At 34.7% G+C, this 288,358-nt stretch overlaps 4 protein-coding genes across 7 annotated transcripts; all 4 read right to left on the minus strand.

The window, feature by feature from the left end:
- Positions 1 to 12,190: 12,190 nt before the first annotated feature.
- Positions 12,191 to 13,266, minus strand: LOC149549186 (uncharacterized). The gene is made up of 3 exons (XM_089794282.1): positions 13,261 to 13,266; positions 12,590 to 13,069; positions 12,191 to 12,325 (listed from the first exon to the last, which is right to left on the minus strand). Exons 1-3 carry the CDS (start codon positions 13,264 to 13,266, stop codon positions 12,191 to 12,193), a joined length of 621 nt encoding a protein of 206 aa, XP_089650408.1.
- A 58,067-nt stretch (positions 13,267 to 71,333) lies between these two features.
- LOC149549187 (Rab3 GTPase-activating protein non-catalytic subunit) lies at positions 71,334 to 202,731 on the minus strand. 4 transcript variants are annotated; one of them, XM_089792601.1, is made up of 9 exons: positions 202,491 to 202,669; positions 201,872 to 202,325; positions 120,200 to 120,334; positions 119,796 to 119,987; positions 119,438 to 119,499; positions 119,089 to 119,246; positions 107,423 to 107,571; positions 107,175 to 107,318; positions 71,334 to 71,881 (listed from the first exon to the last, which is right to left on the minus strand). In XM_089792601.1, exons 2-9 carry the CDS (start codon positions 202,208 to 202,210, stop codon positions 71,684 to 71,686), a joined length of 1,377 nt encoding a protein of 458 aa, XP_089648727.1. In that variant the 5' UTR covers positions 202,211 to 202,325; positions 202,491 to 202,669; the 3' UTR covers positions 71,334 to 71,683. The 4 variants fall into 4 exon arrangements, with proteins under 4 accessions (XP_089648727.1, XP_089648726.1, XP_089648724.1 ...); XM_089792600.1 differs by having other exon boundaries at positions 201,872 to 202,397; positions 202,491 to 202,648; XM_089792598.1 differs by having other exon boundaries at positions 201,872 to 202,359; positions 202,491 to 202,636.
- On the minus strand, positions 135,303 to 136,856 carry LOC149549188 (uncharacterized). Its single transcript, XM_089792602.1, has 5 exons — positions 136,676 to 136,856; positions 136,320 to 136,526; positions 136,056 to 136,208; positions 135,570 to 135,970; positions 135,303 to 135,465 (listed from the first exon to the last, which is right to left on the minus strand). Exons 1-5 carry the CDS (start codon positions 136,740 to 136,742, stop codon positions 135,436 to 135,438), a joined length of 858 nt encoding a protein of 285 aa, XP_089648728.1. The 5' UTR covers positions 136,743 to 136,856; the 3' UTR covers positions 135,303 to 135,435.
- LOC149549189 (uncharacterized) lies at positions 136,741 to 137,663 on the minus strand. Its single transcript, XM_089792603.1, has 2 exons — positions 137,545 to 137,663; positions 136,741 to 137,324 (listed from the first exon to the last, which is right to left on the minus strand). The coding sequence occupies exon 2, from the start codon at positions 137,290 to 137,292 to the stop codon at positions 136,864 to 136,866; it is 429 nt and encodes a 142-aa protein (XP_089648729.1). The 5' UTR covers positions 137,293 to 137,324; positions 137,545 to 137,663; the 3' UTR covers positions 136,741 to 136,863.
- Positions 202,732 to 288,358: the final 85,627 nt, after the last annotated feature.

Raw genomic sequence — 288,358 nt, forward strand, 5'->3', positions numbered from 1 at the left:
AATGATGCTCCATGTCAAATCAAAGGAAAAGGATCTATTAAACTCATAGAGAAAATTTCATGTGATAATGCATACTATGTTGAAGGATTGTACTACAACTTGTTGAGTGTGTCACAGTTAGGCAATGTAGGTTGCAAAGTTGAATTTGGAAACAAAACTGCCAATATCTATGACACTGATGGAAATGTGATAGGAAAAGGTGAAAAAACTAGGAGTAATCTATTTTACTTAGACATGGAAGATGCAACATGTCTTTTTGTTAGACTTGATGATGTGCGGTTGTGACATAAAAGATTGTGTCATGTTAATTTTGATAATCTAATTAGTATTAGCAAAAAGAAAAAGGTCAAAGAATTGCCCAAATTAAAGAAACCTGAGAACACTATATGCAAATAATGTCAACTAGGGAAGATGACTAAGTCTAGTTTCAAAAGAAAAACATACATTTCCAAAGAAGTACTAGAGTTAGTCCATACAAACTTATGTGGTCGAATAGAAGTGCAAAGCTACCTAGGAGATATATACATAATGCTATTTGTAGATGACTATTCACGGATGATGACTGCTATGTTTTTAAAGCAAAAATATGATGTATTTCAAAATTTCAAGTGGTATTTGGCCAGAGTTGAGAAGGAGATAGGGAAAAATTTGAAATGCTTAACAAAGGAGACAGAGGAGGTGACTTTACATCAAAAGCATTTGAGATATTTTGCAATAACAAAGGCATCAAAAGGAAAACATCAACACCAAGAACTCCACCAAAAAATGGTATTGCTAAAAGAAGAAATAGGTCAGTGATTGACTATGCTAGAACCTTGATGATGGAGAAAAATGTTGCACTAAAGTACTGGAGAGAAGATGTAAGCACCGCAATCTACACATTGAATAGAGTTCAAGTCAAGAAATGTACAAATGTAACACCTTTTGAACTATGGTATGGTCACTCACCCAATGTTAAAAATTTCAAAGTATTTGGTTGTAAATGCTATATTCTTAAAGATATTAGAAATGGAAAGTTTGATGCAAAAAGTGACGAAGACATATTCCTTGGATACTCCACTAGAAGTAAGGCATACAAGTGTTTGAATACTAACACTAACAAGATTGTGGAGAGTGCAAATGTAAATTTTGATGAGCATGCAGAAGTTCAAGTTTATGGAACTAAGCAATCAAAGGATTATAGATCCTTTGTATACTTCTATGAAGGAATGACTATTAAAGACAATGTTACAAATCAAGTTGGAAGTCATCAACAAATTTTAGTATCAACTGAGTCATAGCCAGTGAATGCCAAGTTGTATTCAGAAGCTGAGCTACAGAATGTAGAAAATGCACATTCTGATTCTAAAAATAGCACACATGAGAGAAATGATGAAGTACCAGATGAAGAAGAACAAAATGACTTTGAAGCTGAAGGATCAAACATGGAAAGAACGACAGAACCCAGGTTAGCCAAATATGTAAGAAGACATCACCCTATTGATCAAATCATTGGTGATAAGGATGCCAAACCAATGACAAGGAATAGACTCAGGAATGAATCATGTTTGCTAAGCAAGGTTGTACCCAAAATAGTGAAGCATGCATTACAAGATGATGAATGGTATAAAGCTATGGAAGAGGAGATAGATTAGATTGAGAAGAACAAAACCTAGACCCTAGTTCCTAGACTAGTTGATAAGAATGTAATTGGTACCAAATGGGTGTTTAGAAACAAACTTGATGAGAATGGTGAGATAACAAGAAATAAAGCAAAATTAGTTTGTAAAGGCTATGTACAACAAGAAGGACTGGATTATGGGGAAACATTTTCCCTTGTTGCAAGAATGGAAGGAGTAAGAACACTGCTTGCATATGCTGCATACAAAGGTTTCAAAGTCTACAAAATGGATGTTAAGTCTACTTTTCTAAATGGTATATTGGAAGAGGAAATCTACATAGAACAACTTGATGGATTTGTTAATGACAAGAACAAGAATATGGTCTGCAAACTACACAAAGCACTTTATGGATTGAAGCAAGCACCTAGAGCATGGTATGAGAGACTGCATAAATATCTTGTGAAAATAGGATTTGAAAGAACAGATGACACAACAACTTGTACATCAAAGCTGAAAATGGTAAGACATTTTGATATTAGAAATCTTTGTTGATGATATAATATTTGGAGGAAAAGATGCTCTATGCAAAGATTTTATTGATCAAATGAAGTATGAATTTGAGATGTCAATGTTTGGAGAAATCAAATTCTTTGTTGGATTACAAGTACATCAATTGCAGAATGGCATATTTGTGACCCAATACAAATACATCAAGGAGATACTTAAGACATTTGGATTAGAAGATTCAAAAACGAGTCATCACACTAATGGTAATAGGACATAAGTTATCCAAGAATGATGAGTTTGCTGAAGTGAATCAAACCTTGTATAGATCAATGATTGAAAAGTTGCAATATGTTGTACATAGTAGACCAAAAATTGCATTAGCTATTGGAATAGTGGCAAGATTTTTTACAAATCCAAGAGAAAATCATTTAATGGCAGTAAAGAGAATATTGAGGTATCTAAAAGGAACTGATGACTTTGGTTTGTATTACAAGAGGAGTGAAAAGTTTGAGATAAAAGCCTATAATGATGTAGATTGGGGAGATAACATTGATGACAGAAAGAGAACTAGTGGAGGAGCACTTTTCTTGGGAAAAAGATTGATCACATGGACCAACAAAAAGAAAAGTTGCACCTCATAGTCCATTGCTGAAGCTGAATATGTTGCAGCTACTATAAATTGCACCAATATTGTATGGATCAAACATTTTCTACAAGGTATGAAGGAAGAAGTAAATGAGCCTGTGATAGTTTATTGTGATAATACAAGTGCTATCAACATATCAAAGAACCCTATAATGCATGCTAAAACCAAGCATATTGCAATAAAGTATCACTATGTAAGAGAATTGGTGGAAGACAAATAAGTGAAGATGGAATATGTCAGCTCAAAGGAACATATTGCTAACATCTTCACAAAAGCACTACCTAAAGATGCATTTGAGTATCTCAGAGGTAAGTTAGGATACCCCTAGCTAAGGCTACTTGAAGCAAAAGCAAGATTTCCTTGCATCAAATGAGCTGATTGTTGAAGATTTTACACATTGATGCAGAGGATGTTTACTTTAGGATTCATGCCTAAAGTAATTAAAGTGTTGAAGTTCCAAGTCAGTCATAAGCAAGGTGATAGAGGGAGAAATTGAATGAACTTGTAAAAAGTTACACTTGCATATTAAGATGCTAATATGTCTTTGGCATTGTTGTCAAAGAGGGAGAAGTTGTAAGAAATTGATCAACTACATTTAGATATAAAATATGAGGGAGAAATGTCAAAAAATGCAGAAACTGATCAAATGAAGATAAGTAGACAGAAAGAGAAGAAAAGAAAGGTTACAGTAGCAAAGACGGAGAAGCAAAAATGAAGCAATCAGGATAGTAGAGGGAGATGTGAAAACTGATGGTAATACAATTACTTTTTGGCATCTGACTTACTATTCTAACCTAGTTAGCATTTGGTTAAATAGTTTAGTTTGATGGTTGATCAGTTTGGTTTTCCATTAATGCCAAAGAGGGAGATTGTTGGAAATCTAATTGAAAAGCTCATTACTAGAGACAAAAGAGGGAGTTTGCTGTTAATAGAATATTTTCAATCATTGTTTTCTCATTGATGTCAAACTTGCTATTTGTAGGAATGACATTTTCTTGTAAGATCCAAGTACTATCACTTAGTTGATTGATGAAGAGGATTTCATCAACAAGATGTAACAAGAGAACCTAAGGGAAAGGTTGAGTTATGATGTTGTAATGAAGTGAAAGGATCAATTAAGACAATCGTTAAATGATGTACTGATAACATATTCAAAGATACAAAGATTGGTCACACTTAGAAACATTGGAGGAATAAGTTGTAACAAGGTTAATTGCAAAGCTTAAACTAAGTTCATTAGTGGGCGCTGAGCAAGTTAGTTGAAGTCGAGAAAATTCTCAATTGGAGTCAAGTAACAAGAAATTCTAGTGTGTACTGAGTGATCTTTAGGTGCCAAGTATTAGAAAATCTTAGTTGGTGCTGGTGATCTTCAGGTGCCGAGCATCAGGAAAAACATAGTTGATGCCAAGTAACACAGTATGTGCTAAGCGTCAGTATTTCAATAGTGCCGAGCTATTGCATTATTTTAAATAATGAAGATTCACCAAATTTGAGCTGACTTAGTGGTTACCTTGAATTTTGTGAACCATTTGGAGGATAAGGATGATGAGCCGGTGGCATAGAATTCTATGTAAACCATTTTTGGGCAAATTCAAAAGGATTATTCAAGAAGTTTCTAGAGGAAACAAATTATGGGTTAGATACAATGAATCCTACCTAATCCATACTAATTGAAATTAAAGAATGGAAGAATTGAGCATGAAAAGGAGTTCCAAACTTCTATTTAAGGAGTCATAGACGAAGAAGCAAAGCTGATGATGTTGCTTCTGCTAAAGAGTCAAATTGTGAAGTGGTTAGAAGGGTGTCAAGAAGAAGACATCTAGCAGAAGGAAGAGCATAGAGGCTCTGCTTCTAAAAGTGGTCAAGAATATTGCATTGGTACATAGAGCATGAAGAATCAAGGAGACTAAGCTTGAAAGGAGGGAAAGTTGTTAGTGTTGTAGAGACTAAAAGCCAGGTAATGGTATGAGCTGAGAAGTGATTTGAGATCTGCAAGTTACGTTGTATTTTGCAATCAGGTCAAAATCCCTAATTGTTACTCTCTAGCAACTGTATAAGTTAGGATGGAGGGAAAATCCTATGGATTTAGGTTGGCCTAACAACCATTTGTAAATTATTTAACAGGGTGGCATTCCAAGTGAATGTTCTAAAGTCCTCTAACAAGGTCCACTTCTTATAGGGTGGATAAATCCTCTAAGAAGGTCACATTTAACAGTGTGTTGTAAGCCTTTAACAGGGCATCACTTCAAAAGAGTAAGAATTGAGTAGGATGTTACTGGTGGTTTTTCCCAAATTGAGTTTCTATGTAAATCACTATGTTATGTGTTGATCTTTTATGTGTTATGCTTGCATGTAGATTTACAGTAACTTGTTTATTAGAAAAGTTAATGCTTAGATGAATGAATGGTTAAATTGGCTCACTACACTTAGTGAGAAAGTTTGAATCAGACATGTTGGACCTTGAATAACTAATCACCCTCCAAGTTTTTGATAAGGTAAAATAGGTTTTACAAGGATCCTGAAACCCAAATTTTTACAGCAAAAAGAGCAAGAAGAAACAGACTAAACAAACAAAAAGCTTCCACAAAAGGCTGGAGAAAAGAGAAGGCCCGAAGCCAAAGTACAAAAGCCAGAGATAGAAAAGAAAAGCTAGGCAAACAAGCTAGTGGCCGTCCATGTCCATGGCCTATAGGGTTTCTACAGCATCATTTTCCTTCTGACTGGCCATGCCCTCCTGAATCCTAGTAGGAGTGTTCATCTGGTTCTCCTGATTCATATAGTCACTGGCCTCTTTCTGAAAATCATCTCGGTTGAATCCTTTCTCTGTGTTCTACTTTGCATCCCTTTCAAGGCCAGTTATAGTTAGATAGTCCCCCAGATTGACAATATTCTCATTCAAGGTGTGAAGGGTGTCCACTATCTATTTGGTGATTATCTGGTGGATAGAATCTAGCCTTTGGACCTTCTGCTCAAGCTGGGTGAGTCTGTCATCCTGATGGTCTCTGGAGACCTGGCCTCTATCTTTCTCCTAGCTACCCACCTGGTCCTTGCTTCCTTTGGCTTCCTGGTCCTTGTCAGTATCCTGGTTGTTGGGCTAGTTGCTTCTATCGTTCAGAGCCTCAATTTCCTGAAAAAGCCACTTGATGGAACAAAAGTTTTCAATCAGACTGTTCTTTGCATTGTTCAGGAAGTTGAAGCTAGTTTTACACACATTGTCAAAGATAACCAAAAGAGCTAGGTCAATGAGCTCGTCGTAGTGGGTAATTTTGTCAAGGTCCTCTAGCACTTGGATTTTAGTAGGTTCTCTAACAATACCCAAATCGACCTTATCCCCATAGAAATTCCTCTAGGCCCTCCTCTTGTTCTTTCTGATTACCTCCCCCCCTTTTTCAACCATGATTTCAATCATCTCCTTTGAGGGTGAAATGGGAACCTCCTGAGGCAAAATGGGTGGGGTGGGGCTTGGGGGCACATCAGTAGGGTTGCTGAGATGTTCTTGGGGCAGGGCCTGGTTCACTTTTCTTTTCGTGGGGTTAACCTTGGGGTCCATAGGGGTCGCCACCTCCTTGTCATTTTCTCTCCCCTTATCTTCTTCCATCTCACTTTCCTTCCCTGTCTCCTCCTCCTCCTCCTCAGACTCTGTATCAAACTCCACATCATCATCACTGGCCTCTTTCACCTCCTTAGGATGAGGAGAGGGGGGGATAGGGGGAAGACATCTAGGGCTCTTCCTGCTAGGGATGCAGGGATCATGGGTAACAGGGATAGCTTTGCTCGGGTTGTCAATTTTCTTTGATTTCACTACAAGCTAACCCCTAGAATCAGAACTGGCAGTGTCCTCCGAGGCACTACCCAAATCCTCAATGGTTTTACCTCTAGTTTGGGTTTTCAAGAATTCATAAATCAGAAGCAGGAGACCCTCATGGAGGGTAGGATTTTTGATAGGGCATTTCTTGAACCCCTCTATATTCTTGGCCATGGAGGTGGAAATGTAAAAAGGAAAAGAAATTTTCACTTTGTGTCTAAAATGATTTAACAGAACAAAATGATGAGTCTTGATTCTATCAAACCTGGGGTCAAGAGTGACATATTCAATGATAATCCTGAGAACATACCTCCAGAACTTTTTGATGGAATCAATGTCATAGTAGGTGTCAATTTTGACCAAATTTCTTTTCTCCTTATCATCCTTGACAAAGTCATTGATAGAATTGGTAGACATCTTCTTGTCCCTGTAGAAGTTCAAGCCTTCCTTATAAAAGCCAGTCACCTCCGCAATAAGACCCTCACTGATTTGGTGGGAAACACCATCAATTTTGACCCTGCCATTTTTCCAGGAATCAACCATAGCTTTAGTAACCCCCACATCAAATCCATGAAACTTCTCTATCAATTTGGTTATACCACCCTTTTGGAGCTTTTTCCAAACCTTCCTCTTCTCTTTCCATCTCTCTGCTTCGCCCCATGGCTCTCTTCTGATCCTTTCTCCCACTATTGCAATTTTTGGCTCAACTAACCCTAAACCACTAGCAGTATTTCCGAGTTCAGAGTAGCAAAAGGCGCTAAGAGTGAAAATAATTTTGCTCATGTTTATGGGTTTATTTCTGGCTTCCTTCAGCTCGTGTCTTTTGTACATGTGATTATGGAGCAGAGGGGGTTCCACATAACTCCAAATAATTCCCTTTATTAAGTACAATTTTGCAAATCCTATCATCATTAAAAGGACGTTATGTTGGTGCCGTGGATTTGCTCCTTTCGAATTAGCTCAGTTGTCACCATCAAAAAATCCTTGTTGCTTCCCCACATCATCACTTAGTTGCTAGCAACCACTTCATTGGCGAACTAATTAGCGACCGTGTTTGCTTCACGATAAATGTGGCTGACGTGGTAGTTCTAAAATTTCCTTAAATATGATTTTAGGTCCTCAATAATGCTTTTGATGGTCTAGGAGGGTTTTGTGACTCCTAAAATGCAATTTATTATATTTAAGGAGTCACCTTCAAGCCACAGTTGCTCAATCCCTGAGGCCAGGGCCAACTTAAAAGTGAACCTAGCAGCACTGGCTTTAGTTAGATGATTGGTTTGGTGGCCAATAGGAGAAGAGATAGCAGCAATACCACCTCCTGAACTATTTCTTATGATACCTCCGCATCTAGCAGCACCTAGATTGCCCTTGGCCACCCCATCGAAATTGGATTTATGCTAGTTCTCAGGGGGAAAAGACCAAATAACCTCCTATCTTCTTTCCTGGCTTTACTGTTCCCTCCAACCTTTATGTCTCCTTCTCTGGTTATGGCATAGTTCTCTATCATAAGGCTTTCAGTTTTCTCAGCTATTATAACCTCAGGGGCTTCTCTATCTCTGAATATCCTATTGTTGCACTCCTTTCTGATTCCCCAATAGAAGTGTGGGAGGATCTAGGAGCTCAATAACTGAGAATTCAAACCTTGGTGGTGGCTTCTCCACTAAGTAAAGAAATCCTAGATGCAAGTTGGAGGGCACCAATTGAAGTCCAGGTTAGTAGTCAGATGGCTCCACACCCTGGAGGAGAAGGGGTAGTGGATGAACATATGATTAACCATTTCTAGATCTTGCTTATAGAGGCATCATCTATTAGGTAAGATTTGGCCTCTCTTGGCTAAATTATCCTAGGTGAGGATTTTATCTTGTAGGAGGAGCTAGAAGAAAATGTTTATCTTAGGTGTAAGCCTAGGGATCTAGGCTTTGGCCCAGATAGGTTTCTCCTCTTTACTCACAAGGGATAGATAGCCGGTGGCCACAGAGTAAAGGCACCCTAAAGAATCTCCCCAAACTAAAGAGTTTCCATTCTGGTTGATAAAGATGGCATTCAGAGAGGACATTAAAGGCTTGAGGTCCTATGAAAGTTCAGCCAGATTGTGCCATCCATTACCATTTTTGTAGTGCCTTACCATCAAACCGTATCTACCAATACACTGATCGACCCACCTACCAAATATGGGGTGATTAATGAGGGGTTCCTAACATAGCCAACTATCCTACCAAAAAAGGATTTTGTCTCCCATTCCAACTTTCCATTTAGCCCTGAATTTAGCAAGGGGGAGGGCCTTCAAGATCCCATTCCAAATATGGGATCCCATCAGCAGCTCAACCCCTTGAAATATGGAGTTAAGAGATAGACTACCCAGATATTTCTCAGCCAGAATATCCCTCCAAACACTTGTGCTTTGGAAAATATGCCAAGGATGTTTAGCTAAAAGGGATTGATTGAGGTGAGAATTTTTTCTAATACCAAGACCTCCCAGGCATTTGGGCTGGCAGACTAGGTCCCAGGCAACCAGGTGGCATCTCTTGTGGTCATCAGTCCCTGTCTAGAGAAAATCCCTCTAAATCCTCTCCATTCTTTCTGCAAACTTGATTGGAATCCTAAAAAGACTAAGGGCACGGGTAGGGAGGTTCTAGAGAATAGAGTTAACTAGAGAGCATTTGCCAGCTTGACTAAGGGTGGCCCCTTTCCAACCTGCAAGTTTCCTATTGAAATTGTCTATAACGCTGATCCAAAATGAATCCAGAGGTTTTGTTCCAAGAGGTAGCCCAAAATAAGTCACTAGCAGGGACCTGATGCCACATCCCAGGATGTGAGCAAGTTTCCTCTGCCTCTCCAAAGGGGTATTGAGGAAGAAAAACAAATTCTTATCCAAATTGATAGCCTATCCTGAGCCCCTGGTGTAGGAGTTCAGAATGCTTTTGAAAGACTTGGCCTCCCGGATAGAGGCTTCACCCCCCAAGATAGTGTCATCCACAAATTGCTAGTGGGTGAAAGTAGAGGGTCCCGAAGAAGGCCTTAGACCTTTCAAACTCTTGTCCTAGATCTTCTTCTAGATGATTCTACCCAGTCATTCCACCAAGATGACAAAAAGGACAGGAGATATGGGGTCACCCTACCTTAAACCCCTTGAGGGGGAGAAGAAAGGAGTGGGGAGACCATTAACCAAAACAAACAAAGAGGGAGAAGACATGAGCTAGGAGATGAGCTTGCATACCCAAGCATTGAGACCAAAGGCCCAAAGGACAACAAAGAGGAAATTCTAGTCGACCCTATCATAAGCTTTAGACAAATCCAGTTTGAGAAGGAAACCTTCCTTATTACCTACCTCTAGAGAGTGGATGAATTCATGAATCGATATGATGGAATCAAGGATCTGCTTGCCAGGGATAAAGCTAGTTTTCTGGGGTGAGATGATCAGGGGAAGAATGCTGAGGAGTCTGGAAGTGAGAACCTTGGAAATGATCTTGTAGAATGAATTGTAGAGGCTAATGGGACTAAATTTTTCCAAAGAGTCAGCTCCCAAAATCTTGGGGATGAGGACTAGAAAAGTACCATTAAGTTCTTTGAGCAGATTCCTAGCTCCAAAGAGTTCTTGAACTACCTTTACCACATCCTTCTTAACCACATTCCAATAAGTCTGAAAGAAGAAGGTATGGAAACCATTCGAGCCCAAAGCTTTATCCCTCGGGAGGGAAAAGAGGGCCTAGTGAATTTCCTCCAAGGTGGGGATAGCTTTCAGCGAGGAATTATGATGATCTTGCAGTAGGGGGGGGATGGCTGCCAAGATATCCTCTTGATCAGATGTAGAGAGGGAGGGATCTGCTATGAGGAGAGAGGAGAAGTAGCTAACAACTTCCTTCACTATCTCTTCTTCCTTAGATACTAGAACCTGGCCCTTTTTGATATTAGATATCCTATTGTTAGCTCAATGCTTAAGGGTGATTAGGTGAAAAAATCTGGTGTTATAATCTCCTTCTTTCAACCAGCTGACTCTAGATCTTTGTTTCCAATAAAGCTCTTCCTTAGATATGATGTTATGCAAATATGAGAGGATTACCTTTTCCTCCTACCTATTGTGAGTGTTATATCTAGAGAGCTAGATTTCTTCCTAGATAGAATTGAGCTGATCAGTTTTCTCATCTTTCTCCTAGAAAATGTGGTCAAAGTCAATTTTTTTCCAAGATTTAATGTTCCTTTTCACATTTTTCAACTTTTGGGTAACTCTGTACATAACAATTCCATCTACCTCAAAGTTCCACTAAGAAGAGATTTTTCCTTCTAGTGCTGGATGGGAAAGCCACATTTTCTCAAAGCAAAAAGGGAAGGCCCTTTTGCAAAATAGGGGGGATATAGAGAGAGAAATCGGGGAGTGATCGAAACCCACCTTTGGGAGGAGGGATAATCTGCAAGAATGGGAAAGAAGCCATTTAGGAGATATGAGGGCTTTGTCAAGGCGAACCTGAATGCTATCTCCCCCAACTCTCCTGTTAGACCAAGTGAAACTTCCCCCTTGAAGGTCTATATCCAAGAAGGCAAGATTTTCAATGAACAAAGAAAGGTCACGATTACTATCTTGATCCGGGGCAAGACCCCCCCATTTGTCAGCATCAGAGAGAGGCGAGTTGAAGCCCCCCATGATAATCCCTTTGTTAACATTACAATTGGAAAGGATGTCGAGGAGCTTGACCCATAAACAATTTCTTTCCTTCTTGGTGTTGGGGGCGTACAAATTTAGGATAAGCCAGGAATCATTGCTATGGATGTGAGAAACCTCACACAGAAGAGCATTGTGAGTGCTGAAAAGAGTAGATAACTTGAAGGCCCTAGAGTTATACAAGATTAGTATTCCTCCAGAAGCACCTTCCAAATCCAATGCTTCATAGCTAAAAGCTTTATTGAAGGATATCCTCTTAACCAGGTCCCTTTTCATCTTAGTCTCATGTATCATCAAAAAATTGGGTCTATGGTCTCTAATCATATTTCTGACTAGATCCTGTTTATGAGCCCCATTTAGGCCCATTATATTCCATGAAATGACTTTCATTTCTTACTTCCTGAGAAATCCTTGATGGTTCTCTGGCTCCCATCTACTAGGTTCCTTTTTGTTTCTTCTTGTAGAAGCTAATTTGAGCTCTTTCTTCCTGCTCCCTTGGGGGTTACCCCAACGTCATCTTTGACCCTACTTCTGGTAGACACTACAGATAAAGGAGGGAGAACATTGTTATGGTTCTTCTTTTTCTTCTTTACCATGCACCAGTCATCTAGGCTTATCGTCGCACTACTTTCTAACTAACCTTCCCATAGGGCGATCTGGTCTGGATCCATGGTTTTAATGAGAAGATGGAGCTTGGCCTCTAGCCCTTTGGGAATAGAAGTTTCTCCCCCCTTTGACCCTAAAGGGGTTTGGGCATTAGTGAGCATATGAGAAATAATCTTATCCTAGCTTTCCTTTTCTTCTGGAAAAATTTGGGCCAAGGCTTCCTACCCCAAACTAAGCTGCTCAGTTGCATCCAAAAGTGGAGCTTGCTCCACTGCAAAACTAAGTAGCTCAGTTGCATCCAAAGGTGGAGCTTTCTCCTCTACAGGTCCCATGGCTTGGGAGTGGGGACTAGCTTGCATCTTTGGATCCTACATCGAGGCTGAGACTGGCATCTCCAAGGCAAGACCCTTCTTGAGGGGGGTAGCACTTGCCTGCTCCTTGGGAATGTCCTTCTTAGGGGTATCCTTCAAGGCTTTATCCTTCTGGCTGACGACCTTCCTCCCCTATGCCATAGAAAGTTTGTTCCTCCAAAGCAACTTCATCTTACCCTTACCGGAAGGGTGGGATGATTGCTTCTTGGCTTGGTTAGAGATGACTGGTTCTGTAGGGAACTTATTTTCCACACTGGGGCACTAGTAGGCCTTATGACCAGCCTTCAGGCAAAGGAAGCAAGCAAAGGGGATAGTTTCGTAAATGATTTTTTGGTTGTGCACGCCTAGTTTAGAGTGAAGAGTAATGAACTCAGGCATGTCAGTTCCTTCACTCACCCCAATGCATATGCGAGCGTAATTAAGATGACATTTAGAGGCAGAGATTGGATCTGTTGAGAGGAGTTCCGCAAAGGTCCTCGCGATCCCCACAAAGACATCCTCATTCCAGTATTCTAATGGTAATTCTAGCAATCTGACCCACACAGGAGCTTGAACAAAGAAAGAATCATTCAAGCTCATTCTAGATGACCACTTCTGAAGCACAAGGGTAGAGTAACCAAAGGCCTGTTGCCCTTCACAAAGAATGCTGGCAAGGTCTTCCAAGCATGTAAAGTCAAAAGACATGAAGCCTTTTGCTATAGATGTGACTGAGACCTGACCTTTGAGAGCCCATTTTTGTTTGATGAACAACTTGACATCATCAATGTTCGGTCTAGGTCCCAAAAATCTCCCAACCAAAGTAGAAGCCATGGCCTGTATGTTGTGATCCCCTATCTCATCTGGAATAGCAATTGTGCAAGAACCTTTCACAGAATCCTGGATAGTTTTAACAGGCAGGAAAGAGGAATTAACTGAAGGTTTTACCCCGAATAACGATGACCATTTTGTAGTTCCTAGCTTATTTTCTATGGGAACCAAAGGAATCTTAGCCGCTTCCTTGGGATGGACAGCTGGGACCCCCTCCACACTTTCCAACTGATCCCCTGTGCTAAGATCTGCCAGTCTACCTCCATCTTTCTATCTATGTTCCAAACTAGGGACCCAAAAATGGCCATCCGAGGAGATCTCACCCTTGCAAGAATTCAAAATTTGAAAGCTTCTGCTCCCACCACTCTTGCTTCCCATGAGAGAAAGAAAAAATCACCCTCCAAGTTATTCTAAAGTATTTCTAACAAAAACCACCCAAACTGTCACATGTTGTAGTTGAATAATGTTTATCATCTTTAGTTAGATACTTTAAAGTTTATTAAATGTTAGCCTCATTGCATTAGGATGTATTAAAAAATGATATTTAAATTTTATCATTTTCAATTTTAAATGAAATACAACAAGGAGTACCAAATGATGAAGATCATAAGCCCACTAGTAACAAGAGAATAATGAATTTACTGAAAATCCCATTTTTTTGATGCTACTCCTTGTTGTATTCCATTTAAATTTAAAGAGCAGTAAGCTTCAATTTCAATCATATGATTACTTTAAATTGTAATATGTTTACCTATTCAATATGTTAGCCTCGTTCCATTATGATGGATTACAAATTGATATTTAAAGTTTATCACCTTCAAATTTAAATGAAATATAGGAAGGAGTACACAATGGCATATATTGAGCTCATGATGAGCATGGACGAATATGATCATGTGAACTAGATGTGTTCTCCCATGACTTGAGTGATATAGATGGATCCCTCACTGTAAGCAAAAAATCTTCTTCTTCAAAGAAGAAAATGTGGACAAAACTGATGGAACACAAGTTTCTAGACTTGCTCCTCAAACAAGTTCATCTTGAACGAAAAGGTGAAGGTAGTTTTAAAAAAGAAGCATGGAATTCCATAGAGAGGACATTCAATAAAGGGATGAACTTGAGTCTGTCATGAGATCATTTTCAGAATAAGATGAAAACATAGAAAGTAGGATATAGATTAATGAAGGACTTGAAAAATACAAGAGGGTTAGCTTAGAATGAAGAAAATAAAACTGTAGATGTTGAGGATTCTGTGTGGGATGAGCTTTTGAAGAAGGATGATCTTTGTACTCTTTTGATTGAATAATTTTTCCCTTCTTATTTTAGTAATGAAAAACTAACAATCTAATCCATCTATTATTGCTTACATGTAGAGGAGAGAATTCAAAAATACAAAAATGTATAAGAGGTCACCTTTCCAATATTTCAATGAGCTGGCTGTAATTGTCAGCAATGACATTTTTGAAGGGTTCACAGCTACAACACCCCTTGATGCTGAAGAAGGGCACCCTATGAATGATGCATTCCACGTGCTTTATGAGGACAATACCAATTGTGGTACACCTCTTAACAACCAATTGGACTTTGATGAAAAGGTATATCATTCCAATTAATCGAGTGCAAGTGGTAGAGGGATGAGTCCACCATCATCATCAAGGGGGGAAAGAGGAAGAAGACAAATCTATTTGCATCATTGGAAGTGATATGTGAAACTATGAAGGAACTGAAAGATGGCCTCGGTAAGCCTTAAATTGTACAAGTGGATAAATTTGAAGAGGATAATGTTTTGAGTCCTACATATACTACTCTCAAAGCTATCCCTGAATTGAGTTGAGAAATTTTCATGAAAGCACATGATACCTTCATGCTTCAATGTGAAAGAGCCAAAGGGTTCTTGATGATGGATGAGGTAGAGAGAGTGGACTAGATTGCAATGACATTTAGTACAATTTAGCTATTTCAGCTACTGATTGAATTGCAATGACATATGTTGTATGATTGCTCTGTTCAATGGTTTTGCATTGATCTCTAATAGCACTAAACTAGAACTATATTGATCTCACAACACTATATTGGATCTCATTACTGAGCACATTTTGAATATTTAATTGGCACTGGTATGATTGGCATCTAAAGTAATTCCCATTTATGAGTTGCCTCTATTTAATGTTTGATATTGATCAATATGTAGTTTAGTTGTTCGTTTTATTGGCATGATTGGCATTGATCACTACATTGTTTTGTTGTTCATTTAATTGGCATGATTGGAAATGATCAATACATAGTTTAGTTGTTCATTTTATTGCCATTGGATCTCTCACAACACTATACTAGAACTCATTGTTGAGAATATTTTGACTATTTTTCTAAGCAGACTAGCAAGAAATTGTAACATAGTTCAGTTGTTCATTTCATTGGCATTGGTATGATTGACATCTAAAGTAATTCTAGTTTATGAGTTTCCTATGTTGAATGGTTTTGCATGGATCTATACATAATTGATATATCCATAGTTTAGTTGTTCAAACTGTTACAACATATATTGACATTTTTGCTAAGTAGATAGTAGATAGAATTATAACCATGATAACTATGTATAGGTCAACTATGTATAGATAAAAGCCATGATTGCCACTGATCTATACATATTTGATCCATACATAGTTTACCACTTGGATTTATTTAATGGTATTGCATTGATCTCTCACACCACTAGAATGGATCAACTAATTACTGGCAAGAAACTGTTACATAGTTTAGTTATTCATGGTATTGGCATTGGCATGATTGGAATCTGAAGTAATTCTAGTTAATGAGTTTCCTATGTTTAATGGTTTTGCATGGATCTATACATACTTGATATATCCATAGTTTAGTTATTTATTTCATTGGCATGATTGGCATTGATTAATACATAGTTTAGCTATTCATTTCATTAGCATGCAATGATTGACATTGATGAATACATAGTTCATTTGTTCATTTCATTAGCATTGGTATGATTGACATCTAAAGTAATTCCAGTTTATGAGTTTCCTATGTTGAATGGTTTTGCATGGATCTTTACATACTTGATATATCCATAGTTTAGTTGTTCATTTCATTAGCATGATTTTGATTAATGGTATTGCATTGATCTCTCACAACATATACTGGAGCTCATTAGTGAGCATATATTGACTATTTTGCTAAATAGATTCTAAACAAACTATTACTGTTTGACTATTTTGCTAAACATATTTGAAACAAATAGTTACAACATATATTGACTATTTTGCTAAGCAGATAGTAGATAGAAATAGAACCATGATAAACTATGTATAGATAAAAGCCATGATTGTCATTGATCTGCCATGTATACTACATAAATATAGGATAGACATCCATACATAGTTTATGAGTTGGCTGTGATTAATGGTATTTCATTGATCTCTACATAGTTTATAACCTCATAAGTATGTTGAATGGTTTTGCATGGATACATACTTGATATATCCATAGTTTAGTTGTTCATTTCATTGGCATGATTCACTTTGATTAATGGTATTGCATTGATCTCTCACAACACTATACTAGAACTCATTAGTGAGCACATATTGACTATTTTTCTAAACAATTTCTAAACAAATTGTTACGACATATATTGACTATTTTGCTAAATAGATTCGAAACAAATAGTTACAATATATATTGACTATTTTGCTAAGCAGATAGTAGATAGAAATAGAATCATGATAAACTATGTATAGGTCAAATATGTATAGATAAAAGCCTTGATTATCATTGATCTTCCATGTATACTACATAAATATAGGATGAACATCCATACATAGTTTATGAGTTGGTTGTGTTTAATGGTATTGCATTGATCCCTACATAGTTTATGACCTCATAAGTATGTTGAATGGTTCTGCATGGATCTATACATACTTGATATATCCATAGTTTAGTTGTTCATTTCATTGGCATGATTCACTTTGATTAATGGTATTGCATTGATCTCTCACAACTCTATACTAGAACTCATTAGTGAGCACATATTGAGTATTTTGCTAAATAGATTCTAAACAAACTTTTACAACATATATTGACTATTTTGCTAAACATATTTGAAACAAATAGTTATATCATATATTGACTATTTTGCTAAGCAGATAGTAGATAGAATAGAACCATGATAAACTATGTATAGGTCAACTATGTATAGATAAAAGCCATGATTTCCATTGATCTACACATATTTGATCCATACATAGTTTACCACTTAGCTTTATTTAATGGTATTGCATTGATCTCTCACAACACTATACTGGAACTTATTACTGAGTACATTTTGACTATTTCATTGGTATTGGTATGATTGGCATATGAAGTAATTCTATTTTATGCTTGGCACTATGATATATAGGTAATCAGAAGTAATCACATGAGCACATACTAGAACTCATTATTGAGCACATATTGACTATGTATAGATAAAAGCCAAGATTGTCATTGATCTATACATAGTTGATCCATACATAGTTTATGACTTGACTCTGTTTAATGGTATTGCATTGATCTCTCATAGCACTAAAATGGAACTATTTACTTGATCTATTCATAGTTTAGTTGTTCATTTCATTGGCAAGATTGGCATTGGTCAACACATAGTTTATTTGTTCATTTCATTAGCATGATTGATATTGGTCAATATGTAGTTTAGTCATTCATTTCAGTAGCATTGGCATGATTTTCAACCAAAGTAATTCTAGTTTTTGACTTGGCTCTATTTAGTGGTATTGCATTGATGTATGTATGTATGTATGTATGTATGTATGTATGTGTGTGTGTGTATGTATATGTGTATGTGCATATGTATGTATGTATGTGTGTATGTATGTGTATATGTATGTACACACATATGTGTGTATGTATGTATGTACATGCATATCTATGTACACACATGTATGTGTGTATGTATACATACTTGATCTATGCATAGTTTAGTTGTCCATTTCATTGGCATGATTGGCATTGATCAATATGTAGTTTAGTTGTTCATTCATTGACATTCACTCAATTGGCATGTGAAGTAATTCCAGATGGTTAGTTGGCTTTGTTTAATGGTATTGCATTGATCTCTCACAACACTATACTGGAACTCATTTTTAGATTAAGGTAAAAGAAGGTTTTGAAGGGCCTCCAAAACCATTTAACAACTAGAGAAAAGATAAAGAAATAAAACCACTAGGAAAGAAGTCCTGAAATCAACAACAAAATCAGGTTTTACAGGGACCTGAAACCACAAACATAGTCACTATACTAGAACTCATTACTGAGCACATTTTTACTATTTTGTTAAGCATACTTGATGTATACATACCTGATCTATATGTAGTTTATGATCTCATAAATGTTTGGTATAGTTGTTCATTGCATTGTTACTTAGAGCTATAATTGAACCATAAATACATGGAATACATGAGGAGTGGCAAATGATGAATGCTCAATTGTAGAACTTGAGAGTATATGTTGATAGAAATGTGATTTGGTAGATGATTGTATAGTTCATGATTTTGTCCTATGTTATATCTATGGTCCTAATTTTCTTCCATATGTTTTTATTTCTTGTCTTTTTGTTTCTATTTGATTTCCTATGTATGTTCTCATTGACAAGATTATCAAAAGTATTGAAGATTCCTAGTAGATGATTGTACAGTTCATGATTCTGTCCCATGTTATATGCATATTCCTAAATTTCTTTGATATTTTTTGATTTCTTGTCTTTTTTCCGCAATTTGGTTTTCTATGTATGTGCTTATTGACAAGATTGTCAACGGTATTGACAAAGTGTCTTTCTTTTATATATTTTTTTATTGCTCCTGATTTGTTAATATTGTGAGACCACACATGCTGATAAAAAATGAGGTATCTGATGATTGTTTATTGTGCATGTTTGTAAATGGTCAATATTTCTGATACTACTCCTTGATGTATTCCATTAAAAAATAATCAAGTTTTAATTTTTCAAGCATGTTTAGTTTGTATATGTAGGATTGACCATCTAACAATACAAACAATAATGAGAAGATTGAGTAGCATGAGAGGGTTTTTCGCATGGATTTCCCAATGTTTTTGTATTTAACGATGTGTTTTCACACCACCATTCAGATAATGGATATTGTTCTTTCTCATAAGTTCATGGATATTATTTTTCTATCTTCTATCTTATGCTAAATAGGTAACATTGAATTATTGATCACATACCTAATTTAAACATATTTGGATCACATTCATAATTTGAACATATTTTGATGACATTGTTATTTGAATGTTGGTATCTGTTTGATCTATACATAGTTTATATATGCAGGATTGACCATCTAACAATACAAACAGTAATGGGAAGAATGAGAAACATGAGAGGGTTGCTTGCTAAATGTGGGGCATAATGGTGTAGAGCGTGGATTTCCTAGTGTTCTCATATTTAACGGCTAAGTCACAAGGTTTGAGTTCGAGTTTGACAACTATGAAGTTCAGATGAAGTTCGACAAGACAAAAAGATTGAAAAAATTTGACAATAAATTCATCTTATAAAATTTTCCAAAAATATATAAATATATATGATCACAATTCCCAACTATTGGACAATTTATAACTTTGTACACATGATTGCAAGTATGATCATTTTTTACTTTTCTTTGCTAATAAATAGAATCAAAATAATAAATGATAAATATTTTATTTATTCTTTACTAATAAAATCAAACTTGAATATTCAAGAATTAAAAATAATAATAATGTAGTCTAATTATAAATAAATTAGTAATCACAAATATTAAATTAAATATTAATACTTTACTCATTATAATACTTGTGTTTCACTAATAAAATAAGATTAAAAAATTTTACTTCAAATTTCAATTCCAATTCGAAAATAAATAATCAAAAACAAGAAAAAGATATTCCCAGTCATAATCCATTCTAATTCCAATTTCTAAATTGGCAACCAAACAAAGAATATGGATTTGTATATTCATCTTCTGTGTCAACCAAACGGTCCAACTATCTTCCTAAAACACATAACCAAGATTTCAAAAAACATGATTATGAGATAACCTAGTTATGAGACAAATTCATCTTCCCCAACCAAACGGGGCCTTGGCGGTGAAGTATGCACATACCCCTTAAGGTCAATTTTACATGTATTTGATTCTCATTTATTATTCAATTGATTAACCCTTTTGACTTCGTATCTCCTCCACATGGCTGGCATATGTGTCTCCCTAGCCTTTGATATTGTTGACAATATTTAGATTGCACTAAGTAGTATTTTATTCATATGTAAGTGATTGTATTTTCTTTGATCAACGACCAATTTATTGTCATAAAATTTTATTTGCCCAGATTTATGGTTAGGTTAATTGAATCAATATATTTACTATTTGGTAAATTGAAATCATTTGATGTTTTTTTCAAAGGCTCTACATCCTATAATTCTGGTTGTTATTATCTTTAAACCAATATGCCTAAAGTAAATTTGATATTGCTTCTATTCGATGATTCCTCTGACTTATCTTAGTATGGTTTAACTATATTATTCACCAAAAAGAAGGTTATATATTTCCCTTGACAAATTCACACACATCCATTTCCACATCATAAGGAAGTCGAGTCCTTACACATCATAGATGAATTTCATTTACAATTCAAAAGAATAATCTCCTCGATGTCATCATGTGAAGCTGACATGGCAAAAAAAAATCATTCTTTATCTACTATGTGCCAATGGTATGTTTGTCACACCCCACGTAATTGATTGATGGGTCAATCTTATTATTGCTTCTCCATTATTTGTTGAGGTCTGTGTATCACCGGACTTTTCACAATGGTATAAGTTTGTTGTATATGGTGGTTAACAAGGAATCTACATCCTTAATTATGATGATCTCGCTTCTAACCATCAGGCTCATTGATTTGAATTTCCTTCATTGTCAAGTTATCATAATTGGACATTGTGATTCCTTATTATCTATCATGTCATGGTAAAGATGCACAAACCCTTAATTAGTTTTTTTTTACCCATCAAGTGGTGGCTGACATGGTTGACTTGTAGACAAGGATAATGTGAATAGTAGTTATCTATATGTTGGACAATTTGTAATTAATTTAGACCATCCTTATTATCAATCAAAAATTGCTTGCTGGCTTATATTACAAATGGTAAATGGAGTTCAGTTATGAAATTTAGAAACTTATTTGATGTTTGACCAAATGTTATTGCATTATAATAGCGAGTCCATAATGCCCAGCTCATATTCTATGTGATCATACTTGACACAATAGTGATGATATATATCCAACTAGTGTATATTATATGTACATTGTCACCCTGAATGTTGTAGCTGACATCAAGATAGAAAGATATCACTATAATATCAAGGAGAAGATGCCATTAAAAATGTGTAATAATAAGTGTTGTTTATATACTTCTGATTTGTATATCAATTTGCATATGCGCCTTTCAATGCTGATGTTATTATGAGGAAACTTATCGCTGCTATTTTATTAGATTGCACATTATACAAGTAGAACTCATAGTTGTTATCACATTCATCCAACCTTTTCTCATTACATCTACATGGTGAATTTTCTACAATCTTTTTCCTTATAATATTTAGGTCTTTAGGATCTTCCTTTTAGTGGTAAAGCTTTCTGTTAAAGTTGATGAAAGATCAATCCCACAGCTTCCAAGAATCACTTGCATGCAAACACCCATCACAGAAAGAAAAAAGCAAAGAGCTATGGAGACTGAAATTCTCAGATCCATAGATGAGGCATTCTTGATGAGTAAAAAGAGAAATTGTTATTATCAAAAGTGAATTAATAAATTACAAAGAGATCAATGCTTATAAAAGGAGATCAAAACCTTAATAAGAATGCAACCTAGGTTGCCTAATAATAATTAATAAAAGAATTAATTATTATATGCCCAAAGTTTAGCTTAAGTAAACTAGAGATAATAAGTGACTTAATAATTAAATCAATATGATTTAATTAATAAGAAAAAACTTAATTACTCTAACACCTCCCTTTAAGATAAACTTAGGAAGTAGCTAAAAACCTAGAAAATACTACTGAAAGTAAATTTGGGTCTCAACAACAAAGGCTTGATGAGGTACCCAAGCACAACCAAATCTATGAAAAGAGGAGAAATAGAGAAAACCACATGAAAAAAACCCTACTCCAAAAAGAGATGGAAAAAATGATGAAAGAAACTAGTGAAGGACTAAAGAAGCCTCCAAACTAGGGAATGTCCCAGAAGATAGGAACAAAAGATGATCATGAAAAACACCACTGAAGCATGTAAAAGCTAAAAAGCTCTGTCAAAAGTAGCTACTGATATGAAGAACCTCCACTAAAATAAAACCTGGTTAGGTAGAGAAGACTATAATCTACACTGAATTAGGAGGCAAACAAAGGAAAAAAAATGAACTCAAAGATATAGATGGCATGAAATACCAGAGCCTAAAGAGCTAATCAAAGGCTAAAACCAAAGTAGGAACAAAAAGAAGAGTTTCAATATGGTAAATGATCCATCTCACTAAAATGCATAGTTATTCAGCCACTGCATCTACCTAGTGCATAGGAACAAAGACTGAATACATAGCTCACTCCATCTAACCAAGGAAGCATGAGAAACAACATAACCCCCTATAATGCTGATAGGTAAGACATGAACACTGATACTCAATCCAATATCTCCTACAAAAAGAAGAACTAGGAGCATCAAGAGTGCAAAAGAAGTACAAACACCTATAATAACATGTGTCATCAATATATCATGAGGCTAATTTCATGGAAGGAACACACACTTGAGAAAGGAAGATGGAAAATATGGCCAGCATGAAACCCTCCAAGGCACTTTATAATGAAGCGCAAGTACAAAAAAACACAAAGATGTGCAAGATCTTGAAATACAATAGAGTGGCACTTTATCTCAATGTGTTTGCAAAAATACTACAAAAGGATGTCAACAAAGATCAAAAGAGACATAAGGTTGATACAAGAGATAATACAACCCATGAAAAATCATATAACATAAAAATTTGATCTCTAGACCTTAAACAATCAAGATATCCATTAGAATGCAAAAAAGCAAAAAATTGAATGGGATGTGCTTGGAGTAGAATTTGGAAAATAGAATGTCTCAAGATATGTCTACCAGAGTGAAAAATAGAACCTTTGAATTTGAATACATAAATTGGAAACCTAAAATCATCAAAAGTAAAAATAAATTACACCATTATGATGGGCTTAGAACCATCTTTCTACCAATTTCTTGTTTGCAAAAAATAGAGTCTGAATGAGCAACTTACGACCAAAAAACCACATGTAGGTCAAACAAAGTTGGAAGGGCCCAAAATAATTTACCACCTCAAGATCCATGCTAAAATCCATCATAAAGTGTGCCCACCAATACCATGAATTACTTCAAGAATTGTGATATTTTCATACCCAAGTTGTCTCAATTTTCATGTCAAAAAAAATCGATTCATGTGCAAAAATCTTGATTTGCATGCCAAAAATTCTTTATTTTTGTGGAAAAAAAAGATTTTTGTGTGAAAAATCTTAATTTCTATGCCAAAAACTTGATTTTTGAGAAAAAATATTGATTTTTGTGCAAAAATACAAAATTGTTGCCTCAAAAAATGTGCCCAATCTTAGAGCAATATTTTTGCCTTAGATTCCAACTGTGTCCAAATTAGAATTTTTTTATATGAAAGCAAGCATTTTTGGGTGCTCTAAGCTCAATGGTGATGTTCATTTAGGCTCAAAGTGCACCAAAAATTAGTGACCCCCTAGATTCAATACAAATGTTTTTCTAAAAAATGAAACCATCTAAAAGAAAAACCATAGATTTGAAAGCCAAGCCAAATATATCATAAACAAAATAGGGGCAAGAAGATCTGGAGCTCTAATACAATGTTGAACTTGATGAAAGATCAACCCCACAACTCCCAAGAATCACTTGCATGCAAACACCTATCACAAAAAGAGAGAAGCAAAAATCTATGGAGGCTAGAATTGTTAGATCCATAGATGAGACATCCTTGATGAGAAAAAAGAGAAATTGCTATTATAAAAAGTGAATTAATAAACTACAAGGAGATCAATCCTCATAAAAATGATATTAAAATCCTAATAGGAATCTAACATAGGTTGCATGATAATAATAATTAATAAAGAATTAATTTTTATATGTTCAAAGTTTAGCTTAAGTAAAGTAGAGATATAAGTGACTTAACAATTAAATCAATATGATTTAATTAATAAGAAAAAGCTTTATTACTCTAACACTTCCTTCAAAGGAGCCTACTCTGATACCATGTTAATTTCTAGGATCATTTATGCAAATATAGAATCATAGCCATTCTTATTGATGATGTCCAAATGCAGATTTTTGATCTCATATAAATATGAGAGGAGGAGGCATGTCTCATGAAGAGACATGTCTCTATGGTGTAATCATCATTTGAATAATATTATATTAACATGAACAATAATAATATATATAACTATATATATCATATAAAATATATAATATAAAATATATATTATATAAAATATATAATATAATATATATATATATATATATAAAATAATATATATATAGTTATACAATAATATATATTATTAATATGGATAAGTATATATAGGAAATGTTGATTACCAATAACAATAATGTATATCAGATTGAATTAATCCGACTGAAGCTACAACTTTAACACTTTTGATACAAGTATTTTGTCCACTTTAGGGTTAAAATTAGTTACAACATGTCGGCCCAAAAATGTCAAACCCTGTCGAGGAATAATGGAGTATGTACAATACTTTCCCAACCAGTCACTACAAACTAACAATCTCCCACTTGGGAATTGATCAGTCACCATAATCTAATGATATCCCACTTGGGGACTGATCAGGCTCCACACTAGACAACAATCTCCCACTTGGAGATGGATCTTATAGCTATGTTGCTACTCCATAAGGTTCCCACTAGACCAAACCACCCTAGACTCTATTGTTCTTTTAGTCTGTTCAATCTAGAAGATCAACCAAAGCTGAAGAGGAGTTCAACTTCTTCCTTGTCACTACCTTTGTAAACATATATGTTGGATTGTCATTTGTATGTATCTTGTCCAAATTTAACTTTCAATCATCCAAAATAGACCGAATGAAATGGTACCACAACTGTATGTGTTTTACCTTTGAATGCAAAGTAGAATTCTTTGCAAGATGAATGACACTCTGACCATCTATAAACAAATAATTATCCTTCTATGGGTGTCCTAATTCTTCCAAGAAGAAGTGAATCCCTATCATCTCCTTGGCTACCTCTGTAGCAGCAACATACTCTATCTCTATAGTGGATAAAGCATTCACCTTTTGTAACCTAGAAACTCAGCTCACTATTGCCCCACCAACTAGTAAATACATAACTTGTAGTACTCTACCTAGTATCAATATCCCTTATCAAATCTGAGTCAACATAGCCCTACAATTTATTAGTAGAGCCCCAAAAGTGTAAACACTATTAGAAATAGGGATTACTAAGAGGGGAGGGGGGTGAATCAGTAATCTACAAACTTTAGTCACCAACTAGATATTATTCCTTACTTTAAACCATGCATAAAAAAGCAATAAAGTAATGCTAAATAGTAACAATAACAATGCACAAAGATAATTCATAAAATCATATTTTGTTAACTAGGGAAAACCCTAGTGGGGATTATACGCACTAGATAATATACTAATATATAAGTTCCTTGTTAGAGGATTGACCTTGTTAGGAGTCAATGAGAAAATTTAATATAAGCAGCCCCTATTAGGAGACTTTGAATCCCTATTAGGAGATTCCAACCGTATTAGGAGTTGTAGTACAGTAGATGGAGGATGAGCCCACTGTCCAAACATGCACTTCTAATTGTAAGAGGAGCTCACTGCTCAAACAAGTAATCAGACTGAACATAATTACTATAACTTCTTCCTCAATTAATCTTTGATCTTCAACATGATCTCAAATCACCAAATAGATCATATAAAATTTTGCATATATCGCTTTCACAAAAGTTAGCATATAATCACAATTACAAGATAGCACTTGCAATTACAATTACTCCCTTCTTACCACAAAATATCTTTTACATAAATACCATGCCTTTACAAAAAATTTTGTTGGATCAGCTAAGACCACAATCCACTTTTCCAACATAGAGTAAGCATCTAGGATGTTGACCCTAATTGGACAAGTAATTATCTTGTAAACAAAGAAATTCTTTCCTTCAATTCTGCTATCATGTTTTGCTTCAAATGATTATCTCTGTTTCATACAGTTTGTACTAACTTTCAAGGTTATACATGTCATCACCAACATATATAATATCTACATGTAACTTTGCTACTCATAATATGACATCAACAACAAGTTATAAACAAAATAATACACTAATGTAAACTAAATTCTATACTTAAACAATTTTTTGATTACCAAACACTAAGTATCTTTATTTTTGAGGTTTTCTATGAACTTGTACATCATGTGTTTCCATAAATGACAACAATTACATATCACTATTAGCCAATTGTCAATAAACACTTATTGGATGTTCTCAAATATCTGAGAATCCATTTGACTGCATTCCAATGCTTAATTCCTGGATAACTCATATACTTGCTAACAACTCCCACTACATGTGCAATATTTGGCCCTATAAATACCATAGCTTTCTACAATTGAATTATAAGATACCTTGCACATCTTATCCTCCTCTTCTTGTGTCTTTACACACCTCTCCTTAGTCAACTTCAAATGACTAGATAAAGGTGTGCTGATAGCTTTAACATTCTCCATAGAGAAATGTTGCAACACCTTCACAATATAATCAACTTGAGATAATGTCAATTTTTGTAAATTCCTATCTCTACAAACTGTTAAACCAAAGATTTATTTTGTTGTCCCCAAATCCTTCATAGAAAATAAATGTGCTAACTGGCATTTCAACCCCTTAATGTGATCCATGTTAGACCCAGCTACAAGCATATCATCAATATATAAACATAAAATAATGTAGCTATCATCATCCAACCTCTTAAAATAAACACAATGATTTGAATGACATCTATTTTATCCATGAACATGCATAAAATTGTCAAATTTTAGATACCATTGCCAAGGTGCTTGCTTCAAGCCATATAGACTTTTCTTTAATCTACACATTAAGTTCTCCTTGCCTTTAACCTCAAATCCTTGTGGTTGTTCCATATATATCTCTTCATCCAAATCACCATAAAGAAAGACTATTTTTACATCAAGTTGCTCCAAATGAAAATCTTCAGTAGCCACAATACTTAAAATAGTGTGAATAGAAGTCATTTTAACAACAAGAGAAAATGTCTAATCAAAATCAATGCCCTTTTTTTTTTGAAAATCCTATTACAACTAACTTAGTTTTAAATATTTTCTTACCTCCATCCTCTTCTTTCAACCTGTAAACTCATTTATTATGTAAAGCCCTTTTACCTGTAGGCAACTTACATAAGTCTTATTTTTCAGCAAGGAGACTATTTCTTATTTCATTGCAGACTCCCACTGAATCTTAGTATCCACCTACACAACTCACCATAACACTCAAGTTCACCAACATCTGTTAGTAAAATAGAGTACAAAGAGAAAGAAAATCTTTCTGGAGGTTTACTTAACCTTGTTGACCATCTAACATTCATTAGGGTGTGTGACATTTGTTATTGTGATTATTGTAGATCATGAGGAATTTCTAGAACATCATCTTTTGGAGTATCATCCAACACTACATAATCATCTTCTTTCTTCTCATGTTGCTGCAATAGATCTTTGTACAACACTTTCTCATTAAATATGACATCATTTCTTCTTACAATTTTATGATTTTAAAAATCCCATAGCCTATAACCAAATTCATCAATGTCATATTCAACAAATATACATTCCTTTGACTTAGCTTCCAACTTGGTTCTATTTTTAGAATCAATATGTGTAAATGCTTCAGAACCAAAGGTTTTGAGAAAAGAATAACTCACCTTCTTACCAATCTATGCTTCCTCTAGAATACCACAACCCAAAGGATTAGAGGGAGCTCTATTAATCAAATATACAATAGTATTGATAGCCTCCTCCCACATATTTAATGGAAACCTAGCATGCAACCTCATGCTCCTTACACACTCCATTATTGTCATGTTCATGCGTTCAACCCCTCCATTTTCCTATGGAGTCTTTCGAATTGTTTTTGTCTATGAATACCATTAGTGGAGAAATAATCTTCAAATTTATGACTACAATAATCACCACCATTATCAAATCTGAGACATCTTAATTTCTTACAAGCCTCATTTTCAACCAAGCATTTTCATTTCTTAAAAGTTTGAAATACATCAGATTACTGTCTAAGGAAATACACACTTACTTTTCTAGTTGCATCATCAATAAATGTAACATAATAATGAGAGCTACCAAGGGAAGATACTTGAGCTAGTCCCCATACATTTGTATACACAAGCTCTAATTTCTCATTTTTTTCCCCTTCTCACTCTTCACAAAACTCACTCTCTTTTGTTTTCCATACACACAAATTGCACATAAATCCATATCGATACATTTTGGACTTGGTAAAATTTTCTTTGAATGAAGTAATTTCATACCTTTCTCACTCATGTGCCCAAGTATGTAATACCACAATGGTCTATTAGAATCTACAAAAAACTATTTGTTCTCCCTACTCAACTGCAACAACTGTTCTTGAACAGTCATTTTTCTCTGAAATAATTAAAGGAACAATATGACTTGTACAAAGATATAAGGTTCCTACTTTCACACCTTTTGCTACTACAAGGGAAATTTTTGAAACCTTTCAATTTTTGTCATTAAAAGTAACTACACAACCCTCATCACTGAGTTTCCCTACCAAAATTAAATTCCTACTTAGCCTTGGAACATGCCTTACCTCATGTAGTCGCCAATGATTCCCATTCTAAAACTTAATCTTAACTTTTCCCTTTCCAACAATCTAACAGGGTTCATTATCCCTCAAATAAACAAGCTCAAAATCCCCTTGGACATAATCAATAAAATAACCTCTATGAGGTGTAGCATGAAATGAAGCCCCAGAATCTAAAACCAAAATGCCATCTACACTTTCTAAAGAAAGAAGCAAAATATCCTCTTTGGATTTGTTACTTACCACATTTTACTCTATGTTCCCTTCTGGTTTATCTCCTTCACTGTTCTTTCAAGTCTAACAATCTTTGTTCTTATGCCCTAGCTTCCCACAATACCAACAATCTCTTAGTCATCTGGATTGAGATCTCTTTCCCTTTGACTTTCTTCTTGATTTCCCATGATTTTCATAATTACATCCTCCCTCATTTGTTCTGCCTCTACTTTGTGCATTTAAAGCACTTCTTGATGTAGATCCACTTGAGGTTTTCCTATGATTTTTCTCACTCAAAATAACACCAATCACATCAATAAATTTTAGGATATTAGATCTAGAAAAATAATTACTCATAGGCATTACCAAGCCATTTCAACTTTTTGACAAAGAACACAAAATCAAGAGAGCCAATTTCTTCATCAAAATTGACATTCTTTGAAGATAATTGACTAGTAATAGTATTAAACTCATTTAAATAATTTATAATAGATCCACCTTCTGTCATCTTCATGTCAAATAAATGCTTCATGAGAAATACCTTATTTGAAGCAGAGGACTTTTCATTCAATTTCTCTAGGGTTTGCATCAACTCTTCTTCCATCTTCACTTTTGTAATGCTAAATGTCATCGATGGTGCCAAGCATAATTGAATGCTTCCAAGTGTCTTTCTATCTAAAATCTACCAATCCTCATCTAGCATAGTTCCTCATTTCTCGATTTTTCCTTCCAATGACTTCCATGAATCCTTCTAATAAAGATAGTCATCCATTTACATTTTCTATAACTAAAAGTTTTTCCCATTAAACTTCTCCACCTTTAGCTTACCCTCTTCTACCATCGCTCCCATTCAACCATGAGACTCCCACTCAACTATAAGACTTTCCTACAGAGGATAACTAAAAAATAACCTTTCTCTAATACCAATTGTTAAGATTAACCACATACATAAATAACAATTACATGCAAATATAAATAATATCAGAAAATAATAAATCATATAGAAGAGAATACAAGATACCAAGATTTAAAATAGTTCACCCAATCCCTACGCTACATCCACCAAATGAGTCCAATATTATTACGATCCATTGATTACAATCTATAATCCCTTACAACTCAATACCGATGCAAGAAGCAATTATCGCATGACACCTTATAAAATCTCTAACCCTAAGCCCTTTTTATACAAGTATTTTTGACACTTTAGGGTTAAAATTAGTTACAACATGTCAACCCAAAAATGCCAATAAAATAGCCCCCCAAAAAAAAAATTCTTAGATAAGATAAAGAATATCACCTTCCATAAAAATGTACTTTTCTTTAGAAGAAACAAAAGACCAATCCTTTTTTGTTGGGATAATAGAGTCAATTTTAATATTTACTATAAGTATCAAACTACTTGGAGACGAGCGCACTACCATTAATTTTTGGATGGAGAAATTAAAGTCATAAAACCCTAGTTAATTGTATTTAACTTCAAAAGATGAAGACCAATTACACAAAACATACACAACCATATGATTTTTTCTTATTCAAGGTTTTGCCCCAATTTCAATCTAGAATCAACAACGATATGAATCCAAGAGGACAATTCACAAAAAATAATATTGATGATCAATTCTTAGGCTTTGGAGTAGAAACAAAGTATTTTTAAATTAATTTTGAAATAGAGTACGATTGGGTTTTGATTGGTTACACTATCTATCTTATATTGCATATATATACATCTATTAGTATCTATTTTATTTTTTCTATCTTTTTATATATCCCCTATATCCATTCTAAGGCCCGGGTACCCTTTCTTATAGGAAACAAAAGGGTGAAAAAAGCTTCAAAACTTTACAAAAAGAAACTAACTTAATAACTAATGTAACCATTCACCAAAATTTACAATAACAAAACTTTAAAAAGTTCAAGAAAAAACTATGATTCTTGCATCATGTCTAAAATCTCATCAAAATGTAGATTCCCATGGAGATCCTGGAACTCTGCAAGAATGTCTCAAAATTTGGCCTTATCTTCCTCAAGCTCCAATTCATGGATGTTACTGGAAAATCTTGCATAACTAGTTCATATCTCCCAAGTGGCAGTGTACATGCTACTGAGAACATCCAGTTGGTTTTCCTAGGCAAGAGTCAAATTTGGTTGCATGACGAGCCTCAGATCATCCTTTGCATTATAAGCTTGAATTGGCAATCCCACAATTGCATATCCTTGAAACTTGCATACAAAAACATAAAAACTATACTGCAAGAATATTGCTAACGAATGACCTCATGGTGTCCTTTTAACAAAAATTAGAAATGCATTAACTTCAACCATCCTTTCACATGGGCTAACACAAAGTTACTATCACATATAATTCAGTGTGAATTTAAGACCAACAAATATACTTAGCTATTTCACATGTGTTTCCTACCACAAGGTTGACGAGACAATTTTGCATATTTACCTTTTAACATTCATTTTCACAATTATTGCCTTGAAGAAATCTCCATCCTACAAAGTTGTGAAACTGAGACAATATTGTTGCATGACTTGAGAAATCATGAAATCAGGTTGTCAGGAAATCATGAGTTGCAAAATCATGAAATCAAATATGTAAGCTTGTGTCTTGTGTGAAATCATAAAATTGGAAGGTTGAAATTTGATGTTCAAAAAAATCACAAAATCAAACATAGAAGGCTTTGTCATCTCCGAAATAAAAAAATTAGGGCTCACTTTTTATCACTTGCCCGATATTCTAAATTTTGGATTTTTGATACCTTAGAAATGTTTCTCTTCTGAAATAGTGAAAAGTCTCTATATCACAACCATGCCCAATTCAATACTCCAAAAATGAGAAATGACTCATGTTTGAAGAAATTTTTTTTGGAGTACCATCAAATTGTAGGAACAACAAATGCAAATGTGTTAGAAGAAATGTGTACTTTCTAATTTATTTTTTGGATGTCAAATATCCACCTAGGCATGATTGGATAGATCAATTTATGGAGGATCAAGTTGTCTTGTGGGAAGATATTGAAAACATTAACCTCAAATATACTAAGCCAAATAATCCTTATGATGAAATATTTCATTCAAAGTCCCATACCTAGTAATTTGATTATTATCTTCTCTTTGTCTATTATAAAAATAAATTGAATAAAAACCCTTGTCAATTTTCTTTGCTCAAATATAAAAAATGAAATAATTTTAGATCTTATTTAAATATGGATGGCTTTAGGTAAAAAGGAATCCTAAATAGAAATTATAATATTTTTCCTTTTGTTTAAATTATAATATAAACAATTAACTTCTTTAAGATTTATTTCTAGATTTATTTCTCTAACAACTTGATCTTAGTTGAGTTTAAGTTACAGGATTTGTTCAAGGACGTTAAGCTTTAAATATGGAAATCAAAATTAGGAGACAAAGTTTCAAATATTACGAAGGATATCCTCAAGACTATCTTCTTAGGTCTTGTGTTGCTACATAAGTTGGATTCAGTAACAAGTATGGAACTAATAAAGTGAACACTATCTTCTTTTTATAATATAATACAAATACTATTATTAGTGAATTATTATTTTTAACTCTATTTATAAAATTATAGTATAGGAAAGATTTCTTTTAGAAATTCATTAATGATAGGAAAACTTGAATAAGTTGCAAATGTAGTTTATGAATGTGAAGTTTACTTTATGATTTCTTTTTAACATAGTGGAATTTTTGGGAGCTTATATAATTATTGTGACTTTAGTATTTTTATGAATGTTGAATTTGGTTTATTAGTTTAAATGTGGTTATCTTTTATCGAGCTGATAGGTTCATTCTTGTGAGAGTTGTCACTGGATTCATCTAATAATCTGGTATGGTCAGAGGTCGTAAAAAGAATATTATGTCATTAAAAGAGGAATTTTTAGTTGCCCACATCGTAAATTGTTGCATGTACAACACAAGCATCCTTCAAACATCGTCCCCTTCATAATTAATGGGGGATGAAAAATGTATGTTCCTTGTCAAAGGTACATATTTATTCCCCATATTTTAAAGCACTTTCTCTACTGTTCATTTAGAGCATTTCCAAAAGTACAACTTGAAAACCAGAATTATATTTTCTAGATGTTGCCCTATGGAAAATATAAAATCCATCTTTCGCTTTGATTGAAAATATACACATACCTTTATTTCTAGAGGCTTGACTTAGGGTTTCATTATGTATTGTAAATCTCTATGTAATTTGGTAAGGTTTTTTTTCTAGGTGAAGTTGAAATGGGTAGACAAAGAAAAGAAATGAAGAAAATAGATAAAGCCTCGACGAGGTATGCAATTTTCTCAAGGCATGTGATAAAAAAGGTGAAGGTGCTTTCTATTATTAACAACATAGATGTCGACTTTATCATTTTTCTGCCTAAGGGAAGCTCTTTCACTACTAAGGTATGCCTGTTTTTTTTTATTCATTTAGAGATACAAGTAGAATTTTTTAGTTTATAGATAATTTTGAAGGATTTGATCAATACCAATCCACAAAACCTGAAGAACACCTACATGCAAGAACTTGTCACAAAGAAGAAAAAGCAAAGAAGAGGCAAGGGTTTTTCTCTAAAAATATGCAAAATATATTATCAGACTGAAAAGAATGAGATATATTTACAAAATCTCAATCCTTATAAAAGGAGATAGAAAAACCTAAAAGGGAAACCCTAAGAGGTAAATAACATTTAATAATTACTAATTAATTATTAAATGGAAATGCAACGTGCATAAAGTGAAATCTTAAGAAGGGAGTAAAGACAATTTAATAATTGAAATCAAATTAACCTTTTACTCTAACAACCTTTACAAGAAATTTGTAGGAATAATGAATTCATGGAAGACAATCTTCATAAATATTTATATTAAGTAATTTTTCTAGATTCACGAATAGTAAGTTTTGGCTGGTCATTACAAATTTCTTTATAATTGTTTAAAAGTAATCTAAATTAGCTTTTTCATATTTTTTGTTGAAATCGTGATAGTGGTTTTTCTATACATCCAAAAAAAAAATTAAATTACACACATTCATTATCACTCACAATTAAATGAGACCTAGTTATGAACCCTACCTTATAAAAAAATATGGTGTCTATACAATTTAGAGTGGATCAGAAAAAAGGCACAACAATACCATGAATTGGTGGAATTGGGCTTCTAGACTAGGTAAGTATTTGTATCAATAATGATAATATCTTATTCATAGATTGTAAAACTCAGTCAACTAAAAACATGTTTTTCTCTTTATAAAATGTACATTAATGTTTTTTGTGGGGTGATTTTAGAGTTGGCATTAGGGTCAAGTATTCGATTAATCTCTCTCACACAATATCTACCACAATACTTGAAAGAAAATGCATCAACTTATCAAAAATTTATAGACGATACAAAATAAAATTTGTTTCAAGTTCTTAATCTATAGTTTTAAAAAGCAATTTTTAATATTTTATATAATGAGATTATTATTTGTATATTTAATAGAAAATTTTATAGTTTTAAAAAAGTAAATTTTAATATTTTATATAATAAGATTATAGATGGTATATTTAATAGAAATATCTAATACAATATAATATGTTAATGATTAGACATTAAAATTAGTGAAATTGGAAAGAATTTTTAAAATACAATTCATTTGTGGGAGTTGAAAAAAATTAAAATAAAATCAATAGCTATAGTAAAAACTAGTAAACAAAAACAAAATAGGAATATGTTCAATGAATTAAAAAAATATGTGATTTTATTTCTTCATGCAACGCCCTGCCTGGGAACCCAAAAGAAATTAACTTATTATGTCACTAAGTTTTCTAAACATTTTTTTAAAGATTAAAACAATAAGAGATAACATAACTGAAGCAATAACTCACATACATACATAAGCAATGCATTACTCGTTACATCTCTTAAGGGTTCTATGACATTGAATCACATACATAAGTTTTATTAAGATTAAATCTAATACATAACAAAATCCACATCATAGGATAACCATAAGTACAAAATAATATACAAGTACATAAGATACCACATGGCATAACCAAAATGCATCATCCTCTATACAAGTCACATGGTATGAAATTCTAAAAGAATATACATTATGATAACGACAACATCACGTAAGATCTCCAATAATCAAAGTACAGTAAATCAACATATGACCACAAAACAAAATCACAAGATTCGAAGAATGGAACAACTACACAAGTACATCAAGCTATCAAAATCTCAATAGTATAAAAAATACTACCACCAGACTTCATGGAATCTAAATGACCCACTCCCACCATGCTGAGGAGATAATTTCAACTCCCAAATAAATAAAAATCCAAAAGTCATATGTGTTAAAGTTTGTAGCTAAGATAGAGATCTTTATCTCTCAAAATCTAGACATTATTGCCGTTATTGTCATCTTTTGCTGAAAAGGAGACTTAAGTTTAATTTATAATAGTAAATGTAAATGACATATGTCATTCACATGCATTGAGGCATGAATATTCGAAGAGTTATAATTAATTATAGGAGTTATGAGAATCTCAAGAGACCTTCAGTTATAATGTGAGGAGTCTCTCCTATTGTTATATATTCACATCAAGCAAAGGATATTGTACACTTGAAAATTTTATTATTAATAAAGATATATTTGGGTTGTGTGGCTAGGTTTTTCCCTTCCCTCGAAGGGTTTTCCCAAGATATTTCTGGTGTTCTTTGTTACAGTTCTATCACTTTCTTATTGCTAGTTATTTTCAAGGACATTTCTAGGCTCTTGTTTTAACAATATGAAGAATTTACATCAAGGAATCCTGATAGAAATCTATCTCAAAGGTACCAAGTACACAAGTAATATCTAATCCCAGAGGCAAAAAAGATATGTAGGAAACCTAATATGCATGTGGGAAAGTGTCATCACATGAGACAACTCTAGGGTTACCCTGGTAGCCTCTCTAGAGTCCAACCTCCTAGTGACTCTAAGTGACATTAGTATCATTTCTTATAGATAAGGCATACTAACAAGGCAAGGTCACAACCAAGCATCCTCTCTACTCCCATCCTAGCTTGTACTAGCACTTGAGGCATGGGTGAGGTAAAACATTGACTCTTGTTAATTCATTTTAACCCATTTAATGAAATGATATCACTTATTAATACAACTTATAATGGGTTACCTAGACAACCTCGTTAGGGCTCTGACCTCCATTGCAAGCCACTTCCTAGCACACACGTAGATAACCTACCCTAAACTCATAAAAGAATAACTCATAAAATCACAATATTCACCTCAGTCTTATACAAGCAACTGGAAAGCACAAAAAGATAACTCATTGAAAGCTCATAGGTTACACCACAAAAATCACACTATTCACCTCAGTCCTATACACGCAACTGGATAGCACTAATAAATAACTTATCAAAAATGCCATCACAGAAATGCGTGAATGCATCACAATGGTTGGGAATAAAAGACCATGACCAAAATAACATACATAACAATATCATAAATCAATCACTTCTCAAGCCTCTGGTATACATTCCTAACTGGTCATAACTAGGTTTAACCCCTAACCCTACTATGGAATAAAACATAACATCTCATCAAGTATTTAAACAAGTGTAATTATATAGTTCAATTGGTTTATCAACATAACATCATAAAAAAATTGATTCACAATATGGGTTTAAGTTTCATTTTCAAAATAATCATAGTTGATAAGGGCTTCCAATTTTGGATTGGTCAAACTAAAAAGTCTAAAGTTCGTATCCTAATCATCTATGTTTTCCAACTATAATATGTTTAACTCAGTCTAATGATAACCTATATGGGAAAATATTTTCATCTAAACCCTACCCATAAAAAGACCATTTACTAATATTTTACAAGTCCCCCTTTATGAATAAATGATCATTTATTAAATCAATAATAGATTTTAAAAAATCAAATATAACATTATTGGACTAAAATCCAATTTTCCAATTAGTCTTAGTTTAGTTCTTCTAAACTAACTTTAACTAAAACTATCTTAAATATGCTTAAAATACATTATTTAACTTTAACATAATATATTTAATGTTTACAAAAACCTAAATTTAAATAACTTAACTAACACACACACACAAACAAATTATTTAATAATAATAATTTTTAACAACCTTAATTAAAGGTTAGCTGCCCATGGAAGGCTTTGTACTAGTCGCGATAGCCTTTGGGCATGTTGTGATAGTATAAAGTATGTCAGTGACAACCTTTGTGTTGCACATAGTAGCCAAGGCCACCGACCTTTAAAAGGCAACAAAGGGGGTTGGGGGGAGGGGGGTCAATGCCTCTGCCTCCAATTAGACTTTTTTAAAATTAATTTTTTAATATTATATTTTTTATAATTGCATTTTATAAAAATGCAAAATAAAATTTAATTATATATTTTAATTAATTTATTTGTAGGTACAAGCCTGGTATACGAATTTTTCCAGCAGACCCCTTCAAAAAAATAAAAATTTAAAAAATAAAGACAACCATGATTTTTCAAATCAAATGATCAAATTGAATACAAATCTAATCTCAAACAAACCCTAGCTATGTTTTGCTTCAAAACAACAATTTGTAATACATCAATTTTATTTTAGATTTTCATTCATAGATATTTCAATAACGAAGAAGAATAAATTTCTTAAACAAGGATTTCAATATAAAAAATAAATAAATTTTGAAACAAGATCCACAAACAAACACACAGAAGATAGACATAATTTCAAGGAGATTATTGTGAAATCTCAATAAAATTTCTACCTTGATCTGATACTAAATCGGATGAACACTCAAAAATTGCGAGAATTCCCGTCTCTCCCTTTCCAAAATTTGCTCCTCCAAACTTGCGTGTGGAGAAATGAGCTCTAATTTCCTAAAAAAAAACTTCTCCTTTAGGGTTTTGGTTTCACAAACATGCAAAAACCTTTTCATTTATTATTTTAATTTCTTAATTGCACATGCATAGTTTTTGTGTTTTAATTATAATAAATTTTATTTAAATTATTCTCACTTGCATTTATTAAACAATAAGATGTAATTAGAAAATATCTTTATTAATATAACTAATAATAATATTTAGAGTTCATTATTAAAATGAAACTTCTAAATTAATTATTATTAAAATAAATAAATATAATTAGATCGAATTTGGACTTTTAATTAAACCATTAAATTTATTTTCTCTATTTAATTAATTTCTCAATTTAATTAATTTTTCAATTAATAAAAAATGATTTTTGTAGAGATAATAGGTGTTGCACACATTGCATATTATTGTTATATTGTATTATTTTATTTTATTATGTAATGTTGCACTTAGATGGATGTGCAACATGTAAAGATTCCAATGGGATATACTTGATGAGTTGTATTGTAACATTGTGATAATATTTCATGTAATTATTTAATATTGGGGGAAAGAATTAAATTTTCAATATTAAATGTGGGGTCAATGAGTTAGGTAGCACATGGTTTATGTAATACCACTTGGTAGTTTTGTGGGACTTGCTACTATATAAACATCCACAAGGATAATTGTTGTGTGAGAGAAGACAAAAGGGAAAAAGAGAAAGAGTTGAGTGGGACAAGGCTTGATAGGTTAGCCAAGGGAGCATTTGTGAAAGTTGGAAGCATGGCATGGTATGTGTGGATTCATGCTTGTTCACATAGATTTATTAGTGGTGGCTATGACATTGAAGATTTTCATGGTTGTATTGCAATGGTATTTTTACTGAATAATACATAGTGATGGATGCTTTTGGAGGCTAGGATTTTTTCTCAATGAGGGTTTCTCAAGGTATATCTTGTGTCACATTTTTTGAGGTATGTTGTCTCTTCTCTTGCATGTGGATTTGAATTGCTTATATATTTCAGATCTATTATGGGTTATGTGGAAAAAATTATATTCTTTGTTGCAAGTTTCCTTACAAGTGGTATCAGAGCTATGGTTTTATTATTGTAACCCTAGATTGAATCTATGAGAATGCATGAGAGGATAAAAGAAAGGGCAAGATATATGAGTTATTTATGACATATCTGATGGTTTTGGGTTTGTTGTTATGATGGGATATTGGTAGATTTTGGGCATGTGAAATTGTTGGACAAATTTTTTTTTTGAATGTTTCATTTAAATGAGGGTTTTAGGGGGAGCTTGTAGAAATGACCTCCTGGATAAAAATAGACCTCACCATTGGATCCGGGTTGACGTTTCCATAAATTTTGATATATAATATGCCCTAGTTTGGCCATGTTCAAAGAAAATGAACGAATTTTTTAGTTTTAGCCCGTGATGGCCATCAAATTTAATCTCATTGGAATTTTTGTCACAAAAAAAATTGCAAAGAAAATGGTAAAAAGACTATCTTAGTAAAATGACCATAACTTTCTTTTCAGATATCAAATTTTAGACTTCTTATAAGCATTGGAAAGTTAATTTAGAGCACTACAACTTGCTATAGGTTTGGTTCTATGATTTTGACATTTTGTCATGGTTAAGAGCCTGAAAGTTAGATGTTTATTTAGAGCACAGATTAGGGCATAATTTGGGCATATAATGTCAGATTTTGGACTTTGAGTAATCAACGAAAAGCTCTTAGAGAGCTCTATATATTGGTTTAGATTTGGCACAGGTTTGGCATGATTTATTTGATGATATATTGATCTGAATAGTTCATGGTATATATTGACTATGGTAGCATTGTGAGTTTATAACATTGTATATTTGAAGATTTAAGATTTGATGCCATTGTATATTCAGTTCATATTTCAGATTGGTCTCATGATGATATGGTTATCAGTATTTGGTTTGGATATGTATGATGACTTGTTGGGTCTACAAGTTGTGTAGTGTTGTAAGTGGTCTATATTTACAAGTTGTATTTATAGCTTGGTTATGGGTTATTTTTTTCATTGATCTTTCATCATTGATGCATATTTAGATTGTTCGCTTGGATTTGGGTTGTCTATTCCCTAAGTCACATGATTTTTTGATTTTTTTTCTTTATGTAGAAGGGATGGGATGTTGTTACTAGGTATAGTCATGGTGGAGGATTATGGTTGAATATTTTATGATGACAGGTTGGACACATTAAGAGTTAGATGCCCAGTTCATGGATGTGATCACGGTGCTATGGATTTTGGCATGACATGATTGGATATCAAAGTACATCCTTGATGTTCATTGGTTTGGATTCCTAATTTGGTTATGGTGATATATCTTCTTGGTTGAGGATCATGGTTATTTGGTTTATTCGAAGGAGCTCATGATGTGCACTTTGAGTTCTTTGATGGTTTGATGCCTTGGTTGATTCTCATGGTTAGAGGATGATTTTTTCATCATGATGTCATGGATAGCTTGGAGACATAGTTTAGTGGGAGCTTGTGACAATGATGGGGTGATAGTGCAAGATTAGTTTCTGATTTGGTTTGTATCTTCTTGGTTTGAAGATCTTGGTTTCACTTGGTATTGACACTTTGGTTGTGTGAGTGTAGACTTGGAGGATCTTCATTTAGGAGATGGATTATATGATGCCATTGGTGACTTAGTACCACGGTTGAGTGAGAGTTTTTTGGCATTGATATACTTATTGAGTATTTGCAAATGTTGGAGGTTTTTCTTAAATCCTGTTGTTGCAGAAGTGTCTTTGACATTTGCATGGTGTACTTGTTATTTTCATGGTGTGTGGAGATGGTTTTCTTCATGGTGTGTGGAGATGGTTGCAGCTTGAGGACTAATGTGGTTCTTGGTAAAGGTGTGGTTTATGCTTTCATTTGACATGTTATCCTTGGTGATTAGGATAGTTTCATTATTATGTCCTGATACACTATTGATACGTGTTTAGAGTTTTGACTTGTTATAGTATGTTCATATGGAGCATGTTGTCTCTTTTGAGATGGTAAGATCATGTTATCATGTTTATGTTCTTGAGGCCATGGTTGGAACTTTGGCATTAATCTTGGTTTAGTTTCTTGGTATTGAGTACATTGATCATAAGCTGGATACTTCATGATATTACTATGTTGCATTTGGAGTTGGCATGGATCGACTAGTTATAGGTGCTCATGGATACATAGAAATGGTGGTGATGCTGATTTATTTTGGATTAGAGATGTGTTTGTTGGCACAGTTGATGGTTTTAGTAGGAAGTTCGAGGGGCATTCACCTGATATGGACTTGAGAGGAGATTTCTCTTAGTTGAGTCTTGGTTGGAGGCTTGGATATCTTGATGAGCATTCGCATTCCCCACTCTTGGTCTACTTGGTGGTTTACTACTTGAGAGGTATAGCCCATTGTTTCTCTCAGGTTCATTATATGTATGCTTGTCTTTCATGTATATGGATCTTGAGCTACAGTGCATGAGTTAGTTCTAGAGGGTTCATTTGAGAGATGGTTTAACATTGGTTATCTCCATTTGCATATTTTGTTATGTTGATTAAGTTTGGGAGATGGTTTTATATTGGGCTTATTCCTTGATTTAGGAATGGTTTATGAGTTTGATCTTGTTGTGAGAGGCTTAGATCCATGATTAGTTATATAGTATGGTTTGGGTGTTGTTGAGGCTTCTTGGTTGAGGTTTTATGGAGGAGGTTTTACTTGCATAGTTTACATCTAGAGGTGTGTGTAGAAGGACATGATACAGGTTATAATTTGCATAGTTTCTATTTGGTCTTGGTCATCTTCTTGGATGTTCTATTTCACTTATATTAGATTTGAGATTGGCTAGATATTGTGATCACTAGTTTGTGCTCATGTATACCATGTGAGAGATGACATGGTTATTTCTTTATCTCTTTCCTTTGTTGGTTGTGGAGAACTTGGGAGAGTGTTGGAGATTTTCTATGAGAGTTGTTCTTGCAAGTTATTGGTTAATGTATTATGGATGTCCTTGAGACTACATGGATTCACTTTTTTGAGATGTTGTGAGTGGATTGGTTATATATTTGACATATTTTTTTGTAGTAGGGGCTTCTTAGTATATATGTGGAAGATATTGCTCTTGAGGCTTGTGATTGCAGGTTACAGATTGGATATGTTGATGATGCAAGATTCACTTGGTATACCTTTAGAGGTATGGATAGTTGGATGGGTTTGGCACTTGTCGTCGGTGTTATTTCAGCTATAGATATTTTGATAACTACAAATACATGTGATTACCTTTGGATTGGGTTTTTTGTGGTTGACATTTTAGTTGGTACAATATTTTATGATCTTCTAATGTGACAAGTTGGGTGGCTTTCTCTTTGGATGGCTTCTATGTATGTTCGGTGGCAGTGGCATAATAGGAGGTGAGATCATTCATGTTTGAGATGTTGGATACTTTGATTTTGTTGTGGGTACCAAGATGGAGCACTTCACGTACTTTGATCCATGATAGTGGATGTGCTAGGAGGAACTGTTCTCTTATTCATTTATGTGGCTACATATTGACCCTATGCAATGTATACAATAAGTGGGAGATTGTTGAGATAATGGGTGTTGCACACATTGCATAATATTGTTGTATTATTTTATTTTATTTTATTATGTAATGTTGCACCTAGATGGATGTGCAACATGTAAAGATTCTCATGGGATATACTTGATGAGTTGTATTGTAACATTGTGATGATATTTCATGTAATTATTTAATATTGGCAAAAAGAATTAAATTTCCAATATTAAATGTGGGATCAATGGGATAGGTAGCACACGGTTTTAGCACATGGTTTATGTAATACCACTTTGTGGTTTTGTGGGACTTTCTATTATATAAGAAGCCACAAGGTTATTTGTTATGTGAGAGAAGAAAAAAGGGAAAAAGGGAAAGAGTTGAGTGGGACAAGGCTTGACAGGTTAGCCAAGGGAGCATTTGTGAAGGTTGGAAGCTTGATATGGGATGTGTAGATTCATGCTTGTTCACATAGATTTTTTGGTGGTGACTATGGCATCGAAGGCTTCCATGGTTGTATTGCAATGATATTTTTACTAAATAATACATGGTGATGGATGCTTTTGGAGGCTGGGTTTTTCTCTCAATGAGGGTTTTCCAGGGTATATCAGATTGTATCACATTTTTTGTGGGTATGTTGTCTATTCTTTTACATGTGGATTTTAATTGCTTATATATTTCAAATCTATTATGGGTTATGTGGAAACAATTATAATCTTTGTTACAAGTTTCGTTACAATTTTTTCTTTACAATATCTTTGTTAAATTAAATCATTTAATAATATCTTTATTTGATTTAATTGTAATTGAAAATCACAACAGACCCATAGCTAAATAAGAAAACCCATCTAAAATACAAAGTACAATTTCAAACTCAAGGGTCAAAATCTTGAATTCACGTTACTTGATGAATTCAGAAGGTAATTAACTCAGATACTTGTCCTATATTTTAGGACAATCGGCTCAAGGTTAGGATTTAGACTCGAGAACTATCTCCCCTCTTTACCATTTAGATGTTGCAATAGGGCATGCTCATCCTAATTGAGAGAATTTGATGCCCGATACCTGTAATCTTCATAAAAGTTGAACATGTACATATGCATATATATATAAACTAAATAGACAATGGTGGGGAGTGGTACATCGTGTAAATCTTGACTAGCAGGTGACTACCTCAATCACATTAGAAAAATCAAACATACATGTACACCATACACATGCAAGTATGGGGTAAGTAACCATAAAAGCCATATATAAATCATCCATCTAACTATCATCGTGAAACAACTGAAATCATTATATGAACATACAAAGTATCATCATTGAAAGAATAAACATGAACACATGAAATAATTGAGTATCAAGTAGCTCATCAAATACATAAATTAAGTATGAAATAACATCAATTAAATCAGGAAACCAAGTACCACTAAATTATAACACAACCATACAAGATGGCCTAAAAGAATTCAGTAATATAACATGAAAGTAAACTAAGGGTAGACACTACACTTCATGTAATACCAAACTCATTAAAAAAGATATTGAACTAAAAGATTTGATTATAAATATTAAATATTTATGAATTTATTATTATTATTTAAATATTTTATATAACCATTAAAGCCATTTTTAAAATATAAGTTAGAAATATTTCTAATACATGAATTAGAGCAATTGTAACTAAATTAGAATGAATTTAAACTATAATATAAATTATGAGAGAATTTGAGTGAAATTATTATAGAGATTAAGAGTGAATGAAATTGCTTACAATAAAATTATATAAATTAGAGTAATATCAATTGACTTAGATTCATTGGAATCTCCTTCCTTTGTTCAATGAAGTATTAAGTATCTTATTGTTGATTTTCTAGACATATATAATTATATCATTGAATGAATAAGACAATAATGTCAATATATTGAGTGTACAAAAGAATGCCAAATTGATATTTTCTGATGATAAAAATAAATTTTACCTAGTTATATGTGTTAGATGCATACTACAACACCAAAAAATAAACACGTTATGTATGGCTATATGGAGTTGAAAATGAGGGATATCTCAAGTGCTCATTTTGTAACTTCTTGGATCAAGTGTGGCATTTGTATATACCATGGAGTAATTCCTCTTAATTATTATTCTATAATGTTAGAGTAATAGAAACATATCCTATATGGAATCTCATCATCATTGGATAGGATGGAGTGGGATTTGTGATAGTGTTTGATGGTGGCATTCACCCAAAGTCAAAGCCTCCAATATCTTATCTTTGAAAATGCACCTTGTGTAACACCCTGCTAGGGAACCCAAAAGAAATTAACCTAAAGTTTCACTAAGTTTGCCAAACATTTTTTTTAATTATATTTTATAATTTAATAAAAAATTTAATATAGTTAATTTTAATTAGTATTAAACTAATTTGAATTTAATTAATTTAAATTAAAAGGTATTATGATATTAATTAGTTAATATTATTTCATTATTATAGTAAAGATAATTATCAATAAATAGAGATTATTTATTAATAGTTAATTATTATTGTAATGGTTAATATTAATTATTTAATCTGGATAAGATGAATTTAAGTTATATCTTAGTTTTAAATGACGAGTTTTGGGAATGGTTTTATGTGTTAAACCTATAAGATTATTTTTTGAAATTATTTATTTTAAGTTTAATGTGGATTTAATTAAATAATTATTGTTTGTAAATTTGGGAAAATTTGATTATTTTAAATTAAACTCAGATATTACTTGATGATGTAATTATGGAAATAATTTCTATTACTAGGGGAGTTTTATTACATCTTTTAGTAATTTGAGAATTATAGTAGTTTTGATACTTTGGTAATGAAAACTAGAACCTCATGTGTACATCAAACATTCTTGTATTTTGAAAACGTTATCAAAATATAATACTTTGAAAAGATGAAAACTGTTAACTGGTTGTCTATTGAATGTTGTGTTTTAATAATGACTTGAGCTATGAAACAATGTTTAAACAACTTTATATGGATTTTTGAATCATCTGGGATTCTAATGAACTCGAAAACCTTAGTGGATCTGGCAGCTAGGGAAATGGAAACTAAAACCCAGTTTGAGATTGAAAAGATTATGAACTATAATATTTGGAAATGAAAATGAGAGCTTGAAAACCTATGGTGAAAATTAAACTTATGTGTTTTCCAAAACCTAATGAATTATGAAAATGACTCTTGTATGTACTCTTTATGATGTGTGGTTTACTATTATGGGTTTCAGGGTTGACTTTGTTCTTTGATCAGTCAAGATGTTTACCAGAGGCTTGGGAATTTTGTTTTGTGATGTCATGATGATGTGTTTTACATGATCTTTTATACCTGACCATGGTGATGTGTCATGTGTGTGCTATGATGAGTTTGATTAGATGTTTTGATGTGCTTTCCAATTTCTTGTGTGGACCTGAGATGAATGGTGTGACTTTCCTGATATAACCTTCCTTGATTGCTTCCCAATTTCTTATATAGGACTGATGTGATTAAATGATTTATTTTTGGTGATGTCATGCTATGACATGGATTTTATTTATGTGTACTTCATTTTGGATCAGTCCTATTAGGATGATCGTAGTGATGGAATTTGTGATTATGATTAGTAATATTTTAGTACTTTTCAATTGCTTGTTTAAGAATTGATGTTTAGTTTATAGTCATTTGAGATCTTTTTCTTTTGTTGAGCTTAGGGTAGGTTATTTGTATGTCATGTTGGGAAGTGGCTTGCAATGGAGGCTGAGGCCCTAAAGAGGTTGGCGGGTAACCCACTATAGGTTATTTTAATAAGTGATAATAATTCATTAAATGGGTTTAAAATGAATTAATAAGATATTGGTACCACAAAAAGTCACTAGGGGGTCCAAAGTATTAAAAGACTACTAGGGTAACCCTAGAGCTGACTTTTTAGTATGCCTTGTCTGTATGAAAGGATATTGATGCCGCATAGAGACACTAGGGGGTCTAGAGTCCATAATGGCTACTAGGGTAACCCTAGAGTTGGCTCATGCAATGAAACTTGCCCACTTGCGTAGTAGATCTCCTACGTGTTTGTGTTGCCTCTAGGATTAGTTGATACTTGTGTCTTGGTACCCTTTGAGATAGTTTTCTTTCAGTTGTTTCCTTGACCTAGATTTTGGATTTGACTTTGTATTTTTTATCTATATGGGACTTGAGTTTATCTCCTCAATATGGTGGGAGTGAGCCATTTAGGTTCCATGGGATTGGGTGGTAGTGCTTTTTAATTTTACCATTGAGATCTAATAGTCCAATGTTGTGGCTGGAGTTCCTTGTTCAATATTCCCTTTTATTTTGTTCTTGTGTACTATGATGGATGGTTGTACTCTATTGTATTGTATTTAATTTCATAGATCTTACGAGATGATGTAATCTATTTTATGATGTATATTCTTTCATCCTTTCATACCCTATGACTTGTATACTGGATGATTATGCATTTTGATTATTGGCAAGTGGCATTTGGGATAATTTTATATTATATAAATAGATTCATACCTGTAGATTATTCTTTAATGTGGATGTGTTATATATTGGTTTTAGTATTAATTGAACTTAAATGTGATTCAATGTCATGGGATCCTCAAGAATTGTAATCTGTTTTATGGTATGTGCTTATGTATATGTTATTGCTTCCGCTATATTATTTCTATTGTTAAATTATTATCTTTAAAAAAAAAGTTTGGAAAACTTAGTGAAACTTTAGGTTTCTTTTGGGTTCCCTAGAGGGGTGTTGCACCTTGATGGTATCTTTATGCTACACTATGATGGCACTAATAAATGATGTGTTCCCAGGGCAACCCATAAATGCCTCTAAGGAAGAATTTGTGTGTTGTGAAGTCATGATGTTTTTGGTGTTGGGTTATCTTGAGATGTTGGGTATTGCATGTTTTTTATTTTCTTAGGATTGAGATGTGTGCTAGTTCTTGTGTCAAGAGGATATGGAGCAATTTCTTTTTTCTTCCTTTTACCAAGACATGTGGTTGATGGTATGAAATGAGCCTATAACTTGAACATGGGATGAAAAGACAATGTGATAGTGGATGCAAGCTAGGAAACAAAATCTATGATCTTTCTAATATTCACATATTTTCTAAGAGGCTAAAGGTGGTGACCAACGTTGGACGATAATATGATGGTGAAGGATTAGTCTAAGGAATTGATGCCTATAGGACTATGAGGATTATCTTGGTATCATCAATGGATATAATGCAATTTGTGTGGGATCTATAGGATGATGGTAGATAATCAAGTGCGGAGGCCAACCTTTTGATCAAGGTGACGAGGGACACAAATGACAAGATAAACTACCTTGGACAAGTGTGTTAGCCTAGGGGTAGTCATAGTACTATGTGGATGTGAGATATAAGATATGTGGCTGCTAGGATGATGATACCAAAGACATGATGTGATAGAGGATGTGGATCAAGATGTAACTGGGAAAGGATTTTGAATGTGCTTATAAGGGATGATGAAACTAACAATTCTGAAGAGGATAAGCTATATGATGGCTCTAAGAAAGGACTCTATGGTAAACAAAATGCAAAGTGTGAGGAAGAAGTTGTATCTAAAGTCGTAAGTGGTGATCTTGATAAGGGCGTAATTAATTCTAGGGTGGGATCCCAGTCTGTCAATCTTGTACTCTTACTCTATTTGTAATGTTCTTTCAATGTCCTCTCTCTCAATTCAATATTTTTGGGAAATTCTTGGGTTGGGTGCTATTTCTTTGTGTTTGGCTTTTATTTCTCTATATACTCAGGATGGGTGGAGCTTAACCATTTTGAACTTGGGTTTTGATTCTTTTGACATGAGGAATCAACTTTTTAGATTTTCATGGTATAACAACTTTTAGATTAGGTAGTGACTGTGGTAGGTATACCTTAACTTTGGTTGAATAACGGGTTTCTCTAGAACAAATCCTAGGGTTGTTGCAAATGGAATAGCTAAAAACCTATTGATACTCAATGATAAAGATCTCAGTAACAAAGTGCAAGATGTGTGATGAGGTTAAAAGGAATTATGATGGTTGATGGATGAATGTGGTTTACTCCTTTCATAAGGATTAAATTGTTGACTTTGTTGTCCCACTTAGTTTTTAATGTTGTTTCGAATTCTTTCTCAATTTCTAGTTCCTTTGCAAGTCTAGGATTGGAAGGTGCTAGTTTTTGGCATGCTGACTCTTGTTCTCTATATGATAAGGATCGTTTAAGCTTGATCTTTGTAAACTTGGGCTTTGGTTGGTCAGGCATGAGGACTTGACTTCTCTGTGCACAAATTAATAATTGCAATAATAAATAAGACAAGTAATCTTTCAAACAAATAAAGCAAGCTATGATTTTATAATTTCAACCAAAACAACCATAAGGTTGTTGTGAATGAACTTGCTAACAACCTATCAGTACTTAAAGATAGTTTCTTTAACAATAAATGAGATATGTGAACAAAAAGTCTCTCAAAGAACATAGCAAATTTTAGAGAGACAAGTATGTGGTCTTTTTTGGAAAAGGATTTGTGGAAAATAGAACTGAGAACTATTTATGTTCAACAATTTTTTTCATGAGGTCGAATCATAATGCAAGCACTTCAAAAACACATTATTCCTAAGGTCAAATTAGCTTTTTAAAATATGGTTAAAAATGTAGCTACTAAGTTGGTTCATAATTAGATCTATGGAGTCCTCCTAAATGGATGTTACATGCATGACCCACTTAAGAGTCAATTTTGACCATGATGAAATTGTAGGAAAGTTTTCCTACCCCAGACTACAATCCAAAATGCATCACACAAAATTGTGTGGATATAAAGAGAGATTTTTTCTTAGAGCCTTGTTTCTATATCGACTAGGGAATTTATTGATGTGATGTCATCATCCAATGGGGTGATGCTTCCCAATATATAGGTCTCTCTAGAAGTGCTACTAGGGTTTTTGCAAGTGATCTTTCTTACAAACTTTCGGTACACACATCGATTAATTAACTAGATTCTTAAATGCAATAAATCAAATAAGTCCAAAGAAGTTTTGTAGTAAAAACACTCCTAGAAATGCACAAAAAAGTTTATTCTTTCCAAATTGAATATTTTATGTTGGCTATCTATGATAGAAGACACACATGATTAAGATGTAATATTCTTTTTTTCAACTTGGAAATGTGCGTGGTCAACTTAGTAAATTGTTCATTAACTTAATAAATCAAATCATGAAAGCTATAAAGAGAAGGGAATAAGAGCATGTTAACCTTGGTCATTCAAGAATTGTGCATTCATTTTAAAGTGCAAATTGAAGTGTGCAATTTGCAATATTCTTTGAAACTTTATGCATTCAAGATTGTGTGACTTTATTTTAGACCCAAATCAAAAAATTCATTGTTTGGTTCATTCTCTTAAACATTCAAGATTGTGTGTATGTGTGAGCATGCAATGTTCTTTGTAGTGCCCAAAATGAAATGTGAGTTAAATTTTAAGATTTAAAAATTGAACTCCCAAACCTTTGTTTAGATCTGAATTTTTTATTGTATCCTCTTAACAACATCTCCAACTTGCAAAACAAAATCATCAAATAATGCCTTTATTTGCTCCCAATTTTTTTATATGAAAAAAATCTATTTTTTTTACCATAGGTTGTCGATATCAACATCAACTTGCAAAAAAATCTCATTAGCCAATTCTTTAACTTTCTCCCAAAATAACTTATTTAATGAAAAATCATAATTTTTTTATAAATTGACATGAATTGATCTTTAAACTCTAATTTTTTATAGTAGGCTTTTGATATCAATACAAACCTACAAAAAACAATTCATCATGCAATTATTTTATTTGCTCCCAAAATTAGCTTTTTATGAAAACTCATGCAAAAAATATAAAATATCACAAATGACTCAAAAATTCTATTTTATTTTATCATATGTTGTAGACATCAATAATAACCTACAAAAATAATTTCATTATCTGATTCTTTTATTTGCTCACAAAATATTTTTTGATAAAAAAATGAAAAATATAAATTATTGCAAATTAATGCAAAAATCCTAATTTTTTTATTGTAGGCTATAGACGTTAATCAAAACCTACAAAAGAAAATTCATCATTCAATTATTTTATTTTCTTCCAAAATATATTTTTTGAAAAATTATGAAAAAATAATAACTATCAAAAATTGATCCAAAAATTCAGAATCTTTATTGTAGACTATAGACATCAGCATGAAGCTACAAAAAAATCATCATCTAATTATTTTATTTGCTCCCAAAATAAATTTTTAATGAAAAATCATGAAATAAATATAAAATGCTGAAAATTGATCCAAAAACTCTGATTTTTTTATTGTAGGCTCTTGATATCAACCTTGACCTTTGAAACCCATGAAACTATACAAGGGAACCACAAAAATAGAAAAATGTTAGATAATGCATTAGTCTTATAACAAAGAAAATGAATCTTGGATAGTGAAACAACCCATTTGTGGGGTCTCAATGAGCAATGCCAAAATATATGTGATAAAATTAGTGTGCTAAGAATACAAAGAATAAATTAAGCATACATAGACTAATAACAGAGAAAAAAATAGATTGACCAAAAAAAAAAACCCAAATAATAGAACATGCAAACCTTGATTCTCTACAACTTCCTCCATATGTAGATATGGTTGTGATTGTGGATGTGTGCTCAATTGTATGCTTGATGGTTCAACAATGGACAATTGTGGATGGATGCATAGAAATATGAATATTGCCAAATAACACTTTGAAAGTAATAAGCTCTCAAAATGGTATAATATTTCACTTAAAAGATGGATGATTTGTGAGGAGCAAAGGGTTATAGGCAGTTGGGTGAGGAGGAGATAAAAAATGTTGACAGATAGTTAACTGAGTAAGGTGTGAGATAGGCTTGAGTTGACTGAGATAAGTGGAGGAGATGGACTTATGCATTTAGAGGTAAATGAGGGAGATGTGGCATGACAGTGAACTTGGGCTTCAATCAAGAAGAATAAATTGTGCCTTAATTTATGCAAGTGATCTGGAGAGGGATTTTAGACATAGAAGAGTAGGTGATGTGTTTCAATTAAGGTGGGTGAGGTGGTTCAGTTGATCGGATGATGTGGGAGGTGGATGAATTTGTTAGAGAAAAGGTTGGTGGGTGAGCTTAACTAAATAAATGAATTATTTAATTAAAAGAGGAATTATTGGTGCATGAGTTGGGTTTGGTAACTCAAGGTTTAGAGGATGAGTTTGTACATAGAGGAATTTAATTAATTAAATAAAGAGGGATTTTGGAGATTAAATTAAATGGGTTTTGCATTTATTTAATTTAATAGAGGAAGGGGGGGTTTTATTAATAAATTAGACTATTGGTTGTATGTTAATTTATTAATTGGCTTATAATTAATTAATTAGGGGATAACACTAAAATAATTTAATATTTAGTTAAAATATGCTTTAGAAGATGACTGAATTTGATTACAAATTATGTGATCAGATTTAGGTGTCCACACCTATTGTAAAAAATGATGGATAGAATTTTAATCTTAACTATTGTATAATTATACTATTTAAAAACTATAATATTTTTAATATTTTTTAATGTGATTAACTAAGATTTAACATAAGATTAATCAATATTAAAATTATATTGGTACAAATCTTAGTCAAACATATTGTAAACCTAATTAAATTTAAATTTAATCCAACCAACCCTTAATGGTTAGAGAATAAGATGAAACATTTTGAAAAAGTGAATATTCAATGCATTTGTCAACTAGTCTAGCCTATATTAATCAATAGATTCATAAGTGTTTATTTTGTTGAATTTTATGGTAAGATGATATACTGTGTGCATGTCAAAGGCTAGGTTGTCCATTTGATATAAGGAATGATAATTAGAGGGGTAAGGAGATATAGGGAGGGATAATGGGAGAGAGGCAAGGGGGAGTGAATAGATAAATAATGTGAAGAGATCTAAGAGAGATAGAGAGGCAAAAATATTTATATTTATTAAAAAAAAGAGAGAGGAAAAATGTGTGTGTGTGTGTGTGTGTGTGTGTGTGTGTGTGTGTGTGTGTGTGTGAGAGAGAGAGAGAGAGAGAGAGAGAGAGAGAGAGAGAGAGAGAGGAGATCGAATAGATATATTTGAGATGATAGATAATATATAGACAGATACATAAAGATCAAAGAGAAATATAGTAAATAGAATATAGATAGTGAGAGGTGAATGGTAAAGAGAGAGGTGAGATAGAGATGGGGATGGAGAAAGGAGTCTATGTGTTTATAAGAAATATATAAAGGAAAGGATATGGAGTTAGATAGGGAGAATGTGTGAATTAGAGAGATTCAAGGATACCAAAAATAAAGAAATATATAAATATAGAGTAAGATGGAGAGGAAAAGATAAAGGTGATGAGATAGAGACAATTTTAAATTATTGATTTGTTGTCCATTTCATGCAGGAAATAATAGTGAGAGGGATAGATAAATATAATGAGAGATAAGGAGAGAATGGTGGGATAGTAAGATGAATAATGTAAAGAAAAAGGAAGGATAGAGAGGTGAAAATATTGATAGAGATAAAAACACAAACATAGGGAGAGATAGTGTATAGACAAATGGAATACCAAATTGAAGGATAGTTATGAAGAGAGAGATAAAGAGGAGGGGAGTGGGAGGGAGAGAAACAAGAAGAGGATTAGAGAAAGATAAAGAGATAAAATGATAAATATATATGAGGTGATAGTGGATATAGAGATTATATTAAAGAGAAATAGAGAATAGGATATGGGTATGTGCAAGATCATGGTGTACCGAACTATGGCCTTAAGTGGCAGAGAAAAACTAGCAAATCAGGGTTATGTCAACTTGACACATAATTTTAAAGTGGTTCTGGACTTTATATCAAAAAGTTGTAAAAAAATAATCTGTAGGAAATTGAATATAGTTTCTAAACTACGAGGCCTTATCTAGAGAAAAAATTATTTGATTGGTCAAAAGTTTGGATTTTAATGTAGTACTACAAAAATTTCAAGGCAAAAATAAAAAGTAGGTGTATGTCTGACCACCTTAATCATAATCAAATGATAATATTTTTAAATATAATTTTAGATATAAAAAGTAGACTCATGCATGGATGTGATGCATATTTTTGGCAATTTTTATTCCAAACAAATAATTAATTATGAATTTTCTACTATACTATTTTCAAAATTTAAAAACTCCCATGTCTGACCACCTTAACTAGTTCAAAAAAAATCAAAATTAAGTTTTTTTTTTTTTTTTCTTATACTAGTCAAAGCATAGAATGTGACGCATCTTTTGGATTTCACAAATCTTATACGGTTTGAAAGTTATAGCTATTTTTCAACTAGTATGTCAATCAACACTTTGTAGCTAACTCCATTAGAAAATAAGTAATAATTACTTACTGAACTCATAATTTGACAAAACTTACATTTATGAAAAGCTAAGAACATTCTTAAGAAACCCTTTTCATTACATCAAATTTTGGTAAAAAAAAGTCATCAGCTACATGCTTGAAGTAAAAAAACACATAAGAACATGCCAAAAACACATTTTCGAGATGTTTTAAAGATGACCATATAAGGTTGGTATTGAAAGATATAGTAGGAATTATAAAGGTATTAATTGTTTTCATTTAGTATCAGGATGGGTGGGAAAAAAGTGGGAATCGATTTTGAAATTCTTTGAGGCATTTCAGAACTACATATTTTTCAGATCGCCACTTTTTGGCATACCATGATCCTGCACATACCCATATAGATACATATAAGTAACTGGTAAAGAGGGGTAATATAAGATAAAGATATGGAGGGAGAAAGGTGTGTCTATGTGTTTGAATAAGAAAGATATAAAGATGGGCATATGAAAGTAGATAGGGAGAGTTCATGAATAACTATTCAACAACATCATCAAAAGTATACAAGACTATCAAATTAACCCTTTCACCCTTAAAAGGTTCAAGTGCTAGTCGTATATTAATTTGGAAAGTGCAAATTTCATTTTATTGCTTCCTTTCAAATTCATTTGTTAATGCTATTTATTACAGGATTCAATACATGGATATGTAGTGATACGAGTTTTATGTAATTAAAAATGCCTTCTAAAAATATGAATCATCATGCTATAGAAATCTTGGTAAAATTTTCCTATAATTTCTTTTAAGGTGGATGTTATTAATATTTTAAAAATATGTGAATCCATGTTCATCTATTACACATAGAATAGTCATCATGTTATCCCAATCGCCAAGGGTCTAGCACCAAAGGACCAACACAGGAATCCCCTACAGATCTTGTGGAATTTGTAATATTATTGAGACTTAAGTACTTTTATGAATGTTGAGATTTTGTTAGAGTGGAATATTATGTTTTATTCTAATTCAATAAATCTAGGTGGGTAGTTTGTCTTGTAATTTTATAATTAGCTTTGTGTGTGGGACAAGTGACCTTAAAATGCGTAAGAGAATTATCATGGAAAGACATTGTGGTACTTAATAACATTGTATTATTGTTGATATTATGTGAATTTGGATTGGAGAACTACTATATGAACAATTTTGTTAGTATTTTTTCAATTTTTTCTTAGAAAGTTAGTTTTCTTTGCAATAAGGACGAGTACTAGGTATGTGATATGTTTCACTTCTCTTTTCCTTTTTTATATACGAGTTTATAAACCTATGCATGGTGTCAAATGTCAAATATTGGAGAAGGATAGGTATTGATTTTATTTTTTAAATCCTTTCTACTAGTGTTTTGGTCAAAGCGGTGTTGCATATTTTTCTAATATATATAAATTGTGCTGCACATTTTTATAATATATATAAATTTTGTACTTTCTTTGTGCCACATCATCATTTAGGTGCTACATTGTCCTAGGTGAAATCTAGATAGGCCACAATGTTGCACTCGATTCTATCTGACTTGCTAGTTCTATTTTGTTATGTTCCTCATGTAGAGTTAGGCACACAATCTTTCATGTTGAGCATCAAGGCAGCTAAACACTTTGTGGTTGGGCTGAAAAAGTGCCTAGGCCCCATTCCCATCTTAAGCATAGCAGATGGAGAGTTGTTTGAGGCTTTAGGACACACAATGATTACACTACCACTTCATAATGCATTTTATGCATTTGACCTCTTGTTCATTTATCATATCTATTATGTGATTTGTTTCTTGATGAATCAAAAAGTTGGAGAAAAATGTTATTAGATTGTGATGCCTCACCCTTGCTTAAGAGCACAATGTAAATGCTTAATTAATATGAATATGTTTTTATATGAACTATCTAACATTTCTTTTTATTTAAGAAGTTTGTATCCTATCTAGAATGCCAGTCCTTACAATATTGGTCATTCTACTTAGGTGAAGAATAGAAATGGTATAGTTAGATTGAAAATCTTATATAAATTTCTTAACAATGATCGATATAAACATTTTTCGCTATGATCATTTATTAATTTTTAAAAATTATAATCTGATTAATAGAAAAGTTTGTATTTGAATGATAATGTTTAAAATGTTAAAATATATTATTTTTAAATTTGTACTCATATTATGTAACTTTCTATATTAAAATTCAAACAATTACATAAATAATAGATTTTATTTTATTTATAATTTAAATATAGGCAGGAGTGCTAAAATGTTGGTAAATTCACATTTTGGAAAGGGCCTGAATCATAAATGATCGATCTCATCAATTTGCTAAAGGATTTCTACAAAAACTAGGTAAGTATCTCTCACCATTCTGTTAGATTAGTGTACATACACTGTAGCAATGAACATGTCAAAAAAGACTTCCTCTTTATTTTTGACTGTTACTTTAAAGGATATGATGTTAAATTCTTTGAGTGACTACCAAATTGTAAGGAAAGAATGTTGAAATTCATGATTCCAACCTAGATCTCCCTTCAATCCCTCCCACCAGAACTAATGCATGTAGAAATTATTAGCAAAATAGGTTTTTCAATTGGTGATTTGATTGGAATGGATGCATCTTTAAAATAATGCAATAATAACAAACCTTTGATCAACTATAAGGTAAATAATATGGAATTCAAACCTATCAAAGTAATAACAAATAGAGCCATCTATAACTTAAACTTCTACACATGTGAAGGTAAAATTTTAGAGATAATCAGACTAAATAGTAAGAGAAAAAATTTGCAACTAACTGTAGACCTTAAAGATACCTTCCCTATGATGAACATAAGAAACCTAAGAGATTATTAGAGGAATTCCATATATGAGAAAGATCCCTTGAAGATATTTTAGGATACAACAAGGAAAGCAGAGTCAAACTTGGAGATTGGTGTAGTAAGAAAAGATAAGACAATACTATCAAGTCCATCTACAAAGACTAGAAGTAGCTCACCTCCTATCTCCAAGAAAGATCAGAAGAAAGTAGTAGAGCTGACACAAGAGGCTAAAAAGAAAAAAATCTCAAAGTACAAAAGAGGAAAAATTCTCAATATCAAAAAATAGTAAAGAAACTATTTTATTGTTAAATACAGAGGATTTTAATGGAATTAACCCTAATTTGAAAATATAGACTACTTGTGAAGATAAAAGCCCCAAAGAACTCAATAGAGTAAAAGAAAAAACTATTCAAGATATGGCTAACATAAGGCGACAAAGTAAAATTATCAGCAACAAAAAGTTTTTAAAAAGATCTAAGAAAGTAAAGAAGGGCAAGAATACAAAAGCAATTAATGGGGAAGAAAAATCATTAGAAAAAGAGTCAAGGTCCTAGGACAAAAAATCCTTGGGTAACTTGATTTGTAGTATTAAAGAAATAGAAAATAACCATCTGTTTTCTAATGAAGTTCCAGAATGTGAAAAGCCTAAGTATATAGAAGAAAAATGGAGACCCTATAGCAATAGAAAGAAGAATCTATGAGGGAAACTAGAATCTCCAATGAAGAAGTAGTAAATTGGTTCACCAAATTTTAGCAGACTCCATCCACAAGAAAAGAATCTCCTGATCACAACTCCAGTGAGCACAAGGTAAAAAAAATTGACCAGAGCAAGATAAAAGGAACCTTAACACAAGATTTTCATAACTTCTTGAATAATGACATGGCAAGGGATGAAGACTTGGAAAGGGAAATTTCAGATGAGATTGAGAAAGAAAACTTGGAACTATTAACTGATGAACTGATCAAAGTATTTAGCTTTGGGAATATAGATAAGAGCAGTGAATCACATAAAGAGGATCTAATGTAGCAAGTTTTTAAACTAGGTGGAGACAACTACACCTTTGAAGACTTAAAAAGAGATTTTCTAATCATTGAGGATGAAGATACGAATAGTAAAGCCTTATAGATAATCGAATATAAACCAATGATAGTACAAGGTGATGGTTTTGAGGAGGGTAGTTTCATTAAGATACCATCAAAAGATGATAGACTAATAGATGATCAGGCAATCCTTGTAGAACAAATATTGCAAGAACTGGAAAATGAAGATAAAGATGAAAAAGAAGGAAAACAATATGAAATTACTTTAAATGCGTAGGATAACATAGAGCATTTGGGTATTTTGATGAACCAAGAAGGAATCAATTTTCCCAAATATGGAAAATTGAAAGCTAAAAGAGGTAGGAAATCTCTTAAGGAGCTTAGAGAAGTTGATGGGTAGGCAAAAGGGCAGCAAAAGATTAGTTAGTTACTTAATCCAAGGAAGGGGAAGATCCTTCTGAAGGTAGCATGAAGATCACTACTTGGAATTGTAGAGGTTTAAATGCCCCTAGCAAGAAACAATTACTAAAATAAAACCTAAAACAATTTGAATATGAAATTATTACGTTACAAGAAACAAAATTAAATAAGGAAGAACGAATCAAGCTAGAAAAGAAATTAGGTAGTTGGAATGTTAACCTACATGATTGTAGAGGAGCTTAAGGAGGTTTAGCCATGATTTGGAATCTCAGGAAAGTTACTCTAAATATATTAAAATCAAATAACTCTTGGATAAGCAACAAAGTCAAAAGAATTAAAACTAACCTACAGTTTATCTCAGTAAACATTTATGGTCCAATCTATAACACAGATAAAAAAACTCTTATGGGAAGAAATTAGTATATTTATTAATAACCACAGTAATGAACTCGTTCTCATAGGTGGTGATTTTAATACTATCTTAAAGATAGATGAAAAATTTGGAGGCACCCAAAAAACTTCCCAAGAATCTAAGGAATTTAAAAACTGGTATGACCTTAACAACCTAATCGATATTAAATTTAATAATGGGAAGTACACATGGAATAATAAAATGACAGACTTCTCTTATATAGATAAGAAATTGGATAGATTTTTTTCTCAAAGAAGAACTTAGTGAATTAAATTCCAGTATCCAATCCTCAGTTCTACCAATAGCAAGATTAGACCACTATCCTGTTAGAATTGAATTTTTTGAACCCAATAAACCCATTGTAAATCCTTTTAAGTGTGAAAAAATGTGGTTTTCAAACAAAAAATTTATGTAACTTATTAGAGAATGGTGGAATCAAGGCAATTTTAAAGGCTCTAGAATGTATATTTTTGTCTCCAAGATGAAAATGATTAAAGAAAATATACTTAAGTGGAATAAAGAACATTTCAATAATTCATTTAAAGAAAAAATAGATATCGAGGAAAGATTAAAAGAATTAAACATAGAAGTAATTAAAAAGGGGATGAATAATGACATCTTTTGTCTAGAAAAAGAATTACTTGCGAAGTAGGAAAACATCTTGGCAATAGAAGAAATCTTTTGGAGACAAAAGTTGAGAAAAATGGCTAGAAGGAGACTGAAATACAAAAAAATTCCATAACAACACCCTACATAATAGAGCCAAAAGAAAAATAATAAAAATAAAATATCCATTGGGTACTACCACTAAAAACCCTAACAAAATAGCTGAGACTTTTGTGAGTCACTTTCATAACATATTAAATAACTACGATTGCTCGAATATGGTAGCTCAAGCAAAGATGCTTGAAGCTATATCTAAGGTGGTCATTAGAAGATAATAAAACATTAAACAAACCTATTTCCATGTAAAAATTTAGATTGGTGTTATTCAACATGAATCCTGACAAATCTCCACATCTAGATGGATTCCAGGCTTTCTTCTACCAAAAATGTTGGGACATTATTGGTTTTGATCTTTAGAAAGCCATTGAAGCATTAAGAAATGGTGGATCATTACTGTCTGAAATCAATTACACCTTTCTCACCCTAATACCCAAAAAAGATGATCTTGAAAACCCAGGGGATTTCAAATCTAAAGCTCCATGCAATATCATATATATAATCTTATCCAAAATTTTAGCTAATCAACTTAAATTGATTCTCCCCAAAATTATACCAGAAGAACAAGCTGACTGTGTTCTAGGTAGATTGATCCTAGATGGAATACTCATCATTCAAGAAATGCTACACTTAGCCAATAAGAATAAAGTGGCAACCATGTTCATGAAATTGGATATCCAACAAGCTTATGACATGGTTGATTCGAGGTTTTTATGCAAAATCTTAGAAGCCTTTGGATTCTCACACCAATGTATTAATCTCATCAATCAGTGTATTTCTACAACTAAAATTTCAGTCCTTATTAATGGAACTCCTAAAGGTTTCTTTGACACTTCAAGAGGTATAATACGAGGAGATCCTTTATCTCTGTTCCTATATATTATCATGGTAGAAGCCTGTGGGAGAGAAATAACCAAAGCTCACAATGAGGGGAAAATAAATGGAATTAGTGTAACTAAAAATGTCCCCAATATTACCCACCAACAATATGCAGATGATAGCATTCTACCAAGTGAAAGCACAACAAAAGAGGCCCTAAATATCAAGTCTATCATTCAACAGTATATGGAAGCTTCTAGTCAAAAAGTGAATGCAACAAAATCTGAAATCTTTTTCATTAACACCAAACCTAAAATTGAAAAGCACATTTGTAGTATCATGGGGTATAAAAGAGGTACATTCCCATGTAAATACTTAGGAATAGAGTTAGAAAAAGGCAGTAAATTTGTAAGGCTTGGCATATTATTCTTGATAAAATGGATGCTACAATAGGAGGTTGGAAAGACAAATGGCTTACAAAAGCTAGTAAAGTTACCAAGATTAGAGCAGTGTTGTCCACTCTCCCAACATGTCCTCTCTCCTATCTTCCTCTATCTAAATATATCAACAAGAAGTTTGAGGCAAAACTTAGAAGCTTCCTTTGGAATGACTTTAATAATTCAAAAAAATTGGCCCTCATAAAATGGGATAATGTATGTAAACCAAAGGAATTAGGAGATTTAGGTATAAAAAACTTAAGTTGGCAAAATTAAGCATTAGGGGCTAAACTTACTTGGCACCTTTTTGAAGAAAGGGAACATAAATGGGCTAAAATCATGTATAAAAAATACCTTAATGCAGTTGATCCTTATTCCATCTTTAGAATGAGGACCCTCCCTAAAGGATTCGAAAGCTGGAACTTTATAGTTAAAAGATGATCCCTTATTAGTAAATATCTCACATGGGATGTTGGAAAGGGTGATGAAGCCCTATTTTGGGAGGCTTTGTGGAATGGGTACCCCTCAATAGATAGCATGGGGATCCCAGAGAGCATCAAAGAGCAATTAGTTAAACACTGGGGGTGCAAGGTCAGTGATTATAAAACCAAAAAAATTATTAATGGAATCACAAGTTGGGAATGGAAATCTATGGAGAATGTAGATGTGGAACCAACAGTAAAAAAGGTATATGAAAAAAAATCCAAAAAAAGAAAATAAAGCAAGTAGATAGAAATGACAATCTCATCTGGGTAGCATCAAAAGATGGCAAGTATAGTGTTAAAAATGGATATAGAGCTATCACTCATACCAAAGATGGGAAGAAGTGAATATCCCACTAAACTCTGTTGGGATTCATCTTGTCTGCCAAAGGCATTTTTTTTTTTATGGCTGGCATTTCAAAATAGGATCCTAACTATTGATAGACTCCATAAGTCAGGTATTGAGGGTCCATCAAGATGTGTGATATGTAGGCAAGACAGTGAAGATACTGATCACATCTTATATAAATGTACATATACACAATACTATTGGGAATGGCTCAAACATATGTTGGGTTGGACCACCCCCATGTTGAAATCCCTAGGTGATTTCCTTAAGGGATGGCCAACAAATAGTAGTAAAGGTATGTATAGTAAAATATGGAATATTTTCCCATCTATCCTTATGTGGGAGGTATGGAAAAAAGGGAATAGAAGAATATTCCATGACCGGGATATGTAGACAGATGAGATTATTAAAAAAATTGAGACATGTATAGTTGAGACTTTAAATACTCACTTAAGGAATACTCAAAAAGAGGAAGGATCATTCTCAAGCTCGGATGGATTAATGAAATTTTTTTGGAAAAACCTAATTAATCCTCCACTTATATATAAAAAAGAAGAATACAGAGGTGAGGGAGAATTGTAGAAGGATCCCTCCACCAATTGGGTGGACCAAGTTAAATTTTGACAGAGCCTTAAGAGGTAATCTTGGTTCTACTAGAATCAGATGTATCATTAATAATGAGTCAGGTAAGTGGGTTCCTAAAAGGGCTAAATCCATAGAACCAACAACTAACAATCTTGCTAAACTAGAAGCCCTGCAAAAAGGTCTCCAAATTTGCCTAAATTTAGGTTTATCAAAGGTTATTATTGAAGAAGATTCACATATTGTCCTAAATGCCATTAGGAAAAGATCGATCCCTAATTGGGTCTTAAACTCAAAACTAGAAGAAGTATTTAATATTTTGGACCGTTTCATAGATATTTAGATTTTCCATATTTTTTAGGAAGGTAACAAAAAGGCAGATCAGCTAGCAAATAAGGGTGTTGATGACAAAAATAATTTTAATTGATAATGATAAATAGTCTTAACAGGAAACCTTGGTACATATTATATAATTTCTTAATATTTAATCGTAAGCAAACTAATCAAAAATCAAATAACAGCTCTAAATATAACTGGATAATTCAACTAAATTAGCCCTAAAGAACAACTCAGGTAGTAAGGATACAAATAAAATAACATCTCCATCACGAGAAAATCCACATATCCCTATATAACAATAATTAAATCATACATATATATGCATATCTTCTTATATAAACATGTAATTTCACTCCATGCAGCAACCATAGGAGAAGACAGAGAATAATTAGTAAGGATATTTCAAAAAATGGATAGATGTAGAATATAATTTTAAATAAGAATATAAAAGGTGTTTCTAATTTAATATAAAAACTCTCTTAAATAGGAGTGAAGATTAGCAAATTATTATGAGAGAACTTTTATGAATACCAGTCGATTATTTATAAACAAAACTAATCATTCGCTAGGATGTGTTTTTTATAATTCCATCTTAAACATCTAAATCCCATTTATTATTTCCCTATTTTACCCATCATGTTGCGACACTAGGTACCATCATGTATCCTCACAATTTGGCTCCATGTAGGTGGTATCAACTGATGATGTCATAAATCCAGGTTCTTCTAGATCCTTCGCTTGAAGATTGCTAGTATGCTATTTATACTTACAATTATTCTCTTCTTTTTTAGTCTAAGCTAGCTTCAACCCTAATATGGAAACTAATATAAGTTTATTCCATGCCTCGGAGGTGAGGACCATGGCATTTTGAGGCAATGTGAAACTAGAGAGATGGAACCGACTGTTAAACCCAATGGATGACATGACTAGGATTGCGGTGAGTCGTGTCTTAGGAGAAGGTATTTTCAACTATGGTTTCTCTTGGAGAACTAATAGTGATATTATAGGGGCATTCATAGGTTTTCTAGCTAGAGCCAAAGTAGAGAAGTGGGCAATGATCGGACTTTGCTTTAATGTTTTTAATCCAGTTTGATGTGTGGGTCTAGAAGAAGCTATTTTGAGTATAGATGAGAAACTTAAGATTCCTCTCCCAGAAATGTATATGGTGTATCCACATGGTAGTTTTGATTTGGCCATTGTACCTAGATGCCCCTCTCTGATTATCCGAGAGAATGCTGCCTTTTTTCAGGAATGGCCAAAAATGGACGCCATCATCCATTTTCTTCTTAGGTGGAGAGGGATCGTAGAAGACCATAGCAAGGCTTTGCTCAGAAACTATCTTAGCATCTTTAAGTCTTATATTCATCCAGGTGTGGAGATCGATAATTTGGAAGCACTAGAATTCTGTATCCCTAACATGGACAACTCAAGCAAGGAAAAGAGTGCCTTTGAATTCCCGCCAAATTTTCAAATAGAAAATCCCAAGGACATTAAATAGAAATTATCATGGTGTATTGGAAATAGCTGTATGATTTGGATGACCTATACATGTTGGTTATGTTTGGATGTCAAGTTTTTTTGTATCTTTTGTCCTACCATCGGCCTTTTGTGTCTGTTTAGCTCTATGTTAGGTCTTTTTGTCTCCTCCTTTTAGCTTTGTAGGCTTTGGTTCTCAAAGGTTGTTAGGTCATGTATGCCATGAGCAATTAATATGCATGTAACCAAAGTTTCTTATTTCAGAATAAGAATTATACATAGTAAGTTCTGATATGAGTCTTTGCAATATATGAAGGATAATGTTAGGATCTGTATATAGGACATTGTTTGATACATCAAATTTTGGCACCTAGTTTAGGAGGTTTGCAAGTTTGGTAGCAATGTATAGTAGCTCAAGTTCTCCCTTATCCAAAGATCTCTGTCTATAAATTCATGTCGATATAAATATATATAAATGTTATTTCTATATCAGTTTGTTGGGATTAACTTTTGCCTTTCGCCTCCTTCAAATGGTGTAAGTTGTTAGGGTTGAATCTGTTAAGAAAAAATAATATACATTTTGAATTTGCTAAATAAAACAAGGTTTTGTCTTATCTATTTAGATGTGATAGAGGAATTGTTTTCAGAATGTAAGAGATTATCAAGTTATATACTAATTTTGGAAGTAAAACTAAGTAGATTTTGATGATCCAAACTATTCTAGAAGGGTGAAATAGGATATCGCACATAGAAACCCATAGATTTAACTCTAAAACGAACAAATTCACAATATGGTATTTGAAGATGGCATCAAATTAACTAGTAAGGGCAGGCATCTAACTTTATGAATGGGAATTATTGATCAACAAAAGTTTAGTTAATATCAAATAAATACAGGGCTTCAATATAAAAACTTGGTTTAGTAGGACTCAAAATAACTGATAATGATTCTTATTTAGTATAAAGAATGTTAGGTTCAAGATTACATTACAAATGAATATTATGTTAGAGTTTGAGAGAGATCATCCGCTATTTTGGATTGACTCTAGCAATCTTGTCCCATATGGTTAATCAAAAAAATTTAGTAATCTCCTACCAGGAATACAAGGATTTCTAAATCAAATGTTTTTAACTAACAGCACTAACGTTCACTTTAAGTTGTATCACCAATCAGCAGGTTAATAAGGTGCATTCATTTCATCCAATATAGCGAAAGAAGAGGTACCTACTAATCATATAAAGATCTAGTTGAATTTGTCACTCTCATCTTGGATAAAGAATTATGAATGATTGGAATAGAGATCATCAGAGATTATAAAATTCAGAAAAGGACTCTAGTCTTTCTTTTTGTACTTAAAATAAAATTTGAAAAATGGCAATTGGGGTATGCCCCTTTTAATAATGTAATAACAAAGGACTACGGTCTCGGGCAAGACTGGAGGTTTTCTTCTTTGTTCTTTCCTACTAGTGCCCGTTTGAGTGGAGATACTTTGATATACTATTATTAATTTTAATATAATCAAGGCTTTTACTAATCAAAAAATAATAATAAATAATTAATTAATTAAAAAATTTAAAAAAATTTAATTATAGAAATATATTTTATAACTTGTACTTATATTATGCAATTTTCTATATTAAAATTCAAACAATTACATAAATAAATAGATTTTATTTTATTTATAATTTAAACAATTTTATTTTATTTTAATTATAGAAATATATTTTACATTTAATTTTAGTCTTGATTTACTTTAAAATAAATTTTATTTCTATAATCATAGTTGAAAAATCTAGAATATAATTATCATTAGAAATGTGATTTCCATAATTTGATGGTTTATAATAACAAAGGATTTTTTTTTAATAAATAAAAATATAATGTGATAAAAATAGTGTATACAAATATCAACACAGTGCTAAATTATGAGCCTCTTATCTAGGAGGTCTTGCATTTGAATATACTTGAGCTTCAGAAATAATGAGAATTAATCATAACACATAACAATAACTAATCTTGGCTTCGGCCTCTTACTGATTAAAAATAGTGTACCTCATATATTAACTAAATGTTAAATTAAAATGTTTGAATTGTTGATCTGATGCCATATATATATTTCTTAACTTATATATATGTATGTACATATGTATATATGTGTGTATGTATATGTATATGTATACATATATACATACACATACATAAATATATATATCCACACACACACACACACACACACACACACACACACACACACACACATATACATAATCTAGTGCCATGAATATTTTTGAACTTATATAGGTGTGCGTATCTTACATTAAAATAATGTGCTTTATATATTACTTAAAGATATTTGTGAATTTCAATTAAATTACTAGTAATACCATACTCTTAGGTTTGAGGGTGTGAAGATATATTTTTAAAGTTTTGAAATAGAGGAATCTTTTGCAAGAGTGTGTATACATTTCATTGTTAGATAGTCAAACTTTATAAATTTTCCCAGCTTAATTTGTTCCTTAGTTTGTAATGTTGCCATGTCTATTATTTGTGTTGGTGATATACTTAAATAAATGATGAATTTCAAATCATGCGATTATAATAAAAACACTAAATACATGATAAAAACAATGCAATATAGTTTTTAAAAAGTGGAAACATGCTTACCTTTTTAATTTTGAAAATTTAAAAAATCATTAAAAAAACTCAATTTATTTAGCCAATCAAATGATAAAAATTTCATTTTTATAAATCATAAAGGTAGAAATAATGCATTTGAATTTTAAAACACCTAAAACTTATAACATTATAGAGTATAATAAATTGCAAACTTGTCCAAAGAGTTTCATTTAATCACTAGTTAACACAAAATCATTAAAATGATACAATAGTACTTAGCCTAACAATAAGCATTAATAATTGAGACTTGCTAGATGATTAACAAAGTAAGTATGAGACTTTCTAGATTATTAACAAAGTAAATATGAAGAAATACATTGACACTAACTATCTACAGCCAACCCCATTGCCCTAATACTTGTTTTGGGAGCTAGAAGATGCACCAAAAACAATTTCGAATTCAAATTACTTACTGTTAAAATGATCAATTCCACTTTACAATTAACATATATGCCCATAAATATCATGTAGTCTAAAGACTTGAGATGAAGTAAAAGACTAAAAATTGTAACATCACGACATGTTTTATTAGAGAAAATGCAAAATTTTATCTTCCAACAAGGGAGATGTCTCTTTTTTGTATGAATGCAAAAGGAGGTAATATTTTCTAAAAGTTGCACAAACTTTTAGGAGGAATCTATATATACAGTAGTATTTAATTTTGTTATCATCTAAGACATGTTTGTGGTCCCCATTTCACCAAGGAGTCTAGGAATAAGCCAACCTCTTTTATGAATTCCACCTCCATAAAAAAGAGGAATAATAAACCCCTTAATTAGTTATTGGAGTACCATATTTCCTTGCATACTAACAAGACGAATAACAAAAACTTGGATCACATTCATTTCTAGCTAACTATGTGATATGATGGTAAAATGCATGAAAATATAAGAACTTGATAACATCGTTTTTCATTCTACTTAGCATCTTCTAATGAAGATTGGAGACATCCCTCAATTTCTCTTTTCCTATGAATGCAAATAATATTAAGTTTACTTTGCCCTTATTGAGATTATAGTGTTCTTCTCTTGCACAATACACTATTTTCCAGTCATAAATGTAGGGACAACAAAAACAACACCACGCACATCCAAAGGAATAAAGTCCACGTCCACCTAGTCAAAAAGATTCATTGTAAATTGTTTACTAATGCTCATATTAGCACCTTTGATCAAACTAAAAGCATATTACTTGGGGTGTCAATAAATTTGTAGGCCAATTTTGTCAACCAAATCTTTAGAAAAATAATCACTCCAAACATGAGGACTACAAAAATTATGAACCTTCAACTTTTTTTTGAACTTTTGGTGTCAAATAGTGCTTCTCAAACCAACAAACCAACTTTCTTAGTAACATTAGTCTAGAGTCTAATTTTTTACACTTACTATTTATAATACTCTTTTCATGTATGGGAGTTGTAGAGTTTTTTTTTTACCCTTATTCCCTTAGAGTTAAAGTTTTCTTACCCTTCTTACCTTTCTTGTGAGACCTTTTCTTTGGATGCAATCTCCAACAACATGATTTCAAAAGACCAACTTATGTAAAATTATAGCAATACCTAAATTTCTTCTTAGTATTCATGGAATTTAGCTTTTTAGGCCCACAAATCCTTGGAGAGAATGGAGGACCATCTACTTCAAGATAACAAGCATGGGCACATTCTTCAAGACCTCATCTTGCACATCTTCTCTATTTCAATAACCCGTCTATTAAATCTATTAGTGAATTATCATATATATTATTTGTATTTATGTTTCAAAAATTATTATCCTATATACTATTCCTAGTATGAACTTGTTTTTTAAACAAATTCTTAAATTGATGCCATAAACTAATCATAGTTTCACTCCTCAAGGCCACATAATACAAGTCTCTCAAACCAAGTCAAAGCATATTTTTCTAATCCTTACATGGGAACGAAAATCTTTTGTCCCAAGATAAGAGAATGCATGTTAATACGAGTGGATCAATTTATGTTCAAGCTTCTTAACATCCACATCTTCAAATGGTGGAATCTCAATCATAGCTTCCACTTTGAATAAAGGTTTTCTTAGAAGTATCTTCTCAACAATTGAGGACTCTCTTCCTCAGTGGAGTGGCTTTACCTTGGCTCTTGGTATCCTCCACACAAACACATCTTCTCCATGAATGTCTCCATTAGGCTCTTCATGGTCTTCATAGACTCGAAAAGGCTTGCAATGTCAACTTTCATCTCAAAGAATCTTACTTTAGTATCCACAATATCATCATTACTCTCCATGCTTCCTATTTATTTCTTCCATCTACAAAATTTATCTCATTACAAAGGTAAAATATATTTGCCCTTGATCTTGTTGTGGGTATCAACCTACAAGAAGCTCACAACTTCCACAAGAGAAATAAACTTCTTTAATAGTCATCAATCTAAAACATTATATGAATATTTCATAGCATTCATTGCCCACAAATTCTATGTAAGAACAATCTTGTATCATCCAAAAACATGTTTAGTGGCAGTTTTTGTTTGATATGTTAGTATTTTTGAATACCCATTTAGGCAAAACATAGATTCCAACTCTCATATTTCTATTGTTATTTTTTTGGGTTAGTGTTTTTGTGCACCTTAAGCTACATGCAAATGTAGTAAATAGGTTATTTTACTATATAACCATAATTATGAAGAGTTAGACGGTGTAAGGTGGAAGGGAGGTTGTAATTAAAATTTCAAGCGCTCCAAAATAATAATCATCAAAGATTTCACGATTTGAATATTATGTCAGTTTAAGTTACTATTCCAACCCAACTACACATGATCAATGCACATCTATAATGGCTATACTTAACCTTACATGTCATGAAGAGGTTGAAAGGAATGAAAGAAATGAAGAGACAAAAGACATTTATTGAGCATAAGTGAAACTATTATTTTTTTTGTAAAAGACAATTTCAAAACTACAATTGATATGTGTGAAAATGCCACTTTAAATATAAATTTTGTCCAATTTTCAAAAGCTATAAACTTTCATTACAATCTTAAAATAAGGTGTCATTTTATTAATTACAATCTGTTTTTAGAAAATCTAAATATATAATAATTTCCAAACTCGTGGTGCCATCTAAGACTTAAATTTGAAATGGCAACCAGAAGTGTTTCCACTTTTTAAGGACACGTATAATGAAACTAGATCCTTCTATGGATAAATAATATCACTTAGAAATTGTTAAAAATCCTTGCCAAGAATTTATTGGATGAAGTGCTATTTCAGATTGTATGATATAACATTATTGTTATTTTATATTCGCCGATTGGGAAAGTTTTTGAAAACATTGGCCTCTTATTTATTACATTGCCTAATATCTTAAGCACTTACAATCAAAATAGTCCATTTATTTCTCTAATATTGTGGAGGTAAAACATTGCAATATTTTGGAAGAATATAAGAAAATTTTAAATGAGTGGGATGCAGCTCAAGCACTAAACATAATGAACAAACCAATCTTGTGGTCCTAAGTACAATCCTATTTTTAAATGCACTTATCTATAGAGGCAAATATTCTCAGGCCTCACAAAAGCTCAAGCACTAAACATAATGAATAAACCAATCTTGTGGTGCCAAGTACAATCCTATTTTTAAATGCACTTATCTATAGAGGCAAATATTCTCAGGCCTCACAAATGCTCAAGCACTGAACATAATGAACAAACCAATCTTGTGGTCCCAAGTACAATCCTATTTTAAAATGAACTTATCTATAGAGACAAATATTCTCAGGCCTCACAAATGCTGAAAAATTACAGCATGCTTTAGTGTGTCTTACAATTTTTTTTTATTAGCTACAAAATAAATAAATATCTTCACTCAATAAACAAATAAACAAATGTCAAATTTATACAAAAGTGTACAACACAATGGTGTAAAGTAGTGAGTCTCTCATCCAGAAAATCTTGGATTAACTTAATACATAATAATAATAAATTTCAACCAATTATAATAAATAAATAAATAATTTAAACTTCAACCCATTACCTATGTAAAAACATTTTTGCATCAACTGACAATATTTTTTCATAACCCATCAATGTTAGAAATATCAGAACTTATTGCACAATAGTGCAATTTGATTCCACACATTACAATTCAGTTCAAGGTTCATAATGATTTGATTCTACACAAGTAGTACGTGATTTGTCAAAACTAGTCATTTGTAAATTATGTGACTTATCAAGTTTCTTATCAAAGAAGACGCAGTTAAACTACATGGCATACATAAAAGCTTCACACCAACATTTGAATATATATCCAATATTATTAATCAAATCAAGTACAGAGAAGAAAATAATGGCGACCAATAGAAGTAGTTATATACTTCAAATATTAGTATTACCAATGCTGGAAGTGCCTTCATAAATAAGGAAACAGCATTGATCCGTGATGGGACCTAAACTGTGCTCCCAATCAATAAAATTTTCAAATCCTTATGAATTTTCACACCATTAAGGATTTCTGTACTGAAAAAGATATGTGTTAATGGATATTCATGGAAACAAGTTAATTCAACACTTGAATTCACCATCAGAATTCCATGTTGCTGTTGTTATGTAATGTTTGCAGCAGTAAAAATTATAACAGTTCTGCAAATGCGCATGATTGAATAGAATGTAAGAAACAATACTTTTAAAATTAAGGATATCAAAATACATGTTCCAGATGACAGGAGCTAAAAGAGAACTTCATCTAGATTGCATTGAAACAAGCGTAAAAAAGGACATATGAGGCCACAATAAAACATCATTCTCAGATTTACTTTTAATGGTACATTTTGGTGTCGCTGAATTTACATTATTTTGAATGGTGAAATAAGCTATGATATATGATCACAAATTTCTGGGGCTGGCAGTCAGTTCATAAATATGATCATTTACTAAAATTATTGCATTTGCATTGTCTGACGATTTCAAAAAATCAGTACCATTTTTTTTTTCCGTTTTGAAATGCACTCAGATTGAAGATGGCTGCATGGACGGATTCAAAACTACTATTTGTCCGGAATCTCCATTCAGTAGATACACCTGTGACGGAATATAATCAGATGTATCCGATGATGAGCATGTTAACTTGCAAGCAGGCTGTAATAACTGACAGCCTTTTGCACATTTTAGCGTCATGATGCGTGGACCTGTGCGCATTTTCCAGACCTGTAAATGACATAAATACAAAATCAATTAATTGAGAAAAGCAAAAAGGCTAAAAAACATTCTATTCAATCTTCATAACAAATTTGAATGGAACTTCATGTTTGATAGGTCATAGTGATTGCAGAACAAATGAATAAGGCCTAATATCTGGCCATCAAATACCATCATGACTTCTTCCTCAAGCAGATATAAATTAAATTTCATAAACACAAATTTTCTCTAGATTTGGGATATAAGTGACAGCCAATCCCAAATAGATGAAGACCAACTAGCTAGCCCAATTCGCTCTACAAACAAATGAAATCGCCATGCTTTGGAGGACGTATTATGAAATATGAAAATGAATCTTAGAACCTATGTACTTTTCACATTGGGCAGTCAGACTTAATCATAATGTAATCAATGTTTATAGAATCTTATTTAGTTGTACCCTACTAGGTTTAATGCCAAATTCATTGGAAAGTCATTTTAGAAAAAGGATCCTTAATTGGAGTGTATACATGAATACCTTACAAAGACTGCAACATCTATGTTTGAATAAGTTACCATGCTCTTTACAAAAATTCTTATGATGACATGCAACATGAAAGTATAATTTTTGTGGTGCTTAATTGCTATCTATCAACACTGTTCAATAACAAAATATATTTCTTCGAAATAAGCAATGCTCTCATAATTCTCTTTTCATCTGCCTCCAACTTAGACGGTTTTAGCCTCATTGCATTGTAATGCTATTTGTCATTTTCTGTTGTCATTTATGACACCATATACTCTGGTTTGGCCTATCTTGTTTGCTTGAGAGTTTCGACAGAGCTGATTCTTGTGTCAAAGTCTGTATTGGTGATCTCTCATAATACATAAGTATTGCTCTGGTACTACTTGACTCAACTGCCTTCTATTTATGTGGTTATCTCTCTCTCTCTCCCTCTCTCCCCTGCACCCCCCCCACCTTGCCTTCCTTAGGTATTGCTCGTCATACTTGACTCAACTGCCCTCTATTTGTGTGGGTTTAACCTCAATGCATTTTGATGCCATTTGTCTTTCATTAACTACAATTGATGCATGCATGCATATAAATTGGCTCGCATATTGGTAAATACTTACTTAAATAATCAACATCAATTATATTATGTATCAATTCATAATTAATAATCAATAATAGTATTACTAATATACAATATTAGTAATTAATCCAACCCATGATTATAAATTAATCTTTGTATTTAATAATAAATTATAATAGTAATAATATTATAATAATTACTATAATGATAAGATTATACAAACAACCTAAGTTGCTGGTACGGGTTTGGGCACGGGTACGGATACGTGGGTACGACAATTTTTGGGATGGGGTTTTGGGGACGTTTGGATATGTCCGTACAAAAAACATATAAAATTCATTAATATATATGTATGCATGATGTATATAGCTTGAAAAGTACAAACAAAAATTAAATTTAGAATACAATATATCAATATGTTAAACATAACTTAGAACTATCATAAAAATTGCACTGGCACGTTTATAATGGTGTACTATGTCATAACTTAAAATAATACAATTAGTAATCAGCGTCATATGGGTCATCATGAAAATCAAGGTCAGTGGATCCACATGTATCCCCAGTATCACTTGCACAACTAGAAGCATGTTGGCTATTTGACTCCAAAGAAGATAAAGTGCCCCCTTCCTTGTACTGATTTTGTTTATAAGTGAGAAGGCACAAATTGGAATGCACATAAACCAATTCTTCTACTTTACTTGCTACCAATCGGTTGCATTTCACAGAGTTGGTCTTGAATTTGGGTAGAGCAATAGAAGCTGCCATTACAATCTACAAGAGCCAACAAGTTTTAAAAAAATATTAATATTAAATAATACTACTAAATAACATGCTAAAAATAATTATTAATAATATAATATTATAATATCTATACATTAAAAAAACTTTCAATTTAAATTTAAAGTTCAGCTATTTTAGAAACTTTAAAAACATATAATAAAAAATACAATGTACTATTATTATTATTTATATGTAGTATTTTGAAGTTTAATATTTATAATAAATTTTTAAAAAATCCTAAATCATTACAAGTATCGGTATCCCCATAACATCTACTATAGTAGTTCTTATAATATATTTTTAAAAAATCCTAAATATATTCCATAACCTTAAGCATTGTAAAACTTTCATAAAATAAAATAAAATTACTCATACCTGACAACACAGGTTGCTCCCGCAGGTTGCTCCGTCGTCTTGGCAATGTGTCGTCTGCAACAAATTGTTTGCATCGTTTGCAACAAATTCTTTACACTGTCACAAGTTGATCTTCAAACGAACGTTTGGACGTAGATTCGAACAACAGGTGTTTCTGCTTACATTTGGGCGGAAAGCAGACTAAGGCTTCTGTTTGCAGCGGCAAAGGCCTCTGTTCAAACGAGCTTTAGATGTGAGATTTAGGGTTTTTGGATGGAAGAAGAGTTTTAAAAACCCGTCACCAAGTTGAAATGCCACGTCAACACCCAGATTCGAAGTCAAATTGCCATGTAAGCATAAAAAAGTAAGGATAAGGGTTGCAAAAGTCACAGACTGGTTTTAGACTTAAAAAAATTGAATCCAGTCCAATTCTACATGGATTTTTGTACGTATCCGATTCTGATACGTACCGTACCAGCATTTGAAGGAAAATAGGGGAGTACTGGTAACTTAGCAAACAACTAATAATATTAGAGTATGCAGCAATAGAAAGCGTGTGATCCAAACTTGGGAGAGCTATTCTAGTCTCAACATTGCACATGGGAAAGGCTCTCAATATAAGGGAGTGATTATATAGAATAAAGACAAACCACAGAAATAACGATTCAAATAAAAAATCAAATGATTAGTCAGCATATGCCACCCTAGCCTTATATGATTGGCTCCACCAATGATTATAGATTTTGATTTGTCAGTGATTATGTGTGTTGACAAAGTCAGCGATTTTATACAGACAGCTTTTAAAAATTAAATATATTTGAAGGAAGAACAACAGTAGTATTATTTTCGAACGTAAGGTGACTATGCCTTACTAATTACCAAAACAAGAGGGGAGTATTAGAAAGAACAAATGATAACCAGTATCATGGACAGCAGGCATGACTGTGAAAGCACAATAATACTTAAGTCGTCAACGATCTATTTAAGGAGGTACGATTTGTAAGAAGGCTAATTGTTTTGCATGCTAACCAATCAGGATTATTAGTGATGTGTCATGATACTATTAAGAGAGGAAAATGATAAGCTATGTCTCTTTGCTTTGTGACTCCTCATTCCAAGATCGTGATATAAGAAGGCTTTCAAATTCATTCCTTGAAGGAAGGGGGCAGGAAGAATGGGAATTATAATATACAATAGTGAATAAGTTGGAAGGAGAGAAACAAGAAATGGATACTCTACGAAGATGCAGAAAAGAAATTATTTACCATGCTGTAAGCCTAGTATGAAAGAAAATAATGGTATTATTTGAGTTAACAAGTTCACACCCTGGACCCTCAATAGTCCACATGCGAACCCGATCCAGGTACATGGAATGGTCTGCACCAGGTTTGCATAGGATCCATGCTCGAACTTGTGGGTCCTTTTGGGTCTACACCATTGCGGAAACAGACAAACCCACAAGTCCGACCATGAACCCTATGTGGATTGGGCACAAACCAAGGAGGACTGCCTGCGGAAACTGCCAAGAACCCATGACATCCAAGCATGTAAAGTGGGCCCAAAACCACTTTAATAACACCTTTGTATTATTTTTTCTCCAAACCCTAAAAAACCCTCAATATGGAGCCTCCAAACACATTTCATTTCACACATGCTCTCTGATTTTGCTCTCTTCATCTTTTGATTTTGAAGCGAGGTAATTGTATTCGAAGGAGATTGATCGTGGAGTAGCAAATACCTTCCAAAAAGAAGATTTGACTGTTTAAGCTATGCACTTCAATCGTATTCTTTAGGTTTTTGATAGATAGTTGCCAGGTTTTTTTTTAAATGAGTTTTTTCAAGTTTTTGTATAAGTTATGAAGTATTTTTTTTCATTTTTGTTATAGATTGCAAAAATGAGTTGTCAAAGCTCAATGGATGTGGAGGATCTCAAAAAATTAAAATTAATAAAAAGTCTCCTTTATGGAGACACGATACAAGAGTTTATCAATGCTTGGAGACGGGGGGGGGGTTAATAGGAAATGTAATTTTTGCAACCCACAATATAAAAGCTCCAACTACTGAATCAAACTTCATTTTCTGGGCCTTGGGGGTAAAGGGATTAATGTGTGAGGACCGAGGGCCAAATAAGAAGGGGTTGTCAGTTGGGTAAATAGTGACACTCATTAAAGAACAAGATGTTGACAAATTAGTTGCAAAAGGGAAACAAGAATGCTATACTAGGAAACAAAAAACAATAACACCACTCACTCAAACAACCTCTAGACATCCATTCTTGCAATTGCCTTATACAGAGGATGAAGATGTAGAAGAACCACAAATCACCACCCGCAAGAGAAGCCCATAGATAAGTGTTGAGATTATGTGTGTTGCACACATTGCATATTATTGTTATATTGTATTATTTTATTTTATTATGTAATGTTACACCTAGGAGCACCTAGATGGACATGCAACATGTAAAAATTCCCATGGGATATACTTCATGAGCTGTATTATAACATTGTGATAATATTTGATGTAATTATTTAATATTAGGAAAATGAATTAAATGTGGGGTCAATGGGTTAGGTAGCAAATAGTTTATGTAATACCACTTGGTGATTTTGTGGGACTTGCTATTATATAAGCAGCCACAAGGGTAGTTGTAGAGGCAAGAAAGAAAGACAAGAGGGAAAAAAAGTGAGCAAACAAGAGTTGAGCAAGACAAAGCTTGACAGGTTAGCCAAGGTAGCATTTCAGAAAGTTGGAAGCATGGCATGAGATGTGTGAATTCATGTTTGTTCACATGGATTGCTTGATTGTGGCTATGGCTTTTGAAGGTTTCCATGGTTGTATTGCAATGGGGTTTTTGTGAATAATACATGGTGATTGATGTTTTTGGAGACTAGAGTTTTTTCCCTCAATGAGGGTTTCTCAAGGTATATCTTGTGTCACAATTTTTGTGGGTATGTTGTCTATTCTCTTGAATGTAGATTTTAATTAGATATTTATTTCAGATCTATTATGTGTTATGTAGAAACGGTTCTATTTTTTTGTTGCAAGTTTCCTTACAATAAGGTATTTCAAAATGAGCTAAGAGATATTGCTGATGAAAAAATTGGGCATTACCTCTCTGCCAATGGTCTTCCATTCGACTTAGTTAGATCACCTTATTGGAGGGAGATGGTGCAATCAATAAATAATGCATCTTTTGGTTACCAAGGCCCTAGATATGAAAAGGGGTCCACCACCTTATTACATAATGAGAAAAAAATGTAAAGGCCCAATTAAAACCAATAAGAGATTTTTAGTTTCAAACAGATGTGTCTATTGTTTTTTATGGATGGAAAGATTGCAAAAACCATCCATTAATCAAAATAACGTTTGTACCCAGCAAGGGGTCAATGATTTTGAAGGCAATTGATTGTAAGGATAAGTAAAAGATGCAAAATTCATTGCCAGGGTTATGATTGATTCGAGAGTCTATGGTCATGATTATGTTGTCCAAGTAATTACAAAGAATGCAAATGTTTACAAGGTTGTAGGTGCTTTAGTAGAGGCTAGATATGATCATATCTTGTAATAACCTGACTGGCTCTCAAACAGTCTATGTTCAAGAACTGATTTTTTTTTTTTTGTTCTTGAGATTTTATAATTTTGATACAACAATATAGTAGATAACTAGAAGATTTTGAAATAATAATTTCAACTCAAATATTTAGATATTACATAGGGAATATACAGCTGAAAATTTTGTAGATTTCAATATCAACCTAGATACTGAGTATTTTCACAAAATATCAACAACCCAATTGACAAAATACTCTCTATTATCTAAATCAACAATACCCAAAAAAATTAAAAGTTACAATCCATGAACTTATAGGCAAGACATGCCTTGAAACCCTCTGAAATGAAGACTAGCAACAATAAAGGATTCTTCAACAAACAAATGCAACTGCAGATTTGGAAAATGCTGCTCCCAAAGTGTAGATAGAAAATAACACCTAGCAACAAATATAAATTGGCACTCAACCAACTCCAAATTAACTAGCACACAATTTGATATAACAATTCAAGTGAATACCTTCACAAATTCCAGAACACCCTCCAACAGCAAGCAAAATTAAACTTCTCCTTGGCAATAGTTAATACAGTAGAAGAAATGACAAATTGTATACCTCAGCACAATTTGCCAAGCAATCTCAGAATTGAATCTACAATACTTCTAATGTAGATCCCAAACCCTTATACTTCAGCAAGGGCACAAAATTTCAAAACTTCAGAAGTGTTACAAAGACAGCAAAGATAAGATAATCAAATAATTGGATGCTTTACCCATCAAATGGGCTCATATTTATAATCTCCAAATGGCACAAAGTTTCCCAAATGAACTTCACTTAAGAAGCTTCCCACACACAACATCAAAATATAATAGTCATTAATATAATTTATTAATTGCTTTTGGCTCCAAAAATGACCTTTTCCACCATAACTTAATATTTTGACATGCAAGGCCACATTCTTGTTCTCATGATTTAAAACTTTTCGTCCCGGTTCCAACGAGCTATGATACTAAAGTGACCAACCAACAACACTAACAAAAATAGCAACCTCAACATTTTTAGATGAATAAATAATTCACCCATCTTGCAAAAAAAACTAAAAAAGCATCAGAATCGAAATTTGATAACACCAAAGTGATCCTGATGATGAAAGATGATGAATGAACCTGACAGGGTGACTTGCTATAAATAAACGCTCCCTCCAAGATTCTTGGAGCCCAAACTAGAAGCCTGAAATAAAAACTGAGAACATCACACAACTCCTCTAACTCAACTGAGCTCATCAGAACCAACAATTTGACTTACTATAAATAGTAAGTCCCTCAAATGGAGCCAAAACATAACATAGGCTACTAAAAAGCCTATAACCCCACAACTAAAACCATCAAATCCCACTGTCAGCTCACGAGGGTCGCGATGGTGAAGTGACCAAGTCAACTACTGGAACCTGCTAAAAATGGGGACATTATAGTCCTCCCTCCCTAAGATTGCTTGTCCCTAAGCAATCACGGAGCAAAATGAACACCACAGTCCACTTGAATCCCAAAGGTAGAACTGCATACTTTGTCGTGTACAAGCAACTCTTGTAGCACCAACAGCCAAATAACAGGCATCAACATCAGAATCATCTGAAAACTGACCCTAGGTGCTGATGAAAGCAACAACTCATTGGAACTTAACCCAACTGAAATACCAACTTTGTCCACACCTGAGTTCCCATCAAATTGATACTCACACCCAACTACAATGTGGAGATGGTAACAACCATAGGTACCTGAATCAGTACCACCAACTCCAACCTTCGCCAAAATGTCCTAGGTGTGTAGATACTGCAAGGGATCTAACTTGCAGCTATCAATCTCATCTACAAAAGATGGTCCTAACCCATCCCATAATGGATGGTATGAAATTAGAGCCAACCCACACCGACGTGAAACCATGTCCTCTACTTGTGGATCAAAAGAAAAATGATGAGCACTCCTCCCAGCGTAATGCCGATAAAAAATCTCAATCTTTGTCAAGGGCTCAACATCATCAAACTGGGAATCAGAGGATGGCTGCAATCTCCGACTCCAAACTATTGGTCGGGCAGGATCTTGGGCAACCCTCTCAGCAAACTCAACCTCAAAATCCCTATGGGGAAGCATAGTAGACAGTCTCTACAATCTTTCCCACCAACCTCTGGATAGCACAAGAGCCTCGGATAAGAGTACCATCAGAAACTCTATATTAATCCTCTCTCACTTCCGAACTCTCCAATAGATACTCCGTGAAGGACTCTATGTAGTAGAAATTATATGTGGAAGCATCAACCTGCTCGCCTGCGACCCACTGCTGATCCCTTTGAAAATGTGGCGCTGCCAATTGTCCAATGGTACCAGCTATATGAAATGAAGAAATAGATTCGCTTCCAACATGAGGCAAATCACCATGAGAATTTGTCTCAACTGATGCTCTCACCTCCTCTGTACCTACTGCACCCATATGCTAGATGAATGTGCCGGCCACATTATCATGTCCATCATTCCCAACCGTAGAAGCAAACTCACCACCAACCACAATATGCAATTGAATTGGATCTAGGGTTGGTGTGGTCCGAACATGCTCCAACTCCACAGTCACCTCATCCAATCATGACTGTAACTCCTAAAGAGTCAACTGAGTATACTGAAGAGAGTCCACTGTCACCTCAAGCTCCGGGGTGAGCTCAACTACCTCCTCTTTCCCTAACAACGTGTCATTGTAGGTGCTACCCCACTCTAGAAGGTAATCCCTATCAGCAACTAACTGAGAGTAACTATGCTTCAAGATCCTGACAGCCTCTCGAAGCACATGAGCCTCTGCTAGAGAAAAACTACTATCATTGTGCTCATCTAACACAGGAGCACCCCAACCATATGTAGCTAGCATCTAATAGATGGCCACATAATGCTCAAGAGTTGAAGAAATGTCACTATCACTCACCTTTAGCTGACAAGTCATATGATGCCTTTGTAACCCTTGACTCCTATGCAAGCTCTCTGTCTCACTAACTGCACTATGATAGAAAACTGAATCAAAACTACCCACCACAAGATTGCTCATACTTGTATTATCGTCCTTGCACAACTCTAAATCCAAAATACAACTACTATGTACCTCAATCAACTCCTAATCCGAAGAAATGGAAGCCCTCACAGTATCAATCACTTCACATGTCTTAGCTTCCACCTCAATACTAAGATCTTGCAAACATCGATCCTGGGACCTATCCAAAAACTCTTCAGAGTCATCACCCAATATCTGACAAGGTGTGTCATACCCAATGCAACTCATAGCATCATCCAACAAATCATCAGAGGTGTCCATACTATTTGCATTCCCACCACCTAACAGAGCCTCAACTTTCGTTAGTTGACTCTATGCCAAGTTGTGAATCAATTAAGCTAGAGCATGAACCCACATCTACTGACTCCGTTGTAACACCCAGATCACCAACATCATAGTTGGGTGACTCCGTACATGCATCAATACTACCTGAGAAAGCAACTGCTTCCTACACTGGAGTAACACTACGATAGCTAACATATAAGTCTCCAATAACAACTCCCTCCTCAGGAGAGTCTAAATAGTCAGTGACAACTACAACATCAACTGCCTCTGAAATAATCGTAGCAACTACTCTAGGAGCCTCAACATGTTGAAGCTCAATGTTGCTATCCACCCAGGGCATTGATACATCCACATGTCCCCGTGAAATAAGTCCATCATCATCACTACAGATAGGACTAGCAGGTGTCGTACTAAATATAGGTACATCTACATCATGGACACCTATTGGGGAAAACTCAAGCCTCCTCGTTGACCTTCTAAAGGTGGAAACCATGTACCTCGCAGCTCTCTCAACTGTCTCTGGATTCGACAAGCTCTCAGCCAACCTCTGTTGATGAATCTTAAGTTTCTCCATACTCTCTTGCAAAGCTTTCATTTTCGTAGTAACTTCCTCGTGACTCCACCGACTTCTAGAACTGCCAGTCCTCCTATGTTTGTCCATGGCTAGAAAATGCTAGAGTGCTGGTCACTCCAAATGCAACAACAAATTTGAAAATAAAATAACTTTTCTACCCCATAGGATGGTAGGAAACCACTTTGATACCACTATAATAACCCGTACCAATTATAACTTCAACAAACACTAAATTCTTTTATAATATAGTTGTTTGACATTTCGTCAAACACTTTGCAAGCAAGCTTTGATATCACTATAGTAACCCAACTAGCTCTCAAACAATCTGTGCTGAAGAATTGATTTCTTTTTTTTTTGTTCTCGAGGTTTTGCAATTTTAATACAACAATATAGCAGAAAACTAGAAGATTTTGCAATAATAATTTCAACTCAAATATTTAGTTATTACTGTTGTCAATCAGGATTGTGCCTATAGCGAGATACAAAATCTAGCTATCTTGTTGAGACATGGAAACTCTCTCAGGTGGTGGGTTGTCCTAAAATGAGAGATGAATCTCTGAAAGTTAGACCGGTTCCTAAATAATGATCACCTAAAACTTTAATTGTATACGAGAAAAGGGATGAGAAGTGAATGAAAATAACACATACTAAACCTAGATGAGGTGATACACCAATGATTTGTATGGAACTTTAATCAAATCAACACAAATTACCCATAATATGAATGATTGACAATACTTAGACAAACATGCAACTACAAAAGTGATTCCATGCAAGGACCCGAAATCTTTTGCTTTGAAAGGAAAACGTAGGTTTTACCAATTTTCTATAAAAAGAATAAGGACACAAACAAAGACCTGCAATTACAAGCATTGAGATTCTAACATGCAATAAGGAATATAGCTTTAATGAAGGACGAACACAACATAAAAGAAAAGAATCCATAATACTGCACAAGAATAAATGAGAAGGAACCTGAATCTGTTTAACTAATATTGAAAAATCTCTACTACAAAGTTCTTTTACAATCAACTCAAAATTTGCAATGTGCAAAAAATTTGAGCCCGAAAGAAGATACCTTGTAATGAGGTGAATGTACAATAAATAGAGCTCAAAACCCTAATTCGAATATAAAAAATATGCATGGAAAAAATGAGTCAAAACTGATCCAAATTGTGAAAAAACCCTTGAAAACTGCTCTCAACCACCTGTCCAACTGATAGCCAACTGGAAAACTGCCTTTGTTTCCTCAAAATCAAGCACAAAACCCCAGGTCGGATCTCAAAATCAATCCAAAAATATAGCATGTGAAACTCATCAATAACCATGCAAAAATGCATAAAACAGGCTCCCAAAATAAATTGCATGCAAAACTGGCCTTAACTGTTCCATATCTCGCCAAAAATAGCACAAAAATGCTCTCAACTGCATGAGAAACCCAAACTATCTCCTTAACTGAGAATGAACTCCATGTAACGTCTAGATGAAATAGAGTCTCTCTGCTAAAAATAGCTCTTTGCCTTAATTGAAAGTCACTTGTAGTCTCCAGATTTATAATTAAAATCACTCCTTGATTAAGCTCTTTTGCATTTTTTTTAAAAAAAAAAATTAATAATTCTTTAGTGTTTTATAATTTTAACACTTCAGAATTTTAACTGTACAATGTGACTAAGTGAATTAATAAATCTTTCTCTATTATTATTGTTTACATATCAAATAATAATCAATTAAATCATTTAATATATAAAAATAAAAATAATAAAAGATTTAAACTTTTTACACCTCCCTTATATCCGGACCCAAAAATGTATTTAAACAATGCAAAAGGTGAGGTGAAAGTCATTGTTTCCTTTCATTATCGATGCATGGGTGTAGAAGGAGAAGAAGGGTTTTATAAACCCTAACTGCCATCATAATAGTTCAGCGAGTTTCTCTGGTGTTTGCCTTTTGTTTGGATGTCATTGTTGCCATTTGTATGGTCGCCATTAGTGTTGGGTTGTTTCATGAGCCGTCTTCATGCCGTGACCTTGATGTTGCTTTGTTCTTCATGTCATGGCTTTCATGGTTATAGCCATGAGTGGGTTTCCTCACGGGTTTTCTTTGTTTGCCGTGAGCTCTATTCTGTTAAGTATTAGAACCAGTGTGATCTTCATTTTTTGGCTAACAACACCCTTTGTTAAATCCCTCGTGGTTCAAGTACTTGTTTTTGCTGGACGCCATGACTCTTCATCTCCATTCTGTGGCTTTGCTTCAATTTTTTCACGGGTTTATGCCATGAGTTCTTGTTCATGTTGTGAGCTTCATGGGTTTCCTCTTTCTGTTTCGGTGGTTCCTCTTCTCTATTATTATGTGGCTCCCAAAAGCCGTGAGTTGTTGGTGAACGCCATGATGGCTGGGTTTGTATTCTGGGGATGGACATTGTCCATTCGTGACTCCATTATCCTTCAGATTTGGGTTTCTATCACATGAGATTTGTTGATCAGCTACAGCTATAAGCTATGACGTATATGTCTTCTTATTTATGTGATTTTATGGCTCCTTCTCATGTAAGCTATTTGCTTCTCCATTATTTTTCACATAGATGAAAAACTCTGCGATATTTTGCTAAAAGCACGATATATCGCTTGTCACTGAGCAGGCTGATATAATCACCTCTTATATCACTGTCGATATTTAGTTTGGCACACAGCAAGTTTTATCAATTAAAATCACGAAATCGCTCAAGTATATTGTTAAAAAATGCAAGCTAATCCGAGTTAAAATTGTCTTTGTCTCTGTTGCGACTGCAAAAATGACATGATTAGGGTTTTCCCATCTTTGTTGCGACTGGAAAAGAAGTCTACAAAACGAAGGGGAACGTGGAATCTTCCAACTTGAACTGCAACAACCCATTTACCTTCCAACTGCAATTACAAGTCTACTGCAGCTACAAAAAATGTTTGTTGTCAATTATGTCTCAGTTTTAAATTTTGTAAACCTTGCTTATTCAAAACCAGATTTATTTGCAAATATTTTTTTTATTTGGTTGATTCATCACTTCATTGTAAATATTTATAAAATATTTAATATTTAGATTTGCATAGTAAATAATATATAAAATCCATGATTAATTTGTAAATATTTATAGAGTATATTCAGTATTTAGTATTTAGTTTTGCATTGTAAATAAAAAATTATTATTATTAAAAATTATAAAGTATATTAATAATTTGTAATATTTATAAAATATATTTAGTATTTAGTTTTACATTGTAAATGATATTTAAAATAAACTATTAAAAATTATAAAATACATTATTGATTTGTAAATATTTATAGAATATTTTTAGTATTTAGTTTACATTGTAAATATTAAATAATATATAGCATATATTATTAATTTGTAAATATTTATAGAATATATTTAGCATTTATTTTTACATTGAAAATAATAAATGAATTAAATATATTATCAAAAATTAAAATACATTGTATATGTTTGTTTTTAAGAATATTTTAAAAAGTTCAATGAAAGTACTGATTTATCGCCGATTTTTTCACCGAGACTTTGGTGAGTTCGAGTTTTTCAAATAAATTGGGTTAGTTGAGTTATTGTTGAGACTGCGTTTTTCAACTATGTTATTTACTATGCAAATCTAAATATTAAATATTTTATAAATATTTACAATGAAGTGATGAATCAACCAAATAAAAAAAATATTTGCAAATAAATTTGGTTTTGAATAAGCAAGGTTAACAAAATTTAAAACTGAGACACAATTGACGACAAACATTTTTTGCAGCTACAGTAGACTTGTAGTTGCAGTAGGAAGATAAATGGGTTGTTGCAGTTGAAGTTGGAAGATTCCATGTTCCCCTTCGTTTTGCAGACTTCTTTTCCAATCACAACAGAGATGGGAAAACTCTAATCATGTCATTTTTGCAGTCGTAACAGAGACGGACTATTTTAACTCATTTTAGCTTGTACTTTTTAACACTATATTCACAGGATTTCACGATTTTAACTGATAAAACTTGTTGCGTGACAAACTAAATATCGACAGCTATATAAGAGCCGATTATAGTGGCCTGCTCAGTAACAACTGATATATCGTGCTTTTAGCAAAATATCACAGAGTTTTTCATCTATGATTTTTCAGATCCATTATCAATGAGTTGTGAGTTCTTGCTCCGGTTACTTGTATGTCATAAGCTATGACTGCTGAAACATGATTTTCTGTTGTAAATTATAACTCTACTATAAGCTATGACTGCTAAAACATGATTTTCTGCTGTAAATTATACCACTGCTGCTGTTATTGCTTTGCTCTCATGCTATCTAGTGTTACAGTAGTGTATGTAATAGACTCGGGTTGTACTCCAGTTTCATGCCTTTTTTTGAAAGTCTTCATCATAATGTTGTATGTGACAACCGTAGGTTTGAACTCAGCTGTTTTGGATGCACCATTACAGAAAACAACACTTGATATCTGCCTTCTATGGTTGTTATTTTCAGAGAGTAAATTTTCTGAATTCAAAAATAATATTTGCACTTGCCCCATAGAGCCCATTTTTCTTCCAATTGTTAATGCCTACATTTTTGCCTTCCCAAAAAACCTGGATCATTGTGTTGTGTACTATAACATCCATTTTCAACTCCCCAACTGCCCCTTTGCATAGAATTTCTCTATAAAAATGTTCTTCCAAATCAACTTTTTCAGCAATGGACCACATCTTTAATAATATATTATAAGTTGTCATATCAGCAGTCACACCTGAGTTCCGTATATGTTTGTATATTTGCAAAACATAATTCAAATTTCCTACATTGACATTCATGATGCTATTGTACACAAAGATCAGCAGATCTATATGGTTTAATATATCTTTCTTCTGATTTTCTTTTCCATAAATCTGAGATTGACACATCTTTTACTTCCTGTTGTTCATGCTTGAATTCTGGCACTTTTATTTTCCATGTCACCCTTGTAGGAATCTATCATCGCTGCACTTAGATACTCTGTTTGATTTTCAATCTCTCATTTGGCACACTTGTATTTGCTCTCTTTCAGCAACCTAATGTTTTCAGCCCTGTTTCTCGATCTGAAACAAAAGGTTTCAAGCCTATTCGACTTGTCCCTTTAATATTTAACTCATCTGATCTGTATACATATATAAAAGCAAAAGGTTTCATGTCAAATATGACTCGTCCCTTTAATGCTTTTGTTTGTGGTTGTCCTCTTTTTGCTTCATGATTTGATTGAAAGGTTTTACACTTGTAATTGATGTACATCCCTTTAACAATCTCTTCAAATCTTCAGTCAATTGCTTTGGTTCAACCAGAAGGTCCAATACTTGTAACATATGTATGCCACCTTAACGGTCTTCCCAAGATCTTCAGTCTTCGCCTTTACATGATTCAGTCAAAAAGCTTCATATGTGTAACTTATGTATGATCCTTCAATAACCTCAAACTTCATGCCTGTATCTGCACATGAAACAAACTTATTAGCATAAAACCTGCTTTGTTTTCATATATTTCTTTTGCCTTTGCATCTTTTAATGCAGTTATCTTAATAATCATGTTGTAGGAACACTAAGTAGTGTAGAGATAATTGGAATGGTTCTCATTGCTCAATTCGTATGAACTAACCCCCTTTTTTATATTTTGTAGGTGTATTCAAAGATGGAGGTGCGGGCTCAAATCTTCTTCAACATTCAAATCAACAACTCTTCTATTCAGGCAATGGAGGCTTTTCCCCTTATCTCTCCAATACTTTTCTGTTTATGCAATGTGTTTATTTAGATATCATATTAGGAGCTGCCACGACTTGTGTGGTATCTGAATGTATTGTATCAAGTACTGTCTAAAATTTGAATATTTCATACCTTATAAAACAGTTCTGAAATATATTTCAATAAATGTCAACTATTTTGGTACTTGTACGTAACTTGACTAAAAATGATCGATTTCTCTTGTTTATTGATATTTGTGCTTCACATTCTGCATCCAAACCATTCTGTAATATGCATGATCAATGACTTAAAACACATAGTGCAATATATAAGTAATTTTAACATAGCAATTTAGGAGGTAGGCTAAATTGGTAACAATTACATAAGGACTATACAGCTGAAAATTTCTAGATTTCAATATCAACTTTGATACTGAGTATTTTCACAAAATACCAACAACCCAATTGATAAAATATTCCTTATTATCTAAATCAACAATACGCAGAAAAATTAGAAGTTACAATCCATAAACTTACAGGTAAGACATGCCTTGAAACCCTCTATAATGAAGACTAGCAACAACAAAGAATTCTTCAACAAACAAATGCAATTTGCAGATTTGGAAAATGCTGCTCCCAAAGTGCACATAGAAAATAACACCCAGCAACAGATATAAACTGGCGCTCAACCAACTCCAAATTAACCAGCACACAATTTGATATAACAATTCCAGTGAATCCCTTCACAAATTCCAGAGCAACCTCCAGCAACAAGAAAAATTAAACTTCTCCTTAGCAACAGTTAACACAATAGGAGAAATGACAAATCGTATACCTCAGCACAATTTGTCAAGTAATCTTAGAATTGAATCTACAATACTTCAGATGTAGATCCAAAACCCTTATACTTCAGCAAGGGCACAAAATTTTAGAACTTCAGAAGTGTCACAAAGACAACAAAGAAAGATAAGATAATTAAATAATTGGATGCTTTACTCATCAAATGTGCTCATATTTATAATCTCCAAATGGCACAAAGTTTCCCAAATGAAATTCACTTAAGAAGCTTCCCACACACAATATTAAAATATAATTGTCATTAATATAATTTATTAATTGATTTTGGCTCAAAAATGACCTTTTCCACCATAACTTAATATTTTGACACGCAAGGCCACTGTTTCTTGTTCCCACAATTTAAAACTTTTCGTCTGAGTTCCAATTGTTAAGTTTCCCGGAATGATGCTGCAAATGTACTAAGCATTCCCTGTATTGAGGTATATGTTTTCCATATGCAACATCCTCTTTTTATATTTAAACATAGGTCATGAATAGGCATGTCCCTTCAGAGGACATGTCTATTCAATAATTAAAAAAAAAAAATATATATATATATATATATATTTCTCTCAAATAATAAGTTTATATATCACATAAAATTATCTCATATATAATTACATGTACAGTCATATAATTATCCAACTCAAGCTATCAGACATTAACACCAACAAGCTATGATACTAAAGTGACCAACCAACCAACAACACCGACAAAAATAACAACCTCAGCGTTTTTAGATGAATAATAATAATAATTCACCCGTCTCGTGAGAAAAACAGAAGAAGCATCATTATCGAAATTTGATGACACCAAGTGATCTTGATGATGAAAGACGATGAATGAACCTGACAAGGTGACTTACTATAAATAGACGCTCCCTCCAAGATTCTTGGAGCACAAACTAGAAGCTCGAAATAAAAACTGAGAGCATCACACAACTCCTCTAACTCAACTGAGCTCATTGGAACCAACAGTTTGACTTAAAATATATAGTAAGTGCCTCAAATGGAGCCAAAACACACCATAGGCTACTGAAAAGCCTATAACACCACAACTGAAACCCTCAAATCCCACTGTCAGCTCAAGAGGGTTGCGACAGTGAACTGACCAAGCCAACTGCATGAACCTGCTAAAATGGGGACATTACATATCTATTGGACACTATTCACCATCCACTCCCTCAATTTGGTGATGCAAGCAACTAGCACCCAAAAGAGTGGGTCAAGAAAATATGTGATGGGAGCGTGGAGATTCAGATGTGTGTAACAAACCACTATGTGTTATACAAAGCAATTTTCAGAACTTTCTCTAGATTGGAATTATTGAAGGTAAGTTTTTTTTTTTTTTTTAGTTTGCTTCATCATTTTAGGTCATGTTTTACATAATTGAATAAAATATTTTTTGTGTTGTTTACATATTTTAAATGTGTTATTAAATTATTATTAACATGTTCTAAGGTGGCTGAAAACTGATTTGCACGACACACAATCTTGTTGCACTATTTATGAGGGTGAAAGAGGTATTGCCACATATCTTTCTTAGCAACCAATGGGGTATTTGGAAGCAATCCAATACAAGAAGGGGCTAAAAGGTGAAAACAATGATATTGGATGATGATTGGTGGACATGTGTGGATTATGTATTGGAATTCACCGAGCCTATCATGTCTATGCTTTGGTTTGTCGACACTAATGAGCCATGCTGGGGGGACATCTATGATGCCACAGAGACCATGTTGGAAAAAGTAAAATTGGTAAGTTATAATATAATCCTCTATCCTTGTTTATTGAGAGATATCTAGATTTTTAATTTACATAATTTACATCAAGATAACTTACATGAACATCATTTGATATCACAAAATAAACAAAGGAGACAGTGATCTTGAGAGTAGTAGAAGCAATTGTTCTTCATCGCTGAAACAAGATGACTACACCTTCGCACCTCCAAGCATATGCTCTATCTCCCAGGTATTCTAAGAGAGAGGTACTTGTTATTCCAGGTAGAGTGCCACCATATAGAGATGTTGACGTTGCTAGTAGTTACAAGAGAGCAGTTAGTAGACTCTTCAGTGATACATAGGTGGGGGCAAATGTCAAGAGAGAATTTGGATTATTCGTCTCAAGAAAAGATGCAAACCCTACTACCATCAATGACCAAATTAGAATGGATGCTATTACATGGTGGTACCTTCATTGGTAAGATTATATGTACCTTCAACCTCTTGCAATTAAGATGCTATCACAAGGAAGTTTTTAAGTTTTTTTTGGCCACTTACATTGTAGATTTCAAGACTTAATACTATTGAATTTATCTCGTATTTTTATTATTTTTTGTTGGTTTTCTACCTAGGTTGTGACCTCTTCTATCGTTGAATGGAATTGGAGAACATACTCCTTTATCTACTAGTAAAGCATAACCGGTTGGCTGCAAAGAAAGCTGAAGACTTGGTGTTTATTCACACCCACTTGCACCTCATGGCACAGAAGGATCCAATATACAAGAAGGGGTAGAGATGCTTTAGATATGGGACTTGAGTCTGCTAACTTGGATTTGACCATTTAGAATCTTGCTAGAGCCACTTTGCTTGACATGGATGATGATGGTGATGCCACAACAGACTCTTGTGCTATTGGAATCAGTTTGGGTTCCAATGATGATGTTGATCTACCACTTGCAGCTGCTGAAAACCCCATTGATCCAGATTTTTATCATAATCCATTTGAATAATTGAAGAATACATTCATGATTCATGAACATAGAATCATGTTTCTGTTAGGAGTTGAGGCATTTGTTGGCACTTGAATGAATTGCTAAGATGTTGTATTGACGACTAGCTTTGTCATTGATGTCATATATTTGTATGATCAATGACAAACACAAATTTTGTATATCACAGATTGATTATCAGTACAACGAAGTTAGTTGGTGACAACATTTTGTATGCAACCTTAGATTTGTGTAGCAGAATGAGTATAGACATCATGTCTATGTTTGCTGAGTCTTATATTGAGTTCTAGACGAGTTACAACTTATTTGGTAAAAGCTGGAAGACCAATGTACAAGGAATGATGACAAAGATAGTTGGTAGTATTTTTGCTATATCTTATTGGCAAGTAGAAATTAATGTTAGTGAAATTGGGATATGATATAAGACTTGTTCGTGCACATATGTTTGAGAATGAGAAGCTTTTGGGTTATTCCATAAAGGTCGCTATTGTGTAACCTATGGCATATTTTACTGGCAGACGATCATGTTGAGAAAGTGTATATTTTATCATTATATAATGCTATATCTTTGGTGTGTAACGTGTAGGCACTTTATTATATAATTGTAATAATAGTTACGAAGGCCTATATGCCTTAGCATGGACCTATAAAATTAAATGTACATTGGGGAAGCTCTAACAAGCTGATCTAATTAGTTATTTGTAAAGGGTATAAAGGAAACATATGTTCCTTGGTTAGGTATGCCATATGTGATCAATTGATGTGGATGCGAGCTTACATGTTGGATGATCAAAGCAGAGCAATGGTAATGTTCAATGACTGAGGTGAGCTTTAAAGGAACTATTTTGGCAAGTAAGTTGCAAATCGGTCAGTTCATGATTTTGGATATGTTATCCAAAAGATTTTAGTTTTCACACTTGCTGGAGCATTTAGACAGTGGGTCTCCTTGTTTCCTATCTTTCTTTAATAGAGTTGGAACCTTTTAACAAGGGTTCAAAGCCTCCTAACAAGGATTTGTCCTCTTACGAGGACTGATGTACTAAATGCATTGTATTTGACTCCTAATAAGGTCACATCCTTTCACAAGGAAGTTATATATTACTATATTATCTTGTGGGTGCCATCCCCTTAGGGTTTTTCCTCTGATCGAGGATTTCCCTACTCAACAAATCATTGTGTTATGGTGTGTTGCTTCTTGTTGTTGTGCATCATTGTTTAAATTGTTGGAGATCAGTTTTACAAGTTCGGTTTTAATTGTATTTGGTCAAAACTGATTCACCCTACCCAACTCTCAGTTGTGTGTGGACTTTACTTTTTAACAATTGGTAACACAACATCAGGTCCTCTTTGAGAAGGAAGCTTAACAACTTGGTAAGATCTACTATGGCTTATAGGAAGGAGAATCCTAAGTTTGATGGTAATAATTATGACAGCTGGAAGAACAAGATGTGTACATGTTTGATCTGCATGGGATTTGAGTACTGGTTGATTACAAAAAATGAGGTTGATGTAAAATAAGAGAAAAAAAGCTATCTTCAAGCACAGATGAGGAGAAGATGATATTCTAGTACAACATGATTGCAAGGGAGACATTGATCAGTGCTCTATCAGGATCAGAATTCATTGAGGTAAAGGAACTTGACCTAGCACATGATATTTGGATTGAGTTGGAAAAGTTATATGAAGGAGATGATAACACAAAGAAAGCGAAGTTGCAGAATTGGATAACTAAGCTAGAAAATGCAAGAATGCTAGAAGAAGAGAGTGATATGTACAGAGCATTACTGAAATAACTACAGGGATAAAAATTCGGGAGGAACCATGACAAAAGATGAAGTTGTACAAAAGATTCTCAGATCCTTAACACCACCTAATGAGAACAAGGTACATGCAATTGAAGAAGTCATTCCTTTTATCAAAGGTTTTAAAAGGGAAACACTGATTGGTAGATTGCAAGTTTTTGAAATAGGACGACTGAAAGATGCTTTGCCTAGAATTGAAACTGCTTTTAGAGCTTGCGCACATTATGATAAGACAATACTAACCAAAAGTGCAAGCACCAGTAGCAAAGGTATTAGAGATTATGCAAGTGATTGGGCAGATGTACAAGAAAGAAGAAATAAGGACGAATTTGAAGCATTAATTGCAGTTGAGAGCCTAGAGGTAAGGGAATATCCAAAATAAGTTACCTTTGTTTGTAAGAAGATTGGTCATTTTGCTTCTAGATGTCCTACAAGAGAATCTAAGGTCTAGACCTTACGAATCGAAAATTTCTAAATAATGTCTCTATGTTAGTGATGAAGAGATTGACGTCAAAGATATCAATTCTATAGATAGTGATGATGGAGATGAATAGGATTTGTTGCTATTAAAGAAGAAAAATCGCTTATTTCACATGTTGAGAAAAAGAGAATAGATTGAATTATAGATAGTGATTGTTCACATCACATGATAGGTAATAGAGATAAATTTGTTGAATTCGAGAGCTATGATGGAGGTGTTGTTAGAGTTGGTAACAATGCACCTTGTTTGATAAAAGGAAAAGGCTCTATAACTCTTGATGGTAAGACTATCACTGATGATGTATATTTTGTTGATGAATTAAAACACAGCTTGTTAAGTGTTGGACAACTTGTTAACAAGGGTTATCATTTGTAATTCACTGATAAGAAATGTTCAATTAAGGATAAGAATGGAAATGAGATTTCCACAGGAACAAGGACAAAGGCAATGTATTTCAGTTGAATCCCATTGAGATAAGTTGTCTTGTTGCAAAAGTTAATGATAGTTGGCTATGGCATTGAAGATTTTATCATATAAGATTTTGATAATATAGTGAAGGTAAGTGTATTTAATTTAAATGTTCCTTTTAACATTATTCAAATATATATAATGAAGTAATATATATATATCTTTTCATTGATATTAATAAACATATATCGAAATTTTACATATAACATATATGAATGTTATTATGTGTATTGAAAAGGATGCTATATATTTTATAAAGAGATTAATATAACTTTGTTTACATTGAGATGTGATTAATCTAACATCTATAGTGTTAGAATGAGAGATTGATATAATTTCCATCTGATTGACACAATTATGATTTTTATAATCTCTATAATGTTGGTATATGAGATTAATGTAATCTTCATCTAACCAACATGCTTGAAACTAATAAATCTCTATAATGTTGGTATGTCAAATTAATGATCTCCATCTAACCAACATGCTTGCAATTCTCATCATCTCTATAATGTTGGTATGTCAAATTAATGATCTCCATCTAACCAACATGCTTGCAATTGTCATCATCTCTATAATGTTGGTATGTGAGATTGATATAATCTCCATCTGACTAACATGCCTAAGATTGATGTGCCAAAATATTCTGATGATGTCAACATATGCATATGTGATTGGCCTTGGATAGAGGATGTCTTGTCCAAGTAGAACCTTAATGGGAGCGCTCCATAAGAAGACGGTGGAATAGCTAAGGGTTAGGAAGCCCGATTTGGAGATGTTGTTAATGTTGGAGTTAATTTAGAGAATAGAATAGTATAGTTAGATTGGTTATTGTTATGATTCTAACAAAGATTTTGCAAGTATTACTTGTCCCAAGATAACCTTAATAGTAGGAACATTACAAAGTTGATGTAGGGCTAGTTGGCGTTCCTTTGACAACTCAGGATGAGGAGGCTTAGGATATTGAGTCTAGTAGTTCTAGTGATGAGGACTTTGGCATTGGGGATGATTAGTCATTAGAGGCCTCCCATTAATACATTTTGTCATTTTGATGTGTTGCCGATTTTAGATTTTGACATTGTCACATTTGTAGAACTTTGTAGTTCTAAGTTTGTACCCACTTTGAGTTTATTATTGATCATGATTCATTTTATCATGACATGATACTTTCATTATTCAATTATTGTAATCATGATCATCTTTAGACTTAATGATGCATAATATTTACATTTTACTACATATTTGATTACTATGTTTAATGTTGCTATGTTGAATGTTGAATGGTTCTTGTTCGTTTTGCAATTTTGCTATGTACAAACTTCAAATATATAATATATTGTATTTGGTGTGTTATACTAAAAAATATTTTCATAATTAGCATTTTAAGTTATATATGTATAGTATGCAGCCCCTCCCCATACCCTTGTTGTCCCCCTGCACTGATGAAATGTGTATTTCCTATATTCAGAAGATTTTTCGATTGACTTCTAAAGGGCTTTTAAAGAACGGATTTAATCATCTAGCATCCAATTTTGAAGGAATTGGAGTAGCATTAATAGATTTATTGTCAAATTAGGGTTTCATCTTAATTGCTTTGGAAAGTGTATATCTCTTAGATATAGGAAAAATAATTGCTAATATTAAAAGGGTTTTTGAGGAAATCATTAAAGAGAATATAGCAAAACTTTTTTTAGCAGAATTAGAGCAAAATTAAGTGATTTATTGCAGAAGTAGAATTTCTAACAAATTTGCTCTTACAGTTGTGAATAGAGCTAATTTCTTGGATATTTTTTGAAGAAAGTGACATCCAAACCCTAGTAAGTTATAGCTTAAAACTTTGATCATTTTAATTTCAATTGTGTGATTTATAGAAATATTATTTTGTTGGAACTTCTTCAAATCAAATAGTAGTAAAAGAAGGAAAGAGAGAGAAAAAGAATAACTTCAAAAACAAGAAAACGAGAAAGAACAAGAGCCGCAAAAAAGGAAGGAAAAAAAAGAAGAGGAAGATTAGAAGCAAGAGCAAAGGAAAGAATAAGAAGAATGAGAAACAACCTAAGATGTTTTGTTTTCTTGTTTGGGACCTAGTATCGGTCCGGTTTGAACTAGGTCCAGGGCAGTCCATTTGTGGGTTTGAATAGGGTTCATGCCCATAGTGGCTGGTTTGATCTAGCTGGACCAAGTTCAAACCCGGACCAGACTTGACAAATTCCACAAGACAAAGTACAAAATAAACTCGAAAAGTGTCGACAAACTTAATTTAATTGCAAACTTAATAATAATTTGACATCTAGAACCCTAAAGAGTGATTTAAAATGAATTATGTTGGAGTTTATACAAAGTTACATGGACATAAATACAATACAAATACGACCATTTTATAATACCACTAATATGGATACAACATTAATAGAAAACACATACACCTATATTTAGCACAACTTTCCAAGTTGTTAGAGGACATTTTCATTACTTCAAAAGCAATATAGGGACAAATAATTATAAGCTACTTTTAACACTTTACAATATGCAGAAATAGTAGAGTTCCATTGCAAGACAACCCCCAAAAATGGGTCAGTGAAATAGAACAAAATTTCATTTGTCTTTCTCATTTGTTGTTCGTTTTTTTTAATACCATTTTTTAAAAAATTGCATTAATGAACTTTTGTGTTACTAAATTTAAGAAGTTTTCCATCAAATTTTTAAAAATCAAATCACAACATTTGGCATGTTAGGAAAATCAAGTTTTTGGAGCACATATGGGTAGAATATTTGACATGTATTCAGGTTGTATCAAATACATTTCCAAAGTGGATAACGTATCTCTTGAGCTGGAGAACATTGGTGGTTGAGCAAGAGGGAATTGGAAGATTGATTTGTGAAGCTTGATCAAGTGTTTGTGCTTCATTTCTACTTCTTTGAAAGCTTTGTTGGGTGAAAGAGTTTATTTTTATTTTTTTTGTTTTTGCTTAAGTTTTTTAAAAACACCATTTCTCTTAAATTGTCCATAAGATCTATACCTATTTTATCCAATTTTCTTGTTCTTATTTTCAATGTGTATAAAATTTCTTCCCACGAGAACTATAACGACACCTATCTGTTCCTCCACAGGCAATAATGAGCAACAAGGAATAGATCCAAATTCTAATTCTTCTTTATGAAGTATGTTGAAATTATAAGACCCCTTCTAGGAGGTGGGGGATTCCACTAGAAATGTCAAGGTTATGATATACACTAGAATAGTTCATATTATTGGGTAGCAAGTCATTTGTGTGGATTCCTTAATAGAGGAGTCAAGAAATGCTCTGGAAAAAAGGAAGCTCCTATACCAAATTAAACAATATTGACAAATATCATGGAGCATGAAGAATCATAAAAAAGAGAAGCATGTTGATGTAGGAGCATCCTTGGGTCATTGGCAATCTTGCATTAACCAAAAAATATTTCCTTTTCATTTATCTGTTTCACTGCTCACTACGACAGTTTCCTATAGTTTTGGTTCTCGATCAATCCAATTGGCTCATTTTTCTTACGAGATCTTTATGGTATGATCTTGGTATCGTAGACTTCCTCTGTCTAGGTTCACATCATGATCCAAGCTTTACATATGAAGATATCTTAAAATTGGTCCTATCCTAGCTTTCCTATTCTAATGGCTAGCTTAGCGAGATTCGGCTTGCGATGGAGTTTTACACCTTGAGATGCATCTTGGTACATAATTCAATGTTGTAACACGTTTCATCGACCCTCTTGTATGTTCACAAGGCACGATGTATTCATATGAGGGATCTTCTTATGATTTGGGTCTTGAACTGTATTTTGTATTTGTCTTGGAGATTGTTGATCAGATAAGCCAACTTGTGGTTGGTGATCTTATATATAAGTAAGGTAGGGGTTCTAGATTAAGTAGTGCTAAGTGGCTAGGAAGGACAGCACAAGTTGATCAATAATTGATTGTAATAAATAAATATTAGGCCATTAAAAATAAGATGGTAGCATTCAAGGATTGCTTGTAAAGAATGAATCTTGGAGCTACAGTTGCATGATGTTGCAAGCTTGATGAGTTTGATCACAATTGCACGATGATGTAATGAAGCTTCTATTGGCAAGCCAACTCAATGATAATCTAGTGGTTCTTCCATATTGTGTTTTCTTTCTCTAAGTTTATTTATGCTTTTCCAGTATTGCTTACTCTTGCCACAAAGTTAGACATCTCCCTTGAGGACTCCATTATCTTGGACTGCATCATTTGGTATGTTGGATATGTTGTTGTTTTGGTTGTTGATTAAACATCAGAGAAGAACAAACACTTAGAGATCGTGTCTTGACTTGCACTTGCATATCTTGTCCTTGTGGAGTGACAAAAGAGGAGATTCTAATCTACATCAACTGAAGGCTAATGCAAGGTGGAAAGGAATAGATTGGACAATTGGAAGGTAAAGATCATAGTTGTGAACTTGGTTGTGGGGTGGCAGAAGATCGGATCCGACCTGCAATTGTGGTGGTTGCACAAGAAGGATTTGTTGGTTGGCAAAGTTGGTAAGTTTTTTTGGTGCCAAACAGACCTAGTTGCTTGAGGTAGATTGTTTGTCTTGATAGATTATCGGATTGGATCTAGACAATCAACACTTGTAATCAAATAGTCAAACTAGAAGAATTGAAGATTGGCATCTTGGTAAACATGTTGCCTAGAAGAATGAATTCTAGAAGACTGGAGCAGATGATGGAGCATTTTAGAAATGAGATAAGAACTAGGATCCAGAATTCTTTAGTTGGGATTGGGAGAAACCATGAGATAGAAGATGAATTGAGGAAGTTGTTGAAGATCTTGAGACAATTACATATATAGATATTCTTGTCGAAGAGGAAAGACTATTGAGAACTATGGCACAAATGGGTAAGAGTCATAGAATAGATGTTGCATGCTTTTATGAAGCTTTACATCCGGAGGAATTGATAGATTGGATTAATGAACTAGAGGACTACTGTGAGCTTTAAGATGTTAAGGATCCACAAAGAGTTAAGTTAGCAATGACTAAGTTGAAGGAACATGTTGCCTTATGGTAGAAAGAGTTGCAGAAAGATAGAGAAGATAACGGTGATCAGAAGATAACTGGATGGAGAGCTATGGTTTCAAGACTTAAGGCTAAGTTCATATAGGAGGATTATGAACTTGAATTATTTAAGAGGTTGCAAAATTTGAAGAAGAAAGATTTGTTGGTTAGAGAGTATATAGAAGAATTTTATAAGATGACAATCAGAACTAGACACCAAGATTCACCCAAGGAGAAAGATGCTAGGCATGTTAATGGTTTGAAACTTAACATTTAGGATGAGTTAAATATGTCGAGGATTAGTTCAATTGAAGATTCTTATCAATATGCCTTGAAGACAAGAGATAAGTTGTAAAGAAAGCTAGTTACCCCTAGGGTTATGTATAAACCGAGGGCAAGGGTAAGGGTAAACTAGTGATTGTAGAGAAACTTGATCACAAGACTCGTGGAATGAGTATGGGTAACAAAGGAGATTTCAAAGCCACTTGTTTCAAATGTGGGAGTGTTGGTCATAGGACTTTCCAGTGTTCGGTTGGTTCTAGCAAAGGGAAACAAAACCTAGTGGCATATGAGGAACAAGCTGAGAAGGATGAACTACTTGAAAGGGAAGTTGAATTTAAGATGGGAGAGTCTCTAATGTTCAGAAGAGCTATCTTGAACAAGAAGGAACTGGAACCTTGGTAGAGGCAGCAATTATTCCAAATTGCTTGCAAGTTTGGTGGCCAATATTGCAAAGTGACAATGGATGGTGGAACATCAGCCGATCTTGTTTATGAGGAAATGGTACATAAGCTTGGTTTAAGGAGACTCAAACACTCTTGTCTTCGTGGGGTAAATTAGTTTCAGGATGATCATATGGTTGTGGTAGTAGAACAGTGTTGGGTTGATTAACATATTGGGCCATACAAAGATCAGATATTGTGATATGTAGATAACATGAGTGCTTGCCATGTTTTGTTGGGTAGAACTTGGCAATATGATGTTGGTGCTATTCATGATTGCCAAAGGAATATTATTTCCATCATCAAAGATTGTAGAAGATTTACTCTACTTTCTTTGAAGGACGAAGGAGTTAAAGCCAAGAACTTGAGCATAATGAAGACTTACACCTTAGATGATCACACTATTTCAGATCAGAAGTTGGTGGATATGCTATAGGTGGCTAAGAAGATTTCTTAGGTGGCACAATTGTTAAAGGAATTGATGAGCAAACATGAGCCAGTTAACTTGAGCACTGTTGACAACTAGAAGGTGATATTACAACAGGGTAGCGAATGGAAATTAGTATCTATGGATGGATTGTAGGATGTTGAATTGGATATCAGAGGTGGAGTCAAGCAATAGAAGTTTAAGCAAAAGTTGGTTATAGACTGTGGCAGTAAAATTGGCAATGGCAATTCGGTTGAAAACTATAGTTATGGAAGAAGCAACAACAAATTATCTGATGTTGGTGGTTGTTCTCCTAGTGGTTTGTCGATTGTATCAACAGTGGTAGAAGAGGTCATGTGCAGATTTGGAGCAGCATTCATTGTTCGAATTAAGAAGACAAGTGGTTGAAGAGTGTCCATGGAATTCACATTCTGACTTCTTCCAGATGTTTATTAAATCCTTTTATGGAACATCTTTTAGTCATTTGGGGTGCCTGATGTAGGAGCATCCTTGTGTTGTTGGCAATCTTGCATCAACCAAAAATATTTCCTTTATGTTTCTTTGTTTTACTGTTCACTGGGATAGTTTCCTATTGTTTTAGATCCCGATTGATCCAGTTGGCTTGTTTTCTTATGGATCCTTCTAGCGCGATCTAGGCATCATGGACTTCCTATGTCTAGGTTCTCATCATGATCCAATGTTTCCAAATGAACATATCTTAAGATTGGTTAGGTTCTATTTTGACTCTCCTATTCAAATGGCTAGGTTGGCGAGATTCATCTTGTGATGCAGTTTTATGACTTGCAATAATCTTGGTGCATTGTTCTATGTCATAATATGTTTTGTTGACCCTCCTATATGTTTACAAGGCACGATGTATTCATATGACGGATATTCTTATGATTTGGGTCCTAACCCATATGTTGTAATACATTTCCTTTGTCTTGGAGATTGTTGATCGGATAGCTGACTTGTGGCTGGCGATCTTGTATATAAGTAAGGTAGGGGTTCAAGATTAAGTAGGGCTAAGTGGCTAAGAAGGATAGCATATGCTGATTAGTAACTGGTCGTAATAAATGAGAAGTATGCTAGGACATTAGAATAAGATGGTACCATTTAGGGATTGCTTGTAGAGAACAAATCTTGTAGCTGTAGTTAGATAATGTTGCAAACTTGAAGAGTTTGATCACAATCACATGATGATGTAATGAAGCTACTTTTGCCAAGCCAACTTGATGATAATCTAATGGTTCTTCCATATTGTGTTCTCTTTCTCTAAGTTTGTTTATTTTTTTCCATTGTGGCTTACTCTTGCTACAAGGTTAGACATCTCCATTGAGGATTCTCTGATGTTGGACTGCACCACACAAACAAAATATGTCCACTGAAAAAAATCAAAGGGAATGCAGCTCCCATCTTTGAATATTGTGATAGAAAACTGCCCCTTTTATGCTACCACAATTAAGCTGAAACTAAAACTCAAGCACCACTTCACACAAGAAAGCGACCTTTGGGAATTTCATTTCAAAATGAGAGTTGGTTCATTGTCGACCAATAAATAACAAGAAATGGGTTACCTTTCAGTGTTTTTCGCTCTCCATACTGGAAGATGTTCAAAAGTGTCAATGAAGCTTCAAAAGGGTACAAGGGCCTCAATTGTAAGAAGATACACAACTTGTTGGAAAGAAAGGTCAAGAGGGTTAAGAATGCATTGAGGCCCATCATGGATTGAGCCACAAGTATCCATTGTTTTGAATGGGTTTAGAGATTCAAGGAATCATCCCTTGATCAATGTCATACCGATGTCGCCTAAAGGGATAATATTTTTAAAAGCCATGGGTTAAGAGGAGAAGTAAAGGATGGGCAATTTATTGCTAGTATTCTCATCTTTGTCATTGAGACACTAGAAATGTTGTTCAAGTCATTAAAAACAAGGCAAAAAATAGTAGAGTTCTTAGTTTGTTGGTTGAAGAGCAATATCTGCACGTCTTTTGGACACCTTGTTCAGTCCACTTGCTCAATCTTATGCTGCAAAAGATTGAGAATAAAATTGGGTTGATAAAAGAGGTATACGTAGAAGTTGAAGTCATCTAGATGTTCATCACAAACGATGTAATATCCTGCTAGGATATTTTACCTAGGATTTTAGCTTAGAAATTTCAAACAATATTTGCATGCAGTTGTTTTCAAATTATCCAACAAAAATACAGAATATCCAATAGAAGTATGGTTTTCAGAAATGAATATTGCAATTAAATCTTCAGCAAGAAATAACAAGATCCAATCATAGTTATAGAACTTACAACAGAATCGGATAATTGGAGATAAAAATCTGTAGCATCAGTGAGACACCTAAGCGATGTCTCCAATGAAAAATATTGGGTTTCCATACCCTGCCTCTAAGCTTGAGGGTTTCTGTCTCGAACCTGCTGAAAGTTGAAGCTCTCCAGAACTCTCCAGGACAGAAATGTAATAAAAAACATATACCAAGCATGCTGACAGTTTTTGTCTTCTTTCTTTCCTTTTTTTCTTTTAAAAATATAATTTCCCACCAAATTGAATAAAGCGTTCTTTTAATAATAATTTGACATAATAATATGCATTTTAATTTGTTAATCACTTTATTAATAAATTATTTAATCTTTAGGCATTAAAATTACTGATCAATTGAACTAAGATAATCATGTATAACAGCTTGTTCCAACATCATTGAACCCACTGCTGACTTACTAAAAATAGCATCTGGAAAACCTGCTGAATCAAATCCAGTTGGCCTGAAACTGGAATTGCCTAGGCCAAATCTCTCCCTGATCCCTAGAAAGTCCTGTTAGCCCACAAGACTAAGGAAGAATGGACTAGCAACATATCATGAATTGATGGGCTAGAAGCCAAATGGGATGCCTTCAATGTTGTTCACTCCCCATACTAGAATATGTTGAAAAGGCTCAATGAAGCTGCAAGAGGGTATAAGGGGCTCAATTATGAGAAGATACACAACTTGCTGGAAAGAAAGGTCAAGAGGGTTAAGGATGCATTTAGGTCCATAAAAGATTCAAGGATTAAGACACAAATATCTATTGATTCAAATGGGTGTGGAGTCTCCAGAAATCATCCTTGATCAATGTTATAGCAATGTCCCCTAACAGGGCAATGTTTTTAAAATCTGTGGATCGTGAGGGGCAAGTAAAAGATGGGCAATGTATTCCAATATTCTCATCTCTGTCATTGAGACAATGGGACTTAGAAATGTTCAAGTCAGAAAGAACAAGGCAAAAAATTGTAGATTTGTTAGTTTGTTGATTGAAGAGCGATATTTACATATCTTTTGGACACCTTGTGCAACCTACTCACTCAATCCTATGCTACAAAAGATTGAGAATAAAATTGAGTTGATCAAAGAGGTGTATGTAGAGGCTAAGGCCATCCAAATGTCCATCACAAATGACCACATGTCTCAAGGGATTTTCAGATTATTCTCAAATTTGGAGCTATTGAAGGTAATTGAACTTGAGGTAGTAATTTTAAAAAAAAAAATTACTTAGTATTTTACATTTTTTTAACTTCATACTCTGATTGTGTAATGTGTATTCTTTCTTAAAGTTTGTCTCTATTTAATTATATTTTTTGCTTTTCTTTCAGTAAAGGTTGTTGAGACCCATTTTCCATCTAACTTAATCATCTTGAGATGACTTGTGAAAGTGCAAGTGACACTTTGCAATATGGTGATCGACAATAATTGGTCTATATGGAGGCAAAGCAACACTGAGAGGGCAACAAATACCAAGCGAAGGTTTTTGGATGGCTCATCGTGGAATCATGTGGAGTATCTAATTTTCTTCATTGAGCCCATTATGGGGTTGCTTCGCTACATTAACATAGATAGGCCTTGCATTAGAGAGGTGTACAATGGCATCAACTCAATGCTTCAAAAGATGAAGAAAATCATAAATGACAAAGCAAGACCCTTAGGAGACCTTCAAACAATTGCAAGCAATTGTGATAAAATGATAGAGCAATATGCCCACCCTCTACATCTTCCCTATGCATTGAAATAGAAAAATATATCTTGATATGCCACAAATACTTCCACCATATAGAGATTCAGAAGTGTCTAATGAGTACAAGGAACATTCCTTAGACTCTTCCCTGATGATGATATGTGGGAATTGATTACAAATGAATTTATAGAGTTTGTGAATGCGAAAGGTCTAAGTAGTGACAATCTCTGCCATTCGATTAAGAAGGATGCTCATATTTAGTGGCAACCTGATGGCCAACAACTCCAATTGTTGCAATCCCTCAAAATCAAAATTATATTACAAGTTTTATATATTATTAAATATACTTTGTCTTCATAGGTTGATAGTAATTTTAATACTTTAATAGTTTAGTTTTAATTGTTTACTTTGTCTTATCTTCACAGGTTGTTAGTTCATCTGCATTAGAAAGAGATAGGAGCACATATTTTTTCATCCAATCAGTAAAGTGCAGTAGGTTGCAATGAAAGAGTGAAGAACCTAGCATATGTGCATTCAAACTTGTGCCACCTTTTGCACAAGCGAAATGAATACAAGAAGGGGAGTCGAAGATGAGGAATATAAATATAGAACATATGAACTTGGATGCTTTCACTTCTCAGCTTGTAGTTACTGCATTGGAGGACATGGACAGCGAAAATGTTAGTGATGCAACTAATCCCATTGGCCTTGGCATTGTAAATCAACTAATGTCATTGAAGAAGGAGATAATGAATAATCCATTAGATGATCCATGATTGAAACTTAGCATAAAGTTCCAATTGTTGCAAGGTGAACAATGATACTTGATATTATGAATTTTAATATTTTAATGTTGAAGTATATAATGCTACAATGGTATGATCACAATCTATGATTACAAGTTTATACTGTTCTTGTTGTTTATATGAAGTGTATGATGCTACGATGTTATGATCGTGATGCTATAATTACAAGTTTATGATGTGTTTGTTGTTTATATGATATTATGTGACATTCTAATCTTAAAATTCATGCTTCTAGGCTGATATGTTTTTGTACTAACGAACCCAAACAAAGCCAAACCCTATTTCAACATTTCACCATACCAGGGAACTGGTTATTGGAACCCCCGAACCTAAACTTGAACTAGCCATATAGGAAACAACAATAAGAAGAAAAGATTGAAAAAAAGGAGGAGATGAAGAAGAAGAAAAATAGGAAGTTAGCATTGATGACAATGATTTTGTAAAGAGTGAGGCAATGCTATGCCCACGAGCCTATACTGTGTCTTGCTTATGAGTAGTCAGCTTGTGGCTACATTATATTTACATAAACTACATAATAACTATTACAATAACAAATACTACTACACCATCTTAGAAGTTATATTTAAGTATCTAAGTTGGCCTAGGTCGTATCCAAGGGATAAATATGGCATATGTAGAAGGTGCAAGTTAGTTACGATCATGTTGACTAATGTTTTCTTGGTCCACTTGCAACGAAATACTTATAAAAGATGCAAATAACTGATGATAATATACAACTTTGAGGGGAAAGCTCCCAATCCACTTTGAGAAGGATGCCCTCCAATAGTCTTCACCAAGAACACATTACTTCACATAATGACTAACCTACTCGACTTAAACTTTGTATATTACTTGGACCAACTTAGATACTTAAATATAACTCCTAAGATGGTCTCTATAATTATTAATAATTATTATGTAACTCATTTAAGAGTTAAGACAGCCACGAACTGGCTACTCATAACACAATATGCACTATAGGGTTAGGGGCATACCAATTTCCATTCAACCAAATTCATAAAGAACATTATTAAAAAAGGTGTTGGCAAAAGAGCAAAGGGCATTCAGTACGGCCATTGAACAGTTGTGAAGCCACCACTAAATCTTAATCAAATTAACCAAACTGATAATTGTTACATAAGACTCAATCCAAAGATTAGAAGAATTTTTGCAGGTTGTTAGGTAGAAAAGGGTATTTTGTTGTTGTTGCAGATGAGTAGGTTAGGATGGATGAGCAATTTGATGGCCAAAAGTTTAAAGAGAAAATAATTACTTTTCTTTTTTGACAGTGTGCTTTAGGGATGATCATGTGAGAATTTTTAAGTCCCAACTTTTTGACTCCTTCACAGCCTATCTTCTAGGGAGAAATATTTTCATATTTGCTCTTTAGCCAAAATCACGTCAAGTATTCTGAATATATATTAAAAATTTCAAAATCTGGATCTTCTTGATGCTTTGGTTCACTTGATTGTTATTTCTTTATAAGAATTTTTAGAAATTTGGCATTCGTATATCCCCAAATATTTGCATATATTTTTTTATCATCTTTCTATAGTGGTACCACTCTTGAATCATGTGTAGATGATATAAACCCAGATCAACATTGTAGTAAGAATAAACTGCAGAGTGGCACCACTCTTGAATCATGTGTAGATGATATAAACCCGAATCAACATTGTAGGAAGAATAAACTGTAGAGTGGCACCACTCTTGAATCATGTGTAGATGATATAAACCCGAATCAACATTGTAGTAAGAATAAACTGAGCAAATTTATGGACCATATAAGCTATTATTGGGGTAACTACAATTCCCAATGGGGATATATAATGAAGGATGAATCCCATTTCTGAAGCACCTACACCTCTGTTTGTTGTAACTTCGCATATTTTTTTTATCTTACATCTGTCACTCAAATCTATATTTCTTGTAGTATGGTAGCTTGCTTACATTGAACAAAATCAATTTCCCTGACCCACTCTTCACATCTATATTAGTGAAAAAAAAGTGGAATTAAAACTTCTAGTGTATTCAATGATCAATATGAAAGATTGCATGCTTAGAATGTTCTCCTAAGAACCAAATTAAAGCATGGAATCTTCTATGTTACTTAACAAAAAGAAAAAAAATTCCGATATATTAATTGGCTTTTGTGATAACACTTTCTCTAGAGCCCTCATCAGGGTGACTAAGCAACTAGTTAACTCTTTCTGAAATAAATATGAATATCACTATCTTAGAGTGATTACTTCAGATAGTAAGCTCCAAGAATGAACAAATCTCCATCAGGGCTATCCATAAGTAGTTAACTGTTTCCAAAGTATTTAGGCTGATCTTTATCCTAGTGTGTGTTCTGTGAAGAGTAAGTTAGAGAAATCAACAACTCTAGTGATTTTGTAACTGACACATCTTTTCCAAATTTGCAAAATCTTAATTAGATAGTACAAGTGAAATCGTTAAAACATCTTCAAATTTCTAGAATAGCTCTTGAATTTAAACTGAAAGACAATGGGGAATTCATTAATTTATAAAAATAGTACAATAAATTGCTATTACCTCCACTACACCTCTTCGAGGAGCATGAATGGCCAAGCACAAGCAAAAGTCATGCTTTAACTTTGCATTCCCAACAACACCCATGGAAGGCGTATCTGTGTTAAGAGGTACTTCCATAAATAGACAACAGGCATCACGATAGCCCTGTAAAAGAAAAATTATCTTTCTAATATTGTTCTAATGAAGATACAAACTCACAACATTAACAAGGAGGCCAGTCTCCTTGATAAGTAGATAAGGTAGCTTACCTTCCACAATCTCACAACAACAAGAGCTTGTGTGTCAAGTAGGAGTATACGGCCAAGAGAATCTGTAATAGCAGCCAAAGTACCACTAGGAGACAGTGCAAGCCTCTCACCTTTCCTAGGAAAATCTTGTAAACATGTCATAAGTGATGCTGCACAATATAAAAAACCAAAGTCACCTTGACTCTATATAAGACATTTTCCAGTAGATCACAAGTCAAGTTATTACAGGAAATGAAACAAAAACATTTAAGCGGCACTCTTTAAAACAAATAAGTTAACTGTAAGATTTAAATAAAATAATTTGCAAGCAAAAGTAAAGAAAAACTGTCCTGTATATTTCAAATGTATTAATAGCCATTAATATTAGAGCAGTAAGGTCAATCACTGGGTAAGTTAAGGCTTAGACAGTCATTTGTAATGCAAATCATCTGAAGCATGCAATGTGCAGACATATCAACCAATGGTGAATCTCACAAGCTTGAATTGTACAACAAAAAGGGATAAATAACTGATTCATTAATGCAAGAAACTGCACATAAAGTTTTCAAAGTGATTGGAGAACCCATATATTAGAGATGACTGGAATTTTTGTCTATTCAATAAGCCTTTCTTGCACGGTGTTCCATACAAAACACTATAGTTTTTAATATTACCTTCATTCTGGTCACATTACCAAGTATAAAATTACTTCACAGTGAAGTTAGAGAAGTTAAAGAAAAACATCCTTAATTGACACAAATGACAAAAATAATAAATTTTATTATAAAAATCAAACTTTATACCACAGAGCAGCTTGAAAACTTCAGCAAATTAGAAGTGGATATCTAAGTTAAAGTAGTGTGAATCAGTCAAAGCACTTGCACTCTTGAAATTTCACTGCTGCTATGATGGATATCACTCAAAAGTGGGTATACAAATTTAATTGGTACATATCTATACTGCAGCCAATCAAAAGTACACAGAACTTTCAAGCCAAAAACTAGGACTTTGATATACAGTTTTCTGCAAATTTTGATTTGTAACGTTAGATAACAATGAATTTTAAGGCAATAAGCTAATAAATATCAAAATGTTGCTTAATCGTTTAAGAAAGGAGATCCTGCTTACAGAACAAATCTAAACCTAAACATCAGACATGTCCTACGCTACTGATTCAGAAGGAGCACTCCACAAATAATAAAAACTAATAATGATCAAAGCCTCTATTTGTAAACTCAGAACTTAAAAATTTCTAGCCATTGCAGAAAGGGCTAACATTCCATTGGTAGACCATATTCTGGTCTAGAATTGTTACATCAGGAGCAGATAGTGAGATCAACAAGGAAATCAAGCAAAATGTGTAAAAGAAAAACCTACCATCAATTCAAAATTGGGCGAAAACTATAATCAACATCAGCATGCAATAGGGAAACATTTACAAGTTCTGAAGATATCTCTTAAAAAAATAAAAAATTCACACGATTTGATTCTCTATCACAGCCTATCCATGCTGAAGTTGTTCCATTTTCAATTTTCTTTTACACCTAATGATAACTACCACATTATTTCCCAGGATCACAAGACATTTCCAGAAAATCTGCAATCTTCAAATACATTCACTAAGCACTCTGCTTAGACCCTCTTGTCCTGCACCACCCTTTCTATCATCTCCTCTCATCTCTTTCTAGGACATTTTCCTTCATCATTACCCGCCCCATTTCTTTCTCTTACAAATCTTTCTTTAATCCCCGCAGTCAACCATGTTATTGTTGGAGTAATTAGGCAATCACCTTCATAATTAATTAATCAAGTATAATTATGTACGTCCCGTATTACTGTATTACACAACCAAATTTAGGAATGCTTTTCAATAGTTAAATTGGGTTTTACTTAGGTCATTTTGCCTCATAGCATATGACGAGGACACTTGTCATGATCTAACTTAATCCTCACCCAGAGTTTCATCTAAGATTTATCTTTATACTTCTATAGGCATTCATTCATTCATTTTAATCTATCCAGGTTTATTCACTCAATGCACATATAATTGCTTTACTACATCCATTTTCTTCTCAAGGTTGCATGAGCATAGTCATAGCTTTTTCTCTCCAAACATAATGGGTGTTATGGCAGGAGGTGACTTCTAGGAGCCATGGGGTTTGCTATCAACTCCAATATGGTATCTAGCACTAGCTTTATAGCTTCGTGTCAAAATTCTAAGAGATCTGGAAAATTCAGCCAAAGAGGATTTTTCACAATTTATTTTGGGGAAAACAATTTGTGTTTTTTTCTAGCGTATTTAGGAGTAGATTTTGCAATAATTACATTAGAAGGGTCGTGTCTAGAGGCCAGAATTGGCCATCTTTTTCAACAATTCATAATTTTGGACTTGAGAATCAAAACCCGGCATATAAGATATTGTTGGAAAGCTGATTCCATGCACTTTCCAATGGTGTAAGTTTCATTCAGATTTTTCTATTGGTATATTTTATGTTTGGTCAATGTCAGAACAACCTTTTCGGCTTCCAAGTTCACAAACTTTTTCCATTACATCTCATTTTGCAAATCTTGTGATGTTGGAAAGGCATTATAGAGCGACACAATTCCATCCATCTATTTTTTCCACAATCTTCCTTGTGTACATTTTATTAAAAAGAAGATTTCACACTCTAGTTAGTTACTTGGACATTTTAACACCTAGAAAGGATCCATTTGCATAAGATGTCTTCATTTGATTTACTTCACAAGCATTGATATTACTGGTTGTTGAAATTTTTATTTGAGGAGGTATCATGGGTTTTTCTTCTCAACCTCCTATTGTCATCCTAGAAAATGATACTTTTGAGTTTTGGTGAAACAGCGTCTTGATGCATCTTATGTGGATTAATCTGTATGGAACTGTAGCTGAACAAACCACACAAGGGTAGATCAGCTTTTGGAATGACAATAGTGACCATGTTGTAGGGTTGATTTGTTATAGTGTTGATCCTAACATTGTGTGGTCTATCGGACATTAAATGCCCCTGCACATTTTGGAGTCCACTTCGGGAGATCCATGGAGACCCTTCATATCTCTCCATTCTTAAAGTATCTTGCCGCTTCTTTCATTTCCCCTTGCAAATGCAGATTGCATACCCTGTGCTGATGATACTTTAGAGGAGCGTGAGTATAAGACAAATCCTACATGTTCTAAGCTTGTTTCCCAGTTCCTACTCATACTAAGACCCAATCTCCATCTTCTATTGTTCCTGATCAGTTTGGCATTGCCACATTCTTGGTCCCTAATAATTCAATGCATTAGGACATCCATCATCTTCCAAACATAGCTAATCGAGATTCGTATCATGCAAATTATCTTCAAGGCATTTATCTCCTCTTTTTTATAGCCACATCATCGCTATTAGTCAACCACCATCATCATCATTTTTGGAGATTTTTCTACATTAGTCTCAAGAAGTTTTGGAATTGACAACATGTCATTTTAACACATAATTTGAGTAGTTTTCAGAAGCACAGATCATTTGGATTTAAATTCTCAATTCATTCAATTTATGACAATGGCTTTTCCAATCACCAATAGATCTATTTCTTTCTAAGGGGAGAAATGTTGCTAGCAGCAAATTATGTTTTGTCTTCAAACGTTCATAATTGGTATAGGAGTTTTTTTATGTATGAGAGAATCTTTTTTCCATGTTATTTTCTCCTTCGCTCCAATTATGAGAGATTTCATTTGTTTGTACATGGGTACCTCATAAGGCCTTGCAGATAAAAACCATCCTTGTATCCACTCATTCCATTTGTCGCTAAATTTTTAGCTTCTTAAGTTGATCTTAAGGAAGGTGTTGGAGTAATTATGTAATCACTTTGGTGATTGATCAATCTGTAATGTCACCTTCCTCATTTTCCCTAAAAGTTTCCCTGAATCACAATTACAATATATTAGGGTTAGGGTTCACCAAATAAATGATTTTTTTAAACATATGATCTATAACTTGAATCTTGCATTCACCACATGAACACAATGCCAACATACAAATATAGTTACAAGTGTGTGTGTGTGTTAAGATTAAATCAAAATGTGAACATTATTCATAAATAAATTGAGGATGTGAAGAAAAGATAATATATCTTCATCAGTATGCAGTACTTAAATTATACGTGGAGTAAGAAGGCATAGTAGGGTGCCTCAAGACAATAGTTCTCCCTCCATATGGATTTCCTCCATTCTTATATGGCTGGATTTCAACTATGATTCACCAACAATGACCCCTTATAGGAATTGGAAAGGTACTTGCAATAGGGTGCCCTCACAGCTATTCTCACTTAACTATCACTACAACACGGTACCATTAGCAATTCTCCTTCAATTGCAGACTCCTCATTCTCTTGTGACACCCTATTGCAAGATTAAATTCATGTTTACACTATCCTGGTGCAAACTACCTCACAATCGGCGATCTATCTACGCACTCAACCCAAACTACGGTCATGGTACAAACTGCCTCACAATCAACGATCTGTTTACACACTCAGGAACTTTTGCTCTAATGCTAGTTAATGAAGGGTGCTCCCCTTAATACCACAAATACACAATAGAAATAGAGAAACAACAGAATTTACGCAAGAACAAAAAATGGGTTTCTTATTATCTCCAAAAGTATGGGAGCTTTCTTTACAATAGTCTTCAAGATAAAGCCAAGAACTACCACCCAAAACTGCCCTAGACAACACTATGGGCCTTCCTTATAAAGACAATTTTCCACCGCCTGCAAAGTTTCTAGGCATTTAGCCCTAAATCTTAAGTCCGATCAACCCCCAAATAACTATTATTTTCATATTTATTACATAGAGTTGGCTCAAAACAATTACAAAGTATAATTTTAGGTAGCTCAAGTTCTAAAGGCCATAACGTTTCAAATCAGCTCAAATTAGCTATTATAAGCACTCTTCGGAAATGACAGCTCTTGATCTACAATGTTTGACTTGTGCAAGCTCTAGTCAGTTGAGGTTCAACCTCATTCGAGAGCTGTTTAGGCCTTCAAAATTGAGCTCAAGGGTTTTGTACCCAAAAACCTTAATAACTTCTACAATACATATGGCATGACAATAAAGCTCCATTGACAAGCTGATATAACTAAGATGAACATCCAGCCGTGAATTGGAACATTTCGATCTCATATGACCAACTTACTAAAAATAGTAAGTTTCCACAAATAGTAACTAGACATTGAAATAACCCTTATTGAAAAGACAAAAACAAAAATATTTTTGGGTGATGCAAGATTGCCCTTACACCCAGGATGCTCCTGCATCATAAAACTAATATTTCGTTTATTTGTGAACCAAACTAGAGCCATCAAATTGGAATGAAATGGTATATCAATACCAATAACTAAAAATTCAAAAGCGCATATTAAAAGATATGTTAACCATGACCGTCCTAAAGTTTAATGAATTTTATTTTGATACCCAAAGTAGTTAAAACTATGAATTTAAAGGTTGATAGATTTCTTAAACAAAGATGACGATGGATCCCTCAATACCTTACCACAGGAAATGGCTTAGAAAGAACTCAATCCAAAACAAGATTCAGATTTTTAAGCAGTACTTTCAACTTATAGTATGACTAGCAAGTTGGAAACCCTTCTTTACAACATAAAGCACTTATAATGATATTTGGCATTGCCCAAAGACTTGGACCAAGAAAAGAAAGGATTAACAACACAACGGATCAAGAATAATACTAGACAAACAAGGGGCAAAATACATTTCATGCCAAGAAATAGAGGTTTTCTGAATATTTCTATACTACAAGGATAGTGTGATAAACTCCAACACAAACAAGGAAAGATGCCAAAAAAGCTCCACTGAATGTCTTTATCATGTTATAATACTGATTTTTAATTACAAACAAAGCTGAATTTAAAATCATGGATCGTGATTGAAATTATAGCTCTATATTCATAAGTACCTTATTAGATGTCCCTAGTTAGTTACAGATATTCATGGTCAAGAAATTCACTAATATAATCTCTATAGAAACAAAGTATACATGCATAAGTGATCTTGAAAATAGCATCGCAATGCAACTTCTACTATAGTACAATTACAAAATCAATTTAGGTATAAAATTTCAATGTGTAAATTATTACGATAATAGATAAGCTTCTATTATTAGTTAATGATTATCTATTTGTAATCTGATGTAAATATTAGAATGTTTCTAATATTTAGTTAGTTGTAGTTATCTGTTAGTTTTCTTTAGCTTTCTTTTAGCTAGAATAGAATATTTCTATTCTTTACGATCGTTTCCTAAGGAAACATCGCTTTATTCTTTTGTATATATAGACCTCTCGGTCTCTATTAATATCAAGCAACTATTTTACCAATTACTTCGTAAAATGGTATTAGAGCCAATACTTCCAATTATTTTGAAAATTTTATTATTTCTTTCAAAATTATTTGCTAAAAAAATTTGAAATTAATTCTAAGGTTTTCTAAAACTCTCTCTACAACCCGAATAGGGTTTCCATTTTGAGAGAACGAATTGATAAAAATTGCGAGCAGGGTTTAGGGCAATTTGTTTTTGTGTACATTCGTATCTCTCCCAAATGCAATTATTTGCCCTATTTTCGCATTTATTCCGAACACGATTTCCAGTGATTATCGCATGACTTTTCAGTGTCCATTGTAAACTCCCTGGAGGGGCTTGTTCCAACTTCAAATCGCGGCAAAATTTGTGTTTTTTCTTTGCATCGTGTGTCTAAAACGCGCATCTATAGCAACTCGCAACTTGCGTTTTTTGTTTTTCTTTGGAGCTTGAAGCAAACATCTAAAACAAAGCAACTCGATTTTGGTCATTTTCTTCAATTTTTGCCCAAATCTGCCATTGTTGAAGCTTGCTTTGCAGCCGGGTAGGATTTTGCTTGAAACCCTAGTTTTTGACCTCGAATTTTTTTTATTACAAATTCTTGGTGGGTATTTTGAGAGCTCAACTGGGTTGTCGTATGATTTTTCTGGGTGCCTCGATTTTTGAGCTAGTGGATCCAAAAATTGACAACATATTCTTTCTAGGTTTTTTGAGCTCTTTTTTAGGTCACCTTTCAAATTTTTTGGGTCTTCCATTTTTTGCCTTGAAGAATGTGCCTTCACAGATTTTCACATTTTTTCATTGAAAAATGTGCCATGGCATCATTGACTAATATTGTGGTCGAGAGCAATTCAAAATTCAATGGTCAGAATTATGGCACTTGGAAGTAGTGGATAATTGCAATTTTTGAATATCAGAATACTGATCAAATTGTTCTGGGTGTTACAAAGCATCCGACTGCCCCTGGCACTGATCAGGATTCATGTGATTCAAATAATCGAGAGGCAGTGACACTTCTCAAATTATCCATAGCTAATGATCAGCTCTATCAGAATCTATCCGGCAGAACAGCTGCCAAGATATGAGCACATCTCAAAAATCTTCATGAGACTTCCAACAAAAGCAGAGCTTTCTTCTTGAAAAGCACTCTGTTTCTATTATCATGGATGAGCGAACATTGCTCCAGGCTCATCTAAATAGGATTTCGGAAATCCGTGATTAGTTTCTTACCATTGATCGCAAGATGGAGGAAGATGACATTGTGGTTATCACTCTCCAAAGTTTACCCAAATCCTACGAGCATTTTATCGAGACTCAACATCATGTCTTTTGGTGTTAATCTAAAGTTCATCAATCTCTACACACTTCTTCTTCAGCAAGATCGGTGGAAACAACAGTTCGGTAGCAGTTTTGGCTCCACCTCCACAAAGCAAGTCTTGGTTGCTAAATCCTTTGAGAAGGATAAAAGCAAGTCTCAACAAAAGTCCTATGCTCCAGCTTCAGAAGGCTCTCGAAAGAAGAACATTCAATGCAACTATTGCCACAAGTTTGGTCACATGAAGGTTGAATGTCGAAAACGCTTAGCTGCCCAATCGAAGCAATCAGGTTGCAACCCAAAGCAAATAATACAGAGCACATTGAGTAGACGAAATCTGTCTTTTATGCCTTTATGGCTAAAAGACCTGCAAATCATGTGAATTCGCCTACCTGGTACATTGAGTCAGGACATTGATTCAGGTGTCTCTCATCACTTCACCCACTGTAGAGACTGGCTCACTAACTACTAGCCTTACTCATATTTTGTTATTTCTGGTGGTGGAGAAGAGTACACTATTGTCAGTAAAGGCAACATTTAGATTTAGTCTGCAAGGAGGAATCTCATTTTCCTCGATGTGTACTATGTTCCGGGGATGGAACTAAATCTACTCTCAGCCAGTCAATTACCACGACATTCTCCATAGTTGGATGTCACCTTGAGTTCACATCAGTGTATCATCACTGATAAGGCAACACAATCAATTGTTGCAGTGGGTCTTGAGGATCATGGTCTTTTCCGACTTATTGATTCGAGTGATTCTCAGGACTTAGCTATGGTTGCTCGGCAATCTTCTGTTAGCACACTTTGGCATCAACAAAATGCGTACTTAAATGTACATTATCTCTCTCAGCTTGCTTAGGAAGAGCTTGTCCTTAGTTTGCCAGAGTGTTAGACTCAGAACCTTGGAGTTTGTGATGCATGTTAGGCTAGGAAGCAACATCGTACACCTTTCACTAGTGGTGATTCATGGCGAGCTTCTCAGGTACTTCAGCTTGTTCATGTCGATGTCTGCGGCCCTATGGCCACTCCTTTTGTTCTCAGGTTCGGGTGTTTTATGTTTTTTGTTGATGATTTCAATAGAAAACAAAAAACAAATCAGAAATCAAAAACATTTCCTGTATTTCAGAAGTTTAAACCTTTAGTTGAAAAGAAGTCTGGGAAATCTATTATTACTCTTAGATCAGACATCAAACGCCAGTTACCCACACCCCACACGCCACAATAGAACAATAAAGTCAAACGTCAGAACAACACAATCACAAAGATGGCTCAATCCATGCTCGAACACAGACATGTTCCGAAGAAGTTCTGGGCAGAAGTAGTCAACATTGTAGTTTATCTTTTGAACCGGTCACCCACAGTGGTGGTCAAAAGTAAAACTTCAGAAGATGCCTGATCAGGTCGCAAGCCTAGAATCAGTCACTTGAAGGTTTTTGGCTCGCTTGCTTTTGTTTGGATCCCTAATGCATCACACACCAAGTTGGATGCCAAGTGTCAAAAACTTGTGCTTGTTGGATACAATAGTCTTCACAAAGTCAACTTCTTGATTGGCATTGAGACATCCCATCTCCTGTACAGCTGTGATGTAGTCTTTGATGAGCAACGAGGACCGCTCATGCTTATTTCTCCTGTTCTTGATCTAACAGACCAGCCTATGAAGGCTTATGATTTGGGAGTTAGGCTTCCATTAGGTCCACCTAATGGGATGGCTCCAATAGCTCTTGCAGCTCCAGTTATAGCAATGATCCCTATACAGACACCTCCAGCTTCTCCTGTAGGATCACCTAGATTTGTAGACGCTTCACCTAAGTTTGATCCAGATTCTTCATATTAGGAACCTGATCATTGAGCATCTCCCAATACTAATGTTGTGCATTCTCCTCTCTAGCCTAAGTGGTGGGCTAAGACACTTGTTGATCTTCGTGATGATGAGCTCATTGATGGGAGAACTACTTGGAAAAAGAGCAAACTTACAAAGTTTGTTAACTTTGCTCTCATGGCCAACATTCACAGTGTGTTTAAACATCAAACATATTCTGAGGCAAAAGGAATTCCAGAGTGGGAACATGCCATGACATCTGAACACCAAAGCCTGCTGAAGAATAACACTTGGGTCCTTTCTAATCTTCCACTAGGGAAGAAACCCATTGGCTGCAAATGGGTTTACAAAATAAAATACAAATCTGATGGTACTTTGGATAAGTACAACACTCATTTAGTTGCGAAGGGCTTTTCTCAACATTAAGGCATTAATTATGAGGATACCTTTGCTCCTACTACAAAGATGAGCACAACCAGATTAGTCCTAGCCATGGCAGCACAATTTGGCTAGAAGGTCCATCAGATGGACATCAAGAGTGCTTTCCTAAATGGTGATCTCCACGAAGAGGTCTACATGACGCAGCATCTTGGTTTCAAGGTTGCTGGTAAAGACCATCAAGTTCTCAGATTGGTGAAAGCTCTTTATGGCTTGAAGCAGGCCCCTAGGGCATGGTACATAAAAATTGATAAGTGACTCAGTGATCAAGGTTTCAAGAGTTCTTCAAACTCAAATCTGTACATCAAGACTACTAACAATGACGTCATCCTTCTGGTTATTTATGTGGATGATTTGATCATCACTAACAGTTCAACATCTTTGATTCAAGGAATCAAACAGAACTTATGTCAGTCTTTTGATATGACTGACCTTGGACTCATGCATTATCACCTAGGTGTTGAGGCTTGGCAATAGTCTTCTGGTATATTCATCTCTCAATCCAAATATGCTAGGGCTCTATTAGACAAATTTAGTATGTAGTATTGCGAACCTGCATCTACACCCATGGAGTAAGGTCTCAAGTTATCAACCAAGTATGATTCTCCTCTTATTGATGATACTACATACAGGCAACTAGTAGGCAACCTCATCTACCTCTCTGCTACTACGCTTGATATCAATCTCGTAGTCAGCTACATCTCACATTTTATGACAACTCCTAAGGCTGATCATTGGATGGTAGAAAAGCACGTGCTTTGCTATGTGAAGGGTACTTTAAATTATGGACTTCTTTACTCTCGAAGTTCTAATCCTAGACTTAGTGGGTTCATAGATTCAAATTGGGCAGGCTCTATTAACGATAAAAAGTCAACTTCTGGATGTGTTCAATTTGGGATCAAGTGCTGTCACATGGTCCAATAAGAAGCAGCGAGCAGTTTCTCTCTCCTCTACAAAGGTTGAATACAAAGGGACAGTTAAGGCAGGTTGTGAAGTTGTTTGGCTTTGTCAAATGCTTGGGGATATGTAGATGTCCCTTGCAGGACCAACCACTTTGTTTGTTGATAATGAAGGCATTATCAAGTTAGCACGTAATCCAATGTTCCATGAATGAACCAAGCATGTGGATATTCACTGTCAATACATACGACAACTAGTCAAAGACAAGACAATAGATTTGCAGTATGTTCCTACCACAGATCAGACTGTAAACATTCTCACCAAGCCTCTTGGTCCTGATAAGTTTGTCAAATTCAAAGGACAACTTGGTGTTGCAGATAGGTTAACCATTAAGGGAGGGTATTACAATAATAGATAATCTTCTATTATTAGTTAATGGTTATATATTTGTGATCTATTGTAAATATTAGAATGTTTCCAATATTTAGTTAGCTCTAGTTATCTGTTAGATTTCTTTAGCTTTCTTTAGCTTTCTTTTAGCTAGAATAGAATATTTCTATTCTTTACGATTGTTTCCTAAGGAAAAACACTTTATTCTTTTGTATATATAGATCTCTCAGTCTCTATTAATAACAAGCAAGTATTTTACCAATTACTTCGTAATATAAATATGGAGAAGGGGATCATTATCTGTAGTCAAGTGCCATGGAACGCACTGCTACAAGATGATTGGGTTAAAATTAGTAATACAGCCTATCCAATTAATATATCCCATGTCTGAGGTACTATACATCTAAGACCATTCCATCTCTATAAAAAAACAATGCATTTCACTTCTTTACCTCTTGCAAATTTTTGGGGCTGAACTTCAACAGGTCTTGCTTCTGATTGTGCACTCCCCCAAAACCTTTTAGCAAATGATGTTACTGTTAATACAGTGGCTGGCATGACCTTTGACCAAATTGCCCCCACTAAAGAATTATTCTTGTCCTCTGATAGTCTATCCAACCAAAAGAAAAAGTTAACAAGACTGCTGGGATTTAACTTCAGAATCAAGAAAACCTAAGAATGCTTAAGAATGACTTTGACTTGATAATCTCGACAATACAATCAATAAATTCATGGACAGTGTACAGAAACCATAATATATTCATCTTAACGGAGAAAATAAAACAATAAGATAAGGCTCACCTAAAAGCTGCAAATGTTGCATCAGGCCCAACAGTAATTGCACAGTAATACCGCTGCCTTGACTGCCAAATCAACACAGAAGACAGAATGACTACTTGGAGGATATTAAAACACTCAGATTTTGGTGACACTCTAAAACAAGGGAACAAGAAAACATATTTATCACAAGGGGAATCAGTAACTTATACATGTATTTTAACCACTTCCTAGAACAAAGCATGCACAAGTTAAGCAGAAAATGTTCTTATTTTACTTCTGACCATAAACACTTGACATACATTGGTTCTCCTATGTTAAATGTGATCCAAGCAGAAGTTCCGATCATGATATTTCTTCATCTAGTTTTCAGAGCGTTTACCTGATCCTCCATTAATGGTGGAGACATAATACCAGTGATAGCTCCATCTGTGCAAGTTCCGGACTTGGTCACACTCCACATCTGATACTTTATCTTTCCAAGAAGTCCACCCAATACCTCAGTCTCATTTTTTTTCAATCTACTAGTATGTCCATAGTAACCTATTTCCTGAAGCCGCTTATGTAACAAGGACTGCATAGGCATGTATATGAAATAAGTGAATAATTTAACATGTTATACATTGAAACTTCAAAGAAATCATCACTTTGAGTTAATCTTTTTGTGATCCTTTAAATATCTCAAAAGGAACACATGCATGCATACACATAACACAAAAAGAGCCATTCATACATCTTTTGAAAAAACTAACTAAATGGTCAATCTCCTCACGAGGCAAAACAAACCTGTAAATCTGATGCATCGACCCGCAGGATTGCAGCAGGAAAAACAATACAGAGCTCATTTGAATTTGAATGTTCTTCTGGTCTATGACCATTTCCTTGAACTCGCATTCTTACAATAGGACCTGGGTGTAGCATCTAGAGCAAGCAATCAAGATATTGTAATAAATAAATCATGTTAGTAGTTAAATGCAGAAAACATCTACACTAAACTAGGTGGCTACTTCAAATTAGTCTCAACATATCTTAAGCACAACAACACAACTAAAAGAACATTAACCTTTATTCGTCTGACTTAAACCAGAGTTCTATATCCAAAAAGACATTATCAATTATAAACACTTGTGGATGTTAGAGAAAAACGAAAGAAAATAATTTAACAGTCACCTTGAATGTCTTAATCAAAAATAGCCTAAGTTGCAGGGTTTGAACCATGCCAGCCGGGTCCGGGTCCTTCTCAGGTCCAGATTCATGTTGGGTCCATGGCGGGTCCGGGCAGGGTCCGTGCCATGGACTGTGGGTCCTTGTAGGTCCGCAGATCCCAGAGTCTGTGGCATACAGACCAGAAGGGATACAGGAGGACCTTCAAGGACCCTGCACAAACTCTCAAGGACCCACAATCCACAAGGTCAAAAAGTATGTTAAAAACAGTGAAGATTATATTATTTTATTATGCTACAGCTATATATACGAATCACAATTTAAGCCAAGTTTTGCCTTAATTAAGCCCTTAATTATTTTCTGTATATATTATATCAAATTGCAGTTTACTAATGATACTATTATAAGATGCACTCAGCCAAAATGGTATAACAGTACCATTAGTGAACTAAAATTTTATATAATTTTCAAAATTAAATGGTACAACTTACACAAATCTGTGTATGTGTGTGTGTATCCAAGCCTGCCATTAAAATAAAATATAAGACACTAAATATCAATAGCAATTGAATTAATCCAATCCAACACAAAGATGATTTAAAATATCACACCAAATTTCAAAATATATATTGAATAACTGGGAACCACATTGCAGTCAAGACTAGTCCTAAATATTGTTTCTCTTAATTTTGTAACACACACACACACACACGCGCGCGCGCTCTCACGAACCCTCCCCCCCCCCCCCAAAAGACCCCAAATGGGAAAAAAATATTTGCCCAAACCCACAACCTTGAACTCAAACCCGAATCCGTCCCTAAACTTGAACAGGCAACTGAGTTAATATAGCTTGATATTGCCATGGCTAGTTATAGGTAACAATTTCAAACTCTTAACTGCTAACACTAGTGTTTGCCATCTTTTGTCTTGCCTTCTTTGTTCACATGCTAAGCACCATGAGGCATGCCAATATAAGATAGAAACCAGCGACAGAGGCTGTTAGCCGTATGGCTACAGCTTCAATATTCCTTCAAACGTTAATACATATAGAGAAGAGAAGATAGGATGACTAAAGACTTAAACTAGCAAGGTCTGATTTCTGATTCTCTATAAAGAGAAGAGCATACTCTCTATTTGCAAGCTGACTCTCTAAGACTCTTAAGCTCTAAAATGACTGATGCCCAATATGCTTCCGCATGAGCTTATTTATAACTACCTAGTAGGTAAAAGTTACCGGGAACCTGGTGGCTAGGTAAGGTAGTATGTCCTTAAAGTAAACACTGTGACGGCCATTTACAAAAGAGATTCCCACTAACTATCAGTACTATCACATGATGAGTTGTCAGCTGATGACAGTAGTGGAGTCGTCAATTCTCCATGATCAAATACATCTTCCAATGTGAGTGGTCTCCACATTGCCAATAAAGAGAACTAGTGATGAATATTTCAGTCATGTTGGTTGTCATCATATACTAAGTGGGGTGAAAAATAAGATTCTCATCTTAGTCGTAGTTTAGTGATGACAGACACAAACCTCAAGATCGAAATGATGATTTGGATTGACTTTATTAGGACTGCCATAATTGAAGAATTCAATAACTTGCTTAGTGCATGGGGCCGCACATGTGACCTGCCATGTGAAGAAAGGTTTTCGAATTACATCAAGGAAAAGCAGATACTGATGGTCATTTTGCATCCGAAGAATAGTGAATTCTCCATTATCATCATTGAGATAATCTGGTTGTGTCATGCTTCCCAGATTTACCAGAGTATCAATAGCATAATTTGCATAGTGATGGAACTTCTGATTCATGCCTTGAAGCAAGCATTGTCTTTGCGCAATATGGTGGAGAGAGGAGAAATAAACATTAAACTCCTTTTCTAAATGGAAACAATAGTATAGAGGCTGAGAAGGGTTTACCAAAAAACTCTAGGAGCTTGTGGACTGAGATAATCTGCAACAATATTCTCTTTTCCAAGAATATGCTGGACTTCATAATTATATTGATTTAATTATAATTATTAGATAAGGAAATGGAATTGTTATATCATTTAATGGTTTATAATTGATTACCATCCTTTTCTTTCCTCTCTTCTTTTTTGATTCTTTATTGACCATAAATGCATAACAATTAAAATCAAATTGAAAGTGAACAATATACTTCCCTTTCTTAAGTTCTTTGATTGCTTGTTGCATGTCATTGTCGTTATGCGCTAAAATAGGAATCTTTTTCCCACTTTTCATTTTTGCTTCTGGCTTGATTTTTATTTCCATCTCTGGCATCTATTTTTCCCAAAACTTTTGTGGGTCTTCTATACAAACATTCTGCACAATCAAAGCTTTTAGATCTGTAAGAGGTTCAGAAGTCCGGACCATATTGACTAAAGGATGTTTTTCTGAAGCATAGACTATTCTGGGAGTACTAATTTTTTCTCCTTGAAGAGTAAACATGATGCTCTTCATTGTACAGCCATAAGGTGTATACCTATCTATGAAATTTCCTCCAAGTAGTACATCTACGGGCATTTGTTGCATGGCAAAGAAGTCACATTTAAATTTCTTTCTTTCTATCTACAAAGTTTGTTGATGACAATATTTGTCACAACTAAACTGGTTGCCTTTTACATCACAGGCAGTATATACAGTTTTTTCTATTAACTATTCCCAATTATTAAGGACTCGTCTTTTCCAGAAAGAGAGAGGCTCCAGTATCAATCTGAGCATCATATTGCTTGCCATTAATTAGAACATTAATGTACTGAGAAAACATTCCAATAAGGAGATGTACTAAATACTGTAGTTCTAGTTTTAAAGTAGGGTCAGGTAACACAATCATTACCATTCTTGCTATACTGGGATCAAGAATATCAAAATTGACAATATCTTCATCTTCATATTCTTCCTAAATTTTAGAGGGAAATTCATCAAAACTTAGGCCAGAGTAAGAGGGTCCTTCATCTAAATCCCTAATTGTAACGCTAGATTTTTTGCTAGGGATAACTGGCTTAGGACTAGAGAGATCTTGGTATGTGGTCAAGGCTTGTACAATAGGGTCTGGTTGTGGCTCAAACTTATAGAACTTCCTTTGCTTTTGTTCTATTGTAACAAGATTAAACATAGGGGCCTGTTGACATACTTGTTCAAAAGGTTCTATAGTTTGATACATATTGAAGTTTTGGAATTCTTCTGAGGCTGTCAAAATGTGGTTTCTTCTAGAACGGTGACTGGTATGACATCTTTGGTAGTTGTTGATACTGGAAAGAACGAGAAGGATAGGCAGGTTCATTTTCATCGTCATCATACTACCATTTATAATTTCTTCCTCCTCTGTTATTGTTATTGCACCAATTGTTGAATCGGCCTTTTCCTCTTCTGGAATGATTCACGTAGACACTGGGTAGATCCTCATTGTCTTCTTCTTCAAGTTGTTGTTATGCTGCCTGTATGGTAGCAGCAAGATCTTCAAGAAGAGCATCATCTTCTTCAGAGACTTCTTCTGTATCTTCTAAAACAAGTTCAAAAATGTTATCTTGCATATATAAATCTTCTTCTTCATCTACAACACCCCACCACGCTGCTATGGTTGGATCAGAGTAGATGGCTTTAACAACTTTGTACACATGATTAATCCCTTAACTAGTGCAGAAACTCTTAAATGGTACAAAGAACAGGAAAATACATATTATCAGAATGGCAGATGGCCACTTGTAAAAGGGCAATTCAAACATGAACATGGTACAATATCAATGCTTCAGTATGTCTTTCAGCCAAAGAATGCTGAAGAAAAGGAACCTTCTACTGACCATAAGCAAAAGAACTTTATTTCAAAATTTTGTGATCACCTGCAACAAAATATAGATGACTTTTGTACAGATGTCATTTCTATTAAACAGTCCTTAACTGTAATTAACACCAATGAACAGAAAATTGGTAACACTGCTGTAGAAAATCATACCAAAGTGCTAGAAATAAAAGAATCCTTGAGCAAAATCAAGATACAAATAGAACAGCTTTTGAATAATGTACACAAAAATGCTGATGAGTTACAAGCTATTACTACACATGTGGAGCATAACCAACAAAATCATGATGCTCTTATTACAAGTCTTTCTAATGTAGATCATTCTTTACAAGAGTTGTCCACATCTCTTGATTGGTTAGTCAATAAAGAAAAGTAGTCTACTCATACAGCTTTAGTACTGCCAACCTCTCTACAAGCCCCTGAGAAGCATTCTAGGAAAGATCGTCTTCTGATGATGAGAACAAGCTGTAACATACAGCCTTGGTATCCAAATATTGAAGATGATGATGATCCAAGGCAAAAAATTGAAAGTTGGATCAACACTTTTTTGATAATAGGAACCGTATCTAGAACAAACCAAGATAATACATGAAGATTTGCAGTAAATTATTTATGGGGAATTGCTAGATCATGGTTGAATAGAGCTACTGAAAAGGATGCTAAAGTCTATCAGAAATTTGCTATTCAGACTGTTGTAAATCAAACAAGACAAACTATACAGCAACAAGTACAACTAATTCTTTAGATGAAGTGTTGTGGTCTAAAAGATTTCTTTGCTTACTCAAACCATTTTAGGAAATTGTTGTATCAATTGAATAATGAAGAACAGGTCACAATAACAAAGACAAAGTATCTTGAAGGTTTGCCATACGACATCTCTGATAATGTCATGCAATATTTAGATCTCAGATCCCTTACTCTCAAAGAATGCCCCATTTCTGACCTTATTCAATTTGCCAAAGACCAAATTCTCCAGTTCATTGATAATTGTAAATATTAGCAAAAGGTCACTAAGCATGAAGCACAATGCATTGCACCCATATTCCTTGATAATTTTGGTTGCAATCCTTTCACTAAAACTCAATGCAGAGCCACAAAGCAACGTAGAAAGCATAAGAAACTTCGCTTTCAGCCTCGCTCCTTTCCTCGCCAAAAATCTTATGCACCTAAAAACCGCTTCCTTCGCAAGCGTTATCATCCTCATCCTTTGCTATATTTGCAATAAGCCTGGGTGTTACATCCCAATTTTTGACCTAATTTAAAATATAGCCATTGAAGTTCACATGAAGTTAGTTGGCAGTTTAATTTGTTATAATCTTGCAAAATGGTAAGATGGTTAGTCTTTATAATTTCAAGTAAAGAGAACAAGCTAGTTGATCATTTATCACAAATTCATGGAATTGAGAAGATGGTTAAGCGTTATGATTAAATAATATATAATTTAATTACAAAGAATTTCCTTGCAGAAAACACGTTGAAGGGGTGGAAGCATTGTCAGAAAAGAATTAGGCACATGAGTATCACCAGCACTGGGCAGATGGGTTGAGAACCCAGTGACTTGAAACAGGATACATTTGTGGAACCCGCATGAGCTATTTAAATAAATAATTTGAGAAACATAAATAATTGAGTTAAAATATAAAATGTACCTTAAAGGATTTAATATAATCTTTCACCTTATTATTATAATAGATATATTTATATACGTGCATCTAAATAAAAAAATGATATGGCACCATTTTATTATAATAATTTAATAAAGTGATGTTACCCTATTAATATATTTACATGTACATAAATAAATATAAGATTATAATAATATTCAAAATATAATAACATTTGAATTATAATATTCGAATTATAATCTTCCAACTCTATTCTTTCCATTTAAATATCTTCCATTTAAATTTCTTGCTTTTAACCAATTAACACTTGGCATGAAAATCAATTTAATATTTAGCAATTTGAATTGAATTATAATCTTTCCAACTTCTCTTCCAACCTTTTTATTTTCGTTTCCCTCTCTTTTTCCAATCAATTTAATACTTGGAATTCGAATGGGCAAATAATCTTTTTGTAACTGGTGGGAGCCAAGAAGTCACCGCTCATTCCTTTATATGGAAGCAAAGAGAAGTGTCAGACGCATTACCTCCATAGTTCTGGATTCCTTCTGTAGTTTTATTTCCAGATTTCTTTAGCCGAATTCATAGCAATATACGGTGATTTACCCCTGCAAATATCGATTAATAACTTGAACAAATAGAGTGATATCTATTCCTTACCGTGCGAGTAATTCCGGCTAAGAGCACTGAAGGTGATGTCTCGAGCAACTAAAGAGATAGAATAGAGTTCAATATCATCAAAACATTTCCAAATCATTAACAGGTCATGGGATTACGATTCCATTATGTTTATTTATTTGTATAGCAGTCGGCTAGGCTCAGGATTATCTTTCTTACCCATGATTATGTTATAAGCTTGCTGAATAATCCATGATATGATTACCGAATCTTCTTCTTACTTCATAGTTTCCTGATTCATCATAAAAGAGTCGAATAGTATCTGTTATGGGAGAGTTTTTCCAATGCAATAAACCTGAAATAAAAAGTACAATAACAATAACAATAACAATAACATGATGATCTTGCATCGTATATCATGTTTTTACCCTGTGACACATTGTTATTCATGTATAATACACATGCGATGTTGACTTTACATACTGAGCTGTTGACTTTACCACTGTATCAATTAGGGCATCGATTACCATTGGATCATTTAAGGTTCCTGATACCACTGTATTACTTAGGATTTCAGATACTGTTGTATCACTTAGGGCTTCAGATACTATTGTATCACTTAGGGCTTCAAATACCATTGATTCAATTAGGGCTTCAGATACCACTGTATCATTTCTTTTCCTTCTGATTGCTTAATTGTGGCAATAAAATAAGACTAAAAGATATGCTCACATTTATTATTTGTATAAATGAAAGATTGATATAACAATCCATTAGATAAATTTTTCTCTTGCATCTAAATGTAAAATAACTGTAATGATGAGAAAACTCAATTAATCTTACCCTATTCTTGCATATACTTCATAAAAGTAAAACTACCTGTTTTCGAAAACAATTGAATGCATAGCTTATCTTTGTCTGTTGAATGTCCAACAATTTGGGGAGAGGTGAAACATTGTCAAGGGATTTAACCACCCAACCTCAGACCATAACTTTATTCCCCACACAATTTCTAATGAGAAAGGCCCTCCCGACCCGAAATTGGACTTGGAACATCTGTCATCTACCGAGCAATCCTGGTATCTATACTACTCAACTTGACAGCAAGAGATTACAATAACATGACTATGCATGAGCTATTAAATGATATTATTCTTGATTAAAAATATCATATTTGACTTTCATTTTCTAAGTCATTACAGACTCCATCTCACCTCTTCACCCTTCTCCATGGCTATACAGCTAGTGAATCTTAGGTGTTCAGATCTCAGAGCAATTGGCTCTGTCAATTATACAAGAAGATTGCATACATCTAGCATTTCACAATCTGTGATTACATGATTATGTTCTTTAAAGATTCCAGAATTGATTCTAATATCCATTGGCATATTAATTTATGAATCCATACCATGGTTACTTGGCTTGCACTTGCCACGAATAATGTTAAATTTAAAGGTCAATCTGTAAATTCAAGCAAGATATCATCATGATAAATGCTGAGAATTGCTGCTATGAAATTCGATGTTATTATACTTTTTATTTCAGGTTTATTGCATTGGAAAACTCTCCCATAAGAGATACTATTCGACTCTTTTATGATGAATCAGGAAACTATGAAGTAAGAAGAAGATTCAGTAATCATATCGTGGATTATTCAACAAGCTTATAATGTAATCATGGGTAAGAAAGATAATCTTGAGCCTAGTCGACCGCTATAGAAATAAATAAACATAATGGAATGATAATCCCATGACCTATTGATTCAGAAATGTTTTGATGATATTGAACTCTATTCGATCTCTTCAACTGCTTGAGACATCACCTTCAGTGCTCTCAGCCATGAATCTCAGCCGAAATTACTCGCATGGTAAAGAATTGATATCGCTCTGTTTGTTCAAGTTATTAATCGATATTTGCAAGGGTAAATCACTGTATATTGCTATGAAGTCAGCTAAAGAAATCTGGAAATAAAAGTACAAAAGGAATCCGAAACTATGGAGATAATGCTTTTGAAAATTCTCTCCGCTTCCATATAAAGGAATGAGTCGTGACTTCTTGGCTCCCACAGGTTACAAAAAGATTATTCGCCCATTCGAATTCCAAGTATTAAATCAATTGAAAAAAGAGAGGAAAATGAAAATTAAAAAGTTGGAAGAGAAGTTGGAAAGATTATAATACGATTCAAATTGCTAAATATTAAATTGATTTTCATGCCAAGTGTTAATTGGTTAAAAGCAAAAAATTTAAATGGAAGATATTTAAATGGAAAGAATAGAGCTGGAAGATTATAATTCGAATATTATAATTCAAATGTTATTATATTTTGAATATTATTATAATCTTATATTTATTTATGTACATGTAAATATATTAATAGGGTAACATCACTTTATTAAATTATTATAATAAAATGGTACCATATCATCTTTTTATTTAGATGCACGTATATAAATATATCTATTATAATAATAAGGTGAAAGATCATATTAAATCCGTTAAGGTACATTTTATATTTGAACTCAATTATTTATGTTTCTCAAATTATTTATTTAAATAGCTCATGCGGGTCCCACAGATGTATCATGTTTCAAGTCGCTAGGTTCCCAAACCATCTGCCCAGTGATGGGGATGCTCCTATGCCTAATTCTTTTCTAACAATGCTTTTACCCCTTCGACGTATTTTCTGCAAGGAAATTCTCCATGATTAAATTATATATTATTTAATCATAATTAATCATAACGGTTAACCATCTTCTCAATTCCATGAATTCGTGATAAATGATCAACTAGCTTGTTATCTTTACTTGAAATTATAACAACCAACCATCTTATCATTTTGCAAGATTATAACAAATTAAATTGCCAACTGACTTCATGTGAACCTCAACGGCTATATTTTAAATTAGGTCAAAAATTGGGATGTAACATACCATTCCCCTTGTGGTTCATCGTCCTCGATGAACTTGAAATTGAAATGAACATTATAAAGGAGCATTTTAAATTTGGAACGTAACACTAGGCATAAAGCACCTGATTGTCATTGCAAAAACAAAGTTGTTAAAGCTGTCTACTCTGATCCAACTGCAACAGCGTGGTGGGATGTTGTAGATGAAGAAGAAGATTTATCTATGCAAGATAACATTTTTGAACCTGTTTTAGAAGATGCAAAAAAAGTTTTTGAAGAAGATGATGCTCTTCTTGAAGATCTTGTTGCTACCCTATAGGCAACAGAACAACAACTTGAAGAAGAAGACGATGAGGATCTACCCGGTGTCTACATGAATCATTCCAGAAGAGGAAAAGGCAGATTCAACAATTGGCACAATAACAATAACAGACGAGGAAGAAATTATAAATGGCAATGAGATGATGATGAAAATGAACTTGCTTATTCTTCCCATTCTTTCTAGCATCAACAATCAGACCCTATTGTACAAGCCTTGACCACATACCATGATCTCTCCAATCCTAAGCCAATTATCCCTAGCAAAAAATCCAGCATTACAATTAGGGATTTAGATGAAGAACCCTCTTACTCTAGCCTAAGTTTTGATGAATTCTCCTCTAAAATTCAGGAAGAATATGAAGATGAAGATATTGTCAATTTTGATATTCCTGATCCTAGTACAGCAAGAATGTTAATGACTGTGTTACCTAACCCTACTCCAAAACTAGAACTACAGTATTTAGTACATCTCTTTACTGAAAAATTTTCTCAGTACATTAATGTTCTAATTAATGGCAAGCAATATGATGCTCAAATTGATACTGGAGCCTCTCTCTCTTTTTGCAAAAGACAAGTCCTTAATAATTGGTAATAGTTAACAGAAAAAACTGTATATATTGCCTGTGATGTACAAGGCAACCAGTTTAGTTGTGAGAAATATTGTCATCAACAAACTTTGCAGATGGAAAGAAATTTAAATGTGACTTCTTTGCCATGCAACAAATGCCCGTAGATGTACTACTTGGAGGAAATTTCATAGATAGGTATACACCTTATGGTTGTACAATGAAGTGCATCATGTTTACTCTTCAAAGAGAAAAAATTAGTACTCCCAAATTAGTCTATGCTTCAGAAAAACATCCTTTTGTCAATATGGTCCAGACTTCTGAACCTTTTATAGATCTAAAAGCCTTGATCGTGCAAAATGTTTGTTTTAAAGACCCACAAAAGTTTTGGGAAAAAGAGATGACAGAGATGGAAATAAAAATCAAGCCAAAAGCAAAAATGAAAAGTGGAAAAAAGATTCCTATTCAAGGGCATGACTACAATGACATGCAACAAGCAATCGAAGAATTTAAGAAAGGGAAGTATATTGTTCACTCTCAATCTAATTTTAATTGTTATGCATTTATGGTCAATAAAGAATTAGAAAAGAAGAGAGGAAAGAAAAGGATGGTAATCAATTATAAACCATTAAATGATATAACAATTCCATTTCCTTATCTTGTACTAGATAAATCTTATCTGTTACAAAAGGTTGCTAATTCAAAAATCTTCTCTCAGTTTAACTGTAAATCAGGTTTTTATCAAATCCGCATCAAGAAGGAAGATCAGCACAAGACTACATTTCGCTGTCCATTCAGACATTTTGAATGGACTGTCATGCCGTTTGGCTTGATGAACACACCCTCATATTTCCAGGAGAGAATAGACAAAATCTTCAATGGTTGTAAAGATTTTCTTTTAGTCTTTAGTAAAAACATTGACAAGCATAGATCTCATCTGAACATTTTTTATAAATTATGTCTGGATTCTAGGATTGTTCTGTCCCTGCCAAATATCCAGTGGTGCACAGACTTGGAGATTTTTAGGAATGATAGTTAGGGCTGGACAGCTTGAGGTTCAACCTAATATCAAAAATAAGATCCTTGAATTTCAGCCTCCATTAAATACCAAGAAGCTGCAAGGATTCTTAGGGATTTTGAATTATGTAAATAATTTTTATCCAAATGCAGGTTTTAATAGAGAGCCACTACAGACACTATTGACGAAAAGGAAACCACAATGGTCAATTGTTCATACTGAAGCAGTTCAGAAGATCCAGCATAAAATCCAAAATCTTGCCACACTAGCTATGCCTACCACAGGATTTTATCCTGTACACAAATGCTTCTGATGTAGCCTGGGGAGGATATTTATACTTTGTTAAAGATAACAAGGAATATGTCACTGAATATACCAGTGGAGTATTCCGTACTAATATCAGAAAATGGATCTCTTCTGACAAAGAAATTTATGGTGTAATTTGTTGTCTTAAGAAATTTTTCTTTAAAACTGATGCACTTACCAAAATTCATCATCAAGACAGATTGTACCAAATTTCTCACATTCAAAGTAAAGGACCACGGTAGAAAAGATGGCAGAGGAAAGTATGTTCACTGGCAAGCATATTTATATCAATATAATTATGAAGTCCAGCATATTCTTGGAAAAGAGAATATAATTGCAGATTATCTCAAACAACAAGCTCTTAAGAGTTTTATGGTAAACCCTTCTCAGCCTCCATACTATGGTTTCTATTTAGAAAAGGAGTTTAATGTTTATTTCTGCTCTCTCCACCATATTGCTCAAAGACAATGCTTACTTCAAGGCATGAATCAGAAGTTCCGTCACTATGCAAATTATGCTATTGATACCCTAGTAAATCTAGGAAGCATGACACAACCAGATTATCTCAATGATGATAATGGAGAATTCACTAGTCTTCGTATGCAGAATGACCATCAGTATATGCTTTTCCTTGATGTAATTCGAAGACCTTTCTTCACATGGCGGATCACATGTGCGGCCCCATGCACTAAGCAAGTTATTGAATTCTTCAATTATGGCGGTCTTGATAAAGTCAATCCAAATCATCATCTTAATCTTGAGGTTTGTGTCTGTGTCATCACTAAACTACGACTAAGATGGGAATCTTATTTTTCACCCCACTTAGTATATGATGACAACCAACATGACTAGAATATTCATCACCAGTTCACTTTATTGGCAATGTGGAGACCACTCACATGGGAAGATGTATTTGATCATGGAGAATTGACTCCTCCACTGCCGTCACCAACCGACAGCTCATGTGATAGTACTAATAGTTAGCGGGAATCTCTTTTGTAAATGGTCGTCACTGTCTTTAATTTAAGGACATACCGCCTTATCCAGTCACCAGGTTCCTGGTAACCTATTACCTGCTAGGTAGTTATAAATAAGCTCATGCAGAAGCATATTGGGCATTAGTCATTTTAGAGTCTAAGAGTCTTAGAGAGTCAGTTTGCAAATAGAGAGTATGTTCTTCTCTTTATAGACAATCAAAAATCAGACCTTGCTAGTTTAAGTCTTCAGTCATCCTATCTTCTCTTCTCTATATGTATTAACATTTTAAGAAATATTGAAGCCGTAGCCATTCGGCCAACAACCTCCGTCGCTAGTTTCTATCTTATATTTTCTATCTTATATATGGTATCCGAGCCAGGTTAGCCATCCTAGGTCAAACCTTTCTCAAGATTATCATCTAAGCAATCAGAATCTGTCCATCTCAAGTCACAAATTGAGATATTGACTAAGTGCGAAGACTTTATCTCTGTAGGGTTACACTCTATGTTGGGATTTGAGAAACTTTATTACCTCCTTCAATCTAATCTATTTATTGGTATCTGTTATCTCTCCCGTAAAACCTCTGGAAGTGTCTTTGTTGATCCTATATCTCATTTGCAAAAGAAAATGGCTGAGTTCCACAGATTTGCTGCCCAAGATGGTGTCGAAAGGATTAATGAAGCTTATATGAAAGGATTCTTTGAAGCTCCTTTAATACAGCCTACCAGTGGAGACTTGAATATTGAAGAAGTTTCAGACATACAGACAGATGAGAAGACCTTGTCTAGGCAAGTAAGTACTTATATACCTCCTGAGTTAAAGCCTAGCAGTGTATATAAGAAGAGTGCTTATACTCCAAATAAGTTAAAGAATTTTTTGTCTAAGTTACTTTCAAACCGATTGTGATTCCTCACATGAGAATAGTAGAGCTTACTTTAGAATATGATCCTACTCAAACATTCCAAACCAAGATGTTACCTATCTTCTCTCCTGAAGAAATTAAGTATATCAAAAGTCATGAGGAAATGAACTTTTTACATTTTGGAGCTATACAGGTAACTACAGGATCACTAGTACCAAAAAACATACGCCCTGTATGTTATTTAGCTCTATCCGGTAGAAGAAAAGTCAATTATAACCATGTGTGCCAATTGTCTAGTCTGTCAAGAACAAAGTAACGTGAATCGGAATCGGATCGGAATCGGCAAGGCCGAATCAAATCATGAGTCGGCAATGAATCGGCGATGAATCGGCAAATTTGAAAAAACCCCTTAAATTTAAAGATTTTAACAATTTAAGACTTATTTCATGCACCCTTTATTGAATATAACTTAAACACACTATAACATCATCAAATAGAAGTTAAAACTTAACATATATAAACATGGAAGTTTGGAACATAAAGTATTAAAATCCATCACATACGTAATTATGTTATCTAAAATGTAAATTGTAGGCTAGCTGAAGTAAATAGAAATCAAATGATCATAATGATTTAAATCATAGAATGTATGTAAAATGATCCATAAGACATCAAATTATAAATGTATGTAAGAATCTAAGATGAAGATCCATGAAAGTTTGAAACATATGTCTATCAATGATTTAGTATCAATATCTGTAAACAAAATATAAAAACAAGGCTCCAGCTCAAGCCTCAGACTCATAGTCATCATCATCCTCAAGCTCGGTTGCAGCCTCAACCTCAGCCTCTAAGTATCCAGTCTGCCTAGTAGCAAGGCGTCTAATGTAGGTCCTAGAGGGCTGCCGAATCATATCTCCCACATGTAAGATGGGCTCATGAACATCGCTAGGGCCTGTGCATGTGCGTGCACGTGTGCGTCTACCAATGCCTGAAGAACGTGCTCTAGCTGCCTCAACCTCTATATCCACCTAGTCAACCCACGCACGGTCTTCCTCAGTGAAGACTAGATCCACAACCTCTGTGAGCCACTCTGATTCTGGATCAATCTCCTCCAGAATGATCGGAGAGGAGTCAATGCCCAAAATCTGTCTGATCCTAAGACAGAGGTTGTAATGAACAAAGACAAGATCATTCAACTTCTGTACTGTCAACCTGTTTCTCCTCTTCGAATGGATGTACTCAAACATGGACAACTGCGCTCACATCCAGAAGTGTTGCTTGGCTGACTCAGAATACGGATGACAATTTTTTGAAGTTTTGGGGTTGTGGCCCCAAACATTATCCACCATCTATCTGAAATAAGGGAAAATAGAAACAATTAGTCTCATTTACAAATTACAAGTTAACTCTAAAATTACATAAACAACTTTAAGTTTAGAATCTAGATTCATGAACATTGAATATATTATTTAATTTTTACCTGGCTGTAGTGTTGTCTGAGCATTTATGGCCATCCTGCCAGAGAAAAGTAGCACCTCTTTATTGTTGAACTAGTCTAGCTCAACAATCGCAACAGCGCTATCTTCATCGCTGCTCAACCTATGAATCACTGTGTATAAGCCAATGAGAACTTCTGCATCCGCCTTGAACTCAAGACGAAAACAAAATGCCGGACTCAAATAGTAAGCTACTACATGGATGAGTCAATGGAGCTGATTCCACCATCTCCTATCGATGATGTCCCAAATAGGGCTATACCTCTCTTGCACTCCTGCATGTTGGGCTCTAATGGCCTCCTTGGCCCTATCCATGCCCTCATAAATGTAGCCCATAGAGGGCTTCTCCCCATCAGCCGTTCATAGCAAAGCTACAAGGGGCTCAGTGACCTACATATAAAGTAAAACAAAAAAATTGAGTCAAAACTTAAATATAAAATAATATAACTTAAAGTAAAAGTAAAATACTAAATGTTAAATTGCAATAAATTTACCTTAAGGATTTCTCTAGCGGGTTTCCAAAAACCATCCTCATCAAATATGCAATCCGTCACATCTATCCCTGCAGTGGTTGTAGCATAGGAAGAGGAAATCCACTCCCGCCCAACAAACATGCTCCTCAATTCATCTCTTGACGTCAACAAGGATTGCAAGGTGATGAAATTTGAGGCAAACCTCGTGATACCTAGGCGAGCTAACTCCTTGCCTTCTGTGTACTTCCTCATTGTGCTAAGGACAAATGAATGATTATAAATGAATTTGCATATGTTTTTTGCCCTTTCCACACATGACTTGACAAACTCAAGTTTGCCAATTTCCTCCAACATGAGGTCAATGCAGTGTGCCACACAAGGGGACCAAAATATGGTGGGGTGCCTCTCCATCAAAAGTTTGCCTACAACAATTTTAAGTCAATTAGAAATTCAAATTTCAAAATTCAAATAAATTTATTTTCAAAACTTGAAAAGTTAAAAGTTTACCTGTAGCAACATAACTTGCTACATTATTCGTCACCACCTGGATCACATTTTGTTCCCCCACCTCTACTATGACTTCCTCAATAGCCTCACATAAGTATGTGGCATTTTTTACATGTGCGGAAGCATCAATGGATTTGATGAACATGGTATATCCTACAAGTAACAAAACAACGAATTATAATATTAAATGGATCATCAACAAATTAGCATTCAACAAATCAAAATTTACAATTATGTATGTAGGAAAGTAGAATGATCAATCACCTCCACAGGATACAAAAAAATTGAGGAGTGTTCTATTCCTCTTATCTGTCCAACCATCAGTCATGATGATGCAACCCTTTGCAATCCACTCCTTTCGGTTCTCCTCGAGCTCAGCCCTCATGTCCTCTACCATCTCATCCAAGAGGTATCCGCTCAACTCAGCCTCAGTTGGGGCTTTAAATCCCGAACCACAAATAGCAACTACATCTATCATGTTCTATCAATAAGGAGCCTTGTCACAAATTAAAATTTTAGATGTCAAAGACTCAAATTATAAAACAAGTAGATATAATTAAAGTTTTACTTTTACTTTTAATTTTAACTTTAAAGAAAACAAAGAAAAAAGAATAAATTACTTGGCTGCAATAAATGGAATGTTGCAAAAGTGTCAAAATTTGCATATCTCCTTTCTGGCAGCATCATGAATCTCCTTGTTCAAACCCATGCCCTCAAGCGCGGGTTGGGAACCAAGAGTAGTGCGGGGCACAAAGTAACTGTTCATTTTGTTTTTCCGCACTCTAGGCTACAATAGGTTGGTGTGGGACTATGTCTCAGTATGTGACCGACTAGCACTAGCACTAGCACGATCGAAAGAACTAAGATAAAAAAGAGGCCTAGAAGAACCCTCTCCAACACAACCTACGGATGCGGAAGCTGATGCAGATGCAAATGTGGATGCGGCTGCGGATGCGAGAACATGGGAGCCAATACCCCTTAACCCTTCAAGTTGCATTTTCCTATTTGCTTTGTCTTTTTCAATTTTTTCTAATGCCATTAAGCAAGTGCGTTTTGCCTCAGGAGTTTGGTGAGTGGAAACTGTAACATCGTGTCCAGGTGTAGCAGCAATGTGGTATTTCAATCTATAAATACCTCTGGAAGTTATTTTTTCTTTACAAAACATACATTTTGTTTGATATTTGGTTCTTCCAGGAAACTCTTCGTTATATTTCCAACATTCATCTTTTTTACCCATTGCGAATTTGCGAAAAATGAGAGCAAAGGCTGCTGCAATAAAAAAATTTATGTTAAATATCAAAGTTTGAAGCTAATAAAAGCTACAAAACAACAAACCCTAGTTTGCAACTTAGTAAAAATAAAGAACATTCAAGATTTAAACTAATAATCTTGAAAACTATAAAAATTTAACAAAAAATGCATAATACACTAAAAATTTAACAAAAAATGCATAATACCCTAACATGCAAGAAAAAAATGAGCACTTAACTCTTGCAAATGAGTTGAGGAGTGTTGATATTGGCTCCTTAATGCTCCCAATGCAATTGATGGGCTCCCCAAATGGCTTGCTGATCTCTTTGGTACTCTTCCTTCTTGCTGGTTAGAAACCTATGGCTTTTCTTTTCTCTTCTTCTCTCTCACTTTTCCTCTCTTCTACTCATGCTTAACAAATAGAAGGCCCTTTAGGGTTATAACAAAGAGAATAGGTCAAAAAGAAAGTAAACAAAACAAGTTATTTTTTTTAAATTTCCAACTCCATACTTTTCTAGCCGCAGGCAATTTCTTGCCGATTTTTGGCACCGATCTATGCGATTTTTTGCATGAATCGCCGATATCGGCGATTCATGCGATTCACCACAAAAAATCGGCTATGGCGATTTCCGATTCCAAAAAAATCGCTCGTGATGAATCTGATCGCTGAATCGCCAATTCACGCGATTTTCGAGCGATTCTCGTTACTATGGTCAAGAATGACATCTGTGTATTTCTTGTATTATCCTAATTTGATAGTAGCAACCAGAGATAGTCCAGCCCTGAAGTCAACTATGGTTCTTTAAATTGTTGGGGTGTGTTTAGTTCATTATATGGAATGAATATGTTTAGTGCTTTCAAATATGCTTCCATCCAAATACAAGTCTTATACAGTTTGATGAATATGAACAATCCTGCTATATTAGATAACCTGCCCTATGCCAGAACCTTAAATGGAGAAGTCCAACTTCAAAAGGGTCATGTAAATACCATAGATATCCCTGCAGGATGGAGACTTGACTGGATACAAAATGTTGCACCTAGATTGTTAGAAGCAACCAAACAAGTACACCATGTACCTCATAACCAGATAAATATATTGCCCAAATCTTTGTCCACAAGGACAATAAACCCATTTGTTTCTACCTCACCATATTCGGATGCTCGTTCCTCCTTTAGCTGTCAAGGAACACGTCACATATTATGTTATTGTAGTTCAATGTCCAGCCTTCTCAACTGAAGAGTTGAAAACAGATTTCAATGTTTCCTAAGATTGTATAAGTAATTAGCCAAGTGTTAAAGCTAAATAACTAAATTTATTACTCAGTACTATTTTGTTTGATAACATTTATTTTGAGGATGTTGACTGGCATCTAGCATGGTTGGTAGACAAATTTTGAATTGGACAGTCTCTGGAGTCAATTTATTTTTGCTATATTCCAAAGGAGTGGAATTAGGCAGCTGATTATTTGGTTAAGTGGGCTTCCAGGAAGATTTGCTGGAATGTTGGGGGAAGAGGTGATTTGCCTCTAGATTATGCTCAAACTCTTGATCAGTTTATTAAGAATGATATGTAAGGGTAGGCTGTGACCTTATGGGTCACTTGTTGCCTGGTGTTTCTTGTATTTGATTTGCTATTGCTGATTTAATAAACTTTTACCCTTTTCTATAAACTTTTACCCTTTTCTCCATATAAGAAAATAACATTGATTTTGAATCTTCATTCTAACATCAATAGTTTTCATCAAATTTACTAGACAGGCTTAGTGATTGTCATGACCCAGCCTAATATTGGAAGGACAGACAAAATAGAGTATTAAATTGTCTTACTTTGGTAAGACTTCACAATCATTCCATTGTTTATTGCAACATCACTGCTTATGTCTTATGGTTGAGAACCAGCAAGAGCACATGGTTGATATTAGTGATTGGGAAATACATATCATCATGGGAAATGCATATCATCAACAGAGTAAAAAAGGAAATTGGATCATAAATAAAACATTGATATAACTTGCAATTGCATATTATATACTGTGGTAGGCTTTTCACATGTAATAAAATAACTCTTTGTACATCTGCATAATGCCTGGCTTGTAGACAATTTATTTACGTCAGGACACAATGTGGTCTACATACATCTTCTTAACTTCTGAAGTACTGACTGTTCATATCTAGAGATAATTTGATCTGCATTACTGTATATAATCATATCACTTTTTACTGGTTTATGACTTTCTTACATAACAAGACATAGACAAATAGATATACATATGTTACTGATGGAGAAATAAGTTAGGGTTAGAAACACACACACACACATATATATGTATCATATTATGCATATGTATACTGTCTCACTGATGTTCAGCCATAATAAAAAAATGGAGGGAATTACAAGGAGGAGAATGGTGTTGGGATCACCTTCTAAGCACGCCAAAACTCATGGTATATGACCAGGGAGTAGCATGAAGCCAAAGGGGACTACCTTTGGGCTTTAGAAGGATGGACTTTCTTGGCACCCTATTGTGAGTGGCCCTCATGCTCTCAATCATGGCTAGCAAAACACATTAAGAATGTTCAATAGGATAGATGTGCAAGATTGAGGAAAACAGCGACAGGACACCTCACTAGGTACGCCACCTCATATGTATGCCAAGGGCCACATGAGGCCAAGAGGGATGGTATATCCTCTCGCATACCTAGGTTAGGGGGTCTCTCAGGCAACTCATTAAATCATCATATCTTATTAGTCTTGTGGTTGGGATCCCATAAATCTAATTCAAATAATCTACTGATTGAATCTGCACTTCTAATATATGTTTATTCGTAACACAAGAATGTTTAATTATGAACTAAACTTATAAATGATTGCTAACTTGCTTGCAGCATTATCAGTCAGAGGAAAAAGGTATCTCCAAAACCCTACTTGCTTTAAATAATTGTAATCTAGGGCATAGTAATGGTTATCTCAAACCTAAAGAGCTGTTGTTCCAAACTAGCATACGCATTTTGTACTTTTGACCCAAATAGCTTATAGAGTTTATTGCTATTTTGCTGGTATGGATTTGGTTTGGGGTTCAGAGTTTGCTCATTTTTCCCAGGGTTTCAGTATGGCTGGTTTTGGTCATACTGAGGTTATTTATATTTTATGCACTATTTTGCTGTTTTCATATCTGCTCTTTTTTTAAAAAGCAGCATTCCACTGAATTTTGGATTAGGAGATGCAGAGATGGCAGGGGCAGTGTCATGTTCCCAATTTAAGATGGAATTTCAATAATAATTAGATAATACAATATTATTAAATAAATAATAATAGTATAATGATAATAAAATCTATTACAATAAAATTTTAAAATAAACAATAGCATATATATAATCTATTATAGATAAAATATTTAAAATAAGATTTAAAACAATTAAATTATTATTAAAATAAATACATGAATAAATGAATAAATAAAATTAACTACAAGAGAGAATGTTGTAGAATGTATATTACATTTCTAAATAGGATTTAGTAATAAATGATAATAAACATAAAATAAATATGTAAATAAATAATATAATATAGAATAACATAAATTAACTAAATCTAATTAATACTCAAGAGATATGTAATAAAGAGATGCGACTCATCCAAATTAAGATATAAATGGGAGGGGCGATAATTTGAAAGAAAGGAAGAGAAGGAGAAGTTATGAGTTAGAGAAGGATTAATGAAAGAGGAAAGGAATGAGAAGAGAATAAGGGAGTTTTCCAAAAGGTTGCAATGATGAAAGGATATGACTCTTTGAAAGGGTTGTAATTACAAATGGTCGTGACTCTTCGAAAAGGTTTTAATTATGAAGTGTTGTGACTTGTCTAAAAGATTGTGATTATGAAGGGTTGTGACTTTTAAAAGGACACAGACAATAAATAAAACAAGATTTTTATTCACTGTTGAATAAATGAAAAAAGGGAGAAGCATATCAAAAAAAGAAAACAGAATAAGATAACAAAAGACATATAGTGGCATTTGGCATATATTTAACGTGAGAAAAAAAAGCTCTAAAAGGTGGGAAAGGCATCATAAAGGTATGTATATGAGGTATGTTATACATTCAAAGCTTTCTTTATTAACATATAATGTGTTAATAAGATGAATATACAATGTGGAAATTGACAAATGAATAAGCTATTAATGTTATAATGAAAAATGTTTTATGCAATATGAAGAGGTCAACATAGCTCCATATGGGAGAAGAGATGGAACCTAAACTTTGTAGTGTCAATATGTAAGACTAGCATCATGGAGATTGATAGAACCCCTACAATGCTAGTATGTGAAATCGTTATGATCTACATCTACCGACATGACTAGGATTAATATAATCTCCATGTGCCAAAATATTCTGCTGATGTCAACATATGCATATGTGGTTGACCTTGGATAGAGAATGTCTCGTCCAAGAAGAACCTTAGGGTGTGCACTCCATAGATGATGTTGAAATAACTGAAGATTGTTCTAGAATTGATATTATCATTCAGAACTTTGGAGATCCTCAAGAGGGTTAGAGATCCCAATCTGGAGACGTCTTTATTGGGGTTCAGATAGAGGTTAGACTTGTATTGTTTAAAAATTAATTCTGACATTTATTTTGTAGGAATTACTTGTCTTAAGCTAACCCTAATAGTGGGGACATTATAGACAGTGGTGTAGATAATGCAAATATTTGATATTTAATGACAATAAAAAATTGAAATTTATTATTACCAATTAATTAACAAATATAAACAACAATAAATTTACCATATAAACTAAAAACAAATGAATAATTTATAAATAATATATTAATTAATAGATCTATAAATATATAGTTAGTATAAATTTAATATTAATCTAAGATGAAGTTGTCTTTTGTGCAGTCATTTTGATAAGGTTGTGTCTAGTCATTGCTTTCAAGTATGTACAGTTGTTGCCAAAACTTTTGCTAAAGAAAGGAATGACTGAATTCCCTTCTCTGCCAAGCTCAACAATGACACAGCTGAGTGGAGTTTGGCACAACTGTTGACTGAGAAACACATTCATGGGCAAGATATCATTGTTCAAAACTTTTGATCTCCTCATATAACATAGCAGAAAAACCATAGCTTTAAATTGGATTTGTCTCTTTCTGAAAGGCCTTTGAGTGGAAATAAAGGTCCTCTTGTATTTTTCTAGACTAGAATACACATTGCACCCTTCACTTGTGCGTCTCCAAATTTATGTTCCTTGCATTGCTCCCTTCAAATGTAGCATTGTGTTGTTTCCTTGTATTGAGGGCTTTTAGTTGAGCAAAGTCTCTAGATTTTGGCTTATCGACGTTGCGTCAAGTACAATGAAAAGGGAGTTTTCAGCCAAAGACTTTCCTCATAGTAGTGTTTTCTCTTACAGTACTTGAGAAAAACAGTTAGCATTACAAACATTTTGACTCTGCATTTTATGATAGAGGTGTCAGGTGAAGAAGGGCTTGCCATTTGGATGTTGCCCTGGAAAAGGCATCTTTTACTGAGGATTTCATCCATAAACTAGAAGCCAATTATCAGATTTGGTGGTAAGTGAATGGGTTTCCCCAGTAGAATTCTACCATTTGATAATTTCATTATATTGGGGGACAAAATTATGACTTAATCCTTGTCAGTTCCTCCTTAGCATCTTCCTTCAGCAAAATGTTGAACAATTGCAAAATGTATCACAGTCCATATTGAAAAAGTGTCAATTTTCCCTTGCACAGACAAGACTGGATTTCTGTTAAAATAATCATTGGGTATTTGAAAATTCCTAGTGCCTATCATCTTGCTACCACGGCAAAGAGGGGGAATTCTTGAGCTGTTTGCAGATCATCCATGGAGCCATGTGTTCTGGTGGCTGGTCTCCAAAGTGATGATGCTCTAGATTGTTATCTTTCATTTTGTATTCACAAAATTAGGCAACAGTACGAATTTTTTTGTAAATTTGTAGTTAAAACTCTCTAAGATAGGCAATCTAAAAAAGATTTTCATGGGTAATTTGTTATACCTTTAATTGGTCTAAGTTTTTCATCCTACAAATGCCATTTTTGGAGATTTTTGATGACTTTTTCTTTATCTTTCTTGCAACCTCATGTTTTTATTTCCTGATTGTAGGTATTTGATTTTTGGTAATATTCAAGTCCTTGATTAATTTTTCTTGATTGTTTTGTTTGTTATTTGTTTTGTTTAAGTCCTAGGTTTACTGCTTCTTGAATTTCACTTGTTTTGAGCTATCATAGGCTTCATTCCAAGCTATATTCAAAGAGATAATAAGCTACATGCAAGTGGGGTTTCAAAACCTGACTGCAGTTCACTGTTCTCTGTTTAAAAAGCCTCTTAAGTCATGAAGTTAGGCTTTTTGAGAGTCACTATAACTTGTTCTGAGAAGCATTCACTTGTAATGGAGAGATAAAAGTCCATCGTTGCACTTGAAATAGATAAATGTCCACCATAGCATTTGAAATAACATTTTAAAGGGAAATCAATTTTTTAACTTTTAATGAATATGTTACAATGCAAGTGGGGTTTCAAAACCTGATTGCATGACTTCTCTTGAACTTAAAATGCTTGTAAAAGGCAACATAAAACTCGTATATACTCTTTCTACAAGACATTGCAAATGTATTTATAGTGAAAAGTTTAGTTGTAATCAGACTTTTATAGCCTGACCAAAAACATTGTTGATAACTTTAAAATACTAAAAAGCTTGCAACACAGTCAGAAAAGTTTGTTAATGTATTCCTAATGAAGAATAGTTGTTTCAATAAGGGTTGTAGTAAGGTTTTTAAAGCCCAACTAAATTATTTATTTTCCCTTTTAAAAACTTCAATGCTTGCAATAAAGACTCTAAAAGTCTGATGCAAATGAAGGAGGTGTATTTGTAAGTTATGGTTTTACTTGCAATATCATCCACAAACACTGACCTGCTCTTTAAGTCATAGTTTGTCATTTAAAAATTATCTCTAAGTTGCAGGATATGCATACTAAAAATGCCTTGTGCTTGCATTAGCAAATCCAAAGCATGATTTTGACAAAGGTATCATTTTTTGCAAGTAATACAAGTCAGCTTGCAGCAGCAGATTTAAACCTCATTTTAGGTTTTAAATCAGTCTTGGAAGTTGCTATTCTCAAGCGTTTTGGTTTGTGGACATTTGTTGAAGGACTGAAAATCCATTGATCATAGAGGATATTTAGTCAAGGTTTTGTTGCCCATATAGCTGCAATTTGGAGATCTTTTCCTAAATTCGAATCTGCAAGGATTTGAGGATTTTCTTCATAGTTCAAGACTTCTTTCTCTTCATATTTTTGGTTCTCATAAAGAGATTTTGGAATTTATTGTTTGAGAGTATTGTTTTAAAAAACAATACATGTTCTTCCCCAAAATGATTCAAGTTGAAAAGCATGATTTTCCCCCAAAGAAGGAACTTCAAGAATATTTTTCACACTTGCAAACAGAATTTAAAAAACCGTATGTGAGTTTATTTTGCCAAAAAGAGTTGACTGTTTCCCTTACTAGTAAGTGGGCTTTAAAAACACGATTGCAAATGTTTTCCAAGCACAAATGAAGTCTCTTTGTCACTTGCAAGTACGCATACAAACCTGATTGCAAGCAATAAAACTTCCCAAGTGCACTTGTACTTACATTTCAAAACCCCGATTATAAGTAAGAAAGGCCTTCTCTTTATAGATAGATAGAGAGAAAGAGAGAGAGAGAGAGAGAGAGAGAGAGAGAGAGAGCCTAAGCCTTGATATATCATAAAGTACATAGATACATCCGGATATTCAGCTTTTAGTCCCAAGTTACATTTTTACACCTTCCTTATAGGTCATTCCTCATCCTTCTCTTGATTATATTATTAGAATACATTATATTTTATTTTATATGGGTAATGGACTGAAGGCGATATTAATTATTATTACTTTGTTGAGATTAATTATTATCAGTTGTTGAAATTAATTATATTTGTGAAGCTCAAGTAGACTTAAAATCAAGACCTCCTAGATGAGAGATTTACAACTTACCATTATGTTGTAGGTTGCTTCCTTAGAATATTATTATAGTACTTTAATGGTCATCTTTTGTATATTATGTAAAGCAGGTAGATAAGATCATTTCTACCATCTTCTTCTGTTTCTTATTAGAAACATTTTATTTTATACATTTGTAAATTTTTCAATGTTGCACCAGTACTAGGGTATGTCAGGAAGGCAGGGTGTTGGGACGAGTTTCAGAGACGGGGGAAAATGGGCCTTATTTTCGGGACGGCCAGGGGACAGTGGCAAGAGGAGGATGGGGTAAGGAGGTGTGCTGTATAGTATATATACGGAACTTGAAATGCTTGTTATGAAATGAAGTTTCAATAGAACATACCAAATTAAAATACTTGAACATAGAAAAATTGTAACATGAACTAGAATCATTGAACATTCAGCATAGTATTATATTACATACCCAATAGTAACAATCAAGAATGAAAAATCAAATAGAAATCCAAGTACCCATTCCAATGGCAGCATCGTTGTCGAATGGTGGAGGTGGGGGTACTTGGGTGCACAAGTACCCAGTGTGGGGGCGTTTCGGGGACGGGTACTTCGAGGTATGGGAGGAGGTGCGAGTCCCCGTGTTACACTGATTTTTTTTATAATTGATTGTTTTGATCATTTGTTAATACAACAAATATTTTACCAATTACTTCTCGGTAATATGGTATCAACGCCTTCATGATTTTTTTCCAAAAAAAAAAATAATTTCTTCATGAAATTATTCTTTCTAAATTTTTTTTCAAAATATCTGAAAAATCATTAGTGCAAAAACTGGGGTACCGTTTTTTCATTGCTATTTTCTGCAGTCTTTTGGTCAAAGTTTTCTTGTACCAAGGTTGAAGGCCTTTTTGCACCTACATCTAGTCAAAAATGACTTAACTTCTGGTCATTTGTTCCCTCATGGGTGCATTAGCGTTTACAGCATGTTTTAGAAGGATTGTAGCTTGTTTTTTGGAAGGTTGTCGTCCACATTTTCTTAAAAAAGGTATTTCTTTTAGATGCCATATCAACAAATATTTTACCAATTACTTCTCAGTAATATGGTATCAACGCCTTCATGATTTTTTTCAAAAAAATATATAATTTCTTCATGAAATTATTCTTTCTAAGATTTTTTTCAAAATATCTGGAAAATCGTTAGTGCAAAAACTGGAGTTTTTTCATTGCCATTTTCTGCAGTCTTTTGGTCAAAGTTTTCTTGTACCGAGGTTGAAGGCCTTTTTGCACCTACATCTAGTCAAAAATGACTTAACTTCTGGTCATTTGTTCCCTCATGGGTGCGTTTGCGTTTACAGCATGTTTTAGAAGGATCGCGGCTTGTTTTCTGGAAGGTTGTTGTCCACATTTTCTAAAAAAGGTATTTCTTTTAGACGCCATTTTTTACACACCCTGATAGAGCCCCTAATTTTTTGCAAAAAAATTGGCCTCCACTTGATGAAGTATTGTCGTTGATAGATTAACAAGCATGCACTGAAAGCCATGAACATAGCAAAATTTGCACACATGAAGTAAAAAGGATATGGTGAAACTCCTGCAAAGATATCAGAGCTTGTATGACAAACAGTTTGAGGGAAATGATGCATTGTTAACTCTACGGCAGTCCAAGACCAAACCTCCAATCAGAACTGTACAGAGAGGGACTTGCTGTGATGTTTTAATAAAATTTATACATTATTGATGCATACTCAGGCCATTTTAGATCTGATGGACAAATCATTGCTGCTGGTGGAGATACAGGAATTATCTGTACATGGGATTTGCAAAAGTATAACCATTACCACCAAAGGAGAAAATTAGTTCATCATTGATAAAGAAGAGTTTTGCTTCTGTAATAATTAAGTCAAATACATGTATGGTGACCTTAAATAATTCATATGGTAATGACATCGGAGACTGGTAATCTACAGCAAATGCAACATATTCCTATAAACAGAATGCTTACATTAAAGAATAACATGAATCTAACTTCATAGAAGACTACCAGGGAGATTGAAATTATAATATGCCTATACAGAATGAAGATAGGACAAATTAGATTGAAGATTTTGAAAGGGTGTTGTTGATGTTTCTCAGGAAATCAATTAACTCTCGAACAGTAACTCTGAGTCAAATGGTATATATGGCAGCCGTCTGGGAGATATGAAACTCTATTATCACCAGCAATTCATATTCAAAGATCTTTGACAGCGATCAATATAAGCAGTGTATATTGCACAATGCCAAACTATCCAAAAGCAGCAATAGAAAAATGATACACATCACTTGGCATACACAGATAACATGAAGCAAGACCATGGAAAGAAGATGATGAGTGGACTGCTTAAACATATGCACATGGAATCTGATTCATATCTTGGAACAAAAAATACAAATCACTTTCCTATTTCAGAATTTAAGAGCGACGTTGAAAGTGCTTGATTCTACAATAGTGGTGGGAAGAGGGGAGAAACTCCAGACTTATAACCAAACATATCGTGCGGAACTGGAGAAAGCTCTTACGATGGAAAACTTACAATTGATACATAATGATGGCAATAAAGTGTTTATTTTAGCAGAACTGTGCATCATTGTAATTGTCTGTGTAGAAGCTATGCGATCTCAGAAAGATCCATTTCCACTTAGCCAGGAATGAGGGTTTTAAATCACAAAAGTACCCAGGTATATATTCTGGCACGAGTTGTGGTAACAAAGCTATGGAGGATGTAAAAATATATATACCTATATATAAGATGAACATACGAGATATCTATTTCAAAATGATACCAAAAATTTCATTATGGATGAACCAGATGAGTAGCATCACCGTTCAAATCAGTCCAGAGAAAAAGTTGCTTCAACACCAACACAATACAAAGACGGAGGTAACATAGTTCAAATTGAAACAAAGAGTTTGGGAGTGAGACAACAAGTATGATTGAACGACAACCATATAAGGACTGTGACATATAATAAAGGAAAGAAGAGACGTGTGAGGGTATCATGTCATCCAGGCCATGAGCGTTGACAAGCGCTTCATGGGTAAAACTTCTTGAATAATTGCAAGCGACCACTAGGAAGCCCCTCAAATCTGCAAAGAGCACATTACGGTAGAAAGGGAGGAATTACTCAATCATACCTTTTCTAAAGTCAGTAATCCTATTTATTTTTATGCACGGCATTCCTGAAGCCTTGGGCAACTAAAATTTTTTAATCACATAAACAATCATGCTACAGGAAAAATAAGTAATAAGTTTTCTATTTTGAAAAGTCATATTGGTTGGATGTAACCAAGTGATTCTTTTGTAATATATAAATATAAGGTGTGAAAGATAGAAAAGACATATTAAAAACAAGCAATACAATTATTATAAAAAAACATTCAGATCTTGTAAGAAGGAATAAAGAGTAGAAGTCATGGCTTTCAATATAAACTAATATATTATATTGTAATGATATATAAAAGATCTTTGTTTTTTATTCAAGGCAAAGAAATAAATTACAATTTGATCAATAAGGCAATTATTGGATTATTTCCGAAAATGCTCATGTGTCAGATTTGTCATAGCATTCTTTGTCTGATAATTAGGGATAGTGTGAAATATATGTATTTCCTCATCTCTGTCTAATTGGGCTTCCCACCAATGAAGTTAGAATCCTTTTGGACTAGCATCGAATTGCATAAGGTGATTTTTCTTCTAGAGCACAGGAATAGTTGATGATATGTTACTATTGGGAGGTTGGTGCCTCCATCCCCTCTAGGTGAACCTATTGTTCAGCATAGACCGATGGATTTGTGACATGTGCTTAACTGCCTCTTGTAGAACCTTTTCTCTAGTTGTTGCCGTTACACCAAAAGCTCGAGTTATCAATAAACATCACAACAGCCAGAGACAAGGATCTACAAGAGGCGGTTAAGCACATGTCACAAATCCATCAGTTTATGTTGAACAATACCTTCAACTAGAGGGGACGGAGGCCCCAACCTCCCAACAACCCCCCCCCAGCATGATCCGAAGGATTTGAACCCATAACCCAACGCTCTGATACCACTTGTTGGATATTGTTTATGGGCAATGATGATGTTGCATATAGTCAAACCTACCTTCATTTAATAATCTGTTTATATTATAGCCACTGACCTAACTTTGTCTTCAATTACTTTATTTGGTACATCTTCCACAATACTCCTCTTGCACGATATTTTTCTTGTGTTGGATATGCTTTTGTTTATTTATCTGAATCATGTCTTCAATAATACTCCTTATTGTGACTCTAGGCTGGTTGCATATACCTGATTTGTTTGTCTTCGTATTAGAATGATATGGCTCATTTGGCATTGAACTTTGATGTTGTATTACTTCTTCAAATCATATTACGGTCCTCTAAGAATGAACCGTGACATCATTGAGATTAGCTTAGAATCAACTCTCTTTCTTTTCAACAATCTCAATTTCCAAGGGTTTAAGGATACTCTCATCTGAAACTTACCCTAAGTTTATGCTTTTCCTTACAAGCTAGGAGGTGTATAAAATGCAATTTGCACTTGCATTGATTTCATTTTCTCCATCGGCTATCTTCTTTCTCCAAACTTTCCTCGTTCTTCTCTTTTGATTATTTTGTTTCAAAGTCCATAAAGATTCATTCTCCTTATTGTATTCTTTCTTTCTCCATACAAAGATAGGTCTTTCTTGTCTATTCCTTGTATCATAGTTCCAAGAATCACGGCGATTCATGCGATTCGGCGATTCGATTCAAGCCAAACGATTTTTTGTGAATCGGTGAATCGAATCAGCGATAAAGGGTTTATGAAATAAGTTACTCACTAAATTTCAAGGGTTTTTTTAATTTTCCGATTCATGGCCGATTCACGATTTGATTCGGCCTTGCCGATTTCGATCCGATTCCGATTCTTGTTACTTTGCCTTGTATAATCTCTTTTGTATCCTATGTGTGATTCCATTAACTCTTTGTATGTTACATCCCAATTTTTGACCTAGCTTGAAATATAGCCGTTGAGGTTCACATGAAGTCAGTTGGCAGTTTAATTTGATATAATCTGGTGAAATGGTAAGATAGTTGGTCATTATGATTTCAAGTGCAGATGACATGTTAGTTGATCGTTAATCGCGAATTCATAGAATTAAGATGAAAGGTTAATTGTTATGATTATTTATGATTTTATAATTACAGAGAAATTCCTTGCAGGGAGCATGTCGAAGTGGTGGAAGCATTGTCAGAAATGAACTAGGCAAGGCATCACCATCACTGGGCAAACAGGTAGAGGACCTAGTGATTTGAAACAGGACACATCTTTGCAACCGCATGAGTTGTTAATAATTAATTTAATTAAAATAATTGAACTAAAATATAAACATATCTCAAAGGATTTTAATATATCTTTCATCATATTATTTTAATTAATATTTATAAATGTGCATATTATATAAATGATTTGGCACCATTATAATTTAATAATTAATAAAGTAATGTTGCTTGTTCATATAAGATTTTAATAACGTTCGAATTATAATAACATTTCAATTATTATAATTCTCGAATTATAACTTTTCAACTCTATTCTTTCCGATTTAATATTCCTTGCTTTTTAACAATAATACTTGGCAGGGAGATCGATTTAATTGTTTGACAATTTGAATTGTATAATTATTTTTTAAACTTTATTTTCCCTTTTAAATTTTTTTGATTTGAATGGCATTCAAAGGTTTCTTGTAACGGATGGAAGCCATAAAGTCGGGCTCTTTATTATTTATTAGACCCCCCGTAATTGTGCAGGATACGATTTCATTTCCTTCAATCTTGAAAATCCATAGCCGCTAGAATCCCAAAAACAGAGATCAAAGATTCGAGTTTGCATTCGCCTGTGCTCTTATTATCATTTGCCGCAGATCACAGTTCTGGAATTAAGAATTCATTCCAAGTGCAAGCCTTCCAAAAATGCTTAAGCAGTCACGTATGGCACATGACGCTTCCTGTTTTTCCTTTCTTTATTTTGCCAAGTCATTACATAGCAATCCAAGATTATTTATATGCTAAGTCCGTTGGTTCTCAGTTTAGCTTTTCTCATTTTTATAACAACAGTAATAAGAAAATTGTGAAATCGTTTCCATAGTTTCATTCAATTGCAAAGAATGATAGGTAGTATATACACATCTATATTTTTGCTTTATCTATTGGAAACCATGCCGACTATAAACATAATCTTATCATTTTGTTATGTCAATTGTAAGCTTGTCTATCTGATAGAATCCAGCTGAAGTTGAAATGAGTTCATACCAATTTGTGAATGTGTTATGTTTTAATTTAAATACTGAACCCACCTTTTTCCTTTCAGCCTGAAATCGATTTGATAAGAGAAGATTCTGGTTCAAATATTCAGTTCAATATCCCCTTGATAATCTTTGTTTTGAACTTAGAGTTTCAACCTTGAATGAGCAACATTAACCATGCATGATAATTTTTGAACAGAACTTAATACATTCTTTCTTTTCATGATGAGATGATAAATGAATCCACACCAAGGAACTCACTGGTGATAATGCCATAGTAAGTGGAGAGTTGTATGTTGGATATGACTCGTGAGCACCTGGGAATCACTGGCATGGTAGCCTGAAATAGTGAGGAGGTGTAGAGGGTCTGCAAGAACGAAGATGAGAATTCAGTTATGATTAATTTAAGTAATTGAGCATTTGAATTTTGAAATCTTTAAAGAACATATTTTATGTAAACATAGAATGATGGTTGTATGTAATCTCTTGAATAATTGATAGAGCCATCTACTCTAAGAATTCCGAATATCTGGGACTCACTCGGCTGTGTAGCCGAGAAGATGGGTGATGAGGTCTACGAATGGAATCACCAATAATTTGAATCAATATCAATTATGTCATTTCAATATTTATCATTTAATATTAATTAATTAATAGTTCATGCATATTCCTATTATTGTGATCTCCTGTTGTCAAGTCGTGTGGTAAGTTTATACCAAGAAGCCCAATGAATGGCAAGAGGACCACTGTGTATTCCGGGTAGGGAGGGCCTTTCTCGTTAGAGATCGTGTGGGGGATAAGATTTTTGGTTCAAGGTTGGGTGGTTAAGCCCCTGACAATGTTTCACCGCTTCCCAAGATGTCAGTCGTGCGTTAGACAAAGATAAGCTATGCATTCAATTGTCAATCGGAAAACAGGTAATATTACTTTTATTTACGAGGTAAGATTAAATTGAGTTCTTTCATTGTTACTATTATTTTACACCTAAATGTAAGGGATAGATTCATAAATTATTTTTCATTTATATGAATATCGAATAAAAGTATATTTCTAATCTTGAGTTACTGTCATAGATAAGTAAACGGAAGGAAAAGAAATTTGAAGCCCTAATTGATTGTGTGAGAGCTGGAACCTTAAATGATACAGTGGTATTGGAAACCCTAATTGAATCCGTGGTCGCAGAAGCCCTAAATTGAATCTGTCGTCACGGAAGCCCTAAAATTGAATTCGTCATTGCAGAAGCCCTAAATTGAATCCGTGGTCACGGAAGTCCTAAAATGAATCCGAGGTATTGGAAGCCCTAAGTGAGATAGCGGTATCAGAAGCCCTAAATGAACCGATGGTAAATGATGCCCTAATTGATACAATGGTATGTGATGCCCTTATTTATACTAATAGAACTATTTAATTGTAATTATCATTTGATTTTAAGATAGCGGTTTTTAGATGATAGTTGTCATGTGAAATTGTTATAGTGTATGTGTGGACTAACTCGGGTGGTTGCAGAAGCATCCCTAGTTTGAATTTGATCTTAGTTTTCCGAGGTATGTAGTTTTCAATTTCTGTAATAATTTCATTTGATGATATTTCAAGTTTTTAAGTTAAGAAATTTCGTCTAACTGATTTGAATGGTAAATCTTATTCAAATGAACCTGAATGATATAACTGTCTCCCTATGAAACGAAGTAATAACTGAATTCTTTTAGTATATTAGATGTTAATTTAGCCCTGGGAAATCTAGATGTTACATAGTATCAGCGTCGTTGTCTTATATGTTGACTCGAATCCTTATTATGGTTGACCTATTACATGTTATAGAATATCTTTTAGTGCTGCTCATGCACGTCTTGATTTCAAGCTCTATCAAACATACATGCCCTCTTTCTTTTATCAGGCTCCATCAATTTGTTTATATGCAAACTTTAAATAAGACAATCTTTTATTATTGGATGTTTGCCATAATGTTTGTGTTCATGCCCTGACTTTCAAATACTCCCAAAGCATTTTATATCAAAGCTTATGCACACAGTGTCGTCCAATGCTCACATCTCCTCATTATTCGACATTCTAATTCCTTTGCTGACATGGCAGAATATATTGCTGAAACTGACTTCCTTTGACAGAATCGTATCTCCAAATACATGTCACTCATCATCTTCTTCTCATGTATAACTTTTTTGCTACTTGTGAATCTGCTGACCTTCGTTTAGTATTTTTGCATAGAAACCATGATGAGTTACAAAGCGCTGAATATTTTTGTAGGTGGTACAAACAATTCTTCACAATCTTATTACTTTTATTCACTGTTGTGATGCTTGTTTATGTCTTGATATTTCTGATTAAGAACTTTTTGAGACCATGTACAACCTCCATTAACACTGCTTTATTTCGTTTGTTGCTGCTATTTGAAACCCAGTGATATATGGCTCCTTTTATATTCAAACCTAATGGCACTTTGACCTGCTGGGTTAGCATCAATATTCTTAATTTCTTTCAGCGACTTCAATATTCATTTCACTACTCCCATTAACATTGTCTTGTGATGACTATATGTTGTTTGACTTCAAACAAACCATTTACCATGCCTTGTCACAGACTGAAACTTACAATGACTGTAGACTTCAAAACCCAATGGTGTTCCTGTCGCATTTGTTCGCACTGCCATATTTATAGCTGTCTATCGTGAGTGGTTTTTCTTTGTTCATGATTACTATATTATCAATGCTTTAAACATTACTTTCATCCTTTCAAATTTTCAATCCAAACACTGACTTTAGAAGCTCTTCTTTGTAGCTCTGCCTCGGACTTTTCCCACTTGTTCTAGACTTTCTATTGACTTTTAGAATTATGTTTCCCATTGCTTATTTGAGAAAACTATCCCAACTGTTTCTTCAGTCACTATAATATACAGGCCATTCCTCTTGTTCTAATATATGAATAAACTGAAGTTTCTCCGACAGTATTTTACAGTTGGTGCTTGTGTACTCATATCATGATATTGCATCTTCCTTTGATAGTGCTGATATAGGCAATCTATTTATTTCATTTCTAAGGCTTATTTTATGCATATCATTAAAGGTGATAATCTTTCTAAAACTTTCTTCAACCTTCCTTTGACATTGCTGACAATATTCCACAGATCTCCTTGAAACTATTTGACATCAATGACAATATTCCATCAATCTACCCCTTTGTCATTGATGGCAATACTTCCTCATCCCTTTTGGTTCTCCTCCTTTCTATATCTCTCCCCCTTGGACATCAATGGCAAAGGGATGATCATCAAATTCTCCCACTATGAAAGTTCTCTCGTACTCCCCCTAAGAAGAATTCCTCAATGCTCTATTACTTCTACTCATCGTAAGTTCCTTCTTTTTCAAAAGAAATGATGACAAAGCTTGATTATGTGGCTCGTTATCTTGATGGGATACACTTTATTTGAAGTGATGATATTCTTCATTCATGTGCACCGCATCAATACAAACCTATTTGAGATATTATGACTCATATTGAATCGTAGCTGTATTGTCTTCCACGTTGAAGTTTTATGACTTGCATCTTGATTCGGGCTCGTTATTTTGTCTTTATGCTAGAAACATATTAGTTTAACTGTTGTGTGATCTGTTGGAATCATTGTTGCCGTTACACCAAAAGCTCAAGCTGTCAATGAACGTCACAACAGCCAGAGACAAGGGTCCACAGGAGGCGGTTAAGCACGTGTCACAAATCCATCGGTCTATGCTGAACAGTACCTACACCTAAAGGGGACAGAGGCACTAACCTCCCAACAATCCCCCCCCCCAACATGACCCGAGGGATTTGAACCCATAACCCAGTGCTCTGATACCACTTGTTGGAATCACCATTGTTGTTACACCAAAAGCTCGAGCTGTCAATAAGTGTCACAACTGCCAGAGACAAAGATCCACAAGAGGTGGTTAAGCACATGTCACAAATCCATCGGTCTATGCTGAATGGTACCTTCACCTAAAGGGGACAGAGGCACCAACCTCCCAACATGATCATCGTATATTCTTATCGCTAAGTAGTAGAAAATAATCCCCTTCATTTAACCGCTGATTGTGAATTTGGTATCGACCTAGAGTTCAAATGCTATTATGGAAGGTCATGTCTAACTTACGACAGGAGTTGAACTTGTTGAAGGTATTTCTAGAGACCCGATAATGTTGTATCTGAATGGGATGCGTACTTTGAATGATATTCTTCCACAGCGGATGATTACCATGCCTACATATTATTATCCTTTAGTCATAGCTTGTACATTATTTGTCTTCCACCTTCAAATCCTCTTCATTTCAGCATCATACACATAACCCGTATTACATCTGACATGTTTTGACCAAAAGTTGTTATTACTCTTCTAAATACCGTTAATTCATATTCCTTCGTCGTATTCAAATGTTTATGCATTTATACTACTTGATTCATATCTTGTCATTTGGATACTCTTCTCTACAATATGTGATCATAAGTTCTCTATAATATGTGAATGATATTAAGTAATTGCCAAGTACAAACCCTTGATTTTACTTTTAATAAACCATCTACCATGCCTCATCACAAACTGAAACTTACAATGACTGTAGACTTCAAAATCCGATGGCATTCCTATAACATTTGTTCACATTGCCATATTCATAGTTGTCCATTGTGACTGGTTTTTCTTTGTTCATGATTACTATATTATCAATGCTTTATACATTACTTTCATCCTTTCAATTTTTCAATCCAAACGCTGACTTTAGAAGCTCTTCTTCGCAGTTCTGCCTCAGGGACTTTTCCCTCTTGTTCTAGACTTTCTATTGACTTTTAGAATTATGTTTCCCATTGCTTATTTGAGAAAACTATCCCAACTGTTTCTTCAGTCACTATTATACTTAGTTACCGATGCGTCTGGAAATAAGGCAGATGCGGGTGTGGATGCCTTGTGATGCTCGGAGGCATTAGGATGCGTCGTGGATGCTGCCAGGAATCTTGCTTCTCTCCTGCGGATGCGTGCAAGATACTTGGGAGAGCATCCGGAGAGAATCTGTTGGGCATTCGGGCGCATCTCGTGAGCATCCAGCCATTTTGAGCGCCCAGTCACTTAAATAACTTATTAAAATATGTGTTTAATAGGTTTTTTTATTATATTTTTTCTCCTATTTGCCTCACAACCCTAAAATAACCCTAAAAGAGGTCATTCATTGTCATTCATTCTCTTATTACTATTATTTCAATTTGATTATGCTAATTGCTACAGAATGTTTTATTTTTGTATATTTCTTGTATTTCTTTGCATACATAAATTATGGTGTTTATATATATAATTTATTTTTTAAATATTTATGTATGGATGCACCCAAACACATCCAAAATCAAAAAAAAAAATCCACGCATCCGTGCATCAGCACCCCGCATCAGCATTAGAACCAACATCAATAACTTAGCTATAATATATAGGTCGTTGCTCTTGTTCTAATATATGAATAAACTGAAGTTACTCTAACAGTATTTCACAGTTGGTCTTTGTGTACTCATATCATGATATTGCATCTTCCTTTGATAGTGTTGATATAAGCAATGTATTTATTTCTTTTCTAACGCTTATTAAAAGCATATCATTAAAGGTGATAATCTTTCTAAAACTTTCTTCAATCTTCCTTTGACATTGCTAACAATATTCCACATATCCCTGAAACTCTTTGACATCAATCACAATATTCCATCTGTTACAATATATTGACTCATAAAGTTGTACATAAGAGTTTTCATTGTGTTAACTCCATTGCCAAAATAAACAAGGCACTGGTCTTTGAAATCATTAAATACAATTGTTTGGTTTATAGTTGAAGTCAGAGTTTCTCTTCTATATCCCCTTCTCACAAGCATCAACTCCATTATTGAAAAATCTTATATAAAACATTCAAGCATTTCAAGCATTCACATAACTTTATATTGATTAAGTTTGAGGATTTTGCCAACCAGAGAACTTGCAAAGATTTAAATTTTCTGTGGAAAATTTTTGAACCAGGTGATCAGGGTTGAAGTGAAGGTCTACCTGCCTAGGTGTAGCGAAGCCTGAAGTGCAAGGGAATTTGAATTATTCTTGTTCGTTGGCCAAAACTGATTGGACGGTCCTATTGGAGAATTGGCAAAGCTCTTGGACTTCCAATCTATGGTTTTGAGAACCAACACACCTGTCCTCTTTTTTTTTCCTTGGGCATCATTGTCTTTTAAACTAGGACATCTTCCTACTTGAAGTCATTTATACTTTGCCACTACAACTACATGCAATGGACTCTCAACTTTTTCTAGCCCAAGCCCTATTTGTTTGGCTACTATGATGTAATTTGGTTTGTTCACAATCACGGAGGGTTTCTATAATTTTGACTAGGATTTTGACCCTTTAGTTTAAGTCAAAAAATTATTCTTATTGCAGATTCCTTGTCCGTTTTTAAAAAACCTCAACTAAGTCGTCAAAATTTTGTGGGTGTCTTCGTTATTGTGCCTTGAATTTTGTACAAGCCAGAATTTTATTTTTATTTCAGATTCCTTCTAGGTTTTTGGGATCTTTTTTTATTCTTTATCATTTTTTTATGGGCTTGCCAAAAGTTTATCTCGAAATATGTATCAGTTGTACTTCATAATATTTTGAAGTTTGTACTTGCATCTGCCTCTATTTTGCATTGAGAATCATGTTTCAGATTCTGTGTTATTGCCTCTTCTTTGATTTTCATTTTTTATTGGGAAACATGCAAGATGGTGTCATTGACCAACTTAATGTTAAATGGCCATCAGAAATTCAATGACAAAAATTATAACACCTGGAAGTAGTGCACAGTGATAATCTTCGAATATCATTGCCTTGATACGCTTCTTTTGGGAACAAACACTTGTCCTACCATAATCTAAGCAAACCAAGGCAAGTTTGATGACCAGAATCAAGAAGTTGTTATGTTTCTCAAGCTCTCTGTCACAAATGATCAATTGCCTCAAATTCCTTTTGACAAGTCAGCATCAAACATTTGGAAGCATCTAAAGAAGTTACATGAGACATGTGACAAGAGTCGAGCGTTCTTCCTAAAGAACCAGTTGTTCTTCATCACAATGGATGAACGCATGTCCTTACAAGAGCATCTCATGAAGATTAAAGACATTTGAATTCAGCTTGATGCCTTTAGTTAGAAAATGGAGGAATATGATATGGTAGTCATCACCTTGAAGAAACTAACTAAATCTTATGAGCACTTTATAATGACTTTCAACATTACTTCCACTAATGTTAATCTGAAATTTTCCATAGTTTTGCACTGAATTTCTACAGCATTATCATTAGAAACAACAATTAGGCAGAAATGTCACCTTGTCCTCCTCAGAGCAAGTCTTTGTAGCTAAATCCTTTCACAAGGATAAAGGTAGATTTCAGTCATCTCAGTAGAAGGGCTCCATTTGGTCTCATGATGGTTCAAAAAGAAGGTCTAGCGTAACTATTGTCATAACTATAGCCATCTTATTAATGATTGTCATAATCGTTTGACTTTTGCATATCGCAAGTAGGGAGGGTCTCAACATAAAGCCAATGTTGTTGAACACACAAAGTAGAAAGAATCTGCATGGCTGAAAGACCTGCAGACCATGTGAAATCTTTTGCCTAGGTAAATAGATTTTGGTGCTTATTGGTATTTCACTCACGTGCATGGTTGGTTTATAGAATTTTCTCCTTTTACTGATTCAGTCATATTTGGAGAAGGTGAAGAGTATACTGTTGTCAACAAGGGCAATGTTCAGATACAATCTCGTGGGAGGAATCTCAATGCAAATTACATTCCTACTATGGAACTAAGCCTTATTTAAAAAATTTAAGGCCTTGGTAGAAAAAGAGTTTGGGTGTTCTATCATATCTTTAGGTTCGATAATGGGTGGGAGTTTTATTCTACTGCTTTCTCCACTTTCTATGATACACATGACATCAAATGTAAGTTAACACACAATACACCCCTCAACAAAACACAACCACACCATTACAAATGGCCAAGTCTATGACCTAACACATAGATGTTCCTAAGAAATATTGGGGAGAAGCAGTGTATACTATAGCCTATCTCCTTAATCGGTCTCCAACACATGTGGTGAAGAGGAAGACTCTTGAGAAAGTCTGGACTAGTCACAAACCTAAGATCAGCCACATGAATGATTTTGGCTCTTTATCATCTGTGTGCATTCAAAATAACCAACACTCCAAATTGGATTCCAAGAGTCACAAGCTTATGTTTACATGATATAGTGACAACCAAAAGGCTTACCAGTTGATTGATGTAGAAACATGTCATGTCCCCATTTTCATGAGCATCAGAGTTCGAAGGATTAGCCTACTATTGTAACCATAGTTATGGGACTCTTTGAGTCTGAGCCAGGGTCCACCTTTCCAAGGCAAATGGCCTCTAGACTCAAACTCAACAAAGTCTAGAGACTCGCCAGACTCGTCGAGTCTCGAGCTCAAGACTCTCGCTAATGGCTGAACCCATAAAGAGAAAAAATAAATTAAAATAAAACATTAAGTGATTTGTTTTTGTTTCATATAACATCCATTTGACCTAAAAAGGTCATTCAACCCCTTGCTAATGCTCATGATAGAGAAAAAAGAGTTAGAGAAGAGCATTGGGGTTTTGAGAGAGAAATTAGCAAACTAGTCGGCTCTCCCATATCGATTGTTGATGGTTGTGCAACTTTGTAGCTTGCACTTAGCATTGAGAGGAGCTAAAGGAAGGATTTGGAGGAGGCTTCTACAAACTTATATTTTCACTATTTGCGCAAATTTGAAGAAGTAAGCAACAAGTTGCATTTCTTTGTGTTGTTTTATAAATTGTTTTACATTCATATTTTTTACTTTCCATTTTGTTTACATTTGTTTAAATTTAATAGTAATAATATAATATACTAATTTGTTTAAATTTTATTTAATTTGTTTTAGGTTCCCTTATTGGCAAACTGCAATAGATGTTACTGTTTGTGATTCGAGGTTCAAAGCCCCTAGTGCTGACAAGCTAGGAGCCCTATTTTGACCCAAAGGGTGGCTAATGTAGAAGGTGCAACTCAGGAGCAACGTAAGGTGTGGAAGACAAGGGGTTGCACCATCATGATTGATGGTTGGACTGCTAAGAGTAGAACACTCCTCAACTTTCTTGCCTCCTCATCAGGTAATTGTAGACATTTTAAAGTTAGAAGTAGAACTTGTACTTAGAAATTTATAATCTTGATTAAGTGATTAAGTTTTTTATTATGAATTTATGATTGATCATTGATCATTATACTAATTTAATTTATTTTTCCTTCAGGTGCCATAGTTTTTTTGAAATCAATTGATGCCTCAGGAAAAACAAAGAATATTGAATATCTTTGTAAGGCAATGGATGAAGTGATAAAGGACGTGGGTCAGAAGAATGTGGTGCAGATAGTTACAGATAATGCAGCATATTATGTTGCTGCAGGAAAGCTTCTTATGGAGAGACACCCTCACTTATTTTGGACCCCTTGTGTTGCTCATTGCATTGACCTCATGTTAAGGGATCTTAGAAAAATCCCTTCAATGAAAATAATTATAGAGAAAGGAAGCAGTGTATGTAAATTCATATATAATCATACATGGGTCCTCAACCTTATGAGGAAATGCACAAACCAAAAGGACTTGTCTCATTCAAGGATCACTAGATTTGGAACCAATTTTCTCACCTTGCAATCCTTTCTTAATTCAAAGGGAGGTTTGAGATGCATGTTTATAAGTGAAGAGTGGATCTCATCATCATATGCAAAGACCACTATAGGGACTGATATAGCTGATCACATTTTTTATGGGGCTTCCTTTTGGACATTGATCGCTGAGATTGAGAAGGTAATTTTCCTTTTTGTCCTCATTTCAACTTGTTTGTTTATGCAATTACGTTATAAATTATTGTTCATTTTTTATAGCAAAACATAAAGCTGATTGTTTCTCTTTCAACTTTCACAACAAATGCAGTTCATAAAGATGCTTGTTCTTCTCCTACGAGTAGCTAATGGAGAAAAGCCCTCAATGGGCTACATTTATGAGGGCATGGATATGGTGAAGGAGGTCATTCGCTCTATTTTTGCAGGGAATCGAGATAGGTATGGGCCTATATGGGATGTCATTGATAGACAATTGCACAACCTGCTTCACAGGCCTGTACATGCAATGACCTACTTCCTTAATCTAGCATACCAATTCAGCCCACATTTCAAGGCTGATAATGAGGTGTGGAGTGGCCTCTATGATGTTGTAGAGAGAATGTCACCTAATTCCAAAGTTGAAACAATTGTAATCCATGAGATTGAGTTGTTTAAAAAAACTCAAGAGGACTTATTTGCACGAGAGTTGTGCAAGAAAAATAGAACAGAATTGATGCTTAGTAAAAATCTATGATTCTGCATCCTAATTTCTAATTCTATTACCATTTTAAATTGATAAAGTCAAAGTTTTGAATTGATTTAAACTTTTCTTATTTCAAATGCATGGTGGGAGCTGTTTGGCACTAAGGTGTTAAATTTACAGAAGATTGTGATTTGCATCTTGAGCCAGTTGTCTAGGGCATAAGGATGCGAACGCAATTGGAGTCTATTTGAGCATATACACTCAAAGAAGCACAATAGGTTGGCAGTGCAAAAATTGAATGATCTTGTCTTTGTTAACTACAACCTTCACCTTTGCCATAGAGAAATCCAAGGCATCGATACATCACTAACTGTATTAAAAATTGTTGATTTACATGCAGAGTGGAACACAAAGATTTTTGATCCCGTCTTCAATGATGAAGATGTGGAGTGGGTTGATCATGTGGATTGGGAAGTTGAGCCAGTAGCGATGGCAGTCAAGGAGGCTAGAGCGCGAGGAGACCAACTACAAGACCCTGAGGCTAGGACTAGGAGTGATGGATCTAAGTCTGATGATGAGGATTATGTGGGTGAGGGTGAGGATGAAGATGCCCCTAAGGTTCAGCCTTAGACACAAGGAGAGAGGATGGTTCTACAGTCTTTCATGACTTGTCCTAGGTGTACTCGTAGGACATAGGCTACTATGAACCTTAGTCTTCTACACTCTAGTTGTTATTTTGATATATGTTTTGAACTTTTGATACCATCGATTTCGTAATCCATGAATATTGTAGACATTTGACAATACAGTGACATTATGTTTATAACTTTATATTATGTTATTCAGTTTTTTTCCTTTAGAAATTCGCTTTTATACTTATGTGATCTATGCAAAATTGTGTGTATTAAGTAGCTTCTATTTATCTCAATTATTGTGTATTTGATGTTAATTGACTAAAAGATACATGAAAAAATCTTTGAATTTCATGGGTTTTTCGATTTTTCGAGTCCGAGCCCAATTTTGACTTTACAAGTGAGAGGTGAGTCCGAGTCCCGTAACTATAATTGTAACTCTCCAAGGCTAATTACTATAGATAGAAGGCCTTCTAAGGCAAAGGCTTGGTTAATGGAGGTTCTTGCCTTATTTAGAATTCAGCATATCTCGTCTTGATCTTCATTTCGCTCAGAATGGACTTTGTTTGGGCTCCATTTGCTATACTCACTATTATAGTGAGTTTGAGGTTGATCAAGAAGGACCCTTTCTATTTTTAGTAAGGCAGTCATATGGATAGAGGATGTAATGGTTGACTCTCTTGTTCAGATGGTTTGTCAAGGAGTATTTAATGAGAATATTTTAATGGACTTTATTGATACTTAATTATTTGAATTTTGAGTTGTATTATAAAGTTCTAAATTAACTTTATAATAAAATGGGGGTCATGTTGAGGATAATGAGTAATTAATACTCGTTGATAAAAAATGTGTTTTAATTAATGATATATTAAAGTCAACTCATTATCGTAAAAGATATCAAAATCATTAAAGAGCCTTGCAAATGAAGATTAATGGAAAATTATTATAAAAGAGCCTTGGAGAGAACAAAAGACATTCTATTGTGCATTTTCTTTATTGATTTGGTGAAGAGAAGAAACAAGGGTTTGAAGATGAAAAATTTCAGCATGGTGCAATTGTGAGTTCTATACAGGCTTCAGTACTTTAAATTGGTGAATCCAACAATGGCTTTGCACATAAGTCATGATTAAGATTAACGGTGATGAATTTAAAGATTTGTAATCACAGTTTGCATTCAGATTATTTACAGAGAATTGACAAACAAATAGGAATCATATCACGGCCTCTAGACCTGTGTTTTGAAGTGAGTTAATAGTAACCGCACTCCCTTTGTGAGTAGCATGGGATTTAGGAAGGTGACGCCAATCATCTAGTTGGCAGTGGCACATGTGGGTATTGAACAGCAAATGCAATCACTAACTTAGCTGCCCAGCTGGATTCCTTTCAACATGGCTGCAATATCAATTTGAATACATTTTGCTGCTACAGGTTTCAATAATTATTTAATTTCTTACTTCATGCATAGCATTTGACATTGTAGATGGTTTGAATTATATATGGAGGAATAAGAAAGCAAATCAAATGTTCAATGTGATGCCATATCTAAATTGGTCATAATCAGCTTATTAGATTGCATGCCAAGTGTTTGTGAAAATGTCCATTAGCTGTAGGTGCACATTTTAAATGTAGAAATCATATGTATGCATTCAAAAACACATAAAGGATGGCATTTGCAATTTAGTTCTATGCCTAGATATATTAGTAATCATTTGCAAGCATTTAAAATTTCATTTGAAACCATTCCAAGCAAGCAAAAACAATCTGCGAATAAAAGACAGCAAGATAGAGCTTGCAAATAAAGTGCTTACCAAAATGTCAAACATCTAAAAAGTAAGGCAATTTGATGTTTGTCAGAGTTAAAACTCGTAGGGGTTCTTACAATGTTATCAGAGTGGTTTCCAGCAATCCTATTAGGTTGGAAACTAAAACTTATATTGATCACACATTTGATATTAGATCAACCAGCACTCTTGTAGTTGTTTTAAGTAGAGCGGGGGGTGGGGGGTTCTATTGGCCTTTCGGTGCAGAGGTAGATTATTATAGGGTCGGCGAGAACCCTTACCCCTTACCTTGCCTTATAATAGTAGGGGTAGGGTAGGGTAGAGCTATAGTAGGACTAAGTTATTCCCTAGGAAATGAAGTTCCCACCCTAAGGAAACCCGCTTCTCCGGACCCGGACGAAACATCTTCCCTCTGATTGATTTATGGAAAATTCCATGAAATCAACTAAACAGGGAAACAAGTTTAATAGCATGATTATTTCAAGGAAGTAGTCAAATGCCATAATGAAAAACATGAAGAAGATTATACAAAATCATAAAAAAGATGGATGAATTGCTTTCAAGCCGGCAACTATAGACAATTTAGTATGGTTTATGTCATCATTTTTCAAGGGGTCTTCGCAAAATAAAAAGGAAGAAAAACAAGCTACATTCCACAGGGATGAGTCTCATGGGTGTTTTAACCTGTTCCCATATTGGGGATGAAACAAGGGCACGGGGACATTTTTTCCCTATCCCCCATGTTTTCCTCAAAAGCTCCCAAATTGGGGACCATCCCTGAAATGTATTTTTCTATACTAGTGGAAATTAGGGAATGACAATGTGTATCAAGGACGGCAAGGTCATCCCTCACCCGTCCTTGGTACTGATTATTGTTTCAGTTAAGACGCGGTGGTGGCAAAATGCCAAAAAATCAACTTTTTAATGTTTTGCTTGACCATGTAGGCCCCACATGGCTTCTAGATTATATTAAAATATTGAAAACCCTATTTTGATTGTCAAAACACTAAAAGTGCAAGTCCTCTTCTCATTTGTATTTTTATCAAAGTTGCAAAGAGAGAGAAAAAATAAAGCAACAACAACAATGAGCAAAATTGCATTTTGGAGTTGCAAAAGGAGGTTTAGCATTCATATCTTCTTCATTCCAAGATGTATTTCATTTTCTTTTTGTTTGTTTTGAACTTCGTTGCCATTTGTCTCCATTTTTCATTTTTTTTCATCATATAGAGAGGGCATTTTGAATGGAACATTAAATATCTTTTTTTTAATAACTTGCAGCACTGTATAACATTGAAAAACTTGAAAACGTGAGCAGCAGTGAGAGTGACTATGAGGGAAGTAGGGATAACATGGATTTTGCTATGGAAGAAACTCAATTATCACAAAGAAGAAGACCTAGCTCTAGGGAAGTCATGTAGGGGGATCATAGCGGGTGATGGGGGGGTCTACAATTAATGTACATGTTCATAGAGAAGATGCAACAACCTCAAATCGATTTAAGTGCCCTTCTCAAATCCTCAAAAAATATGCCAAAGGCCCATCAACCCAAAGAAACCTCTCCTACAATTTGCCCCAAGAGTGGACAAGAACAAGAAAAAAAAATCGGGGGATACTAGGGCATAAGAGTGCCATATATGTCACAAACATTGTTTTGGGAACTACACTAGATTGTATTGCCATCTTTTATGGATAGGTGGGCGTGGAGTCAAAGGATGTGAATTGATTACACATGGAGGGGAAGGGATTGAAAATGGGGAGTGCAATAGAGAATGTGCAAGCCAATATGCCTATGAGTAGCAGAACTCCCACAGGTACAACCACTACTAGTAGGGACAAGGGAAAGAAGACCAAAGGAGAAACAAATGTTGTTGATTTGTTTAATGTAGCTACAAAAGAGAAGGCTTAAGAATCTGTTGATGGAATTCCTTTTACTCATGGTATACCATTCCATGTGTCACGTTCCTCATTTTATGAACATATGTGGAAAGATATATATGTTGTTGGTTCATCATTTGTACCACCTAAAGAGACAAAACTATGCACCATTGTCCTTGCTAAAGAGTATTCAAAAGCAAGCATTTTTAAGGAGGATATGAGACGAACATGGATGAGTGATGCATGCTCTATCAACATGGATGGGTGGATTGATATCAAATATCGGCCACTCATCAATCTTAATGGCACTAGCACATCAGGATCTTATTTTCTTAGAGCTATAGATTGTACAAGGAAAAGGAAGGGTGTGTCCTTCCAATTTCAGATTTTGAAAGATGCTATTGGAGAGGTTGGAGCTTCAAATGTTGTGCAAGTAGTCATTGATTCAGCCTAGGTGTGTAAGTCAGGTGGAATGTTAGTGGGGAGTACTTATCGACACATTGTTTGGACCACATGTTATGTACATGCATTGAATAACACCTTGAGAGGCATTGAAAAATTTGATTGGATAAAGGCTATGGTATTTGAGGCTAGAGATGTGCAAATGTTTATTTGCAAGCATCACACGTCTCTTGCATTATTTAGGAAATTTTCAAAGAGAAAATTCCTCAAGTCCATGGAGACTAGATATGCTAGTTACTTCATTTTGTTGGAGAGGATGCTTGAGGTCCAAGAGGCCTTACAATTCATGGTGGTCAATGTAGAGTGGAATAGATGACATGAATCAAGCATCTTGAATGGAAAAAGTGTAAATAAAGAATCGGATGATAAATAGTGGACCACAATAAGGTAAAAAACTTAAATAATTGCTATTATCGATTAGATAAAATAATTTATGATTTTAGCATTTGCTGATTTTATTATTTAAGAATTAACAATTTTTAAATTTATTATGTTTCTCACTTATAATTGCTTGCATTTTCTCTTTCATTGACCCTATTGTGTGGGTCATTAGATATGGTGATAATGACTCTCCTAGCCTTGGAGAGATTTATGAAATGTTTGATAGCATACTTATCTTGGAGGATCCTACCCGGTGCCATGTATGTCACTGCACTGTTGGTTATTATTTACACCACATTAGCAACCCTCACCTCCATCACAACTTGCTCTAACATCAAAGCCAAAGTTTTTGATGTCTTTATCTTGTTTGAGGCATCCAAGGATTTCAAAACGACTACTTGATCCTTGCAAGAAACCAAAAAATTGATGATGGTATAGTTTCTTCCATTCATCCATCCATCTGAAAGTATAGTGCAACCAAATTGTTTCCATTGTAGTCTTTGGTCTTCTACCACATCTTTGGCCCTAGAAACAACATCTTTGAGAAAAATACAAGCGTGAAATAAAAGTACACAATTTTGATTTAAAAATAACTTATATTAAGCAAAAATAAGTAAATTGTAAAATTGTAAATGGTCCCCAATTTTGGTAGGTCAACATAGTGGATGGAGTTAGCTCATCATAGCGACCCTCGTGAGCTGACAAGGTGTTTTGGGGGTCTCAGTTGTGGACTTACTATTTTTAGTAAGTCTATTTTCGGCAATTGCTATTTCTGGCAGTGCAGTGAGTGGCTTTAGCAGTCAGTTGTCACCTGCAGTTAATAAAGTCATAAATTGCTTGAGCTCTTATTTATGTTTTAATCATTGAGTTGTACTATTATAATAATGTTTATATTATTATAATAATGACTTTAAGAGATATTTCTTAAAAAGCAAGTTGGAAGATTTCTAGTGTTGAGTTTTTTTGGAAACTTCCACAATTTCTCAAGTGACATTTTAGGGAAACTTTAGGCCAACGAAAGCTTATAAATAAGAGCTCATTTCATTGGAAAAAGCACACTTGATTACATATTTGATTTTGTGCCTTCGTGGCTTTTTCCTAGGTTCTGAACTTTATGCCCTTGCTGATGTATAAGGGTTGGAAATTCTAAGAATTGCATTTGCAATTTAGCTGCTGAGGTATAACTAAGATTGCCTAACTTCTCTACCGTTCATCACTGTATCTGAGAAGTGTTTTCATTCCACTGCTGAAGTATAGTGGATTTGATATTTGCTAGATATTTTCTCCTACTGTTTCTTTCTATGCCTTGGAGATCAGAGTTGAGGACATAGTCCAATTAGTGGTGGAATTCGAATGAGATCATTCACATTTTGAGAAACTGAAAATTGGTGTTCGAATTAGTCTGAGAAGACTGTTGTTAGCCCCCATAGGTGACATGGGGGTAGAAAATCTGCATTGGAATTCAGTCTAAGGGCTGGATGGCTATTCCTTTGTTACCTGCAACTAATTCCTGAGGAAATCGTAGGGTTGTGAGAGCTGCGTTTGGAGATTGGTTGGGTTAGAGCTGGACTAGTGGCTCCTGTGATAACCAGCCAGGTCAAAATTGCTCATGGTTTAATCTACTTGGTGTTGGTGGCCTATAATTTTCATTCTGCAACTAAATCCACCATCAGCAATCAGCATTCATTGTGTTGGATTGGTAATTTGGCACATATGTATGAGTGGACCAGCCAGTGGTTCTCTCCAAATCAGCAAATTGAAATCCACAAAGAACAAATCAGGTTTTCATCATTTTAAACGTTTGCCATTTTGATTTTAATAATTACACCAAGAGGCATAGCCTACAGTGGCAAAATGGGGGAATGAAGTGGTGTGACTGTGTTAATGTTAACTTTTTCATTTTGAAAATTTTAGGCCGACTACTAAGGTCTTATGTATTGTCACATCCCTTAAAATTAATGATATAAATATTGAGTATACATTAAAGAAAATAAACATTTCAATATTGGAACAACATATACAGCGCAGAAAAAATACAAAAAAGGTAAGTAACAGAGCTGATTCAACATTGCAAATTAAAACATTCTTCTTGTCTCATCCTTTTTGCACTTTCAGATGCACCAAAACTTTTACCTCGCAATATCGCAATTTCACATCTTCTCAAATTTGCTCTCACAATTAAGCGGATTTAGGTTTAGGGTTTTCCAAATACCCATTCTTACTAGATGCATTTGACAATTTTAAGTGGTAAAGCATAACATGGCAGGTTAGTGATAATTCATCACAAATGAATAGTAGTCTTTCTCTTTGAACCTTGACTATGTTGGGTGGATCTTTTGATGGTCGAATGAGTTTCTTCAACGTCATTTCCAATAGTGACTTCATAGAACATTCTCTTTCTTCACCGTTTTTTAATTTGAGCTCAGTTGAGGACAATGATTATTCACTTTTATTTAATGATCTCACAGCATCCAAACACCTTGTTTGAGAATGATCATAAACGAGAAGGCATTCAGTGTGTTATGGCTGGAATAGACGCACTAAAGCTTGCACCATTTAAATTGTGTTTTGAGTGAATGCTTTCTGCTCACACCACTTCTTTTCTTCAGTCACAGATCTAAACATCAGCATATGCATAACCTGGAAAATTTTAGTATTAGTTAATTAACTTCATGTGTGCACCACCTGAAAATACATTCAAAGTAAACATAACACCGTTCAACAACCCTGGCCTCTAACGCTGAGCTTCAACCCACTCTAGAATATAACAGTCCTCTGTAGCAATCATATTAAATTTTTATGATAACATGGTCATTTCACTACGTTTCTTCTGAATTTTTGAAAAACATTATTAATGTTTAGAAAATTATTATAAGAATATTTGCTTATAAATCTTTATTATTTTTGTTATAAAATAATATCTAAAATAAGAGTTTGGAAATTGAGACTATGATATATCATATATTAAAAAATAACATCAACAATGAAAAAAGAAAAAATTGTAATTGATGTTATTTATAGAATATGAATTATATTTTTTCCATTAATCATATAGAGATATGGTGTAGATACAAAGGAGTTAAAATTAAAATTAATAATATATTTTGGAATACAAGAAAATATCTTAAATTGTTTAATTTTGAAATGCATCTAGAACAATTTTGTTTACATTGCACTGTATTTCAAATAGATTTTAAATTAATATATAGATATTTAGGATAAATAATATGTATTACATTTTCATATTCTAATATAACTAAGCATTGATAGATGGTATATTATTTGCAAAGTCAAGTTTTTTCAACAATTTCTTTCATCTTTGTGTATATATTTTTATAAATTTCATTTCATTTTATTTTCATTTACATATATTTTACGTATTCTTCATTATTACGCATTTACTACAAACATTAATACACTTATTTGTTCATCTCCCACTTTAATACTTACACTAGCTTGGTCTTGGTCAATCCTAGAATGCCTCGTCCAAGACTAAATTTTGAGAATGAAAAGCAACGAAGACAATATCGAAGAGAATATGCTCGAAATTATATGAGACAACGACGTGAACAAAGGAATAATGCTCAAAGAGAGGAAGCTACAAATCCTACAAATGAAGAGCAACAAATACAACACAGAGAATATGCACGAAATTATATGAGACAACGACATGAACAAATGACTAATGTAGAAAGAGAAGAAGAAAGAAATCATCGAAACCAACTTGATAGAGAAAGACATGTCAAGCGTAGGGCAACTATGACAGTGGAAGAGATTGAAGAAGAAATGAGACATCATGCAAATAAGATGAGAGCACATCGTACACAAACATCTCAGGATAATCAAAATATAGTGAGAAGACAAACAAAAAAAGCTATGAGCCTAGACGAGTTGAATGAAAGAGAAATACAACAAATACAACTATGTAAACGTGACTCAAATCAAGGACAAGCTCAATCTCATGAAAATGGTGGGTTTAGTTCCAATGGGATGAATTCTATGACAATAGATCGTGTTCTACAAACACCAATTGATCGAGTATAGGATCTTATGAATGTTGATTCAGGCCATTATAATTTACAACAAGAGTTCACATCACAAATAAGAAGACAAAGACAATTGAAAAGAACAAAAATGGAATGGATAGGGGGGCAATCAATACTATTCAAAATAACAGGATTGACTTGAGGACGTTACAAATAATATTTCGAAATGGACTAGATAAACTTGCTATGCCGAGTATGTGCTACATTTGTCAAGAAAGTTATCTTTCAATGAAGGTTGCACGGGTCCCTGAAGGCCCTATTTGTCATCGATGTCGACAAGAAAAGAATGAACATCAATTTTCAGCATCAAACAACATGGACCCCGGTCCACAACCATTACAACTTTCTAATCTAACACAAATAGAAGAAATGTTGATAGCACATATCAACCCCATTCTTCAAGTTATGCAACTGGAGGTCAATTTAAATATAAAGGGCATACCATAAGTTTTCCCCAAGGAGCAAGAGAAATAGCCAAAATTGTACCACATCGCATAAAAGATTTACCTATTATCATTGTTCACAAGAAAGATCAACGTGGAACAAGTTATAATTTTACAGTGAATAAAGAGAGGGTTTACAGAGCACTTCAATTTAAAATAAATCATGATAAGTTCTATAGAGATGTTCAAATTGATGAAAATGCACTTAGTGAGCTTAAATCCAATTCAGATGATAACATCTTTGATCAACTAAACTCAATTCATATGGAATTTGATTCGGATGCAAATGAATATGTATTTGTAGGTTTAATAATGGAGATGGATCAAGGAAATATTATCAATCATACTACATCAATGGCCTCTAAACCACCAAATGCACGAAGAGAGATGGAAATAATTCATGCATGGATAAATAACCCAAATGTAGATCCTGGATCACTAATTGATTGGCTAGGAATTGGAACATCTCCAATGAATGAGTATGTCACAGAAGGATTACTTGATATGGCTTTTCCAACACTATTTCCAGATGGACAATGCGATTGGATCGAACCAAGATTGAGAAGAGTCCATCTTCATGAATTTGTTAAGCATTTACTTCGATATGGAGATCATCGCTTTGGATGACACCCACAATTTAGGTATTATATGATGAATATGATCATGCGACATCATGCACAAAATTCATCAGTAGTATTTGCCAAAAAGAGCTTGCAAGATATGCCAATCACAATCAATGAGTTAAGAGAACATATAGAAAATGTCCCTCACTCACATCTAGCGGATCACTTGATGCATTTTGGTACAACTCTAAGGGGTACAAGGTCTTATTGGGCAAAATGTCGAGCTGAATTAAGTGATCTCTTGCATCAAATTGGAACACCAACAATTTTCTTTACTTTGAGTGCAGCGGATATGTATTGGCCCGACTTACATGCATTAATGCCAAGAACAGAACCATCTAATCCACAAGAAGCAAAAAAATGGCGACGACAAAACATTATTGACTACCCACATATTGTTGCATATTATATGCATCTAAGATATACAATGTTTCGAAAGGAAGTACTACTAAAGGGAATGAAAGTAAAAGATTTTTGGTCAAGATATGAATGACAACACAGAGGATCACCACACGTGCATGGATTCATATGGTTAGAGGGAGCACCTAACATAGGCAACCTTAATTGGACAAATCATGATGAAATCAAGATAGTTCAAAAATATTTTGATTCTATTATACATGCATGGAATCCAAGGGGAGATCCACATCAACGAAACATACAAGTATGATACCAATTCTTCTATAGGTATTCAACATATATTATGCTTATTTTTCTATTTTACTTAATAAAATATGTTATATCTTCAATAATAGGTCCTACAAAATTTTACACAACATGCATGCCTTCGAAATACACAACAACTAAACCAAGTAGACTTCAAACGTGATTATGAAGAGTTGCTCAATTGTGTTGAACGCCATTCAATATGCAAAAAGGGAGCTTGCCTTCGTAAAAAAAGAGGGAAAATGGTTTGTAGGTAAGATAATTATATAGATTCATTTTTATTTTTTACTAAGAAATGAAAAATTAGTGTACAAGCTAATACTTTTCTTTATTTTTTAGGTACAATGCACCATGGCCATTACATCTGGATGGATCAAGATTATTCGAAGATCCAACAATAGGAGATAAAATATATGAACGAGCAAGAAATGATGATCGAGTAAACACACATAATCGTACCATACTTCAGTTGTGAAGAGCAAATGTAGATTGGCAACCTGTTCTTTCAAGACACGTTGTAATGAATTATATTGCAAAATATGCAACAAAAGCATAAAAGAGTTTTGAGACATATCATCAAATGTTGGTAAGACTTGCAAATATTGAAAATCCAAATGAAGCAACATCAAAGGCATATAAGAGACCACTAACTAAAACCCTGATTGAAAGAGACATTGGTGCACAAGAAACATGTCATATGTTATTAGAATTGCCATTAGTAGAAAGTAGCAGAGTATTTGTTATATTAAATGTTTCAAGAGAGGTGTTAAAGTCAGTGATAAAGAATGAAGAAAATGATGATGAAGCTCACCTAAAACTTTTCATTGAAGGATATATGGATAGACCATATGCAATGGAAAGTGTCACACTATAGATGCAGCTAGATCTTGGACCTATAACTCTAGAAGAAAACGAGTTAATAAATGGCAAGCAAGGATAGTGGCAGCTATTGTGAGAGTGTTTCCAAGATTTACAAATATTTCTTCACAAAATTTGATTGGTCAGAGTTATTATTATACAAACCATTTCGTACTATACAAAGAGATATTGGAGTAGATGATACTACAATTGTATCCAATTGGGAGTCCCTTAATTATAATCCATGGCATGTGGATAGACGGACTATTGAAAATGAATCTAAAAATAATGTTGAAACTCATGATGATTCTGAAGATGAAAATGAATTACCAAATAATCAAAATATAATTGAGCATGAGTGGGAGATAATATCAAAACTACATCGTGGACAAATGATGGATCTAACAGAAATAGATATGCTAGGAAGAAGAGATATCGACAGACAAAATACATGGAGTGATGCAAGAGCATCCAGAGGTATAAGGGCAATCCTGTGTCACCCAAAAAAAATGTACTTAGACTTAGTTTCTGTTTCATGTGTTTTCATTTTTGGACACCCATTTGGGTCAAATAAAGGTTCCAACTCTCACAATTCCACTATTAGTGTGCTAGAAAATCCCGAAAAAATAGGAGCATGTAATTGGGCCATCATTTTGGTAAACTAGAAGGTGTAAATTGGCCAGATGAATGTAATTGTGATTTAGAGCATTCCAGAAAAAGAATCAGGTCAAAAGGCCCCACGGTTTGAAAGTTATTGCAGTTTTTCGGGTTTTGGAGACCTCCTAAGAATGCTTCAAAGTCAGGTTAGGGGCATTAAATGACCTCGAAAAGGGCCGAAAAATGGGGGACGAGCGAAGCTGGTTCATAGAGCTATAGAGCACTTCGAGAGCTTTCCGAAAATGTAAACGGTTTGTCAATCGGAGCTACGGTTCAAAAGTTATGCCTCTCGAAAGTTCGGTTACCGTTTCTGGATTCTTCTAAATTTGCACCGACTTCTAACGCAGCTTCTGGAACCTTCTATTTGGTCGGTGGATGTCTACTAGCACTTTCTAGAATGTACTCCTAGTCCTTAACCCTCCGGGGTCTATTTAAAGAGATTTCTGGCATTGTAAAAGGCAGTTCGGAGTGGAGTTTGAGAGGAGGTACTGAAAGGAGAAATTATCTTCACATTTATGCTATTGTAAGCCCTTAGGGCATGTTTTGAAGTTTATTTTCTCTGTATTGAATGTACTAGCTTATTTTTCAGTTAATACAATTTTCCCTTTTCTGTTGTGTCCATTCTGTTCTTGGGTTGTGTCCCCATCATGGAGTGCAGAATATCGAGGAGAAGAATACACAAATAATGCAATAGATTTTATCAATGCTATGAAAAAAAATGATTTACTTATACCTGAAGATATGATGGTGAGTATATCAAATGATACTTTAGGTGCTAAGCAAAAGAAAACACTTGATATTATTATGACACATTATAATCAAGGTGAACATGTCATGCCATTATGTATGATAATTCAAGGAACAGTTGGAACAGGGAAATCATATCTAATTCAAGCCATTCGTCAAGCTCTTTATGATGCATCAACACCACAACATTCTCCCCTATTATTATTAGCACCAACTGGAATTGCAGCTTTTAACATTGGCACATCAACAATTCATTCAACTCTAAGAATTCCTCTTACAGATTTTTCTGACTTAAAGACACAAGGCTCACAACATTACAAGAAGAAATTCAACATATTAGGTACATATTAATTGATGAAATGAGTTTTATTGGTTAAAATTTGTTACAAATTATAGATTCAAGATTACGTCAAGCTTTTACAGAAAATTCAAACATGAATTTTGGAGGAAGATTGATTATTTTAGTAGGAGATTTGGGACAACTGCCTCCTGTTAGTGACAAACCACCTTATGATAGTAATGGTCATGCAAAGTTATTATGGGAAGAGTTCAAGACTATCGTTACTTTGGATAAAGTGTTCAGACAAGAAGGTGAAAGTGAAGACCAACAAAGGTTTCACCAATTACTCACTAATATACGAGATGCAACTCTAACTATAGATGATTGGAAATTATTAATGACAAGGATAGATGTTTCATTGCCCCAAAATGTTAAAGAGGAATTTGATAATAATATTCATCTATTTGCAACAAATGATAATGTTCATAACCATAATAGAAAGAAATTACATTCACTAAAAAATTTAGTTGCCCGCAACATTGCATCAAAAGAAGGAAGTACTAATCCAGGGGGAGATCAAAATGATGAACTAGATATTGAATTATTACTTGCTAAGGAAGCAAGGGTCATGTTAACATCTAATTTATGGATTGAAGCAAGACTTGTCAATGGAGCTCTGGGATACATTCAAAATATCATATACAAACCTAGAAATGCCCCACCAGATCCACCAACATATGTTATGGTTGAATTTGACAATTACTCTGGAATGCCATTTGAAGACGGAGCTCCAAAATTAATTCACATTTCTCCAATACAAAGAGGCCGCACACATCAATTACCCTTACGTTTGGCTTGGGCATTAACTATCCATAAATCATAGGGATTAACACTTTCCAAGGCAACGGTTGACATTGGACCAAGAGAAATAACAGGACTAACATTTGTTGCTATATCACAAGTTAAGTCTTTGGATGGACTTCGAATTTCACCACCATTTTCTTATGATCGTTATGAAAAGATGAAGACAAGAAAGCAAGTTGTGAAAAGGAAAGCAGAGGAGGAACGAATCAAATCTTTGAAAAGAGATTAATTGTATTCATTGTATATACTGTATTTCAATATCTATAAAACATAATGGATATGATAAGCATCATGCTTTAAAAAAAATATTTCAGATTAAAAATTTAATAGCTTTCAGTTTTACATGTTGCGCTATGGATGCTACTAGCTTAGATATCTTGATACATCTATCTAAAACATGTCGAGAGATATCAATCTCAAGGCGCCTATTTTGAGAATAGATAGGCGCCTCGAGATTGATCTCTCGGCGTGTTTTAGATAGATGTATAAAGATATCTAAGCTAGTTATATATGTAATTCTGATTTGAGGTTTTGAATAAAATACAAAAATTTCCTTACAATTATAATCGGATTTTACATCCTCATTTAAAAACTCTTGTAATTTCTACTACATATCAAACTTGGGGAATACTAAATAAATTAGAAAAGATTTAAACATTGCCAAACTATTAATTCAATAAAAGAAATTGGTGTTATAAAGTTATAGGCGGCAAAGGGTTTCTACAATGGTATCAGAGCGGTTTCCTACCAGCCTATAGGAATTGGACTCAGTTATTATTCTGATCAGTGCTTACTTCATAGATTGTCAGATTGATTTTGTAATTCGGTTTTCAGTGTTATGGATGGTTACAGGAGGTTTGGTATTCATTATATCCACAGAGGGTGTACTTGTTTGGTTGGCGATGGAGAATCTAAGCTATGGGATATTGTGAAACAGTTGGATGTGTTAGCGAATGCATTGAATCAAAATAACAAACAGATGACCGAACTGATTTCAAATCAGAGATTTGAGCAGAGCATGATATCACTTTTTCGAAGAGCAAAAAGTGATGATATAGTTGCGGCTACAGATGTGCAAGACATTTCTTATGAGACACCGCATGCGCTGGGCACAGTTGAGGTGGAATGTGATGAGAATTCATGTCAGGTTGAGTCAGATGATGTAATTGTTGGCATGAGTTCCCAGGATCATGGTTTTGATGGTGATGCAACGATAGTGGGAGTAAGAGCATGCGAGGATACTGTCATATTAGAAACCACTTCTATGTCAGTTGAGTCATCTACCCAAGGGTTTAGTGGTATGCATGCAATTGTAGATGTGTGCTCTGATGATAGTACACATGTTATTGATGATGAGGTGAATGATGTAGAGACAAAGTTTGGTTATACTACTAATCAACACAATGTTGATGCTCAGTTTGTGGACAACCCTATGTTCGCCATGGATGCAACATTGTCTTATGACAATCCCCTTTTTGAGATTGATGTTGATCACTCATCTAAGTGGAGTTGGACTCAGTTTTCACCATCTGTAGATTTGGTTCAATTTTCGGTTGCAACAATTGGTGATGGTGTTGTGTCCACATATTTTGACATGGCTACACCTATTGTTGATACAATTGGCATGAGTGCATATGGTTCTCCTGTAGCTACGTCTTTTTCTGGGATTGTTGGTGATCTGGATTCCAGCCCAATATATATTATGTGGGTGGAAACAAGGAAGTAGAGGATGCATAGATCTTCTATGGAGTTGCCTTTTGGTGACATTTTGACTTCTACATCATCAGTACAAGTTTTGGGTGCTATGTTGCAGGACATGTGGTTGGTTCCAATGATGTTGGTTTGCAGTTGGATCAATGTCAATAGGTATGTCAAGCACTTCTTCATTTGGGATCCAGGTGGAGATTGGAGTTCATTGTATTACCAAATTGCTTGAGGACAAGCAATCTTGGGGAGGGAGACTGTAATGTTCCTGATTTTAGCAGGTCAACACAATGGATGGAGTTCGCTCATCATAGTGACCCTCGTGAGATGACAAAGTGTTTTGGGGGTCTCAGTTGTGGACTTACTATTTTTAGTAAGTCTATTTTCAGTAGTTGCTATTTTTGGCAGTGTAGTGGGTGCCTTCAGCAGTCGGTTGTCACCTGCAATTAATAAAGTAATAAATTGCATGAGTTCTTATTTATTTTTTAATCATTGAGTTGCATTATTATAATAATGTTTATATTATTATAATAATGACTTTAAGAGATATTTCTTAAAAAGCAAGTTGGAAAGTTTCTAGTGTTGAGTTTTTTCGGAAACTTCCACAATTTCTGAAGTGGAGTTTTAGGGAAACTTTGGGCCAACAAAAGCTTATAAATAAGAGCTCATTTCATTGGGGATAGCACACTTGATTATATATTTGATTTTGTGCCTTCGTGGCTTTTTCCTGGGTTCTTAATTGTATGCCCTTGCTAATGTATAAGGGTTGGAAATTCTGAGAATTCCATTTGCAATTTAGCGGCTGAGGTATAGCTAAGATTGTCTAACTTCTCTACTGTTCATCACTAGATCTGAGAAGTGTTTCCATTCCACTGCTGAAGTATAGTGGATTTGATATTTGCTAGATATTTTCTCCTACTGTTTCTTACTGTGCCTTGGAGATCAAAGTTGAGAACATAGTCCAATTAGTGGTGGAATTCGAATGAGATCATTCACATTCTGAAAAACAGAAAATTGGTTTTCGAATTAGTCTGATAAGACTATTGTTAGCCCCCATAGGTGAAGTGGGGGTATCAAATCTGCATTGGAATTCAGTCTAAGGGCTGGATGGCTATTCCTTTGTTACCGGAAATTAATTCCTGAGGAAATCGCAGGGTTGTAAGAGCTGCGTTTGGAGATTGGTTGGGTTATAGCTGGACTCATGGCTCCTGTGATAACCGGCTAGGTCGAAATTGCTCATGGTTTAATCTATTTGGTGTTGGCGGCCTATATTATTCATTGTGCAACTAAATCCACCATCAGCAATCAGCATTCTCTATGTTGGATTGGTAATTTGGGACAGCAGCTATGTGTATGAGTGGACCGGCCAGCGGTTGTCTCCAAATCAGCAAATTGAAATCCGCAAAGAACAAATCAGGTTTTCATTATTTTAAACATTGGGCATTCTGATTTTAATAATTATATATGTAATTCTGATTTGAGGTTTTCAAATAAAATACAAGAATGTCCTTACAGTTATAATCGGATTTTGCATCCTCATTTCAAAATTCTTGTAATTTCTTCTACATATCAAACTTGGGGAATACTAAATAAATTAGAAAAGATTTAAACATTGCCAAACTATTAATTCAGTAAAAGAAATTGGCGTTATAAAGTTATAGCCAGAACAGGGTTTCTACAGTAAAACATTTAAAAATCACAACAAGTGAGCTGACCTCCCACTCAAGTCTTTAGGAGTAGGCACCTTATAGCCCTTTCCTACTACAGTGATTCCTGTGACAAAATTCGGCTAGTTGCAACATTGAATGGAATGTTGTTAAAAAACCAAAAGTTGGCACATTGAATGTAACTTGCTGATGCACATCGTTGTTCCATCCTGTACCCTCCAGTGATGGTTGTGCTTGAAGAATGTTTTTGTGCACAAAAAAGATAGATGTATGTGGCAGTGGTCTACTACAACCAGCAGATATGGAAGCCAAGGGGATGGTAGATTTGTAGATCTGTGGGCCACGTTGAGAGCCCACTATGCCCTCAAGAACAACTTCTTCGTCATCAAGGTTGGTTGGGATACCTAGTCAAAACCCACATTATTTCATTACGAAATGATCATTGTTTTAGCAAAATCTAAATCCTAAACTAATGATGGTGACTGTAAAATAATAGATAATTCTTAAAAAGGAGATAATGTAAGTCTTGAGATACCTTGCAATTCAAAAACGGCTTCCCTCATGGCCAATTTTGCCCTTTCCCTTTGCAACTTTTTCTCTTCCTAAGCAAGAAGCAAGGCATTTCATATCTCTTATTATTTTCATCTATGGTAAATTGACAACCCCTTGTGTCATGTCTTATTATCCATCCAAGGTGGTATTTCAAACAAGATATGCCTCAACTAATAATTTTTTCACATTTACACAATATTATAGTTAGGTCCTTCAAAAGCATATGCCCGTGCCTTGTCTCTAGCCCCTTTAGGCTAAAGTAGAGGGATACTCAACATTTTCTACATCATTTTCAAAGTTAGAAGCTTTGGATAATTTGTAAGATATGACTTCATCAAAAGTGACATCCCTGCTGATCTCAATTTGTTTTTTTCTTGGAACATAAGTTTTATATGCTTTTGAAGAATCACTATAGCTAACAAATATCCCTTTATTTCCTAAAGGTTCCAACTTCATTCTTTTCTCTTTCGAAATGTGAATAAATACAAGGCAACCAAAGATTTTGAAATAACTAATGTCTCATTTGATACCTGAGAAAGTTTCTTCTATAGTCATGTTGTTAAGAATCTAATGTGTGTTAAGTAACATGGATCAGTTCTGCAAATGTAATTATATTGCCATTGTTATAGATATGTTCCAAATGTAGATTTGGATCTCATATAAGTATGAGAGGAGGAGACATTTCTCCAAGGTCTAAACATCATTAGTTAGTATATTAATAATATAAATAACCATATGTATAATATATATATAATGTAATATATGTAATATATATATATATATATAAGAATATTTATCTAATGATGATTTACCATCAATAATGAAACTCGTGATCATATCAATTTGACTATAACTACAAACTTAGCACTCCCTCTTACTTAGGAAGGATTTGTTGAAGTATAGCATTAGTCGAAATGATATACTCATTACATTGAGTATTTGTCTTCATGATTTATATGAACATTGTTTTATGTCTTATATTATTGATAAGAATAATATATATTATATACGTAATATAATATATATTATATATATTATACATTATATAATAATAAATTACATATATGGTTAGTATATATGCTTAAAGGTGAGTTATAGTTAACTAAAGATGATTAACTATAGGAACATGTCTTTTGAAGAGACATGTCTCCTCTTCTCATATTTATATGAGATCAAAATTTGCATTTGAAAAGCATCAATTACATTGACAGTGTTACTACATTTGCAGAAACAATCCTAGCAAAACAACATGGTATCAGAGCAGGCTGCAAATGTAAGAAAATAACATGTAGCCATTCAAGAAAGGAATATTAGCTATAAGCAAATCCAAGGGGGTCTGAAATTATAATGTAATAGAAAGAAAATCAAATTGAAATGGTACTAACAAGGCATCAAAAATTAGAAGTCTCTCGCTACATGGAGAACAAACTTGACACTTCAACATGGAAATTAAAAAAAATTTAAAAAATCAGATATCATTGGTTTGATTACACTTCCACATGAAACCAATTGTCGTGGAGTTCAAAGCAGACTAATAGTGAAAATTGTTGGGCTAAACACCTCGAACACCAAAGATAAAACATTGGTCAATCGTGTACGTAACATGCCTGGTGCCTGGTAATCTTGCAATGCTCATTGCCATTTTAAAGAGCCCAATAATTTGTTTTTTTGAGATAGCGTTTTCGGATCTACTCCTTCGTGCGCTCTCCGAATTGGCAGCTTTCATTAGATTTAGGGTTTTATTGAGGTCTCCAAGGAATTTCGTTGACCTTGCTCCTTATCCTATATTGAAATGGTTTCTTATATAGGCAATGATATACGCACATTGTAATCCGCGATATTATAGTCTTGTACTTTTAGATTAGACATAACATGGGTCCAACATGAATTTTTTATATATTGTGCTATTCAACATGCTAAGCTTGTTGGTGCAACACAGGCAAGGATTTCGAAGATGCCCCCTAAGTTATCATACTTACTTCCAAATATATGGATCACACACTCCTCCTTGCCCAAATAAAGAATCGTGCACTCTCCATTTCAAAGCATTCATGTAGAAACCATTTGGAGAGTTTAATTCTAGATCATGTTGCAAATCACCGTATTCCACCATGTGTTGATCAATGCTAGTAAAGGTGGCAATTAAGACTGCACTTTTATTGTGAAACTTATATCCATGAAATTGCATAAAGATTTATCCTTAGTGAATGAAAAGTACCTTCGAATTCAACTCAAGTCAACAAAAGCCTGCTAGGTATGATATACCATGACAGTTATCAATGAAACTTATCAGTCGATATTATCAACTCCAACGGATAATGCAACATATCAAATTCTGGAAAATATTGCTTTGAATTTGCGTATTTTCTCCACGATACATTCAAATGTGGCAAGTTTTTGTTGGTTTGCGAAAAGACACCTAGGCATATATCATGAAATGGTATATTGAATAAAACAAATAACACTATGAACCTCAACAAAATAGTGAGGCGGTAGAGCTTATCATCAACAAATGATCCACCTGAATTGTCATTAAGGTTCATATGCGATGGAAATAATATAAAAATATGTGTTGGTTGTTGTTGTCCAACATAGAAGAGGAAGATTAGTTGTTACCAACGTCAAAAGTAAATATATGTATCGAGTGACCAAGATTTCACAATGTTGAAAGTTATTCAAAGATCATAATAATAGATTAATAATCAATATAAGAATGGAGTGGTGGCATGACTGGTTTGGGAAGTAAATAAATAATATAAACTAAGAACTTTATGCCTGATGATAGGGAACTACAAATTGTTCAAATGAACTAATGAACCAATAATTATTGTAGTTCATTTAAAATGATATTGTGCAAAAAACATGATTCTTTTCAAAAGTCAGATTTCATCTCTAAGGTAATATATAAATAAGAGTAAATATTGTTGGTCATGCCAATACCAAGCGCAGGCAGTAGTTAAGAAGGTATTGATAAAGGAGACTTTTCATTGGTCAGATACATCAATGAACCACCAAAAGACCATTCGAGTGCCGAGATTGCTTCTTACGGAGGAGATACATTTTATAGTACCTATCCACCACACATTGAAGGTTACCCACGTGGATGGAAGGTACAGGTATGTATTATTCTATTTCATTATGAATATATTACTTAAGATTATTAAATATATATATATGGGAATAATATAGATTAGAATGTATATATTATTCAAAGTTATGAATTATTGTTTGGTATTATTTTAAGGTGATGTTATCTTTGATTTCATTTAATGATATTTTATTATCAAGTTGAATACAAATATAAATGATTTTATTTATTGAAATAAAATGAGAATATTTTTGATAATCAATTCTTTACATGAAAAATGTATATAAATAAAGCTGGTCATTACGAATAATGACATCAATCATGAAATTTATAAGGGTATATGGACAATACATACATCCTAAGTTATAGTTAGGAAATATTGTATTGATTCTGTAGGAAAATAATAATATGTTGAAAATATTGATTAAAGTATATCTATAGAAGATGGAATATATGTATGGTTAATGTATATACTTAAATTAGATATTTATTATATTGAAATAATTGGGATCATTCTTAGAATAATGTCTGGTAGAATGAAATATCAAATAAAAGAATTATTGATGTACAAATGAGAATTTATTATCCTTGCGTATCTTATTTTTCTATACGAGCATTTGCCTTGATCTTTTCCTCTGAGAATGTTCTTGCAGGAAAAGGAGGATTAATATCAGATTTGGAGAGAGTTTAACACTTTGTTAAAGGGAAGTTTATTTTGGAAGCTTCGAAGATTTATGTTCAGAGGGATTCTGACACATCCGTAAGAGGGAGCAGCTAGAGGATATGGTTTCATCAACTGTCAATGATATCGATTCAGAGGGAGTAAACCAATGTTGTGACGGAATCTTCAGTGATGGATAAATTGTATCAATCAAGAGAACTAAAATTCATGCAACTATGTGAATGGGCCTACCCCTTGTGTACATCATAAGAAAGTTGTGACTTTAAATTAAATTATCTACGAGTCTCTCCTTAATAAATGAAACTTGGCTTATGAGTTGTAGAGTCATTCAAGTGGCACAATCATACTCAATCAAGATACTGGAGTATTGTGGACGCGCTTGTGTTAGCTTCTACTATTAAGCTTAATGAATGTTTGTAGCTTCAATGGATGAAAAGAGCAAGTTGGAACTTAGAAAGAGTCGTCAAATTTGTTTTGATGTAAAAGTGTTCAATGATATAAGTGTGAAAATTTTACATTGTGGAGGGAATAATAGGCAATGTTTCATCCCCACTTAAACCATCCTTAGAAAAGGAGATATTCCATGACCCTCATGGGTAGATAAGTACTTGTATCTTTTACACTTATCTATTCATTTATTTGTAATTCTATACATAGTATAAGGGTTATTTGCTTTGATCTTTGCAATATTTGCCACCAAATATTGTCCAGACTAAATCTAATGATAGCAATTCCAAAGACCCTAATGATTAAGATGGATAAAGTGAGGCTCTTCAAGAAAACATCTTTGATGATTAAGATCATGAGATTCTTCTACATTAAGGAGTATGACACTTCTTCGAAGGCAACGCAGGAGCTTAGAAGATTAATACTCAGAGGGAGTCTAGAAATACATGTGTATGACTGCATGATTTTGATGGGCCTACTCCTATGTATATCATAAGGAAGTATATCATGAGAGAGTAATGACTTACCACTAGAAAGTCAAAAGATTGATATCAGACTTAGAGGGAGTTCGAAAGGCATCCTTAGGTAAAGAGAGTTTCTAAGTAACTAGAGGACCTGACTTCCCAAAATCAATGTTCAGAGGGAGAAATTTTGAGATACAATCCTTTGTGGGTTATATCTTCTCTTTAAGGAGTTCTAAGAGAAATTCTTTATAATGCGCTCTCCTCTATGAGAGAGAAGAATGAGGTGAAAACCCTTTGTACCACCCTCTGACTAGGTTCATAGTGTTTACTATTTCACATATGATATGTAATGAAAGGTGACGATCTTTTATTTACATATATAAACAGAAGGTAACCATTATAAGATGACAATCTTATAAATGGTAGACCTGTTATCATGGTTCTTTGGGCCGGATTTTGCCGGACACCATGACAACGAACAGACAAAAGGTAATCTTTGTAAGATGACGATTTTACAAATGATAGGCCTGTTATTATGACAATTTTTGTTCCGGATATGCCAGAAGTCATTGATAACGAAAGCATTATGATTACTCTAGATATTGTTTCGGACAATTAGAGATTATAATATATGTTATGATAGTGTTCACAACATTGTGATTGTAGTTATTTGACAAGTCACTTTTTCAGAGTGTTAAAGTCAAATAATATGTTGTGTATAGATATCCTTGATATCTGATATCTCATCAAATATTTTTGTCACTTCTCCCTTGCTAAGAGGGAGTGTTGAAGTATAGCATTAGTCGAAGTGATATACTCATTACATTGAATATTTGTATTCATGATTTATATGAACATTGTTTTGTCTTATATTATTGATAAGAATAATATATATATAATATATACTATATATATTATACATTATATAATAATATATTACATATATGGTTAATATATATGCTTAAAGGTGAGTTATACATATAGTTAACTAAAGATGATTAACTATAGGAACATGTCTCTTAAAGAGACATGTCTCCTCTTCTCATATTTATATGAGATCAAAATCTACATTTGAAAAGTATCAATTACATTGACAATGTTACTACATTTCCAGAAACAATCCTAGCAAAACAACAAGATTGATATAAAACATTTATGTTCTTGAGTATATGAAGGGATACAATCTTAGCATGATAATCCTAGAATAGCATATTTAAGGATATCAACATAAATCTATCAACGCACACATATATATAATAGTATATATTACATATGGAATTGGCTTCCATTCACAATGAGGCTAAATTTCTCAACACTTCTTCTTTAGCAAAGAGGGAATTGAAGCAAATTCTACGACTTTAATGTAAGTTTAAACACCACCTTAAGTGGTATATAATAAATTTATGTTATGGTGTCTAGCAAGATCCAGCCCAAATAACCATAACAAATTAATTTCATGGTGTTCGACAAAATCCGACCTAAAGAACCACAATAACACTCGCTCCAACACATTTTGGTGTTAGGAAATAGGTCTACTATTGATAAGATAGTCACTTTTCAATATTTACCTTATGTTCGTTATCATAACTTTCGGCACTCCAAGACAACTTAATGTAGTCTGTTATGATAATAGGTTCAGTTATTAATAAGATCGTCACCTTTCAATAGCTCCCCTCTAAATATATACATCAATTAAAATCGTCACCTTTCATGACATAATCACAACAACATCATGTAGTAACTCACATGATATCCACCATGAACCAAGTCAGAGGGTGGACCCACCATAGCTGCAACTAGAGGATGGAACAAGGGTTTTCACCTCAGACTTCTCTCTCATAGAGGAGAGCGCATTACAAAGAATTTCTCTTAGAACTTCTTCTCATAGAGAAGATATAATCCAGAAAGGATTGCATCTCAAAATTTCTCCCTTTGAACATCGATCTTGGGAAGTCAGGTCCTCTAGTTTTCCTCAGAAACTCTCTTCACCCAAGGATACCTATCAAACTCACTCTGAATCTGATATCAATTTTCTAACTTTTTGGTGATAATTCATCACTTCCTCATGATATATAGAGGAGTAGGCCCATCAACATCATGCAGTCACCCACATGTATTTCTAGACTCCCTCTGAGTATCAACCTTCTAAGCTCCTGCGTTGCCTTAGAAGAAGTGTCATACTCCCTCTTAATGTAGAAGGATCTCATAATTTTAATCATCAAAGATGTTTGCTTCAAGAGCCTCACTTCATCCATCTTGATCATCAGGGTCTTTGGAGCTACTATCATTAGATTGAGTCCGCACAATATTTGGTAGCATGTGTAAAGTACCAACCTTCTTTTCCTGTAAGAACATCCTCAAACATAAAGGAAAAGATCAAGGCAAATAACCCTTACAGTATGTATAGAATTACAAATAAGAGAGACTACAAAGAGTAGATAAATGTAAAACATAAAAAAAATACTTATCTGCACATGAAGATTCAAAGACATTTGAGAATGTAACATCTCATTTCTAAAGATGTTTCAAGTGGGAATGTAACATTGATTATTATTCTCCTCCACAATGTAAAATTCTCACTCTTATATCGTTCACCCATAAGATCCACTATAGTCTTGTATCTCCTCTACGTATCTTGAGTAAAATTATGGTGATGGTTATCATACCAAATGTGTATGTGTTAAATAGAATCCTTTGAATATACTACAAGACTTGCATTCATGATAAGTCCATTAATATGAAGCTTCAACTTTCCTTCCTTAATGCTTGCAACGTCATCTCTTGTAACTTTGTGCCAAGAAGGCATGCATCTAAAAACTTTATGAACTCATCAATCTCCTCCGCATAAGGATTGTATATGTGCACGGTGTCCTCAATCTTTTATTTGTCTCTGTATCTTTATCCAATCCGATCAATTTGTTTTAACCCCTTGTCGGTTCCTTATCTGTGCTTGGTAAGGTCTCGATAGTTTCCTTCGAGTCCTCTTTCACCAATGATTCACCCACTCTATTTGATGTGATTTTCTATCTCAACTAATCTTAATAATGTGTTGTTTGGTAGGCATATGTATTCTACTATGTTTCCAGAGCTAATGAGCCATCACTATACAGAGAAGTGATTGGATTACTAAAACACTGACTCAAAGTTCACTGATGTATCCCTGTGTATTCTCATACCCAACCCTGCTCCTATCAATTCCAAATGTCATTTCTATATATATAATGATTTATGCAGATGTTGAATATTAGTTGTGAGATATCATATCCAGGCATATCAATTTTACAACATTTGTTATATCTGAATATGTAGTTCTTCCCTGTGATTCCAAACCTTCTTTAATTTTTATTTTTTTTAATGCATAATTGCATTATATTAACAAAATCCGTTAACTAATCGAAGCCCTGACAAACGACTTTAATCTTGTGAGCTCCAAATAAAACAAATCTTCATAATAAATATTCAACCTACTCATATTCATTTTCGTAGTGGTCTTAGTCATTTCATGTCATATATATTTAAGACCTAGTGCTAACTTGGATTTTGTCTTTTAGGATTACTAACAAGTGTGGCAACCTTTATAGGTTGTGCACGATTATATCAAGACAATTATGTCTTTCCAAAAAAAAATGTAAGTGTCCAAAAAATAAGTTCCTTCTCTTTCCCCACACTTTTCTTCTTACTACAATGTCATTAACATAACTTTCCTTCACCTTATATTGCCTTTGACTATTTTACACCTTCCATAGGCCAACTTTGGGCATTGGTTTGTTATACTCTTTATTTCCGGTGACTTCTATAAACTCTCGAATAGTGGGTCCTCCTCCATGTTACATGTTAGTCCTCCTTTTAGCGGCCGGTCTACCTTCTTCCATTTATCTATAATTATGTATTAGTTGTGGGTGAATAACCTATTCGATACCCATGTACTTTTATTTTGTACTTTCATGTCCCTTTGATTGTCATTTCAACTACAGAGTCTTTTTCCACGTAGGCCACTCTAGAGTGGTGAATCTTTTTATTTTATTCGACACCGCTTTCTAAAGGGCTTCAATGTTGGTTGTGATCGCAAAACAATGTCGACGGAATCTTCTACAATTGGAACTCAACTTAGGACGTGCTTAAAACATTGGCGCTGGGAAATAGAAGTGGAGGGTGTGCAATTTAGAAGTCTGTAGAACTCAATGTGAAGACATTGACCTGAGATTAGAGGTGGACAATGAGGTCTGAGTGATAATGATAGGAGCTCATCTCATATCTTCAAAGCTTTCGAGATAATGAGAAAAAAAATTTGTGAAACAAAATAATAAACACAAATGGGCTAAGTTGAAGCCAGATGAATGTCAATCTGATCTACGGTTAGACTGTTTGATGGTGAATCAATGTTGTTTCTAACAAAAAAACTTCAATGGTACAAGAAGGATTCTAGTAGGGAGTAGATGTCATCTACATCCAACATAATCTTGCTTATGTAATTTTTGTCCATGTTCCAGCCCAATTGGGACAGATAAAGCTCGAAAACAATACTGGCCAGATTGGAAGAAGAAGTTGAGGCCCAGGTGCTTGTGGTTTTAGTAATAGAGTTGTTCTCCTACTTGTGCATCATAATGGGACCTGACGAAGTTGAAATCTCCTGTATTTCTACATAGTTTTCATATTGCTTCCTTCAGATCAGTTGTCATACATACTATATGATGGACATCATATTTTTATAATATTGATATGTATGTCTACAGTATATGTTATGCAATATGTTTCTCTTCTGCAATTTAAATATTATCCTCTGCAATAGGTATATTGTTTTCTATTATGATTTTCTATTACACATTGGAGTATCATTTGTTTTTGTTTTTTTTAGGCAAAGGTGGGCGGAGCCACTAAATAATATGGAGTATCATTTGATGCTACTGTATTCTTTTCAGTTTTATTCTCTCCTTTTTGACATTTGCAACTAGGCTCTTATACCATGTTAAATAACATGGATCGGTTCTACAAACGTAATTATATTGCCATTGTTATAAATATGTTCCAAATGCAGATTTGGATCTCATAAAAGTATGAGAGGAGGAGACAAAGAGACATGTTTTGAAGGTTTAAACATCATTAGTTATTATATTAATAATACAAATAACCATATATATATATAAAAGAATATTTATCTAATAATGATTTACCATCAATAATGAAATTCATGATCATATCAATCTAACTGTAACTACAAACTTAACAATGTGGACAACGAATTCGAATGTGTATTGTTGTCCTGCAAGCTTCAACCCATAGAAAAGTAAGAAGGTTTTGATCATGAATCATTTATTTTGTTGCCTCAACAATCGTCATGTTCTTTCTTTCAGCCACACCATTTTGTTGAGGATTATAGGGAACACAGAACTCCCTCTTAATCCCAGCTTCAACACAAAAGTTATGAAAAATTCAGGATAGATAATCTCCACCATTATCAGATCTTAGAATTTTAACTCTCTTGTTACATAGAATTTCAACCAAAGCTTTAAAATCTTTGAAACGAGACAGCGCTTCATCAAATTCCTTGGACTTCAGAAAATAGATCCAACACTTACTAGAGAAATCATCAATGAAGGAAATATAATACTAATATCCACTAAGAGATGCCACAAACATGGGACTGCATAAATTTGATTGAATCAATTCTAGAATTTCTTTAGTTCTAGATTCACTACTATGAAAGGTGCTTTAAATATTCTTACTTAGAGCACATCCCTTGCCTGCTCCTCCATGATTCTGATTTGATTTAGGAAGACCAACAACAACATTTCCATAGAGGCTAAAGTTCTGAAATTTAATGACCAAACCTCTCGGATGAACTTAGAGCAAGTGCATGAAGTGGACAGGCTGAAAGTTTGTTGAGATTGTCATGACGCACTTCAATTTCATGAGCTGTTTTAAAATCAGAATTCTTTTTCCATGCCAAAACTTTACCATCAATGAAAGCCACATGATATCCTTTATCTTTGAAGGCTGATATAGAAATCAGATTTCTTTTAATGCCTGGAAAAAATAACACCACTTAAGTGAAGGCGTATACCAAAATCCAATTTAAAAGAAGTAGAGCCAGCACCTTTTACTGAATAACTAGCATCATCACCAATGATGAGTTGTAAACGAGAGTCTTTTTCATTCAAACCATAAAGATGTTCTTTGTATCCAGTAATGTGACAAGATGCACCACTGTCAATCAAACATGTATCACTGTTTGTAATAATATTACTGGAAAGTGCAGAAATAAAAAGGAAACCTTAAAAATTATTGCTAGACTCCTTTTGAGGAGAAGAATTTTCCACATCAGCAACAGCAACTCCTTGATGAGGTTTTGGTCTCATATTGCAATCTCTTGCAAAATGTCCAAATTTATCACACTTAAAGCACTGAACTCGAGAGAGACCTCTTTTCTTTTTCTTGAAATCAGGGGTTGACTCAAAGCTTTTGTCTTTGAATCTTTTGAAGTTTTCTTTGTTCTCTTTGCCTTTGGAGTTATGAGTTGCAAGAACCAGACCATATTCTTGAAGACTTCTTCAACTACTTCCTCTTGCTTCCAATCTACATCCTTCTTGAATGCAATCTGTCATTAAATGATCAAATTCTGGAAGTCCATCACTTCCACTAATGCCTTGAATGAATGACTCCCATATATGAGGAAGACGATTCATTGCCAGCATAACAAGATCTTTATCTCCAAAAGATTCACCAATAGTGGTAAGTTGATTTTTTGATTCAGTAATTTTCATGAAATAAGAGACCACAGTTTCTCCTCTTGACATCTTTATTAAATTCAAAAAAATCCTTCAGAGTGTTGAACACTTCCTTGGCTGATTCCAACTTTAAAATTACTGGAATCAAATGATCTTTGACAGAGTCAATTATGATCTTTTTGGCCATCACTTTATTCTTCTTCCACTGAGCTTTTCCAGTATCATTGGATGGCTCTGCAACATCAGAATTTATATAGTCTAAAAGATCATTTTCCTCAAGAGCAATCAACACTCTTGGTTTCCAAGAAGCAAAGTTTGAAAACCCATCTAACCTATCCTCAACTTTCAAACCAGTCAGCATCTTCACACGCTGATATGGAGAAAATAACAATCAAGAAGTAAAAAATATATCATAAAACTTCTGGTTCAAGACCGAAAAACTTCAAACCCACTATGATACCATTTTAAATTTTGAACCAGAATAAAGGAAGAAACTACAGTTATTCAGAACAAACATGTAACACCTGAGATTACCTTTGGAAAAACCCTCCTCACCAAGGGAAACAGCCCAGCCCACTGCAAATAGTTATTTTACTTGATTCTCAAAACAACATTACAAGTTCTCAGCTCATTTCAGTCTTTACAAAAGCATGATGATCATATGTTGATCAACAGTAATGTGAAATGCCAATATCTCTAAAACATAATGAATTCAATGCATATAAAGAAAAGCATCTCTGAGACTACTGTGTAAAACTGAATACAAACTGCAGAATATTCACCAAAGAGACACACTGAAACCATCAAATTGAACTTGATTGAATATCTTAAATCTTGCTCTTTGTGCAGATAATCATTAACTAATTGAATACGATCCACAAGAAAACTGCCTTCAAATAGACCAGTTACACAAACATGTCACATAATCAACATATCAATGACGATCGATCATGAATGCAAGATATGCATAAAGTTCACCCGCCAAACTCTCTTGCTAGTTACAATAAGTGATGTGGCTTCACGAATAAGGGCGTCGAAGGCCACAGAAAACTGCCACATAGGATAATTGAACGGAAGCCAACAAATACATAAAATAGACGGACGCCGTAGAAGATAGATAGATAGATAGATAAAATTTTAACGTCCACGAGGCCAAAAATAGCCTATGGGACAGCAAGACAACTCAAGCAGACTTAAGTAGCGCTGTTCGCCTCTTGTGTAGACTAATGATGAGCCCCCCCAATTGCTCAATGTACTCTTCGTTGAACAGGTTATGCCAAGAACTGTCACATATAGTATCCGCAAACTTATCCCTGCTATCCTTGTAGGCCTCACATTCTAGAATAAAGTGCTATTCAGTTTCCACTTTCCCAGAATTGCAAAATCTGCAAATTCTCTCTTCCCAAGCCTCCTTTGGCCTCTTCCAACGCCCGGTCTCACAACGAAGTTGGTGAGAGTTGGTTCTCAGCTGAGCAATAAGAATTTTAGCTCTCCAAGAAATGTTGGCTCCTATGTACACTTTTTCGAGTTGATCACAAGTGGGGTTGAACTCATTTATATAATATAGTTTCTTCCTCCCAATCTCGCTTCCCCAATTTCTCTTGTAGAATTTCTCCATAACAAAGACCTTTATTTCTTTATTACTTGTGGGGCACATATTGAAATGAATATTCCATTTACTCATCCACTTGATGTTTTGTTGCATCCATGTCCTTTTTCGCTTACATAGTGTGTCACTAAAGACAACTTTCGGCCATCTATTCTCTTCCATTTTTTCGATTCTTTTTAGATAGCTTAAAAGGCGAACCATAGCAAGTGCCTCAATAGGCGCAGCCCCCATTTCACTTAGCATGATGTCATATGGAACAGTGCTTTTAATTTTAAACTTGCTTGTAATCAAGCGCTTTTGGATTCCTTCGATTTGTTTCCATTGTGCTATAGTAGTGCTGCTGGCCCATAATTCACACCCATAAAGAACAACTGGTAGCACAAGAAGACCAAACAAGGTTTGAATAGTTTTCCAATCCCACAACTCCGCTTCACGGCACCTATTCTGAAGAGCGTAGAAAGCCTTCCATCCACCTAATATCCTTTTATACCTGCAGCTAGACCAGCTTAGTTTTTTGTTGAAATCGATGCCAAGGTATTTATATTCCGCAACTTCTTCGAGAACACTTCCATTGTAATAAAATTCATGTTGATGCTGTTTTTTATTATTAGAGAAAATCATAACCTTGGTTTTGCTGATATTGACTTGCATCCCCACCATTCTACAAAAGCGCTCAAGAGAAGATAGATGGTCTTGCAAACCACAAGCAGATTTGGCAATTAAAATGAGGTCGTCCGCATATAGGAGTAGCTTTATAACAAATTCCCCTAGCTGAATGCCTTCACGCTCTTGCGTGTTTAACCACTCTTCCAGTTTGTCAATATATAAACCAAATAAAGTAAGGGATAAAGGGCAGCCCTGTTTGACCCCGATATCGCTCCTAAAACATTCTGAAATGCCATCTGAAGTTCTGATTTTGACTTTCACCTCTTCGTACATTCTATGAGCAGCAGCTCTAAGATGCCTAGGAATCCCCAATTCTTCCATCCTCAACCAAAGCTTGTCTCTCGGAACGGTATCAAAAGCCTTTTTGAAGTCAACAAAGCAACAAAAAACCTCTTCTTTTTTCTCCCACTCTTTTTCAATAATGTGTCTCAGAGTGACACAGTGATCCACTGTCGAGTGCTTTGGCCTAAAACTAGCTTGCCCTTTAGCACGTTTATGATTTTCTTCTGCCCATTTGCTGATCCTAGTTTCTATCATACTGCCAAAAAGTTTAGCAAAGAGGGGATTGATCATTATAGTCCTGTAGTTGGAGGGATTGTTAACATCACCACTCTTAAAAAGTGGTATTGCAAGGCTGATTGTCCAATCTTTCGGAAACCCTTCCTGGCAGATTTTGTTGAAGATTTCAGTGATGTGCGGTGCAAGAGTTTTCATACCCCACTTCAAATATTCAGCTTGAAGCGCAACAAGGTCTTTTGCTTTGCCTCCACCCAACTTCTTAATCCCTGTCTCTATCTCTTGCACAGTAAAAATATTTGTGGTATCATTGACCAAAGGTGGCTGTCCCACTCCACCCTCTTGTTCATAAAGTTTCTTAGCATAATCAAACCATTGGGTGGTAGTAATATTATTTTCAGTTTGCTTCCTCCTTGGTTGGAGTTCTTTCCAAAAACGTTTGGGGTTATTTCTGCCCAAGAAAATTAGCTCCTCTCTCCTTGTGGACATAAAATCGATTTTTTTCTTCTTTAGGATCTGTTTGTAGGTCTTAATGTCAAGGTTAGTTTTATTTGACTCCCTTAGATTTCTCCTAGCCCTCTTGCATTCCTTACCAAACCATGCATTGGCTGGAAAACAATTAGTTTCAGATTTTTTATTTTTTGCTCTCTTGCATTTTGAAAGAGCCTTGTGAATCAGATTTGATAAATCATGACTATTAACACCATGCTTATACATAGGGTGTCCCATACAAAGTTCCTCACGAGCAGCCCTGAAAGTGTTACTATTTTCTGAAGTTAACAAAATTCTGCCCTGAGAAGGTGGGTGTTGAGGGCCTTGGATTTTTGCCCCAATCCGTCTATCCTTTGCCCAATACAAATTTACGTACAGTGGTCTATGATCTGATTTGAGATCCCAAATGTGCTCTCCAATTTCAACTTCTTCAATATTGTTATACAAATGCTGCGAACAAATTACATAGTCTACCACACTTGCCCCGTTGTATGTGTTGCAAGTGAAATTGCCCGACTTAGCCCATCTAGCCAAACCATTACAGATTATTAGATCAAATGTGCCACACAAAGTGATCAATTCTTCCCCAAAATGATTGCAGCCTTTAGCATCTTCGGATATTCTATCCCATGGATGATTTCTCTCTTCTGTGAGCCAAATAGGGTTATCATTTACTTCGGAGCTGAAAATACTTGCTTGCCAATTTGCTGTCCTAGCATTGAAATCTCCAACGAGAAGGACATCCCCACGTTGTGAAAAAACAGCAACATCTTTCTTTAACGTAGCATAAGGGTCATTGTGATCTAAACCACACTTTTTATAAATTTTAGATACTTGTGGAGCAAAGTAACAAGCTGCAATCCTGAGAAGAGTGTTATTTTCCACGATTTTGAGCCATATAAATTGTTTATTAGAATCAGTCTTTTCCAGCTGAATGACACGACCTTCTTTTTCTTTTACTAGAACCATTATACCTCCATAACCTTTACCATTTCCCGCTGCCTCATTCCACACTGCCATCTTCCAGTAGCCTTCAAACAATGGGGTCTTACATCCCTCATGCTCATGTGTCTCTATGAGACAAATAATGTCTTTGCCTTCCGCAATAGGCCCTAACCCAGGCCCACGTCTCCACGGATAACCTCTGCAATTCCAACAAACTAAACTTAAGGACGCCTGGGTTAAGATTGATTGCTATTTATTTTGATGCGAAAGACTCAAAGTTGAGTTATTATCGCTAGGTGTGATTATGGATCTTGTTGTATCGCTGCCTGTTAAGGTGTTTGTTGTTGCACCTTTGTTGCCTTCTTGCTGCCCTTCATTGTAGCGGTGGCCAAAATGAGCAATAACTGCTTTTCCCTTGAACATCCAAGCTCTTTTGCCTTCATTTCTAGCTGTTCTGATTTTTTCCATTTCCATCCTTCTTTCTACTTGCTGTCTCATAGTTAAATCCTCCTCTAAAACGAAGCGAGAACCCCACAAAAGCTGTTTTTTGTTAAGTAGATTTTGTTTGTCGCTAATGCTGAGCATGACTACCTTGATTGGCCTATTTCTCTCAGCGTGTGGTTTGCCAACCCTCCAAGCTTGGCAGATTTGTCCTTGCCACAACAGCACATCTTGTAGGAAATCCCTCGTTAGGTCAAGGGTATGTTCGCCTTCCCCATAGTCTTTTATCCCCTTGATAATTATATTGGATGCCCTAAGCTACCTTTCCTTGACCTCTTTGTCTTGCGTGTTCACACGAATCTTTGCCTCTTCTCTTGCCATATCAGGGTGTTTGCTGTTTTTGTCCCAAGTTTTGGTGACTTCTGCAAAACTCCTTCTCTTCTCTTCACCATCTGCCTTTCCTGGCAAACTAGTGTGAAGAATCGTTTTCTCCTTATTATGAGATGACTCGGTATTTGCTGTGACCTTGTTTGTTTCCAATGTCACATTCAGGTTTTTCCATTCATCCTTCATATTCTGCCATTCAAGCTTCCCGGCTAAAAGTGTTTCTTGCAACGTTGAGATTTGAGCTTTTAAAGTGTTGTTATCATCTGCAAGAGTTTTATTTGTTGCAATTAGCACCTGTATATTGCGGTAACTTTCTTGCTCCTTAGCCTCTAGGAGCTCCAACCTCCTCTTGGCCCTCAAAAGTTCTTGCACATAAAGATCTGGGCACCAAGCGAGAGGTGTGGAGGTAGGGCTGTAACTGACAGACTCATCGAAGTTATTACTACCATACAGATGACTGTCACCACTTAAGTGTGGAGGAGGGCACATTTTGACTTGTTTATGCAATCTCTGCCCGTGTTTTTGCTTGTCCTGTGACCCTTTCATACGAGCAAGTCTACGTTTTAAAATGCCCTTGAACTGTTTAACATTGACCCAGATATATTTTCCTGTCTTGCCAAGTGATGCCATTTTGACTTGCCCTAAATGGTTAGTTTCAAAGTGTACCATAATTTCTTGACCGTTTTTTACCAATGAGATGGTTTGTTTTTCCATGGTTTGCATATCCACCGTTTGTTTTCTCATTTGTGTATCCTCAATTTGTTTTTCCATTGATCAAAAGAAAGAAGGGCGAAACAAAAGCTAACAGGAGCAAATATATAAAACAAAACCAAAAAGTGCACCTTGAAACCCCTGGCTTAAGGCCTGCCACTATCTTGCTGTGGGCTGGGCCCCACTCTTCGTTTTACCCTTGGAAACGGGCCTACCTAGGATCTGAACCCTGTCTGGTATTGTGTCTGCTGCCCTGGTCCCACTGTTTCTTACAGAAGCGCCCACGCTGTTTCTTGTTATTTCCTTGTGTCTGCTGCCCTGGTCCCACTATTATGAGATCTTTCGGTCAAACCCTCAACAAAACTTGGTACACACTATTGTACTCCCCTCCGAGATTCGAAACCGCGACCTCCACATGCCCCAATACCCTTCGACTGTAATTTTTCTGTCTGCCGTCTGCCGTCCATTAAGTGTTAGAGGGATTTTTGAGGGATTTTTGAGTTTCTGCAGCCATTTTTTTTAATGAGATCTGCCGGTATTGGGAATCTTTTACAGGATTGTGGGAAGTGGGGGCTACGAATCTGAGCTGTAAAGTCGAAGAAACAGGAAGTCGTAGCTACAGATCGAACAAATGAATGGTTGGATTGAGAAAGCTGCTCCCGCAAGCCAAAAGAGGCCCGTTCGCGTCCCTTCCTTGTATGAATTGGGCAGAGAGTTTCGCTTTCTGTAAGGAGGGCCCAAAATTTGACAGTCTACCCTGGTACTTTGGAAAAAATCGTCCGTTCGTCGATTGTGCAAAGAAAATTTCCAAAGCTGCTCCCGCTGTTGAGTTCTGAGGTGTTATTTCCTTTCCTTTCCCCAGGAGAAGCTGCTGCACCGCCTGAACCTCGAACTTATCAGCGAGCCATTGCTCCTTCGATATCCGACTCTCGCATTCGCCTACAAAAATGTTTATTATTTTTATGTAACTAGCAATGTTTGAGTTGGGCGTTCGTTTCCCTGCCACATTCCGCAGAAATGCGACGCCAGGAGAAAAATCGTGCCATATCATCAGCTGAGATGTATTTCCATGGCAATACAGCCAAATGCCAAAAACACAGGAATATGATAGAAGATGAAGAAGACACAGATCAACAAAGAAAGACAAACAGAAATATTCTGAGCCATATACTTAGAAAACGTGAGACCAAAAAAGAGAAGGCATGATGAGAGCTCAAACATCATCAAGGAAGATATGTCAGGAGAGATAAGTGCCGGAAATGAATAACAAATATAATATATGCAGCAAGAAAAATGGGTAGACAGATCTCTATCGCTGCTATTATTCTCAACAATATGTTATCCGGAAGACCATGACAGTTTGATAGGAAGGCAGTGCATAACAGTGCAAACACATAAACATTGATGAAGGATGAAGCTCGACACAAATTGAAACCTGTGAGTAAGACTGATAAAAAGGTATGTAAGAACACTGGTTATGTTTTATTAATGGAGCTAAAAATATTCAATGAGGATGACGACAAAGGTTATGATTTGCTCATGCAAGTTGCAGCAGTGTTGATTGCATTTTGGAAGGGCGGAATTACAGTTTCAGTGGAGGAAAAAGAGGTAAAATCTGATTTTGTGAGAATATTCATGAATCTAATTTGTTCAAGGATGTTAAGATTGGCATAATTGCAGCAATTAACACATTTAGAAATGAAGGTACAAATGAGGAAGAAGATGAGCAACTGAAGGTTGAGTCACTTGATAATCTGTTGAATGATAAAGAGATTGTTAAAGATAAAGACCTTGCAACTAATAGTTTGTTGGAGGATGGGAAAGATGAATCTCTAGATTATTTCACTAAAGGTGATGTGAAAGCAAAGGAGAAAGAATTTGCACATGAAAAGTGTCTCTTAAAAGACAGAGAGGAGGAGGAACATAATGTTGCAGAAGAGAAAGATGATGGAAAAATTGTTGCAGTAGTTTCAAGGAAAGAGATGATTGACAAACTTGATTATTTTGCTAAAGAGGATGAAATTGAAGCTTATGATTTGCCAAAGTTTCCTTGTGCATATTGGTGGGAGCTAAATTATGTGAAAAATTTGAGAGAGAGAGAGAAAAAAATGGAAGATGAAAGAGACATCAAATTGCAGAGAAAACTGATAAAGCATAATCAGATGGATAAGGCAGAGAAATGGGTTTAGAATAAGCACAAAACTTATAAATGTTTGAGTTTCACTCTAGAAACATTTATATTTCCACCATAGGTGTATACAGGGACATCCACGTGGAGGGAACCCATCAGAACCTTCTGACTCTTCTAGTTTTTCTGTTACATTCCTCCTTTAGTTTGAGTCTAATATTAGCAAAAATCAGAATGTGTCTGAAAATAACACAGGAGAGAAGTGGTGAGCATTTAATTTTTTAAGGAATGCTTCTTTAAGGCTTTCATAGCATTTTCTAAAAAAAATTAGAGTGGGAGGGGACAATTTTAGCTTGTCATTTCAAGAATTTGAAGGACAGGTTCTTGGGCATAGTTTTGGGATGGGAGATGGAATTGACATATCTTTGTAGGTTGAAGAAGTATTGGCAGCAGCAAATGGTTTGCAGGTTTGAAGAGCTACAATCACAGTGAAGGAAGATGTTTTTAATGTATTAAAAAGCAGCCAGTTAAGGAAGATGTTATAAAGCCTAAAGGAGATGATATCTGTCAAACATTTCTAATTGTTCTCAATTTTGTAGATCAGATCACCCCTGGAAGCTGCAATTGATGTAATCGCAGTTTTGAGAAGTTTATGTAATGATTTGTCAGGAATTTGAATGAATAGTTAAGAGTTATGTTATGCAGATTTTAAACCTGTTGAAAGCATCCTTTTGGCTTTTGATTTTTATCAAGAGAAAGGATTTTGTGTGATACCCTTGTCTTGCATCAAAAGGCAAGCCCAAATACCCATGATATTATTAGGTAACTATAACCGTCCATCATGAATAGAACCTTGGTTATTCTCTGTTTGTTGAATTTGGGATAGTCATAGAGACAAAATATTTGGAATCCTGAATAAGCAAGCTTTCAATGAAGATAAAGTGACTACCACCTACAGGCATAGTTCAGTGATGTTCATTCTCTTCATTAGATGTCTCTGGATTCTTTCTTGAAACTAAAGTAATACTTTGCAAGTATCTTTATTTTCTGCTGTGGAAGTATTAGACATGGCACAATCCATGACAAAAACTGGTATTGTTCACAATCTGAATTGAAGCTAATGAAGAATTCTTTGAAATTCATGGCAACGGCCTTACTTTTGCAATCATTAACATCCCAGATTCAAGCATTCAAATGGAATGCTATACATTGAAGTGTTAAGGTTATATTATCCCACAACAAACTTCAACTATGGCAACTTCTGTGTACGAGATTTCAATAGTAGAAATGGTAATGTTAATCTGCTAGTTTCATATTGGTAATTCTAATTTATTAATGGTCTTGGGTTCTACATAAACTGTTGCCACTCATCTGTCACCCCGTATCCTTCAATATTTTGTGCAACTAATATTCCTGCCATTCCCTGGATTGGGGCTGTAGGGTTTTCTTCTTGAATTCCTCTCTCATGTTCCAGATGTGCTCCTTTCTTTTTTGTCTTCTTTCTTCCTCTTCTGACGCATCTTCTAGGTTACAAATAACCTCTTCATAAAACAATTGTGCTTCTTTAACTTCCACAATATATCCATATATACATACAAAGAAGCTGCAGAGAAATGGAAAGAACTTTTTGCGATAATATGAAATAATGCCTTCTGCACATGGCATGCTCCAACTTGCTAAACACTCAACCAAGGTAGCATTGCATGATCCCAGAGAGACGTACACAAACACCAACTCTGCAGTCTAAAATCATTACTTTTGAAGAGATGGAATTTCAAATGCTTCAGCTTTGATTAATTCAATAGAGTCTACTAATCTGTCCTCATCTATACAATTTTGACCTTGTGCGAGCCCTTCACAAATCCAGGATGGTTTTGAATGACACAAATTGGCGAACCGGCCCCTTCGTTCTGTTCATTGTGAGACAGTTCTTGGGATGGTACAAACTCCCTCGTAAGTTTATGTTTCTGTGCAGAACGGTTTCAACCGATGGCAAAGATGTAGATAAAACTCTCAGGTAGTCTGCTTCTACAAGTCCTCTTTGGTCCAAAAACCATTCTGCATCTATGGCATGCCTCTGTATTTTCTGCAAACTATCATTCTCTGCTAAATTGTCTTACTAGAAGCACCCAAAAGAGTTTCAACTGGCTTTGTTAGTTAGGTTGACGAGTGAATTTGAGATTAGTGAAGTTACATAGCTGAACTCAATTAAATTGGACCAACTCGAATCACCATGTGCAACAAACAAATATTCCTATAAATCCAACAGTTGCATAAATTTTATTAATATTTACCTGTTTGTGTAACAAATCTCCGGCCGAGGAGTAAATAAGCAGAAATCCATGAGAAGTGCCGAGAGCAAGAGTTTGATCTTGATCAAATGCCAGCCATTCCATTGCGGTAATATGTCCTTCCACTGCCGCAGACATAGATGGGCGGATGACAATCTGGGAACCCTCACCGTCATAATGTAGCACAATAACTAGAGATTGATTTGCCAGGGCCAGGTAATGAGAGGTGAGTGCAAGCTTCAAGTTAGGGTTAGTGTGAAGCCACCCTTCTTTGCCTGCTCCTAGTTCTCCCAGTTCTTCGCATGCTATGCACCCCAATTCTATGAGGCCTCCTCCCATCATATTTGTTTGCTTGTGTTGGGCAATTCTTTATCAGAATCGCATTACTCTTAAAACCCACTTCACACTTTGAACCTTATTTTCGACGTATTGCTTTGAGCGCATTGAGCTTCATACACTGTGATTTGAATCATATAATTTCAATGTTTTTGCTGGTGAAGATTAAATAAGTCAAATTGCTAGGTTTGTCCTGAATTATGAATTTCTGGAAATCAGCTTTGTCTTCATAAGAAATTTGTAGCCACTTAGTTACAGATGCAACAGCTATATTGAAAAGCTATACCTTTGGGTTAGGCTTCCATGGTGGCATGTCGTCCCCCACACTGCAAATTCATCCTCTCTATATTTTATTTGCGGTTCCATGAAATCCGTGAGGAAAACTCCTTAAATTTTTTCTTACTCGTTCTACACAACTTTTCGGTGATGTTTGCAGCCATCAAATGGCAATCTGCTTTTTAAATTCATTGTTAGTAGGAATCCTCCTTTTTTCACGCGGCTCAGTTTTTGCTTCGAAGACCTGCTCTGACCATCTCCAAATTTGTTCGGATAGATAGATAAAATTTTAACGTCCACGAGGCTAAAAATGGCCTATGGGACAACAAGACAACTCTAGCATACTTAAGTAGCAATGTTTGTTGATTGTGTAGGATGATGATGAGTTCACCCAATTGCTCAATGTACTCTTCGTTGAATAGGTTATGCCAAGAACTATCACATATAGTGTCCGCAAATTTATCTCTACTACTCTTGTAGGCCTCACATTCTAAAATAAAGTGCTGTTCAATTTTCACTTTCCCAAAATTGCAAAATTTGCAAATTCTCTCTTCCCAAGCCTCCTTTAGCCTCTTCCAACGTCCGATCTCACAACGAAGTTGGTGAGAGTTGGTTCTCAGCTAAGCAATAAGAATTTTAGCCCTCCAAGAAATGTTGGCTCCTATGTATGCTTTTTGGAGTTGATCACAAGCGGGGTTGAACTCATTTATATAATATAAAATCTTCCTTCCGATCTCACTTCCCCAATTTCTCTTCTAGAATTTCTCCATGACAAAGATCTTTATTTATTTATTTTTTGTGGGGCACATATTGAATTGAATATTCCATTTACTCATCCATTTGATGTTTTGTTGCATCCATGTCCTTTTTCGCTTACATAGTGTGTCACTAAAGACAACTTTAGACCATCTATCCTCTTCCATTTTTTCGATTTCTTTTAGATAGCTTAGAAGGCGAACCATAGCAAGTGCCTCAATAAGAGCAGCCCCCATTTCACTTAGCATGATATCATATGGAACAGTGCTTTTGATTTTAAACTTGCTTATGATCAAGCGCTTTTGGATTCCTTCGATTTGTTTCCATTGTGCTATAGTAGTGTTGTTGGCCCATAGTTCACACCCGTAAAGAACAACTAGCAGCACAAGAAGACTGAATAAGGTTTGAATAGTTTTTCAATCCCACAACTCTGCTTCACGGCACCTATTCTGAAGAGCATAAAAAGCCTTCCACCCACCTAATATCCTTTTATACCTGCAGCTGGACCAAGTTAGTTTTTTGTTGAAATCAATGTGAAGGTATTTATACTCCGCAACTTCTTCAAGAACACTTCCATTGTAATAAAATTCACGTTGGTGTTGTTTTTTATTATTAGAGAAAATCATAACCTTAGTCTTGTTGATATTGACCTGCATCCCCACCATTCCACAAAAGCGCTCAAGAGAAGATAGATGATCTTGCAAACCACAGGCAGATTTGGCGATTAAAATGAGATCATCCGCATATAGAAGCAGCTTTATAACAAATTCACCTAGTTGAATGCCTTCACCCTTTTGCATGTTTAACCACTCTTCCAGTTTGTCAATATATAAACTAAACAAAGTAGGAGATAAAGGGTTGCCCTATTTGACCCCGATATCACTCCTAAAACATTCTAAAATGCCATTTGAAGTTCTGATTTTAACTTTCACCTCTTCGTACATCCTATGAGCAGCAGCTCTGAGATGCATAGGAATCCCCAATTCTTCCATCCAAAACCAAAGCTTGTCTCTCAGGACGGTGTCAAAAGCCTTTTTAAAGTCGACAAAGCAACAAAATACCTCTTCCTTTTTCTCCCACTCTTTTTCAATAATGTGTCTCAAAGTGACACAGTGATCCACTGTCGAGTGCTTTGGCCTAAAATTAGCTTGCCCTTTAGCACGTTTATGGTTTTCTTCTGCCCATTTGCTGATCTTAGTTTCTATCATGCTGCCAAAAAGTTTAGCAAAGAGGGGATTGATCATTATAGTCCTGTAGTTGGAAGGATTGTTAACATCACCACTCTTAAAAAGCGGTATTGCAAGGCTGATTGTCCAATCTTTCAGAAACCCTTCTTGGCAAATTTTGTTGAAAATTTCAGTGATGTGTGGTGTAAGAGTTTTCATACCCCATTTCAGATATTCTGCTTGGAGCGCAAAAAGGTCTTTTTCTTTACCTCCACCTACCTTCTTAATCCCTGCCTCTATCTCTTGCACAGTGAAAAGATTTGTATCATCATTGACCAAAGGTAGTTGTCCCACTCCACCCTCTTGTTCATAAAGTTTCTTAGCATATTCAAACCATTGGGTGGCAGTAATATTATTATATTCAGTTTGTTTTCTCCTTGGTTGGAGTTCTTTCCAAAAACGTTTGGGGTTATTTCTGCCCAAAAAAATTAGCTCCTCTCTCCTTGTGAACATAAAATCAGTTTTTTTCTTCTTTAGGATCTGTTTGTAGGCCTTAATGTCAAGGTTAGTTTTATTTGACTCCTTTAGGTTTCTCCTAGCCCTCTTGCATTCCTTATCAAACCAAGCATTGGCTAGAAAACAATTAGTTTCAGATTTTTTATTTTTTGCTCTCTTGCATTTTGAAAGAGCCTCATGAATCAGATTTGATAAATCATAACTATTAACACCATGTTTATACATAGGGTGTCCCATACAAAGTTCCTCAAGAGTAGCTCTGAAAGTGTTACTATTTTCTGAAGTTAACAAAATTCTGCTTTGAGAAGGGGGGTATTAAGGGCCTTGGGTTTTTGCTCCAATCCGCCTATCCTTTGCCCAATACAAATTTACGTACAGCGGTCTATGATCTGATTTGAGATCCCAAATGTGCTCTCCAATTTCAACTTCTTCAATATTTTCATACAAATTCTGCGAACAAATTACATAATCTACCACACTTGCCCCATTGTATGTGTTGCAAGTGAAAGTGTCTGACTTAGCCCATCTAGCCAAACCATGACAAATTATGAGATCAAATGTGCCACATAGAGTGATCAATTCTTCCCCAAAATGATTGCAGCCTTTAGCATCTTCGGATATTCTTTCCCATTGATGATTTCTTTCTTCTATGAGCCAAATAGGGTTATCATTTACTTTGGAGCTGAAAATACTTGCTTGCCAATTTGTTGTCCTAGCATTGAAATCTCCAACAAGAAGAACATCCCCATGCTGCGAAAAAATAGCAACATCTTTCTTTAATGTAGCATAGGGGTCATTGTGATCTAAGCCACACTTTTTATAAGTTTTAGATACTTGTGGAGCAAAGTAACTGGCTGCAATCTTGATAAGAGTGTTATTTTCCACGATTTTGAGCCATATAAATTGTTTATTAGAATCAGTCTTTTCCAACTGAATGGCACGACCTTCCCTTTCTTTTACTAGAACCATTATACCTCCATGACCTTTACCATTTCCCGTTACCTCATTCCACACTGCGATCTTCCAGTAGCCTTCAAAAAATGGGGTCTTACATCCCTCATGCTCACGTGTCTCTATGAGACAAATAATGTCTTTGCCTTCCACAATAGGTCCTAACCCAGGCCCACGTCTCCATGGATAACCTCTGCAATTCCAACAAACTAAACTTAAGGACGCCTGGATTAAGCTTGAATGCTATTTGTTTTGATGTGAAAGACTCGAAGTTGAGTTATTATCGCTAAGCGTGATTGCTAATCTTGTTGTATCGCTGCATGCTAAATTGTTTGTTGTCACACCTTTGTTGCCTTCTTGCTGCCCTTCATTGGAGCGGTGGCCAAAATGAGCAATAATTGCTTTTCCCTTGAACATCCAAGCTCTTTTGTCTTCATTTCTAGTTGTTCTGATTTTTTCCATTTCCATTCTTCTTTCTATTTGTTGTCTCATGGTCAAATCCTCCTCTACAACGAAGCGAGAACCCCTCAAGAGCTATTTTTCATTAAGTAGATTTTGTTTGTCGCTAATGCTGGGCATGACTACCTTGATTGGCCTATTTCTTTCAGCGTGTGGTTTGCCAACCCTCCAAGCTTGACAGATTTGTCCTTGCCACAACAACACATCTTGTAGGAAATCCCTCGTTAAGTCGAGGGTGTGTTCGCCTTCCCCATAATCTTTTATCCCTTTGATAATTATATTGGATGCCCTATGCTGCCTTTCCTTGACCTCTTCGTCTTGTGTGTTCACACGAATCTTTGCCTCTTCTCTTGCCATATCAAGGTGTTTGTTGTTTTTGTCCCAAGTTTTGGTGACTTCTGAAAAACTTCTCCTCTCCTCTTCAACCCCTGCCTTTCCCAACGAATTAGTGTGAAGAATCATTCTCTCCTTATAATGAGATGACTTGGTATTTGTTGTGACCTTGTTTGTTTCCAATGTAGCATTCAGGTTTTTCCATTCATCCTTCATGTTCTGCCATTCAAGCTTCCCTGCTAAAAGTGTTTCTTGCAGCGTTGAGATTTGAGCTTTTAAAATGTTGTTATTATCTGCAAGAGTTTTATTTGCTACAATTAACGCTTGCATATTATGGTAACTTTCTTGTTCCTTAGCCTCTAGGAGTTCCAACCTCCTCTTGGCCCTTAATAGTTCTTGCACATAAAGATCTGGGCACCAAGCGAGAGGTGTGGAGGTAGGGCTATAAATGACAGAATCAACAAAGTTGCTGCTACCACACAAATGACTGTCACCATCTAAGTGTGGAGGAGGGTACATTTTGACAACATCTTTCTATTTCTTCTCTGGTTTAATGTCACGCATGCAATCATTTTTTATTTTTTATTACTAGCAATCCCGCCTTACTGTACATTGGGTAGGTCGTAGACTTATGGAAATGTCATTTAAATTAATATTGCATGTTTTGTGTATATAGATGGTGTTGTAGAGTGGGATCCTTAAAAATAGATGGTGTTGTACATGGGACCTTTATAAGTTCTTGAATGGGCTAAGTGTCATAGGTGATATATTATAGACTTATGGAAATGTCATTTAAATTATTGGCGCATGTTTTGTGTATATAGATGGTGTACACTATGTTGTGTACATGGTTCTAACATGAAAGGTGTATATTTTTCCAAGTTGGATGAATGGGTTCAATTAAGTTTAAAATAATCTTTATATACAATGAATCTAGCTAGCACTTGAGTGGAATTCTTGGATGTGTTTAGACTTATTAGTATAGGTGACTAGCTAGGAAACATGACTTATTAGTATAGGTGACTAGCTAGGAAACATTTTATGTATATGGATGACTTAAATTAAGATACATGTGTGGGCCCTCTTTGAGAAATATTTAATGGGTCATGTGTTGTAGTTGATATATTGTACATTATACATGGTTCTAACAAGAGATATTTATATTTATATTATTTATGATTTTATACAATTTCTATTAATTGAAGGACCCTACATTTTGAAAGGGTTACTAATATTATTCAATAGTATAGAATAAAATATAATTTTTCATTAGTAGTAAGCTAATATGAGTCAAGTAAGAAAAAAAAAATTGCAAACCTTTTTTTTGGTATAATGCACCCATTGTCAATAGTAATGCCCTCTTATCATCCAACATCAGTCTTTCTCAAAAAATTAATGAGGGAGAAAAAGGTTTAAGTTGGACAGATTTATTTATTTATTTTATGAATATTCCTTTTCTATTAATTAATAATATACTAAGATTACAATTCACAAAAAAGGGTCAGGGGATACAGGATCACCCTATGAAAGTTCACATGGCTAAAGCCAGAATAAACATCTATTCATCAAAAAAAAATATAAGAAGCAACCCTCAAGCAGCTAAGACAGTATCAGTTGAGGGGGGTGGTTCATCCCGATCATGAAATCCCCAGTCATCACTACAATTGGCAGGCAAGCTTGGAATAGTCAAACCGTCAGCAACATCATTAGGGGCTTGGTCAGCATCCTTAGTATCAAGTTGTGGAGGTGAGATGGCCAATTCCAAGCGAAAGGGCCACCTTCCAGAAACAACACGCTGAGGACTAGGAAGAGGAGCCATCGGGCCTAGGGACCAACCTATGCCAGGGGGGAACCGAGCGGTGATGCCAACCACCATCGCCACTGCTAGGAGAGCGATGGCGGGAAGCTTGTGAACATGGCATATGCGAGCAGCGGTTTGAAGAGTTGTGCCCCCTACAACAGCCTCTAGGTGGCGTGGTATCAACTAAAGCATCAGAAGACACTCTGGCAACCGTACAAGGGGCATTGCCCTAATCATTGAGAAACTCTTAAAGGTGAGCTACCTCCAGAGCCACCTTGTTTGCTTGCACTTGGATCTGCATCATTATATTATTACAAATGCATGCTTTAGTGTACATAACAACATTTATGTCAAGAAAATTGTGAGTGAAAAGAACAACATTTTATCTTTCCACAAAGTGAATAAAATCTCCATCCTGAAAGTATGCTAGATTTGGGTAAATTTTCTAGGGAACCTAGGGGAATCACCCAAAATAACCATATGCCAAGAAAAGGGTTCAAGCCGAAATAACTTAAAGAAATCATGAATCCAGTGCCAATAATTTTGAGCTTGTCTACAAAACCAAAAAATATGCAGGAAAGACTCTAGTTGCCCACAAAATGGACACTGAGGATCCGTAACCCCAATATGCTTAAGTTGAGGCCCAAGGGGAAGACCTTGAAAAGCCAAGCACCAAGCAAAATGTGCAATCTTGGGTTATGTAATGGCACTCCAAATAGTGTCAAAGCACTTTCTCCACTGAGAAAGGGAAGATTGCAAATGCCAACACTGATTGAGGGTATCCACCATTGACAGATGGGGAGAAAGCCATCGATATCCCAAATTTGGCTTGTAGTTGGTGAAGGGAGTGGCAGGATACCACTCCTAGTCAGTCCACCAAGATCGAACATAGTGAATACCCACCTTTTGGATTAAGTGCCCCAGAATTGTAGAAAGTAACAAGTCAAAAGTCTGTCGATCTAAACGGGCAAGATAGAACTGGCCTTGCATATCTTCCCAAGATCTAAGACTCATGGAGACCCTAGAGGAAAGGTCTTTAGGAGTCTTGATGCTACGTTTGAAAAAATGTAGAGCACTAGCACCTTGAGTCTTAGCTAGAGGAATACCTTGGATGGCAAACAAAGGAGACCACTAAATGTTCTACTGGTTCAAAGAGAGCCCATCATGGAACTCATTACTAGACTAGTGAAGCCAAGTCTTGACAGCTTTCCATATGCTCTTGATAACAAAAGAGCCATTTATGTACATGGGTTCGCGCATGATGAGAAGGGTTTGAAAGTCAATCCCCTTCCGTGCAAGTCTGTTAAAAGGAAACCGAGAGGAAACGCAATGTCGAACTAGAATCTTCCAAGCTTCATCTCTAGTGATGGCACAAATAATCCATTTTGCACAAAGAGAGAGGCCTTGCTTCTACATGGAGAGAAGGTCAAGGCCTCCAGACTCTTTGGGGAGACAACAAAAATCCCATGCAACTATGTGAAAGCCATAATGGTTGGAACTAGAAGCCCAAAGAAAATCATAAAGCAATCACTCTAATTTCTGATAGGAGGCTTTAGAAGGAACCCAATAGGAAGAATAATAGACGTGCGTAGCTACAAGAACATTAGAGAAAATTTGGAATTTTTTCGCAAGAGAAAGCAGTTTCGTAAGCTAATAGTCTAGCTTCTTTGCAATCTTGACATGCACAACATTCCACAGATCAACTGGTGAAGCTTGAAAGGCAAAAGGAATGCCTAAAAAGTAGAAAATCTCTCCATGTGTAACCCATTTCCATTCAAACTGATTAAGCAAAGGCGGAGCTGGCAAAAAAGACTGGCGATAATAGAGCATTTTATGTCATTGAATAGCAGAGCCAGAGGCTTGACAAAAAGTGTCAAGGCAATTCAAGGCATTAGTGATGTTTTCTTCATCCTCCAAAAGAGTGAGAAATGAATCATTAGCAAAACGATCATTGAGCAACTGGGAAGAGGAATCTGGTAAGGAAATGTCACTAACCAAGCCTAAAGAGATAGAGTGAGCTAGAAAGTAATCGAACCCTTCAACAACAAGAACATATAATGTCAGGGCCAGAGGGCAACCTTTCCTGATGGAATGAAAGAGCTCAAAGGCGTTAGATTGGGAGCTATTGATAGTAATACAAGCATTAACATCTCCAAAAAGCATCTCCATAGACTGAAGAAAATTGGGACCAAAACCAAGAGCCTAGAGCATAGCCAAAATGAAAGGTCATTCAATCCGGTCATAGGCTTTAGCAAAATCAATTTTCAAAAAAATAGATGACTGATTGGACATGTGTGCCCACTCCATACCTTCCCAGACAACAATGATGTTGTCAAGAATATACCTAGATTTGATAAAGCCAGTTTGCTCTGGCCGCACAATTAAAGGAAGGAGATGGCAAATTTTAAGAGAAATTGCCTTAACAATGATCTTTTTAGACACATTAAGAAGGGTAATGGGCTACCAGTTATAATTATCCTCAGGATTGCCAGCTTTAGGTATGAATTTGATGTTTCCTTTGTTGATAATAGCTCCTAAGCTTTTAGAATGGTAGGCTTCAAGATAAACTTTGTGTAGGTCGGGACCAATATACTCCCAGAAGTGTTTGTAAAATTCACAAGGAAACCCATCACACCCGAGGGACTTGTCATTAGCCATGGAAAAAATTGCCTCTTTAAGGTCTCAGATGGTGAGAAGTTGCTCATAGAAAGCACATTGCTCAAACGCTAGGCATGTTTGGAGTAACAGAAATGCACTTTTTGAGGGCTTCCTCCCAAGCAACTGAATTTCCTTGCTAAGCAAACACATTTTCATAATGGTGAACAAAAAAAGCCATATACTAGTATGCTTTTGATTTTTAGGACTATTATGAAGCATTTTGGGCTCAACAAAATGTTTAGATGTTGGCAATGTTAATAAGCCAATAACAATGTACAACCAAGCTAACTATACTAGTGTCTTATGCATCTGGTTTTCCATATAGAAAGGGTGACACTAAACATATGCTTCCTGTTGTGCATAGAGTTCTTATTGTTCATGACTATGTTTAGTCCTCAAGTCTTTGGTCCTTGATTATTTATAATTTAAGTTAATAATTTTTAAAATATAACTTTGTATTATAACTAATGGAACTTATATAAGATTGACAATGATAAATTACAAGACAAATAAATAGTTTGATTTATAAGGATATGTTAGATGATATATAAATGTATTTAACATCTTTCATCGTATTGCATGTAGAAAACTGAATCAATCTATTCACTTAAAGATTGAGAATTAAAATAAATACAATCTCAAGAAAACTTTCAAAATAATAATTAAAAAATCTTTATAAAAATCTACTTAAATAAAATATAGTAAATGTTATTACAATATATTATTAATATTTGTTGTATGCTAATTACTATTGTATCATTTTATGGATTTCTCATGTTAATTAATGATTGAAATCAATTCTTGACACTAATCAAACTATATTGAATTTTTTATTTTATTTTTAAAAAACACATTTTTAATAGAATAAATATCATATTTTTAAGTTTAAAGTTGATTAAAATATATTTTGAACATCTCATTGGTCAAATCAATTGATCTTTTATAAAGGACTTTTGTGCAATTCAAAAACTTAATAGATTTCGTACTTACTCATGCACTCCATTATTCTCGACATCATAACTCTGTTTGATGAATTATTTCTTTTGTTTTAATAATCAAACTAATATTATTTATTAATTTTAGGTGTAAAAATTTAAATTGTTATTTTTATTATTAAATTGTGTAATTGTATTAATCAATATAATCAAGGCTTAGGCTATTTACCAATAATAATAATAATTAAAAAATTGTGTAATTGATAATTTTAAAATAGAATATAAGATGGTATAAATAATAAAATATAATGATATAATACATGCTATATAATACAATGACACACACACACACACATATATAATATTTATAAATTAAAAATAAAATAAAGAAATAATACATATAAAATTTAAAATTATCAATTGAATTTATTATAATTTATAACGGATAACTGTTTAATTATTATAACTAAAAAAAATATTTTTAAAATTATTTTAAATCTTATATTCATAATAATTTGGGATTTTGTGCACACTTAATTTTTTATTTTGTAATATTTTGATTTTATTGAATAATTTGTTCTCATAAATTAAGAAATATTAAAAAATATATTTGACATGTTTTAATAATATATTTTGTTTATTTTTCTTTAAATTTTCATATAATATCTTATTTTTAACATATATTTTTATTTCTATAATTAATATTCTTCTATAATGGACTTTTTGTTATAATAAATATTCAGAAATATCAATAGAAAGTTTAATCATGGCATAACAATAAATAAGTTAAGATTTGATAAAATATTGAAACACTTGACATTTACCCCCTTTTCCCCTAAATATAGAATATTTAATTAATAAACTATTTTAAAGTCATCTCATTGAATGTGAATGTGTTAAAAGCTTTTATCATTTTTTTACCAAATTTATTATTTTATGAAAGTCAATAGAACTATAAGATTTGTAAAATATTAATAGAGTTTCATCATGACAAAGTAATAAATATGATCAAATTTATAAGATATTAAAAGATATGATCTACATAAATATGATCAAAGTTATAAATTATAAAAATGAGTTTTTTTTGGTATTCTTTTTAAAATTCTTTATTGAACTTCATACAGTAATTTTTTTTATTACACTTTTTCCACATTACAAATTGATTAAAATACTTAGATTTATCATGATCTCATTAAGAACAAACTTTAGTAGTATCTATAAATATCTTTATAAAATGTAATCATGATAGATTAATAAAGTTAATAAAAAATGTGAAGTTGGAAAAGATAAAACCTCATCCAAGCCTCATTAAAAACATCTCAACCTTATTACCTAATATATTTTCTTGATAAGTGCTCTTACATTTCACCTATAGAAAATCTTTAAAAAAAATCTTTATGAATTTATAGAATAAAATTGAAGAAAATGAAATATTTTCAAAATCACAAACAATTTTTCATACAGTTGTGAAAACTTAAAATTTGTGCATGCAAATAAAATCTCTAAAAAAAACTTCATGAATTTATAAAATAAAATTGAAGAAAATAAAATATTTTCAAAATCACAAACAATTTTTCATACAATTGTGAAAACTTAAAATTTGTGCATGCAAATAAAATTTTAGTTTGTAACGAATTTTATTCTTTTTGAAAAAAAATAGAAATTTTTTGTATGATTAAAGTTTAATTTTTAAAAATATTGTTTTAAGAGCATATAAGAAAAATAAGAAAACTAACTAGTATTGACAATATTGCTGTCGAAAAGAAAATTAAATTTCGCAAATAGCCTATCTACTAAAAAATAATAGAAATTTGAGTTGTGACAAATACCAGAAACATTGAAAGGAAATAGTTTTTATCACTACATATTGCCCAAAGCCACATATGAAGTCAAATCACAAAGAACGGGGGTGACAAAAAGCTCCATGGAAATAATTGACGATTGTAGGCATTGTAATGGTCGTCCAAGGGTTGTTATCAAAACTACATCGTTGGTCTTAACATTTGGCCTGACCTCCTTCACATTGAAATGCCTAGTGCGTAATTATTAGTTTGGATCATGGAATTGAAGAATTGATGGGTCAATCCCTCTCTTGCAATAAGTTGTATATATCATTTGTATTTGGGCAAAGTCCATTGTTTGTAATATAGTTGAGCTCTATAACACTTTTTCATCTTATGTGATCTCAATAACAAATAGTGGTATTGTAGATTCTAAAATTATTTTCCTTCTCTAAAAGAGAGGTAGGAAAGTAGATTTAGAAAATCAAGGAAATTGCCTTGAAGTTATATCGTATTAGTAGTGGTTTATAGTTATGAATTGTAGATTAACAATATATCACATTTCAAATGGAAATAAATTTGAGAAAAAATAGAATTGTTTGACAACAAATACTTTGGTTTCTTATGGTAGTGAAACAAAGATTACTCTTATTAAAATAATAGCTATGGTGTGCTTCAGAAGATATTTAAAATGGATAAACAAATGAAAGTAAGCAAATAATAAAATGTTGTTTTTAGTGGCGTCTTAAGTAAAAGAAAGAAGACTTGGATGAAACAAAACAACAAATAGAAAATTAAATGAAATATCTACTTGAATATATGCCCCACAAATAAAAAATAGATAAATTAAGTTGTTGTTAAGTTATGAAGTATACATAGTGCAAAATGCTAGGGAGAAAGAAGAAATATTATTTTGAGTTCACCTCCACATTTGTTTATCAAATATATAGGGGTTAGTATTTTGTGAAGAGCTAAATTCATGCTTCTCAATTAAGATCTAACTCTCATCAACTTTGATATCGAACATGGAAAGAAAGGATATGTGCATTTTTTGCACTTTTTGAGACAAAAAAAAAAAAAAAAAACATACTTCATTATAGAGTGTGATGTTTTCTAGGACAACAAGGAAAAATATGTAACTATCTTGAAAACCGATTCTAGATATAAACTATTCATCAAAAGGAATTGCAATAAATTGTGGGATCTCATTAACTATTCCTAGCTTTGTGGACTTTTTTTTTTTAACTTCTTCTACTTCATGTAAAGAGAAGATTTTTCATTCTAGTATTATACCATCTTAAAATGGAAGTACTTTCATTTAAGATCTTTTAGTCCTCCTTAGTGTGGTTTGGTAAATTAGGACCTCCTTTTGCATTTAATTACTTAATTCAAGTTCATTTCTTCTTTCAACCTTGCTCAAAACTCTATATTGACACTAATTTCTATGCACAGCTTCCCATTTATTTCCGCAATCACATAAATTATATTTTAAATGCATTTCTGACCATTTTTCCCACATATGTCACATTTTGAAAATGATGGATCTTGATGAATGATTGATGTCTCATGTATGTATGTATGCTTGATAATGTGTGTAGATGGATGAAAATGAACAGCCCAAATCTCCTTATATACCATTTTTTAAGGATTGAAAATAAATCAATATAATTTAAACACCTAAGACACTTTGGGCCCCAAGACCTAAATCTCTCTAGGTATAGGTTAACCAAGTTGACCTATACCTAAGGGTATCCAAAGGAAAGGTGACCCTAAGGTCTCATGGAAAGTGCATAAAGAACTAGGAATAATAAAATCACCAAAAGATAAGGCCAAAAAGGTGATAAAATAACACCTAAAGGGTCATGCATATAAATGAGAGATGACTTAGAAATTTGAGCAAGATTGGGAGAAGAGATGGGAACCAAAATTACATTAAGGAGGGATAAAAGGTCTCAAAATGAAGTGCTTCCATTTCAAGATGGTACATTTAACCCCCACTTTAGTGGGAGTATGAGGAAAATTATACTCTTGGTAAAGGAAGAAGAAGAGATGAAGAAATGAGTCACAACGAGATAGAACATCACCAAGATCAATGACATAATCCCCCAAACCCAAGATCCTAACACCCTTCACATGCATAAGAGAAAAAAAATAAAGGAAGAGAAAAGAACAAAGGAAAAGAAAAGCAAAACAACAAAATGATTTGTTTTTTAAAGAATTAAAAAAGCCATAAATCAACTAGTCAAAGGGACCTCAATCAAAAATGCCTCATTCACTAATGTCATATTTAGAAGACCATTACACAAGTATAGTAGACCACATATAAAAGACGAGAATCACAAAGGATGATATCCCTCGTGATTCTATCCTACTAGCATGAGAGAGAGAGAGAGAGAGAGAGAGAGAGAGAGAGAGAGAGAGAGAGAGAGAGAGAGAGAGAGAGAGAGAGAGAGAGAGAGAGAGAGAGAGAGAGAGAGAGAGAGAGAGATGTGATTATCTTTCCCAGCAAGGTTTGTGCGTGCCTTGTTGTGAATTACAAAATAAAGAAAAGAAAAAAAGAAGGATCAAATGGTCTAGCAAATTTATGTGTCTGGTAGTCAATGTCATGTGCCCATCAGCAACTTTTGCATGTATGTGTATGTATGTGTGTACACCCATGGATCAATTCCTTGGTATCACCATGACATGCAGATATATTTGCACTCTGTATCAAGGAATGAGGGTCTGTTATTTGTAGAGATAAATTATTAGCCCTAACTAATGATGTAAAAGAGTATGTTATGAATGTATGTAAAATAGTCATATCAGTTGTTATGTTGTCATTGATGTCAAAGTCTTAGTTGGCTAGACATTATGCTAAATCAGTAAAGTTCTATATCATTTGATTGATGAAGAGGAATTGAAGAAAGTATGTTGATGACAAAGTTGATAAGTATGGTATTCAATGGGGACTTGAATGAGTTGGGTAGTGATAATGTAATGTTGGTTTGATAATTTTACAATCATGTAATATTCTAATGTAATGTGTTATACAAGCTACACCAAGTGGCAAGGTGAAAGAAGGAAGACAACATTTATCAAGTGACTATAGTGTTCACTGATAAATTGGCAAAGCAAAGTGAAAAGTTCAATGTTAATCGAGTTAAGTTTAGTATTGACCAAGTGATATATTTAAGTGAAATGTTGTGTTTGTTGAGTAACAACAAGAAAAAAAAGTTTGTAAAGATAGAATCTAAGGCCAACTTTTTGGTGGAAATAAATAATGTTTGAGAAGTTCAAAGGTGCGAGTCAAAGTTTGTTACAAGATTTACGATTGGAAAAATACAATGAAGATCTAATAATGGAGATTGAAGAAGAATAAGGATGAGCACAAAGTTCTATTTTTTGAGTGTCTAGATTCATTGTATTTTTTATATGGATTTGAGATTGATGATCATGATTAAGGCGAAATAATTGAAAGAATCGGAAAGCAAGGAGACTACTATTTAAGGAGTAGTTGAGTAAGTAGTTGATTGTTGTTGAATGGTGATTGAGTGCTAAGAAAGGATATCAAGGAACTAAATTTTTTGAAGTAATTGAAAGAAGCAAGGTGAATCAAGTAGAGAAAAGAGAATATCAAAGTAGAGTCAAGGGAAAGTGAAAGAGAGGAGTGAACCAACCAATAAAGAGATTAGAGGATAGAGATAAAAAAGAAGACCAAGCAAAAAAGAGATCTAAACAAGCAAGGCAGTACTAAACATAACAAATTAATTTGTATTGTTAATTTCTAATCATTATAGAATAAATATCTCTTAGCCCAATAGACCTAGCAAGTTCTGAAATCCTATATGGTTACATTGATTAGTGGTGTTTATAAGTCCTTTAGAGAAGACCACTATTTAAAGACAAGATTAAGGATTGAAAAGTTCTAGATGATCTCTTGGTGTAAATCATCTAACTAGGTCACATTAACAATGTGTATGTAAACTTTTAATAGGGTTGGATTCTAGTAGATCTCACTTTAGAAGAGTGAAATTTTTGAGTTGTTGGTCCCAGGTGGTTTTTCCATTTATAGGGTTTCCACATTAAAAATCTTGGTGTCAAATGTGTGATTGTTGTTATGTTGCAAGTTGATTTTCATATTATTTGTTGTTTATTGCAACTCGGTAACAACTAGGTAAATGATCAGTAACAACTAAGTTTTATTACTGACAGTTGGTAAAGTAACGATGGAGTAAATTGATTAAGAAGTTGGAATGAGAATGCCAAGTAAATGCTTATGATGTTTATGAAGTTTGTTTGGTACTAAAAGTGTTTGAAAGGTCTGTAGGATAATTGGACATAACTGATTCACCCCTGCTGTTATCTAACATTTGGTATTAGAGCACCGTGCTTGGGGAAAAAAGTTTAAAGGAACTTGAACTAAAGATCTAAAGATGTATAAGAGAGAGGCACCAAATTTTAATAAGGAAAATTTCTCATCATGGCAAGATAGAATGAGGTTACATTTATCTAGGATTGGAGATAATATTACTCGTTGGTTGGACAATGAATACATTGCACATCTTGCTTGTATGCCAGTAGAATAAATGATCGAAAAGAGGAGCCACAATAGCTTGATGATTGAGATTGCATCTACCCTTAATGACGTTGAGTTTTATTATATCAAAAACTACACAAATGCTAAACAAATGTGGGACAAATTGACACTTGTACACAATGGAGATTCAAATGTGTTGAGAGATAAAGTTGAAAGTCTTAGAGGTAAGTATGATGACATAAGAACAAAAGAAGGTGAGAATGCTACATAGCATGTGAACTAAATCAAAGAAGTTGTGAGTACAATTAGAGCTACTAGAGGAATTATTAGTGACAGTGAAATTGTAAGCAAAGTTCTTAGAACTCTTCTCCCTGTTTATGATATCAAAGTTTCTACAATTCAAGAAGTGAGAGCTATGCCTGGTAGTGTTTTGACACTTGACAATTTAGTTGGTTGGTTAAGTGCATTTGAATTGAGAAATTATGATAATAGTATGTTTACACTTGGAAATGCTTTTAAATCTTCACCAACCATTGGATTTTTAATGAAGGAAAAGAAAAGTAAGGAAGAAAGTGAGTCTAAATTTGATGATGATCTAGATGAACTTGAACCACTGCTTGCAAGGAGGTTACCAAGAGGTAAAGGTAAACTGCCCCTAATTTGTTTCAAGTGCAACGAAGTTGGTCATTTTGATGCTAAGTGTCCTAACATAAGCAAGATTGGAAAAAATGACAAGAAAGATTACCAGTACATGAAGAACAAGGATTAAAAAGAAAAAAGAAAGAAATTATCCAACATTGTTGAAGAAGAGCACACTATTGGCCATTTCTACTCCCCATTCAGCCCATCATTGATAACTGATCTGCGAGATCTTCAATAAGCTAGTTTCTTTGGTGTGGGTTAACATGCGATTTGGTTGGTGTTAACATTTTGTGTTAACTCCGTCTCCTCATGAGTCGAGTTGGCTCAGTTCCTTCAATGGCTAAGCTGATTTAGTTTTTTTCTTTGGTCAAGTGAGCTCGGTTTCTTCATGTGTCGAGTTGTGGGTTAACACACATATCTCCAGGGGTTAACATCTTGTGTTAACCATTTTCACTATTTCGAGGAGTGACTTTTCTTGCTTCCATGAAATCATGAAATTGCATGCTGCCTCTTCAATTGTGTATTGGGAAATGTGTCGACAAACAAATTAGTGCCAAGTGGTGGATCTTTATCTTTTTGGGATGCTTTTGATCTATTGCTGTTTGTATTTTCACACCATTTCTTGGGCCTTTTGCAAATAGGCAATGGCCGTCAAATTTAGATGCATCTTTGGGAGATTCCTTGCTTCATCCCAACTATCTATTTGATATAAACAAAATCTTGATCAAGGGTTGTGTTTTAATCATGTGTTGGGGATTTTGCTTGCAACATCTGAGCCATCCAATTCAAACAAAGAGATCTACATCTACGGTCATCATTTTTTGGGCAGATCTGATTTATCTTGCATGGGTCAACGCTATGATTTTTGCGGTGGGTTAACACTACGTGTTATCCCATCCCACATTTTTTGACAGTAGCACAAATGGATTTTTTGCGGCCATGACACATTACTAGGACTATTTTTTTAATGCAAAGTGACTCTTTGAGCTTTGTAACACCAGTGATGATTCCCCTCCATGCCTATTTAATGGTTTTGCAATAATGATGATCTTTTTAGTCTCCAAATTCTTTCTTTAGCCCAACTTGTCATTTCACTACAACAAGTTGATTTCAAGTTTAGATTTCACTCAAATATTCATTTATTGTACTCTATAACTTCAAATCTATTGTTGTTGGAGTTTGAGCTCAAGATTGTATCCGAGTTATGCCTGCACCCTATAAAGGCAAGTTTTGTTGTTGTTCTCAGGATCTCTCTTTTTCAGGTTTTTTGCATATTTATCCTTGGTAAATGCTTTTGCCTCTTGTTCAATAGAAATTTCTACTGTCTCATCCATTCTCAGCTAGTTAAAATTGTGCAATCTTATATGCCTCTTTTCTTTGGATGTATTTGACAATTGCAACACCTTATGTATATGTTCATTATAATTAACAGATCTATTAAGTGAATCTATGTATTCCTTGCATGGTTATTTTATTTCTTGGCTTTCCTATGGTGTTGAGATTGAAAAAATGCAGATAATGGTATGTCTTATGAAGTCTATTGGATTTTAGTGTAGATTGGAAATAAGTAGATCAACAATCTATTTGGTACATCACTGCTTTTCCCTTCACCACTTTAAATTTTTGTTCTCCTTTCCCCTTTTCCTTCCAATAAATGGTTAGGTGCATCTTGATAGTAAAGAAATCGATCTTCTCCAGAGACTCAATCTCAAGTCGCAAAATCCCACACTTTTGAGATTGTTTCCATGTTACACAAGGTTGCCTTTAGGTAAGACTTTAGGCGAGGGTGCAAGATTTTGTGTCAACAGATTTTGGCATGCTCGGTGGGACTACATTCGATCTTACTATGAAGTCGACAAGTTTGTTGGTGTTGAAATAAGGACTTCAACTTCTATGCTAAAGAAATAGTGTTGCTCTTAGCATTTCAGCCTTCAAGAGGCTCACATTCAAGCACTTGGTGACTCCATCTCTATATATAAGTTTCTAGACGAAATTTGTTGAGATTCATGCCCAAAGCTCACACAAGGGCATCTTCTAGAGGTACATTTCAATATACCGAGCTTTCATTTTCAAATCCTAGAAGAAAAACGTATAGACTTTCTCTATCACCAGTTAGGAGTACAGAAGAAATACATACACCTACAAGATCTTTTTGTACTCCTCTTATTAATAGATCACTTTTCACATGGCTCAACCTAGAGTGCATGCTTTTGCCACCTTCAATGTTGGGAGTTCCCTTATTCTAGCTCAAAGACATGATATCCTAGTGTCCACTCTTAAAAGTATACCAAATTTTAGTAGTGAAACTTCTATTTCCCCCTTATAGCATATTCAAGAGATTTCCAATGTTTGTAGTATTCATGGTATCACTAAGGATGATAATGTTGTTAGACTCTTAGCCTCATCATTTAAGGGAAAATCTTTACAATGGTATAGGATATTGCCTCAGAACTCCATCAATAATCGAGATGAGTTAGGAGAAAGATTATGGAAACACTTTGAAGACAAGAGTGACAATTTCTCACTTTTGGAGCAGCTGGCAACAATTAAAAGAGCCCCCCATGAATGCATGACTGCTTTTAATTATAGATTTCAAAAAACATGGGATAGAATACCTATTGCAGTAAAACCTTCCCCTGGTAATGCTTTCATGCATTACCTAAGAGCTTTCAATCAAAGAATTGCTACCACATTGCAGACCTTGGGAAGAAATACCCTACAAGCCGCATACAAATTCACCATAATGGAAAAAAATACTTTGATCCAAAGTGGGGAGCTAGCTCCGAGGGCTCCAATGCCTTTCTTTCTTGACATGCCCAATCATCAACCTAAAGTACCCCCATTCCTATTACATCTACATGCCAACCTCTTCTCATAATCCCAATAGCTTCTACATCTTCCAATGAAATGGATAAGATTGAGACCATGAAGCAAGCTATGATGTAAAATATGGATAGGAGGTTTCAGGATCAAAGTGTAGTAATGCAAAAAAAATGAACAACAAATTGGTGACTTTGGAGAGATAACAAGCTCAAGGTAGTAGGCCTCCTCAACCTCATTATCAAAACCCTACATATAGGCCTCCAAATCAAAATTAGGGTTATGCTCCCTATAATCAGAATAGACCTATGGGTAATACCCTTGATACAAATACAAACCTCAACAGGGCTTTAGTCCCTTAGAATAATTTGGCTAAAGATTAGGACTTTTATCCTTCTTGTAATTATTCATATGGTCTCTGTATGTGTCAGAAGGAGGAATCTTTCTTAGCACCAACTACACAGGAGCAAAAAATAGGACATCAATATAGTACCAATCAATCTGATGATACTTCCCATCTACAACAACACTTTCCTAGCACCAACTACACAGGAGCAAGCAACAGGACATCACTATAATACCAATCAATCTGTTGATACTTCCCATCTACAACAACACTTTCCTAGCACCAACTACATAGGAGCAAGCAACATGACATCACTATAGTACCAATCAATCTATTGATACTTCCCATCTACAACAACAGATTGATTGTTCTTTTATAAGCCATCAACCAGAAGAATGTTGCCAAGCTAACTATGATGCCATAGCTCATAATACTAGGAGCAAAAGAAGATCGGTTGAGAGTGATACACCTTCCTCACCAAATTAGTCCTCTATTTTGGCTGTTGCTCCTCATGTGTCAGTTATAACTACATAGTTAGATGTCCCCCCCAACAGAAGCAGAACATAGGCAACAAGAAACTGAACCTCAAATCAATTACTTTTAGTCATCAATTCATATTGCTCCCAAGATTATTGTCAAATCAATTAGTATCCCCTTCAACATGGTGGATCAAATGAAAAGAACTTTTTTATAATTTCTATATGGGATGTAGTTGCCACCATGCCACCATAGAAGAGACTATTGTAGCAAGAGTTAGAGAGCATGGAGGTAGAAAATCAGTCTACCACCTTCAATAATACAACAAGTTTGGTACAACCAAAAAAGAAAGGAGATACAAGTAAAAAAACTAAACCACCTCCCTTTTATGTCTCTTTGATTATAGGTGACAAACTAGTTCATAATTGCATGATTGATTTTAGAGCTAGTAGTTTTGTAATGCCTAAATGTATAGTTGACCTCCTTGATATTAAGTATGAGCCAATGGGTAGGGATGTACTTTAGTTGGATGGTATCTCTGTTAAGACAGTAGGAATCCTAAAACATGTAGAAATGGCATTACATGCATGCCCTGGTTGTACTATCAAACTAGACATATTAGTAGTTTAATTTGATCCATATTTTTCTATTTTCCTTTCTAGGGACTTCACTTCATAGATAGGTGGTTATATTGCCTCATATTGGTCCTATATGTTCTTCAGAACAAGATACGAGACAAAAGCCTCCCTGAGAGCATAACCTTTAGCCCTTAATCATATAGAAACTTATACTCCCAACCCTATAAACATGAATTGCACAATCCAAGAGGAAGATGAGGAATGCATAACTCATGAACATGATACTTCCTTAATAGAGGCACCTAATTACCTTTTGAATAAGTGGGCTGCTACTTATCAATTTGATCCAGTGCATGAGGTTGTGGAGATGGGTCTTGGAACATATTGCAGATTTGAGGAAGATAGAAGAAGGTATAAATGGATTGTGGAGTATGTTCTTTGATGGCTCAAGAAACAAAAATGGTTCACATGCTGGTGCAATGTTGGTTTCACCTAATTTGGAGAAATACTATTTTCATATAGACTCAAATTTAGTTGCTCTAATAATGTGGTAGAGTATGAAGCTCTGATCCAAGGTCTCCAATTGGCACAAAGGAGAGGCGTCAAGCTCTTGAAGGTATTTGGGGATAGTGAGTTGGTTGTTAATCAAATTAGAAATTAGAATGCCACAAAGAACAAACTTCTCAAATCATAAAAGCATAGAGTTTGGGATCTACTTGAAGGCTTTTAGGCTATCAACATTTAGAGTGTCCCAAGGAATAAAAATACACATGCTGATAGGCTTACAACCATTGGTGCTCATTATGATATACTAGAGCATGTTGTTGATGAAAAGAAGCAACAAATTAGAATTGTTGTAAGGCCTGTTGTCCCAAATAATTGCACAAATTGGCAAGTATTTGATTCTAATTTACAAATTGTTAATTTCTTGCAGAATGAAGCAGAGTTCTCTACTAGAAAACGGTCCAAGCTACAAGGTCAGAATGGGGACCAGATTATGAACCTAAACTCCAAAAAATTTCCTAAAGACTAGTCATCTTAGAAGGCATTTTCAACTCTAATGATCAAGCAAGAGGCAAAGGTTCAAACCTGACCACAAAGAGGGATGACTACACACCTATCATTGTTGTTGATGGAAGGAATCTTAACTTGGGAAAGGTATGCACTGATGTTGAACAAGATTTTTTTATTAATTTATGTCAAGAATTCAATGATGTTATTACTTGGACATATGAAGACTTGAAGGGTTTTGACCCAAGTTTATTTTAGCATACCATAGATTTAAACCATGATGCAAATCCTGTTAGACAAAAGAAAAGGCCAAATAACCCTAAGATTAAACCATTAATGAGAAAAGAGCTATCCAAACTTATAGAAGACAATATCATTTTTCCTATTAAGCACTCTTCATGGGTAGCCAATCTTGTTCCTGTTAGAAAGAATAATGTAGAAATCAGATTGTGTGTAGATTTTAGAGACCTTAATAAGGCTTCTCTTAAAGATCGCCATCCCCTTCCTTCTATGGAATAAATTTTGTCCAAGGTTAGTGGCTCAAATTTTTTTTCTTTCTTAGATGGTTTTTCAGGCTATAATCACATGTTAGTTTAAGAGTTAGACAGATATAAGAGAACATTCATTGCCAAATGGGGTACCTATGCTTATTGTAAGATGCCATTTGGACTAACCAATGCAGGTGCCACATTTCAGAAGACAATGGAGATGGCCTTCAAGGGCGTACTAGAAAATTTTGTGCTAGTCTATCTTGATGATATAACTATCTTCTCAAAACATGTAGTAGATCATTTTGATCATTGAGATAGGTATTTGAAAGATGCAAAGAGTATGGTGTTTCCCTAAATCCCATGAAGTGTATGTTTTCCACTGGCCAAGGAAAGCTCCTAGGACATATCGTGTCAAGAAATGGGCTAACAATAGATCCAGAGCGAGTAGAAATAATTCTTTCTCTCCCAATTCCCAGTCATAAGAAAGGATTGCAGAGCTTTCTTGGTAGGATTAACTTTGTAAGAAGGTTCATCCATGATCTTGCCTCCATGGTGAAGCCTCTCATAGCTATGTCAAAGAAGAACTTGGTGTTTAATTAGACCAAAGAAGGGAAGGATAGTTTTGAAGAGATCAAGAAATCAATTGCATCAACTCCCACTCTTTTCAATCCCAAGTTTGATAGAGACTTCATCCTTTACTCCCTTGGAGGAGGATCAAGTATATCAACTGTTCTAACATAGCTAAATGATGAGAATTTGGAGTAGCCCATTGCTTTCTTTAGTGAGGGGCTTGAGGACTATGAATGAAGATATAGCTATATAGAGAAACAAGTCCTTGTTGTTGTAAGGGCTCTCAAAAAATTTACAGATCTTTTGTCTCATAACAAGGTTCAGCTCTTGGTTCCACATGCAAGTGTAAAGGAGTTCCTGCTGAACAAAGATATCAATGAAAAAAGAGCCAGATGCATCACAAAAGTCATGGAGTATGAAATTGATATTAAGATTACCAAGTTCATGAGGGGAAAAGGATTCTATGAGAAAATGGTCTCCTCCTTTGAGACACCCGAGGAGGCTGCTCTCTTAATACAAGATGGGCAACCAATAGAGAATAAAAATTAGAATGATTGGTTGCATGACATGACTACTTTCTTGGTAGAGGAAAGATATCCACAAGGCTTGAATAGAGAGCTAAGGGAAGATAATTTAGATTACAATCTATACCCTATGTCTTGGTGGATGGAATACTATCCAGGAAGGACTCTAATGGAGTCCTATTGAGGTGTATCAAAATGGATCAGATTAGAAGGCTATTAAAAGAGTTCCATCATGGGCTTGTTGGTGGTCATTTCCCAGCTAGGGTTACAACAATGAAGATAATGAAGGTTGGTTATTATTGGCCAACTCTTTTCAATGACTTCCACAAGTGGATAAGGAAATGTGAGAAATGAGCTTTTTTCTCAAGAAAGCAAAGATTGGCTGCCCTTCCTCTCCATCCCATCCAAGTTGACCAACCCTTTGCTCAATGGGGTTTATATTTTATTGGTCCAATAAACCCACCCTCTAGTGTTGGTCACAAATGGATCTTAGCAACCATATATTATTTCACAAGGTGGACAAAAGTAGTAACTTTGAGAGATGAAATAGAAGCTTTAGTGGTTGAGTTCCTTGATGGGATAATAACTAGGTTTGGTGTTCCTTTAACTATCATATTAGATAATGCCAAATCTTTTTTTAGAAATCATATATGCTCTTGGGCTCTAGAACATGGAATATATTTGAGCACTTCCTCAAATTATTATCCCCATGGGAATGGCTTGGAAAAATCCTCTAGCAAGAACCTCGTCATAATAATGAAGAGGACAATTAAAGATAATTAGAGGTGTTGGCATGCTAAGTTGAAGACTGCCCTTTGGGATAACAAAATCACACCCAAGAGAGCAATTGGGAACTCACCCTTCATGCTAGTATATGGAAGGGAAGAAAGGCTTCTTATTTCACTCAGTTTCCCTCTCTTGAACTAGCTCATCAATTGGACCTAGCTGAGGATGATGCTATGACAGTCAGGTTGGCTAAAATAATGGAATTGGAGGAAAAAAGATAACAAGCTATGCATACACTTGAGGTACATTAGCAACAAGTCAAAAGAAGCTTTGACAAGAAGGCTATAGCTAGAATCTTCAAGGAAGGAGACCTTGTCCTCAAGTGGGATGCCGATAGAGCCAAAATAGGTAGGCACTCCAAATTTGATGCTATGTGGAGTGGTCCATAAATTATCACCAACTACAAAGAGGCCAATGCTTTTCAACTATCTAGACCTAATGGTGAAGTTCTCCCAATCCTAGTCAATGGGATTCACCTTAAACCTTGCTTTTAGATGAGGTTAAAGGTTTTTTGTACATATTAGAATAGTTTTCTTTCTTTCCAATAAGTGCACAAGCACAATTTTCTAGCTTGGAGTTGTTCCAAGCTTTTTAGAGTTCCCCAGAGTTTTTGTTTTTTGTTGTTTATAGATTTTTGTGGAGTTGCAGGTGGGATAATGCACCATTTATTGTTTGTGACTTTGTGCCCAATGGATTGCTTAAGGCTATTGATCTATACTTAGCAAACAAGCATCTCGTTGAGTCACCAAAAATGTTGGCCATTTTTGCCCCCCATTTAGCCCATCATTGCTAACCGATCTAAGAGATCTTCAATGGGCTAGTTTCTTTGGTGTGGGTTAACATGCAATTTGGTTGGTGTTGACATTTTGTGTTAACTTGGTCTCCTCATGAGCCAAGTTGGCTCGATTCCTTCAATGGCCAAGCTAATTTAGTTTGTTCTTTGGTAGAGTGAGCTTGGTTTCTTAATGTGTTGAGTTGAGGGTTAACATGCGTATCTATAGGGGTTAACATCTTGTGTTAACCATTTTCACTATTTTGAAGAGTGACTTTTCTTGCTTCTACAAAATTGTAAAATTGCATGCTACCTCTTCAACCATGTATTGGGAAATGTGTCGATAAATGAATTAGTTCCATGTGGTGAATCTTTGTCTTGCTGGGATGCTTTTGATCTAATGGTGCTCATAATTTTGCACCATTTCTTGGGCCTTTTGCAAAGATGCGATTGTTGGAGATATAACAGGAGTAACTAAGAGGGGAGGGGTGAATCAGTTACTTCAAAAATAAATCCCATATCCCTTAGATGTCAGTACAAAAATAAACTCTAAACTCTATTGATGCTCAGTAAACAAAGAAATGTTGTAACTCGGTCAATACTTGACAAACACTTATCATGAAAATCTTAAGATGTTATCTGTGATTACTTATTACTTTAACTTAGTTGTAAACACATAAAAAAAATAGCATGAACACATTTGACACAAGGATTTAATATGGAAACCTAATTTGGGAAAAACCACCAATTGTAACTAGTTATTATTTTTCACTCTTCTAAAGTGAGCCCTGTTAGGAGCCAACCCTGTTAAAGGTTACAAAACACATTGTTAGGTGTGATCCTGTTAGAGGATTTAATCACCTCATTAGGAGTGGCCTTGTTAGAGGTCAATAGACAATTCAATAGAACTGCCACCTTGTTAGAGGATTTACAAATAACTGTTAAGATATTTAGATCACTAATACAATGGTTAGAGAGTAACAATGACATGACCTGATTTGGATGCAATTGAATTGTTGATTATAGATCTCAATTCTAGCTTGTAATTGATCCTTCTTGATCAAATATATCTTTTTAGCTTCTCAAGGATATTTTTCTTATCCTTCTGATTCGCTTCCTCTTAGCATCATTAGATCTTCAAAAGTCTTCCATGCATTCACACATTCTTCACATACTTTTTTGCACACACTTTCTAATTCTCAACTTGACCTTTCATTTATATCTTTCATATTGTCAAGTCAACTCAAATACAACTTAGAATAATTAATATTCACCTCTTCAGTTGGCTAGAACCATCAGATAAATCAATTGAACTCAATATGCCAAAACAAGAAAATCCTTCGTTAGCTGACCCTACTTGGTAGACACTAACTCAAAAATGATTTTCTTGTGTTAACCAAGTGAACTTAGTTAACACTGCATACTTGCTAAGTTCCTTTGGTAACCAAGTGAGCTCAGTTAGCACTAGTTCCATGCAACATTTCCTTCATTAACCGAGTGAGCTCAGTTTACACTCATCTTCTGCAAACTTTCCTTTGGTGCTCGAGTGAACTTGGTAGCTACTGTCTTCTGAACTAGGCAAATTCTAGATCGCTCAGTAGACACAGAAAATTGTCTTCAATGCCTGAGTGAGCTTGGAATGCATTGACTAGTAATAATATGCCATTTTGTGTAACATCAAAGACAATACACAATTAATCAATTGTTCCAACAACAATGACCATCAAATTTAGATGCATCTTTGGGAGGTTCCTTGCTTCATCCTAGCCATCTATTTGATATAAAGAAAATCTTGATCAAGGGTTGTGTTTTAATCATGCGTTGAGGATTTTATTGTAGCATCTAAACCATCCAATTCAAACAAAGAGATCTACATCTATGGTCATAATTTTTTGGGCAAATCTGATTTATCCCACATAGGTTAAATCTATGATTTTCATGGCGAGTTAACATTGCGTGTTATCACATCTTGCATTTTTTGACAATAATATGAATGAATTTATTGTGGCCATGACACGTTACCAAGACTATTTATTTAATGCAAAGTGACTCTTTAAGCTTTTTAAGGCCAATGATGATTCCCCTCCATCCCTATTTAATGATTTTTCAATAATGATGATCTTTTCAGTTGCCAAATTCTTTCTTTGGCCCTTCTTGTCATTTCACTACAACAAGTTGATTTTAAGTTCATATTTCACTCTAATATTCATTTATTGTACTTTGTAACCTCAACTCTATTGTTGTTGGAGTTTGAACTCAAGGTTGTATCTGGTTTATGCCTGCACCCTATAAAGGCAAGTTTTGTTGTTGTTCTCAAGATCTCTCTTTTTCAAGTTTTTTGCAGATTTATCCTTTGTAAATGCTTTTGCCTCTTATTCAATAGAAATTGCTACTATCTCATCCATTCTTAGCTAGTTAAAATTGTGTAATCTTGGATGCCTCTTTTCTCTGGATGTATTTGACAATTACAACACCTTATGTTTATGTTCATTATAATTAATTAATCTTTTAAGTGAATTCGTGTATTCCTTGCATGGTTATTTTATTTCTAGGCTTTCCTATGGTGTTGAGATTGAAAAAAATATAGATAATGGTATATCTTGTGAAGTATATTGGATTTTAGTGTAGTTCTGGAAAGAAGTAGATCAAAAATCTATTTCATGCATCATCGCTTTTCCCTTTAGCATTTTAAATTTATGTTCTCCTTTCCCCTTTTCCTTCCAAGAAATAGTTAGGTGCATCCTAATAGTAAGGAAACTGGCCTTCTCTGGAGACTCAATCTCAAGTTGCAAAGTCCCACACTTTCAAGATTATTTCCATGTTACATGAGGTTGCCTTTAGGTAAGACTTTAGGCAAGGGTGCAAACTTTTGTGTCAACACACACCAAGTCTAGTACTGATGAAGAGAAGGAAGTAGTTGAGATGGTATATGTTGCTATCAAGGAAGATCCCAATGGAGAAATGTATGAGAATGAAACTGCCCTTATTTCACATGTTAGAAATAATTATTCATGGATTATAGATAGTGGATGCTCACATCACATTATTGGTGATCTAAGTAAGTTTGACAAATTTGAAGAAATTGATGATGATGGAACTATTAAGTTAGGTAATGATTTTCCATGTCTGGTGAAAAGTAAATGATTACTAATGTTGAATGATAAGATCATATGTGATGATGCATACTAGGTACAAGGAATAAATTAAAATCTTTTGAGTGTTTCTTAGTTGAACAATTCTAGTCATAAGATAGAATTTCGAAACAAAAAATTTAAGGTCTTTGATGATGAAGGAAATCTGATTGGAATTGGGATGTAAACAAAAGGTAACTTATTTTATCTTGATCCTACTATTGAGACATGTTTATTTTATAAAGTTACAATGTATGGTTGTGGCATAAAAGGTTGTGTCATGTAAACTTTGAGAAAATGGTGAAGGTGAGTAGAAAGAAAAGAGTTAGAGGCTTACCAAATCTGCAAAAACCTAAGAATGCTATGTGTAAAGAATGTTAGCTTTGTAAGATGAAAAAATCAATTGTTTCAAGAAAGACACACACTTCTAATGATGTTTTGAAACTAGTGCATACAAATATACGTAGACCAATAGGTGTAGAAATTTATTATGGTGACATATATTTCATCTTGTTTGTTGACGACTATTTTAGAATGATGATTGTTATGTTCATGAAGGTTAAATCACACGTTTTATATATGTTCAAATGGTATAAAGCTAGAGTTGAGAAAGAAATGTGTAAATCATTGAAATACTTAGGGTCTAATAGAGGTGGTGAGTTTATGTCTGTTGACTTCACTGTTTTTGTGTTGAGAATGACATTAAGAGACAATTATCTGCATCAAGAACACCACAAAAAAATGAAATTGTTGAGAGAAGAAATAGATCAATTGTGGATTGTGCAAGGACATTGATGTTTGAGAAAGATATTGCACAAATATTTTGGAGAGAATTTGTTAGTACTATTATTTATACACTTAACCGAGTTTAATTGAAGAAAGGAATAAATAAGACACTCTATGAACTCTGGTATGGTCATACACCTAGTGTAAGTTATTTCAAAATCTTTGGAAGTAGGCGTTACATTTAGAAGGACGAAAGGAATGGTAAATTTTATTTAAAAGGAGATGAAGTTATATTCCTTAGCTATTTATCTAGGAGCAAGGCTTATAAATGTTTGAACAAAGCTACTAACAAAATGGTTGAAAGTGCAAATGTGAGGATTGATGAGTTTGCAAATAATAACAACCTAGAAAGTAAGAAGGGACCTGCAGATTTAAAATTTTTGTGTATGTGTATGAAGGGACACCAAGTACACTACTTGAGTCACAACAGAGAGCTATTGAATATCAAATAGTATTACCCAAGTCACAAACTACTTTACCCAAGCACTAAACAGTACAACCTGAGCAAAAAGCTGAACACCTACCAAGTGAAGAAAATATTGAAAATTAGAGAATTGAACCTATATTGGAAAAAGATGTGAGAAAGAACCATTCACTTGAATAGATCATTGGAGATAGAAGCGCTAGAGTACAAACAATAAGTAAGTTAAGAGAGGATACTCGTTTGATAAATGTTATAAATTAAAGTTGCATTCTAAAATGAGATTTGGATAAATGTTGTGAATAAAGAGATCAGTTAGATAGAGAAAAAAAACACATGGATATTAGTACTAAGAACTTTAGACAATAATGTGATGAGAACAAAATGGATTTTCTAAAATAAGTTGAATGAAAATGGAGAAGTGGTAAGAAACAAGGCAAGACTAGTTTGCAAAGGATATGCTCAAGAAGAAGGAATAGATTATGGTGAGACTTTTGTACCTATGGAAAGATTGGATGGTGTAAGAACATTGTTAGCCTATGTTACATGTTGATTTTATGAGGATCAGTGCAGATGTAATATCACTGCCATTATGTTTGTAATGTGTTTTCTAATTGCAACCACCTCTTGTATTCATAAGAGAGTGAGAGAATGGACATGTCCTTTCATGGGACATGTTTGTTCATTAACATTATTAAAATATCTTAGTTATATATTATATATTATATATATAATATCTCTTAATATTATTATTATATATGCATATATATACATATCTTGATGTAATTTATTCGAGTAAAGCTACAAAAATGAACACTCTCTCTTAGCTAGGGATGATAAACACATGACTATATATTAACTCAATGTAATATACAAATATCTTTGATCAGAAGATATTCAACATTTTAATATCACATTTGATATCAAGTGTATTGGTCTTCTAGAATATCAACACATGATATTCACCAAATACTCAAACAATGTTTGATATCACATATGATATCATGAGTCTTGGCCTCCCAAAATATCGACATTTGATATCCACAAAGTACTCAAAAAATTTTGATATCAGATTTGATATCATGAGTATTGGTCTCCTAGAATACATGATATTCACCAATTACTCGAAAATGTTTGATATAACATTTGATATCATGAGTATTGGCCTCCCAAAATATCAATGATATTCACCAAACACTCTTTGAGTAATTGCCTTCCAGAATATTAAGATGCAAGATATTCACCAAATACTTGTGAGTAATGGCCTTATAGAACATCAAGTCATGTGATATTCACCAAGTACTTTCTGAGTAATGGCCTTCTAGAAGATCAAGACATGTGATATTCACCAAGTACTATGTGTAATGGCCTTCAAGAATATCAATATGCATAACGTTAACCATGTACTCAAAAAATGTTTAAAAGGTATGTGCACATGCATTATCAGAATACTTGCCATATAAAAATTCCCTATAAAAAGTATAATCTATCATGATTTGCATAAACATCATAAGATGTCCATCATAATTGAAAATTAAGTTATTGTAAGATCATCACCTTTTAATAACTTTTGCAAATACAAGTGACATCATTTGGAAGTCATCACTTCCTCATGATGTACATAGGGGGTAGGCCCATTAAAATCACATAGTCACGAGGTATATTCATGAGTCATAGTCCTCTTGACTACTACAATTTATTGATCACTGGAGAATTCATCACAATATGGTTTACTCCCTCCAAATCAATATGATCAAGATCACCAAAGGTTGACTAAATCATATCCTCTATCTTCTCCCTCTCTTTCAAGGTTTCCTCTAATAAAATGTCAAGCTCCCTCTGAATCTCAATCTCCCTCTTCTTGCAAGAACATTCTCGGAGGAAAAGATCAAGGCAAATAGCTCTTATTGTACATATTAAAAATATAAATAAGAAATTAACTAAAATTTAAATAAAGGTAGTTCTCAAGATATAATAATCAGAAAATATGTATATCTCTCCTTATCTTGAGTTCCACTTAATATCCTTTAGAGCTAGTATATCTAGAAATGGCTCCTCTTTATGAAACACTTGGACTACTCATTCTTGGCTTCTCATAGAAACTCTAATATTTTTTTTTTGCTAAGATTCTACGTCCCTCCTTCCCTAGTTCATATTGATTCTTTGCATGCTCTTGTTGTGTACCACATTTTTTTTACTTCTAGGAAGGCAAGCATATATATAGAATGTCTATATATAGTTGTATTCTTGAGAGCGATTTCCATCTCTCGTAAGTAACTAACATCTATTCCTTTTAGAACAGTGATAGATACAGACAAAATCAATGCTATCAACCTTCTAAAAATAGAATTTCTTGATAACATAGACCAAAAACCACTAAATAATTCTTCAAATGTTTTTATTGTGCCTTGACAAGGTCAAATACCCAATGCCCTTAATGGGGCCCCCACATGTCTTTAGTGCTAGAAATGATTATTTTTACTATTACGATGATATTAATCTCATTAGTTTTCATCAAAGAGGTAGTCATATTGGTTTATTTTCTTGTTGAAGCATTTTCTCTTCTGTTATGGTCAAATGGGTTCTCTACGTTCTCTATATCAAAATAAATTTGAGTTTATTAAAACCTTTCTTATTAATCTCATTGTACCTTGGAAGTGTTGTTCGCGATGACTAAGACAATGTCCACTTTCCTTGCAGAGGGTATGGACACCTCAATTAATGGTTTGTGTTTCAATGTGGGCCCATGCCAACTCAGTCACCCACATGTATGTTTCATTTCCTCTTTTGTGGGAGCCTACACTAAACTTTACATATGTGCATCCTTGTATGTCACCTCATCTATTTTCCTCAATATTGACTATTCCTCCACCAAATACCAATGTGTTCTTTCCTTCCTATTACTCCTTGTCATTTTCTTCTTGTGGTCTTCAATTTTATTCTTATTAGTCCTAGTGTGATGGTTTATCTTTGTAACAAATTGCACCCCTTTTATACTAAAATTTCTCCTTTATTGAATCACACTATTTCAAAATGAATCACACCTTTAGTCTTTAATGAAATCATTTAATTGATAGATATCAATTGTCTTGTCCACCATATAATATTATTAATTATCAACTTAATATCATGACCCATGAACTAACAGTGTGTACACTAATTGAGTTAGATTAAGTGATGTATTCTTGAAAAAATATATATCTATCTTGTAATGATTTTCTTCATTGCCTAGCTCAACATATCTCAACCATTTGTTTGACATGATATAGTTTGACCACATTAAATATCAATTTCTCTAGCACTATCAATATTTTAGTGATGCCCAAGCAATTCAATTCAATGCTACCTAATTCTTCTTAGCACTAAGTGGGTATTGTCAAACACTAAGGCTCCTTTAAAATTTTCATCACTCCCAATTAGTTTGAACGCTTTCAACTCTTGGTGAGATCTTCACCAATTATAAGTCTTCTACTCAATATCTCAATGATAGATATATCTAATCCAATAGTTGTGTTAGCACTATTTTCAACAAGTTTTAAAAATCTTTGTGATATTAGTATTTTTCACCATGCCTAGTCAAGGTTAGGTTTTATGTGTGTGGTCACCTGAGAAATTACCCTAAAGATGAAATACCCTAGAGAAAATGTAAAAAACCCTTAGATCTTTATATTTTAAAGTTACTTTTATGTAACTTAAGGTGAGGGTCTTTATGTCATAGAAGAAGGTCCCCTTTTCCTAATGTTTTAAATATTATTTCATGACCCTATGAATTATTTCCCCGCAATGTGTTTTATCTCTTTTAAAAGAAAGGTGCTCATGTCGTATGTTGGGTCCTTCATTATCTTCTCAGGTGTTTACAACAATTGCTTAAATTTTTGCCCATGGTCCATTCTTTTTCCTAAAGTTTAAAACCTTTGTATATAATTATTTTAAACCTTTGTGTACGCGGGTAAGGTGGGGCCAAAATCCAAAAATCATCATCCTTTTGCATAGCTAATAGAAAATCATGTGAAAACACAAGATGCATACATGTGTCACCTGGCAAGCATGAGCTTTCACACGACACTTTATAGCTAAGGCAAGATTGGATAACTCTCATGATTTTGTGATGTTCTGTCTCCTCAAATGAAAAAACACAAGATCTTTCCATGTAGCAAGGACTTGAGTTTAAAAGATTATGATGGGACTTGGTGAGTCAATAGAGTTTTTTCCTTCCTCATTGGTTTGTGTGGCTCTAGCATGGGTATGACATAGTGTGTCCAACACACTTATTGTAGGGTGAAATTGAGAGCTCCCATGTTTTTGGGAGATGTGAGGAGATTCTTACAAAAATGTGAGATGATGCCATGTGTACCTAGGGTAGGATGAATGCTATTTGAAGATGGACCCCACAGAAAAGATCATACGACCATTGCATTTTCACATCCCTAATGGAAAATCACATGAAAATGCAAGATCTTGATGCATGTATAGTTTTGGTGGGAAGGAACTATGTGATGGGACATGAGGAGTCAGCAGGGACCTTAGGTACCATTGGTCCATGTGGAATATGTTAGTGGGTCCTAATGTAGTTGATGATATAGGATATTAAAGGAATTACCATCAAATGACTCATTTTTTGGTGATGTTCTCCCTCCTCGAATACGAAAAATATGAGATGCCTCCACATGTCCCTACAACACTGAAGGAGATTCAAGCCACTTAAAGTGAAGATTCTATACATGATGAAAATCAACGATTATAACTTAATCAAGTGTTGAGGAAGATCTAGCGCTCAGAAGACATCTTGGACAAAGATTGATGACCCACATGTTTTTGTGAGACCTAACTTTTGTCTTAAAAAAACATGACATGAGACACATGGCCTCTCTTCCTAATGATTTTGAATTTTAAAAGGAGTCTATGTGATGCTTATTCTCACTTCTCATTAGTTGAACAATGGGGCTGAAGTGCTGATAGGGATCATCAACAAAGATCAAATGAAAGGGATTGCTGTCAGATGCGAGAAAGAGGAAAATCAATAGTGCAATTTTAAATTCATACTATTACAAAGAAACAACCACTTCATTTATGAAGAAAATAAAGATGCATGCTTTTGAGCTTTTGCATACTTTAAAGCTGGTCATTTTAGATAATTTCCATCACCTTTGTTGGTGTAAATACGTATTTACTGTTTACACTTACTTAAATTTACTTAGGTTAATGGATTATTTTATTATTTTGCATCATTTGAGACACTTAGGAGTTTGTGCACCTTTTTGAGTTGTCATGTTGACAACACAAGAGTACGCAACTCTATTTTAGCACATGGTGTCTACAACACTGATTTGCGTGTCACACCCTTGTAGGCTTATCCTCTCATCACCGCACTTACTTCCATGCTTAATGGAGGATAACCCATATCTGGTGGACATGTGCCTAGTTGTATGACATATCATGGTGCTGATTTTGAGGCATTCTAGATGTATCTTAGAGGCCTTTATATACAAGCACTCCTAGTGTACTTTCGACATTGCATATTGAATGAATATATCATCATTCTGATCATACTCTCTCTTTCTAGTCTATAGTTGTGCTTGTGTTTGAGTTCTTAGTTCCTGGGTGAATTTTTCCCTTAGGGAAATTCTTACATGGTATAAGAGCTTGGAGATTTTCTCATCACATAGCCATTCGAGACAATTTTTGCTTCAACACCTCAGCCCGAATCTGGAGTACTACAAAAATTAGGAGTGTCTAGAGCCAGATCTGACCTTGCCATTACGTCCGAAATGCTGAATCGGTGAAGATCAACTATAAAATCGGCTATCTTGGCCCAAAGTCAACCATGAGGCAAATTTTTTTTGCAAATTGGAACTCGAAGGCCCTAATTTGCAGTTTGGGTATGGTCATTATTTGATCTGCACTTTAATTTTTTAGATCTAAATTTAAATTCTTTGTATTTCCGTCATATTTTTCTTGCAAATTTTTGGAAAATTTTTCGCCCTTTGGGCACCCAACAGAGAATTTTTTTTTAGTAGAATCGGGCAGTGAAACCTCGACTTTGCCATTTGGAGGTATATTTTATTTTATCATAGAGGTCTATTTTCGTGGGCATTTAAATCAGACAAGGTATTGCACATAAATTTGCAACTGTACCTCTGCAATTTTTGGTGGGCATCTATAAGAAATTTGGTAAATACCACTTTTTTTGGTGGATCAGGCACCTTCACCGACCATCACAATTGATGAACTTGATTTGTTTACCAAGTCGCGGCTCATTTCTTTCTAACACTCAAGTGGGTGTACACACTATGCATGTGGGACTAATTTTTTAGCTCCCTGCCAATTTTTAAAACTGTCAGCATCGCAAAAGACTCTAGCGTTGCAAAAAGAAAACTCGGTCCCATTAAACATTGGTTCTAGCCCTTGTGTGTTGGTGAATCCAGTGCATGCAATAATAATTTGTGGTGACGTTGAAAATTTTTGGCATGGTTTTTAACAGTTTCCACCCGTGTATATACTGGTATATTCCAACATCCTGCTTTGGATAGTCTTCCTGATTGCCCAGTCATCATCTTTCTGGCTAGTTGCGAATAGACCTGTAGCCACCGCTATTTCTGACACGCAGCCCTGTTACTGCCAGCCACGTGGACTTGCACAGAGCCACGTGTAAACAAAAAGTGACATGCAACTAGTTAGTAGATGCCCACATGGTAGTTGGAGCGTGAAGGACATGCAGGTATCCCTGCTAACTTAACGCTACAAGGACTACTACCTAGCCACCCTCTGCACGACATGTACACCATTGTAAAGTGGACACGTCTCTGCCCAAACTTACCAGAATCCACGTTATCCTTGACAGTGGGTTATTTTGCCACATCAGCTACCACCTATACACAGATATGTCAGCCATCCATATAGATCCATATATTCCATACTGCACAGACAACACATTAGCCTGACACGTCAACAAGGGGCCCTTTTTTGCTGACGTCAGCATAGCACTGGAGTAAATTTGATGACTGTTTGACCATCATTGCTAGGCCATTTATAACTGCTGTGACAACCATTTGAATGTCAAATTTAAGCTAGTAGTTTTTCTTCCAGCCCCTCTCCAGATTGCTTTTCAATTTGGTAGCCTGACTTTGCAAGCCCATAACTTGGACATCTGTACTCTGATTTAGGTGCAAGTTTTTTTGAAATTGGGTAGAATTTCTTGAATTTTCTAGTGGTGGTATTTTTTTTCTAGTTTTGGTATAAGGATTTTTTAGAAATTTCATTTTTTGGTGACTTTTTTAGAAATTGCATTTTCTGGTCACTTTTTCAAGTTCCATTTTTTTGAAAGTGCATATTTTTTTTGTCTACTTTCTACATCTGTAGTTAGATTCTAGGGTTGTGTGGACTAAAATCTCACTTTTAGAATTAGGCCTTTTTTCTGCATTGTAAAGCTTTGATTACTTTTCAGAATTGTTGTACATCTCAGCTACAATGCTTAGTGACAGATTTGGGCCTCAAAAGACAGTTGTAAAAGAAAAATCAAAAAATCCACTTTGTTCATTTTGACAAGTGGCCCATTGTACACGCACTACTTATAAAGTGCCAACAACATCTTTTTTGGGGGGGTCTTTTTATTGAGTGAAAAGGGGGGGGGGGGGGGGGTGTAATGTGTTTCTTGTGTCTCTCTTTTGTGCTCTTTTCATTTTTACATCATGGGTTCATCTAAATGTCCACCTCTAACTTCACGCAATTATTTTACATGGAAAGATATTGCATGGAGTAGATTAATGGAAAAAGGATATAGTCTTTATGTTGATGGTACAATTTCCAAACCTACTGATGCTAAAGAACTCATCAATTGGCAAGCTCAAGACCAATAAGCTTTAGGAGTTATCAGGAATTGTGTTCATAGAGATCTCTTGTTTCACATTGCCAGTTGTATAGAATCAAAAGTAACTTGGGATAAACTTGCAGCATTATATGGTAAGGTGGATGAAGAAAAGAGATTTTAGATTGATGATGATCTACTTCTCTTGGATCCAAAGAATTTTGACACAATTCAGGATTACATCACCAAAACCAATGAGTATAGGGCACTTCTTAAAGATTGTGGGAATCCCATGAAGGATGAAAAATTGATTCACCACATCCTAAAGAGGCTACCTTCTAAGTATGCTTCATTTTTTTTGAGTTTTAATACTCACAGGTTAACCATGGGATCTGCTTACTAGAAGCCAACATTTGATGCATTTGCAGAGATGTTGATTGTTGAACAATCTCACTTGATGGATTTAGGACTTCTCAAGTCATCAAAGACCAAAGCCTTGGTGGCTAGTGATGAGCACCAATAAAGTCAAGGAGGGAACAGAAACAACAAAATGAAGTAGTGGAAGTAGAAATCACAATATGAGACACAACAATCCTTCTCACAATAAGGTAGTTCTTCTTCCAACAAGAAGGGAAGTAAAGAAAAGAAGGACAAACGCTTTTGTGCATACTGCAAAAAGCCAAATCATGATGAGCATCATTGCAAGACTAAAAGAATCAATGAGTTATAAAATCTACTTAGGAAGAACAAGATTCAAGTGCCAGATACTTCTAAGGATTCAACTCCAACCTCTTCAAAGGGTGAAGGGCAAGCACTCATGGCAAATTCAAGTTCTTCTTCAGAATGGATACTTGAATCCGGTACCTCCTATCATATGGGTTCTTCAAAGGGAGACTTTTCTTCATTGAAGCAGTCAAAGGTACCACACATCTTCATAGGAGATGATACTAAAATGGAAATTGAAGGAAAAGGACATGTGGAAATGGAAAATGGGGAATTCAAAGATGTTCTCTACATTCCAAAACTTAGCTCCAATCTCCTCTCAGTTTACCAAATCACTCACTTTGGAAATGGTCACAAAGTTGAGTTCCTTCCAGATTCAGTGATGGTGTGCAGTCTCAAAGATGATTCATTGGTTGCAGTGGGAAAATTCAATCATGATAAGAGGCTTTACTCTTTCTCCCACTTTGTGCCTAAGTCTCCTTCTCAAGCCTTTTTAACTCACTCTACTTCACAAATCACATTATGGCATGAGCGATTTGGTCATCCTGCCTTCCACCATCTTCAACAACTTTTCTCAAAACACATGGTCAAAGGTCTACCTAACATCAAATTTTCTAAGGAAGAGTGTTCATCATGTTCAGTGGATATGCATCTCAAGGAGAAGTATGATAAAGGGAAGTCTTCATGAGCTCCAGTTATTCTTCAGTTAGTTCACATGGTTTTAGCAGGACCCTTTGTAGTGACTTCAATTAGCCAAGGCCGCTACATCCTCACATTTGTTGATAACTTTTCAAGATTCACTTGGGTCTAATTCCTTCATCACAAGAATGAAGTGGTTCATAAGCTTCAAGCCTTCAAGAATCATGTTGAATACAAATCTAGGAAAGCCATCAAGGTACTACGGGTGGACAATGAGAATAGATATGTAGACAAAAGACTTAGAGACTTTTGCAAACTTGAGGGGATTGATCTTTAGAATCCACCAGGATTCAGTCCTCACAAGACAGATGTTGTAGCTATGAGGATTAGAACTCTAAAAAACATGGCAAGTTGCATGATTAAAGCCAAGTCTCTTGATCCTGCACTTGAAGTTGAAGCCATTAGCAGTGCTACTCACATACTTAACATGTCTCCTCATAATGCCTTAGACGGGAAGATTCCTTTTGAGGCATGGTGCGGTAGAAAACTAGTTGTGAGTCACTTTAGAGTCTTCAATTGTCCAGCATGGGCAAACCTATCTTCCATGGGATGCAAGGCACCAGCACCTAGGCCTTGTACCTTCATAGGATATGAAGATAATGTGAAGGCTTATAGACTTCTAGATCCAGAGAAACATGAGATTTTTGTGGAGAAGGATGTTCACTTTGAGGAAAGTTCACCTAGCTTATCCTCTAATCCTCTCCACACATCATACATAGTGGAAATTGATAGTGACACTAGCGATAGTGCTTCAACAGATTCAGGCATGTGGGGTTCTATCAACAGTTGTAGTGAGAGGTCACATCATCAGTCTAGTCCACATGCTTACATTGCTATAGTGAAAGGTCTAGCACAACATGGTACATTTCATCTTCTAGCTACAACTTTAGTTGATGACTACATGGTAGACATTGTAGGTTTGTTCGTGGAGTCACACACCATAGATTTGGGAGACAGACTTGAGGACTTACATCTTCTCATTGATGATGATGATCCTTCTACAGTTGTTGTGAGGGCTCACTCTAACCCTCATGTCCATTATGTACATGATCAATCTTTATAGGTTGGCATGATTGTGGATACTTATGTATAACAATTGGAGGAGGTCTCTTTGTCAGTTGAGGAGAAAGATGGTTCATTGGGATAGGTTCAACAGACATCCTTGCCAGATCTGCATTCATTATTTTCAACACAGATGGAAGGGGTGAACATTAGCATCAACACAGGGACACTTGAGTAGGTTTTAGGACCACCATACATCTTTAGGATAATACCTTTTCCTTTGTTTCTTCCAAATGGGAGGAACATCATTCAACATTCTTGGACTAGCTTCTTCCTTGGAGAGGCTTTCACTTGTTGGCATTCTTCATTTCGGGGGGGGGGGGGGGGGGACTACCTTATCTCTCTTCCTCTTATTTCTTATGGGGGGGGGGACTTTTTCCTCTTATGTATGTTGTAATGGGGGGGTATTGATTACCCCATCCATCCATACATCCCTATTTATCTCTCTTTTTGGGGGAGGGTTTTTCCCATGAGGTTTTCCCTCTTTCTCCGCTTTATGAGAGATTGCATTTCATTATGTACATGGGTACCTAACATGGCCTAGTAGCCAAGACCCATTATGCATTTTCATCCTAGTTTTCGTAAGCTTAAGGACATTCCCCTAAGTTGCACTTAAGGGGGGGTGTTTGTATAAATACATATTTACTATTTACACTTACTTAATTTTACTTAGGTTAATGCATTATTTCATTATTTTATTTTGTGAGACACTTAGGAGTTTGCACACCTTTTTGAGTTGTCATGTTGACAACACAGGAGTATGCAACTCTATTTTAACACATGGTGTCTACAACACTGATTTGCATGTCACATCCTTGTAGGCTTATCCTCTAATGACCACACTTACTTCTGTGCTTAATGGAGGATATCCCATATTTGGTGGACATGTGCCTTGTTGTATGACATATCATGGTGCTGATTTTGAGGCATTCTAGATGTGTCTTAGAGGCCTTTATATATAGACACTCCTAGTGTACTTTCGACATTGCATATTGAATGAATATATCATCATTCTGATCATACTCTCTCTTTATGGTCTACAATTGTGCTTGTGTTTGAGTTCTTAGTTCCTGGGTGAATTTTTCCCTTAGGAAAATTCTTACAATCTTCTACATAAAAGTTGATTTGAGATTGAGTTGATCTATGATAGGTGATTTAAAAGTGAATTTCAGAGGTTTTAGGGGTGAAAATAAACAAAAAAGTAGGCAATATTCATGCAATTATTTTCAAGGTGTATGAATTCTCATGAAGGATTAAATTTGTATAATTTCTCAGACCCTAGTTATTGTTTATGAACCCTAGTCTTACTAGTTGTCCATATCTGTGAAGATGTCACCCAAAAAATACTTTGGAAAATTCAATTATGAAGATAGATGTCTAAAAAATAATTTCATTAATAAATTACCTCTGTCCAAAGAGGGTAGGATTTCCTTAGAGGAATGGAAAATACCGAGAAATGAGGTGTGTACAAGTTTGAAGGATAAGTACAGAAATGATCACAATGTGTTCATGTGAGTTAAGGGTTTAGATGTTTTTAGGAGATAATATGTCCAAGCCAAGGTAGGAAGCCCTTTTTACAATGTATGATAGTATGATCTCAAGAAATTGGTGGTTCCTACTTTTTTCTTGGACGTAGATCTACTATTGGATTTGGTAGCAAATTAATGCACACAATTAGGGATTTGGGTGGAGATGTTTGATTGAAAATTGATGTTGAGTCTATTAGGAAGGCCTTTGACCTATATTCTACCCTAGATATGACTGATAAAGTTGACTTTCAAATGTTTAATGAAGCCTTCAACCGAGTTGGGCCAAAGTGGTGAAGGATTTGGTTACCCATTTCTTAAAAACAATGAATGGAATCAAACTCACACCTGCAGTTGTATCATCCATCATGGGTAATATGGACAACTATGGTGACACCTTGTTGAACACATACTACCTTATATTTGGTATTAGGGTTAGAGAATAGGGGAAAATTTAGTAAGGCAACAACGTGGATGTGCTTAGAGATTCAAAAATGTAATGTTGTAGTTATCTATATTTTCCCTTAGTGCTTAGAAGACATAATTAATGAGGGATTGACAACCCTACATAAAGGAGAAACATTAGACTTCAAATGGTATTGACTACTAATGCATATGATACTTTTTCACAATAGAAATTATTTTTCCAAACACGTGCATATGAAATTTGAATGGGATGATGAAGTGTTGCCAGTCCAATTATGGTTAACTATCATGTCTATTGATTATAATGAACCCAATTTCACATTGTTTGAAAATGAATTTTGACTTTCTCTTAGGAGAAGAGTATTTCCATTGTTAGATATTTTCCTCATTTTCTATTGACATTCTTAAGGCCAATATATTGTACATTGTTCCAAAGTTGTGTCATCAATGGTTTGATGTTTACTTTTACCCCCACACAACTATCATAAGAATTTATGGTTTCCTAGGATGACCTTTTGTGTTGCTAAGATATGTCCCATTGAGAATTGGATTTCTTGAGGTTATGAGACAAATTAGTATACTCCAAGATATTGATTTCCTTGCAAAGGCTAATAATGGAAGTTTCTTCACAAACTTTATAGTATTTCACCATTTTACAATGATTAAAGGAGGGCATAAAGACCTGGTTTAGTTGCTTGGACCCTACATGATGGAGGTTAGTTCCAAGAGGTTAAATAATATAGAGGGGTTCTATCATATGCTAATGAGTAGGATCAAGATAATGCCAAAAGGTGAGCATAAATTTGATTTCCTAGAAGACACAATCATAATTGATGAAGATGCCCAATCTCAAAGAAAGAAGAAGAAATATCAGTATGCTTTCAAGGATATGTTAGATTAAATTCATAGAGTGGACCCAAATTATGATCCACTTCTAGATTCCAAAACTTGGGCTCAGAGATTGAGAATAATCCTTGGAAATTTGGAAGGTATATATGATACTATGAATGATAGACTTGGTAGAGCCAAGAAAGAAAAAGGTCACATTTTTAGAAGATGCAAATGATCTAGACCTATTTTTGAAGACATCAAACATGATTCCTCAAGAAGGAAGGGGACATAAGAGATTGAGGGAAGAGAAAAATCTTTAGGGTGGTGTGTTTTCAAAGAAAACAAGGACTAAAAGTAGTTTTAATGTATACCACATGAAAAATTTTGTTACAAAATCTATCATATTGTCATCTTCCTCTATCATGTATATACTCTTGGGTTCCCTATTGACTTTTATCAAATTCCCCTCAATATTGAAAGTAGCAAATGACAAATCACACTGTAGACTCCCACCCATAGCAACACTCCACTTTCTTGATAATAACATGCCATACTGAGGTGGAATGTCAACAACCAATACACTCATAGTAAGTTCTTTGTTAGGGTAGGCTGTTAATCTATATGGGAAAGAGTTTATAGTGCCTATGACTTTCACTTCTCTTTTATCCATAGCACAACATCTTCCTTGAGTAGTATCCACTTTTAAGCCTAATTCCTTCATTATTTCAAAAGGCATCACAGTGTTGGAAGCACCAAAATCAATCATGCAGTTTTTTAATGTTTTACCATTTATTAAAATGCTCAAGAAAAATTGTTCAACATTTCCCAAACACTGATTCACAGAATTATCCAAAAACATTTGAGAAATTTGAGACACAACTCCTTCAACTTCATTTTTCTTTACTTCTTATTTACTGCTTTCTTTGGAACTATGATTTTCATTACAATCCTGACTTACCCTTGCATCAGTATTTCCCAACCATGCTATAGCTTTATTTTGGTGTTCAGGGATTCTTAGCAATTCAGACAATGGAACCTTAATAGTAATCTGAGACAAAACATCAAGCATATCTATGGAAGAACCAAGAGGATCATCATTAGTCACATTCCTTTTCTTATCTTGTTTATCCAAAATGTTCAGAGCATTTTGATGATTCTTATCATGTTTTGTGATGCTCTTTGACACCTTCTCATCTATTTTTCTGGGGACATTATTTGAAAACTCCATATCTTTAGGATTTTCTCCTTTCTTTTGTTCCCATCTTCTATTAGTAATTTTAACCTTCACAGTAGGAGCTTCTTTAGGTTTCACAATTTCCCCCTTCTTAGGATCAACCCCTTTTATGAAGATACTAGCTACCTTATTACTTTCATCTCTCTGAGTCATGTTTCTAGTCTAAACCTAAGCTATCATATTAGTAGTAATTTGATCAATCTCTTCTTAGAAGGTTTTCTCAGTGTTACTTCTTCCTTTGCATTTACCATGTTACACACATTGTCTTCTAGATCACCTTCATCAGAAAATACTTGTTGTTGTATGACATTTTGAAACTGTCTTTGGTCATACACATCTTTGTCATAATCTTCACAGTTAGAATAATGTGATTCAAACATATTGCATCCTACATCATCATTATTTTTTCCTCGCTCATGATAGTTTTCTACTACAGTTTGGTTTCCTAGGAATGACAATGCAATTGCACAAGATTTAAGGGAATGGGGTAATTGACATGCAAAACACCATGTGGGTTCAACAACAAACTCAGGATCATCTACCAAATTTAAAGAGTTTTTTGACAAAGGATCAGGGGTCACCTTATTGTTATTGTTCTTGGGAAGAGGGAGACTAGGCTGACCATCCTTCCAAGTAGTGTTATAAGGGAAATTTTGTAGCCTATTTTGTCTATTAAAATTTGATTGATAAGGGGCCCTATTATTAGTGAGGTTCCTATCATTCCTCATCTGAGGAAGATTGAGACCTTTTATAGCATTTAGAATTTGACTCATTTCACTAGGCTCTTGCCTTTTTCCTCCTATGGCTTTATTTTCTTCCTTTCTATTCCCCTTATTCCCAAATAACCTAGGATCATCTCTTTTACTTTCTAACCTCCCTGAAATCCTCAAGTTATTTTCTATATTAATGGCAATCCTGAAAGCATCTCTTAAAGTCCTAGACTCTTTATCCCTAAGTTGGTATGCCATTTTACCATCAAAAGCATTCAGATAAGTGATCAAACATACCTTGTCATCAATTCACATGGCTTGCATTAGCTTGTACATCCTTTTTTGAAATCTAGTGATAAATTCAGTAACATATTCATTAGGCAACCTCTTGATATTATTGAATTCACTCAAAACATAGCTCTGATTTTTCTTGTCCCTGTATTGCTCTTTGAAACAATACTCTATATCCTTCCAATCAATAATAGACAATTCATGAAGTCTCTTGAACCATTCTCTAGCATCTTTTGTTAATGACTGAACAAACAACTTCATAATGACATCTCCAGCTTCAACCTCATAATCATTCATCATATCAAGAAAATTTCTTAAATGGTCTTCACAAGAAATAGCATTATTTCCATCAAATTTAGGCAAACTTTTCCTCATTTCTTGTGGGATAGGATTTGGAAAACTAGGGATTCCATCAAAAAATATTTGCCTATAGCCTTCTAATTAAATAGGTCTTCTTTGTAAATCAATCTTGGGGTGATCAACATTGTTTTTCTTAGTATTATTCATAGTATTACTAGTGCTAGCATCACTGACAGATTTGTTAAGATCTACTTTCTATGAAGATGAGGACAAGAAAGAAACAGGTACCTTAGTAGTATTCTCATTTGCATCATTAGATCCATCATCATCTTTAGGCATAGCTGCTGACTGCTTCTTGGTAATATCCAAGAATTTGATCTTATTGTTCATTTTAGCTATAGCAGCCTCACTTTCTGCAATCTCCAATCTCTTGGCTAAAGCATCCCTTTCTTTCCTTCTCTTTTCCAATTCAATATCCAAAAGTGACATGGAATCATGGATCTAAACTGTCTTCACTAGCTCATTGATCTTAATACCAATCTCCTTTTGTTTTCCCTTGTCCTTAGCCCCTATAATAGGTTCCACATTTTTTACTCTATTGTTATCAACTTCTAGAGTAGTATAGTTCCTAATTTTTTGTATTATAGGTCCCTCTAGATTCATTCTCTGAGTTTCCAACAAATTTTGCTTTTGCCTCTTAAGCTGTTCAACTTGTCCCACAATCTCAGGCTGCCAGACACTAGCTGCTATCTCATTTTTCTTCTTCATAGCAGCGATTCACCTAAGTAATTCTTGCTTTTCTTCATAAGCCTTCATAATCTTTTCTTCCCTTTCCTTTTGAAATCTCCTATTTATAGCTTCTTGTTTAGCAAGCCATGCTTTCAAAATTTCATTCTCATAAGGATCAGGGATAGTGAACTCAGATCCAGATGTTTTCTCATCATTGAAACTTTCAGGTTCTAAGTGTCTAGGTTTGACCTTTTCAGGGGAATAATTTGATGTGAAAGGGTTTGTACTGTGCTAAAAAAGATTGATACTAGTCCTATCCTCAAGACTAAATACATGTGGTTGCACAACCTTTTCATGACATATCATTTCAGGGGTATTATAGAAATCATCATCAGACAAAACTGGATGAGATCTTGGGCCTTTGGAGGAAGGAATTCCTTCAACAATAGAATGGTGAGCATTATCTTTCCCTACTAGTTTCTCTTGTGAATAACTTCCTTTCTGCATTTGATTTCCCTTTACAACCCGGTTCTGTCTTCCTCTAGGAGGGAGATCAGTTTGTAACTTGATTCTCAGGTTTTTCCTCACATTTTCCCATGTATTTTTCTTTTCCATATTTTGGAACAATAAATTCCTTGAATCTTGACACTGGTTAAAACCTTTTGAGTCGCCACCCACTCTACCAAAATGGGAATAATTTCTAGATAAATCACAACCACTTCACTGATAATCTAGGCAAAGTGCAAATATCTTTCCAAAACCACGGGAAACTTCAGAATGAGACGCTTACTTCAAACTCTACCCAAGGAGAACATAGATCTTAAATGATATACTAGTTTATAAAAACATAGAGTGTAATCCCCATCAAAGTCGCCATCTTGTTGGCTCCTGATTTAATAGTTTTACAAACAACTAAGAAACTAGACAAATGCATCTAAGGCTAGCAAATTCCTATGATGGATGCACTTGATTGTAGTCTTGGGCCAACTATAAGGATAAATCCTTCTTCTTCTTTAGGCTCTGTTAGACCTAGGTGGGTGAACCTCAGATTCTTTATATGGTACCAGTGCAAAGGCATACAACTGAATCTGGAAAACAGATAAAATTCCTTAATCTTCTATGTTTATGCACACATTCATGGATGAAATAGCTACTTAACAGAGCACATGAACCTGATAAACTAAGTGAGGGAAAAGTCTTTTAATTTTTAAACACAAAAGAAAGATATTTGATTAAGATTTGTATCTCAGCATAACCCGGGTATGCAACAACAGAGAACATGCATCCTTCAAGTTGGCCAGTCCCTTATCGATTGCGCATCAACTAAACCTTAACATGCAGATGGATACCTAAAGTATACTCATATATTTAGGCATCTGATCTATCTATTTGACTTGCAAACAGACATCAATCTTCATAACAATTCTTGTACTTATAACAAAATCCTTCTGGTGTAACCTATAACCCTATCAGTATAAACAAGCATTTACTTAGGTCTTTGTTCCAATAGCAAGTCTATTCTAACATACAACCCTAAGGGGTTGCAACTGAGTCCGAGCTCTTTGTTCTCAAACACAAAACATTACAAATAATAGGAGAAGGAGATGTGAATCAAAATGAAACTAAGAAAGTTAAATTCTTTGCATTAATTTCCTTGAAACCAATACATGATCTGCATATCAGAACTTAGAAAATACACAAAGAATGACTGTGTAATATTAAAAATGCCTCAAAAAGGAATACAACATGTTGTTCATAACTGAAGAACACTGAGAAAATGGTATCACAACTATGAGAAAATCTCAGGAAATTGGAACCAGACTGGTCTCACAATCCGCCCAAAATCTTCAAAGAATTGGAACCCTTACAATGAGTAGAAAAGGAAGATATATAGGAGAGAAAAATCTTTCTAGGTCTCTAATCTAAACTTGACATCTGTCCTACTAAAAGAGCCTTCAATCTAGAGTTGCTGAAACTGAACTTCCTCATCTACCTGCAATTTGAAAACCATAAATGATGCCAAAATATCTCATATATCCCCACTTAAAATATGCAAATATCTCATGGAGAAATATCAAGAAATCATCAAACTGTACTGAGGCTCCAAAAATCTGATCCAAACATGTCACTTCTACCCTTTACTGTGAAATTCACTTGTGCTATTGACAAAAATACTTGATTACTTCAACCACCTCCAAAAACATTCAATTCATCCTTATAATTGTTGGAGAAGTCAAATCAAATGAAAATATATCTAAATCTGATTGCAATTTCATCTGCAACATTAAATTTGCACCTCTTCTCTGTATAATTCCTACTGCAACTCTCCGGATCGTTGGATAAAATTTCTATACCTGGCTCTGAAACCTCTTTATGCTTTATTAATTTCTTGCAATTCTATAGTTCAAATAATGGCGAGATCGCAGATTATATTCGAGCATTAAAATCACAAGAACGAGCTCTGTGCCATATTTAACTCTCAGTAATTGTTACCTCCAAATTGCATCAGAATTTCAAATCTCATTCATCAATTTTTTCCACATTGGACAACCTTAATTCAAAAAAGAAATAAGCTCTATGCCCTTAGGAGCGAGGCCACATGTCACATTATTGCTTACCTGCATTCCTTAAATTTCTTGCACTTTGAAATTGCAGGTAAGCGACAATCGTTGATCAAAACAAAATCAACAATCATACCAAATTTGAAATGAATAGTGGCCAGTCAGTTGCACTGACAAATGGGAAAGGTCCATGTGAATCCATGCCTCCTGACAACTATGTGAGTGGGTCCCATATCACCTCCTGAGTGAATGAATACTTGATGTCATTCTTTCCACGTGTCGAGCAGGTGCATTCCCGCATTCCTTATTGAATGAGCATCTCCATATTGCAGGATTACACTAGCCGTTGATCTAGACAGATCAGCGGTGACACTGCTTATATCCTTTAATCCTTCCAAGCTGGGAATAGTGATGCCACTATGGACACATGTCTGCAAACCACTTGCCCGCATTGCTTAAACTTCCTTCAAGTTCTCAATGTGGGCAAGCGCCCTTCATTGATCAAGACAAGATCAACAGTGTAAGAAAAATTCTACACTTTATGGTCGCCTCAACCACTTTTCCCAATAAAATGAATCCTCTCAACCCTCGTGCTCTGACCACCTAACTACTACATTTATTTCTGAGGTTTTCGCACCCGTAGCATAAATATTTCCAGGTAAGTACATGTGGCATACAGTATGGCATGACTCAGTTTCCTTCTTAGCACGTTGGCAGTCAAACCAATAAACTACTCCCATCTATACCTTTCCTTTAATGTTGGCATTTCAACCTGGGCCAACTGATGACTGGGGACATGTGTCATCAAGTCGCTACCTCGCTATGCATAACTTTCAAGCATCTTGCTATAGTGAGTTAGCAAGTATTATTGATCCATGCTTGATCTAATGATTAATGACTGTAATATCTAGTCAGCTTAGTCAAACCAATGAGATGCTTTCTCTATACTCCAGCTCATCTGACAAGTACCACATAAGACAAGTTGTTATTACCTTCTGAGAAAGGTAGGCCCATGATGTCACACTATGCCATGCATTGCATTGGCGCTTCCCCGCAATGTATAACATTTGTGCACTTTGTTATTGCGGGAATGCGATAGCCCTTGATTCTTGCAAGATTGACAATCAAAAATTCTTTTGCAACACACTGAGGCTAGAATGTCAGGAAGGGCCACGTGTCATCATAGTGCATGCCCGTATTGTTTAAAAGCCTTGCATCTTGCTATTGCGGGAATGGATGCCCATTGATCTGATCAAGATCAATGGTCACACAAAATCTGTGTTACATAGGACCCTTTCTCAATAAAATAATTGAGCCTGATGCAAACAAAACACGACTAAAAAGGTTTAAACAATATTTAATGAAATTATGCTTGCGCAAGCCCAACATTAGGTAAAATGATATACCATTAAAACTTTTTTCTAAAAATATTTCGAGGGTTTTTCAAGACTAAGGTAAAATAAAACAGGGCACTAGGGTTTCTGAGAAATTCTCTAAAGACAAACCTTGAGAATTTAATAGGATTTTAATGACACCGAGACTAGGCTATGAAATAGGGCAATGTAAGGGTTTTTGAAAAATACAAGGAACAAAACCCTAATTTGCAAGACACAAAGACTCACATGATTTTTCACTAAATTTTTTAAAATTTTTGCATTTTGAAAAATCAGACCAACACAATCATACAAGACATGAGGTCAAAAAGGACTAATATCAAGTAATATGATAAACTTGCTAGATGAATGTACTACATTGAGGATCTTGTTGCTTTAGCTACTTGGTCTTTCTCTTCTTCTACTTCTGTGAAAGAGATTGTTGATGAGAATACTTGTATTATGGGTGCTATGGTCTTGTAGAGAGTAGAAGATGCAAAGCTCTCAAAATCAATGAGTGACTTAAAGGCAAATATTTAATATGTGCATGATGTGGCCAAGGGAAAAGAGAAGTATTCGAAACTACATGAAATGTACAGGCATGTTTTTATTGCCTATGAAATTCAATCAAAGATGATTGCTAGTTTAAAAATAGTGCAAGTTCCTCAAAATAGTTGATTATAATACAAATTACACTAGTAAGTGACATAGTACCACTATAGAAAATCCCACCTAAAGAGGATAAGGATGTTAATTCTTTGATTAAAGAGGTGGTTGACTTAAATACGAATATTGAAAATGACAAAGGCAATTTTGATTTCAATGAGGAAATTATTTTTCAAACTGCATTAATGTACCTACATGAGAAAATTAATTCTAGAATGTTCAGACTTCATCAAGTGTGTCCATTTCTATATTTAGCCATTAGTAGGTGAGAAGGTGATAGGACGTTGGTTAAACTGACTTATCAAATGTGGATGGATAGAATTGAAAAAATGAAACAAATTGAATTATGTGTGAGGGTGTACCCAAATGCCCCTCCAGATGCTATGCCCATTGTTAAAATTGTTAAATCACTTAAGAGTGTTTTAGTGTTTTCAGATTATATTGAAACCAAAATGATGGAGCTAAAGGATAATTTAGAAGGGTTTCAAGACACACTTGTGCCACCTATTTTGATTGAAGTCAAAAGTGTAAAAGATTTTGCTAATTGGAGAGCCGAGTCAATAAACAAGGTGAATAAGTTGGTAAAACCAATAGCACAAGACATGAATGTGACACTTTTTTTAGGAGTGCATTACAAAATTGGTAAATTCCTGGGTGTTTTATGAGAATTTTGAGAAAGAGGTCACACAAGAAATAGTGAAATATAATCCCTATAGATAGGTGGAAGATCATATGCTTGAACACACATGACCAAATGATGATGAGTATGAAGAGTGGGTAAAAATATTCATCCCCATTGATGACTCAAACAATGAGGTTGCATCTGAACAACAATGAGTTTCAAAGATACTCCCTTTTGATGATGACGTGATTAAAAGTAAAGAGCTAGTAGTCATCTACTTCATAGGGATTAATGTTTGTCAAGGGAAATCACCTGCTTCATAGGGATTAATGTTTGTGTGTTGCTACAAAGGAAGTGGAGAAAGCTAATTTGTCTTTGCTAGTTGGTCCTTGAGCCTATCAACTATATTTTTATGAGAATTAACTACCCCCTAGGTATGCGCTATAGTTCACAAGGTACTTGAAATCATGTCAAATCATGAGCCAATAAATGATGACACTTCCAGGGAAGAAATGTGTGAATATCATTTTAGATGTATGAAATATGTGTTAGGTCAATGTCCTTGGGTCATGTGATAAAATTATCTTTTTGTATAGTACAATCTTTTATCAGGTTGATACATATGGTAGAATTTTCATGTAAGTGCGATATATTTTATGTTAAAATTGGGCCAATAAAGATAGTCACATTCTTCACAGGTTTAGGGTTTGTTCTTGTTGGGTTGATTTAGCCTTTTTTGTATGTTCTCAAAGTTTTTGATTAGATAAATAGGTTTTACAGGGATCCTGAAACCCGAGAGTTAATAAAAATTAGGTTGAAAATAAGCGTTAGAAGCCTAGCCACAAAAGAAACAAGTCTAAAGGTTGAAGTAGCTCAAGGCCCAACCAAATAAACAAAGGCCAAAGAAAAGGCTAAACCAAAAAGACAAAATGAAACAACCAAAAGCCATAACGAAAAGCCAGCCAAAAAGGAAAATAACAGGAACTACTCCTCAATCTTTCTTTCCAACTCTTGCATGACCTGTGCAGCCTCCTGTGCCATCTTGTTCTCCTCAGCCTCCTACTGGTGAGTCCTGAGATCTTCCTGGTCTAGAGTAGAAAAGGTGATACCAGTGGTATTGTCTTCATCAGATCAAGGTTTTCCATTAGAAAAAGTCTTATTTCCATTGGTGGGTGGCAACTCAGTCAAGCTTTCCTATGTTGGAAATTTGGCTAAGGTAGATATTGAATGTTTTCATGTTTATGGCAATACATATATTTAGTATGAAGAAGGTAGACATTGAATACCAAGTTATGACATTCACACTTAGAAATTGTCTAAGTATCAATTAATTAATTTAGTAGAGCAGATGCAATTTTGATATGTGCAGGTAATAGAGACACTATTGGCGTGTGTGTAGTTAGGTACAGATAGGACAGAGTGTTAGGATGACATGTTCAAGTGCGCAAGTTAGTATAGTTAGTATGGAAGAAGACATAATAGTTTTACCAGTTGCGACAATATACGCACATAACAAACCATGCTAGGAAATGGATAATTACAATTTAAGTAATTATTTAATTTATTTTTTTAAACTTAATTAGTTAGGGATAACATCCTAGATGTTAACCCTAAGACAAAAAGTTGTAATAATATATTTTGTCAAGCGTGTGAAATCTTGAAGGCTGACTGGATAGTATTTTGAGAATTGTAAAGGTATAAAGGAAAGTTTGTAAATGAACAGTTAAGTGTGCAATGTGTGTACTATGTGAAAACTACATGATATGCTAGTTTTGATGTATGATTAGAGGATTGTGAGTTTTATGGAGAGAAGTGAACGTTATATAAGATATTGAAGATATCAGTAGCAAGCAAGAGGTTTGTGTATCTATCTTTTGTATCAAGGAATTGAATGTATATTGCATGTTTGGGAAATGGAATCTTCTTACATACATTGTGTATTTGTACATAACAAATCCTAATAGGGTTGAGGCTTCTAATAAGGCCTAAGTCCTCTAACAAGGACTGAGACATTATATGCATGTAATAGACTCTTAACATGGTCAATATCTTTAACCACATACTTTTGATTAGGGGATCATTTTGTGGGTACCATCCCCACCACGATTTTTCCTTGGCCAGGGTTTCCCTAGTTGAAAAAATATGGTGTTATGAGTTCTCTTATTGTATTCTTATGTTTACTATTCAGCATAATTAGTTTGCTTTCGTATGAAAGTTATAAGGAAATCAATAATATCCAATTTTAGGCTAAATTTCATAGAATATTGATTCACACCCTTCTCAGTATTCCCTATTTCTAACAATTGGTATCAAAGCTCAATTACTTAGAAAAGGTTTAACAAGTTGAGTAAGATCTGTATGGATATGGAATAGTTACAAAAGAACCTCGAAGAAGCTCTTGAGAAGATTGACATTCTCATTGCAGAAAGAGATAACCTTAAAGAAAGATATGAAGATGCAAAAGACTACATTGGTAAGCTAAAAGACAAGATTGATTATTTTAAATTAAAAAAAGGAACCTAAAGATCAAATTAAGGATAGTGGTGAACTTTCAAGATCAAAGAAAGAAAATGAGATCATAAAACATGAATTGAAGATCATTGAACTGAAGTTAAGTTTAAAGAAATATGATAGCAAAATTGAGTCAGATTTGAAATTTGAGAATGTAGATCTAAGATCCCATCTTACAAAAGTTAAATCCAAACTTGAATCCACCAAGTTAGAATATGAAGAAATTGAGAATTACAACACTATTGTGAAATGAGAGTTAACCCAAACTAAGCAATAGTTAGAGAAGTTATATTCTAGTAGTGAGAAAATTGATGAGCAATTATATTTTTAGAGACCTTCCTATGATAAGACTGGTCTTCGATATTTTATTGGAGAAAAATCATCCAAGAAATCTAAAGCTAGAAAGGAGATTAGTCTTAAAATTCATCAGCCTCCACAAGATAAATAAGAACTAAACAAAGTTGAGGCAAATAAATCTAATAATTCACCTAAGGAGATTAAACAAGTTGATCAACCTAGACAAACTAATGAACCTAAGAAACTTGAGAAGACTAAATCCCTCAAGAAAGAAAGGTATGAATTTAAGGTAGATGCTTTGCATGTAATGAAATTGGTCATATGAAAATGGAATGCACAGGTAAGCCATTTAAACATGTTACTAATTTTTATTGTTCTAATTGTCATGGTTTTGGTCATAGAGCAATTGATTGTAAGAAACCTAAAATTGATAATAATAGTAGCAATAGTAGAATTTTTAGAGGTACTAAACATGTAGGAGAAAGAAGGAGATCCAATGAAGGAATGAATGGATCAAGGAATGACATTTTGTGTTACAAATGCAACAACTTTGAACACATTGCCATAAATTGTAGAGCACCTAGTAACCAATCTAGACCTATTTACATAAATAATGTATGAATATGTTAGATATGCAATAAATTCAGTTATATAGAAAGGATTTTTAGAATGGATATGAGGAACATCAACATGAATCCAAACTTTAGAAGAAATACAAACAAGAATGTGAGAAGAAGAGATAGCATCAATGGCAGTAAGAAAGAAAGCTTAAAGGAAATTGTAGAGGAATAAAAAGAGGTATTTGTCAAAGATAAAGATCCATCCAATTAACATGTAGTATTGGAAGAACAATAATTTAAGCACCTAAAGGAAGATTGAAGTGTATTTGATTCATCTTACTTGAATTAAGTACTTTAGATAAGAGATTGAGCATCATAAAGGTAAATATTATGACAAAAAGTGAGTTAAGGTTTATGCAGTTAGTATGAGGTATTTCATGATGAGTTGAAGCTATGGTTAAGAGTGCATATAATTTGGAGATCATATGTGTGTGTGCAAAAGAAAACAAGTCTACTCGTAGTCAAATTCAACTTTTCACAAACTGCGTACTTAAACAATTGATGCAAAAATAGATTTGGTAAAATTTAAAGGATGTGAAGAAGATCTTGTGCATCATTTGAGAATGTGATGAGCTAAGGAGTGAACTGAGTTCAAGTCCAAGGAAATCTAAGAAACATTGAAGAAAAATCATCATAAACCCTACATTCCACAAAATTAAGCTATTTATCAAATTTTGAGAGTTGAACTTTGAATTTGAAATCAAAATTTGTTATAAATCATGGATATGAGTTTAGTTCATAGTGTCGAGCATTATGTTAAATTGAAAATGAAGATAAACCCCATTAAACCTTTAGAGGAAGACCCTATAATAACATTTTTCATTATTCTAGACATAGTATTATACTTGGAGAACATAGGAAGCTATCTTGGGTGCAAATTTGAAATAGTAGGTGAAGATAACATTTCAAAGAAATTTGATCACACCTACAACTAGGAAAGAATATTTAAGAGTGGTTATGAATATCTAAAACAAAATGAAATGATCAAGATCTTATTTTCATATGACTTTGACAATGACAATTGGGCAAAGATCATACTGAGCAGAATTCATGATGGAAAATTTTGACTATGAGATAATGTGGTAAAAATATCAGCTAACCTAATTAATGAGGTGACTAGTCTATGCAATGAAGGATCAATCCCAGTAAATGAAAATAATGTTAAGAAACTAATGCTAGAAAACAACATTGTAGTAAGAAAGATAAAACAACATTGTAGCTAGAAAACACCAAGTTTGAGTATAATGGGAGAGGCATTATAGTAAGAAAGATAAAACAACATGATATAAGATTCATATGCAGATTTATGCCATCAAAGATATGTGCAAGCTCTAAAGAGGATGACATGGTAGAAGGATTCATTCATGCCATCTACAAAGTGTGTGAAGAAAGAGTAAAAATCAATATGTGTAAAATCCTTAGAGTGTGACTAGTAGAGAACTTGGAAAGGGTAAAGAGAGTAAAAAATAGTCTATTCAGATTTAGATCATTGATTATGTACATGTTTTACCATTTGATTAAAACATTTCCATTCCTATCTATGGTTGAACTAATTAGCAGTGATAAGTGTACAATTGAGTAGATAACCAATATGTATATAAGACATCTAACAGATAAGATTAAAGAAGTGCAAGTCTTATTATAAAATCATTCAAGCAGAGATGAGAAAAAAATACATAATCCCACCTTCACTTGTGAAGAAATTCAAAGATGATATATGTTTTATGGTTGAAACATATTTCACCAACATAGAACTAGTTGAACCAAGAATGACCTATGTTGAACCACTTGGTTATAAAGGTACCGAGGAACAAATAGAAGAATATGTGGAAGTAATCCTAAAATCAACCAGAGATGAAAAATGCAATAGATTTGGAACCTATGAAGAGATAATGCAAGTGACATCTCAAGCTAATCTTGAGAAATCTTCAAAGAAATAGGTTGAGGCCATAATGAAGAAAATCATGAAGGAAGCAAATATGATAGCAGAAGAAGTAGCAATAGTAAGATAAACTATTTATGGAATGAGGTAGATTGGTCAAGAAGGAATCATGTATGTAGAACCACTAGTGGTGAGAGGAACATCTAAAGGCATAATAGTTGCTGAACCACAAATAACATCATCATCCATACTATATGTTGTAGTTTTAGAGATACATTCTATATTTGTATTAGTTGTACAAAAGGAGAAAGGTGAGTTAGTAAATGCTACTCACACTTGGAGATCAATAAGGTTGACAGAGGTAAATCATAAACAAGATGAGTCACAACCAAAGAAGAGAACAAAGTAGATGGCTAGGAAACTAGGCAAGAGAACAAACACTTTATAGATGATTGAATTAGATGAAGAAGAAGAAATAGAGGAAAATCCAGTTGCAAAAGTAGAGACAAATGTGAAGAACTTCTTCGAAGAAAAACATGGAAGCCAAAGGTTGAGAATTTGAATGTTCAAATGATCAACAACATCAATTTTGTACAATTTAATAAGTTTTACGGTCATTATAATAACATGAATAGATTGTAATTGGAGAATGTCATAGTTATGCATATGATTCTAACAAAAAAGAAATTTGAAGATATTCAGAAGGACATACCAAAAGATCTATATAACAGATTGATTAATAGAAGAAGAGGAGAAGTAGATGAGGATAGGAGAATAAGAGAGAATCAAATTAGAAAATTGTGTGAGTTGAAAAGTGATGATGATATGGAAAGAATAATGAAGGGAATTGAACCCTTGCTAAGAAATAAAAGAAGATAAATTTTGTTAATGGGTGGTAATTATGAGGAGGTGAACAAAGAAATAGAGTAAGCGATTATAAATTTTATGACCTCCACATCAAACCAAGAATAGGGAGTAGCAGTAACAAAAACAACAACAATGTCAAAATCAAATCTACAAGTCTCTATTGGTACTGATACCATGCAAGTGGATAGTACAAGGATCACTCTAGATACTTTAGAAGATCCATTCAAAGAATATGGAAATAATTTTGGAATTTGGTGAGCTACACCAACTCTAAGAACAAAGAAGAGAACAAGAAAAGAAAAAGAAAAGGGAAGAAGAAATTAGGAAAAATAAGGAAGAAAAAGAAAAGAAGAAGAAAGAAACATAAGATAAGAAGAGGAAGAAAGAGGAAGAAATATTAGAAGTAGAAAAGAAAAAGAAACTTGAAGAAGATGAGAAGAAGAAAAATATTGAAGGGGACAAAAAGAAAAAGGAGGAAGAACACAAGAAGATGGAGAAAGAAAAGAAGAAATTTGAGGAGGAAAGGAAGAAAGTAGAAGAGGAACAAATGAAAAAGGAAGAAGAAGAGATAAAGTGGCAAGAGGAAGAAGAGAAGAAGAAAAATGAGGAATAAGAAAAGAAGAAGGAAGAAGAAGAGAAGATGAAGACAAGTGCACCTAGCTCTTCTTGGACACCCCTTACACTAGCAACTCTAACAAGATCTGATGACAATGATCAACCTAAGTTGATCTCATCACTCAATAAAATAATAGAAAAGAATAGAAAAGTGAAAAGTATACAAAGTTCACTAATGGAAGTGATAAAGAGACTACATGAAATGCTAGTTGTGAAGATGATAGAGTCAAATCTGCAAGATGATGAAAAAGATGTAGTACATGATTTTGATGAATAATTCACACATTTATCTAATATTACAACCGTTCAAGCACAAGGCAAACATAATACACAAATATTTGACACTATTTGTCAAAATATCATAAATGACTTGGGAGCTTTTGATGCATGTATTAAGGAGCTGAGAAGACGTGAAAATAAAAGCAAGGCACTGTATGCAAAGTGTGCATTATCATTTAAGTTGACTAAAGATAGTGATGAAGAGCTAAAAAAGAAGCATGAACTTAAAGTACTGGTAAATCATCTTTAGCAGCCTAATTAGAAGATGGAAGATATTGAGGCTAATATTAGAAAGACTTATGATGAAATAAGTCTTATTGAGATGAATAAAGATAGTATTGCTAAGAGGCTTTCACTTCTTAGAGAAAATTTGTATTTGAAGACAACAACTCTGGAATGACAAGTAGAGGAATATCTTAAGCCAAAGACATGTTTTGAGAAGTTTTTCTATTTAGACCCGAATGTAGTTGAAATTGCATCCTATGGACTTAGTACCTTTCTTAGCATAATTGAAGGAGTTAGAGATTCATGGGAGAAGAATTTAAAGAGTCTAAAGACAAGTTTTGATGATTGTATGACACAACTATCTACCTAATGTAGAGGTATATATCCAAATTTTTAACTGCATATAAGTTTTCATACCTTTTTCATTATTGTCAAAGGGGAAGAGATAAGGAAATTTTTATATAGGTATATGTTTGTAAAGGAGAATTAAGGTATATTATAGGGGGAGTAATGTAATAGCTTGAACTACTCAAAGGGGATTTATGTAATATAATTAGGAGATATAATGAAGGATGGTTAAAAACAATGATTCACAAGTTTAAAATTTTGAAAATTTTGATAAGGCCGATTTAGTAAAGTTTTGATGCTAATTTTTTTTTGGAATCAGCCAATTTTCCCATATGTTGCCATCAATGAAATAGGAGGATATTGTTGGTAATTTAGCTAAGGTAGATATTGAATGTTGTCATTTATGGTAACACATCTTTAGTATGAAGAAGGTAGACCTTGAAGACCAAGTTATGAGATTCATCCTTTGAAAATGGTCTAAGTATCAGTGAGTTTATATAGTAAAGTAGATATAGTTTTGGTAGACATAGTTGATAGAGACACTATTGGCATGTTGATAGTTAGGTATTAATAGGATAGAGTGTTAGGATGACATGTTCAAGTGTGCGAGTAAGTATGGTCTATACAAAATAAGATATAACAATTTTACTAGTTGTGATAGTATACAAACAAAGAAAAGCATGGCATGAAATGGATAATTATGGATTAAGGAGTTATTTTGTTTAAAAAAAAATTACTTAATTCATTAGTGACAATATCCTAGATGTTAATTAAGACAAAAAGTGTTGGAATTACAAGTGGGAAATGTAAGCTTCTAACGGGGGGGTTGAATTAGAAGTTAAAACATGAACCCATAAAAAATTTCACCTTACATCTACCTTATACATTCAATAGATAAACTGAAATAAAATGAAAAGTAAATGCATCTAAAACATGTAAGCAATTAAACACACACACACTTTGACACTAGATATGATTACCTAAAAACCCTCCAAATGAGAAGGTAAAACTGGGGTAGGGATGACCCCCACAAATCTTCACTACTACAGTTGTAAAGTGTAGCCAATTAAGGTTACAATGGTTTCACCATGAAACGTGATCAGCCCTATGAAAGGCCTGCCCTATTAAAGGCTTACAAACACTGTTAAGTCCCACCTTGTTAGAGGATTTCAACACCTTGTTAGAAGCGTGCTTGGTTGAAGGACTTTTGAACACTCACTTGGAATGTCACCCTATTAAAGGATTTGATAAGGCTTGTTAGGACCACTGCGATTAGGAGATTTAACTAAAATCACATGTCAGAATGTCTCAACATAGATCTTGTGATTGGCTTTGGATTTCCTGATTAAAGATAAAATCCGCATAGTATCCTTCTTAATCCTTTATGATTAGATGTATCAATGATGTATCTTTATCTGTCCTTTGTTCTCTTCTAACTAATTCTACAATTCACTCTCACTACTAAGTCACCTTGAATGCTTTGCAAACTATCTTGTTCGCACCTTCAATCATTCACCCCTTGTTACCTTTTTGTAACTTGATCTCTCTCACTAAAACCTTTAGGGCTTCGTCTTCCTTATAAAGACTTTGGTGGCTTAGGGTTAGGTATGAATCTACAGCTAAGATTCATTCTTTTTTCCACTTAATCCTTCCTATTTTTTGATTGGTTGCATGTAAATACATAGGGATTTTTTAAATAGATTCATTCTTATCTCCAAAGAATCAAAATCTAACCATAGGCCGGCTTGAAAATAGTTTACATAGTTGTTTGTGCAATCACAAACAAATATATCCAATTTGTGTTACTTGGCACTTGAAGTTACTGATGCTCCTCACATACTATGATTCTATTTCTGACTCGTCACCTGAACTATTTGACATCTACTATTCACTCAGCACTTGAATCACTCGGCATGGTTTATCTGATGAGCACTTGAGTGACTCGACACTTGCAACTCAACATAGTCTTGTATTTACATATTATACTTGGAATACATTACTAGTTTGACATAAACTAAGTATATGTCTTATGTGTGTTGACACTCAATTGCCAAAACCAATCTGAGATCAACAATCTCCCCCTTTGACATGAGTGTCAAAAACACTTGAATATATACAAACAATCTATTCTTCTCAAGTATAACATAACCATGACTTAACTTATATAAAAAACTTCAAAATTTTCAAAATTTTGCAATAACTTATGTACCTTAAAAATGTGTAACTCCCTCTGAGTTAATGTGTCTATCCTGTATCTAAAATTTGTTCTCGATTCTGAGTAGATTTGTCTCTACTGATTGATACTCTTTGTCTTCAGTGCACTTATACTCTTTATGCTCTGCCTTTAGCTAATATTTGCTCTGCTCTATGTCTATTTTTGCATTATATACCTCAAAATGTATATCACTGGGGTTAAAAGTTGATTAGCACCCCCTTTGTTCATGATTTTTTTGCTCTATTCATCTCTCTATTTGATTCAATTGTATCTCTCCTTCTTTCATTATTCTCCCCCTTTCTCCTTGCATATTTATTCCTATGGTTTATTTCCCTTGCTTCTTTATCTCCCTCCTTTTGACACTTATGTCAAAGGGTTTATACACTTAGGGTGTATTTGTCCAAAAATGATTTATGGACTTGCATGATTATTTTCTAGAGTAGCATCCGAGTTGTCACATACAACATCCAATGACTTTATTTGGATGGCTAGCTCTGCTACAAGGTGTACTAGGGCATTTGATGTAGAAAGATTGGGATCTTTGTACAACAAGGTTTTTGCATCACCTAATTCTTTATGAAATATCTCCATATGTGGGGTAAGAGAGGCCTAAATTTGTGTCAATTTGGCTCTTATATTAGCCTCTTCTACTGTTAACATAACTAATTGACTTTGTGACTGAAGTAATGTGTGGAAATGCTTCTCACTCTGAGTTGGGTTCTGAGGTAGTTGCATACCTGAGATGTTTAGTTTTCTCTCTAGGCTCAGAATTCCATGTCTGGTGTCTTGGGTGAAGAGTGTGGGATCAAATAGTTTGGTGTACAATGAGAAAATATTCTCAAGTACCTTCTTCACATCCTCAACCTTATTTGCCAAAGTAACTTGTGATAGTGCTAAATCACCAAATATCTTTTCATTCACTTTTCCTTGAAACTTTTTCCTAGACCATTCCAAAAGTTTGGCATTTCTATCGAGGTCTTCATTATTAACCTTTTCCAAAATATTTGACAAATATTCCATTAGTGGCTTGATTTATTCTAGAGTAGGCAAGCTAAACACAACTAAAAAGATGCCATTAATTTCTTGTAATGCTTGCTTTTGTCTGTACTCCTTTCTAAGCATTTCTTGGTGTTTATTCTTCTCTAATGCTTGTTGTAAAATACTTATTTGTTCTAGTGTCATTGTTGCATAATCACACTGAGGTATCACTATTTCTTCATCTAAAGTTACATCTCCATAGTGAATTACTTTTTAAATCTTGGAGGAGTTTGAGCATGGTACTAAAATTTGTAGGGGTATAGCTTCTATGCTCAGCTTCTAAAGGACTTTTGTAGAGTGTCGGATGTTGGTATGGTTACCAATGCCTATATGGCTTCTTGCTCCTTTTCCCTTGGTGCATACTTACTTTCTTTAGATCTACTTTGGTCAATCATAATGATTGGACCTGCACCTTGTGGTTGTGCATCAGGCTAATCGTTGGTTGTTTCTTTCTCTTCTACTACAGTTTGTCTTTATTCAACCAAATTAATTTTAACAGTTGTGTCAACCTTTGTGGATTAGTCTGCTAATGTTTGAATCAAAGGTTGATCACTAGTAGTTGAAGGGATGGTAGAAGGTGGTTCTTATGTATTCACCTTATTCCTTGTGATGTCAGCTATTGCCTTTTGAAGTTCATCCATACTAACCAATACTAGGTTTTTACATAATCTTGCCTGAAGTGTCTAGTTTCTTTTTTAGATCTTTTACAGTTAAAGGATTGATGTTTTGAGTTGAAATTTCAGGAACATCCTTGACAAATATAGTTTCTACAGTCAAATTGGTGTCATGTGGAGGGCTTATACTTGGCATTTGTGTGTCTTGCACACTTTGTTCTTCTCGCTACTCTTCAGCTATTGCCATGTCTTCATCTTTCTTTTGTGTTTCTTTTTTAACAATATTTTCTTTTTCCTTGTCATCCTTCTTATCATCATTATCATCACCATTATTTCTTCCCTCAAAGGGTTCTTCTTCTCCTTGTTTGACAGCTATTAGCCCATAAATCAATTTCCACATTCGGGTGGATTTCTTCACAACATCTTCAATGTTTTTCTAAAGATTGTTGAAGGCTCTATATTTAGGTGCAAATCTTCCATCATATTTCTTCTTTGCCTTGGTAATTGTTACCTCTGGTTTTACCGCCAAGGATTTAGATTCAAACACACAGCTTATTCAACGGTTAGTCTCAGACTTAGTGTTTAATATTACAACCTGCAAGTTTCTGGCCGTCAGATCTGAGCAGACCGACGGTTGGCGCCATCGCACTATAGAGAAAATGCATGATATTTATGATAGCGCAATGACACCCTGAGGACACATTGCAGAGGTGGGTCCAACGTTCGGTGGGTCAGAAAAGTTCCACGGTGCCTTGTCCGCTATGTCGCTATCGCATATCAATCGGAAAATCTCCATAGCGACATAGCGCCTGGCAGAAATAGTCACGGCAACAAGTTTCAACGACCGACGTGATCAGGTGTTCCAGATGGAAAATCAAAAGGAACCACATGTAACCAGGCCAAAATTTCTGTCAGCACGGCTCACACAGTCGGGGTCTATGATCTCCACCGTCGGATCGGCTTGGATCGACGGTAAGCACCATCATGCTATGGCAAAGATGCGCAAGGGTTATGACAGCGACATTGTGCCCTGATGCCACGTGTCAGGTGGGGCTGTGTTGCAGGGCGATGCCAGGTGTGTCGACATGGCAGGCAAAAGTACGAAGTGTGATGGTCCTCTCCACCGTCAGATTGGATTGCATCAACGGATGGCGCCATCTCGCTATGGCGAAGATGCACGGATTTTATTATGCCGACATAGCGACCATCTGCCACGTGTCAGTGGGATTAAGTCTCACCAACCGACGTCAGGATAATGATTCAGATGAAAACACATGTAAATCTCAGAGCATGCTATCTTGGGTTGCCAGCTGGTGTTTTGTTGAACCAAATAAAGAGATGCCATGTGTGTTGTGGACCCAATAGTTCTCAAAAGGGATGATGAGTGAAGAACGATAGAACTCTGACCATCAAATCAAGATAAATCAAGGGTGGGCGCCATCACACTATGGGGAACAGCTCGGGAGTTAACATCGGCGACTTGGCGCCCTTGCGCCACGTGTCCTAGCGGGGCCGCATTCCATGCCACCAGATGCAGTTGGGTTAGGGTGACCAACAAACCAACAAGCTGATGCCATGTTTCAGCAGGCCCGATGAATCACGAGAGGAGGGTCATGAGAGGTCAAGTTCTGCAGCCGTCGGATTGGAAAGAGATCAGCGATAGGTACTATCTCGCCATGGAGGAACTGCATGGATTTTATGATGGCGAGTTAGCGCTTGGAGGACACGTGTCCTCGCGGGTTCAGATTTGGATGTGACGGTTAATGCGCGGTTGCGGTTAGATGGTCAACAAGGTGGAGCGGTCAAGATGAAACCCTTGGGCGCTATGGCGCTATCGAGACCTTCAAAGATTTTTTCGATGGCGACATAGCGCCCAGTCGCATGGAAAGGGTGGTAAAAGCCTAGTCAAACATAAAGAGATTGCTAGGGTGGCAAAGATCGAAGGTGTGATTGGCCTGCATGGCCCAGTTGGCTCGTCGAGCCTATTGATTGATCGATTCGATGGATGCACAAATCATGAATGACAAAAAATTAGGGTTTTTGCCACAAATCCGATGGTGTGATTAATCGCCACCAACTTGGAATGAATGCTAAGCGCAGAATGATACTCCATCCATCCGATCGATCCATCTACCATGTCAGAGAATGTTGTGGCGCTGTTTCTATCTTCTCCAGGCTCTTTCTCAGAAAGATATGAGATTTCTTGGTATGCAAGCCAGGATTCAATCAGATCTTCGATTGGATTCTCAAGATGGGAAGTTAATGCCAGTAGGTAAGAAGTGAGTGTGACACAAAAATCTTTAGTTATGCCTGATCTATAAAGGCAATTTTGTGATCTGTTCTCAAGGTCGACTCTTCCTGATTTTCTCTGCTACTGCTTGCAGACTTGCAGTGTGGAATCCCTGTGTCTTTGAGCTACATAACATCCTGTGTCATTCTTTTCAGTGGTCAATGTGTATGTGCTTCATTTTGCCTCTCATTGATGCATTATTGAGATTAGTGGTCCACATACTGTATCTATCTTTGGCCCATTGAATAATATACAAGTGAAATCTTCTTTTCCTAGTGTCATTCAGTTGGTTTCCTGATTTGTATGTGATTATTGATCAATATAAGTCTGGACGTGTATGAATTTTGGATGTTACCCTAGTTCTATAGTGCATATATGGGTAGGAATGAGTCTGAACACTCTATTTTGGTGCATCACCGCCTTAGATTAGACTAGGTAGATTTTCTTTAGTGCTCTCTTTCTCCCTTTTTCTTCTGAGAATAGATAGGTGCGCCTTGACAGCAAGAGGAAGCCGGCCTTCTCCGGAGACTCAACCTCGTAGTTCAAGTCCCACAGCTTGGAGGTTGTTTCCATGTTTCACTAGGTTGTCCTCGCGCATAGGCCTTGGACAAGGGTGCAAACCTAAGTGACAACAGTTTTTGGCACGCCCGGTGGGACTCATATCAGAAGATTTTAGGTCTACTGGTGTCAAGAAGAAAGAATTCTAGAGATAAATGCTGAAGAAGTAGTGCTGGCTTCAGTTTTCAAGCCTTCAAGAGGCTGATTCTTCAAGTACTTGGTGACTCTAAACATCAAAAAGTTTGGTTCCAGACCAAGTTTGCAGTGATTCATGCCCAGGACTGAAACAAGGGCATCTTCTAGAGGTAAATTTCAATATCAAGAGCTTTCTCTTTCAAATCCTAGGAGAAGAAGGACTAGAACTTCATTATCACCAGTTAGGGGTAGAATAACAGTTGATATACCTGTAAGATCTGTCTCTACTCCCCCTACTATTCGAACTCAGCCTAGATTGCCATCAACACTCATCAATAGAACACTTGTTTATATGGCACAACCAAGAGTTCATGCTTTTGCCACCTTTAATGGTGGAAGTCCTCTATTGTTAGCCCAAAGACATGATATACCAGTATCTGCACTAAAAAGTATACCTGATTTTACTGGTGAAACTTCTATTTCCCCTCTAGAGCATATCCAAGAGGTAGCGAATGTCTACAATATTCATGGTATTACAAAAGATGATGTTGCCGTCAGACTTCTAGCCTCATCTTTAAAAGGAAAAGCATTGCAGTGGTATAGAGGCTTAGCTCATGGTTCCATAACTGATTGGGATGGACTAGGAGCAGGATTATGCAAACATTTTGAGGATAAGAGTGACCATTTGTCACTACTAGAGCAGCTGACTACAATAAAAAGAGCTCCCCATGAATGTATGACTGATTTTAATTACAGATTCCAAAAGACATGGGATAGGATACCTACTATAGTGAAACCTACCCCTGGTAATTCCTTCTTGCATTACCTTAGAGCTTTCAATAGTGACATTGCCACCACAATCCAAACTATGGGAGGAGATACATTACCGAATGCTTATGAGACATCTATAAAAGCTGAGAATATCCTAATACAAGGTGGGAAGTTGGCTCCAAGGCCTCTTATGCCTTTCTTTCCTGATGTTCCCAACCACCAACCAGCGATAGCCCCCCTTCCTACAATTTCTACATCACAAGCCCTTACTCCAATTCCCCAAGCTTCCACATCCTCAAACGGAATAGATGAACTCAAGGAAATGCTCCAAGGTCTAGTGCTGAATATAGAGAAAAGAGAGAGGAATCTGGATAAAAAATTGCAAGAATAGGGGAAGGAGTTGAAGGACCAAGGGAAGAGATTAGAGGATAGTTTTTCTCTAATACAAAAAATGAGTAACAAGGTGGTGGCCTTAGAAAGGCAGAAAGCCCAAAGTGGCAAGCCTCCCCAATTACAACATCAGGCTAAAAGTGGTGGTAGGCCTCCTAATCATTGGAATAGCTCTTTTGATCAGAATAGGCAAAATAGTCATGCTGTTGCTTCAAGCTCAAATCAGAGTAGAGCTTTAGTTCCTCAAAATAACTTAGCCCAAGATCAGGACTTCTGTCCTTCATGTAACTATTCTTATACCTACTGCCTATGTCAGAAAGCAGAATCTTATTTGGCCCTAACTATCCAAGAGTCCGTAGTAAAGCAATCAAACAAGGAAGATCATCCCAAGGAGGCCTCATATGTTCAGAGGCAGGGTGATTGCTCTTTTATGAATCACCAGATGGAGGAGCATTGTAATGTAAACCAGGATTCCGTTGCTCATAACACAAGAAGCAAGAGGTGAGCTATGGAACATACTGCCCCCCTTTCTCCTGAGCAAGCCTCAACTTTGAGTGTTATACCTCATATACGAACAGCAAGTGAGCAGACAAACACTTCACAACAGCAAAGGCAAGGTCCAAGAAAGGAGGATGCAAGTGATCCCTATGTTGCTCCATCTCAGCCTCTCATGGGTACAGCTCCTAAAGTTTCTGCTAAAATTCCTAATGCACCCTTGAGTGTGGTAGAGAAAATGAAGAAAACCAATGTAAGCATTTCCATGTGGGATGCAGTTGCCACCATACCAACGCAGAAAAGGATGCTGTAGCAAGAATTAGAAAAGATTGAACCCAAAGATCAGTCATCTACCATGGAGAGTGACACTAGTTTAGTACAACCATCAGGTGACGTGGAGACAAATAAAAAGGTTAGACCTTCTCCATTCTATGCTTCTCTGATTATAGGGGGCAAGTTATTCCATAATTGCATGATAGATTCAGGGGCTAGCAGCTCAGTAATGCCTAGGTGAGTTGCTGATGCTTTAGGAATGAAATATGAGCCCATTATTAGGGATGTGTTACAATTAGATGGGAGTACTGTCAAAACTGTAGGTATCCTTAAGAATGTGGAAATGGCCCTACATGCATGCCTTGGTTGTACTGTGATTCAAGACATATCTGTTGCTGAAGTAAAGCCCTATTTTGCCATCTATCTTTCAAGAGACTTCACTGCCCAAATAGGTGGATTCATATTTGCTGATTGGTCTTATATGTCATTTAAGACCAGATATGGGGCCAATGCTTCAATTAGAGCAGAACCTCAAGCCCTTCATCACACTGAACCCTACACTCCTAACTTCATTAATATGAATTGCCCTATTTTGGAGATGGATGAGAATGACATGGTAAAAGAGCCTGCCACCTCCATAGTAGAGATTCCTGATTTCTTCTTAGATGAGTGGGCAAATACATGTCAGTTTGAACCTATGTCGGAAACTCTTGAGACAGGCCTTAGTACATATTGCATAATAGAGAAGGAGGCTCAAGTTCCTGATCTTGTTGGAGCTAATGATGACATGAGTGGAATATGGAATATGTACTTTGATGGCTCAAGGAATAGAAATGGAGCAGGGGCCGGTGTTATGTTGATCTCTCCTGCACAAATAAGATACTACTTCTCTTTTAGGCTCCAATTCAGTTGTACCAATAATGTGGCTGAGTATGAATCCTTGATCCAAGGTCTCCTACTTGCCCAAAAGAGGGGAATTCAAGCCTTGAAAGTATATGGAGACAGTGAGTTGGTAGTGAACCAAGTGAGAAATCAGAATATCACCAAAAATGGCCTGCTCAAGTCTTACAAACACAGAGTCTGGGATTTTCTTGAGGGTTTCCAAGCATTTAATATCCAGAGTATTCCTAGGAAAGAAAACAAATATGCTGATAGACTTGCAGTGATGGGTGCATCCTATGATGTGCCAGGGAATCTTGAGGAAGAGAAGAAGCAACAAATAAGGGTGGTGGTAAGGCCTGCTGTTCCTGATAATAATACTCATTGGCAAGTGTTTGAGTCTGATGAGCAGATTGTGAGTTTCTTGCAGAATGAAGCAGAATTTTCAGAAAGAAATTAGTCAAGACTACAAGATCAGTATGGTGATCAGATCATTCACCTCAGATCCAACAAGTTGCCCAAGGGTCTCATTACCTTGGAGAGTGTCTTTAATCTTGATGATCAGACAAGGGGCAAAGGAATAAATCTGGCTACAGAAAAGGATGATCATGCTCCAGTTACTATTGCTGATGGAAAATCTCTTAACATGGGGAAGGTATGTTCTGAGGCTGAGCAAGAAAATTTCATTCATCTATGTCAAGAATTTAATGATGTGTTTGCTTGGTCATATGATGACTTAAAGGGGTTTGACCCTAGTTTTTTTCAACATACCATAGATTTAGTTGATAGGGTCAAACCAGTAAGACAAAAATAGAGGCCAGTGAATCCCAAGATTGAACCCTTAATGAGGAAGGAACTATCCAAGTTGATTGAAGCTAACATAATTTTCCCTATCAAACACTCATCATGGGTGGCTAACCTTGTCCCTGTAAGGAAGAAGAATGGAGAAATCAGATTGTGTGTGGACTTTAGGGATCTTAATCAGGCTTCCCTTAGGGATCACCATCCTCTCCCTTCTATGGAGCAAATTCTGTCCAAGGTCAGTGGGTCAAGGAGGTTCTCTTTTCTTGATGGATTTTCTGGTTATAACCAAGTGTTGGTTAAAGAATCTGACAGATATAAGACAACATTTACTACTAAATGGGGCACCTATGCTTATTGCAAGTTTCCATTCGGACTAACAAATGCAGGTGCCACATTCCAAAAGGCAATGGAGGTAGCTTTCAAAAGATTAATCGACAAGTTTGTCTTAGTATACCTTGATGATATAACTATATATTCCAAGAATGTAAAAGATCACCTTGATCATTTGAGACAGGTATTTCTAAGATGTAGAGAGTTTGGGGTTTCCCTCAACCCAACCAAGTGTGTCTTTGCTACAAGCCAAGGAAAATTACTGGGACACATTGTATCTAAGGATGGGTTGACCATTGATCCAGAAAGAACAAAAGCAATACTTGCCCTTCCTCTCCCTAAACACAAGAAAGGGCTGCAAAGTTTCCTTGGTAGGATAAATTTTGTAAGAAGGTTTATTCCTAATCTTGCCATCATGGTGAAACCCCTCATAGCCATGCTTAAGAAAGATATGGTCTTCTCATGGACCAAGGAGGGGAAGGAGAGTTTTGAAGAAATTAAGGTAGCCATAGCCTCAGCCCCCACTCTCATGAACCCAAATTTTGAGAAATATTTCATCCTCTACACTTTAGGTGGTGAGTCAAGTGTTTCTGCTGTCTTGAATCAGACAAATGACAAGAATGAGGAGCAGCCCATAGCCTTCTTTAGTGAAGGACTCAAGGAATATGAAGATAAGTATAGCTTTGTTGAGAAGCAAGCCCTTGCAGTCATTAGAGCCTTGAAGAAATTTAGACACCTCTTATCCCACGATAGGATCCATTTGTTGGTACCCCATGCGAGTGTAAAAGACTTCCTGTTAAGCAAGGACATCAGTGAAAAGAGAGCTGGATGGATCACTAGGGTAATGGAATATGATGTTGATATTCAGATTACCAAATTGGTAAGAGGGAGAGGATTATGCAAAGAAATGTTATCAGGTTAGGAGGAAAGAAATGTTAATGCCCCAAGGAGCTGGATGGATGACATGAGGAACTTTTTATCAGGGAATGGGTACCCTCAGGGATTGGATAGAGCTAAAAGAAGACAATATAGACTGCAATCCATTCCCTATGTTGTGATTGATGATATCCTATTCAGGAGGGATTTCAATGGGACCCTGTTGAGATGTATTGAAGAAGATCAGGTTGAGAGGATGATTAAAGAACTTCATGATGGCCCTGATGGTGGCCACTTCTCTGCAAGAACAACCGCCATGAAGATCATGAGGGCTGGATATTACTGGCCATCTCTGTTCCATGATTGTTATAGGTATGTGAGAAAATGTGAGAGATGTGCCTTTTTCTCAGGTAAACAAAGACTTGCAGCTCTTCCTCTTCACCCCATTCAGGTGGATCAACCCTTCACCCAGTGGGGGTTGGATTTCATAGGCCCCATTAATCCTCCATCTAGTGCAGGTCATAAATGGATCTTGGCTACTACCGATTATTTCACTAGGTGGACAGAGGCGGTTTCCTTGAAGGATGCTACAGAGCCATCAGTTGTTGAATTCCTTGATGGAATTGTATCTAGGTTTGGAGCTCCTTCCACTATCATCTCCGATAATGCCAAATCTTTTGTTGGAACCCAGATTTGTGCATGGGCAATGAGTCACAATATCTATTTGAGCACATCATCGAATTACTACCCGCAGGGCAATGGTTTAGCTAAATCTTCCAACAAAAATTTGATCAGAATCATAAGGAGAATGATAGAAGACAGTCAGAGGGTTTGGCATAAAAAATTAAGGACTGCTTTGTGGGCTGATAGGATAACACCCAACAGATCTATTGGGAATTCACCTTTTGTGCTGGTATATGGTAGGGAGGCCAGACTTCCAATCTCATTGGAATTCCCATCCTTGGAGTTGGCTCATCAGCTGGAGTTGGTTGAAAATAGTTCCATGTCAGTAAGAATGGCAGAGTTGATTGAACTGGAAGAAAAGAGAAACAGAGCTATGCAAACCCTGGAGATACACCAGCAGCAGATGAAGAAGAGTTTTGATAAGAAGGCAAGGGCCAAAATCTTCAGAGAGGGAGATTTAGTTCTCAAGTGGGACTTAGACAGAGCAAAACCAGGAAGGCACTCCAAATTTTATCCACTATGGAGTGGCCCTTATTTGATCTTCGATTGCAAACAGGCCAATACATTCCAGCTAAGCAGGCCAAATGGTGAAGTTCTGCCCATTCCAGTCAATGGGATCCATTTGAAGCCCTGTTTCTGAAGGATTGTGAATCCATGTACATAGTTAGCCTAGTTGCTTCCTGTTGTTCTTGTTTTACAATAAGTGCGCGTGCACATGGCTCACTTCTTGAGTCGCCAGTTCTCAAAGTTTTGAAAAGTCTCAAGTTGCTGAGGAGGTCCTTTTTTTTGTTTTCAAGTCGCAAGACAGAGCCAAAGTTCAACAATTCTTTAATGTTTTGATTTCCTCATTAAGGGTTAGGGTTTCTTGCAGCTCTCGGTTTCGTAACTTTTGGTCCCTCTTTTCTGACTCTATGGCCCAATGGATTATTCTCAGGCACTGGTCATGCATTGAGCAGGCTCATGCCCCCTGCGAGTCACCAGAAGTGTTACCTCTGGTTTTACTGCCAAGGATTTAGATTCAAACGCATGGCTTATTCAACGGTTAGTCTCAGACTTAGTGTTTAATATTACAACCTGCAAGTTTTTGGCCGTCAGATCTGAGCAGACTGACAGTTGGCACCATCATGCTATAAAGAAAATGCACGATATTTATGATAGCACGATGACGCCCTGAGGACACATTGCAGAGGTGGGTCCAGCGTTCGGCGGGTCGAAAAAGTTCCACGATGCCTTGTCTGCTATGTCGCTATCGCATATCAACCAGAAAATCTCCATAGCGACATAGCGCCTGGAGGAAATAGTCACGGCAACAAGTTTCAACGACCGACGTGATCAGGTGTTTCAGATGGCAAATCAGAAGGAACCACGTATAACCAGGCCAAAATTTCTATCAGCACGGCTCACACAGTCGGGGTCTATGATCTCCACCGTCGGATCAGCTTGGATCGACGGTAAGTGCCATCGCGCTATGGCAGAGATGCGTGAGGGTTATGATAGTGACATTGTGCCCTGATGCCACATGTTAGGTGTGGCCGTGTCATAGGGCGATGCCAGGTGTGTCGACATGGCAGGTGAAAGTACGAAGTGCGATGGTCCTCTCCACTGTCGGATTGGATTGCATCAACGGATGGCGCCATCTCGCTATGGCGAAGATGCACGGATTTTATTATGCCGACATAGCGACCATCTGCCACGTGTCAGTGGGATTAAGTCTCACCAATCGATGTCAGGATAACGAATCAGATGAAAACACGTGTAAATCTCAGAGCATGCTGTCTTGGGTTGCCAGCTGGTGTTTCGTCGGACCAAATAAAGAGATGCCACGTGTGCTGCGGACCCAGTAGTTCTTAGAAGGGATGATGAGTGAAGAACGATGGCACTTTGACCGTCAGATCAAGATAAATCAAGGGTGGGCGCCATCACGCTATGGGGAACAGCTTCGAATTTAACATCGGTGACTTGGCGCCCTTGCGCCATGTGTCCTGGCGGGGCCGCATTCCATGCCGCCAGATGCAGTTGGGTTAGGGTGACCAACAGACCAACGAGTTGATGCCATGTTTCAGTGGGCCTGGCGAATCACGAGAGAAGGAGGGTCGTGAGAGGTCAAGTTCTGCAGCCGTCAGATTGGAAAGAGATCAACGACAGGCGCTATCTCGCCATGGAGGAACTGCGTGGATTTTATGATGGCGAGTTAGCGCTTGGAGGACATGTGTCCTCGTGGGTCTGGATTTGGACGTGGTGGTTAATGCGCGGTTGCAGTTAGATGGTCGACAAGGTGGCGCGGTCAAGACAAAACCCTTGGGCGCTATGGCGCTATCGAGACCTTCGAAGATTTTTTCGATGGCGACATAGCGCCAAGTCGCACGGAAAGGGTGGTAGGAGCCCAGTCAAATGTAAAGAGACTGCCAGGGTGGCAAAGATCGAAGGTGTGATTGGCCTGCATGGCCCGTTGGCTCGTCGAGCCTGTTGATTGATCGATTCGATGGATGCACGAATCATGAATGACAAAAAATCAGGGTTTTTGCCACAAATCCGATGGTGTGATTAATTGCCACCAACTTGGAATGAATGCTAAGCACAGAATGATACTCCATCCATCCGGTCGATCGATCTACCATGTCAGAGAATGTTGTGGCGTTGTTTCTATCTTCTCCAGGCTCTTTCTCAGAAAGATATGAGATTTCTTGGTATGCAAGCCAGGATTCAATTAGATCTTCGATTGGATTCTCAAGATGGGAAGTTAATGCCAGTAGGTAAGAAGTGAGTGTGACACAAAAATCTTTAGTTATGCCTGATCTATAAAGGCAATTTTGTGATTTGTTCTCAAGGTCAACTCTTCCTGATTTTCTCTGCTACTACTTGCAGACTTGCAGTGTGGAATCCCTGTGTCTCTGAGCTACATAACATCCTGTGTCATTCTTTTCAGTGGTCAATGTGTATGTGCTTCATTTTGCCTCTCATTGATGCATTATTGAGATTAGTGGTCCACATACTGTATCTATCTTTGGCCCATTGAATAATATACAAGTGAAATCTTCTTTTCCTGGTGTCATTCAGTTGGTTTCCTGATATGTATGTGATTATTGATCGATATAAGTCTGGACGTGTATGACTTTTGGATGTTACCCTAGTTTTGTAGTGCATGTATGGGCAGGAATGAGTCTGAACACTCTGTTTTGGTGCATCACCGCCTTAGATTAGACTAGGTAGATTTGCTTTAGTGCTCTCTTTCTCCCTTTTTCTTCTGAGAATAGATAGGTGCACCCTGACAGTAAGAGGAAGCCGGCCTTCTCCGAAGACTCAACCTCGTAGTTCAAGTCCCACAGCTTGGAGGTTGTTTCCATGTTTCACTAGGTTGTCCTCGCGCATAGGCCTTGGACAAGGGTGCAAACCTAAGTGACAATAGTAATCTATCCTTTTGTCAATTCTGGCATAACTTGTGCTAATGTAGATTCTCTAATTTTTTTCTCCAAGTTTAAACAATAATGCCACTTTTGTTCAACAATGTCATATAGACCAAGTTTTGGTAGAGTATTGTCAAACTCAAGTGGAGTATTCTTGAATTTTAAAATCATTGCATATATTGATTCTTCAACTAAAGTCTTTTCTTCTTTTTCAAGTTTTTCAAAATCAATATTTTTCAAACTAGACAAATTTGCATTATTTCTGACATTCTCATATATATTTTCAAGATTAGATTGAGGTGTATGACTTACCACTTTAAATTGGTTTATATCCTTAGATTTTGTTCTCTCATCATCAGTATCTGGTTGTGCAATGTATTTCCTTCTTTGTTTCTTCTGCTCCTAACCTCCTTGTTTTGTAGCCTTGGCATTTTCTTTGGCTTTCTCCTTGGCCTTTTGTGTGGTGGCCCATGTGCTTTCTCTAGTTGTTGGTGCTATTGGCTTAGCAATTTTCTTTGCCTTTGTCTTTGTCATAGGTTGTGCCTTAGCCTTTCTCTTCTTAGGCTCAACATGTACTAGTGTTTCCTCTACTTCCTCCTCCTTAGAACCCTCTTCTTCTTCTTTATCCTCACCCATGCCTTATGTTAATGCAAGAGGTTCTTTAGTTTTATCTTGTTCTTCCTCTTCGTCCTCTTCATCTCCTTCTTTTTCTTCAGAATCTTCACCAAATTTGACCTTTAATTTCATCACCAAGTTGTCTTTCTTCTTCAGTGTGGAGGCTGTCTTACATTCCATTTCTACTTTAGACTTCATCACATCATAATTTCCAAATATTTTGGCTATTTTATCAACTTCTTCAGCATGAAGTGCAGTGATGGTAGCCGAGGCTTCATCAACATTAATCTCATATCCTAAGGGTCTTAGCCATTACCTGAGGTATGGCAACCTGCACATATGTATAATTAATATCAACAAGAAAGCATATGTCATTGTAATACTATTCAACCAATGAAATAGGTATTCTCATCCTTTGCTTCATGGACTTCTTGAAGTCTTCAAAATAACTTGTCATGATAGTTTCAAAGTTTTCACCCATTTGCTCAATGTATTCCTTGATTTGCATAGCTATTGACCTATTCATCTTCCAACTCACCTTGCCAAAAGATGGAAATCTATTCTATACATAGAAAAATATGCAAATTAGGATTGATCCAAATTTTCACTGTGCACTCTTGTTTTTTCTAATGGCACCTAGGTTCTCCATTATTTGTTGCAATTGAAGTTTAGCTAGATCATAGGTATGATCCCTCTGCAATACAGGGTACAATGTTTAATCTGCTTGATTGATAAAACTTATGAGAAATTACCCTTATGGAAAAGTCCAATAGAGGATCTGTGATGGTATCAATTGTCATTCCATTTTTGTTCCATTTGGCTCCTATGTTTTTCTCTATAACCTCTTTTGAGTCACTTCACAGAGTCTTTGGCCAATCTAGGGTTGGAAAACCAGTCACCCTATGAATTATTCTCTTTGAAATTTTAATTGGTCCATCTTCTAACCATAATGATCCATCATGTGTTCTAATTAATACAATCTTTATCTATTCTATTTTGAACAATGTGGGGAAATCTAGGGCATGGGTCAAACCCTTCCTTTCTACAATTTTGAACTCTTCTTTTAAGATGCCATTTTCACACAATCTGTCCTATGCTTGCCTTATCTCCATATCTCACCAATTCCACCTATCTTGCAATTATAACATTTTCTAACATCCTAAACCATAATAACTTTAAGGGGAATCATGGATAGCGTGCTTGATCGGTCTTGTTTATAAGAAACATCTGGAATTGCTCTAAAATTTGGTTGCTTCACTTCATTGCTAACTAATTGAACATTTAAAACTTCTTGTCGATCTACATTCCTTGAGGTGGATGCCATTTGGAAAACTAGGGTTTATACAAATTTCAAACTGCATAGCTTGGCTTGTGAATAAATACCTTTGAGTTTTGAAGAATGTGAGTAAGATCATTGTTGTGATCTTTGTAGTCACTTTAAACAAACTTCTGAATCACCTTCTACACCGCTTGCTCTCACTTCAAGCTTGAAATGATGAAGAACCAGGCAAAAATGACCATATACCCTACAAAAACCTTGTAATTAATGCTTAGTGCTTGTACAGCTGTAAACTCGACATCAACATGATTTCTATTTCACTCAACATCTAATGATATGACCATCACTCAACAGCTACTAGAGGCTCAGCGTCAACTAACTTAGTTTTAAAACTCAACACTAACTAGTGTTTCACCTTGGCATACACAGAGAACTTTTCATGCTCGGCAACAACATAAAGTCTTTGAAGATTTAACTTGAATTTTCACAACACCATGCATCTTTATTCATGCTGATCCATACTTTTTAATGCTATCTTGTTTTGGAACTAATGTATGATATAATACTTTAAGTATCAATCCCACATATCTGTTGTTTTCTTAGTTTTATGAGGTGTGACCACTTGACCCATTGGGTGAAGTGATCCCTTCTCCACTTGATGTACTACAATCACCTTTCTTTTTCCATGTATTATTCATCTCATTCTTGATGTGTTCAACATTTGCTTGCCTTTGCCTTTATCAAGTTCACAACTTGGTGCCTTGGACCTAGTTGGACAATGATTACTGATGTGACCAGTCTTCAAATAGTTGAAACATGTAGTTTGACTCAACCACCTCTTGTAATTACCACTAAAGTGAGTCCTAATGCAGTTTTCAGGTACGTGTCCATATTCCTGACAATAGTGATAGCTATATCTTGTACTATAATCCAAGTAATAAGAATTTCTATAGCTTCTTACCTTTGTTGGCTTTCTTGAAGACTATGTGGAATTGGATCTACATTCAAAGGCTCTATGTCCATACTTCTGATAGTTGTAGCAATATCTTTCAAATTTTGGTGCATGCATGGTTCTAGGTTTGCATTCATGTGCTTGATGACCTTGTTTATTGCACTTATGATAGTGGACCATGTTCTTAGGCTTAGCATTCTAATTTTTATTCTTGCTCCTACACACATTAGTGGTATGCCCTTTCTTTCCACAATTATGACAAGTAGGTTTGAAACTCTTACCTTTGTTGTTCCTTTCCTTAGCAGCTTTGAATGATTCTCCTTCTTCAGTGCTTGTGTAACCAAATCCTGATGTATCTCTATTAGATTTAGGAGATTTTAGTAATTTCTCAAAGTAATTGATGGCTTCATTTGGCTTGTTGAATCTTTCAACAAATTCCTTTTCTCTTTTTAGGTCATTCTGCAGTTGTTCATTCTGCAACTTCAATGTAGTTATCTCAATGTCCTTGACATTCAACTCATGATGAGCATTCATCATTTGGCTCAAGGTATCCAATTACATGTTTGAGATCCTGGATATCTCTATTGACTTTTCTTCAAATCTATTTGCCAAAATTATTTTGTCTTCTTCAATCATGGCCTTGTCTTCTATAGCTTTCTTCTTTTGTTTAGTCACCTCACATAGCAATATAGCTTGTGATTCTTGCTCCAAATTGAGATTTCTGATTTCTTCAACTTGTGCTCTATTCTTCTCCATTAGATCTGCAATTGTTGCTTCAAATTCATTGGAGTTATCATTTGCAAATAGCTTTATGGTGTCAATCTCTTTGTATTATGTGTCATTTTTTGCTATGGCAATCTCTTTCCTTCTTTTCAAGGAACTCTTCAAAGCATCTCTAGCTTCATTCAGTTGATGTAGTATGAGATGTATTTCAATCTCCTAGTTCTCAATAGTTTTTCCCAATTTGTAGATTTCCATTTCAAGTTATATACTCTAAGTTGTAAATCTTCTTCTTTTGAGAACTTAGTTCTGACACCAATTGTTGGAATTACAAGTGGGAAATGTAAGCTTTTGGGGGGGGAGTTAAAACATGAACCCATAAATTTTTTCACCTTACGTCCACCTTATGCATTCAATAGATAAATTGAAATAACATGAAAAGTAAATGCATTTAAAACATGTAAGCAATTAAACACACACACTTTGACACTAGATATGATTACCCAAAAACCCTCCAAATGAGAAGGTAAAACTGGGGTGGGGATGACACCCACAAATCTTCACTACTATAGTTGTAAAGTATAGCCAATTAAGGTTACAATGGTTTGACCATGAAACATGATCTACCCTATAAAAGGCCTGCCCTGTTAAAGGCTTACAAAGACTATTAAGTCGCACCTTGTTAGAGGATTTCAACACCCTGTTAGAAGTGTTCCTAGTTGAAGGACTTTTGAACACTCACTTGGAATGTCACCCTATTAAGGGATTTGATAAGGCCTATTAGGACCACTCTGCTTAGGAGATTTAATTGAAATCACTTGTCAAAATGTCTCAGCATAGATCTTGTGATTGGCTCTAGATTGCCTGATTAAAGATCAAATCTACACAATATCCTTCTTGATACTTTATGATCATATATATCAATGTTGTATCTTTATCTATCCTTTGTTCTCTTCTAACTGATTCTGCAATTCACTCTCACTGCTAAGTCACCTTGAATGCTCTACAAACTATCTTGTTCACACCTTCAATGAATGACCCCTTGTTACCTTTTTGTAACTTGATCTCTCTCACTAAAACCTTTAGGGCTTCATCTTCCTTATAAAGACTTTTATGGCTTAGGGTTAGTTATGAATCTATGGCTAAGATTCATTCTTTTTGCCACTTAATCCTTCCTATTTTCTAATTGGCTACATGCAAATACATAGGGATTATGCAAATAGATTAGTCCTTATCTGCAAAGAATCAAAATCTAACCTTAGGTCATCTTGAAAATGGTTTACATAGTTGTTTGTGCAATCACAAACAAATATGTCCAATCTGTGTTACTTGGCACTTGAAGTTACTGATGCTCGACACGTACTATATTTCTATTTCTGACTCAGTACCTGAACTACTTAGCATCTACTATTCACTCGGCACTTGAATCACTCAGAATGGTCTATCTACTTGGCACTTGAGTGACTCAACACACGAGTGACTTGACACTCATTGCAACTCAACACAATCTTGTATTTACATATTATACTTAGCATGCATTACTAGTTTGGCATAAACTAAGTAAATGTCTTAAGTGTGTTGACACTCAATTGTCAAAACCAATTTGAGATCAAGAAAAAGTTGTAATAATATATTTTGTCAAGTGTGTGAAAGTTTGAAGGCTGAATGGATAGTATTTTGAGAATTGCAAAGATATAAAGGAAAGTTTGTAAGTGCATAGTAAAGTGTGTGTGTGTGTATTATGTGTGAACTATATGATATGCAAATTATAATGTATGATCATAGGATTGCAAGTTTTGTGAAGAGCAGTGAAAGTTATATCAGATATTGAAGATATTGACAACAAGCAAGAGGTTTTTGTATCAATCTTTTATATCAAGGAATTAAATTATATATTGCATGTTTGGGAAGTGGGCTCTTCTTGCATACATTTTGTACTAGTACATAACAACTCCTAATAGGTTTGAGATTTCTAACAAGGCCTAAGTCCTCTAACAAGGACTAAGACACTATATGCATGTAATAGACTCCTAACAATGTTAATATATTTAACCAAATACTTTTGATTAGTGGATTATTTTGTGGGTACCATCTCCACTAGGGTTTTCCCTTGGCCAAGGTTTCCCTAATTAATAGAATATGGTGGTATGAGTTCTCTTATTCTATGGTTATGTTTACTGTTCAACATAATTAGTTTCCTTTCATATGCAAGTTATAAGGCAATTGATGATTTTCAATTTTGGGCTAAAGTTTGTAGAATACTAATTCAACCCCCCTACTCTCAGTATTCCCTATTTCTAAAAATTGGTATTAGAGATTTATTACTCAGAAAAAGGCTTAACAACTTGAGTAAGGTCCCTATGGATATGGAACAATTATAGAAGAATCTAGAAGAAACTTTGACATTCTCAATGAAGAAAGAGATAACCTAAAGGAAAGATATGAAGATGCAAGCAACTACATTGGTAAGCAGAAAGACAACAATGATCATCTTGAATCCAAAAAGGAACCTAAAAATCAAATTAAGAATACTGATGAAGTTTCAGGATTGAAGAAAGAAATTGACATCCTGAAACATGAATTGAAGATCATTGAACTGAAGTTAATTTTAAAGAAAGATGATAGAAAAATTGAGTTAGATCTGAAATTTGAGAATACAGATCTAAGATCCCATCTTACAAAAGTTAAATCCAAAATTAAATCCACCAAGTTAGAATATTCAGAACTTGAGAAGTGCAACACTATTTTGAAAGGAGAGTTAACCCAAACTAAGCAACAATTAGAGAAGTTATATTCTAGTAGTGATAAAATTGATGAAAAATTATATTTTTAGACACCTTCCTATGATAAGACTAGTCTTGGACATTTTATTGGAGAAAAGTTAGCCAAGAAATATGAATCTAGAAAGTAGATTAGTCCTAAAATTCATCATCCTACACAAGAGAAAGAAGAACTAAACAAAGTTGAGGCAAATAAAACTTATAATTCACCTAAGGAGATCAAACAAGTTTATCAACCTAGACAAATTGATGAACCTAAGAAACTTGAGAAGACTTAAACACCCAAGGAAGTAACATATAATTTAAAGGTAGATTTTTTGCATGTAATGAAATTGGTCATATGAAAAGGGAATGCACATGTAAGCCATTTAAACATGTTACTGATTTTTATTACTATAATTGTCATGGTTTTGGTCATAGAGCAATTGATTGTAAGAAATCTAAATTTGATAATAATAGTAGCAATAGTAGAATTTTTAGAGGTACTAAACCTGTATGAGAAAGAAGAAGATCCAATGAAGGAACTAATGGAGCAAGGAATAACATTGTGTGTTACAAATGCAACAACTTTAGACACATTTCCATAAATTGTAGAGCACTTGTTAACTAGTCTAGACATATTTACAGAAATAATGTACCAATATGTCAGCTATGCAATAACTTTGGTCATATATAAAGATTTTTTAGAATGGATATGAGGAACATCAACAGGAATCCAAACTTTAGAAGAAATACAAACAAGAATGTGAGAAGAAGAGATAACATCAATGGTAGTAAGAAAGAAAGCTTAAAGAAACATGTAGAGGAATTCAAAGAGGTATTTGTCAAAGACAAAGATCCATCCAATTCACATTTAGTATTGGAAGAACAATCATTCGAAGCATCTAAAGGAAGATTGAAGTGAACAATTGTATTTGATTCATCTTACTTGAATTAAGTACTTTAGATAAGAGATTGAGCATCATAAAGGTAATGATGATGATAGAAAGTGAGTTAAGGTTTATGTAGTTAGTATGAGGTATTTCATGATGAGTCGAAGCTATGGTTAAGAGCACATATGATTTGGAGATCAAATGTGTGTGTGCAAAATAAAACAAGACTACTAATAGTCAGAAACAACTTTTTATGAACTATGTACTTGCACAATTAATGCAAAAATAGATTTGGTGAAATTTAAAGGATGTGAACGAGATCTTGTGCACCATTTGAGAATGTGACGAGTTAAGGGGTTAATTGAGTGAAAATCCAAGGCAATATAAGAAACATTGAAGCAAAATATTGGAAACCCTACATTCCACAAAATTAAGGTATTTATCAAATTTTGAGAGTTCATCTATGAAATTGAAATTAGAATTTGTGATAAATCATGGATATGAGTTTTATTCATAATGTTGAGCATGAGGTTAAACTAACAATGAAGATAAACCCCATTTAAACTTTAGAGGAAGACCCTTTTTATTATTGTAGATAGAGTATTTTACTTGGAGAATGTAGGAAGTTATCGTAGGAGAAAATTTTAAATAGTAGGTTAGGATAACACATGAAAGGAATTTTATCACATTTACATCTAGGACATGAGATTTAAGAGTGGTTATGAATACCTAAAACAAAATGAAATGATCAAGTATTATTTTCATGTGACTTTGACAATGAGGATTGGGAAAAGATCATACTAAGCAAGATTCATAATGGAAAATTTTGGTTAGGATATAATGTAGTAGAAATATCAGCTAACCTAATTCATGAGGTGACTAGTCTATGCAATGAATGATCAATCCCGGTAAATTAAAAGAATGTTAAGAAACTAGTGCTAGCAAGTCTAAGTATAATAGGAGAAGTATTGTAATAAGCAAGATAAAATGACATAATGTAAGATTCATATGCATAATTATGTCATCAAAGATATGTGCTAGCTCTAGAGAGGATGTCATTGCAGTAGGATTCATTCATGTCATCTACAAAATGTATGTAGAAAGAGTAAAAGTCAATATGTGTGAAATCCTAAGAGCACAATTAGTAGAGAACTTCAAAAGGGTAAAGAGAGTAAAAAAAAATCAATTCATATTTAGATCACTAATTATCTATATGTTTCTCCATTTGAATTAGAGATTTCCATTCCTATCTATGACTGAACTAATTAGTAGTGATAAGTGCACAATTGAGAAGATAACCAATATGTATATAAGACATCCAATGGATAAGATTAATAGTAGTGCATGTCTTATTATAAAATAATTCCAAGCAGAGATTAGAAAAAGATACATAATCCCACCTTCACTTGTGAAGATATTCAAAGATGATATATGTTTTATGGTTGATACAAATTTCACCTGCATAGTGTGTGCTATAATGTTGACACATTCTATGAATCATTATATCCGAGATTTCTCAAGAATGAGGTCTCAAATGGAAAATCATAGCTCTCTATTTATGGAGTGAAATAGTTTATAATGGAGGCCCTTAGTTTAGATCTAGTTTGTGCCCATGCAAGTACATCATAAAATGAGAGATCAAAGAGGAAAAGCAAGAGTTATAGTCTCCATGATCATCAAATATGTATGCAAATAAAAATGGAAGCTATTATATATGATAAAAATGCATGAAAAAAAACTAATCTATGAAAGGAAATACAAATGCAAGATTATTCTATGAAAGGAAATATAAATCTAATCTAACATGCAAGTGCAAGAGTAATCTAAATAGATTGCCATGGATGCACGAGAAAAGAAGACAAGAAAAGTGAAGTTGCAATGTCCAAGCTCAAGTGCTCAAGCTCTCCTCCAAAATCTCTCTCCAAACCTAAAACATAACAACAAAATCTTGATCTATTAAAAAAAATTAGGAGAGGGCTCCTTATAAAGGAAAGTGTGGAGAGGAATACATCCTCAAGAGCAATGTGGGATAATCCCTTAAAAGGCAAGTAAGAGGAAAAATCCCAGCACTTAGAGATATGTGCAAAAAAAAGAATCCTTATAAGATTTTATTTGATTTATTTGATTTTTCATCAAAAAGAGAGTTTTAAATGAGGATTTATTTACTTAATTAAAAGAGAGATTTTCTTTTAATTAAATAATATAAGATTATTTAATTGTAAGAGAGATTTTAAGTAAATAAGATAAAATTATTTAATTTTTTTGATTGGTAAATGACCAAAGCCTTTGATTATATTAATTTAATAAAAATACATCAAAATATCTCCATTCAAATGGGCACTGGTAGGAATGAAGAAGAAATCCTCCAGTCTCGCCTGAGACCGTGGTCCTTTATTAGTCCATTATTAAAAGGGGCATACCCCAGTTACCAATTTTCAACTTTTGTTTTTAAATACAAAATAAATGACTATATTCTTTCTTTGAATTTTTTAAGTTCCAATGATCTCTATAATGATCAGTTATACTATTCAATATCTAAGATGAGAGTGATCAAATCAATGAGAACTTTATATACTTTGTAAATACCTCTTCTTTTGCTATTTTGGATGAATTGGTTACACCTTGCTAACCTGTTAATCAATGATACAACTAAAAATGATCTTTAGTACTGTTAGTTAAAAACATCGATTTAGATATCCTTGAATTCCTAGCTAGAAATCACTATGTTTCTTTCATTTAACATTATGGATAAGATTACTGAAATTAGTCATAAATTTTGTGAATGATCTCACTCCAACTCTAACATAATATCCACCTATATTACATACTTGAGCCTAACAATCTTTAGACTAGTTTAAAATCTTTGTCAATTATTCTGAATCCCTCTTAAAATAGTTTTTATTTGGATGCCTTATACTTAAATCTAAGATTGACTAAAACTTTGGCTTCATTCTGATGATCAATAATTCCCAAATAGAGAATTGGAACCCTGCTTTTACATGTCAATTTAATGCCATCTCAATTAACATATTATGAATGTGTTCACTTTAGAATTGAGTCTATAATTTCCTATACTTAATAGAGTGTGCTTAAGTTAGATTCTGATTCCCAATTTATCCCTTCTTAAGTGGTTTAAATCAATAGAAACTGCACAATGTTGATCCCAAGATTAGTATAGATCATGGTAGTCTCTCATATTCTGGTATCAATTAATCTATTGCATCTAAACAATTAACCCAAAGAAAGAAGGACTCTATTTTATTCAACTAATTCACAATGCATATAAATCATCCTTAATAGTTTCAACCATGAAAAATCATAAACCATTTGAAGGAGGCAAAAAACAAGAAATAAGCCTAGCAAATTGATAGAGATAATAACATTTATATGTATTTATATAGTCAAGTATTTACAAACAGAGCTCTCCATCGAAGGAAGAGACCGAGCTTGCTACCAAGCTTGTAGATTGGTTTATGAAATTGGTACCAAAATTCTAATATTTATTCATACATTCATAAAATGACCTATATGCGGATCCTAAAATCATCTTACATATATTGAAAAGACTTAAACTAGGTTATCACAAACTATAATTCTATTCCAAAATTAGATAATCATAGGTTACATTCATAATAATTACCCAGGGCAAACATAACCTAAGAACATTAGAGACCATCAGAAAGAAGGAAAAGGAAAGATTCAACACACAACCAAAACCCACAAAGCTAAGAAGGAGGAGACAAAGAGCCTAAATTGGTACTAACCAAAATAGATATAAGCCAAAGAAAAGACTTAAGTAACAAAAGGGAAAACATCCAACTAGCATCTGATGTTAGCAAAATTTGATATCCAAATAGAACTAGCATGCATGAGACACCAATATAACAACAATCTCCTATTTTCAGTACACAATGATGATTTCTGTGATGTCCTTGGGGTTCTTGATTTGAAAGTTTGGTAGGAATTTGAAGGCTCTTTTCTTCCTACTGGAATTTTCCATATTTAGGATGAAAAAATCCAATGCTTTTAGATTATCTAGCTCCACACCTAGATGAATATAGGAATTATAAATATAGAGATAATTCTTGAGCCAGGCCTTGCTATGATCTTCTAAGATCCCTCTCCATCTGAGAAGAAATTGGATACTGGCTTCCATTTTTGGTCATTCTTGAAAAAACACAACATTCTCTCAAATAACTAGAGAGGGGTATCTAGGGACAATGGCCAATTCAAAACTCCCAGGAAAATGCACCATGTAAATTTTAGGGATAAGGATCCTAAGTTTCTCATCTATACTCAGAACAACTTCTTCCAGACCTACACACCAAATTGGATTGAAAATATTAAAGGAAAGTCTGATCATTGCCCACTTCTCTACTTTGGCTTTGTCCAGACATCCTATAAAGGAACCTACAATGTCACTATTGGTTCTCTAAGAGAAATCATAGTTGAAAATACCTTCCCCTAAGACAT

The sequence above is a fragment of the Cupressus sempervirens genome, chromosome 7 (assembly GCF_028749045.1).
Source record: "Cupressus sempervirens isolate cs-2001-9-10 chromosome 7, ASM2874904v1, whole genome shotgun sequence".
Classification (NCBI taxonomy): Eukaryota; Viridiplantae; Streptophyta; class Pinopsida; order Cupressales; family Cupressaceae; genus Cupressus; species Cupressus sempervirens.

Excerpts from the sequence above, each read along its gene's own strand:
- LOC149549186 (XM_089794282.1), bottom strand. Across the intron at positions 12,326-12,589 it reads ACGCTCGCATATGCATTGGG|GGGAGGAAGGTCGTCAGCCA; the intron begins GTGAGTGAAGGA and ends TCTATGGCATAG.
- LOC149549188 (XM_089792602.1), bottom strand. The coding sequence starts at position 136,742 with ATGATGCTGCCAGAAAGGAGATATGCAAATTTTGACACTTTTGCAACA. Across the intron at positions 136,527-136,675 it reads ATTCCATTTATTGCAGCCAA|ATGTAGTTGCTATTTGTGGT; the intron begins GTAATTTATTCT and ends AGAACATGATAG. Across the intron at positions 135,466-135,569 it reads CCGCTAGAGAAATCCTTAAG|GTCACTGAGCCCCTTGTAGC; the intron begins GTAAATTTATTG and ends CTTTATATGTAG.
- LOC149549189 (XM_089792603.1), bottom strand. The coding sequence starts at position 137,292 with ATGGGTAAAAAAGATGAATGTTGGAAATATAACGAAGAGTTTCCTGGA.
- LOC149549187 (XM_089792599.1), bottom strand. The coding sequence starts at position 202,210 with ATGATGGGAGGAGGCCTCATAGAATTGGGGTGCATAGCATGCGAAGAA. Across the intron at positions 119,500-119,795 it reads CACCATTAATGGAGGATCAG|TCAAGGCAGCGGTATTACTG; the intron begins GTAAACGCTCTG and ends TTGATTTGGCAG. Across the intron at positions 71,882-107,174 it reads CTCGAAGAGGTGTAGTGGAG|GTCTGGAAAATGCGCACAGG; the intron begins GTAATAGCAATT and ends TGTCATTTACAG.